Source organism: Panonychus citri, unplaced genomic scaffold (genome assembly GCF_014898815.1).
Source record: "Panonychus citri isolate SS breed McGregor unplaced genomic scaffold, ASM1489881v1 Contig00028, whole genome shotgun sequence".
Lineage (NCBI taxonomy): Eukaryota > Metazoa > Arthropoda > Arachnida > Trombidiformes > Tetranychidae > Panonychus > Panonychus citri.
The window spans coordinates 1089814-1374316 of NW_026515433.1; the positions used below are offsets into that span (position 1 = coordinate 1089814).

General features: G+C 32.2%; 43 protein-coding genes, 2 long non-coding RNA genes and 1 pseudogene across 58 annotated transcripts; 25 read left to right on the plus strand and 21 right to left on the minus strand.

Annotated features, from left to right (window-relative positions):
- Positions 1-6398: 6398 nt before the first annotated feature.
- Positions 6399-6929, plus strand: LOC128396798 (histidine-rich glycoprotein-like). The gene is made up of 3 exons (XM_053357421.1): positions 6399-6539; positions 6660-6706; positions 6790-6929. The coding sequence occupies exons 1-3, from the start codon at positions 6430-6432 to the stop codon at positions 6921-6923; spliced, it is 291 nt and encodes a 96-aa protein (XP_053213396.1). The 5' UTR covers positions 6399-6429; the 3' UTR covers positions 6924-6929.
- A 228-nt stretch (positions 6930-7157) lies between these two features.
- LOC128396801 (uncharacterized) lies at positions 7158-9076 on the minus strand. The gene is made up of 3 exons (XR_008326854.1): positions 8548-9076; positions 7368-8122; positions 7158-7297 (listed from the first exon to the last, which is right to left on the minus strand). It is a non-coding gene; the product is annotated as an uncharacterized LOC128396801 (long non-coding RNA).
- On the plus strand, positions 8069-17479 carry LOC128396790 (kinase D-interacting substrate of 220 kDa B-like). Of its 6 annotated transcripts, XM_053357409.1 has the most exons (15): positions 8070-8441; positions 9386-9493; positions 10112-10282; positions 10341-10442; positions 10537-10635; positions 10729-10926; positions 11008-11106; positions 11989-12285; positions 12357-12455; positions 12544-12642; positions 12761-13298; positions 13372-13671; positions 13753-15639; positions 15846-15971; positions 16427-16975. In XM_053357409.1, the coding sequence occupies exons 3-15, from the start codon at positions 10112-10114 to the stop codon at positions 16483-16485; spliced, it is 4074 nt and encodes a 1357-aa protein (XP_053213384.1). In that variant the 5' UTR covers positions 8070-8441; positions 9386-9493; the 3' UTR covers positions 16486-16975. The 6 variants fall into 6 exon arrangements, with proteins under 6 accessions (XP_053213386.1, XP_053213384.1, XP_053213387.1 ...); XM_053357411.1 differs by lacking the exon at positions 9386-9493 and having other exon boundaries at positions 8069-8441; positions 16427-16976; XM_053357412.1 differs by lacking the exons at positions 8070-8441; positions 16427-16975 and adding an exon at positions 17050-17479 and having other exon boundaries at positions 9199-9493.
- A 49-nt stretch (positions 17480-17528) lies between these two features.
- LOC128396797 (uncharacterized) lies at positions 17529-18738 on the minus strand. The gene is made up of 2 exons (XM_053357420.1): positions 18073-18738; positions 17529-18007 (listed from the first exon to the last, which is right to left on the minus strand). The coding sequence occupies exons 1-2, from the start codon at positions 18520-18522 to the stop codon at positions 17807-17809; spliced, it is 651 nt and encodes a 216-aa protein (XP_053213395.1). The 5' UTR covers positions 18523-18738; the 3' UTR covers positions 17529-17806.
- A 196-nt stretch (positions 18739-18934) lies between these two features.
- Positions 18935-21227, plus strand: LOC128396795 (aldehyde dehydrogenase, dimeric NADP-preferring-like). Its single transcript, XM_053357418.1, has 2 exons — positions 18935-19559; positions 19632-21227. The coding sequence occupies exons 1-2, from the start codon at positions 19074-19076 to the stop codon at positions 20652-20654; spliced, it is 1509 nt and encodes a 502-aa protein (XP_053213393.1). The 5' UTR covers positions 18935-19073; the 3' UTR covers positions 20655-21227.
- Positions 21228-21863: 636 nt separating this feature from the next.
- LOC128396789 (titin homolog) lies at positions 21864-27330 on the plus strand. Its single transcript, XM_053357407.1, has 3 exons — positions 21864-25526; positions 26013-26085; positions 26505-27330. The coding sequence occupies exons 1-3, from the start codon at positions 22139-22141 to the stop codon at positions 27211-27213; spliced, it is 4170 nt and encodes a 1389-aa protein (XP_053213382.1). The 5' UTR covers positions 21864-22138; the 3' UTR covers positions 27214-27330.
- Positions 27331-27342: 12 nt separating this feature from the next.
- Positions 27343-29328, minus strand: LOC128396796 (la-related protein 1-like). The gene has a single exon (XM_053357419.1). The coding sequence runs from the start codon at positions 29179-29181 to the stop codon at positions 27919-27921; it is 1263 nt and encodes a 420-aa protein (XP_053213394.1). The 5' UTR covers positions 29182-29328; the 3' UTR covers positions 27343-27918.
- Positions 29329-39435: 10107 nt separating this feature from the next.
- LOC128396859 (DNA-directed RNA polymerase III subunit RPC6-like) lies at positions 39436-40726 on the minus strand. The gene has a single exon (XM_053357492.1). The coding sequence runs from the start codon at positions 40493-40495 to the stop codon at positions 39578-39580; it is 918 nt and encodes a 305-aa protein (XP_053213467.1). The 5' UTR covers positions 40496-40726; the 3' UTR covers positions 39436-39577.
- A 347-nt stretch (positions 40727-41073) lies between these two features.
- Positions 41074-42430, plus strand: LOC128397021 (glutamine synthetase, mitochondrial-like; annotated as a pseudogene).
- A 159-nt stretch (positions 42431-42589) lies between these two features.
- LOC128396858 (THUMP domain-containing protein 1-like) lies at positions 42590-43951 on the minus strand. Its single transcript, XM_053357491.1, has one exon. It carries the CDS (start codon positions 43826-43828, stop codon positions 42839-42841), a length of 990 nt encoding a protein of 329 aa, XP_053213466.1. The 5' UTR covers positions 43829-43951; the 3' UTR covers positions 42590-42838.
- A 239-nt stretch (positions 43952-44190) lies between these two features.
- On the minus strand, positions 44191-45339 carry LOC128396860 (elongin-B-like). The gene has a single exon (XM_053357493.1). The coding sequence runs from the start codon at positions 45207-45209 to the stop codon at positions 44808-44810; it is 402 nt and encodes a 133-aa protein (XP_053213468.1). The 5' UTR covers positions 45210-45339; the 3' UTR covers positions 44191-44807.
- Positions 45340-48401: 3062 nt separating this feature from the next.
- On the plus strand, positions 48402-49409 carry LOC128397197 (elongin-B-like). The gene has a single exon (XM_053357882.1). The coding sequence runs from the start codon at positions 48538-48540 to the stop codon at positions 48937-48939; it is 402 nt and encodes a 133-aa protein (XP_053213857.1). The 5' UTR covers positions 48402-48537; the 3' UTR covers positions 48940-49409.
- A 172-nt stretch (positions 49410-49581) lies between these two features.
- On the plus strand, positions 49582-51229 carry LOC128397186 (proteasomal ubiquitin receptor ADRM1-like). Its single transcript, XM_053357871.1, has 4 exons — positions 49582-49900; positions 49994-50572; positions 50631-50906; positions 51050-51229. Exons 1-4 carry the CDS (start codon positions 49681-49683, stop codon positions 51124-51126), a joined length of 1152 nt encoding a protein of 383 aa, XP_053213846.1. The 5' UTR covers positions 49582-49680; the 3' UTR covers positions 51127-51229.
- A 140-nt stretch (positions 51230-51369) lies between these two features.
- LOC128397194 (tissue-resident T-cell transcription regulator protein ZNF683-like) lies at positions 51370-54567 on the plus strand. The gene has a single exon (XM_053357880.1). It carries the CDS (start codon positions 53051-53053, stop codon positions 53648-53650), a length of 600 nt encoding a protein of 199 aa, XP_053213855.1. The 5' UTR covers positions 51370-53050; the 3' UTR covers positions 53651-54567.
- A 1188-nt stretch (positions 54568-55755) lies between these two features.
- LOC128397181 (delta-like protein B) lies at positions 55756-68334 on the minus strand. The gene is made up of 5 exons (XM_053357867.1): positions 67709-68334; positions 62806-62993; positions 61314-61768; positions 59472-59702; positions 55756-59108 (listed from the first exon to the last, which is right to left on the minus strand). Exons 1-5 carry the CDS (start codon positions 68072-68074, stop codon positions 58258-58260), a joined length of 2091 nt encoding a protein of 696 aa, XP_053213842.1. The 5' UTR covers positions 68075-68334; the 3' UTR covers positions 55756-58257.
- Positions 58956-61316, plus strand: LOC128397199 (uncharacterized). The gene is made up of 3 exons (XR_008326896.1): positions 58956-59072; positions 59239-60024; positions 60112-61316. It is a non-coding gene; the product is annotated as an uncharacterized LOC128397199 (long non-coding RNA).
- A 1699-nt stretch (positions 68335-70033) lies between the features above and the next one.
- On the plus strand, positions 70034-71708 carry LOC128397190 (uncharacterized). Its single transcript, XM_053357876.1, is given in 4 exon segments — positions 70034-70627; positions 70693-71072; positions 71075-71412; positions 71502-71708. Coding segments are annotated over 4 exon segments (876 nt in total). The 5' UTR covers positions 70034-70496; the 3' UTR covers positions 71529-71708.
- Positions 71709-71786: 78 nt separating this feature from the next.
- LOC128397022 (H(+)/Cl(-) exchange transporter 7-like) lies at positions 71787-76597 on the minus strand. The gene is made up of 4 exons (XM_053357687.1): positions 76383-76597; positions 75223-76208; positions 74035-74682; positions 71787-73596 (listed from the first exon to the last, which is right to left on the minus strand). Exons 1-4 carry the CDS (start codon positions 76508-76510, stop codon positions 72008-72010), a joined length of 3351 nt encoding a protein of 1116 aa, XP_053213662.1. The 5' UTR covers positions 76511-76597; the 3' UTR covers positions 71787-72007.
- Positions 76598-77249: 652 nt separating this feature from the next.
- Positions 77250-79519, plus strand: LOC128397191 (NAD(P)H-hydrate epimerase-like). The gene is made up of 4 exons (XM_053357877.1): positions 77250-77454; positions 77551-77572; positions 77698-77905; positions 78138-79519. Exons 1-4 carry the CDS (start codon positions 77361-77363, stop codon positions 78597-78599), a joined length of 786 nt encoding a protein of 261 aa, XP_053213852.1. The 5' UTR covers positions 77250-77360; the 3' UTR covers positions 78600-79519.
- Positions 79520-80083: 564 nt separating this feature from the next.
- LOC128397175 (filamin-A-like) lies at positions 80084-96343 on the plus strand. 2 transcript variants are annotated; one of them, XM_053357859.1, is made up of 18 exons: positions 80084-80240; positions 81537-81682; positions 81852-82072; positions 82704-83404; positions 83567-83729; positions 83803-85197; positions 85405-85779; positions 86074-86247; positions 86303-86626; positions 86803-87103; positions 87326-87479; positions 88481-88670; positions 90914-91260; positions 93089-94325; positions 94408-94674; positions 94745-95521; positions 95588-95782; positions 95858-96343. In XM_053357859.1, the coding sequence occupies exons 2-18, from the start codon at positions 81573-81575 to the stop codon at positions 96043-96045; spliced, it is 7119 nt and encodes a 2372-aa protein (XP_053213834.1). In that variant the 5' UTR covers positions 80084-80240; positions 81537-81572; the 3' UTR covers positions 96046-96343. The 2 variants fall into 2 exon arrangements, with proteins under 2 accessions (XP_053213834.1, XP_053213835.1); XM_053357860.1 differs by lacking the exon at positions 85405-85779.
- Positions 96344-98646: 2303 nt separating this feature from the next.
- LOC128397180 (uncharacterized) lies at positions 98647-102093 on the plus strand. Its single transcript, XM_053357866.1, has 13 exons — positions 98647-99078; positions 99140-99267; positions 99322-99661; positions 99706-100017; positions 100114-100179; positions 100284-100345; positions 100408-100503; positions 100563-100658; positions 100726-100901; positions 100965-101126; positions 101206-101280; positions 101348-101815; positions 101887-102093. The coding sequence occupies exons 1-13, from the start codon at positions 98993-98995 to the stop codon at positions 101986-101988; spliced, it is 2169 nt and encodes a 722-aa protein (XP_053213841.1). The 5' UTR covers positions 98647-98992; the 3' UTR covers positions 101989-102093.
- A 224-nt stretch (positions 102094-102317) lies between these two features.
- LOC128397187 (hsp90 co-chaperone Cdc37-like) lies at positions 102318-105036 on the plus strand. The gene is made up of 5 exons (XM_053357872.1): positions 102318-102921; positions 103004-103303; positions 103390-103627; positions 103703-103889; positions 104382-105036. The coding sequence occupies exons 1-4, from the start codon at positions 102518-102520 to the stop codon at positions 103886-103888; spliced, it is 1128 nt and encodes a 375-aa protein (XP_053213847.1). The 5' UTR covers positions 102318-102517; the 3' UTR covers position 103889; positions 104382-105036.
- A 1108-nt stretch (positions 105037-106144) lies between these two features.
- Positions 106145-111936, minus strand: LOC128397179 (carnitine O-palmitoyltransferase 1, liver isoform-like). The gene is made up of 10 exons (XM_053357865.1): positions 111759-111936; positions 110653-110831; positions 110061-110203; positions 109798-109958; positions 109453-109724; positions 108574-109363; positions 108362-108481; positions 108142-108272; positions 107747-108034; positions 106145-107661 (listed from the first exon to the last, which is right to left on the minus strand). The coding sequence occupies exons 2-10, from the start codon at positions 110791-110793 to the stop codon at positions 107386-107388; spliced, it is 2322 nt and encodes a 773-aa protein (XP_053213840.1). The 5' UTR covers positions 110794-110831; positions 111759-111936; the 3' UTR covers positions 106145-107385.
- A 124-nt stretch (positions 111937-112060) lies between these two features.
- Positions 112061-115552, minus strand: LOC128397192 (homeobox protein OTX2-like). The gene is made up of 3 exons (XM_053357878.1): positions 115411-115552; positions 112833-113032; positions 112061-112676 (listed from the first exon to the last, which is right to left on the minus strand). The coding sequence occupies exons 1-3, from the start codon at positions 115440-115442 to the stop codon at positions 112216-112218; spliced, it is 693 nt and encodes a 230-aa protein (XP_053213853.1). The 5' UTR covers positions 115443-115552; the 3' UTR covers positions 112061-112215.
- Positions 115553-116440: 888 nt separating this feature from the next.
- On the minus strand, positions 116441-122744 carry LOC128397178 (ATP-binding cassette sub-family D member 2-like). The gene is given in 6 exon segments (XM_053357864.1): positions 116441-117481; positions 118805-119181; positions 119370-119630; positions 119694-120616; positions 120619-121235; positions 122194-122744. Coding segments are annotated over 5 exon segments (2505 nt in total). The 5' UTR covers positions 121130-121235; positions 122194-122744; the 3' UTR covers positions 116441-117048.
- Positions 122745-123636: 892 nt separating this feature from the next.
- Positions 123637-126508, minus strand: LOC128397182 (ras association domain-containing protein 8-like). Its single transcript, XM_053357868.1, has 5 exons — positions 125692-126508; positions 125026-125610; positions 124828-124940; positions 124542-124750; positions 123637-124476 (listed from the first exon to the last, which is right to left on the minus strand). Exons 1-5 carry the CDS (start codon positions 126410-126412, stop codon positions 124359-124361), a joined length of 1746 nt encoding a protein of 581 aa, XP_053213843.1. The 5' UTR covers positions 126413-126508; the 3' UTR covers positions 123637-124358.
- A 101-nt stretch (positions 126509-126609) lies between these two features.
- Positions 126610-130035, minus strand: LOC128397177 (exocyst complex component 2-like). The gene is given in 2 exon segments (XM_053357863.1): positions 126610-129269; positions 129272-130035. Coding segments are annotated over 2 exon segments (2754 nt in total). The 5' UTR covers positions 129663-130035; the 3' UTR covers positions 126610-126906.
- A 267-nt stretch (positions 130036-130302) lies between these two features.
- Positions 130303-131249, plus strand: LOC128397193 (proteasome subunit beta type-3-like). Its single transcript, XM_053357879.1, has 2 exons — positions 130303-130726; positions 130815-131249. Exons 1-2 carry the CDS (start codon positions 130390-130392, stop codon positions 131093-131095), a joined length of 618 nt encoding a protein of 205 aa, XP_053213854.1. The 5' UTR covers positions 130303-130389; the 3' UTR covers positions 131096-131249.
- A 450-nt stretch (positions 131250-131699) lies between these two features.
- Positions 131700-133645, plus strand: LOC128397188 (vacuolar protein sorting-associated protein 26B-like). The gene is made up of 5 exons (XM_053357874.1): positions 131700-131857; positions 132164-132307; positions 132367-132599; positions 132658-132822; positions 132899-133645. Exons 1-5 carry the CDS (start codon positions 131855-131857, stop codon positions 133296-133298), a joined length of 945 nt encoding a protein of 314 aa, XP_053213849.1. The 5' UTR covers positions 131700-131854; the 3' UTR covers positions 133299-133645.
- Positions 133646-133780: 135 nt separating this feature from the next.
- On the minus strand, positions 133781-137382 carry LOC128397183 (all trans-polyprenyl-diphosphate synthase PDSS2-like). Its single transcript, XM_053357869.1, has 3 exons — positions 135852-137382; positions 134160-134309; positions 133781-134091 (listed from the first exon to the last, which is right to left on the minus strand). The coding sequence occupies exons 1-3, from the start codon at positions 136827-136829 to the stop codon at positions 133936-133938; spliced, it is 1284 nt and encodes a 427-aa protein (XP_053213844.1). The 5' UTR covers positions 136830-137382; the 3' UTR covers positions 133781-133935.
- A 2663-nt stretch (positions 137383-140045) lies between these two features.
- On the minus strand, positions 140046-142269 carry LOC128397185 (uncharacterized). Its single transcript, XM_053357870.1, has 3 exons — positions 142024-142269; positions 141281-141877; positions 140046-140784 (listed from the first exon to the last, which is right to left on the minus strand). Exons 1-3 carry the CDS (start codon positions 142127-142129, stop codon positions 140321-140323), a joined length of 1167 nt encoding a protein of 388 aa, XP_053213845.1. The 5' UTR covers positions 142130-142269; the 3' UTR covers positions 140046-140320.
- A 29-nt stretch (positions 142270-142298) lies between these two features.
- On the plus strand, positions 142299-143358 carry LOC128397198 (uncharacterized). Its single transcript, XM_053357883.1, has 2 exons — positions 142299-142589; positions 142671-143358. The coding sequence occupies exons 1-2, from the start codon at positions 142580-142582 to the stop codon at positions 142991-142993; spliced, it is 333 nt and encodes a 110-aa protein (XP_053213858.1). The 5' UTR covers positions 142299-142579; the 3' UTR covers positions 142994-143358.
- Positions 143359-144973: 1615 nt separating this feature from the next.
- On the plus strand, positions 144974-146938 carry LOC128397196 (myosin regulatory light polypeptide 9-like). Its single transcript, XM_053357881.1, has 4 exons — positions 144974-145351; positions 146185-146260; positions 146323-146424; positions 146498-146938. Exons 1-4 carry the CDS (start codon positions 145250-145252, stop codon positions 146722-146724), a joined length of 507 nt encoding a protein of 168 aa, XP_053213856.1. The 5' UTR covers positions 144974-145249; the 3' UTR covers positions 146725-146938.
- A 278-nt stretch (positions 146939-147216) lies between these two features.
- On the plus strand, positions 147217-148529 carry LOC128397189 (dolichyl-diphosphooligosaccharide--protein glycosyltransferase subunit 2-like). Its single transcript, XM_053357875.1, has 2 exons — positions 147217-147434; positions 147634-148529. The coding sequence occupies exons 1-2, from the start codon at positions 147342-147344 to the stop codon at positions 148447-148449; spliced, it is 909 nt and encodes a 302-aa protein (XP_053213850.1). The 5' UTR covers positions 147217-147341; the 3' UTR covers positions 148450-148529.
- Positions 148530-157501: 8972 nt separating this feature from the next.
- LOC128397176 (uncharacterized) lies at positions 157502-164273 on the plus strand. Its single transcript, XM_053357861.1, has one exon. The coding sequence runs from the start codon at positions 157728-157730 to the stop codon at positions 164265-164267; it is 6540 nt and encodes a 2179-aa protein (XP_053213836.1). The 5' UTR covers positions 157502-157727; the 3' UTR covers positions 164268-164273.
- A 10998-nt stretch (positions 164274-175271) lies between these two features.
- LOC128396884 (ubiquitin carboxyl-terminal hydrolase 10-like) lies at positions 175272-179437 on the plus strand. The gene is made up of 7 exons (XM_053357532.1): positions 175272-176730; positions 176817-176908; positions 176986-177095; positions 177209-177602; positions 177687-177809; positions 177900-178203; positions 178766-179437. Exons 1-7 carry the CDS (start codon positions 175371-175373, stop codon positions 179062-179064), a joined length of 2682 nt encoding a protein of 893 aa, XP_053213507.1. The 5' UTR covers positions 175272-175370; the 3' UTR covers positions 179065-179437.
- A 2615-nt stretch (positions 179438-182052) lies between these two features.
- On the plus strand, positions 182053-204750 carry LOC128397234 (obscurin-like). 8 transcript variants are annotated; one of them, XM_053357936.1, is made up of 32 exons: positions 182053-182556; positions 183007-183890; positions 184864-184976; positions 186296-186463; positions 186787-187123; positions 187204-187296; positions 187367-187546; positions 188219-188359; positions 188428-188581; positions 188653-188910; positions 190251-190355; positions 190533-190769; positions 190906-191065; positions 191327-191502; positions 191824-192711; positions 192772-195360; positions 195445-196341; positions 196413-197289; positions 197374-197499; positions 197563-197738; positions 197832-198257; positions 198332-198462; positions 198520-198679; positions 198770-199054; positions 199128-199570; positions 199648-200127; positions 200203-200417; positions 201360-201504; positions 202404-203838; positions 203958-204183; positions 204256-204440; positions 204517-204750. In XM_053357936.1, exons 1-31 carry the CDS (start codon positions 182496-182498, stop codon positions 204437-204439), a joined length of 12750 nt encoding a protein of 4249 aa, XP_053213911.1. In that variant the 5' UTR covers positions 182053-182495; the 3' UTR covers position 204440; positions 204517-204750. The 8 variants fall into 8 exon arrangements, with proteins under 8 accessions (XP_053213911.1, XP_053213909.1, XP_053213912.1 ...); XM_053357934.1 differs by having other exon boundaries at positions 182054-182556; positions 202374-203838; XM_053357937.1 differs by having other exon boundaries at positions 182054-182556; positions 190296-190355; positions 202374-203838.
- Positions 204751-218450: 13700 nt separating this feature from the next.
- Positions 218451-219269, minus strand: LOC128397024 (putative protein TPRXL). Its single transcript, XM_053357688.1, has one exon. It carries the CDS (start codon positions 219267-219269, stop codon positions 218451-218453), a length of 819 nt encoding a protein of 272 aa, XP_053213663.1.
- Positions 219270-242501: 23232 nt separating this feature from the next.
- Positions 242502-244842, plus strand: LOC128397252 (peptidylglycine alpha-hydroxylating monooxygenase-like). The gene is made up of 3 exons (XM_053357960.1): positions 242502-242740; positions 243167-243820; positions 243930-244842. Exons 1-3 carry the CDS (start codon positions 242612-242614, stop codon positions 244209-244211), a joined length of 1065 nt encoding a protein of 354 aa, XP_053213935.1. The 5' UTR covers positions 242502-242611; the 3' UTR covers positions 244212-244842.
- Positions 244843-245285: 443 nt separating this feature from the next.
- LOC128397025 (enhanced level of genomic instability 1-like) lies at positions 245286-246674 on the minus strand. The gene has a single exon (XM_053357689.1). It carries the CDS (start codon positions 246672-246674, stop codon positions 245286-245288), a length of 1389 nt encoding a protein of 462 aa, XP_053213664.1.
- A 3160-nt stretch (positions 246675-249834) lies between these two features.
- Positions 249835-257036, plus strand: LOC128397238 (prestin-like). Its single transcript, XM_053357946.1, has 11 exons — positions 249835-250497; positions 251202-251312; positions 252131-252818; positions 253239-253500; positions 253616-253693; positions 253762-253857; positions 253917-254023; positions 254109-254288; positions 254368-256472; positions 256585-256692; positions 256761-257036. The coding sequence occupies exons 1-9, from the start codon at positions 250131-250133 to the stop codon at positions 254849-254851; spliced, it is 2373 nt and encodes a 790-aa protein (XP_053213921.1). The 5' UTR covers positions 249835-250130; the 3' UTR covers positions 254852-256472; positions 256585-256692; positions 256761-257036.
- Positions 256458-256910, plus strand: LOC128397026 (holotricin-3-like). The gene is made up of 3 exons (XM_053357690.1): positions 256458-256472; positions 256585-256692; positions 256761-256910. Exons 1-3 carry the CDS (start codon positions 256458-256460, stop codon positions 256908-256910), a joined length of 273 nt encoding a protein of 90 aa, XP_053213665.1.
- Positions 257037-257179: 143 nt separating the features above from the next.
- LOC128397249 (cyclin-dependent kinase 20-like) lies at positions 257180-258843 on the minus strand. The gene is made up of 2 exons (XM_053357957.1): positions 258358-258843; positions 257180-258297 (listed from the first exon to the last, which is right to left on the minus strand). Exons 1-2 carry the CDS (start codon positions 258568-258570, stop codon positions 257407-257409), a joined length of 1104 nt encoding a protein of 367 aa, XP_053213932.1. The 5' UTR covers positions 258571-258843; the 3' UTR covers positions 257180-257406.
- Positions 258844-272277: 13434 nt separating this feature from the next.
- On the minus strand, positions 272278-281280 carry LOC128397240 (uncharacterized). The gene is made up of 5 exons (XM_053357948.1): positions 281073-281280; positions 279851-280158; positions 276993-277134; positions 275563-276357; positions 272278-273752 (listed from the first exon to the last, which is right to left on the minus strand). The coding sequence occupies exons 1-5, from the start codon at positions 281194-281196 to the stop codon at positions 273061-273063; spliced, it is 2061 nt and encodes a 686-aa protein (XP_053213923.1). The 5' UTR covers positions 281197-281280; the 3' UTR covers positions 272278-273060.
- Positions 281281-281443: 163 nt separating this feature from the next.
- Positions 281444-282193, minus strand: LOC128397274 (holotricin-3-like). Its single transcript, XM_053357987.1, has 3 exons — positions 282050-282193; positions 281816-281923; positions 281444-281741 (listed from the first exon to the last, which is right to left on the minus strand). Exons 1-3 carry the CDS (start codon positions 282173-282175, stop codon positions 281586-281588), a joined length of 390 nt encoding a protein of 129 aa, XP_053213962.1. The 5' UTR covers positions 282176-282193; the 3' UTR covers positions 281444-281585.
- A 1583-nt stretch (positions 282194-283776) lies between these two features.
- LOC128397279 (kininogen-1-like) lies at positions 283777-284475 on the minus strand. Its single transcript, XM_053357993.1, has 3 exons — positions 284321-284475; positions 284099-284206; positions 283777-284024 (listed from the first exon to the last, which is right to left on the minus strand). The coding sequence occupies exons 1-3, from the start codon at positions 284333-284335 to the stop codon at positions 283869-283871; spliced, it is 279 nt and encodes a 92-aa protein (XP_053213968.1). The 5' UTR covers positions 284336-284475; the 3' UTR covers positions 283777-283868.
- Positions 284476-284503: the final 28 nt, after the last annotated feature.

Below are 284503 nucleotides of genomic sequence, written 5' to 3' on the forward strand. Positions count from 1 at the left end.
AAGGCTTCAGGGCAATTTTATGATATTATTGTGATAACATTTAAATAACTTTTGCACAATTATCAAAGTTAATTGTTCTGAGTTATGAAAAACAATCAAGATTATGATTAACCCTGAAGCTTAATTGTTGATCATCAAATTTTTCATTAGAAAGAAACTTTCACCTGAAAGGGAAAGGAGAAAATTACACTTTCGATTTTTTTATCGAACTTTTTTTCTTTATCAAGTCTACCTTTGAGTTAGAACTTTTCTTAGAACTTTGAGACCGTTATTCGAGAGAGAAAGAGAAAGAGAAAGAGAGAGAGAGAGAGAGAGAGAGAGAGAAAAGGTAAGTTCGAAGTGGAAAAAATTATAATACTTATGAGATTTCGTTCGTGAGTGAAGTACATTTCTAATTGTTTAGTTGATTAGTGGAAGAAAAAAAGATGATCTGTTGATTGTTCGGAATTATTGTTATTAAATTGAATTTATATTCTTAAGGAAAAAAGTGTTAGATGAGATTAGAAGACAAATATTAGCTTAATTGTCGGGATTTCTACTTGTACTGTTAATCGTAATTAACGTTCAATGTCGCGATTGTGACGGTGTTGATTGTAGATTAGAGGAAGTTGAATAATGAAGATGACAACAAAAAATGCGACCGGAAGAGGAAACTTTGACAGAGATTATAAACAGAGGGAAGATGATAACAGGAAGATGAATGAAAGAGAAAGGGAAAAATTATCAAAGCATAACAAAAATGATGATAAAAAAAAGATGAAGATGATGAGGACTAAGGATGTAAGTATATTGTCATGTTGATGGTGATAATTTAAGGCCTGAGTAGTTCAAGTGACATTTTCTTGAACCGGGAACTTGAATCCAACAGTTTTTTTTCATGGACTAATCTTGATCACTGATTAACCGTGATAACAGTAATCAATGATTAAACAATTGAGATGTTTGTCTTCAATTGTTGTCACCTTATCATTTAGTTGAATTGGTGATGATTAAACTTTTCCGTTGTCAATTACCATCCAATCATTCAATATAATTGATATTGGACTTAAATTGTTCAAATTGACAAAGTTAATTGTCTCAAAAGTTACTTTTTCTCAACCAAATTAAACTTTCTCTTCAACCCTCAGGTTGATGATCTTCAACTAATACAATTAGAAACCGGAATCACAATTTAGATTCATTAACTTTCCTCAGCTCATCTAATTGTCGTTTCTTTATTTTCATAATCAATACTCTGGTCATATTTGAGTGACCATTGGCATTAGTTTAATTTGATGATTCTTATGATTTAATTGCTGTAAATTGGACAAAAAAGTCACAAAAGGTTTGGTCAGTATCTCAGAACTGACCACAGAAACGATTAATTGTAATTGTGATGACCATTTCTTCAAGTTATCCAATTAGTTAATCACAATGATCGATTGTTACTAAATTGTTAGTAGATGTACTCATACATAAATTGATTAATCTAATGATGAAAATACAATCATGATTAATCATTATTACTAAATGATTTAATTGTTTGATTGTTGCCATAATCATAAAATTTTTAATCACAATTATTAAATTTTTACGTCAGTGGAACCATTAGATTAATCATTGAAATCAATTTACTCACAATGAGAAAACAATTAACAGCACCAAAAGGAAACCATGATAATCATGATTAAAATGAATCAAATTGTTACAAAAAGACAATTAAATTGACATTAATCATATGGCGAAACAATCAACGATTATTTTTGGTTTGATTAGTAATCAAAAGGTAAATCTAATTTTCTTAATGATTAAAATCACAATTAAGGTGAGAGCAATTAGTTAATCATTTAGACGGTGATAGTATTTAAATCATCTCCATCATCATCATCATCATCTGATTACTTTTGATTGTACTGACTGATTGTCCTTGAACCTTTTGATTGTTGTTGTTAATTGTTGTTATGTTTTCATCAATTGAAATCATCTGAATGATATTACAGAAAATAATAGACACATAAATAGACAGTAATCATTTATTATCATCATTATCATCATTATCATCATGAGTTGTTTACCTCAATTTGATCAACACTTAATTTCATAATTTAATTCAGATTGTAAATCAAGGTTAACACTTGTTTAATTGTTTAGCTGCGTTAACATGTTTACTAAATTGTAAAGTGAGTCTATCATTAAGCTATCATAATTTGAGGTTTAATTGTTGAACAATTTGTATTGATCAAAATAATGGAAAACTTTTCTTTCTCATTTAATTTACTTTCTGTGAGTTGGTTAAGTTAATTATTTTGTTAATTGTCACTGTTAATGATGATGATGTTTACTTAAAACCTTTTGATTGTCAAGTGTCAACAAGTTATCAATGATTAATGATTAATATGTAACAATTAATTGTAATCCTTTCACGTGTATTTCTTAATTGTTGATGAGATTTGGTTTTTTTTTCATTTAACTTTCCATAGTTGATTTGAATCATCATCACCTGATGTTTGATTAGTAACAATTTAATAATAATAATCATAGTGATTAACTTTTTTTTCACATTTAAAGGGTAAAAATAACCACTGATTTGATTGTTGAAAAGTTAATTGTGATTGATTGTGAACCGAGAGTAGGAAAAATCAACGACGTTTATTGACAACAATTAGCTAATTTGATAACTATCGATATGGGTATTAAATAATTACCACCATTGATTAGTTTACTAATGAGTTGATTAGGATTATCAGAGACAATTAATATCATCATTAAACTAATCATTAGAAATGGAAATTGAATTGAATAACAATTTAATCAAACCTTGAAATGGTGTTTACAAACAATCAAACTTTTTAACAGGCAAACAATTAACTTAATGTTAACAAAGAAAATTAAATTGTTAACAAAAAGTTTATCACTTAAATCAATCAGAACGAAGTTAATTGAAATCAGTGATTAACAATTTGATTTAATAACAGCTTAATTGTTATCAATGATTAAATCATTTGAATAATTTTCATCGTTCCTATTACATAATAATAATAATAACCTCTAATGACCTTGTATTCAATTGTAAACATTTAGACAGAAACAATTAACTGACAACAATTAAACTTGCAAATCAAGGGTTAGATTATAAACTACGTTCTTGATTGTTGTTAATTGTGATTAGAATGACTAACTAATCTATGGCCACTAATTGTGTAGCTAAAAGCTACAATTAACTTGTAATTAATTTTTTTGTACCAAACAAAATGTGCCAAAAATTAGCAATTTAATTTAATTGTTTGCAGATTTAAATTGTTACCTGAACTTTGAGTTAAACATTTAAGATGATTAATTTCATCGATAATCAAAAACTTTTAGTTAATTAATATACACATGTAACAATTAGCGGGAACAATTAACACTTAAACATTAATATTGTTGACAAATTATTGAGATAAATTGATAACAATCAGTTAATTGTGATGAAAAAAGATAAGAAAAAAATTAATAACATAATTACAGTGATAAAAATAAAAGTGAATAATAATAACATTTAAATCATGGTAACAATTAAAGGATTAAAGATTAAAATTCAATGATTAATGATTAGTTTAATGATAATATAGAAAATAATTTACAACTCAATTGAAGGTTAAATGATCAGGTTAATAACAATTTAATTTTAATCACAATTACAGTTGATTACCATTTGATCACATTGTGTTAATCAATATAACTGTTCATTAAGTTCTCGATGTATAAATTGATTGTTCAATTGTTGATTATTATCATTGATATAAATTTCGTATTGAAACTTGATTATCCTTCATATTGACAAGTTGATATTAATGTTTAACCACAACAACAATTTAGTTACAATTTAATTGTAAATAGTGAAAGTTAAATTAGAGGCGAGGATAAGAAAGGCCTTGTGTCTTTGTAAGAGATTAACAAGGTTATCGATAATCTAACCAGATACAGAATTAAATGATTACCTTAAAAAATTATTCTCAGAATCGGGCGTCGATCGATCTATGTACCAACAGAATCGAAGTGAAGAAAACGAAAAAAAGTTCTAACCTTCGTTGGTTCGATCTAAATTTTTCTTTTCTTTTCGTTTTCTCCTCGTTTTGACCTTTTCTCAGCCACGAGAGAGAAACTTTCGATTCGAGGTCACTTTTGGTAAGAAGAATAAATGAACTATAATAATTTAATCATCGAAAAAATTATTCGATTACCTGCTGAGTTGTTCATCATCTTCTTCGAACTGATGATTAGTGATGAGAATTATTTTTACTTTCGAAAAGTTTTTCTTTCGTTTCCACAAGTTCATTGTTTGATTCGATTCCAAGGATAATGTTCAAACCGAGCTTTCGATCAAAACTTTACGGAAATTATCGTGTACATTATTAGATGTATTTTCTAATTGTGTTGTTAATTGTTGAGAACAATTTGAGGGGAAACAAGGAGATTTTGTCGAATCAAACTTTTCAGTTCAACGAACTTTTCGAAAAGTTTGAAACTTTTGACAAAACTTCAAACGAAAACTCTAAATTAAAATTCGTTGAAAGGTTTCAATATATTGGGAAAATCTATGTAACCTTAATTGTAACAATTACGATTTGACAATTGGCTCGCAAATTAATCCAAGCAATTAAATCACTGTGTTGGTAATTTATTGTTTCATCCAAGGGCTTAAATCACTTCTTGACCGGATAACAATCAACTTTTGTGTTGGTTTAATATTCAAGTTACTAAGATAAACGTTTCCTAATCTAATTTAATTGTGAACAATTAAACTGATAATCAAACAATAATAATAAAATGAACGTAACCTTGGGTTTTCAACTGGACAAAATTGTCAACTAATTGCCGGTTGTTAACTGATGCATTGATGGTTTTTTTAATTGTTAATTAACGCTCACTGTTTATTTTGGATAAACCCATGAAATTAATTTGTTAATTGCTTATTGATTGTTGAAAAATAATGTGACAAAAACAACAATCATTTGTGTACCAAAAATGATACATTTAATTGTTGATGATTATATGAGGGATTGTGAGTGTCAATTGAATTTAATTACAATCAATGATTAATTGTATGAATAATCCGATGATAACAATCAGGTTCAGTCTTTAACTTATTTACAATTAAAGTTAATTGTAAACCTGTTCAATTTGGCCTCGTCACTGAGCACACAATCAAAACAAATTGGTTTAGTTGGTTTGATGATTCAAATCATTGTGATCATAATCAATTTTAATTCAGTTACACGAGAGACAACATAACCTTTCAATTGTAATCATAATTAACAATTGAATATCAATTTGTCTGTTTCCGGATAAATTGCGATTAATTTAAATCATGTTGATAACTTTTACCATCATATTTGCATAATCAAAATGATTGCCAACAATCAACAGTAATCAAAATGTTACTTTACACAATTAAAACAACAATCAGCCTCATCGTTTCAATATCATCATAGTTAATTGTGATTATCATTTACTTAATTCATTTCCTGAATCTTGTATTCAACATTTAATTGTTGATCAGTTTTACTTGAAACTTTGACAATTGTTAATAATAAACAATTAATGGAAACTTTTTATCACTTTGACCAAAAACTGGATTAATCAGATTAACCAATTCATTAAATCAACTCAACAATTAACATCGACATGGTTGATTAATTGTTGTTAATCTGGTTTGAACAAGTTATTATCATTGATTATGATAATTAAAGTTATTTCAATAAGGTTGACAATCGTAATCAAACTCAATTGATGTTGATTAAGTTAATTGTTGATGGTTGGGGAAAAAATCAGTTTTGTTTTTGTTTAATTGATTAAAAATAATTGTTACCATAATTTGACTAACCATTGATCAGATTAGAAGTTAATTGTTTGGATTATTTAAGTAACAATTAAGGTTTGCAAAAAATTAAGATTCAATTAAATTTATAGTTAGTTTAATGACTTGGGTCACTTTATTATGTTGACTGTTTTTGTTTTGATCACAATTAAATCAACCTTTTCGATAGTAATTAAAGGTGACCGTGATTTAGTGTAAATTATTTCCTTTTTTTGTCAATTAATTGCGGATTAAATTGTCAAATTTGTTGAATCAATTTTTTTCGATAGTAACATTTCAATTGTATTATATGAACCAATTGTCTTGAAAGTCGACTTGATTTCATTTGATTGCTATTTAAGTTTGAGATGGTAAAAGTTGATTAGGTCAATGGTGACAAAAAAACTTAATGTCTAGAGGTTGGAATTAAATTTTGATGCTAATGGTTAACGTTAGGGTGTTTCAATTAAGAGATGTAGTGATCATGTTTGAGTATATAAAGTGATCGACTATTGGAATCAAAAGTCACAAATTGATTAACCATCAAGATCATCTAGTGATTTAAATCTGTTAACCATTTATATTCGACTTGTTCGTTGATTTAAGTGAAAATGAAAGTCGCTCTAATACTCGTTGTTGTTTTCTTTGCCTTCCAAATGTCATCGGTACTTTCAGCAATTCTCGATTCCTCCTTGAGCTCCAATAAGCCTTTGCCATTCAAGTGAGTATCTTGTAGTCGTTCATGCTAATCAAATAATAATTAGATCAGATGAACGAAGGGAAAAACATAGTTGCTAAAATGATATGATTTTCTAATGTCTTATTATCTGGTTGGTTGTAGCTTCGAGATAAAACCTTTACATCATCATCATCGTTGCAAGTGTGAAGGTAAGTTGTGATTACGTTAAGATCATCAGATGGAACGGAAAAACTGACCAATTGTTTATTTTTGTTTTTGTTTTTCGATTCAGAGGAGCACCATTATCACCACCACAAATACAAGGATCATCACCACAAGCACGATCATGGTCATGACCACGGTCACGATCATGGACACGATCATCATCATGGTCACCATCATCACCATGAAGGCGGTTGGTGGTAATCTCCAAAAGACCAGGAAACATTGACCCAACAGGATTTGTCATCTTAATTTATATTGTATACAAAGTGTAAATAGTATTCATCAGTAAATCATCTAATATATTAATAGTACTTGAATTGAAATCAGAAATAGATGAGGTCAGATCGAAAGAAGAATGTTCCGAATTCGAAGGTTCCTTGGGGCTAATGCTCGAGCAAAAGAATCTTAGTTATGAGAGTTCGAGCCATTTGAGGTTAACTGATTCCAACACCGAATTCTTGGCAACCATTACAAGAATAAGAAAAATTCCATAGTATTTTCCTTCCCTCCCTGGCGAGTCCAATCAAGAGTTTTAGCTCCATAAATTAACCATTTGTAAATAATTCCTGTTAAATCTGTTAATAAAATTGAATTTATATTAAATAACATAAGAGAATCAAATGAATTATCGATGAGATATCTTACTCTGATAAAGAAAGACACTTAAATTCGCATCTATTAATAAATTGACTTTCGATTGAAACGGATCAACGAAGTTCTTGTTAATAACATTCGATTGTTCGTTTTTGATTGTTATTAATCGGTTTCCAAAGCTCTTTTAGTTTTAGCTTAGTTTTGGACTTTTAAGACCAAATCAAATAGAAATCTTGGACCATAAGTTGAATATTCTATGGTAGAGAAATGATTTACGTTTTCAATCACCAAGAAATTTGAGTATCGATCAGTGTCCAGATCTTTTCATAGATGATCCCATTAGTTGGGGTTCACTTTTTAAGAACACTTTCAATTGAGGCAACGGCCAAATAATCCTGACTCTCAATTTCTTTCTGATAGTTGATTAACATTAACAAAACTCAAATCCATAGAAAAACTTCAAATTAACATTGATCAAAGGAACCAAAAGTTGTCAAAAAAATTGAATCTTTTTCCATTAGTCTGTTTATCCACCAGTTTCCATGGTAACGAGTTTTCTTTTACAATTATTGTTAACAGATGGCGATACTTTCCTCATCTGTCAAATTTAATCACAATTAATTTTGATTGTTCATTGAGAGAGTAAATGTCTTTTTTTTTACTTCACAATCCGAATATATTTAATTGTGTTTAAATCAATTGAAAAATTTTTCAACCCACACGAATCTGCCTCATAATAAATCCAAGTGATCATCTTTTTACCTCGTGGTTATGATCCATCTTTAATTGTCTCCGAGTTTATTGATCTGTCAACAATTAGAATTAAAAAGAAAAGATTATTAATATTGTCAAAGAAAAAAAAAGCAAATCAATTGGAAACTAAATTAACAAAGAAAGTGAACATGTGAATAAAACTAATTCGAACACAAAGAAACTAATTGATTTAATGATTCTGATCAATTCTGTATGAACTTTATCTTTCACTCACAACTTAATTGCCGATAATTTAACAAACTATCAACCCTGAGGTATTTGATCATCTAATCAAAATCAATTAGAATAACAATCAACATATAATTTCATTTCGTCTCAACAATTGACAAGTTAATCATTAGGAGAATACAGGTAATGTCAACGATTTCTTATCAATTAGACCTTAACTTTCCAATAATCACAATCACAATTAATGATAAATCTGAAAGAAAAATTGATTCCAACCAAAATTACAAACCTTTTATATTAACCGTTACTATAACAATTCATCTTGGTAAGATTTGAGATTTATAATTGTTTACTTCACAATTTATGGTTAATTTAATCGCAGTTAAACCAATAAAAAATTAACCATCACAATCTACCGTCAATTTGATTATCACTATAGGTAATTTACCAATTCTGTTAACAACCGAAAATTAATCACAGGTAATAAGACACAAAATCATCTGATTCCAATAAAAATGCACAACAGGTAATTAAGATGAAAGTAACAGCAATTAACCCAAATCACAATTAAGAATAAACAAAAACAATGTCCATATGATTTAACCGGTTTCCTTGTTAATCCAACAAAAGAGCAAAAAAAAATCCAAACAAACAATCAATCTAATCAATTCAACAGTAAATTGATCATTTTAATCAACATTTTACAAACTTAATTATCTTCACAATCCAGAGGTTGATTAATTACTTTGATAGATTAAATTAATAATTAGAATCACAATAAAAATAAACAGTTTCAAGTTACATTAGAAAAGAAAATGAGAAAAAGCTAATCAAGAGAATAGAAAAGAAATAGACAAAGAAAGAGAAGAAAAGAAAGAGAGGAAACAGTTGATCAAATTTCTTTCTTTTTCTCTGTCTACTTGATCACAATTTTGTTCTCTTTCATTTTAATTTTCTTCTCTTGTGTTTCTGTGTCTTTTTTTTCTGTTAATTGTTATCAATCTTTTTTTTCGATTATCATGGTTACTCAATAGTCACAATTATCTTAATCGTCAATTTGTCAACCATCTTCTTCTGTTTATCCCTTTTTCCATTTTCCAATCAACTGGATTAATCATCAACCTCAGAGGAAATTAAATCTTCTCTTTTTTTCCTTTGGTCTCTCATCTCCTCCATTACTGTACAACATACGATTCGATGTATAGTGATGTTCACCTTCACGCTTTGAACTTAAGGTAATTGTGTGTATCCATTTTAATTTTGTATCTTCTTCTTTTTCTCGTGTTCTAATTGTTAGTCAATCAATTAATTGGTCTCCCTCTTTGCTTTACTCGTGTGTTATGATTGCGTCTTTAATTAGCTTGTGGTGTTTTTCTGTATCTTTACATCTTCAATTAATCTAATGATTTTTTCCTCTCTCTGTCTCTCTCGTAATTCAATTGAGCTTTTGATTAACCAATTAATCCAAAATGATTTTAGGGCGGGAAGAGATACAACCAATCAATTGGAATATTCCTTTTTCGTCTCTTGATTATGGGCTTCATTTTTCTCTAACATCATCAGCTCCTTCTCTTCTTCTTCCCTGTGTTATTCTTTTCTCCTTTTCAAATAATAATTCCCTCTCTTTCACCCTGAATCTCTCTCCTTTTCTCTCTCCGAACCATGATTAACTCTAATTCATTCTTGGTTCGGGATTAATTCCATCTTCAAGAGTAATATGATTGATTGTGTCTACTCTTTGATTGTGATTTTCTTTTTCTTCTGTTGGTGTGATAATAGTTGATTAAACGGTGAAAATGATGGAAACTGCTTTTTCTCGTAAACCCTCTAAATACATGTCTTCTTTTATTCAGATGGTCAAGAAAAAAGATGGTAAATTACGATTTAAATCAAATGAAGCTCAAACCGTTCTGGTCATTTCTGGATACTTCAATGATGCTCGAGAGCTGATAGAAGATGGAAAAAATGATCAGCTGATAAGTTTACTTGATGAAGGAAGACTCGGTGTCAATGATGTTGGAGAGGTAAGTTTTATTTTTCTTTTCCAATTCCAAGTTCAAAATCTGACTTATCATCTTCTAGGCTGGAGGTATGAGTCTTCTCATGGTCGCTGCAGAATCTGGTAACCTTAGAATCGTCCAAGAACTTATTCGAAGAGGAGCTGATCTAAACTATCAAGATTTGGTGAGTTCTAATAGATTTGTTTCATTTGCAAATTTCCAAGAATCCAACTGAATAATCTCAATCTCTTAATCCAATATTAATCAACTAATTGTAGGATGATTGGAATACATTAATAACTGCAACAAAAGAAGGCAATCTGGACATTGTCACTGAATTAGTCGAGGCCGGAGCTACTCTAGATGCAACTGATATGGTAAATTTGTTGCCTTTTCCATTCAATATTGATATGCAATTATAATCTTGTTCTAATTAAGCCTCATTCGATATTTTCTCTCCAATTAATCAGGGAGGATGGACACCATTGTTATGGGCTTCTTACAAAGGATGTCTCGATATTGCAAAAGTATTACTAAAAAAAGGAGCTTCAGCCAATGTCTTTGATAACAATAATATGACTCCATTGATCTATGCTAGTGGAAGAGGTTTTCTTGAGATAACATTAATGCTACTTGCTCACGCAGCTAAACCTGATACTCCTGATAAGGTTTGATAATTGTCTCCCAAGGTACTTGAAATGTTTTTATTTGTTAATTAATTATTGTTAATTAATATTCAATCAAAACAGTATGGAACCACACCTTTAATATGGACCTGTAGAAAAGGTCACATTGATATTGCACAGAAACTTTTAAAGGCCGGAGCAACAGTCGATGCAATTGGAATGGTAAGAAAATTGTTGATTCATGATTTTGCTTGAGAAACAAAAACTTCAACTAATCAATTCTTAAAAGTCGAGGTAGGATATTGATTGATTAATGTGATCACTATCTCACTAATTATTATTATTAACTTACAATTAATTACCGGAAAGAGTAATAACAAGTAGTCTTGCTAATTAGAGGATAAATTGTATTGTTAATAGAAAAAATTATATCATATTTCTGATGTTCTGTTTCCATCATCTCATTTTTCTATGATGAATTTTTCATTATCAGGAAATAATTTGTTACAATCGTTTTCTATTTTTAATTTAATTTCCATTCTATTGCTCACAGAAAATTATTTTTTTCCTACACTTCTTTTAAACTTCGCCCTTGTTTTAATCAGAAAATCCCATGAAATAACTGGTATCAGGATGGAATTGTTTTAAATGTTTCCATTTCTGTGATACTTGTTATCCAAATTTTACTATGAGTTAATATCAATTCAATTAATAGGCATTCGTCTTTGTTATTAGTATTTTAAAGCTCATCATTTAATTTTGAGTTTTTATCGAGTGTGAATCTTGATTAACTTCTCGACTGAACTTTTCATCTAATGTTAAGATCTGTCAAATCTTTTTCGGTAATTAGGTCACATTTGGCAGTTTCTGCAAATGACGCAGGCTCATCTTCGAATATGCTAATTATAATCAACGAAAATTTCGCTTATCTTTCATCATGTAATCACACAGCTAATATTAGCTCGAGATTCGAGTACTCAATGTATCATTAGGATGAAGGTTATCAGATGAGAAATGATTACTTTGTTAATTTATTCGTTTACCTTGAACTGTTTTTATTTGCGCTAATCACAATTCTGACCTTTTCTTTTGATTCTCTTGCAGTATGGTTGGACTCCGTTACTTGTTGCAGTTCGTGGAAACTTTGAAAATCTTGTTGATTTGATTATAACATTCAAGCCAAATGCAAACGCCTGTGATGCCGATGGTTTATCAGCACTTATGATTGCAAGCAAAGGCGGAAATATCAATATTGTCAATGCTTTATTAAGAATCAATTCTTATGTTAATCTAAGTGATCGTAATAGTGACACAAGTCTTATTCACGCCTCTAAATCTGGATATGTTTTAATCGTTGAAGCTTTAATTAAAGCTCATGCAGATGTAGACCATCAGGGAGCTGTGAGTAATCAACTTGGCAATGAATAGAATTCGAAATTCCTGATGAATCAACTTGTTTCTTTTTATCATAGGACAAGAAAACCGCCTTATATTGGTCAGTGGAAAAGGGTCATGTTGAAGTTGTTCGAGCTCTTCTCAAAGCAAATGCAAACCTTGAGCTTGCGACTGAGGTATGGACCTTTTTAGGGTTAATTTCGTTTATTTCATCTCATATTTAGGATGGAAACAATAATGAATTTTTTTATATCATCTCTTTAGGATGGCGATACACCTTTGTTGAAGGCAGTTCGTAGTCGTCGTTTACCAATAGTTAAAATGTTGATTGATAAGAAAGCTAAAGTTACTGCTTGTGATAAGGTTAGTTTTGAAATTACCTAGAACTTATCTAGAATTTAAGAATCATGAAAAAATGAACTTTCGATCAAATTTAATGACTAATTTATTAATTAATGCATTTCCTTTGTCTTATCGTTAGTTTGGAGATACCGCTTTACACATTTCGATTCGTGCTCAATCGAAAACGATTGTTGAATTTCTACTACGAAATCCTCGAAATTCACAGTTACTTTATAAGCCAAATAAACGAGGAGAGACCCCGTTCATGCTTGATAATACCCACCAAAAACCAATTCTACCAACACTTTTCGGTGCCACACCTTCAAGCCGTCGTGTCTTGGAAAAAGAGACTCAACTTGGTTATGATCTTTACTCTTCAGCTATCGCTAATTTACTTTCAGAACCTACACTCAAACTGCCAGTTTGTGTTGGACTATTCGCTAAATGGGGAAGCGGGAAGTCATTTCTTATTGGTAAATTAAAAGATGATCTCATTACTTTCACTCAAGATTGGAACATAAGTCCAACATTCAGATTTTCGTGGTCCTTATTTTGTGCAATCTTTATGTTATCAATCGTTACTGGTGTTGGAACTCTTGTCGGAACCAATGGAAGACAATATTTTTTCGGTATAATTACAGCGATTGGTATTTTCTTCTTGTGTTATTGTATATTCGGTGAGTATACATAAAATTTGTGGACTAAAAGTTTTCATCTTCTAATTAATTCGCTTAAATTCAATCTAATTAGCAATCGTTTATTGTGGACATTTACGTTACGATTGGTCTATCAGTTCAAATATACGAAGTCGCTCTGATCGACTTAAACTTATCATTCAAGTTTGCTTTGGAAATCCTCCCATGTTAGAGGTTGATCAAGTTTCAACATTACCGGTTCGTTTCTTATTCACTGAAGCACCAGTCAAAATTTCATCTGATTATGGTGTCTCACAATTAATCACTGCAATTCTAAATTCTTTGTGGCAATCAATGGAAAATGAGCTTGGTTTTTTACCTGTTCATCTATACAAAGTCTTTCACCCTAAACATGGTGGGTCATTGAATTTCAGATAAACTATGGATCCTTAAATTTAGTTGATTAGTAATTAAGATTTTGTTTACTCTCTTATAGTCTCTGGCCTTACTTGGAGATGGAGACGCATTTGTATGGTGCCTACAATATTTTTGATTATCTTGTCATTTTTTACTTTGGCCATTCTTTTAATTCTTTATTATGTTGATAAAACTGAGCCTTTTAAATTACATCCTGTTCTCAGTTATGTTTTGGTGGCTATCGCGAGTATCACCGGATCCTGGATTGTTTCCAACTTCATTATACCTTTCAAAATAATCAGAGAACTTGTTTTTCATTCGAAGAAAAAAACTCGTGAAGAGCTTAAAAAGGATGTTCAACTTATGCAATCGTGTATAATGTGTTTAGATTCATTTATTGGTAAAAGACAAAGTCGCCTGGTCATTATTTTGGATGCATTGGAATCGATTTATGAATCTGATCGGTTGATTACTTTTCTCGAGGGAATCAACGATTATTTCATCAATTTTCAAGTTATTAATGCAAATCGTTCATTATCACCACCCTTTGTTTGTATCATGACTTTGGATCCTCATCATCATGTAACATCTAAATCAAAGGAATACTTAAAGACAATTGTTCATCTACCTTTCTACTTACAAAACTCTCAACTTCGAAAAGTTAAAATTGCTCAAACCACCGTGTTGAATAAGCCCGATTATCGATCATCGACTACATCACTGGTCGAAGCGATCGCTGCAGCACCAATTCCTCATCCTTCTAAAGGGTCAACTTCTGGAATGATAAGATCAAAATCAAAGAAAATTTCTAATTTAAAAGCAGCTGATTCAGTAATTAGTCTTAGTGGACACGGAGGAGAATCCTTGACCAAAGTTCTGTTAACTGATGATTACTTTAGTGATGTTAATCCTAAATCGATGAGACGGATTATGAACATTGTTTATATCCAAGGTCGTCTTTTAAAAGCATTCAATCTAGACTTCGATTGGCATCGACTCACTATTTGGGTTAATATTACTGAACAATGGCCCTTGCGTGCTTCCGCTTTGATAGCTTATTGGGACATCACTGAAAATAAATTCAACGATGATTCAATTCCATTGAAATCTTTGTATGATAAAGTTTCACCAATTTTACCCCAAGATCCTGTTCTATTATCTCGTGATAATGATGAAAAGAAATTGAATATTTTTCTTTCCTATCACCATAACTCATTGACCCTTGGTGACCTTAAAACATTTGCGCCTTTCACAATCAATTTAGATCCTTATCTGCGTAAAAATTTAACCGAAGCTTGGACCGATTCAAATTCAATTGCACAACTTGATAGGCCGATTCAGAACCCAAATGCCGGTGACCGAAAGATATCAACTGGAACTCTACCACAGCCTAGTTCATCTGGAAACATTTCCCCACACAAACTGCAACTTATGCATTTAAGCGTCGACGGAGTCATTGCAATGTTAAAACAAATCGAAGCCTTTGATCATTCACAAATCGACAAATATGGTAAAGCCATTCGATGTAACAATATAAATGGTCGCGTTCTATCAAACTGCTCTTCCGAAGATCTAAATGACCTTAAATTGGTTCTAGGTTTCTCCTTTGGAGATTGGTTACTTTTTAAAAGTGTTCTTATTGATGGTCGTTTGCCGACACTTCCGCCTTCAGTCCAAATTTCTGGAGCCACACCAACATCAGGTTTACCACCAGGAAGTGAATATCAATTGATTGAAGGTCGACTTAAAAGTAATTTAGAGAAACAAGTAACCATGGAAGAGGCCGCACTCGCAAGTGCTGTTGTTATGGATTCCCCAATTGAAGAGGATAATGAAGATAATGATGAGGCACCGTCACCACAAGAGGTTGGAGTTCTTTACATTGGTAACGCTGGAATGAATAATCGACTCAGTCCTTCAATATCTTTTGGAGATTCTGATCTTTTAGGAAGCATCATAAGAACAAGTAAATATAATTATTAATTCAATCTCTTGTAAATCTCCCATCAACCTTTCTAATTATTGTAGATTGTTTACAATTTACTGCATTTTAGTCTCTTATTTTAATTATTTTATCATTTGAATACTTATTATTATCTTTTTGATTGAGTGATTAGCAAATGATTATAAATATTGTCTCTTTTTTATTTTTCTCCCATTCACCACAAACAGATCACGCAATTGAAATTGAACCAGAGCCCAATGATACTACGCCATTAGTATCTCCCTCGAAACACAGTATTTACTCATCCAGTTCATCATCTTCATCATCTAGACGACATCCTCTTGAACGTCAAGGTATAATTGAACCATCTGAATCAATTGTATGATCAACTAACTGCAAACAATTGTCTCAATTAATAATTTGTTAAACGTTCGCTGCTCATTTGGTATTCCAGAGAAACACATTACCATCTTTGCCGATATATTTGCTTATATATCCAATCTGCTTAACAGAACAATACTTTGCCTAGTATTCAATCAACATGATCTTATTCTCAACCAATTAAGGTTCATTTATTTAGTTTTCTCACCATTAGAACATTTATTTCGATACTTTTAACCTTCCCTTCAGATAATTACCTTACCTTAATTTCCTTAGGCTATTTTAATCTATCGAAAACTTTTTTCGTCGCTTTTTTTTGTTGATTGCTGCCAAATTGCGTCCAAATTGTTTCCTTTTTTTTTGTAAATTTATATTCGTATTGCGAATCAATGTTCAAAATGTCATCTATTATTATTATTACCTTTAGTCTTTCCAGATACTAATATTATTCAAGTCACAACAACAACAACAACAACTAATAGTTAACTGAAACCGTATTAATGATGATGAATCTCAATCAACTAATTATTTAGATACAAAAATCCTCGTTACACTTTGAATAACCGTTAACACAAAGAAAAGCACTGATCTTAAATTTTAATCTAATCAACAACATGTTTTACAACAATCAACAAATCATCAGATTATTTTTCAATTGTCTAAATAATGGTTACAATTAACCATTCAAATCTAATCTCACCAATTATTATTACTTTATCAATTCAAGACAATGTATTTTTTGTTCATACGTATTCATTGTTATATTAATCCAGTTGTCATATTTATATAATTCATAGGTAAATGTTTTATTTATTATTATTGTTACATGGAAATGCTTAATTAATTATTGTTTAATTTATCTGTTAAATTTTTTCTATACTTAATTAATTGTTTTAATTATGATTAATATATAATGTGAATCTTTTTTTTGCTTAATCGTCTTTTTCTTTGCCGATTGAGACGCTGTTTTGTTATTGAAAATGTGTCAAGAACAAAATAAAACAATTAAAGTTAATTCACTAATCAATTTATCTCAATTACTACCTCCAGGTAAACCAGAACTGTCAGTAAAGTTTTACACTTCGGAATTATAATCAACAACAATTAACTGATCACTTGGAGCAAAGGGTTAATAAGAAATAAATATTTACACAGAATAAAAAATCAACCCTTTAATTGTATTTGATTGCTGATTGTTATCAAATCAATAATTCGGATAACCATAAAGATAACAATTAACCACTGATCTCAATGATTAACTTAAATTGTGCTTTAATGATCATCAATTGACTATCAACAATTAGTTAATGTTAAACTCTAGCGTCTAGACTTTTGATTTGTTAAAACATCAATTGATTTAATTAGGGTGAAAATTAACTTTTCTTGATTACAATTAGGTTGGTAAATTGTTGATATTTTGTAACTTTTGTTTATTTAATATAAATCCAATGTAATTAAAACACTAAAATTTGTTTTCTTATCAATTTAAAAGTTGATTGTTGATCATTTATCTTAATTGTCGATGTTTTTTTATGCTGATTAATGAAGGTAAACATTAATTAGTTTGATTGGTTTTAATTAGCTTTATATATGGTTCACGCTGAATAACAATTGATTGTTGTTACTACGATTTAATTAAATTTTATCTAATAAGTTAATTATTGCCGATGATAGGAAGATAATTAACTTAATTGTGATACATATTTTACAAGTCTTTACTTGGAAATGATAATAAATTTTGACTGATAATCAATTGTTTATGACTGAAGATACAATTGATGGAAGGGTAAAAGTTTAATTGTAACAATTAAAGTATTGATTTGCTTATTGGTTTTTTAACAGGAAACTTTGGCCAATTAGGATCAGAAATATTAATTATCGGTTTCAACGGAATCAAATTAAATATGAAATGTTCAGGAAACGCTGCTGATGTTGTACTGATTGTGTTTAGAGTTGTTGATTTAATTGTGGTTGAATCCGATGGTTTAACTGTTGATGACGATGAAATCTGAATTGGGATTAAATTGTGTCAATTAATTGATTGGATTGGGATTAAAATAGATTAGCATTTACCTGATTAGGAGCAAAATTAAAACCATAATCCTCTTCCCATGGCAATGGACTTGAAATGATTTGTTTAATTGTTGTTGGTAAAGTTGTTGATGATGAAGATGGTTGATTAATTATTACTGAGGGTTGGATTGAATTAGTAGTTGATTTAATTGTCGTTGTTGTGAAATATTGCCAAGAGTCCTCTTCCCATGGAAGTAAACTAATTGTTGATTGATTAACTTGATTCTTTTGATTTAGTCCATTTTGAAATAACAATTTAATTGGAGGATCAATTGATTGATCTGTTTCATTTAATTTGAATCGTGAATCAATATGATAATTTGATTGGCGAGGAACAGCTGATTGTTGGAATCGATTATCTTTAAATTGATTTAAATAATCTAAAGCCATTGGTGATGTTTGATTAACCGTAATCACAATTAAAAAAAGAGATGAAACAATTAACTTCATTTTGAGATTTGATCCAATTTGTGGTCAACAGTTAACTAACAATCAAACTCATTAAACATGATCATCAAACTAATTGTAAACAAAGTAAATTGAAAATAAATTGTCATTGTTTTTTTTAATTATCAATGATTGTTAAGTTATTTACTTTAAATTGTTAATCATCATCAAGGATTGATAACCTTAGAGTCAAACTAATGGTGATCTTGAACAATCAATCAAATTTAATTGTGGTTCTATTGATTAAATTTTGCATCAAGCTCTTAATTAATTTAGTCAAGTAAATATCTCGAAAATGAAAACAATTGGAAAAACTTTTTAAATCAACTACCGGACATTAGCTCACAACAATCAATAGAAATGATTAAGTTGATTGCTATTTATGAGGAACTGGTTTTACTGATTACGTTGCTAATCAAGTGACCATTTGATACTATTTTTATCAACTCGATTGAGGTCAGAATCTATTTTTTAATTCTCATTCTCATCGAGAAGCTGAAAAGGTCAACGTTGATCGTTTTAATTTACAATTTGTGTCAACAATTAAATCAACCATGGATTCTAAGACAATCAGTGAAACAATTAACTCCCTTAGGAAAGTGTTTAATTCTGGTAAAACGTTGGACATTAACTTCCGACGGAAACAATTACAAGGAATCAAATTAATGATGGAGGAAAATGAATCTTTATTTGTACAATCGCTTAATTGTGATTTAAGGAAACCCAAATTTGAAGCAATTATGATTGAAACTGATTACATACTTAATGATGTTCGAGGTATGTTATTTAATTTAGATTCTTATGTTAAACCAACTCCAGTGTCTAAAAATTTGGCCTTAACCTTTGACGACGCTTTCACGACCCCTGAACCTTATGGGTTGGTTTTAATCATTGGAACCTGGAACTATCCTTTAATTGTTTGTCTGAGTCCGTTAATCGGTGCAATTGCTGCGGGTAATGTTGCCATAATTAAACCTTCCGAAATCGCCCCGGCCACAGCTGATCTGTTTGCTAAATTGTTGCCACAATATATTGACAGGGTAAATTGTGTTTACTACTTAATTAATTATTAGATTATTGTTTTTACCTTGATTTTTTCCACTTTTGATTAGGATTGTTACCGAGTAATTAACGGAGATGCTGTTGTTAATCAGTCTCTTTTGAGGGAAAAATTTGATTACATTTTTTTCACTGGAAGTCAACCGGTTGGTCGCAAAGTTTACGCATCGGCGGTTGATCATTTTACTCCGGTCACTTTGGAATTGGGTGGAAAAAGTCCAGTTTATATCGACGATTCGGTAATCGATGAAGATTATTGTTTCCGTCGTTTGTTATGGGCTAAATTGATTAACGCAGGTCAAACCTGTGTAGCTCCTGATTACGTTATGTGCTCTTCTCAGGTCGCTGAGCGATTCATTGAGTCGGCAAAGAAAATTTTGCGAAAATTTTACGGCCCTAACGGTAAAGAATCACCTGATTTAACTCGAATCATTAATGAAAATCATTTTCGTCGATTGATTAACTTACTCCAATCGTCTAAAGGGACAATTGCTCTTGGTGGTTCCTATGATCAAGCTGAGCGTTACATTGAACCAACAATTGTCGTTAATTGTTCACTTGATGATCCTTTGATGAAGGAAGAAATTTTCGGCCCCATTTTACCGATAGTCATTGTGTCCAATGTCGAAGAGGCAATTAAGATAATCAATTCTCGATCCAAACCATTAACACTTTACGTTTTCTCAAAGAATCGAAAGTTAATCAATAAAGTTTCACGGGAAACTTCCAGTGGATCAGTTTGTGCCAACGATGCACTCGTACATCTAAGTATCGATTCGTTACCTTTCGGTGGTGTCGGTGAAAGTGGCCTGGGTGTTTACCATGGAAAATCAACTTTCGACACTTTTTCTCATCATAAATCGGTTCTAATCCGAGGTTACAATCCGATACTCGAATGGGTCGCAAGTAAACGTTATCCACCTTATTCAGAATCTAATTTACGACGATTACTAAGAGTAATTAAGAAGAGACAATTTATTCCAATTGATTCTGATTGGATAATTTTCTTTGTTTTCTTTCTCGGTGCTTGGTCATTTTATGTTCTGAATGGACTAATCAAATACTTCTCTTCGTAATCAATTTAATTGTAATCAAATAAAGTGACATTGTGCTTGTTTACCTTGATTGTAGTGAGAAATAATTAATAATCGTTGCCAATGATAATTGATTGTTCAAATGATTATTAACCATGGCCGAGCTTCAGAGACCATGTAACTGTTTTTTCAATGATCTAATTGATTAAAGAAAATGTTGAATAAAGTGAAACAATTAAGAATGAGTGTCAGTGATAACAATTAACTTTGTTGATTAAAGTTTTATTAATAACTTTCTAAGATTGATACTAATGTTTACAATGGAAATGAAAGTTAATTCATCTGACTCATGATCATAAAACTAAATTAGTTGACGTCAATAACTGTAATCACTTAAATTGTGATCAAGTTCATCAGTGATTAAGTTTATTTTTCTAAATTGTCCAAAAATCAACAATAAACCAAGGTTATCAATGTTGAACAATTAACAATTGTCGAGCTGAACTTTTGGATTGTGAACAAAATTAAGGAAAAAATCAACAATTTACTCTTACAATTAAAGATTAACATTTACCAATGTAATTAATTAAGCTAATAAATGTTAATTGTTATTAATAATAATCATGCGAACAGTTAATTCATTTGAATTTACTAAATTTTTTTGCCGATCCCACTGACTTACAATAACGATTAGCTAATCTAAATTAACGTTGACATAATGATTTTAATCAGTGTTAGATTTATAAAACAAATTTAATCATTTGATTAATCAATTAGAAAATTAAAGCGACAATTTAATCAACAAGTTAATGATAATAAAATTGATCAATTCATTTGTCTTAAGGTAACATCCAAAATCATAAAGATATTAATCTACGATGGTTAATGTTTAATTTTTCCGATGTTAATTAATCTTGATTACAAGTGATAATTAGTTGATTATTATCATTGGTATTATGACAATAATTAAATATGGGGAATTTAATTGTCACCAAAGAAAATCGAGTAATAATCAAATTATATAAGTATAAAAGGTATGAAAATATGGATTCATCTTCAGTTAGAATCAGTTGATTGTTCAAGAAAAGTTAAAATCTAAATAGTGAAAAAAAAGTTTAATTGTTGTAGTGATTAAGTAACAATTAAGTGTCGAAGAAAAAATGTTCAAGTTAATTAGTGTTTCCGCTCTTCTTTTGGCCTTATTTCTTGGTTCTTCCAACGGAGCAAGTTTAGGTCTTGTCTCAGGTAAGAATCAAAATCGACAATCTTTTCATCCTCATCATAATCATCATGACAATAAATCACCATCACAATTACCAACATCATCTGAGCCTGGATCAGCTGAGAATGTTGAACAAATTGTTTCTAAATTCAGTTCATGGGCTCGGTCAAGTTTGACCCAAGATGGGCCCAATACAAGTAAGCCCATTGTCACCACAGCAGATACTGGTAAAGGTGGACAATGGGAGGTCAGAAAACACTCATTGCAATCAAATGTTAATAGTAATCAACCACCAGCAAATTTAATGTCCATCATTTTACCCAATTTTCAACCTTTACCGCCGAGTTCTGAATCTTCAATATCGTCATCACCATCATCTTCAACACCGACCAAACAATTACCATTCGTACCTTTTGAAAGTGGGTTTTTTGGGTTCATTGGACAGCCAGATGATTTTTACAAAGGAAATGATGTTTCTAAGAATGGAATTAAAAGTTCATTGGAAAATGTCCAACGACATGAGGATGAGGATGAAGATAAAGAGAAGGATGAGAAAGAGAAAGAGAAACACAAATTAAGATTATTAGAAGAGTCTTCATCATCTTCGTCATCTTCATCTTCAGAGGATGATGATGATTCTAAAGATGAGAAAAAAGTGAATGAAGAAAAAAAATCAAAGAATAAAAGAGACAAGGAGAATAGAGAAGAAGATAGTGATGAAGATGAAGATGAAGACAAAGAAGATGAAGACCAAGATGATAAAAGGAAAGAGAAAGAGAAAGAGAAAGAGAAAGAGAAAGAGAAAGAGAAAGAAGATGAGGATGATGAGAATGAGAATGAGACAAATAAAAAGGCAAAGCAAACAAAAAATGAAGAAAAGAAAGTTTCTGTTGATAAAGATGATCGAAATGATAGTAAGAATGAGTCTAAGAAAATTAAACAAGATGAACTATCAGGTGACTCGAACATGTCCAAACCAAACTCACTCAACGAACAATCAACAAACCAAAATTCGAATAATGACCAATCAGCTGACCAGCAACAAGAAAAAGAGTCTCAACCTGAATCACTTCCAGCTATTGACAAACAAACTGAGAAATCAATGGAACCGATTAATCCTGGCCAACCAGAAACGATCAAAACTGAATCAGAAAGTTCATCACAACTTATCATTGAATCAACACAAAAAGTTCAACCCCAAGCAACTAACACCAAATCGGAAAGTAATTCTGAACCAGAAGCAACTTCCTCACCTCAAGCTGATCAGAAAACACCAATGGCCGATTCAACGCCAAATGAATCAACAATCAGCTCGACTGATTTTAGTTCACCCAAACAACTTGATTTGGTTGATTCAAAGGAAACAATTAGTTCAACTGATTCCACTGATTCTTCACAATCCTCTGTTTCTGGTCAAGTTGATAATCAATCAGTTGCATCAACTGATGAAGTTCATTCAGCATCATCGTCACAATCAAATCAAACCTCTAACCCAATAAGAAATGAACAAACTACAGCTCAAGAAATTGATAATCCATCGGTCGAAACTTTAAATGACCAATCGACACCAATTGGCCCTGAAACATTATCAAAAGATAATATTGATTTAGTTTATCAAGATAACTCGATTGTCAAGACAGAAGCCCAAACTAAGTCTATAGATTATGAAGATAGTAATAAGATTGAAAAATTAACTACATCATCTCCAACAATCAACGCAGAGACCCGATCATCTGAAAGTGGCCTAGAAATACCCTCAACCGCTAATGAAATCAATTCCATAGAACCAGAGTCCAATAAAGTTGAGTCTAAAACAGTAACTGAGACTTCAGTTTCTAACAATCAGCCAGAAATTAACACAATTGAATCATTAACTGAATCAATCACTAGTCTACCTGTTGCCTCAAGCCCTAAATCTGAAACAACTAATGAATCTAATCAAGTTGAGTCTAAGCCAATAATCAATGATTCTAGTGCAAATAATCAACCAGAGATTAACACAGTTGAATCAATCAACTCAAAAGAGCCGATAACAGAGTCAATTACTAACCACCCTGATATTTTAACTTCTGAAACTGAATCACCAATTGAAGTTGTTAATAAAATTGAGCAATCAGATTCCGTTGTAACAAAAGATGAGAAAAGTTCATCAAAAGTTGATCAAAATGAACAAAATTCAGCAACCCGTTCAACTAATGCTGCAATTGAGACAATTTCACCAGAAACTGAAGATGAGATCAAAACTGAATCGGAAACCAAAGCTTCAGTAGTAAACATTCAACCAGAAAACAAAGTAATTAACCAGATAGAAACGATAGAACCAAATGAATTAGTAACTGAATTAGCTACTACTCAAACTACCTTGGATTCTGAAGATGACTCATTAGCAGAATCAACATCAAAAGATGATAAAGTAAATTCAGTTGTGATAAATGATGAATTAGAATCGTCAAAAAATATTAACAACGATAAAGTTGTGGTGACAAGTTCGTCAATTAATGAAATTACTACAGAAAAATTAACTAGTAAAATCGATACTGTCGATGATCAATCAGCAATTAAATCACAAGAACAAGTAGAAACAGCAACTGAATCAGTGAAAATCAAACCCGTTCCCTCAGAGACCGTGAATACAAATTCAGAGACTGAAGATAAAAACGATCAACAAAATAAAATTGAAATAGAATCGAAAAAAGTTGATGATTCAACCACAATTAAATCTACTCTTAATGATGAAATTGAACCATCAGAACTTAATCAAGAACATATCGAGTCTGTAGTAATAACTGAAGCTTCCTCTTCCAATGATCATTCAGAAATCAATACAATCAAACCAATCGAGTCAACAAAAGCCTCTAATCAACCTATTACCTCAACCTATGAAATTGATTCAGTTGATCAAAGTAACTCGATTGTATCAGTTGAGACAGAAGCTCCAACTCATTCAGTAGATGTTGAGGAAAATAGATTTGAACAATCAACTGAATCATCTTCATCAATCAAAGAAGAGACTAAATCATCAAAAGCTGAAAATGATAATTACACAACAAGTGAATCTTTCACTCAGAATGAAATCGAGTCCACAAAATCAGAATCTAATCAAGATCGAGTTGAATCAGAACAAGTGACCGAAGTTTCCAATGATCAACCAGAGATTAAAACACTCGAACCAATTAGCTCATCGACTGAATTAATCTCTAAACCTATTACTTCAGCCCCCGAAACTGAATCAGCTCATATTGATCCAACAACCGAAACGCCAATCGAGGAAATCGAACCGATTGTATCAGAATCTGATCAAGACCGAGTTGCATCAAGGTCCATAACTGAAGCGCCCATTCCCAATGGCCCATCAGAAATCAACACAATTAACCAGAATGAACGAATCGAGCCGATTGAATCAACAACTGACTCAATTGTAGATCAACCTACCAACTCACCCTCGGAAGTTGAGTCACTACAGTCTGATTCAATAACAGAAAATACAGTTTCCAACGATCAACCAGAAATTAGTCCAATCAACCCAATTTCACCAGTTGAATCAATAACTGAATCAATCAATATTCAACCTATTACCTCTGAATCTAATAGGGAATCAATATCTGAATCTATATCCCAACGAGATGCAGTAGAAGACAATTTAGTTACTGAATCCAATTTGAATGAAGTTGATTCACCAACTACTCAAAAAGGTAATTCTCAACGTGGAGCAAGTTAATTGTTAGACGAAAATCCCGATTGAACTAACGGTACTAACGGAAGTGAACAACCGATCCGATGAGTTGTCACCGATTGAAAATAAGTAACAATCGAAACCAAAATCGAAACTAAAAATCTTTAAATCGTTTCCCATTGAAAATGACTCGCCGACTTAACCTCGAACTTTATCCCTCGACCAATGAAAAGAAATCGCAATTTAATCGTAAAATTATTCGAAACCCCGTCTTTTGATTGCTCGAAAAGCAAAACTTTCTAATCACCGAATCTCGAGTTATTCAATTATCTTCCATTGTCTAAACGATCAAATTGATACCGAATCAATAGTAATGAGTGATGATGATTTTGATTCCGATTCAAATCTCTCGCACATAAATGATGACGTTGATGAGAGTGATCAATGCGAATATTAATTAATCATTTGACTTTAATTCTAATACATTTATTTTGTTTCGATTTAGTTGGCGAAACTGATAAACCATTGGTTAACGCTGAGGTTCTGAACAGTTTAGAAGTTGAACAAAAACCCGAAGAGTAAGTATTAATAATTAGAGTGACGATTAAATATTCAAATTTAATTGTTGTCAAAGCTGATGAGTTGCTTTTGATTAACTGTGTTGTCGTTTCATTTTTTGCCACGAAACCAAAATGTTTGTTTGTTTAATCAAATCAATCAAAAGTTTCAGCTGTTTGTAACAATCAACTATTAGTTTTACGTTATTCTGAAAATATAAATGCTACTTTTGATCTGATTGTATTAATTAATAAGATCACAGTTAACTATTAATAGAGTATCAAGCAATTGATTGTTTCAAGTCTTCAAGATATCTTTGGGTAAACAAATACAAAGATGACTAATTGTTGCTTTTGAGGCGTTCATGAAGCTCAACAATTGATTTGCAATTTCATTTGCATTTATTTGCTCTAATTGAATATTCTTGAAATTTTTTCAGCGCTGTTGCCGAGCCCGTTGCCAAATCTGAAGCTCAATCCACTGCTGAGCCCGCTGCCGACTCTGCAGCCAAAAAGGAATCCGACTCAGCCATTCTAACTCCCATTCTAGAACCAGTTGTCGAGGAAGTTGTTGAGCCTGCGGTTGTTGATAAAGTAGACCCAGTTGTTGAAAAAGTCGTGAAACCCGCCGTTGTTAAGCCAGTTGTAAAGCCTGTGGGTGATGCCGTTGTTGAACCCGTTGTGGGTAAACAAGTCATTGATCCAGTTGTCGATAAAGTCGCTGAGCCCGTGGTTAATAAAGTCGAACCAGCACTCAAGCCAGTTGTAGACCCAATCGTAGAACCAGTAGCACAAACACTTGTACCAGCGCCTGGACCCATTGCACCAGAACCAGTCGATCCAAAACCTGTCCCACCACCAGCTCCAGTTGAACCTGAGACCCCCGAACCTGAAGCTGAGAACTCCGAACCCGAAGAACCTGAACAACCAACAACCGTAGCTCCATCACTTTGTGAACAAGCCAAAGCCGCAGGCATTAACCTCCATTACCCTGACGCCGCTGATTGTAACAAGTACTTCCATTGCAGCAACGGAGTAGCTATTCGACAATCATGTCCACCCACTTTGGTCTTTGATAAAACAATCGACACTTGCAATTACCCATCAGCGGTTGATACCAGCGAATGTGCTTACACACCATTACAATGAACAAAATGATTAACACTTTAAAATGATTTAAGAAAAAAAAATTTATTTTGTCTCGCAGATTATATATTCTGTATTTCCCCTTTGAAAATGATTAATTAAAGTAATTAATATATATAATTATTGTCGTAATCAAGAGTAAAACGAAGATTTTATTGATCTTCTCAATCAGTTAACTGTTACTTTAATTGTGATTATTAGTCATTTACTTATTTGAAACGAAGTCGCCCTGCAATAGATATAAATATACATTCAAAATTTTGGTCATTTAAATATTAATGTGAATTTTTGATTAACTAAAAAATCGTCTCAAAAAGTAACTTTGCTTCGATTGAAGTACATACACTAGTTTATGAATAAACTCGATTGAAAGTTTCAAAAGGTGATACCAGGTATTAGGTGTTAACAAATATCATTTTTTGTAGAATGAAAAACAAAGAGAATAGGGAAATAGATAAACAAAAACGTGTGTATGTGCATGTATGAGATACAGAGAAGGAAAGTGTGTGTGAGAGCAAGAGTTGAAAAGCATTACATGCAATTCGATGATAATTGTTGTAAGAGAGAAAGAGAAAGGAAGAGAGAGGAAGAGAGAGAGAGAGAGAGAGAGAAAGAAGAAAGAGATAGAAAGAGATAGAGATAGAAAGAAGAAAGAGAGAAGGAGAGAGGAAGAAAGAAAGGAAGGAAGAAGAGAGATGATAGAGATGATTAAATTTGAGGTTGTCTTTGATCAAAAATAGGCCATTTTAGAGGATCAGCTGTTGTCCGTAATTTGGTTCCGTTCTCATTGAACTCAACCTTGTCTGATCCTCTCAGAGCATCTATGACCAATGCTACTTCGGTAGTTAATGCTTTGACTCGATGAAATGATGCGATTAAAGAAATAGGAAGATAACCTTCTTCGTCCATTTTGCGTCTAAGGAAAAAATCACGTTGCAAGTTTTCTTCACTAAAATAATATTCGATTTGTGATTTGATCGATTTTTTTAACGAATTTGGATCTTGGAGAGCAGCAGTAGTCACGGCTGCCGCATATGGAGAAAAGAAAGCTGCTGTAGGCACAAAGGTAGTTGTTGTTGGAACAATAGCTGGTGAGACAAAGGCTGCAGCCACTGCTGCTTGTGTTGGTGGACCTAAAGTAGGAGAAATTATACTAATATCGAGTTCCCCTTCATTTGAAATAGCTGCATCCGAAATTGGTGAATAATCAACATAATAGGCGATGTCGGCAGGAAAATCTTCATGGTTTGGAGTAATTCGACCTGGATCGTAGCTTCGATTTGAGCGACCACCGCCACGATGCACTGGCCCACCAGACCCTGGGCCCCCATTACCTCCTCCATTATTACCGGAATTCGACTGTACAGGTATTCCACTTCCTCTTCCCCTTCCTCGTCCTCGACGACCTCCACGGAAGCCTTTGTCCGAAGAAGAGGGCACAGAGACTGCGTTAATCTTATTATTATTAAGAGATTGCAGCATGTTGTTATCACCATATTTCTTGCTGCTTGTAGCTCCGCCATTTGGAACTTCTGATGAGCTGTGATTGTTATTAATAGAATCTTTTCGAGAATGATTTCTAGATGATCTTTGTCCGTGTCGCCTTTCCTCTGATTTACTTGTTGGTGGTTCAAATTCTAATGGTCTCCATTTATTCTTAGAACCTTTTTTTGTCCCTTGGGTAGTTGTAGTTGTAGTTGTAGTAGAAGAAGAAGTTGTTGTTGTTGTTGTTGTTGTCGTTGATGATGATACAGATGAATCTATTTCTCCTCCTTTAGAATTATTATTAATATTGTTACTATTAGTCTGCAAAGAAGAAGATGATTTAGCACTAGAAGCACAATCAACACTTTCATCAGTCACACTACTGGACGTAGTTGTTGTTTCCACTGCTTCTCCTGGTGTCGGCCAATCCTTATTATTAAAATTGTACTTAATAGAATTAGAAAACTCACTATCCTTTAGGTCCATAGTGAAGACTTTAAATAATTTAATTTACTTTAAACTTTAATTGATAAAATTAACATGTTTTAATTCACTACCCAGAAACATTGCACTTTTCACTTTAACAACAACAACCAACCTGATCACCAACAAGACCAAAGCCATTCCTCAATCTCACAAGCAGTTGGTTCTCAATCCTTAGCAACCATTTCCATTTCCGATTGGTTGCTAAGGGCGAATGTGCACCACTCAAGTTGAACCGCGAATTTCGAACCTTCCGATGTGATGCAATCATTTATTTTCTTTTCTTTTCTTAACTAATTAATCTTTTCGCATTCCTCCTAATTAGTTAATTGTGAACATTTGTTCTATTTTAAAGAGAACCTGGTCAAGTTGTTTAGATTGAAAATTGTTAACTTTGATTAGAATTTTAATTGTTTCATTTACTTTAATACGAATTGAGAGTTTTTGATTAATCTTTTCTTCTTAATTGTGATAACAAGTGTAAGGAGGGTCTCCCATTTTCTTCACTTTTTTATCCTTTTTAGTTAAGGATCCAACTTTTTTTTGGTAATAGAGTTTGATAGTGGCTATTCAAAAATATCATCGGTTTTTATTTCTGAACTCAAAAACGGGAGATATTTAAGGCCAAAGTGCGCAACTTCGCTATATTGTGGTGACCTGGGGATTTTTCAGATCACTACGATATTCGAGATTTAGATAGACCTTTATAAGACCTATCGATCGATATAGTTAACATTAGTCTGTGATGAATAGTTTCGGTTCTATTCTGGTTCGAAAAATCGGACGATTAGTCCGCGATCGTTGAATACTGATCTTAGGTCAATGAAACTTTTTATAACATACTCTAATATGGGTCTACAAAATGAATTAAAACATTTGCGATATCTATCATATTATAGAAAAGTTTTTAAACGATCCGAGGCTCAAAATACATGTAAAATCCATAGACAAATTCTAAACATGGAAGAACTTTACTTTTCGAATTCTGGTAGATTACTTATGATATAAAACACTATTAAAATGAGTTTGAGTTTTGATTTGCTCGAAATAATGATTTTAAAGCGTTTTTCTGGAACATCTGTTAAATGCAATACAGAAGTTGAAAAGATATGGTTTAAGTGATGAAACTAGTAGAAATGATATTCAACAATCAGATTATATGTTTTTATAATCTATATCATGTTTTAATATTGAATAAACTTTCAAAATGATTTAAATGGGGCTTTCAAGAACTTTATTTTACAATGTATTTGAAAAGCGCTAAAAGTTCTATTGACACACGTGACTAAGTTACTATGGTTACATTGTGACGTACCGATGACCAGTTGAAAAGGAATACCAACTACATCAAAGATTCTTTCCATGTATCACCAGTTCTAAGCTTAGCAAGGTAACAAGCTATCGCTCTCTGGGAATTGAATCTCACTATCTAATGTAACTTCACCAGCAAGTTCAACAAGTTGTCTCATTGTGAGAAGTCCATCTTCGTGAGATCTCATCAGGATATCATCACAGCGTCTAAAGGTAAAACGTTCTTGTATCTTACTGGGAAAGAAAAACATCCTCAATATCCTCAACAGTGAATTGACGAGTCAGATATATTTGATCGATGTTCTCAATATCAGTGAAAAAATCGTGATGCTTACACATCCGAGAGTTTTCTGGGATGTAAATATTTTTTTTCTTCAGCAAATAGATTCGTTCAGTTATAAAAAGATTACGAGCATTCAATCGTCCAGGCCATCGACATCCAAAAATACAAGCAAGTCTTGGACATTCAACTTTTTTGTACTTGTTGAGAACGGTTGGGACCTGTACAAATGGAGTTTCAGGCTCGTCTTCTGACTCTGGAACAGATTCCATGCTGATGTCTCTTCTAGGTGATGGAGCTGGAGGGATTTCAACACGTAAGTCAGATCGCCGACGGAAGGAACCAGAAGAAGTTATTGAAGGTGGTGGCATAAGCTCATGATCACTTTCTGTAACTGATGCAGAGCTTGCAGATGATGAAGCAGATGATGAAGCAGATGATGAAGCAGATGATGAAGCAGATGATGAGGCAGATGATGAAGCAGATGATGAGGCAGATGATGAGGCAGATTCTGAAGCTGATGATTCAGACAAAGGACGAGATGAACTGGAAACTACAACCTGACTTTGAGACTTTTGCTTGAACCAACTGTTGAATTTAGCAAAACAGCTTCGGCAAATAAAGTTTGTCTTAGGGACGGAAGCATCTTTTGCAAGCTCAGCGTGAAGTCTCATGAACTGTTTCAAGTCAGGTCGCTTCACTGTATCAATATTCAACCGCCGTCTGGAACTTATGGATGAATCACAAACACCGCACTTTGATGCCATTTTCAAATATTAAATGAAAGATGAGGCTGTGATACGTAAAAGATGAAAATAAAATAATAATAATAATAGAAAAAATATAGTTAAATCGAAACAATTACATGTAAGAAGAAAAGACTTTGTAAATTTTTTAACGGCCCCTTACAGTCAGCAATTAGGGGACGACAAAATCCTTTGGAAAGGTGAAAGTTTTTTCTCTGTGATCCAAAATTCTAAACAAAATTTCTAACTGTAAATTCTAAGGTATCTTTATAAATCAGTTTCCTTTTGGACCATTAGACTTACATATATATATATATATATAAAAAAAAAAAGTATATCTTGTGTTCAAATAATCAAATCTCTAATTTCTGTGCACCTGAACCTAAATCACTAACAACCCACGTGTTCTGTAACTACCCTCACTCAAACAAACGTCATTAAATCGCCTTTCAATCGCTTTTCAATCGCTTCTCAATCGCCTTGTACCAATCGAAATGTGTGAAAATCAACAAAGAGAACAATTCTCTAACTTCTACACCACCATGCTGGAAGCATATGGCAACCCACAGAACATAGAAAACGTGGCGCCCATGTTGATGATGTATTCTCATGATTTTCTTGTAAACATGGAAAAGATAGGAGTCCAAATCATTGATGACTCTCAAATGAGAGAAGTTAACAATATTCTACCATCAATGATACCTATGATAGAAGAATACATGTCCATTCTAACCAAATCCATAACCACGAAAGCTCTAGAAGGTATTGATCCTGATGAAGATGAAGAAATAACAATTGAACCACCGAAGAAGAGAAAGATAGATCTAAATCAAATAAAGAAAAAACAAACTACTGTTATAACCAAAATCTCTGAGGCCACTGACAAAGTACAACCTGAAAAAAGATTGACGCGAAGTCAAAATACACAACCAGAAGAAGTTGATATTCCACCCTCTCAAAATATACCTTCAGAAAAACCGATTAAACTCTTCTCCATGAATGTAATTCCAACACACAAGAGAATGGTCCCGAAAAATTGGCTCCCGTGGTCAGAACAAACCAGAGATTACAATATTACAATTAAATGTGAGAAGAATCAACGATCGGTTGACATGATAAATCAAATTCTCCTTAAGAGTAAATTGAACATTGGGAATGTGATTAGAGTTTTATGTTTTGAAAACCTCACCAAGATCACAGTTGACAATGAACAAAGCAGAGCCAAAATAACAAGCTACTTCCGAGAAAATTTCAATGAGATGCAGGTCGAAATACCAGTGTGGAAACTTCCTCAAATTAAAGTTGCGGGTCTGAGTAAAAACTATGATCAGACTTGGGAAGACCGAATCAAAGAAATAGCCAAACTGAATAATTTCAAAAAAAAACAAACCTTTAAGTTCATAGAATCTTTTACGGTTGGAAGAAAAGCTGCTGAAATTGTGATAATTGAAATATCACCATCAGTCCGATCAATCATTCAAAATGAAAGAAAAGGAAAAATCTTTGGTGGCCAATATTCACATGATATAGTTGATAAGATTGACGTAAGATCATGTCGTCTATGCAAATGCTATGGTCATGGTTACAAACAGTGCTCGTTGCAAGAAAGATGTTCCAAGTGTGCGGAGAATCATCAAACAAGTGAATGCAAAAGTGAACACTTGAGATGTCCAGCATGTAATCAAGACGGACACATTGCAGGGTCTTTCATGTGTGAAGCATATCGAAAAGCTATAAAAACAGCAATATCAGAGATTGACTTCACATACTCATACATAATCCACTCTCAAAAATACAACTTCTGAGAAATACAAACAATGATAATCAAACAAAATACACCACCAATAAATGAATTATATAATAAATACAGGTGATTCAGATGGAATAGAAAACGCTTTGTAATCATCATTAAAACAGGGTGTAACTCATCATTTTCATCTGCCTTGTATTTGCTAGTCACTAATAAAATCTTTGATAAGAACAATATATTTTGCATTGCTATCTAAATGTAGATATTGGTGCAAAAAGACTGAACATATAGATTAATTATAATTAACATTGATATTCAAAATTGAATATTGGTACAATAGGATCAATTATTAAAATAAATTGGAAGTAACATTAATATTCAAAGGCGAATATTAATACAAAAAGACCGAACATATAAATTAATTATAAATAACATTAATATTCAAAATTGAATAATGATAAAAAAAAAAAAAAAAGATTAAAACCAAATTGAAGCTAACATTAATTGAGTATTAATGCAATAAGATCAATTATTAAAATAAATTGAAAATAACATTAATATTCAAAAACGAATATTGATACAAAAAGAGCGAACATATAAATCAATTAAAATTAACATTGATATTCAAAATTGAATATTAATACGATATGATCAATTATTTAATAGATTCAAATTTACATTAATATTCAGAGGTGAATATTAATACAATATGATCAATTGTTAAATAAATTCAAATTTACTTTAATATTCAAAATTGAATATTAATACAAAAAGACTGAACATATAAATCAAATAGAAATTAACATTAATATTCAAAAACGAATATTAATACAAAAAACCGAACATACAAATCAATCAAATTAACATTAATATTCAAAATTGAATATTAATACAAACAGATCAATTATAAAATAAATAGAATTTACATTAATATTCAGTGAATATTAATACAATATGATCAATAATGAAAATAAATTGAAATTAACATTAATATTCAAAAACGAATATTAATACAAAAAACCGAACATACAAATCAAATAGAAATTTACATTAATATTCAGAAGTGAATATTAATACAATATGATCAATAATGAAAATAAATTGAAATTAACATTAATATTCAAAAACGAATATTAATACAAAAAACCGAACATACAAATCAATTCAAATTAACATTAATATTCAAAATTGAATATTAATACAAACAGATCAATTATAAAATAAATAGAAATTTACATTAATATTCAGAAGTGAATATTAATACAATATGATCAATAATGAAAATAAATTGAAATTAACATTAATATTCAAAAACGAATATTAATACGATATGATCAATTATTAAATAAATTCAAATTTACTTTAATATTCAAAATTGAATATTAATACAAAAAGATCAATTATAAAATAAATAGAAATTTACATTAATATTCAGAAGTGAATATTAATACAATATGATCAATAATGAAAATAAATTGAAATTAACATTAATATTCAAAAACGAATATTAATACAAAAAACCGAACATACAAATCAAATAGAAATTTACATTAATATTCAGAAGTGAATATTTATGTGAAAACACCATCAATATAAATCATCAGGCCATTATAAAAAATTGTTATATATCCTTAGCAACTATATTGATCTTCGTATTAATATCAAAAGATGGAGCCACTAACAAAAAGTATAACAAAAAGAGAACAAAAATATACTTTTCAAATTTTGTTTCTCAATTTTCTTTAACAATATGAATTTTAAAGTTAAACACATAAACATAAGAAAAAACAATGAAATTTTTGAAAATTTTATCAAAAAAACACTTAACGAAGATCAAACAATCTACTGTATATGTGAAACTCCTCAAAAAAGTTATATTAGTGCCAATGATATCAACATTTTTGTAAATGGAAGTGTAGCAATAATAACAACAAATGATGTGATAGCAGAAAAAATAAAAATTAATATACCGGATATTTTAATAATCAAAAACAAGACAAACAGTGTTATCATAATGGCCATTTACCTTAGAACATGGTTAACCCAAGAACTAGAAATAAAACTAAGTGAAATCAACAGAATTCTCAATCTATACAACAACTATCCGTGGATTGTATGTGGTGATGTTAACTGGTCATCAAATTTATGGTCAACGAGAAATGGTGTTGAAAAAAATCAAAATCTCAAGATTGAATTTGAGAAAATACTTAGAACTCATGGTCTAAAACCTGTTCATACTGATCTACAAACAACAATCAATGTAGCTGATCATGTAATTGACGTTATTCTCTACAATAATAAACTGAAACTCAGAAAATCGTCAACAGAATTGATACCAGGAACAGATCATCTACTCCTTGAAGCGGATTTCAAATCACTTGAAAAAGTTAAAGAAAAACAACTAAAAGTTATGGTAATTGGTTCATGGGACTTACCTAATCTCAATTTACAATTGCAATCTGGTAAAATGGACAAAGAAAATCCCCTCATAAAAGCTTGTCATGCAATCAAACATTTTCCAGATAATCATGGAATCTGGAAAATCAAGAAAAAAAGAAAAAATCAATTACAAAGACTAAGAAACATAAGGAAAAAACTTATAAAAAAGAAGTATAAAACATCAATTGATGAAGCTAATATTAAAAAGCTTAACAATAGAATACGAACCAAGATCAAAAAATTCAATATAAACAAAATTTTGAGAAACAATAAATCAACAAAGAAAATTTGGCGAATCATCAATGAACACATTCTGATGAAAAACTCAACACAACTAAATTTTAACAATGAAACCACGAAAAAATGTTTTCATGAAATAATCAAAACATTTACCAACCAAAGACCCAAATATGTTGACTCTCCAAAAACTATACCTGGCAGACTAACGATAAAAGAAAAATATCAAATAAGCAAACTCAAATTCAAAACATCTTCAGTTCAAGCTGACAACTTTACACCATATACATGGACAAAATTTTTTCACAGAAATTTTGAAAAAATCATGGAAGTCTTACAAAAAATTTTCATGATCTCACATGTACCAAACATTTTAACAACCTTAGGATGTATGCTTATTCCAAAAGCAAATGGAATTAATATTCGGATGGTCAAATCACCTTGCTTTCTCTTTAAAATAATTGATACAGTGATAAGCAATAGACTTCAAGATGCTCTACCTAACTTCCTACTTGAGAATACTCAATTTGCATATCAATGTAATAAATCAAGAGAGGACTTTGTGGCTGCCATAATTTTTGATGAAAAATTCATGATATATGATATAATATCCATAGATGTGTCGGGTGCTTTTGATAATGTTAACATCAACATAATTAGAAAAAGACTTGAACAGGCAATTGGCTCATCAACAATGCAATTAATACAGTCAATAATGGACAATCGATGGCTAAAAATAAGAGTAAATGATACTAATTACTATCGAAGAGACAAAAAAGGAGTCCCACAAGGAACTGCATTTGGATGTATCCTCTTTATTATGGCCCTCGACTCGGTGATCAGGAGCCTAAGAAAAGAAAACATCAAGATTTGGTCATATGCTGATGACATGATAATTCTATGTGAAAAACCACAGACAACTATAATAATAGATCATGTTGAAAACTTACTCATGATGCTAGATCTTGAGCTTAACAAAGCCAAAACAAAAATATATGATCATCAGAAAAATGATATAATAGAAATCACTGGGTACAAAGTACCAACTTTCAAAATGACAGATAAAAAATGGAAAGAAATATGTAAAAAACTACGAGATGAAATAGTTATTACCTTTAAGCCAAAGTTTAAGGGATGGAAACTTCTACCTGTAAAAACAAGAAATTTAATTTTTCTTACGATAATCTACCCAAATCTAACAAAAGTCTTCTTCATTCCATTTTGTAAAAACTTCTGGACCATTGGAAAAACAATGGAAGCAACTCTACTTTTGATACAACAAACTGGTACATTATATAATCAATTCTTCTGGAGAACAACAGACTCACCATGGATATTTGATGTATTGGGAAAATGCAAAAATCCAATCAGAAACTGGCTTAAACAACTAATTGGAATTAAAATGAAAAATAATACTTTAGACATTGGAATAAAGGACTTTGGCTCGATCAATTTTTATAAAACGACTCATGACAATCAGATGTGGAATCGATGGTTCAAAATCAAAAATCCTTTGAAAACGTTTCATATTGAAATAATTCATGCACCAGGAAAATGGTATTTAGTACTAATAATTGACGACCGAAAACAACAACATATGGATAAACTCATCATACAAATGATGACAAAGAATGAATATGAAGCGGAAATCATGGCTATCAATTATGTGATGCAAGAATTTGAAATAAATGGCAGTCAAATTCTGGTCCCCAGTAAAACAGCGGAATACTGGATGGGTAACTCGAACTTTGCCACTGAAATAAAAGCAAATCTTTCCCTTTACCTAAACAAAATTTGGTGGTGGCACAAGAATGAAATGGAAATTACTCTCGCCCAAGAAGAAGTTGACCAAGTATATCCGGTTGAACGAATTACCAGTGTTACAAAACAAGCCATAAACAGGGAAATAAATGGTTACACGAAGATGAAAATAAATGAAGCTTACAAAACATCAAAAACTGTCTTAAAACAAATACTACCAAATAGAAGATATCAACCAAAAACATACTTGACAGTAAAGAATTCACAAGATATCCCGTGGTGATAGATGCTGTGGTAAGGAAATGTCATGGAATCATCTACTAATGGAATGTAGCATAATGGAACTAAAGGTACATGGTTTAACCGAAATGAGAAAAAAATAACTACTCGATAGAAAGATCAAAACAAAACCTTGAAATTATAAAAAAAATTATACATGTAAATTATACTGAACATCAAAACTAAATTGCAAAGAAAAGTAATGTAAGAGGTGGATGACATAGACCTCAAGAGGAGTAACAACCAAGTACTTCAGCTGTGTCAACCGTAAAGGCTAAATAAAATTTAATTAATTGTTATCATGTTATGTTAATTATCCTCTCATTTTATTGATTAGAAATTCATAATTAATTTTTTTAGTGATCAAGAGTCAACAATTTGACCTATTATTTAGTCTGATGGTTTAGAAACTCAATCAATTGATTTAATTGTAGTTTTTTTTATTCATGAAATTGTATTTGATTAAAGAGACTCAGCATCGTTATTGATTATCGTATCATTTGTGAAATTTAGCTAATTATGTTAAATAATTAGTTTAAGTCTTTAATCATTTGGAACCAAATTAATGTTGGTCTGTCTCTTTAATTAATTTCTCTCTATTTGTAATTTGCTCATTCAATGGAAAAGTATTTACAATGTAAATTTTTGTTTAGCTTTAATTGGAAGATAATTTGATTAAATTGTGAGCATTTTAATTTATTATCTTTATTTAATTTGCTATTCACAATTTACGAAGAGCCTAGAAAAAAAACCATCTTCATTGATTAAGATAATCAGATAAACTTTTTGGACGATTAGTGACGATTTCGACTAATCCCTCAGAAATTAATCCTTTAATGATTTTATCCACGATCTGGATTAGCCATTCCCAATGAATTGATACTTGAAATGATCAGATTAGACAGTTGATTATTAATTGATAATTAACTTTGACTATTTTGTATAAGTTCCAATGTCCATATGAAAGTGACCTGGACTCGAGACTCGAACCATAATTAAGTCATCAAAAGTTTCAATTGGAAACTCGACCGCAGAAAACAAAATAGGAAATTGTTATATCTTTATAAATATTTTTTTAGAAAATAATCAGAGAAAATTAGCTAATTGTTGGACAATATTTTCCCAAAAGTCTTTTACAATTAATACACTTTTTTAGCTTTTTCTAGCATTTTCGCAGATCCATCAAGTTCTTCAACATTGATTTAACCAAGATCACTTAACGCTTGACCCAAAAGTCCAGTTCCTGATTTACAATCAATCTTCAGGTGAATTTAATTCAACACATCGACCAGCAATTCATTTAGTATGGACAATAATGTCAATTGATTCGCAATCAGAAACTTATTTGAAAATATTGATACGAGAAAGACAAATGATGAACCAGTTTTGATTAGATGAATTTGATTTTCTCTTTCATTTCTCTTTGTAATCAATTAGTTAATTGTTAACATGTATCCAGTTAAATCGTGGAATTTAAATCTGAAGTTGATTAGTTTTTATTTTAGAATATACAAAGAAAATTGGTTTGGTTTTGTAAATATAAAAGTTGATTTGGATCTCGAATTGATTTTCGAATCGAATTGATTTACATATAATTTAAAACTCGAAATAGTCGTTAAAATAGATACACTTTATGGGAGAGATGAAACCGTCTATGTGACAATCGCTAGCAACTGGACAAACACCACAAGGCATTCGCATTAGACTGGTCATTGTTAATGAAGGATTAATTGCTCGATAGATTTTCGTGGTTCCATCTTCAGGTGAATTCGAATCATTGATACAAGTTTTTTCCACTTTTCCATCATAAACCAGAGTTTCCAGAATTTCTTCAATATCTTCTTCAGAAAGATTAACTTTACTTATCCCTAACTTACGAATATAATCACAAATCTCTGATGATTTACAATAAGAAGCGTTTTTCCTTTCGATTGGACTTGATAATTGTCGAGAAGTTTCAAACTTTTTCACCAAATACTTGTAACATTGTTGATTAAGAATCTCAACAAACTCTGATTCAAAGTCATTATTAGAATACCAAGTTCCACCGGTGACTGATGTACAAGGCTCCAAATTATACAACATATAGACTTTCTTCTTGTAGGCTGAGATCGATTTCACTGATTTAATCATCTTCTTGTTTTCCATCGTCTTCAATACTTTGGACAATTGAGTGATCGGTAATTTGGACTTGGTTCTAATCTCTCTCATCCATATCCCTCGATTACCAGCCTCTTCGATTATCGTGTAAACAACATTTTCCTCGTCATTGTCAAAAGCCTGTCGCGAGTCCACTTTCAATTTGTAAATCAATTGTTTTCCTTGTTTGAGAAGTTCAATTTTCCCAGCAGCAAGACAATCATTAATGACCTGAGCTCGAACTGCAATGTCAATCGATTCCATAAGAGTACCAAGAGTTTTATCAGTGATTCCTTTTTCATTGTCACCCAACAAATTAAGAAATTGGCTCTTGGCTGATTGTAAAATAGAAGAAGGAGATTCAGATGGATCCATTTTCGTTTCTCTCAATTGTTTATGATCTTCCACCAGTAGAGACAATCAGTAGATTTTTCACTTAGAACCGCAATTAACTCACTCGAAAGTCCACATAAACCAACCTGGAAGAAGAATCAAATTAAACAAGACGAAAACAATTAGATGAAAATCAACATAATTAACATTTAATTCGACACAAAAACAAACTAGTTAATCACCGAATCCATACCAACCACTAAACAACAAATTCTAAACCTTGGCAACCATTTTCTGTTTCCGATCTTAATCATTTTCTCAGAACCGCTTCTTTCAATTTCTTTCCTTTTAATTACGTTCACATTTTTCGAAGAATTAACTTAATTAACGGTTGGACTTGATTCTATTTTTAATGTTCCGATTGTCATTGTAAAATCTATTGTATTAATTTTTAAAATTTTTTTTTCTCTTCCATTTTTGTTTATTGTTGTGTCCGAACCATGGATGTTGAATCTGTGTTACAATCTCTCATCTCTTTGCCTCAAGGAGATAATTTCAATCTCACCCATGTTTGGATTGACGGAACAGGGGAGAGTTTGAGATCGAAGTTCCAATTGTGATTGTCCAATCTGGAACTTCGATCATCGACAGGTTATAATCTAACCTTTTCCCTCTTGTTAATTTCTTCACATTTTCCATTTGTGTTCTTGCTTTGGTTGGCCAGAACGAGATTATCTGATCCCCATGGTCCATCTTATTGTGGTGCTGATCTCGATAAACGAGCTCGAGCTCTTATTGAAGGCCACAGTTTCGCCTGTAGATATGCTGGTGTACCAATTTCTGGTACTAATTCTGAGGCCAATGAGAATATCAGGTTGGCCCGTCAACAGGCATCCAGTTTGGTGACCATGTTTGGATTTCCAGGTACATTTTGGACCGAATTGCTGAGAAATTGGATTTACGAATCACCTACGATCCAAAACCAGTACCTGGTTACAATGGATCTGGTGCTCATATCAACTTCTCCACCAAGCAAACCCACCAACCCGGTGGACTGAATTGATTCATGAATACGTTGAGTCTCTTGCCAAAAATCATCAGAAACATATCGCTGTTTACGATCCTCGAGGTGGTGCTGACAATGCTCGTCGTTTAATTGGTACAAATGAAACTTCACCAATTGAAAAATTTTCCTCTGGTATTGGTGATCGAACTGCTTCAGTTCGAATCAACACTTCAGTCGCTGAGGCGAATTATGGTTATCTTGAAGATCGACGACCAGACGATCGACGGCTCCTACGCAGTGTCCGAAGCTCTGGTTCGAACTTGTTGTTTGAAAGAGTAAGAGAAGAAAATGAAAAAAAAATGTAAACAAAACTTGAATTCGAATTGAAAGAAAAACAACAAAACCAACAATCCAGTCTTTAAATTTTAGCCAACTTTTAATCGAATCAATTTAATTTCTTGAATTGGAACAAAAAAATGTACATTCAGAAAAGTATCTAAATTTCACAAATAAATGGCACAAGTCCGAGGATGATAATAAGAAGAAAAGTGGATGAGATATTAATTGGTGAAATTCAATTGGGTGAATTGTATGGAAATGAATTTCACAAATCATGTCGAGTGAATTGATTGTTTAAGTTTGAGTGTTTTTTTGTGTGAGAGAGAGAGATGTGGTCATTTTCTCTGGATTTTAAAGAGAAATAGAAAAAATTTATTTTCTTTTCTTTTCCAAACTAATTAATCTTTTCGCATTCATTCTAACAATCTAATTAGTTAATTGTGAACATTTGTTCTATTTTAAAGAGAAGATCAAGTTGTTTAGATTGAAAATCGTCACCTTTGATTAGAATTCTAAACCTTGGCAACCATTTTCTGTTTCCGATCTTCATTATTTTCTCAGAACCGCTTCTTTCAATTTCTTTCCTTTTAATTACGTTCACATTTTTCGAAGAATTAACTTTAAGAATTAATTATTGGCACAGATCATCTGATTCTCTATGAGGGTTAAGCTCAAAAGCTTAATCAGTTTTCCTTGAGGCTCTTCTTCATCTCTTAATCATATTTCATTTATTTTTGGTTGATTTGAGTTCAATTCTAAAAAACAAATTGTACAATCAACGAAATGATTAATTATTGGTGATAAGAGTAAATGAATTTTAATTTTCTGTTAAAAGGCACAGTTTGAATTGATTAATAGACTTTTAACTTGATAGTTTAGTTAATTAAAAGCTTTGATTGGATTGATACTCATTGGATTTGATTGATTTTTCTTAAAATGCTTTTTTTTGTACTTTAAAAATTAGATGGAAATGAGCGCGAAATCAATTATGGTTAAAGCAATCAGATGAGCTTAGAGATTAATTATAATTCTCAATTATTTCAACGGGTTTTCTCGGTTTTCACTTTTCCTTTGGCTCTTGGCCCTCCAGCACCTTTTGGACGACCTTTGGGATCAGTTTTAGTTTCGGGTTCAGCATTCGCTTTTGTACCTTTGGTTATGTTATTACCTAGAGCTATGGTCAATTCGACAGGATTATATTTCTTGAAGGAATTGAAATTTTCTAAAATGGACAGACAACAATTCTTATTAACTATGTTAACGACAATGGTTAATTTGGCATCTTCAAAATCAGGAGTCCAAGAGGGTCTTTTCTCTGAACAAGCCTCGCAAATGGCTTCAATTATTTCTTCTCGGGTGATACTGTTATTGGCACGCACTTTTGGTATAATATAATAACTGGCGGATTCTGGTTGATTTTCCAATAAAGAGATGAATGTTTTCTTGATTGTCTCAGTATAAGCTCCACATGTCATCAGAACTGGAAGTATCTTGAGACAATATCTTACACCGAAATTTGAATTACTCTTGATTTCATTGAAAACAAGATCGACCAGAGAATTGGGTTGTAATGAAGGTTCTTTGGCTTCGATGAAAACAACATTATGAGTCTTTGTGGTCAATTGAGAAAAACGATTTCTTGATTCTTTCATTTTATCAACCTCTTTCTTCAACTCCACTTCTAAATCAACATCTTCTTCTTTCACTTTAACCTCCAATTCCTCTTCTTTAACGGTTACTTCATCTACTTTTTCCTCTTTAACTTCAACAGATTTGTCATCATGGGAACCAACACTTTCCTCTCCAATTTCCGGTTTATTTAATTTCTCCAATTCATCAGCATATTTATTCAACAGAAAAAAAGCTTCACTGACCGCATGGTTTTCACTTTTATTACATGTAACCAAAAAGCCTTTGACACCTTCTTTGAATGGAGTAAATTTTGTGCGCTTTCCACCACATTGTTTATAGTAATTCTTTTTACGTTTGATTCCTGAACCTCTACTGGAACCCGAACGAGCACCGGACATGATGAATAGAAAGTGGAAATTAGTAGAAAAACAATCAACAAATGACCACAATTAAAAGAATGGAACAAATTAAAAACAAAAACAATTTCCGAGGAAAAGATTAATTTGAATCAAATTGATCTCTAAATTAAGATACTTTATATCAGATACTTTTCTTTGATATCGAATCTCATCTCATCTCTTCTTGACATTTGATTGGGAGAGTTAATTGTTGTTAATTGGTGATGAAAATGTAATTGGATATGAAGATTAATTTTGGTTAATTCTTTTCTATGGAATCAACTTAATTTGGTTACTCTTGGTGGGAAAATAGAGCCTAAGGAATACAAAGGAATCAAGTCAACTTGATAGACGAAAATATCTCGATCGAAATAATCAAATTGTCTTTTTATTATTGTTGTGAATAAATTTAAATCGGTAACAGAATATTGTCAAAAATAATTAGAAATTCTGCCAATTAGTTGGAATAAGACAAAATTGATTTACAACAAAATCAACTCTTTTAACTTATCGGGCAAATCAATCATTGAAATTGATAAAATGAGATGAAGCTTTTGTTGACAACTGAAACTGAAGCTTATTAACTAATTACTTTGAGATGTTAATTAGTCAGATCAAAAGGATCACTTATTGTTAACGATTAGAGATTATTAGTTTGTTGGTCTGAGGTGGTGATGGAAACACAATAGAAAACAAAAGCTTAGATTGAAATAAAACAGAGATCAGTGTTTACGTTTGAATAGATTAAAAAATTAAGCTATTAGAACTTATGAATGTTGAATGTTGATCATTGTTGATTCTTGTAGTTCTTGAACTAACAATTTGTGTAATTGAAAGTGAACAGGTAGTTGTTACTGTGAACCAAAGGTTAAATTGGTTTGGTTTAAATTTAACTTATTATTAGCATTATTGTTATTATTACATTGATACACTTGGATTTTAACAGTAAATCATCATCATCATTGGGTATTTGTTGTTATTATTGTTGTTCAATGGGTAGTGAAGATGGTGCATCAGGAGATTTCATGACATCAGGAAGTTCTGGAGGAGTAGAAAGCGGTGTCATCTCCAATTTCTCGAAACAATTGGGTTCAGATGAATTCAAGTCTCTAAAGGCAAGACCAATGACCGCAGGTGCCTGAGCCTTGGCTGTGGTGTTGTTGATGAAATAATCACTTAAACAACGATCATCATCCAGAATTTCATCCGCATGGAAAAGACGTTGATCGGTGACAGCGACCTGAGTGATTCCAGAAATCATCTTCTTGATTTGCAAGATTGTTGTTGTTTCCACTGCATCAAGAAAAATTGTTGTCTTTTTCCGCCTCACCATTAGAAAAATTCGAGAGTCATTTTTATCAAACGATGTTCCATGTGACATAATGCACAGAGTCTACACAGTCTACAAACACAACCAACAAACACACAACAATAAAAGAACAATCAATTAACACTAACTAATTACGCAGAGAACGTGAGAACCAACAAACATCAAAGGTAATCAATGAATCTTAATCACAAACAACACAAACAAAAAGCCTTTAATTCACTTCCAACGACCTCTGGTGGTCAAAAATTCCAAAGGCAAATTATTCTCCAGGAAAGTTTAACTTTTTTCGCTCCTCATAAATTTTAAGTTAATTAACTTTACCTGTGAATTAAAAATTTAATTTTGTGTTATTATTTTTTATCGTATTACAATGATCAAATTGACACCAATATTATGATAGTTCAACAGTTACTTTAGTTGTTATTTTGTTACTCTTAAAAAGGACAATCGCCATTAGATGCATTTAACCAATGAAGGACAAGGCAATGAAGTCACGAAATTGTTCAATCACTGATTTAAATTGTATTGACTCTTGAAAAATTTCATGTAAACTGAGCGACTAGCTCAGTACCTTAGGGCGGTTGAACTAAGTCCAATGGAAATGTATGAAGCATTAAACTCTGAGGGAGGTGTAATAAAGTATTCTAATTACTGGCTGATTCATTTTCTAATCCATCATAACTAATGATTAGTTAATTATTTTCGATTTATGCTCAATACAAATCAGTGTCTTTTGTTTTAGAGAAGCAAAAATCAAAGAACATTAAATTCTCTTTATTCTTCCCCGCTCTCTTTCATCGTTTATCTTTCATATCTTCTTAAAGTTATCGTTGATCGAAATTGATTGTTGATGTTTTTGAGAAAGGTTGTATTTGATACGCAACCGAATCAGTAAATTGCCGGTCGGTCAAAATCATTTCAGATCAATTGAGTTAAAAAAATGTTCAGAAAAAGGTGAATAATAAAACCACGAATTAATGACAAGAGGGATTAAAATCGGTTGTGGAAAAGTGACCTTAAAGTGATTCACGAAAACTCGAAAAAACATTCGCACCAGAATCAGTTCGTAGGTATGAAAGCTCAGTTTATATGAATTCAGTTGATTCTAAATAAAAGCAAACCAAATATTATCGTTACCATGTTCATATATAACTCATGGTTTCCGACGATTGAGCACTAAATTAGATCATAATATAAACACGATATTTTCAATTGTTCTCTTTCAGTTGATTCACTCGAAAACGTAACATATTGATTGAGAATTGTGACTTTTCCTGTTGAATAAATATAATCATCGCTTTGCTGTTTCATGAGTTAAAACCGTTTTCGTTGCTAATTGTTTCCTGTTGATCTTTTTATTTCTAATAAAAGATCGTTAATTGCTACTGTTAATTACTCGTCTCTAGAAAGATATTTTATCAATAATAAAAGATTTCGTTTTCCCATATTAAAAATCAAAGCGATTTGTTCATATCAATTTATTGTAATGTTGAATCTTTTTTCATTAATTTTAATTAATTAAATCATAGTTCGGGAATTGGAAAGATGTTCAGTACAGAAAACCAAGTTAGTAAATTGTTACGATTTTATTAATTTGATTTCATCTTTAAGCTCAAATGTTTCAGCTTCAAAATTTTGATTAATTTGTTTTTAACAAGTAACAACCAATTTTCGAGAAATTTATCTACAATTTAAGTGTAGTCAATTCAACTTTCTTCTATGGTAATTAAACAACTAATAACTAAATGATATTCAATTGGATACGATGTGCAAATTGAGAAACTATTGAATACAATTGATTAGCTTATCAAGCACCAAATCAAACCTTACAATCACTAGCCTTTGTTTGATTCTAATCATCTTCAATTAACCTGATAAATCGTCATAATTATCGACAGATTATCAAAACAAACCGAACTAAATTATCCATTGGTTAATTGATTTTACCGTTTAAATGCTTTTCTTTTCTCAGCTGATCGAAAAGTTTTGATCAATGAATCAATTCGACAGTTTCACACATGAGGCTTGTAATTTTCTAACTAAAGCTCATGGTAAATGTCGAAGGAGAGAAAAGTCATTACATTTACTATCAATGATAATTTTCTGTGATTTCAGGGAAAATTCAGTAATAAAAATGAATTGGTTCTTATGGCAACAATTGGAAATACGAACTGAAGTTCATAAAGTTCTAATTATTTTTTTCTCTTTTCCGAATTGGAGGTAATTAATTTTAGAGTCTCATTTACTCAATGATTTTTTGATTTGTTTATTTATTGTGAAATTGTTTTCATCCGAAAAAAAGTTAATTAGTGATTAGTTTTACAAATCATTGAATTTGTTTTGTTTCTTTTATGAATTCAAAATATATCAAGAATGTAAGAAAGTTTAGAAATGTGAAGAAGGCTAAAAGATTCGCTTTGAATTAATCACATTGATTAAATTGTTAAGTGTTCATTTCCGATTTCCAGTGTATCTGCTTAATCCGATTCGCATCAGGAGATTTCATGACATCAGGAAGTTCTGGAGGAGTAGAAAGCGGTGTCATCTCCAATTTCTCGAAACAATTGGGTTCAGATGAATTCAAGTCTCTAAAGGCAAGACCAATGACCGCAGGTGCCTGAGCCTTGGCTGTGGTGTTGTTGATGAAATAATCACTTAAACAACGATCATCATCCAGAATTTCTTAATTTCCGGTCAACAGTCTTTCCACTATTCTAAACATAAATAGTCACCTAGGCGAGCGATTTCATCAACAATCAACTCTGCTATTTCTCTATTGGAATATTTAGATTTGTCATCACGGGAAACAACACTTTCCTCTCCAACTTCCGATTTATTTAATTTCTCCAAATCATCAGCATATCTGTTCAATAGAAAAAACGCATCACTGACCGATTGATTTTCACTTTTACTACTGGGAACCAGAAAATCTTTGATACCTTCTTGAAATGGAGTAAATTTTGTTCGTTTTCCATCCCATTGTTTATAGTAGTTCTCTTTACGTTTGATTCCTGAACCTCTACTGGAACCCGATCGAACACCAGACATGATGAATAGAAAGTGGAAATTAGTAGAAAAACAATCAATAAATGACCACAATTAAAAGAATGGAACAAATTAAAAATGAAAACAATTTCCGAGGAAAAGATTAATTTGAATCAAATTGTTCGGTGACCTGAGTGAATTTCGGACCACCAGAGGTCGTTGGAAGTGAATTAAAGGCTTTTTGTTTGTGTTGTTTGTGATTAAGATTCATTGATTACCTTTGATGTTTGTTGGTTTTCACGTTCTCTGCGTAATTAGTTAGTGTTAATTGATTGTTCTTTTATTGTTGTGTGTTTGTTGGTTGTGTTTGTAGACTGTGTAGACTCTGTGCATTATGTCACATGGAACATCGTTTGATAAAAATGACTCTCGAATTTTTCTAATGGTGAGGCGGAAAAAGACAACAATTTTTCTTGATGCAGTGGAAACAACAACAATCTTGCAAATCAAGAAGATGATTTCTGGAATCACTCAGGTCGCTGTCACCGATCAACGTCTTTTCCATGCGGATGAAATTCTGGATGATGATCGTTGTTTAAGTGATTATTTCATCAACAACACCACAGCCAAGGCTCAGGCACCTGCGGTCATTGGTCTTGCCTTTAGAGACTTGAATTCATCTGAACCCAATTGTTTCGAGAAATTGGAGATGACACCGCTTTCTACTCCTCCAGAACTTCCTGATGTCATGAAATCTCCTGATGCACCATCTTCACTACCCATTGAACAACAATAACGATAAAAATAACAATAAGTTTAAAACGAAAACAGAGAAAACGTCATCAAATCAGTTCTAATTAAACCTCTGGTTCGCAGTTAATATTACTCCTTTAATTTGGAGACAAGTAAGAATAATAATCTAAAGAAGCATTTGACCACAACAATCATTCAATGGAACAATTAGTACAAACAATCAAAATAGAAAAGATATCAATTGATGACAATTCTATACAAAATATTCTTCAACGAATCGGATTAAGCAGATACACTGGAAATCGGAAATGAACACTTAACAATTTAATCAATGTGATTAATTCAAAGCGAATCTTTTAGCCTTCTTCACATTTCTAAACTTTCTTACATTCTTGATATATTTGGAATTCATAAAAGAAACAAAACAAATTCAATGATTTGTAAAACTAATCACTAATTAACTTTTTTTCGGATGAAAACAATTTCACAATAAATAAACAAATCAAACAATCATTGAGTAAATGATCTCATAAATTAATTACCACCAATTCAGACAAAAGAGAAAAAAAAACAATTAGAACTTTTCATCAAAAGTTGTTCGACTTCGCATTTCCAATTCGGCGCCATAAGAATTGATGTTGATCGAGATAAAAGTCATGTGACTTTCTGTTGATCATTACCAAGCTTTTTTTAAATAGAAATTTGTTTACTTTTCTGGTTCTTTACAATTGTTTCTCTGTGAATTATCAATCGTTTTACTTGATTTCCAATTAAATCTATCATCATGTCACAACCTTTTCTCTTTGGTAATGGAAGTACTCAGCAACAATCAAAGTACCTTGTCGAGTTTAAAGCTGGTAAGATGACTTTGAATGGAACTACTGTTAGCCCAATTAAGAAAAAAGGTTTGGTTTATTTGCATCAAAGTGATGACAATTTGATGCATTTCTGCTGGAAAGATCGTCAATCAGGTGTAACAGAAGATGATCTCATCTTGTTTCCAGGTAATTGCTTGCTCTCCATCCCGAAGCTCTTGTTCAATCTTTCATAATTCATCTCACTTTAAATGATTATTTCTTTTTCTTGCTGCCATTTAGATGATGCTGAATTCAAAAAGGTATCTCAATGTACTACTGGTCGGGTTTTTGTTTTAAAATTCAAATTATCAGCTAAGAGATGCTTTTATTGGATGCAAGAACCAAGCACAGATAAAGACGACGAGTTTTGCAAGAAGATCAATGAATATCTCAACAATCCTCCAACCTCAGGATCAAGAGGAAGTTCATCTAGAGGAGGTGCCGCTTTACCTGCAGTCCTTGATAATCTTGGCAGTTTAGCCGAATTAGGTTCTTTAAGAGATGCTGAATTCCAAAATCTTTTGAATAACATGAACCCATCTCAACTGATGCAGATGATTGGAGGCATGCAAAATTCATCAGGCATCTCACTCAATAGATTCAGACCTGTTGGAGTAGGAGGTAGTTCCAGTAACTCTTCACGTAATAGAACTGGAGACTCTGAACAAGCCACGACTAGAACTGGAGCAGAAGCCACTGCGACAAATACTAGTTCCTCTGGTAGTTCACAGCCTCGTATTCAGCTTGGTGATCTACAATCAATTATATCTGGTTTATCTGTCCCTAAAGGAGAAGCTCAGGATAAAAGTGAAATTAAAGGTAAGATACCAAACCATTTCTCCCGAATACTTTTAACACTAATTTTATCTCTCAACAGCTTTATCATCTATTATCAAATCCGAAGCGTTACAAACTCTACTTGCTAATGAAGAATTCATGAAAGGTGTCAAGGAGCGATTACCACATACAGAGGCTGCTGACAATTCTTCAACGTCCATGCCCTTGAATGAACAAGTATCTTCCACCTTACAATCACCTCAATTCCAACAAGCACTAAATAAATTTGGAATGGCCTTACAATCAGGCCAACTTGGACCTCTTCTTAATCAGTTTGGTCTAAGTCAGGCTTGTATTGAAGCAGCAAATAAAGGAGGTAATTCACCTTTTCTGCACTATTTTATGAACTTTGGATAGGTTGACAATAAGAGAGTAGAATAACAATACAATCTTAGTTTGACATTAATTTACACTCTTCTAACTAACTAATTTAATTTTTTTGTTTTTGTTTTCTTCTAGATCTGGAAGCCTTTGTAAAAGTACTAGAAGAAGAAGAAAAGAAAAAGAAAGAGGATACAGAAATGACTCTTGATTAGATTTCCATTTCAATTACTCACGAGAAGAAAAATGTGCATTAACTAATCTTACCGAATATATTTATGCCATTTTCAATTAATATAAACAATTGGTTTACTCTAATTTGATTTAAAAAATATCGAAATTCATTTCAATAGTTTTAACTTGAAACTTTTAAGTGAACAAAATCAAAACGTTTCATCAAAACAAAAGTTTCTCTATTTATTTTTTAGTTTTGATGAAAGACTTTCATCTATGATCATATATATTAACGAATTTATAAAGTTATCGACAAGTCGACATCCTAACCATGTTAGGCCAAGTTGTACGAGATGAAACCAGGCCAAAAATTACCTTTAACATCTTCGGGTCAAGTAAAAGAAAGCAAATTTTTTCTCTCTTTTGGTCTGTTAATGTTAATAAAAAAACCAAAAAAAAATGCGCGCGAAATTTGAAATCACGGAAAAATGATCTCACTCTCTCACCCTTTCTCTCTTCCTCTCTCTTTTTTCTTTCTATTATTTTCACTTCCTCCTTCTTCACTTCTACCCTCCTACACATCCTTATCCCTTTTTACCACCATTATCATCATCTTAATCTTCCTTGACTTTTACCTTTTCTTTTCATCTCAAGTCATTATCATCTTCTCGCCCCCTTGTTCATCGCCCCGACTGCAATTGTCTTGAAGAGAAACATGATGATGATGAAAGAGAAAAAGAAGAAGAAGAAAAAATTTCAGAAGAGGAAGATAAAGGTGATGATGTAAAACTGGAAACAGCTTTCTACCTGCCTCAGGGCTCTTGGCAAAAGTTCACGGCCAAATTTTCCTGGTAACGTTTGTTATGATGGGCTTACCCTTCCGGGTTTCCCTTCAACAAGTAAAGTTGTCTACCCTTTTCCTTTCTCAGAAGCTTTCAAATCCTATCCTTGAATGTTAGTTAATGATAAAAACTCTTTCCTTTAAATTGATTAACTAAATCAACATTAGAAATTAAAAATAACCTCATCGTTTACGTAGATCAATTTCCTTTTTAATTTACTAATTATAACCAAATCCTGATTATATGGTCAGTTCATCTTCTCACCGATCAATTGTGATTAACTTCGTTACCAGATCTTGTGTTTAAAATTATAAAAATTCTACACTTGTGAAGATTTCTGTTGATTGTTCATAAGTTAAATTCTAATTGTTCAAAGTTTCTACTTTCAATCCTTCCCGATCTCCTTCATAATAAACTGTGTGTTTCGATCTGAGTAAAATACTGAGAAAATCTCATTACAAATATTCATCGTTCAGTTCAATTAAACTGTTGTCAACTTTCATCTATTAGTTAATGTAAGGTTAATCTTTAAACAGCTTAACCTTTCACCCTTATGTCATTTAATTAATCCTATTCAAAATCTCTCATTGTGCTTTCTATCTAAACCACCCTTAAAACTACCACCAACTAAAGTCTCTTTAATTAGTGTTTCAATAAAAGTTATTTTGTTCCGATACGATCTTTATACTGAGCTCTCGCATAGAGAATCCCTAACAAAATAATAATAATTAATAATTCGTTCAACTGAATATTCTAAAAACTGTTAAGTTATTATATCCACTGATCTGTGATTTCTAACTAAAAGCTGTTCAGGTCCAGTGTCAAACTTTTTTGGTCATCCTTCCCATCTTATCAAGTGCTTATATACAGCCACGGACATTAAGTTTCGTACACTTTCAATCAAAGTTGCGCATAGAGTTGATTCTTACGAATATAACTTTTCGCAAAACTGGTCAGAAGCTAAAGAAAGATTGATCAAAGACTTTACTCCAATAACCAACAACAACGATCAAAATAGTGAACTTCTGGATAAACCCAAGTCTCTATATAATCTTTTTCCTCGACCATAAACACGATCAAGTATTTTGGCCACTCTCGAACTAAAACTAAAACTAAAACTAAAATGTCATTTGGTGGATTATCGTCACTCGGTGATAAATTAAATGAATCACAAGATGAAGTTAATCTTTATCGTCAACTTAAAATGAAAATGTTTCTCAATCAACAGAAGCCACTATTTCCATCTCCATGTTTATCATCATTTGAGAGTTCATCTTGTGAGGAATCATCTTCTTATGAGACTAGTTCACTTGCAGGATCATCAGCACTTTCTGAAACTTCTGAATCATCTTCTTGTCTATCATCTTTGTCTTCGCCATCTTCTCCTTCATCGTGTTTATCGTCATCCGAGAAAAAGACTTATCAATGTCAATTTTGTTCCAAGGTATTCGGTCAGATGTCAAATCTTAAGTGTCACGTTCGTACACATACTGGAGAAAGACCGTTTGTTTGTAGAATTTGTCAGAAATCGTTTATTCAATTAGCTCATTTACAAAAACATGAGCTCGTTCATACCGGCGAAAAGCCTTTCCAGTGTGACCTGTGTCTAAAACGATTCACATCCAAAAGTAATCTTAATAATCATAAATCTCGACACATATACGAACCAAACGAAGCTGACAACAACAACAATAACCATATTAATTATTGTAATTTACCTTGAAAAAAGTTGTAAAAAATATACATTTAAAGGAATATCTAAAAATAAATAAAATTGACCCTTTTACCAAAAAGAAAGACCCATTAGGCTCACTAGGCTATCGGCTCTCAAAAGTGGAAATGGTTGGGTTATAATTATTATTATTTTTCGAGGAAATTGTCCTAAATGATCAAACTTTTATATCGAATAGTCCAACTCATGTTCTACAATCTGATCTAGTTTTTAAAAATTTCTGATACTGTTAAGGTCAAAAATGATCGTTTCGAAAAAATAATCTCAAAAATTGAAAAAAAGTTGATTTAGTTTAATTCAAAGAGTAAAAACCAAGAGAGAGCACAGGAAGGCAACATTTTTTTGGTGTCGCGAGGTGGAGCCACTAGTAGATTTGAAAAGAAAGAGAGAAAACCTGAGGAATTTTTTAGGCTCCTGATAAACTTTAATTTAATTAACTTTACCTGTGAATTTAAAATTGAATTTTATGTTATTATTATTTATCTTATCATACGGATCAAGTTGATACCAAAATTATGATAATTCAACAGTTACTTTAGTTATTTTTGTTACTCTAAAAACTGAGCTATTATTGCGTCGTAATAACTTGAACCATTTTCTTTTTCTTGCCCTAATGGGATTTGTGTTGAAAGGACTCTAGTCCATTTGTTTTGAAAGGACATTTTGTCCATTGTGACTAAATTTTATTTTTAAATTTTATCTCAAAATTGTATTCGACCTCAGGGGAGAAAAATTGTTAATTATTGTATTGTTTTCTTTTCCTCATCAATTACTCCCTTCCTTGTCCCTCTTTTCCCTTTCCCTGGTACGGTTGTCATTACCGGAAACGATGAATTCTAATTCATCGAGCCTCCCCTGAGGTCGCTGTCAAAGCTTAAAATAAATAAAAGAAAGAGAAACATAGTAAACTCAATGCAGAACTCAAATCTAATTGTTTTTAATGATTTTAATAATTTTTATAAATTAATTGAGTCTTAATAAGTTCAGCAGTTAGGCGATTTCTCGAATTTCAGTTATGTGTGGTTGTATTTACTTTTGTTCATTCTTAAGTATACATTACATTTATACTGAGATAACTTATCAATTGAACGGAACATATTAGCTCTGATTTGAATTGATCTTAAAGGTCTGATTTATAAGATTTGTATCAAAATTCCTTAATTGATTCGAGTAAGTTGAATTAAATCATAAACGAATCAGATAATATTTCCTAGAAAAGTGCGTTTAAGACTCTCGGGCTGATTATTGTTACCGATCGTAAAAATTTACTTAATTGTTCTTAAATATTCGACGATTTGATTTTAAAAAAACTTTATTGTCCAAGACTCGAGTAACAATTAACCGATCAGTGTCCTTAAATTGTGGACGAAGAGCATAAAACTATTAAGAATTAGCTTAATTAATTTATAAAAATTGTTAAAATCATTAAAAACAATTAGATTTGAGTTCTGCATTGAGTTTACTATGTTTCTCTTTCTTTTATTTATTTTAAGCTTTACAGCACCTTAGGGACTCGATGAATAGAATTCATCGTTTCGGTAATGACAACCGTACCAAAGGGAAAAGATAAAAAGTAATTGATGAAAGCAATCAATAATTAACAATTTTTCCCTGAGGTCGAATACTTGATAAAATTTAAAATAAAATCTAGTCAATGGACAAAATGTCCTTTCAATGACAAATGTCCTTTCAATGGAAAATGTTCAAAACAAATGGACAGAGTCCTTTACACAAATCCATTAGGATTTCTTTATAAATATTATTAATTGAGTTAGTTTGATTGTCCAAAGTCCAAAACTTAACTATTAAGTATGAAACAAAAATAATAATAAACAAATAAATTAGAATTTAAAATCAGAAATGAGAAAGAAAATTGAATCAGATTATCAACAAAATCAAGAAAAAGAAATGGTTCAATTGACGCATAATAGCTCAGTTTTTAGAGTAACAATAACTAAAGTAACTGTTGAATTATCATAATTTTGTATCAATGATCCTATGATAAGATAAATATAATATAAATTCAATTTTAAATTACAGGTAAAGTTAATTAAATTAAAGTTTTGAGCAATTCTTGTTTTCTTCTTTCAAATCTACTAGTGGCTCCACCTCGCGACACCAAAAAAAATGTTACCTGATAGTTTTTCTGTTATGTGCTGTCTCTTTCTCTCTACTCTTTGGTTTAATTTATAAATTATCAAAATTAATCAATCGATTTCGGCGAAAGTTATATTATTTCATAGTTGGAGAATTGATCTTAATATTGTAAATTTTTTGCCACTTTTTATTGGCTCGTTTTCGAGAAATTCTCCAACCAGTGAACGCTATCTAAAAAGCGACATTACTTATGTGGATACCTAATAGTTAATTGTTGATTTTCACAATTATCAAAATAAAAAGTTTGGAAGTGCATTCTTGCCAAAGAGTAATATAAGAAGAGAGAGCTTTATTTTTTTCATTTTGTGAGGGGGGAGGGATATCCGCTGGTGTGCAGATTTACAATTGTGTATCTGATAATAACTTCGTATTGAGACGGTGGGGAAAGAAGAAAGACAGAGGATAGAAAGAAGAAGAAAGGAAAGAGAAAGCTCTTTACAACATTAGAGCTAATAACAAACTTCAAGACTTAAGTGGGAGGCGAACCTGTCATCTCAAGTATACAGGGCGTTTACGCTAATTAAACAGATTTGTTTTCGAAATAACTCGTGAACTAAGATTCGTACAAACAAATGGACTACACCGGTGGACTTGTCGTGTCTTAGGGTTTACGACAACCAAAAGGTCAAAACTGATAAAAAATGTTTTTTTGAGATATTCAGTCTTTGTTCATACCGAAAAATTTATCGTTTGTCTTAAAATCGAATTTTTGAACGGAATTCTGGCCTGCCGAATTTCAATTTCGAACTTGGTTTCAAAGTAAACCCTAAGACACGACAAGTCCACCGGTGTAGTCCATTTGTTTGTACGAATCTTAGTTCACGAGTTATTCCGAAAACAAATCTTTTTAATTAGCGTAAACGCCCTGTATGACACAGCTCTCTTGACCATTCGGCCATCGAGAGCGATCAACAGCAAAAAGAGCTGTTTGGGGATAAATCTCACGCGAGTCACTACTGTCGTTTTTCTCTTTCTTTTCTCTTTCTTTTCGTCAACTAAATTGTGTAAAGTTTTCTGAATGATTTTAAGGCCATTTTCAACGAGATTTTAATTGAGCTTGAATTTAACATTTAATAGACCAAAATCTCGTTGAAAAATGGCCTCAAAAACATTTAAAAAGCTTTAACCAATTTTTTTGCGAAAAGAAAGAGAAAAGAAAGAGAGGAAATCAAAACAGCTCTTTTTTCAGGAGATCGCAGTCTCTTCTTATATTACTCTTTGATTCTTGCTATCTTAGAATTTGTAAAAATCCAAAAAGACCATTTTAGGCCACTTTGAAGAAAACCGAACAAAAAACGGAAATTTTGATGCTTTTTTTGGCCTGAATAAAAGTTCATTAATTATCATTATTTTATGGATTTTAATAGAAAAATGCATGAACTCGACGAAAAAATTGAAGCTAAATCATTAACAGTTTTCAGGGAATAGCTTGATAAGCGAGAAAACCACAGAACTTATTGATACCCCTAATACACTGCAACCCTCTGTTAAAGCAATTTTTGGTGACTTCTACTAAGGCAATTTCACAGCCGCCATCTAGTGAATTTTTAATTATAATTAATTAAATTAACTAATCCAATAAATGGCGACTTAGAAAACGGTGTTGCCTTAACAGAGGTGTGGAGTGTAGTTAATATTAGACGACCCAAGAGCCTGCCAGGGTGTTGTATTTAGTAGAGCAGTTACAATACTGCGATCTATTGAGACTCATCCCTTGACAGGAAGGTTTGTTCACTATGTTGAACAATCTTCACGGCTTGCTCGGCCATACTACGTATACTTGTAACTATGACCATATATAAATGCACACTTGTAACTATGTACACCGTGTTTCAACGGGTCCCCCCAACTTTATTTGCTAATAAATACTAATTTCCTTTGAACTAAATAGGATAAAAATGAAGTTTTGTTCCAACATCTCGAGTGGTTCAAAAGTTATCATCGAAAAAAGTCCGTCCAAATTTCGCTTTGAGAACGGAAATCATTTTTTTCTGGCTTTAAAAAGAGCAAAATATTTCGCAAAATTTTACCAGATAATTTTGGCCTAGTGATTCATGGACTTTTGGCCTACCGAAAGGTCAGTTTCGAACTTGATGTCAAACAAATTCCCATGGTCTCCCAAGTCCATATCTCCGATCTGATCTTGTCAACGACTCGCCGTTCTCAAGTTATTCCGAAAACAAAGCTGTTAATTTAACGTAATCGCCCTGTATAGATATCCATGTATATTCATTGATGAATATGCTATGTTGACCTGATAGTACACCTTGGTGTACTAGGTTGCGAACAGCAACATCACCGAGATGTAGATTCGGCTGAAGAGGTTTTTTCTAGTTGCTTATTTAAAAATAAATTGATTAGCAATTTAGTTTTTCCCCATCATAAGACTGTACTAATAAACCATTAGGCTTTTTTTATGATACAACTTTAATTAATTTAAATTACAACTTACAGGGTATCTCAATTGTAGCTTCTTGAAGATACTTATGACAGAATAACGTTTTAACCGAAAATGATTTCGTTGTCATACAAATAAATAAGAATATACAGAAAATCGTTAAAATTAAAAGAAATTGGAGTTGCTTGTTCGTTGAGTCTAATTCTTGTTTGTTTTTGATGATTTGTTTGATTCTAAATGAGTTCCTCGAATTCAATAAAATGTCACCGATCTTTAGGACATTTTCTGAATTATCTGTAGAGTAGAAAATAATTGAATTAATTTCTCGTTGATGACAAACTGTTGACATTTGTTCTGATTCAAGTGTATCTTGATAGAGAATAAGAATCGCCTTCAAAGCTTCGCAAATGATTTGCGTTTGATTTTCGGTCAATAATTTCTCGAAGACCAAGACAAGTGAATTGATAGTATCTGCTTCACTCAGGGATTGATGGTCAACCGTAATTTTTGGCAATTCGTGACCAACACAGACACAAAAAGGTCCTTTATTTTGTGAGCATTTGCACCATTTCATGGGACAGGCCGAGGCTCGAGTTGTTATTTCCCAATAATTATCCGACCCTCCCAATGAGCAAACATCTTCATCGACCTGTTGACAGTGACCTCCTTTGAAACCTTTTTGGCAGACACATTGGTACGAGTTGATCAGGTCGATACAAGATCCGTCATTAGCGCATGGATTGGGCTCACAGTCGTTTACATTGGACTCACAATGTCGACCTTCAAATCCTTTGATACAGTTACATTTGTATGAACCATTTAAATTCTGACAAGATTCAGTAGTTGATGGAATACAAGGTGACAAAGATGTTCCCAGATTACACTCATTTATATCTACAAGGGAATAGTAAAGAAATTAGATCATTTTTGTTCAGACAATACAATTTAGAAGATCGATAAGATCAGTAAATTATCGTAAACACTTTTCATCGTTAATCATCAGCATAATTTTTTCCTCTTTCAGCCTCTGATCCTTGTGCTTATTTTTAGATGAGCAGTGCTGGTTCACCAACTGTTGAAATTCATCTCTATCGTAATTAAATCTCAATTGCTTCCTGAACAGATCAAATTTCACCGAAAGTTGAGATGGTTATTCAGAAGGAGATTTAAAATTAAGATTAAGATGAAAAATGCTGCGATGAAAGATACTTAATACTTATCATAAGACACAATGAGAGATATTCAACTAATTGTTACCTTCTTGACATCGATCACCAGTGAATCCTGGAGGACAAATACATTGATATCCATTAATAAGATCGATACATTTACCATCATTCAAACAGGGATTAGATGAACACTCGTTCACATTAATCTGACAACGATTACCAGTCCAACCCTGAGGGCAATTACAGATGAACGATGAGTTACTGACTTCGAAACACGTTCCACCATGAAGACATGGACTCGTTACACATGGATTGACCACTTAATCGAAAGAGAGAGGAAGAAATCAGAGGTTAATTAAATTAACTTTAATTGTTAAAACGACTTTTTAATCACTCCAAAGCATTTGTATGAAAATGATTCATCCAAAGTGCTCATTTAAACGCAACAATTTAAAGGTAAACATCTGACATCTTTTGATAGAAATGAGAACGAGGAATGATAATCAAATCAAATCCAATGAATCAGTTAATCAACCAACAGAATCTAAATTGATCTTCATAACCATTAGATAATATTAGATGAAATTGTTTGATAATATAACCAAGGAAAAGTTATCATTCGGCAGCCCAAAGAAAGCCAGGTAATTATTAACTACCGAAAATGATACAAATTATTGGTTACGAATAATTTTCTCTAATTGTTGGTAATTTACTTTCTTTTGCCATAGAAAACAAGACGAATCGGTAAATATTTTCATAGGCGTATCAAGTCAGGTCACTTTAATGATATTCAAGGAATAAAACTTGTTACATTGATTATTGGATGGAAACGGATTTACTGATCACCATTGATTGACTAACCACGATTGTTAATAGAAAACAATCAACAAATAATCTAATAAATATGGGTTACAAGTACTTTTCGTCTACTAAATAATAATCAAAGGAACCATGAAAATCTGCTGATTGTTATATTGCCTTAGGCTTCTGGTCGTAGAAACGGTTTCGCGATCCTCCTTAAATCGTGATTATAATCTGATCCTTATCCTTATCCTCATCTTCATCTTCATCATCATCATTAAATTGTCTTGGTAGCAACATAGAGATTAAATTAACCACGAATTGGATGGAAACTGTTTCTGTCAATTGACTTGATTGTTGGAAAAATTTAACATTGTCTTCAATTACTTTTTGGTTTAGTTTTTCAAGGACAAGATTAACTGTTGATTAAATACTTGTTAATTACTTGTTACAATCAATATCTGATCAAAGTAAAGTTTTCAATTTCCACTGTACAACAATTTAAATTTAAAAGGAAAACATAACATCCGTTTAGTGGATTTACTATTCAATTAGTTAATTGCAACTATACTGGATCAAGAAAATCATCAACGAGAATAGTTGATTGTTGATAAAATAATCTAAAGAAATTATATTAAATATTCAACGATGAATATTAATTAAGTGCTTCTTAAATAACATCAACAGTAGCCAATTTATCAGTAGTTTAAATCATTTGTAAATCATCAAAGTGATCATCAATTTAGAGCTTCCGTTTAGATTGAACAATTATCAAATTACAATTTAACGTATACTAAGTTGAACAATTAATATCATGAAATATCAACAAACTATTTAATATACAATATGAATGAACAATTGGTGAATATAAACTCATCACCATTTAAATTAAATTGTCAAGTCAAGTGTCGATGGTAACAAATTATCAATACACTTGAATGCAATTTAATATCCCAATTGAAATCGATATTGCAATCAATTGATTATCATAAGAGAGCATGAATTATCCCATCTGCCGTAATCGCAATTAACTTAATCACCATAAACAAAGACACACTCCCAGAGCAATTAATGAATCGCTCAAAAAAAAAAACAAAATCAATGAATCAGAATAAATTGATCAACTTACCGATTTGACAATTGTTACCATCAAATCCTGGTTTGCAGTGACATTTGTACTGATTGGGGGCAATGTTATCACATAGGCCACCATTCAGACAGGGCTGATGAGTACCACAGTAATTAAGATCTTGATCACACAAAATGCCGCCCCAATTACGGTGGCAAATACATTGCCAGGGCTTGAGACAATAGCCATTGGTGCATCCTGGATAAAGTAAACACTGGTTACATAGAGTGCCTGAGTATCCAGGTCGACACTGACACTGATCGGGTTCTGAACAATATCCGTGCTCTGAATTACATCCTGATCGACATTTTGGTTTATCACAATTATCACCAATCCAACCAGGTAGACAAGCCTTTTGGCCATTTTGCTGACAAATGTAATGTCCGAAAACATCATTGCGTTCACGACAAAATTCAGAACATTCATCACCATGATAATATAATGAACAATAAATTCTAAGATAAATAGAGAAGGAAGAAAATTTAATTAGATTAATAGTTACCAATGGAAAGAGTGAACAATTAAATCTCTCGACACTTCGACAATACATTTTGTGTTTGTTAAACTTCATGGATCATTAAAAGTTTTTTTTAACAATCAAATTGTATTAAAATTGACTCATCATGATTAGTATCATGATCTTTATTAGTGCCAATGGTTTTTTATTGTGTCAACTTAATTCAATGTCCATTTGTCTTTTCATTGTAATAGTAAAACTTTTTTTCCGATCAAATCTCAATGGACCTTTAATACAATTTACTCATTGTCAAGGGAGCTCTTCACTATTAATGGTTAAATCTTACAATTGGGACGATAGAGAAGAGGGTGAGAGGATGATGATGATGATGATATCCTTTTATTATCATCATCAATAAGTGTCCCACTGTCCTTTGTCAATGGCGTAAAGGCTATTTGGTCAAAAAGTTATGTCCAGATTTGGGACAATTGTTAATCTTTACCGATTTCATCAGTGTTAACCCTTATTTCTGGTTTGATTATATTCTGATTGTATCGACAATTTCATTTGACAGCATTAATCTTGACACAATCAACTGTCAACCCTTTTGTTAATAGATTGTGTTATGATTACAGTCAATTGTTATTATATAATCATTCACTTTAATCAAAATTTTCTAGGTCAATGTTTGGGTCAGCATTCAGTAAGTTATTTACCTTATATCTCAATTTAATCTCATTTAAATATTATTGTTCACACAAAATTCAACAAATCTAATTATTCATATGACTGTAAAAATTAACATCAACAGTAGTTTCAAAAGTTAATTGTTTTCATTCATGGTCGGTGAAAGCTACTAATATATTTTCTTGATTGTAATAATTAAAAAACATCCAGGATTTTTGCAAGACTGTTACAATCATTAAATTAACGTCCACTCAAATTGATGGACAAAGGATTGGAAATTATTTATTACGAAAAAGTAACTGTAACAATTGAATTTATTTTTCTAATTGTTATAAGTCAATTAATTACCTGTATCGATAAACTAGATGAGAATTCGCTGTTTTGAATGTCTTATATAACCAAGTTCTTAAAGTGGTCGATGAGCGATTCGTAGGTAGGACATTGTCATCGAAGTGAATTTGTTTCTCCAATTGGACATAATTGCTATTCGATGATCCAGAATTAGTTAAAATGGTTACAATTAAAGTGAATGATTTCTGTAATTAAAGAGAAAAAGAAAAAAAAATCAAATATGTAAAGTTAATTGTTGGACAATTTAATAAGCAAAAGCGATAGAAGAAATAAAAAACAAATGCAACAATCAATTTCACATTAAAACAAAGTTAATTGTTATCACCATGATACAATTTAAACTATAAATAGATTGATGATTAAAACTAATTGGCAATGGTAAAGGTTAAGGTTAACATAAATTGACCTGAATCAAGCGAAATAATTAAATTTCTCTGTGCAACAATTAACTTTGAACAGTTAGAAGATTGCAAATATTGTAAAATGAACAACGGGAAAAAATCCAACCGGATGTTGTTGATATATTTTCAACCGGAACTACTATTTTTTATGAAGAAAAAGACAGAGATAGAGACAGAGACCGAGAGAGCAGTAGAAAAGGTTAGTGATGAAGATGGAGGATGATGATGATTATTTTTTATTCTATTCGAATAGTTGAAATAATTACTTAATCTTACGCGTGCTGGAAATATTTGAAAACGACTTCGCAATTAGACTAATATATTTGATGCTTCCTTTCAGCTTCCAAGGACCATCATCATCATCATCATCATCATCTTCCTCATCCTCATCATCTTCATCAGCATAAAAAAACTGACATCTTGATTCATCTTCATCACCTAAATCATCAGTCTTTGTTTATCCATCAATGGAACTTTTTTTTCAAGTAATCTCTTCTTTCATCAAAAACCTTGGCTTTAGATTAAAATTTTGTCCTCTTAATTACGATATTAACTTGACCATTGTCTTAGATTGTTGATAATCTTAATTACCATTGAACACATTTCCTTTTAATCCAGTTGAATTAACTTCCATCACCATAATTTACCTGAATCTTTTTCAAACGTTTTCCATATGTCACTTTTACCCAATGATAAATGTTACATTACCTTTGCATAATCAGTTACCAGTCAAGGATAAATTACTGGTCCATTGATTATAACAATTAAGAAACAACAAAACTGATTGTTATTAATATTACTCCAAGAAAAGACAAACAAATTGATACGAAAACAAAATGATTGTAATCAAATGAAATGTCATTGATTTTATAAACAAATTGAGAGTAAAAAAAAACTAATCTAACTAATGAAAAATTGATCAACCATCGTTAATAAATTGCAATAACAATGACAATAGTCAAGAGCTAATTGTTGTTATGGTTAAGGAGTGAGCCTAAAGTGTGAATCAAATTTGCATAAATCGCATGGATTAAATTTAATGAGTTTCTATCAATATTTTCACTCAACAGAATGCAAATCATTTCAAGTTGATTGAATTTTCAACAAACTCTTCACACAACTGATGCACTTTGCATTTATGATGAAAGTTGTTGATTGTTGATGAACCTGTTTGATTGTCGATTGGAACAACAAAAGTCTGTTCGAAGTGTGATTAACAGGAATGTTAACAGATGGATCAATGGTGATGTCGATTCCCGATTGGGTTCTTCAAAAATAGCCCTTCGATCATCATCATCATCATTGATCATCTCAAGGGAGAATCGGTTTACATCCTTTAATTCCCATTTGAATCAGTTTAATATTTAATGTTATTAGAATCAAGTTTTTCTCTTTTTTTAAAAATAGTAAAAAAAAGATACACAAAAAGTGTAACTGAGTCTGTAAGTGAGATGATGATGATGATGATGGTTCTCTATTTAGGACACACAGAGATGATGATAGGAGAGAGAAAGTCAATTCACTTCCCCGCTCCCCGTTTATCCTCATCTCCCTCCTCATCTTTGCTCGAGTCAGAACTCAATGAGCCGAGACACAAACTCGAGAGGTGAGAGGGAAACCTTATGGAGACACAGTAAGCAAACCATTGATGTTTATCAATGAATTTGTTGTTTGTTGTTGTTGTTGTTTTGTTACTTTATTTAGTGAATAAGAAGTACAATCGTTGCAAAAAAAGAAACTCATAACATTGCAACATTTGTAATATTAGAAGAAGGAAAAAAAATCAATGAAAACTAATTCACAATTAGAGTAATTCAATTGCTTTCTAACTGTCATCGCCTCTTAACAATTAAAACTAAACTTTCAAATAAGTTGCAAAGTTTCATTAATATTAATATTATTTCTTGAGTTGGATAAACTTTTCGGTTACACTAATCAAATATACACTTTGAATTAGCAATTAGTCAATTGTTTTGGAAATTTGTATACACTAATTGTAATAATTTACAATAATCTTTACCTTTTCATGAATAATTGATTGTTGACTTTTTTATTTTCACTTAAAATGGCGGCCTGACAATTTGCTACAATAAGAAACCTTATTCCTTCATGTTATTAACTTTTATTATGATTAAGTTTAAGGTCAATGCAATATGTTAATCTTCCCATCGGATATTTCATGCTTGAGATAATCCCAACAGTTACAAGTTAATTCAAGACATAGTAGAAAGAGTGTACAGTCGTGCAAAGAAACAGAAAAGTGAAAACAAATGACAAGCTGACAAATTTTGTTGATCCAGTTTTTGGCTTTTCCAATGGATTAAGTCATGTGTTTCCACTCTCATTCATTCATTGGATTGTATCAACCTTAAATTATTGCAAATTAATCTTAATCACTGGCATCATCTCAGCAGAGAGGTTGATGATGATGATGATGATGATGATGATGACAAAGACCTCACCCTCTTTTCACCACCCACACAAACTGCCCTTTCAAATCAACACATCAACAGTTAAAAAACTCAATACACTCAAGAGATTTCATTTCAATGTCAAAATTTGAAGCTAGAAAATAATTCAAATCAAAATATTGATTCTATTGATTGTCAAATTTATCGTCAACTCAATCGTCTTGATTATAGCTGTTGAAATCAATTTTGAGTTGATTAGGGTTCGAGTAACTTTTTTAATTAAGTCAAAAATCAATTGTTAGGATTATGTTGATTGTTACTATTAGTATTTGATATGATTTATTTGATGGTTGATTCAATATGGTCAAGGGTTGGGGTTTATTAACTGGTTATGTTAACATAATGGACACAAAGAGATGACCTTTAAGCCTTATCGGGTCAACTCCCATTGACCAGTGTCCAAATCAATAGTTGACACAATCAAGTTAATCATAAACTATATCATTATGATTAACCCTTCATAATAGATGATAATCTTTTGTTAACAATCAAATCAATTGTGTCTCTTGAGTAACCAAATCAAATGTAACTCTTATTATGATTTAACTTAATCTCCTGAGATTATTAATTTTGATGGTCAATCGTTGATTTCTGGACTTTAATTAAGCTAATTAACAATCTAATATTTGGCCCTTCAACTTTTCAGCAATTGATAACTTATGATAATCGTTAATCTTTGTCATCTTAATTGTTGATTGTTGACCATTTATATTCAGCATTAATTAGGCAAGTTAAACGGTCAAAGGATTCACCTTAAACTTGGAAACTAAATTAACTAATTCAGTTATGCTAACGGAAGTTAATTGCTAATTGAAACTGTGTTCAATTCAATGCTTAGTAGATTGTGATTAACTAAGTAATCTAGATGATAATCTATGAAAGTTATTAATTTGAATTGTTAATTAATTAGTTAATGATTCAGATTGTTGTTACTGATGGAACAACTAAATTGTTAATGATAAAAAATCATCTAATTGTTGGGACTGTGAGAATTGTGATTCTAATGATAATTAACAACAATAGATCAACAACTTGATACAACATTAAAACAATTAGTATTAATTAAATGGTCAACAAATTTGGTTGACCTTTCAAGTACATAATTGTAATTAATTTAAATTGTCAATGATTAAATCACCTCTTCTAATCCATGATAGTAATATATGAAATAAAATTACAAGATTAAAATGATTAAGAGATTAAATTATTTTCTCAATTCAATTAATCCATCTGAATGGTAAATGTTTTCATTGAGGATTAATTTTAACAGATTAACAGATAATCAACCTTAAGATTTGAATGATTAACAATCAAGTTGATTAAAAGTTGTCATAAAAATAAATAAAAGTGTCACACTGATGATGTTTCAATGTAATTAAATTCTGTTTTTTTTCAAAATGATTATCAATCAGAGGCAATCAAATATTGATTGTCATCTAAAATCATAAATCACAATCAATTAAGGGATAATAAGTTGAATGAATTTAATTATAATCCTTAACTTTGTTTTCTTGTATAAAAAAAAATGTTCAAGTTCAAGGATAATCAGAATCGTAGAGGAAAAACAAATACCGATCAAATTGAATGATAATTTAGATAATTAATTGTGGATTGGAATCAATGATGATGATCAACATGATTAAGAAGATGATTAGTGAACTTCATTGATTGTGAACATGGAAATGTTTGAGTAGAAATTAAAAGTTATCTCGATTTTCTGTGAGAAAAACTCAGTCAAGAGAAGAATTCACATAATTAAGACACTAAACAACCAAAGATGATGATGATGATCAACAAGAAGATGATGATGATGATGATGATGATAATGTCGACAGAGAGAAAGGGAAGATTAGACGATGCGAAACCAATTAGATTAACATTGAATGTGAATCAAGGTAATAATGAGTAACAAGAATAAGAAAAGATGATCAACAGAAATTAAGTGTTAGATTTGCTAATTACTCTTTTTTGTAACTTCTTTAATGTGAAAGAATTAAATTGTTACGTTGATTGTCGTTGATTACTTACCATCCATCTGAATGTGAAGGGTAATCGCAATGAAACTGGATTAGATGAAGTTGATGGTTGAGATGTTATATTACCATAGGTACAAGGGGGACCATAAACAAGAGTATTTGATTCCTTGAGACACAAATTGTAAATTAATTTAGTTTCATCGGTTGATGAGTAAAGTTGTTTGTGTTCAAATTCAACAATTTCAATTTGAAATACACCAGATCCATGAGAACAATCAATTTTAATTGTTATCAGATAAAACAATATAATCCATAAATTGTACCTTTGATTAAGTTTAGTTGAAGTTAATTGTTGTCTATGATTAGGATAATGATTTGGTTGATGATTATTAATCCGCTGAGTTACATACATTTTCATTGTAACCCAGGGTTAAAGTTTTCCAACACAATTAAGATTATTATTAACTAATCAATTTGGTTATTATTATTATTTTACTGTTGTTGATGTTTATTAAATCACTAATCAGATTAAAAAAGACACAAATTGAGTTTTAATTGTCACTGTGATTTAAGATTATCCATATTGAGGTGATTGTTGATAACTGAAGTGCACGCGTAACAATTAACATTAGAATGACGAGTAAAAAAAATACGTGTGAACGCGTGTTCCTTTGGTGGGCGCGTGTTTTTCAATGTCAACTGAAGGGAGATCTTGTATTCACCAGGTCACAAATTGAAAGAGAGAGAGAGAGAGAGAGAGAGAGAGAAAGAGAGAGAATAGAAAACGAAAAGAGGAGGAAGATGAGGATGAGGATGAGGAAGAAAAAAGATGAGGAGGAGGAGAGATGGAGAGCGAGATGATGAAAATACACTTGGGATTATTTCACTTAGAAAATATTTTTTCTTCCAACATTTTTCAATCGATTCTTCAATCAACAGTTATCATAAATATTGATATTCTAAATACTGATATTTATCAATAAGTAATAAGGGTTAAGATTCTGCTGGATCACAATTAAGTTGATGAAATCTTGAAATTCGTAGGCAAATATTGAATAAATAGAAACTTTTTGTTTTCCTTCAAGTTTAAGGTAAGAGTTGTGATGATAAACTGGCCTCAGAATGACTTCTGTTGAAAGTAAGAAGCAAATCAACGGACCGATAACAATAACAACATCATATGAAGATAAAGAAGATAGATGATGATAAAAGATGATAAAAGATGATAGGATGAAGATGAAGATGAAGATAACCGTGTAAATCGTGAGGCAAAAGGTATAATCAACGTAACATGGGAACTACAAGTTCCTTCAACATACTAGACACAAAGCAACTGTTACCTTTACAAAATTACATTAGTTTTTTACCTTAAACAACAATTTCAACGATAATATTTCATCATCAACATCATTTAATAACAATCAAGTCTAATCAAAAAGAATCAACTTAATCCGGTCCAATATCATTAGATTAGTCCACTAATCTAATCCAAAACGATAAAAAAAACTTTACTATCACTTTCAACTTAGCCAATTAATTGTTAAAAAGTCAATTGTTATCATGTATCAATGATTTCAAATCAAACTTGATTGTCCAGTATTAAGACACATACAGTTTATTAGCCTGTTTGTGTTATCAATTAGATCAACGATTTAATCTGATCAATTGGAATTTAGATTTTAAATGATTCGATCAATTTAAATGGTTAAATTCAAATAGGAAACTGTAAATGTCCCAAGTTGGAAACTTGTTCACTCAAAGTCCTCTTGTTGCTCGTCCTCCCTCAACATCCACCACACCTTCAAATCGCATCCTCATCCCTCCTCCTCATCCCCATCCTCATCTCCATCCTCATCCTCATCCCCTTGATCCTCATCCATCTGTTGACATTAAAGTCTATGTAAAAATATCATAACCACAACTTCACCAATTTTGTGGTTACTTTCAATTCTTCATCCAAAAACATTTGGGATTTAATTTGATAATAAATAAATCACTTAAATCATAAGGGATTAGAATTGACAGATTAATTTATAATACAATTTTTTAATAATCATCATCAACGACAAATCATCAAATCAGATCTTAATTATCAAGTGAATAAAATTACCAATGAAGGTATTTAATTGTTTACTCAAATCTATCAATACCTTTCAGCTATTTACAATTAAATTAAAATTCAACTTTTGATGATTTGAAAATTGTCGCAATTTATAATTTAATTGTCTTCCGGATGCTAATGTTTGATATCGATAAACAATCAAATAATCAATCAATTAATTATTTTCCTCTGTAATCAAGGTTATAATTTGTATTCTTTAATTGTGATCATTAGCATTCAAGGTTAAATTGTAACCATTTGTAAATTACAATTAGATTGTATCATTGTGATCATTAAATTGACTGTTACGTATGATTATTAATTAGTGAGACGACAATTAGAATTAAAATCAATTTAATTTGAGAACCGAATTGATTGTGATGTTTTTAATTGTCGTAATTAGATTCCTATTGATACCTGATCATTTTAAATCAACTTCTTGCAAACTGATTAATTACATTTCTCGCAAGTAAATTAACAATTAATTCATTGATCAAAGTAAATCTTGATAAAACCTTTGATTCTTATGGCTTAATCATTATGCTAATCAACTGATTGATATAATTATCTTAATGATTTAGATTTTGTAACATTATTGTTAATCTATTATGATTAAATACTTCGCAACAATTAAGGAAATATAATAAATAACCTTTGAGACAGTTTCTTCATCTTCATCGCATCATCAGTAGCAATTAAGTGTGTCAATTTTAATTGTCATCAAGCTAATTAACTGACCATGGATTCATTTATCAAGGGATATTTTTGTGAACTCAGTGATGACAGTGACGAGATCGTAATTGCTGTTAAATGTGACAAACTAATTCACCAGGAAAACACTGGACTACAAGAGTTACTTATCTTTCAAAAGTAAATCAGTAATTAATTACTCATTGATTGTTAATTAATCTCTCAACTCTCTGTATCTTTTTCAGTAAGATTTTCGGTCGTTGTATGGCCTTAGATGGAGCTATACAGTTAACTGAGAAAGATGAATCTTCTTACCAAGAGATGATCACGTTTTTGGCCTTAAACTCGCACCCGAACCCTAAGAAGGTTCTGATTGTCGGTGGTGGGGATGGTGGTGTTATCCGTGAGTGTTTGAAGCACCATTGTGTTGAAGAGATCACTTTATGTGAGATCGATAAGCGAGTCGTTGAAATGTCCAAGAAATACCTTCCCTTTATGTCCTCCTCTTTTGACTCTCCAAAAGTGACCGTTAATATCGGTGATGGTCATGGTTTTATCAGGGAAAATAAAAATTTGTTTGATATCATTATCACCGATTCATCTGACCCTAAAGGACCCGCTCTCTCACTTTTCAAAGGGATTACTATAAATCTCTCCATGAGTGTCTTAGATCCGGTGGGATTATCTCATGTCAGGCTGAGACAATTTGGTATGATTTACCGTTGATTAAGTCTCTTCATTCAACCGCCTCCGAGTTTTTCAAAACTGTGGCTTATGCAACTACTATGGTGCCTTCTTACCCCTCCGGGCAAATTGGTTTTCTTTTGGCCTGTAAGGACCAACGAATCGACTTCAGTCTCCCATTTCATAAACTATCGGATGAACAAGTTGATGAGATGAAATTGAAATACTATTCAACGGCCATTCATCAGGCCGCTTTCACATTACCAACATTTGTCCGAAAGGTCAGTGGTCATCACGATGATTATTAATAATATGATAACCGATCAGTTGTAATTAAAACCACTTATTTACAATTTTCTATTGTTTTCAGGCTTTACAATCAAATGAATCCAATTGACCAAAGCTCAATCAGGTAATCAATACATTAGCATGTAATCAGATCACGATAATTACTATTATGCGTCTTAATTATTCAATCAATTAGATTATATAAAATCTCATCTAATCAGTTAACCCAATTATGTTTATCGACTATTTTATCAATAAATTGCAAGGACTTTCCGTCATTATTTGTCTACTGATTGTTAATCAAATTTTATCCTATTCAATTGGAGATTTTTAGTTTGAAACAATTAATTTGAATATAACAAATTGATTTGGTTCTTTGGATGATTAGTGTTTTTAATTCAAAATAAATATTTTCAATCGAGGTTATCAAAGTAAAAAACAACATTACACAGCAACAATTAGCTGATATGTACAATAAAATTTGTCAAACATAATACATGATAATTGAAGTTCGATTGAACTGAAAACGATTCATCCCAGGTAATAGTTACGATGATTTTTGGCGAAAATTTTGAAAAAAATGACTGGTTATCCAACAGAGATCTGTAAGGTCTGAAGGAATAGTTCTCCTTCGTGAATGTGTTGCCGATATCGAGCGATGTCTTTTCTGGTAACGATTCCAGCAACTTCGTTATAATCATTTATGACAACTAAATGTCGAAGTCCAAGTGCTCGAAATAATAAAAATATACGATTAAGAGAAGCTGAAGATGAGATTGCATATGGACTTGGGTTCATCACTGGTCGCAGATCAATTTGATAAAGTCTCTCTTTTGGTGTTATGGATTTGACGATCTTTTCGATTGGTGGATATCGAGGATAAGCGTCACGGAATGTTTTCGCGGTGATTGTATGATATTCATCATTTTCATCAAATATTTTCTCCTGTAAGAGAACAATCAACTGCCAGCGTAAAATGAGCCCACGGAAACGTCCAAAGTGAGTTTGTGATGAATATGAAGGTCCAAGGGATGAAGTTGATTCTGTTAAATTGTTTGATTCAATATCGACAACAGGGAAACCATTATGAGTTTCATTTTCTAAAACTTGAATAATTCTAGCGACACTTTCGACAGTTTTCAAAGTGACCACTGGTGTTGACATAATTTCCGATGCGTAAACGGTATGAGACATAGAAGGAGGCTCCCAGTGAAGGAAGGGAATTTGTGACAGGCGAATGTGAATATCGTAAATACTTTCGGGCATAAAATAATCACCGACCCATTTTGAGATTATTAGGGTTATCATGATGGGCGGACCGAAAGTTATATTACCAGTGGTCTCAATCATTATGACAGTTAAACTGATGGTCATCCGAACGACACCGCCAAGCATTGCAGCCGCGCCGATTAGAGCAAATTTACAGCCATCAGCCCAGTCGCTGTTATTGGGAAGAGCAAATTTAACCAGGAGGTAGAAAAGGCGACCGCCAGTGGCACCGATCAAAAGAGAAGGTATAAATAGTCCAGCAGATACGCTAAGTCCATAAGTCCATGTGGCGATGAAAAAGTAACATATAAAGAAAATAAGAAGCGTTTTCCAGGTCCAGACATCATCTTCGCTGTGGAATAGCAAGTGAACAGCGCTTTCGGGTGTCGCCAACCAAAGACGTGACATTACTGAATATTCATCCTCCTTACAACCAGAGCTTGTGAATAGATTGATATCTTTAACAATCTTGTGACAATCTTTGTCCAGGTAAATAAGTAAATAGCCAACAGTACAGGTTACAATGGAAACGAAAACGGCCTCGACTACTTTGAGCCACCTTCGATTGATGTACTTTAAACGGAATATCGAAAGACGAAGATTAATACTGTTGTGAAGGGCTCCTAAAATGCCTCCGATGGCCCCGAGAAGAGCGTAAATTGGAATCTCGTAAATGACATAACTGATTTCACCAAATTTACCGAAATTGACTAAACCAGGATAAGACAATTGCCATGCATGGTTATGGTAAATGGACAAGACAATGTTGAGAGTGAAAGAAGTGATCATTGAACAGAAAAAGATTCTCCATGTTAAGGCCTGATTCCAGAACGATGCTCCTTCTTCAAGACTGAACAAAACTCCACCAATAGGAGCACCAAAAGCGGCAGCCACACCAGCAGCAGCTCCTGTGATTAAATTGCAATCATTAGATTAGATTATCAAGTTCATAAGAGAGCAAAATTGTGACATTTAAAACGGAGATTGATTGTTGAAAACGGTGAGTAATTTCAAGTTAGAAAACATTTCACTAAGAACATGTAATCAGTCAAGTTAATTTCCATACAAATGGGACATTGATTAGCAATTAAAGTTAATTTCAACTACTAATAAGTTGATATTATCACTGAATCATCATTGAAGATAAAATCTTGAGGCCAAGATTCAAAGTTCAACAAAAAGCTACTTTAAGAATCTAATTGATGATATCGAGGAGGTGGAAAAGTAAATATCATGAGCAAATAATCAAATAGACGACTAATTAATCATTTGATTCTGATAATTTGTGATTAAACTGTTCTAACAGAGAAACATCAAAGGAAAGGGAAAGAGATACAGAGACTCACCTGCAGATACGAAATCTCTTTTTTCTCTGTCATCCTTGAATTCGTCTAAAAGGTGAGTATCTTTTCCGAACGTGGTGCTTTTCCCTTGCGATATTCCAGCCGCGATTACTGAGCCACAATGGATCATCGGCCCTTCCTTGCCACTGGCCAATCCACCGACAACCGATAAAACAACGCCAACGGCTTTGGAAATGAAGGTCTTGATACGAACCACTTCGGGCACTTTGACGCCATTTAGATAACATTTGATCACAGGAATACCAGAACTTGCGGCAACCGGAGCCCAATAAGTGACCATAATTGCACCGATCGAAACTAAAACGGCATTGATTCCCATCCAATAAAATAAAGGTGTATGGTAACAGTCAGTTGATTTATCACATTCATTTATCTGCGTCATAAGAAAATGGTACTTGTAATTAGCAAGTTTATCCACAGTAACGACAATTGTACAGGCCGTTAATGCGGTCAATATACCGATGAATAAAATAACAATCCATCTTTTAACATTCTTATTTCTAAGAATATTCAAATTTCTTTGTTGGAAACGCTGCTCCAAAAGGAAATAGTAATTTTCACATTGATCATAATCAAGACTCTCATATTTTTGGGACAAAAATTCAAGAGGCATTGCGACATTGATTCCAACTAATTAAAGAAACAAAACTAATTATTGTAAAACACTAAAAGTAATCAGTTCAAATTAGAGCAAAAAGTGATTACAGTTGATTAAATGTATCAATTTATTTGTTTACACTCTAACATCTGATAAGAAAACGAATCTTTTTCTGTTAGAATAGCAATCAAACGCTATTTTAACGGAAATTTTGACAGTTGATCAGAAAAACGGTTACAATTAATTTGAAATGATCTTTTTTTTTATTTTCAACAGTTGCGCGAACTCAACTATCATTTGTTGATTAGAATATGATTTGTTTCCTTCCTTTGATTGACTTGATTAGTTTTGATTTTTTCGCTTTTCAAGAAGAGATGAAAAAACAAAAGTGATTAAGGATCGAGTGATTAACTTAACTCTATTTCTTTGGTTGAAATGTAAAAAAATATTTCCATTACATACATAATAAAGAGTAGAAATAAGAAATAGTAATCAACATGATTGGGTTCGATGTGACAGTTGATTCTACATAAATTATTTTAATCGTAAACAATTTTTGATAACAAAGGGTTAATGAGCTCCTCTTGAAATTTGTTCCTTTAAAAGTAGAATACTCTGTTTTTGTTCATCGGGTAACATGGCGATTTGTTGCTCCGATAATTGGAGTACTTGCATGATTAGGGCAGCTCTTTCTTGTTCTTGATTTGGTAAACTAGGAATATTTAATGAAGATGCTGGAGCATTGGGTCGAGAAGATGATGATTGAGGTCCACCGGGTCGAGCGTTATTAGAAGACGGGGCTTGGGTTGATAGTCTGGGATCGAATGAGGTTTGTTGGGGTTGAGATCGTGCTCTTGGATCTAATGATGTTATTGGTTCTCGAGCTCGAGGATCGAGAGATCTTGGATCAAAGGCAATTCCAGAGGCTGGTGGTGGCACATTTGAAGGCTGAGCAACGGGTTGAGATGGAGGGATAACACCTCTAGCATAAGGATCGGGTGGTATAACTGGTCCTGCTTGTGCCCATGGTCCGGTTCCTGGTGGAGCTGTTGAAGGTAATCCGGTAACAGGAGGAACTCCTGCTTCCCCCATTAGATTTGGAACCGGAGTGTTCCGGTGAAGTATACTGAGAGCAACATTAGGATCAACTATCTTCATGACAACCAAAGCTTGAAGTAAAGCATATGATAGCTGAGGATTCTGAAGTAGCATATTTCTTGCTTCATTTGGATTAGTTTGAATACATTGTTTCATTTGTTTAGCAAGTTCAAACATTTGTTCTGGTGGGAGACTTGCAACTGCTCTGCTAATCGCCTCCGGTGCTTTATCTGGATCAACGTCTGGACCATATGGACTCTCAAATGTACCACCAAGGGATGATTGAAGGTTACGTATCTCCTCTTTGGTTCTTTCATTTGCAGCATTGTCAACTCTAAGGGTACGTCCATTTAATTCATGACCATTAAGATTTCTCATCGCGCTTAAAGCAGTTTCCTGATCCTTATACTCACAGAAACCATAACCCTTTGGTTTACCTGTTTCTCTGTCATATACAAGTCTACAGTCAAAGATGAAAAAAAGGTAAGTTAATTGTCAATGTCAAATCCTTTGATTCCTTTTCCAATCTCAAAGCAAACAAAAATGTTGACAAAAAGCCAACAAACAGAATAGTAAAAAGCTTTCATCAATTGACAACAATAACAAAGCTTTACAATGAGATTTAATGTCTTACCTAAAGCTCAACACCGGCCCTGCTTGAGAAAACAATTCCTTGAGTTTCTCTTCGGTAGCATCATATGGAATATTACCAACAAATACTGATCGTAATGATCTTTCATTAGAATTTAAAATTGCTGCCATTTGAAGATAATAACCAAACACAATACAACAGCAATCAAAGAGACAAACTAATCAATTAATGAACAAAATAAAAATTCAAAACAAGAAAAAAACTCTTTTCCAAACCAACAGATGTCGCTAATTCTACTATTCTAAAATTCCAACAGATGGCGCTGTTAACACTCGAGATCGAAGTTAATTTAATCACAATTATAATCTAATTATTTTCCTCGTTCTTATCCAATTAATTGAAGAATTAAAATTTTTTCGATCATGATTGTAACATTACCATATTCTCATCTTATTCTTGCCAAGTAATCAAAAAGACTAGAACTAGGGTGTAAATCTAATTGCAATTAAATCGCAAGGGAAAAAGTTCTCGTTCTTAAATTGTCTTGACTTTGGTTCGTTATTATTATTAAATGAGTTGATTAATTTTTCTCTTTCTTTCAATCTAAACAATTAACATTCCAATATTTTCTCATTAATTGTCAATAATTAAATTGTTCTCATTGATTGGGTGAGAAAATAAATATTTACTTTTCCAATTGAAGTAAAAACGATGAGGTTGAATTTTCACTTTTCTTTAAAGTCTCAATTGATTAAGTTGATAGAGTAATTATTTACCATCGTTAATTAACTTGTAAGTTAAATAAAAATATTCTCTCTCTTAAAGTAATTAACCAAGTTAATTAATCCGTTAATTGAGTTGAAATGAAATCTAATTTTCTTAAAGTCATGTGACTTTGATCAGCTGATCAATTGGATTTTTTTGTTTGTCTGAAAATCAGATTATCTGTCAATCTGTTACTGTAAATGTGAATTTAAATAATCAAGTTGACAATTAATTTGATTGAACTGTTTTTATTTCATGTTAATCAACATCAGTAGACCAAATTTTAAGAAAAATTTTGGACGATTAGTTCCCAATCAATTGAGATTAATTCATACATCGGTTGTTACAAGTAAGTGTCTTCTTTTTGTTCATTTAGAATTTTTTTTTCTCTCAATTTTAACTAATCTTTTCTCCATTTTTTCTAATCACTTTCTATCAATCATAGTGGAGAGCATCAAGTGCCTAAGGTAAGTTTTTAATTGTAGAATATTTGTCCATTTTCTCTGTTTAAATTGTTTTGGCTTGGAAATGGCGATTCATTGATTTACCCTTTTCTCTTGTTCTTTGTCTCTCTTTGTGTGCGTATCTTTAGCCAAGAGGAGGCCATTAGAGTCGATAAAGACTTATTCAATGAGTGCCAATTTAGTGTCGATCAATTAATGGAATTAGCTGGACTCGCTGTTGCCACTGCCATTTTTAAAACGTATCCATCTCGATCTTATAAAACTGTTTCCATTTGCTGTGGTCCCGGAAACAATGGCGGCGATGGTTTGGTTGCTGCGAGGCATCTCTTTGCATTTGTATGTCTCCAATTGGTGATTCATCGGAAATCACATTGCATCTCAACCCAATTACTATAATATGAGAAAAAAAGGAAATCAACATGCTCATATTTTCTCATTTTATGTGTATTGAGTTGTAATTGTGTGAAATCTAATCTCATATTCAACAATTACCTTTATCGTTTTCATGCTCACTGGTATTTTAAAATTTTCTCTTTTCTTTTTGTATCTACGCATTTCTTTTACTCAGGGATATCGGCCATCAATTTACTACCCAAAACCTGGAAAATCTGAATTATACTCACGTTTAGTTCGACAATGTGAGGAGGATGAAATTTCTTTTCTAACAAACTCAGAGGACGTTGAAAGAAGCTCATTGGTTGTCGATGCTGTTTTCGGATTCAGCTATAAACCACCATGTCGAGAAGAATTCAAAGATCTCTTGGGAGTATTATCAAGATGCTCGAACAGATTGATCAGTATAGATATTCCTTCGGGTTGGCACGTTGAACAAGGTCCACCAACCGATGATACTCCAAAATTACAACCCGATTGTCTAATATCATTAACCGCTCCTAAACTTTGTTCCAAGTTTTTCCATGGTAAACATCATTGGTTAGGTGGCCGTTTCGTTCCTAAAACTATCATCAAACGGTACGAATTGAGACTACCCGATTTTCCAGGATCTGAACAATGTGTTAAAATTGTTTGAGATTAACACTAATCACCACCACCACCAACCAACCTCAGTGATGATGATGATTGGCTGATCAAGATTAAGAAGGAGAGAGAAAAAAAGAGGAACAATTATAAATGAAGAAGTTGAAACAATTTAACAGGATTCAAGAGATTGACAAATTAATCACCTATGCCTCAATTCAAACAGTTGATTAATCACAATCAGCATCCAAAAGAAAAGTCGAGAGAGCAATCAAGAGTTGAATGAAATTAACGACGAACTCTCAACTTTTTTTTTTCGATTCTTATTTTACCGTTAATACGATTACTTGTTTCCTGATCCCGATAACATCAACAACAATTTGTTATTTGATTGTTACAACTTCTCAATTAACTTGTTCCATTATCATACTCTGATCAACAGATCACAACATAACCACCACCACAAATCATTTAACTAATGTTAATTATTATAATATTCTGATTAATAGCTTGATTGCTTCTATTCTAAAACAATAATTACCACCTATTCTTCCAGAAATCAAGAGTAATAGATCTTCCTAATTAACAAACAAAATCAAGATAATCTATGGATTGATTAACCGTACAAATCATAATTCTAATACAATTTCCGATAATATTTTAATCCCGATTAGATTTAAGTCTCGATAAAAACACTAACCTAATCCCGAGAGCAGATGAAAACCAAAAGTGAATCCAAAATTCTGATAGTTTAATAATAACAACAAATGAAAACAATTAAAAAAATCAGAGAAATTGATAATTAACAATTAAACACTTTCTCTCAATTAATCTGTATCTCTCAACAATTAATCTCAACAATAATAATAACAATTGTCTCCCAAACAAGATTGTATTTATCTATAGCAAAGAAATGAGCTTAATGACAAATGTTTGATAATCAGCAATTAAAGAAACACAATTAAACTTTAATCTTTAATTTGTATTACATGAAATGATTTAATCGTGAATCAGGTTAATCAATTTCCACCTAACATGTTGTATTTTTGTTTCCACTCTTTCATGTTACTAGGAAATTAACTTGAACATTTTTTGTTCATCGCAATTCATTGCGACTCGAAGATGATCCTGGAAGATGAAGAAGATGATCTGAATTTAGCATCATCCGAATAAGGAGAAGAGGGATGATCAGGGAAGATTCAGATTCTGTCTCCGAAATTCAACTTTTGACAATTTCGTTTCCATCATCATTATCTTTCAATTCTCTTTCTTTTTCTCCGCATCCTCTTTGTTTCTCTATTTACATCATCATTATCATCTTCATCTTCATCTTCCTCCTCTGTCTATTTCTCTCTCTCTCCCTCTCTTCTCATTTTAACTTCTCTTCCAGAAAGAGACTCACCCTCATCTCTCTCTCTCTCTCTCTCCCTGTCTCTCTCATCATTTACAGTTAGAATCTATTATCTTTCTTTTTTTCTTCTCTTTCTTAATTCTCTCTCTCTTTCTCTTTCTCTTATCATCTTCATCTTCATCTTTTTTCATCTTCTCATAACAAACTCCCTTTGCTCCCACAGAATCAAAGTAATTACAATATCATTTTTTTATTAACGTTAACACGTTTTAATTGTTATTGTTTATGTGATAATCATTTTCAACCTCATCACCAATTTGATAATCAATTTAAATAAAAAAGGTAAGAAAGTTATCATTTATTAACCATCGCAATTAAGGTTGATATTTAAATCGGTTACACCTTAATTTGTGCCTCTAATAGTTACGATTAATCAACTTATCGTTACCAAATTGTGTTTGTGTCTAAATTGTTGATCGTGATGAAAATAGGCTTGAGTTTAATTGTTCCTATGCTCCAGTTACAATAATAACAGAGCTAAATTAAATTACCATATTCAACTATTTAATTTAACTAATGTGAAAATTAATTCTGTCAAGTTAAACATTTAATACTCAACAATCAACAGGTACAACTGTCAATTGTAATGATTAAATTTAATCCATTTTATATATTCATTTGTTTATAGTAAAAAAATTACAATTTAAAATGTAATTTATGTAATTAACCATTGATGAAGATGATGAGAAACTAATTGTAAACAAAAGTGTAAACATAAATACAACTAATCAATGGTAAATTGTGGTTAACCAATTAAATTACAGATTAATTAGCAATTTCCACCAGGAAATTATTGAATCAACAAACACAAAACCTAAATTAGTTACCATTCATTTGATAAATTACAATTAAAATTATTCATTTCTCTCATTCACAATTAACTGTTAATTGTTTACATATAGTTACGAGTTAAATTGTTGCTGTTAAAAGATGATCAAAAACACAAAGCGATGTATAATTAGTAACTTTAATTGTGTAAAGAATTATTATCAATAACAATTCGTATCAACAATTAATCGTAAATCGTTGATTAGATTTAAATAATATTCTGTGGAAATTGAGACAATTTAAATTGTTGTAATTTCCAAGTGATCATATTTATCTTAATTGTAACGTGTTTATTTTGATTTGAATTTGGGTTAACCAAAAGAGATCATGTTGTTAAGAATCAACTTTTTCTTGGCTTTAAATAATCACGACAATTTAAACTAATGTAATTCTGTTATTAGCAAATAGCAATCATCAGCAGGATCAAAGTAATAATAGTTAACTAAATTAGTTTAAATTGACAATAAACTTATCGATGAACCGTTTTAACTTAAGGCATTTAAATTGTAAAATTAACAATTGCTGTTCCAATGATTTCATCTGAATCATCAGATTAATCATTTTTTCAGAATAATCAACAAAAAAAACAACAACTATCAACATAAATCATCAATGAAATCATCAATCAATCAGATGAGTTGATTATCATGTTGCCATGATTTGTGGTTTGAATTTGTAACCAGTGGACAGTTTGAATGTTTTGTAAACAAGAATATAAATTTATTGTTAATTGTTGGGCTTAATTATCAGGTTAATCATCGTTCCGTGTCCTAAACCAAAGTGAAAATGGGTGTAGCTGATGATAGAAGAGGAAATCCGGATGAAGAGGACATTATGGAGAGAGAACTCGCTGAGGATGCTGTTTGGAAGCGAATTCAGAAAAATACCTTCACAAGGTAAGCGATTAATTGATTGTTATCATTGATTTTCCTTCTTCTCCTTCTATGGAATTTAAATGTGAACCCGATTGATTAACTGATTTCTCTTCATTTTCTTTCCTTATTTGATCAACTTTCCGATGAATTTAATTGAATTGTGACTCCAAATGATCTTGATGATATTAAGATGGGCCAATGAACATTTGAAAACTGTCAATTCTCATATTGAAAATTTGGAAACTGATTTTGAAGATGGCACCCGTTTGGTTGCCTTGGTCGAAGTGCTTTCGGGAAAACGATTACCTCGACACAATAAACGGCCTAAACTACGAGCCCAAAAACTTGAGAATGTCAATATCGCTCTTAATTTTTTAACTCAACAAGAAGGAATCAAAATCGTCAACATCGGTAAGTTAATTGTTTCTTTTTCTCTTTTTGTTAATTTTCATCGATTGATTCTGTTAATTTAAACTCTTCATCAGGGCTCGAATTTGTTTCTTCTTCATCAGATTTTATCGATATTCTTGTGAACAACCCTAATGATCAGTTAACTGTAAAGAGTTGCCACTAATTTAGTCGCTTTTTTGTTGATAGTTACTAAATTTAGATTGTTCAACCTTGAATATAATTCACTGTAAATTGTTTGATGTTTGGGTGATAATCAACAAGTAATAAATTTTACTCAACTTTTCGAGATTCGTAGGATATTGAATTTAATACCATCACGAATTTTAAAGATTCTTGTTAATAATTTATTGATATGGTTTGGATTAATTGTCAATGGATTAACTAGATTGGCGAGTCAATGAATTGTTTTCATGTTTGCTATTCATTGTGAAATTTTTTCTTCAGATTAATTATAATGATGATGAGTAATATTGTTTGTTCACTTTCTAAATCGTAATTAACTTAACTACATGTATGATTCAACGTTACTTGTTGGTTGATTACCAACATAATCTTATAGTTCAATCAAATTAGATAATCTTGTTTCTCATTCTGACACTTTGAATTTCATGATCTCATCACGAATTCACAGATAGTACTGATGTTGTTGATGGTCACCTTAAGCTGATTCTCGGCTTAATTTGGACTCTTATCCTTCATTATTCAATCTCAATGCCCATGTGGGAGGGTGAAGATGACTCAATGTACCGAGGGCGGGGAGAGCCAACACCCAAACAACGACTCCTTGGTTGGATCAAGAATAAGATTCCAGAAGTTCCGGTCAATAATTTCACCACCGATTGGAACAGTGGTAAAGCCTTGGGTGCTTTGGTCGATGCAGTTGCACCAGGTCTATGTCCCGACTGGCCTGATTGGAAGCCAGAAGATGCTTTGAAAAATACAAAAGAAGCGATGAAATTGGCCGACGATTGGCTTAATGTCCCTCAACTAATTAAACCCGATGATGTTGTCGATCCCAAAGTGGATGATCTTTCAATGATGACCTATTTATCCCAGTATCCTAATGCTAAATTAAAGCCTGGAGCACCACTTAGACCAAGAAATAATCCAAATCGGGTTCGTTGTTATGGACCAGGAATTCAGCCCGATGGTGTTGTCAAAGGAGCTCAAACAAACTTTACCGTTGAAACTTTTTCGGCTGGTAAAGGTAAAGTCGAAGTGTTCATTTTGGATCCATCAGGCAAACAAGAACCTGTCGCTGCAAAATTCAATGACGATCCAAGTAAAACTTACACTTGCTCTTATACTCCAAAGATTGAAGGTCAACATAAGGTAAATTTGTCAACATCGTCAGTTCGAGGCACCAGATCACTAAGAACGGTGTTAATTTCTATCTAATTGCAAAGAAAATGATATCACCGCCATCTCTTAGTTTACTAATCATATTAATCTCTTGTTTACTCTTTCATTTTCATCTTCGTTTGATCAATTTAGGTGATCGTCAAATTTAACGGAGTCGAAGTACCAAAATCTCCATTCGCTGTCAATGTCGAAGGTGTCGCTGGTGATGCTACCAAAGTTACTGCATCAGGACCAGGTCTTCAACCGACCGGAGTTCAAGTCGGCAAACCGACTTATTTTGATGTTTTCACTAAAGGTAAATTTCAATCGGATGTAACAATTACCACCCATCAAGATTTAATCGTTTTTCCTATTTTTGTGTTGATTAGGTGCTGGTAAAGGTCAATTAGAAGTCGTTATTTTGGATCCGACTGGAAAACCAAATACTGTACCTTTACGTGTTCGTCCTCTTGGTGATGATGTTTATCGATGTGAATATGTTGCCCAGGCAACTGGAGTCCATTCCGTTAATGTTTTCTTTGCTGGTAAACAAGTGCCCAAAAGTCCGTTTGGTGTTCGTGTCTCACCAATTTGCGATCCACGGAAAGTCCGAGCTTCTGGTCGTGGTTTACAACCAACTGGAGTGCGAGTTGGTGATATCGCTGATTTCAAGGTTACCACCGAAGGTGCTGGTGAAGGAAATCTTGATATTAAAGTAATCGGACCTGATGGAAAACCTGAAAAGGTCAATATTCGTAAAATCGATGCGACAACATTTGATTGTGACTATCGACCTGCAAAACCAGGTAAATATGTGGTTATTATTTCCTTTGGAACTCAAGAAATATTCAGGTCACCATTCGAGGTAAATGTTGGACCTCCAAAAGCGTCAAAAATACGAGCATATGGACCAGGATTAAAAGGCGGTGTCGTTGGTTATCCCGCTAAATTTACTGTTGACACAAACGGTGAAACGGGAACCCTTGGGTTCACAATTGAAGGTCCATCTGAGGCTAAAATTGAATGTACGGATAACGGGGATGGTTCAGCTGATGTTGTTTACTTTCCAACAGCTCCTGGTGAATATGCAATTCACGTTCTCAGCAACGGAGAGGATATTCCTCAGTCACCTTGGGTCTCTCAGGTCACTTCAAAACCAGGTCCCGACTTTGCACCAGACAAAGTTGTAACCACAGGAAAAGGTATCGGACCTTCAGTTGTCCAAGGTCGCCCTACAGACTTCACTGTCGATACAAGAAAAGCTGGAACTGCTCCACTCGATGTATCCGTTATGGACAAAGCTTGTGAACAAGTGCCAATGAAAGTCGCCAACGCAAAAGACGGAACCGTTAAGTGTGAATATAAGCCCGAGAATCCAGATAAACACGTTGTCCAAGTTAACTATGGCGGAGTCGCTGTTCCAGGAAGTCCGTTCAAGGTTCAAGTTGCACCTCCAACCGACGCCGCAAAGGTTAAAATATTTGGACCTGGAGTCGAGCCTGGTGTTAAACCGGGTGTTCCAACTTTCTTCAATGTCGACGCAGAGGAAGCGGGACCAGGCCAGTTAAAGGTCGCAGTTAAAGATGACAAAGGAAAAGAAATCGCAACTCAACTTCAAGACAATGAAAACAACACTTATTCAATTGATTATACTGCTCCAAAGGCCGGTATTTATACTGTAAATGCGACATATTCTGGTCAACCTATTCCAGGAACACCAATAACTGTACCTGTCACACCTCCAAGTGACCTGAGCAAGGTCAAAGTCGAAGGACTAGAACCAAGTAAGTTTGATATTGAAAGAAAAACAAAGTTTTAGATAAAGTTTTATCCATCGACGACTTATACTTACAAATCAACACATTAGGCCGTCAGTCTTTGCCAATTACTGGTTAACATAAATCAATCGATTAACAGCTTAATCATAATCTTGCATGTTTAACAATTAATCAACGGAAACAAAAGTAATCACAACTTTTATCCTTTGCCAGTTGCGGTGATGAACAATTTATATCAATTTCGAGTTGTTATTGATGAATCCTTAGCAGGCATACCTTTTATCCATGATTATATCTCCATTTGTATAACAAGTCCTTCAGGTCGACCGATCAGGCCACATGTAATTAACACTTCGGAAGGTTGTTTAGTCAATTTTGTTCCAATTGAGATGGGCCAATATCTTATATCAGTTTCTCTTGCCGGAAGTGGTAAAATTGATGATAAACCAAATTACATTTACTGTCTTCCCGAGCAAACATTATCCATGGTTAATCCTTCACCATCAACTTCATCTGGTTCCAATCAAGTTAATCGACACAATCAGGCTCCAATTGATATACCGATTTATGGTCGAGCCTTTGCCGATGGTTCGTACCAACATAATCAACGATCTTTGCTTTACTAACTTTCGATATGTTCTTAATTCTTAGTTTAGCCTTCCTTTTAGTCTTGTAGAGTTTAAATCAATCACCAGCATCGCATTACTAATTTTCTTAATTGTTTGCTCGTAATTTGTTTCGTTCTTGTGTTGTTCGTCAAGGTTTATCGTTCCTTAGAACTCAATATCCAGGTCATTCCTTTTTGTCAAATTCTAATCATTTATTCACCATTAATGTCAAATTTGTCTCATTAATTAATTTTATTTTCCTATTATTTTCCAGCCGTTTTCTTGGATTCGCCAACTGACTTTACCGTTGACACTCGAGCTTTACCCAAGAAATCTGAGGCCACAGTAACGTGCCGAATAACGAACCCATCAGGTTCTCAAACAGCTACTCAAGTGACCAAAGCCAAGGATGGAACACATAAAGTTGCCTTCACACCAACGGAAGAAGGTCAGTTGAGTTTAATTTCTCGATCTCAGTTAACCTTCACCCTTTCATTATTTAGGTCCACTTAAAGTTGACGTTATGGTTGATGGTCAAGCTGTTCCTGGAAGTCCATTTGCCGTGAATGCGACCAGAGGATGTAATCCAGGAAAAGTCAGAGCTTATGGACCTGGTTTGGAACAAGGAATCATTAATCAAAAGAATACATTTACCGTGGAGACAAAAGGAGCGGGTATCGGCGCTCTAGGCCTTTCTATCGAAGGTCCATCCGAAGCGAAGATGAACTGTCGTGATAATCGCGATGGAACCTGTACCGTTGATTATATTCCGATTGAAATCGGTGATTATGATATTGGAATCAAATTTGCCAACAAACAGATTCCCGGTAGGTCATAGAAAAATCAAATCTCTATTCAATAAACAATTAACTCACTTTCTATTCAATTTGAAATGTAAAAATATCAAAACTATCTTCCTATTCATTGAATTATCTTTTATATTACCTTTTGTTAGCTAAATTGTTATTAAATTGTTTCTCTTTTCAATGTTTAACCTCAACAGGAAGTCCATTTAGAGTGGCCGTTGATCACCCTGTTGATGTATCAAAGGTAACAGCCTATGGTCCAGGTTTAGAACCAGCTAATTGCCGAGCCGGTCCACCTCTTCCATTCACTGTTGATGCATCCAAAACTGGCAAAGCTCCGTTGACCGTTGAAGTGACCTCAGAAAAAGGACCAGTTCCCTATTCCCCCGAGATCTCAGATAATGGCGATAACATTTACGACGTATCTTATTTACCACCACCAGAAGGCAGTAAATGTAACGTTAATGTTAAATATGGAGGAAAACCTATTCCTGGCAGGTAATTGAGCTTCGCATTTAAAAATAGCTTTTCAAGATCAGCAATTTAAATTTAATCATTTAGATCATTCTACTGCTTAAGTAGCATCTTTTTACTTGAAGAAATCAACTAATCATAAGCATAAATATTCATGAAGAAATTTGCATGAGTAGGTTGATTAGTCCATAAACAATTTTCTAATTATTGATGATTTTTTGCCTTCTCTCACTTTCCAATTAAAAGTCCATTTCAAATGAAGGTCAAACCAATGACCGAACCTCAAAATGTCAAACTATCTGGTCCTGGAATTGCAAAGACACTTCCTGCCAGTTTTCCCGCTGAATTTACAATCGATGCCAAAAACGCAGGTTACGGAAGACCCGAAGTTAAAATTCAGGTAAAAATGCAAATAAAACTTTCAAATCAATCGCTTTTCTTTGAAGTTACAATCAAGTTGATTTTCCAATTAATTCTAATAGTAATTAACAAATCTCAATTTGACTCTTACCAAATTCTGAAACAAATTTTTGAGCTTAAGCTCAGCGTAGTGGCTCAAGTTCTCGCCGCTGAATAGGTAAACTCAAGTTCGATTCCTCCTCAAGCTACAATTCCATTGATTTGTCTTCATCAATTAAATTGTTGATCATAATCAAATTGCAATGATGATTTATATTTGTGCAGGGACGTAATCATGATTACATACTGATTTCAAATGCACATCTGAGCAATTAAATTTTTCGTAATTATTTTTCAATCTCAATTATATTCCCTTGACGAATAATTAAAAATCCGAAGGTAAATTATGCAAATTGTGATTTATTCAATCGTTAAAGTGAACAATTTATTGTCTCAATTAGTCCTTGACCTTTTCAGAAAAACTGTCAACAATTGAAAATCAATGAAATCGTAATGATTATTTATCTTTTCACAATTCAAGATAATCAACTAAATTTTAATCATCAAAATAGATGGAAAATTGTTGATTGATTTTAATTTTCTTCCAAGTAATCAACAATTATAGTGGAATGGAACATTTAAAAACTAATCAGAAATTCAGAAAATGTGATCTATTGATTAGCTAATCCAGTGTTAATCACCTAATCAGATGAGAATCTCACAATTACGATTATAACATGTCAATCAATTCATTCTTGTTAAGTAATAGATGTGCGACTAAATTAGTATCAGTTTGTTTAATTTTGGAATAAAAACTTTTTTTCGAACTTTTTGTTTCTCAATTTCGAAGATTTTTTATCTTCTTTCTCTCTAATAATGTGACATTTTCTTTCATCAATGACACTTCCAACAAGCCCTGTTGATAACACTTAGAATTGACAGTTTATCCTCTTGAAATGATTTGCTCAATTCTATCCCGTTAATAATTTTCCACTCAAATAGGCTCCCGATGGGTCTAAATGTAAGGCGACAATCGTTGACAATCAGGATGGCACTTACAAGGTGAACTACACACCCGACGATGTGGGTAACTATAAGGTGAACGTTACCTTTGGAGGTAAACCCGTGCCTGGAGCTCCGATAACGGTCAAGACAACGGTAACTGGTCAAGCGGATAAATGTAAAATCGCACGTAAGTACAAAAAAAAACACTCTGAGAAGTGCTAATCACTGTAATTCTAACACTAAATACTCAAAATGTTCACAATGATACAAATATTTGGCTTTGATTGGTTTAAGGGGAGAAATTTAAAATTCTGACAAATTGTAATTCGTTAATTGTGGATCAAATCCAAGAAGTTGAAAGGTATTAGAGTATTTTAATCAAATACTGTCACTCCCAATGACGTTAATCACATCAACCTTGACGAGGCCACCATATAGCCTAAGGTGTTGATTCATCCTCATCATTTAAATCATCATATGATATGATACAAAAATCTTGCTTATTATCCGTAGATTAGATTATCCATAATTTTGAGGGAAGATTAGGAAATGATAAAGACTGTTAATCCAATGGATGTAAACATTTTCGTTAATTGTTATGAGGCTGCTGTTCATTGGATGGATTAACATTTGAAAAAAGTTCCAAATTCTCAGAGTATATTAAACACTTTTTGATTTATCCACCGAAGCCCAGAAATCAAGCCTGGAATCTTAAATTTGTGAAACTTAATTGGTGATTTATTCTAGTTAAGGATGGTCGCAATTTACAGGGTAGTTCCAGTCACAGAACTCTGATTTACAGCTCAATGGGAATCTCTCCAAGAAATTTTCATACAGTTATCATGTTTGGTTATCATGAGAAAGTTATTATATGAATATTAGATACGATTCATGAAGAAGATGATGAAAAAAAAGTTCTGAAAGTTGTTCAGCTTCAGATTTTTAATGTTGATTAAAAGTAGAGAAAAAAAATTGGATTAATTTTCAGTTTTTTCCTGATTGTAAACTAATCCTCATGATTATATCTACAAGATAAACCGATAATAATCAATTGTAAGAGACTAAATTACTCACTGATGATAGTTAACTTTACTTTTTCGAGGCTTAATTAACTGATCAATTTACCTTGAAACTCTCACCTTGGTGAAAACTTTTCTCATTTCTAATTGAGTTTAAATCTTATTTTTTTCTGGTTAAATTATGATGGATGTTGATTGTAGACATATTTTTGGAGTCTCTTCTCATAAGTTTCAATACCATTTTCGGGTTAAATTATAATTTTTGGGATGAGGATGGAGAGATGATGATGATGGGAGAGAGAGAGAGAGAGAGAGAGAGAGAGAGAGAGAGAGACAAGAAGCCAAGGCTTAGCATCTTTTACAGGGTGATAACGGTTTCTGATTCCTTGAAATTGTTTCAAATCAACAAGATGAAACTTGAATTATCCTTGATGAATTTACTTTATCTTTTTGGCAAATTATTAACATTATTCACAATTATAATAAACATTTTCGCAATTTTTAATTGCTACCTCATTATTTTATCATTTTATCACACGAATTCTGGTTATTATTTTGCACCAGTAACTTGAGAGTTTAAATTGTTAGTTAACATTTCACTTGATTAGTGTTGATCATGTTTCTCATGACCTATTAAATACCAACTTGATAATTCAAATTGAAATCTCAATTATTGATTGTTCCCTGATTGATGTTCTTGTTATGATAATTAATTACCTCCAACTATTGAAAACTTATCTTCATATATACATATTCATTATTTCATCTAATCATATAATTAATTATCATAATCTGATTAAATAATCATCTAATTGATTGTACTGATGTCATGTTATTGATCTTTACTATCTTTAATTCTATGCTATAGATAATTTAAATCTAATTGAATCATTACCTTATCTGATCAATTATATCTAGATGATTAATTAACATTATGATAATTAATTTCATTCATTATTGAAATATAACATATATAATATAATCATTAATAATCTCAATTGAGACAACAATTTATTACTCTTGTTGTGGATGCATTTTAATTGTCGCACCAGCAATTAGCTATTTCCATTAATTAATCATCTTCGAAATAATAATAATTTTCATATTCGTTAAAATTATGTAACAACAACATTAATAATTCCATTAATTAGAATCTCTCTCAACTTAATGAATGAATTGTTGATGGAAAATTAGTGTTCAATTAACTCATTGTGTTAAGTTGATTGTCATCAACTCTTTAATTAGCATTAACTTGTCAAAACAATTTAAGTCTATCAACAATGTTGAGTTAAATGTCAACGGTAGAGAGGAAAAGTCTTGCAATCAAATTTCAGTGAACAATTAACACTCTGATTCCCATATGAGCCTAATCATTGAATTAAATTGTGCATTTCGTTTTTTCAATTCACAGAAAAGGTAAAGGAAACAATAGCCGCAGGCGAAGAGCAATGTCTTCAAGTTGACGCTCGACAGGCAGGCAAAGGTGCGGTTACCTGTAAGGTGAACAAGGTGAAGGAAGAGACTCGAACTGAAAAGCAACAGGTAACAAGCACCAAGAGTCAAGTGAAAAAGGTAATTAAACAAACGACAACCGAAGAGGAGATCGAGGAAGAGGAAGAGGAAATAATTGAATACCGAGTAGCCGATAACAAAGACGGAACTTATAACGTTTATTACAAAACAATTGAACAAGGAGACTACAAAGTTGACCTTAAATTTGGTGGACAATCAATTCCAAATGGTAGTTTCACAATTAAGGTAAGAATTGATTTCGATAAATGCTCCTGATGATTCAGTTTCTATTCTGAGAAACGGGACTGATTTCTAATATCTGAAATCAGAACGCGAATCAGAACAAAAAATTCACCATGAAAGAGAGAGAAAATTTCTCATGATAAATGAGGGGAAAAGAGACAGATATTTATGATTAAACTGACGACAGAGTTTTCAAAATGAAAACGACACAAATGATAACAAGTGTAAATAAAGAAAGAAAGAGAGAGAGAGAGATGACAGAGGGAGTCAGAACTTTAGGATGAAGATGATGATGATCGCGGTGGAGGAGTGAGAGGAAAAGATTACCAGGGAATATCAATTAACTGAACTGATTCTGAGTTCAGATTTTTGTCGTTTTCAAGCTTGCGTAGGTGGATTAACAAGTTTTTTGTCAAATTGTCTCGAAGAAATCATTTAGTGTCTTGTTGGTGTCTCTTCGTAATCCTGTCAACGATAATCCATTTATTTCAAAAGTTCTAATATCTGATTTCTCTCACGCCTTCTCATCATCTCGACTGGTCATCACTTGATCGCTTATTCTAAATAATTAGCGATAATCGATCATTGATCAACTATTCTCATTGTGTGTTGACTTTTTTTCTCTGAGTGTTATTAACTAATCATCTATTCCCTGTGATTCATTTTCTTCTAATGGAACATTGTATTAATCGATTACTCCTTCGAATTCATTGATTGGTTTAATATCGAAAGTAAGATTGGCGCCTAAATCTATTCCCCTCAGTACATTAACTTATTATCGATTAGTTAATCACTCGACTGATTAGTGATATTGTTTTCTTTTAAAACTTGGGTGTTAATTCAATTGTTTGAAGTTACAATAATCTTGATTGTTATTCTTGCCAAGATTTTCTTTATCTACACTAATCCTTTAATCGTTCATCACATCAACATTTCTGGGTTGATTAACATTCTGATTGTTGAAAAGTTTCCCTCCTAATAACAATTAACTAAGAAATTAGATTCACATTCAATTCTGAGTTTAATTAGTCAATTGAACTGATTCTTTTTTCGTCATTTTGATAACTTTTTATACATAAAACGAAAATCATTCCCAATCGAAAAGGTAAAAGTTCCAATTTTTTCTGAACAAGTTCAAGTTCTGTGAAAATATTGACCTGTGAAGTGTCAAAGGTGAAGTCAAGTTGGGAACTTTTCTCAGGATTCTATTGATTCTATGATTAGCTGATAGATCCAAATGATTACTGGTTATGCTTGGGATACTTTCTGCTTTGATTCCAATGATATTATTATATTTCAGGAGCAAGACTATTTAGCACCAAAATAACGTAAAAGTGAAGAGAGGAGGAGGGAAAAAACTGTCAAATAACTAAACTAATAAGTATCTACTTGTATCTCTGTTATTTCATATTTTTTACGAAAAAATTTCGAGTCTAGGAGACGAGATATTTTTAGTGTATTCGTTAACACAGAGAATATGGTTTTCAATTCTGTCGCTGCTCCAATTTTTTCCACTACTTTTCATTCCTTCTAATTTAGTTCTTGATGATTTTTTTTCTCATTTTCGACAAAAAAACGATCATGATTATTGCATATTCATCACCATTGAGAATTGAAATTCTCTCGATAATTCAAGTTCTAACAATAAATATAATATCAATTTAGGGGAATCATTTTCTTTGTTGTTAATCTGGTGATCAATTTAGTTTTCTATTGGATTTTAATGCTAATTTAAGTTGAATGGTTCAGGGATGAATTCGAGGTTCGAAAGTTTAATTGTTCGTTTATTTTATAAGCATTTTCTGCTTTTTTTTGCTCTTCGTTTGTACAGACAACTCAGACCACTGAAGAAGTTAAATCGAGACGAACTATCGTTCGGAAGGAAGAGTCATCATCGTATTCAGAGGTTCGAGAGTTTCGACAGGTTCAATTATACAACGTACCAGTTCCACCCTCTTCTGTTGAGCCGAAACGTCGTGCGTTCATTAAAATGCCTTCAGGTGCTACTGATAAACCGACAATTATCGATAATCACGATGGTACTATTAGTGTTAAATACGATCCTAAAGAAGAAGGTCTTCATGAACTTCACATTATCTATAATGAAGATCCAATCGCTGGTTCACCTTTTAAATTTTTCGTCGATCGAGTCTCTAGTGGAGCGGTGACTGCCGCTGGACCTGGACTAACTCATGGTATCGCTGGTGAGCCATGTGATTTTACAATCTACACCAAAGGTGCTGGAGGTGGGGGACTTCAAGTGGCTATTGAAGGTCCATCTAAAGCGGAAATTCAGTGTGTTGATAATTCGGACTCAACAGTTTCAGTCTCATATTTACCTATTCTTCCAGGTGAATATAAGATTATTGCCAAATTTGCTGGACGACACATCAAGGGGAGTCCATTTTCCGCTAAAATTACCGGCGAAGGACGAAAACGAGCTCAATTGTCTGTTGGACATTCGTCTGAAGTTAGTTTGAAATGCTCTGAGAAAGATATTCGTAATCTGGCAGCTACTATCGTCACACCCTCTGGCCTAGAAGAACCTTGTTTCGTGAAGAAACTGCCCAATGGTCATCTTGGAATATCTTTCACTCCCCGTGAGTGTGGTGAACACTGTATTCATATCAAAAGATTGGGTAAACATATAAGTGGATCTCCATTCAAAATAAATGTCCTGGAACGAGAGATTGGTGATGCCTCAAAGGTATCGGTCAGTGGTCCAGCCTTGAAAGAGGGTCGAACCCATATAAACAATGAATTCCTCATTGATACTAAAGAGGCCGGTTTTGGTGGATTAAGTTTATCAATTGAAGGTCCATCCAAGGCTGAGATCGATTGCAAAGACAATGAAGACGGAACATTGAAAGTGGGATACAAACCCACCGAACCAGGTTATTATATAATCAACCTTAAATTTGCTGATCATCATGTTCCTGGAAGTCCATTTACTGTTAAGGTCACTGGTCAAGGATCAAACATTCAACGGGAAAACATCAAGAAACAAAGAGATGCCCTACCGATCACCGATGCTGGTTCAGAATGCAAATTAACCTTCAAAATGCCAGGTAACCTTTTAATTATTTTATCTGATCTTTAACTTATCGTTTTCATTTTGAATTTTTCAATTTCCAATTTAAATGCGATCAGGAACCGCTGCTATGGACATGAATGCTACCGTTACATCACCTTCGGGACACACCGATGATGCTTGTATTCAGGATCTTGACGATTGCTTGTATGCCGTTAATTTTGTCCCCAAGGAGGTTGGTGTTCATACCGTTAGTGTTAAATACAAAGATGCTCATATACCCGGTTCACCATTTCAATTTACCGTTGGACCTTTGAGAGAGTATGGTGCTCACAGAGTCCATGCCGGTGGACCAGGTCTCGAACGTGGTGTTGTCCATGAGCCTTGTAAGTTTTGATTGATTATTTTCTCATCAATTGACTCTATTGACCCTCGTGATAATTTTTGTCTTTTCAGGTGAATTTAATGTATGGACACGAGAAGCTGGTGCTGGAAGCTTGTCTTTATCAGTCGAAGGTCCATCAAAGGCTGACATCGACTTCAAAGATCGCAAGGATGGCTCTTGTCTAGTTGCTTACAAAGTAACCGAACCAGGAGAATATCGAGTTGGAATAAAGTTCAACGATCAACACATACCCGACAGTCCGTTCAAAGTTTGGGTTATGCCTCAAATTAACGAAGCGAAAAGAGTTGAACTTCGAGCTTTACCAAATGAGAATAATTTGAAGGTCGGTGCACCAGTGACCATTATCATCAACTTGAATGGAGCTCGTGGTGTTCTCGATGCTAAAATTATTTCGCCAACTGGTCTTGAAGACGATTGTTTCATTACCATGATAGATGCTGATGAACACGCTCTCCGATTTGTACCCAAAGAGAATGGTGTTCATACTCTTCATATACGTTTCAACGGAGTCCATATAAAGGAAAGTCCTTATCGTATAAGGGTCGGCAAAGACACAGCTGATCCCGCGGCAGTAACGGCTTCTGGTCCAGGATTGAAAGACACCAAAAGCGGTGTTAAAACTGAATTCATTGTTGACACTTGTTCAGCTGGACACGGGCGACTCTCAGTTTCTGTTGACGGACCATCCAAGGTCTCAATGGATTGCACCGAGTGCGAGGAAGGTTACAAGGTCCGATACACTCCCCTCTGTCCTGGTGAATATTACATAACCGTTAAGTACAATGGACATCATATTGTTGGAAGTCCATTCAGGGTTCGTTGCACAGGTAAGGACGAGGAAACTAATCAAGTAAATTGTTATTAACAATTAATACTCTAATAATTACTCTCAGGTGACAAGGTAATCCCAATTAGTGAAGCTGAATCAGCATCTTTGGCTGTTGAAACTGCAGATAAACCGATTGGCAGAGTTGGTGGTTTACCTAAATTCAAATCGGATGCATCTAAGGTCACCGTTAGAGGAAACGGAATCAAAAAAGCCTTGGTTAATAAGCCAACTAATTTAACTGTCGACGGACAGAGAGCGGGTTAGTATTGAAGGTTAATCTACCAATAATCAATCGATAAACTGTTGATCAACTTTCTCTCTCATTTGATAATAGGAAGTAACATCTTATTCGCTGCCGTCTATGGACCTAAAGGACCTTGCGATGAAGTTATGACGAAACATTTGGGACTAAATGTTTACCATGTAACTTACACTTTAAAGGAAAAAGGTGACTACGTGTTGATCGTCAAGTGGGGAGATGACCACATCCCTGGAAGTCCATTCAAAGTGGAAGCCGCTTAGAACTGACCTTTTGATGACTAATCGAAAACCATTGACCTTTTTTTTTGTCGAATGCACCATAACTGAATTACCATTGATTGTTGTTGAAGTTTAATTATCAAGTCTCATACATCATCAGAATGCAATTATTAACAGGGATTAATCATCATTATTAAAAGACGGAAAAAAATAAACGAAAAATCAATTGAACAATCAACTAATTGTTACCTAAACTGTTAACCAAACAATTAAACACCGTTAAAGATACAACTGGAAAACAGACTCATTAAACTATCACAATTTACAGATTATCCTTTAATTGTTAATCATTGTAATCCTTTTCTTTATAATCTCTTTCCTCACAATCAAAACTTAATCATAACAATTAGACAATTAGATTATGATTCTTATTTAAATTAATCGACTGCCAATTTAACCATGGTTACTTTTCAATCCCTACTTAATTAAACCTTAAATTAGGTTAACCTGTTGGTGCTTATTTAATTTTCCCATTAAAAGTTAATTGTTTATTGGTTCCTAAAATAATTGTATCATTAATCAATCCAACAACAATTAACAGCTAGAAAAAGTTTTACAATTCGTGATTTAAACAATTAAAAGACACTGATAAAGATGAATGATTTAATTGTTTTTATACAATTCGCTTAATGGTGATGATTAATTGATTAGACTTTGTAAACAATTTACTTTAATCAAATCGTTAAATCAAAGTGTTAACTTCCTATTTCCGTTTGATTGTTGTAATTGATTGAGTTCAGAGACGAGGTCGATTAGTTAGTGAACAATTAACAGAATTTAAATTAACTTTTGTGAACAAAAAAATCGCAAAATTTTTTCATTAATCAAAATAAACTCGTAACAATAAGTTAATTATGTTCATATTGGTTGTTGGATTTTTGTTAATTGTTTCAAATTGTTACGGACAACGTTATTATCACAATTATCCTGGTCAACGATATTATTTTGTTTACCCAACGATTGATTATCCAAAGTATTACAGACATTATTCAAATCGTAATCACGATTACAATCAACATCCACCAATGTATTTAATTGAACGTGAAAAAGTTAATCAACCTGTTAATCAACAAAGTTATTACCCAGTTGCTAATTACAAGAGTGGTCAACGTTACAAGCAACCACCTCATTACCTTGATTACGATGACAATGACCATCACGATGACAACAATCAGCGACACAATCAACCAATTAGGCCTCATGTCCGTTTCTTTGGTCAACCAGCTCCTTATGCTCATACTCATGATAATTTTGATAAAGAAACGACAATTGATGAAATACAATCAAAGAAAATTAATCCGATTCCTCATGCCTTTAATCCAGCTCTCCGATCATCATTAACTAGATTACAGCAAAATGAAGCCAATTATCATAGAATCAAAAATCCCCGATGACAATTAACACTCAGTAAATTGTAAATAAATCAAATTCTAATATCAATATGGTTACAATTAAGTAACCAGTCGATGAATATTTATAAACACAATACTTTGGGTAAGTACCATTAATATCTTGTTGTCACAATTTGATCCTGATTGTTTACTATTTAGCTCAACAATTAAGATACAATTTACTTTCCATCGTTTGCATGTATCTTGGTTCTAGTGTCTAGATAATCAAGTTAATTGTAACATTGGTCCACTTTATTTAATTTAAATTGTCAGTGAAAATTTGAATTGTGTTCAACGTAAAACTTGTAGTTAAATTGTTGCAATTAAAACTGATCTTATTTCATTATTTTCAACTAAAATGAACTCGAATTTTGTTTTCTAATTGTTCTGAGTGATATTGACCATTGAAACTAATTTAATCAACTCACTCGGAACAATTTATTTTACCATCATAGTTGTTTGTTTCCATTTAATTCATTAACCATTAACTAATCACCATGTAAATCAATCACCAATGACGGGATCATTAATCAAAATCCAATTAAATCTAATTGCTTCAATATTTAGTGATTTGTTGATCAAAAATTGATGTCCAAATGATTAAATTGTCCAATTTGATTGACATTTATGATATTCACTTGATAACCAACTCTAAATTGCAAATGATGAAAGTTGATTTTCCAAATCAAATCAAGAGATAATCAACTTAATTGTTGCACATAGATTTAAATTAAATCAATTGGGTGTCTTTTAATTTTCAATCATTCTCAATTCTTGAACATTATAAATCATTTCCAATTTGAATCAATTTAAAATTTCACTATTAAATCAAAATCACAAATGATTAATTCATTAATCATTATGAAAAGATTAAGGTGATTAGTTGATTCTGAAAAATAAAAATTAATTCAAAATTAATCTTAATAGTAAAGTTTAAGGTCACCAATTGTCCAAGGCTATGATTAAGATTGTGACTGTCGGTTTAACAATTAAAATTGATTGTCTTCAGTTAATCCTTTGTTATTGGATTGTGATTAAAAACAATTAACTCATTTAATCCGATTAGATAACTAAAGGTTAAGACTAACCAATAATCATAAATTTCTGATAATAACAAAATTAGTCGATTGCTCTGAGTGTAACAATTAACTTGATTAATATGATATTAATCAACAAATCTGGTTTGAAGGTGTAAATAATATCAACAGTTAACATATGATAAAAAGACATGAAATTAGATTTAATTGATTTTGATTTGTCCTCAGGGTATTTTCATAATGTTTGTAATTAAATTAAATTGTTGATTTTTGAGTGAAAAAACATAAATCATAAGCTTCTTTAGCTTCCCACAATTAAAGTTAATTGAAAAGGTAATTTTAACAATTAGCAATCAATAAACTTCAACATCAACTTGTTTCAATTTAATTGTGGGTTTTAATGTAATAAAGTTAATGTTATCCATTTAATTGTTCAATCAATTTGCTACTCATCTTATAACTTGTTAAATCTGTTAATTGTTGTGATCATTCATTTAATCAATGAATCCATTCAGTGAAAGTTATAACTCCAATTCATCTCGAGCTAAATTCAACAGGAGGAAACATGATGATTCATATTTTTCAAGGTAAGTTGATTGTTGATAATTAAGATTTAGATTTGGTGTTAATTGTTTCATTTGATTGTAGAGTGTCAAACAATACTCTTGAATGGATTTATCATCAATCACCTTTGGAGCAAATTTTTTACGCTATTGTTTTAATTGTTTTCGTGATCATATTCACCGCAATTTACTTCATGTACACTGATCATCATGGTGAGTAATTAAAGTCTTTGGAGGTTTTAAATTGTTTGCTAATTGCGTTCTTAGTTTTTCAAAGTGAACCGCTAATCATGGCCAATTCAACGCCAATAATATCGGAACCAGCGGTTGTTGAACAAACGTCAACTACACAAGCGACAACTAGTTCAACGCCAAATCCATCAGATCACCATCATCATCATCATCATCATCATTATCACTATCATAGGGATGATAATAAACCTTTGAAAGCGCCAGTAGCACCGATAATGGACAAAATATTAGAGGAAAAGGCAAATCAATCAAGAGAAACACAATCAACCTCAGAAAAGCCAACAATAAGAGTACCAATACTCACAAAGACCATGGAGACAACACCAAAACCTACAACAACAGCCACCACTACAACCTCACCCTCAACAACAACAACAACAACAACACCACCACCACAACTTCAACAACAACCTCAACAACCACAACAAAACCGATAACAAGTACTTCATTGATTACTAATTCAACTCCACAGCTAAGGGCAACCTCGCAATCTTTGTCAACACCAAAAGTACCAGATTCTCATCGGCACTATCCCCACTCAGACCATCACCATGTAACCAAACAAACTGCACCGACAACAACACCGAAAGCAACACCGATGGATAGATCTTCAAGTTTCGATGTGTCGAAACCATTGATTGTTACAGAATCAACATCAACTCAATCGTCTCCAACTGAAGTGCTTGATGAGTTGGATCAGTTGATTGAATAGTAAGTGCTAATCCAATAATAATAATAACCAATTTCTGATTAGATTGATTAACAATGTATATTGATTATTACATGTATTATTTGCTTAATCATCAGTAAATGCAACAGTCTCAATAAGACTGACAATATCGAGTCACCGGAAAAAGTTGACATGAAACATTTGTAAGTAATAATAAATTGTAACAATTAACTTTATCAATTTATCTGAATAAGGTCTTAATTTAATTTCTGTTGATCTATTTTTCTAATCAATGACAATTAACAAGATTGCACCTTGCAAGTCAAATGAAAAACCTCAATGGTGGCAAATCTTTGTGTTCATTTATTGGTAAGTTATGCAATTAATTATAATGAGCAACAATTAACTTATGTTTTACTTTAATCTTTTAGGACTTAATCACTTGGTAATCCCGTTTAATAATCCAGATTACTATTGGTTTAAAAACTATAGCTTGGACTTTGATGATTCTGATGACGATTTGTTTGGTTTGTTTTGATTTGATTGGATTAAAACAGAACTAATTATCTTTCTACTTAATTGTTAGATGATTGGAATCCTATTTGTAGAGATAATTGTTCAGGATTAACTGAGTTGATCGGCAATAAATTAAATCGTTTCTGGGATTCGTGTATGAATGCAAGTTAGTATTGAAATGAGATTTAATTATGAGATTAAAGTTTTTTACTAAAAATCTAACTGAAAATTAGATCAAAATATTACTGATTTTAGGAACTACATGAACTCATTTGGATTCAAATCATATTTACCAACCAATATTTCAGAATTTGATCTGAATCAACTGATTAAATCACTTGACTATCAAGGATTAGTAAATTTCAAACCGATTCCTGACCATCTAAACCTAAACGCAACTATTAATCTAGTGAGTTATTATTAATCATTTTCTCAACTATTTCCAACTAATTAAATCAATTGGTCTCAACAGGTGAATAGAGATGATTATCCTTTCATTCAGAAGCAAGTTTACGAGGAGCTGATTGATTATCCTGATCTAATCAAGGATCTGAGCGGTTATTGGAATGAAACAAATGAAGATATAAAATCAATCAATACCGAAGGTCTCGATATTTGTAAATCCATTCAAGAAGTAAGTATCAACAATTAATATTCTTAATCCACTCGATGAAAATTAATTCTGTTAATTGTTCAACATTTACTCAATTCAGCTACCATATGATAAGATTGAAAGGATTAATCTTAATCCAATAGAATACAATTCATTGGGATTGTCCGATTTACCTGTAAGTTTTGTTTTCCAATTTCCTTAATTGTTGTTAATCATTTTTTATTTTAATTCACCCAATCCAGATCAATGCAATTCCAAATTCTGACTACCTGATTGAATACAATCCCAATTACCTGACCGATGCTCTAGCTACAATCAACAAACATCAATCAACTGATTTATACTATTATTTGCTGTTTACTAATTTTAAGAAAAATTTAATTCATCTTGATGATCAATCAATTGATTATACCAATATAATTGATGACGATTCTCATCTAAATCGTACCGGTTTCTGTCTTAACATGGTAACTTTACCTTTCGGATTAATTAAGCTAATGGATGAAATTAAATCATCTCAATCCAAGAAAATTGATCTACCAAAATTAGCTGATCATCTAATTGACAAAGTTATTAAATTAATTTTGTCCAAATTTACCGATGATCAAGCGACTCGAAATTTACTTCGAGATTTAAGTTATAACATTTTAGAACAATTAAATCATTTAATCTCATTTGATTCTAATTCTATTGATGAAATTTACCAATCAGTGAGTATTAAACAATTTGTACAGTCAATTCATTGATAACAATTAACTTTCTCATTTCTAATTGAATTCAGTTAAAAATAACCGATAATTATTTCGATAATGTCCAATCAATACGATCTTGGCTTCGATCTGGTTACAAGGAAGGATGTTTACTTAATTATATTTCTATTTAACAATTGATAATTTAATTCATTTTAATAATTATTAATATCTAACGATATTCATTTAATCAAAATAAATCAAAATCGAAACCATTTTAATTGTTACCTTTTTCCAGATTCTAATTGTTTCCCATTCATGTGGCGTATTGATTAACCTATAATTTTAAACAATCTATTAAATTGTAATTAGAAAAGTTGATAGATTGAACTGATTCTATTGAAAATTTACTTCGATGATTAGTCAACAATTAAGAAAAAATTTTCTCACAATTAGAAGAAGAGTTTAATTTTCGCGCGTGAAATTTTTTTCTTTTATTTTTTTCTACAAATTTCTAGACAGATGAGATTTTGTTTCTTTGTTGTTATCATCTGATTGTTGTTTAATTTTTAAATTATTTGATCTTAACAGTGACAATTGTCATTAATTCAGTTTAAATTAACGTTCTTCAAACTGTGTTTATCTTAATTGGTCTCGAAACGGATTCCGGTTGATTGTTATTTCTTTGGTCCATTTGAAAACTGAACTGTCCATTTAAGAGTCATGGTTGATTACAGTAAATGGAAGGATATTGAAATTAGTGATGATGAAGATGATACTCATCCTAATATTGACAAACAGTCGCTATTTAAATGGAGACATGAGGCTCGGGTACAGCGAATGGCTGAATTTAATGAGAAGAAACAAAAAATTAAGGATAATCTGGAGAGTGTAAAGAAAAAATTTGAAGAAAAACAATCACAAGTTAAAAGTAAACCTGATGATGAAAACTTGAAAAAAGAATTAGCTGATTTGGAGAAGAAATTGAACCAAGCGACAATAGATCATGAAAATATCCTGAAAGAAGAACGAAAAATGCCTTGGAATGTCGATACAATTAGTAAAGATGGTTGGAGTGCTACAAAGATCAATAAACCTGCTCCTAAATTAGATAAGTCTCACCTCAGGTAAGTTTGGAGCTTATTGGTTATGTGTTTTCTTTTTTTCCTATTACTTTCTAATTTTAAATTTTCTTCCGTTTTCCTTTAGTGATGATGAACGTGAACAATTATACCTCGAATTCATTAAAAACAATGAGAAAAAGATCAAACATTTTGCTATGTTAAGCAAACCTGAAGATTGCCGAACATATTTACTCGATGAGCCTCAATTGGTTTGTGAAGAAACCGCTAATTACCTGACACTTTGGTGTTTAAATCTTGAAATTGAAGAAAAACATGAGCTCATGACTCATGTATCCAAACAAGTAATTTCAATGCAATATATCCTTGAGTTGGCCAAACAATTAGATTGCGATCCTAGAGCATGTATTTCAAGTTTCTTTAAAAGGTAAATTAATTTCACTAATCTTTTATTGTCCATTTTTAATTGACGTGAATTAATCTCTTTCTTTTCATTATGGTTTCAACTGACAGAATTCAAACAGCTGAGAAAGAGTACTTGGACGCTTATGAAGACGAACTGAGAGCCTTCCGTAAGAGGATAAAAGATCGAGCTAAAGAGAAGATTGAAAAAGCCATGAAAGAGATTGAAGAAGAAGAGAGAGAAAAAAGATTGGGTCCTGGGGGGTTAGATCCAACTGAAGTTTTCGAAACTCTTCCAGAGAAAATGCAAAAATGCTTCGAAGATCGAGATATTGAACTGTTGAAACAGGTAAGTTAAAGGTCATCATTTGATTGACTTTAATTTCTATTGATAATCTTTCTCTCTCTCTCTCTCCCTTTTCAGGTTGTTGCTGAAATGCCTGAAGATGAGGCCAAATACCACATGAAGAGATGTGTCGATTCGGGTTTATGGGTTCCTGATGCCAGAGATATTGCCAATGAGGGAGATAAGGATGATAAAAGCGTTAAATCTGGATCTGAAAAAGAGGCCATTTATGCCAAAATCAAAGAAAGTTCATCTGATAAATGAGGTACATGAATACTTTTGTTGTATCTCCATCAGCATTTTGTATACATTTTTAATTATTTAACCTTTGATGTATGATAATCAACTGATATGGTTAACCCTCATGTATACTGGGACTCAGTTTTTTTCGTATCGTAACATTGAGTTGATTAATCTTTTATCTTTTGGTTAGTCTCCATAGCTCAAGTGTAACATCGTTTTATTTGGTTGCACAATTAGCTGAGAAAAGATTTACTACTATTTCCGTCAAGTTCAATTCTCTTCAATTGAAACAATTAACCAAATCAACTCATGATTATCTCCTTAAAATTAGTGATCCTACAAAAAAAAACTCACATCTATCAAATGTTTTCCTATCAAGTTGCTAATATTAGTCCAACAATTAACTACTAATTTCACAATTGACTAAATTGATGGAATATTATTTCAATTTTGTAACAATTAATATAATCAATTAAACTAACTCATTTTTATCTTGACTCTTTTACAATTACAGACCATGTTCCTGGATTAACAATCAACCCTTTCCGCAGATCTGATGTTAAAGTTTTTCTAATTATGGATTTAAAACAATTAATGTACAAAAGTCAATTCCAAATGGATTTAAAGAGTTAATCAAACGTAATTGCAACGACAATCAATCAAATTTGGTGGCGCAATTGTTTCATCCATTCATTTTCAACAATTATCTATTAAATATCCTTGAGCAAAACAAACAATCAACAATCAAAACATTAACACAACCAAATGAAGCAACAACATCAAGGTTACACCTAAATAGTAAATTAATTGTCGGTGGAGATGGAGCAAGTTCAATCAAAATTAATTTCATCTCATGAATTTACCACAATTAATTGTTAATCATTTCTCTTCCGGATTGTTTAACTGTTTATCCCAATCCAAATGTATTGACTTTCATTTTCATTATCCTATTCATTGTTTTCCTCTTAATCAACTAATTTCAAATACTTTCATTTGTAAATCAGATCTCTGATGATTGCACAATTAAAGTTGAAATAGATTTGATTTCGAAACAATTAAATCAACAACTTTTTCATACAAATCACATTACTAATTATACTTTGAACACCATGTTCAATGTACTTTGAGCTTCAGTCTATAGATCAGATAATTAAACCATAAATCTTTGATCTTTTACTGTAATTATATTTTTGTCTTGATTAGTTAAGTGATCAAGGGTCGTTATTTAACTAATTGTAATCAGATCGACACAAATTCACCGTAATACTTAAACATTTACACAAGAAATTGTAACAATTTAGATCGAATCAGTTAAACCTGAATTGCATTTCTTTTATTATAATCAAAGATCATCAATCGACAATCAAGAAGATAAATTATTGATGATTAATTCAGAATTTCTCTTAATTCAATTTAACCAATTGCTCAGTAATTTCAATTGATTATCTTTCCTTACATCCAATGATTACAGTTGATTGTTATATTACAAAATTGTACTCATTAAATACATTGACAATCAAGGTGTGTATGTGTTTACCTTAATTGTTTATCTTCAATTAGGTTAAACTATGAACGGTAACAATTAAAACTGATCACGATTATAAAAGTGTTCATATGACTTTGGAAAGTTAGTTGATTGTTACGAAGAGAAAAAGTTAAACGTTATTAATTTAATCCAACAATTAAGGATAATTGATAGTGATTAATTTAAAGATTAAATTAAATTCTTATTCAATTGATTGTTGATGATTTAAGTAAATCAACAAGTCTCGGGATTTTGCTCTCGAAATTAATTCCAAAGGTTATGATTAGTTAATTTACAATTCGTTCAAGGTTGATAATCATAATTGTCCATCTTCATAAATCAACACAATCAACAATTTTTTGTTTCTCAATAAATCAAATTAAATCAAGTCAAAAGTTTTGAGGAAACACTCAGTTAATTAAACAAATCATTTTGGATAATCTTGATTAATTCAGTTGGAATTTAAATTCATAACGATTAACCAGCTTATCAGTATCACAATTATCTCGGATTGGAATCAAATTAAAATGTAATCAACTTTGATAAAAGTTAATCAAGATTGGAAGGAAATTAAGTTTTCAATTTTAGGAGAAAACAAAAAGTTCAGTTAATTGTTGAGAAAAATTTATCTTTTCCAACTAATTACAATTAGTTGGCTATTCTCAAGGTTAATTATCCAATTTGATGGGACACAAGCATCAACAATTTGAAGGACAATTAATGTAAATCAGTTGATTGTAGACAAAAAAAAATCGATTGGTTTAAATTTTTATCAAACTTTAATTTCTTCAATGATCAAAAACTCTGTCAATTAGTTAATTGAATACATTATATAATAAATTTGGTAAATATTTTGTTTTAAGTATGAAAAGTGATGAATACAAAATATAAACTCATGAAAGGCTCTCACAATTAAGCTCGAGGTAAATTGTTAATTAGTTAATTATTTATATGTACTTTGTTATTTACATGTTGTATTGACTTTTCACCTTTAAAAAGATGTTCAAGTTTGTTTACTTTCTGAATGTTATTGTTGAATAATCAATTATTGATAATCAATCGCAACTAATTAAATCAAAGTCTATTAGGTTGATAACTTTACACACAAACATAATCAAGTATCAACATTATTTTCATATCATCAACTTAATTTTTATATATAAAAAAACTTAAAGGTAGAGGGACAAATGAGAGCAGAAACTGATTGACCTTAAATAATAAACAAAAAAATAATCAACAGGTAAACATAAACATAAACAACAGTTTGTTGTCAAATCAACTTTTCCAGGTGAACATGAAAAGTAAACTTTGACCTGAATCTTGAGAAAATTTTCTGTTACTTGATAATCAAGTCTTTCAATTAAAACTGTGAATTGGTCCTCATTGATTAAATAATCGTATTCTAATCATTCACAACATTCAAAATCAAATCAAATCAAATCTTCAAATGGTGAATTGTAGTTGCCCTTTATGTTTTTGATTAATTTTTGCTGATGTTGTTGATTGGTTGGTGATGGTGTTGATTGATTGTTATAATCGTAACACAGTTTAGATTAAAAAATTATTGGATGTTGATTCAATAATTAACGGTAGATGAAAATGTATTCAGGAAGAAGGTCATGATTCTTAATTGTTGATGTTGTAATTGTTTGCTGTTTAACGTAACCATTTTTGTTCATTTGTGTTGGAAATGTATCAGATAAGACACACATGATAACCATTAAAGGCACTAATTGATAGTTAGTGTTGATACTTTGTAGATTGTTGTATAAATAATTGTAGATTAATTATTCACATTAGTTAATTAGCTAAAATGTCTCCGAAATGATTTGATCACAATGTAAAGTTGAACATCCGATACAGTTTAACGTTGCTTTTTCGTTGGACTTTTTCATTTATCCATTTTGGTCATTTATCTTCTTTGTTATTGGTCAATTTGAATATTTTATTCGATTGAAGAATTCACTTAATCCTGCAAAATGGCGATCAACTTTTATCTAGTTAAAAGTTCTCTCATATCTCGAAGAGATTGCATTATATTCTTGGCGAATCTCAGAGAATCTGTGGCAGTTGAACTTTCCTTTGAGCTTATGTGGAAGAAAATTTTATCTTCTCCAGCGATGATGTAGCTGACACCGTAACCATCATCAGCCACTGGACCGAAACCTCCTCCAGCTGAAATGTGATTTGGATATTTCTTTAGATCGAGAAGACCAGCTTGGCCATGAGGAGTTTGACTTGTTGATAATTTCCAAGGTTCAGATAAAACCTGAAATAGATAAACAAGTTAACGAGTTTTAATCATTTGATTATTATTCTCATGTGATTGTTGTTGTCTTAAATTGTTTACTAACCTCTTTGAGAAAAGGTGAATCAATCTCCAAATATTTACTAATAACATATAAACAAAATAGATGTCTATCAATTCCTTTGCCACACATAGCATTTTGATAACCAATTTGATGTCTTTGACATGCATGTTTAAGCAAAGCGATTCGATCCTCTTTCGTTTTGGTTTGGTCATTCATCGATCTGACCCATGCCGCAGATTCAATTGTTACTGGTCGAACTGTTTCGGTTCTACCCTCACGGAATAATCTGGTCATTGAAGCTTCATAGGTGAGTGAGAATTTACCTGAATCCTGTTAGAAATGATGAAAAAGGAAACCATTAAGATTATTTTGGATAACGGGAAAAGGAGAAATTTTCATGAGGTGGAAAATTTTCCGATTCAGAATAAAGAACATACCCTGAAATAAGCTAATTGCAATGCCATTTGAATGTAAGCATCAGGTGAGACTCTGTTTTTCTTCATGAAGCCTTTACCGTATTCTTGGAACATAATCAATTTCAAATCAACATCAACAACCAACTTTTGAGCTGTGAAAGATTATATTGTTCAGGGAGAAGAAAAAAAAAGCAATTAAATAAATTTCAATTCCATTTGAATAATTAGCTAAATTATTTACCTGTGATAACATATTTATCAATTGTTTGGCACAGTTCTAAAGGAAATTCCCATTTTAATCGAGTACCTGCTGGAGGCTGAAAACCATTACCGACTTTACAACGACCACTTTCATCGTAGCCTGAAATAGTCACATAATTGTCATCATTAATGATTGATAATCATGAAATAATTGTTAGATCTGTTAATGAGAAAATTACAAACTGTACATACCCAGATTAGCGTGATCATAAGCTAAGATAAATTCCCAAAGATGAGCCATTATGGGAGCATCAGCCCAAGAGTGTTCAGCATTGAAACCAGCTCGACCATTTCGACCAACAATTAAATCAAATGATTTATCATACCATCTATCGTAGCCACGACCATGCAGTAAAGTTTGACCATAACTGTCCAATTTGGTTGGATCCTTTTCGTCAAATTCAAAGTCAACATCATCCAATATTAACACAAAAGCAGATTTTTCAATAGCATCAAGTGACGATTTGTTGATTCCTCTTGAAAAAAATTTGTCTCTTGTCTGTGACCAGGAAACTCGGTCAACAGCAGTGACAACACTAAGATGCTCTTCACCTCTTAAGGCTGGACTATCATCGGCAACAATCTTATCAAGAATAGATTCAATCTCCCGAGGTAAAAGAAGACGTCCTTTAAAATAGATATTAACTTTGTAATATTTACCCTTACTCAGAACAACGATGTGCTGAGAGTCTGAATAATGAACCAATTTATCAGTTTCAATACCAGGGAGACGAGTTGTATTGAATAGTCTTTCATATTGCCATGAGCAAAGAGGAACTAAACCTTGAAGCATAATTGGTTTCAATTCTTGACGATCAATAAGCCTGCGGAAAATAAGACAAGAGTAAACAAGATTTGCAGCTCGTGATGTTTGACTGGACGTTGGAGTCTCAAATAGAGTATCAATTCCATAGAAATTTGAATTAATCATGAGGGGTGATCGGCTTCGAAGGTAAACATATTCTTCCCACCAATCAGATACCTTTAAGAGAGAAAGTAAAAGAGAATAGAATGAAAAATCATCACAAAATAGAAAAACAGTAACACAAGTTTCTAGTAATAATTACTTACATAATTACTTGCCCACCATGACTTGAAAATAAGATATTTCTGTAATTTTCTGGCAATACCATCACGAAATTCATAAGCTAATTTAGTTTTTCTTTGGTAATCCTCATCGTCATCACACAAAGCTTGAATAGATCTAAGGTATCGGTCAATTGTTTCGCCCACAGAGGGTAAAGGTAACCTTGGTAATGCTCCTTGGTAGGAATATAATAGTGGCCTTTTAATGGTCAACATTTTCATTAGGAAAACCCATATACTAGAAGAAAGAGATGGACCTAAGGGGAGAAAGTGAAATAGCAGTTAATAAAAAATGGAAAGTAATTAATAATAACAAGAGAAATAATTTACCTGATCCATGAGATTCATACATCCATCCTTTGTAAATTAGTAAACATTTTAATGTATACTTCATAATCATGGCTTTGGCGACCCAAACAGCAACACCATAAACAAAACAGGCCAATAAACTACGACCATTATCAGGTAAATTTAAAACTGTCACAAGTGACCTTTAAGAAGAAGAAGAAGAAGAAATTAAAGATTAGATTGACAGATAAAATGGAGCAAAATGAAAAAAAAGAATAGAGAAGAAAATAAAGACTCGTATTTACGTAATAGGAAAATGAGAGCTGGCGAAATTGATGAAACCGAAACTTGGATCGATCTGCAACAGCGAGTGACATGCTGTTACCAGTACGAGAATAGCAGCTAGAAATTCAAGCGACGATGGAAAGACACCATTTTTAATATTATTCTGATAAAAAAAAAGAAAAAGAGAAAGTTAAAAGATTAGGAAGATAAAAAGAAAACAAGAAATTGGATCAAAGGTGAGTAAAAGTTAACAATAAGTGGCTTCAGTTAATGGTGTTATTTGAACAACTTGATGGATTGATGATGATAACATGGAAACATTTATCTATATCATCTGCAGTTTTCACAGATACAAACACACAAGGAAATAGCTGATTAGTGATTATATAAATTAACCAAGAGAACTTTGAAAATATTAATAAAAACCATTAATTATCATACGAACTCTAATTGACAGAACATTGAATGGCTTAAAGACCTACATACATACACATTTTCTGTTTATATGGTTAACATATGACAGACAAAGTTATCATAGTTAATTATTATAAGCAGAAAGCAAAGAGTATCTTTAAGATTTAATGAATTAGGCTAATTAATTTGACCACATACCAGTGAACGTGTGAATCGCTTCCGGTAAGATCGTACACCACTGGTCCAAACAATATTAAGAATCTCAGTGTCATAGTTAATGTGAACACCTTCATGGGTAATTTGGAAACTGAAAGCCACAGCTTGATGGGCTTCAGCCATGATTCAAATGGAACGTTTGCAGTTAAAGAGAAGAAAAACTGAAAAGAGAAAAAGAAAAACAATTTTCAATTATAATGGAATCACAAATTAACGATAAACAGTAATGATAATGATGAAAGAACAGAACAAAAAAACAAAGAAATTAGAACATAAAACAAAACTGTTTTTCTGGTTTCTCACTGGTCTCCATTCAGTTAACGCAACCTCACTTAGTGTTGGATTATTGAAGCTTATAAGGCGCCTTCCTTGAAGCCATTTGCTTAAGCAATTAGTTAATCCAGAGAAAGTATCAAATCTAATTGACGATAATCAACTGATTAATCGGTAGATTGACAAGTACGAAGTTGGATGATCGTTCTTTTCAAATTATTCCCTGAAAAAGCTTCATGGTTATTCTTAGACTAATCGGATGAAATGTTTTCTGTTTCAACTCGGTGAATGAATTTTTTTTGTTTCTCTTTCAATCTTTTTTTCTGGTCATTTCTCGTGGAGAATTGGTCATTCAATCATTTGATTGAATCAAATGTTCTGATCATTAAATGGGAGGTTAATTTTGCTAAAAGATGCAAAAGTGACCATCACAAGTAAAGGAAGCAATTTTCAGTTCGATTAATGAATTCAAGAGTTTTCTTCTTGTTATCTAACAATATAGTCTATCATTTAGAATAACAATCAAAACCAATTGGAATTGTAATAGTGATAATGGAAAATCAAATCTAAAGACAATGAGACAAAAATAACATGGCGCTTATTCTGGGAGAATAGAACAAAGAGCAAAAAGGTTAATGACATGAAGCTTATTTTCTATTCTATTCTATCTGTTAATCTAATCTCGATTTATGTGATTAACCCGAATGATTAGATAACTTGATCTAATAAAATATAGACCATTAGGATAATCCAAATTAAAATAATGTAACAATCTAACAATCAATTAAAACTATTGTATTAATAGAAACACTTACCAATTTCTAAGGTCCAGTTAACCAAAAACACATCACAAGTCAAAACCCAAAGGTGAATGAAGGGTTTACATGAACAACAGTTAATCACAATCACTAGTTTCCAACCAAATGAAGAATCAACAATTTACGAATAGTCAAATTAAGAGGACAATCTAAAGACAATTGAATTAAACCTCATTAATGATAAACCGAAACTTGATCCGAAAATGAATAAAATTAAATTTAGAATAACAAATCGAAGCTCCATCTGTTGTTGCCGAAACTTATTATTCTCGAAAAAAGTTGCACAATTAGTTAATCAGTTAGAATCTTCAATCGACATGATGAGTTTAATTAGATAATCAAAAGGTGGTTTATTGTTATTGATATGTTCTGATATAATACATTAAAATTAACTTACAACTTGAGACAATGAGTTTGATTACAATCGGTGAATGATTAGTTAATTTTGTAACAATTAAAATGACTTTTTACTAAGAAAATGATCATCTCTTAATGGTGATAAGTTAATTGTTGTTGTTGTTGTTGTTGGGGGTTTTGTTACTGATGATGAAGGTGATATTGTTGTCGATATCAATGAATTAGATCTTATTGGATTTGATGGATTAACGGAAACACTATGAACATCATTTGAACTGTTTTGATTATCGTGATTTAGATTGTTGTTGGTTAATATTATTCGATTTTTCATTGATTTCCGGTGTTTTGCTCGTCGATTTTTGAACCAAACTTGAATTCGAGATTCAGGTAACTGAATTAACATCGATAATTGTTCACGAGCAGTTAAATCCGGATATTGAACTTTACTGAAAGTCGCTTCCAATACTTGAAGTTGATGATGGGAAAAAGCAGTTCGACTCCTTCGTTGTTGTCGATTTGATTGGTCACAATTATCTGACAATTTATCCAATGTTAAACCTAATTTCCAATTAAACAGTAATCAAAAGTTGAGAAGAAAATCATCAATTTAAATTCGATAGATAAAATTTCCACTCAAATTAGATGAACATTCATTTCCGATTTTGGTGAAAAAATTAATTCTCATAACAATCTAAGAAATTGATTAGAACTCACCTTGATTTCTAGGATGAAAATCGAAAAGACTTCGATCTTGATTGATAAACGATGAGACCAATTGAGAATCGTGATGTTGAGTAGTAGAAGTTGGAAAAGGCCAAAAGTTTCTCGATCCGTAAGCAAAAGTAGCTCCATTCGCATGTCCAAGTAAATGATGAAAATTAGAACCAATTAACGGACCAAGAAATCGAGGATCACTATAAATATTCATAATCAATTAGAAGAAAAAAAGATGATCAATCAAAATTCGAAAAAATATCAAGAGAAAAAAGTTTTGTCCAAAGCGATAATAGTTCGAGGTGAATGATCAAAGTGAATGGGCATCGATGATTGTTGAATTAGATTTAAGCCAGGAAAGGATAACATTGGTTGAGAATAGAGAAGCCAATGAATTTTTGATTGGCTGCGCATCATAATATTGATGAAGATGAAGATGATGAGGATGAGGATGAGGATGAGGATGATATTTAAAGTGGCCTTTTAACATCAATAGACAAAAATGAGCTTAGGGTTAGAAGTCATAAGAAAATAGAAAAGGATATTTGTTATCACTGGGAGTGAATGGGGAGTGACTCCCTTTTTGCATCTTCGACACATTGAGAAAAAAACAAACAAACAAATGCTCTTAGCATCCTCATCCCTCATCATCATCATCTTTCAACAGCCTTATTTCAATAAGACGATGAGGATGCGGATGAAAAACTCAAACAAATTAACACACTTTTGTTTTGTTGTCGAAGAAGAAAAAAAAGTAAATTCGAATATATTTTTTTACTTCTCTCTCTTCAAAGATAATCTTTTAAAAGCTCATTACCATTAGAAAAGGTAAATTGTTTTCGATTGTGTTTTGAATACTTAGCATTCGATGGGTGAGTCGAGGAACCATTTCAATTTGGTAACCATTCATTTCCTATTAGAGTTAATCTGATTTTCTGAACGAATGGTTAACAGATAATCTCAATTAACACTAAACTGTTACAATTCTCGTCGATGTGATTTTAGCTTCGAGGCTTTTAATTGTAACCAAATGAGAGAAACAATTAGAAAGTTTTCATTGAAATCGACAATAGTTTTGGGAAAATATATTTCCAACTGATGATTAATTGTTTGCATTAGAATTTTGATTCAAGTGGATTTAGAAAATAGATTTCAACATACATTATTGCTCGTTCATTGGAATCATGTGTTGATTAAAAGTAATTTGATTCTAATTAATGATTACATTAGTATCATTATATTATGGTGTTTGTTTGATCACTGATTCTGTTAACAAAAGGGTTTAATCAAATAATGAGTCAACAATGGGAAATAATTACCTCTGTTATTTACTCTAAATCTTGAAACCTTTTTGCTTGACCACAACAACAACAACAAAAAAGTTCACCAATTAAGGGTCAGTTTTATCTTCTAGGGTCCTCTAAGTAACCGACAAGAGGCAGAGTGACCACTAACAATATGTATTCTGGTCAAGTCCCATTTGGGTCAACAATTTTTTGCCTTTGTTAATTTCAACTATTTCCTCTTGGTGAACTTTTTCAATGACCACTACTCAATGGTCACTAATGTCCAACAATTATAAAGATACAAGAGAGAGAGAGAGAGAGAGAGAGAGAGAGAGAGAGAGAGAGAGATGATGATGATGATGATGATGATGATTAAGAAATGAATAAATAGTTTGATTATTGACATTGAATAGATTATAATAATCAGGGTGAGAGGATAAAGATGATAATCAATTCAAATATATTATGACTATTAATTGGATAACGAAATTAAATCAACCTAAGCTAATGGAGTTTATTTTTAAGATTAACTACCAAGAATCAATTTTGTTTCCTTAAATCATAACAATCTACTCAGTTAATCAATTGGAAAATGAAACAAAAGCAACAAGAAACGCTGAAAGAATAACGGATAATGATGCTAATGATTAAGTGAAAACAATTCACAATTACGAGAAAAATTTCCATCAAATTTGAATTCAATGTCCAGAAAATTTGATAACCTTAAAGGCCTGGGATTGGGATATTGGAGATATTCGTTGGATTTTTACGATTATTTTTCGAAAGAAAAAGTAAATTGTAAATAAGATGATTATCAATCGGTAATTGAGTGAATGGATAAGATGAAGATGAAGATGAGGAAACAATTTAAAAGGTAAAACAGAATCAAATTGATTTAGAATAAGGATAAATGGGATAAACTCTAAGTATCTGAAAGCATAATAATGTTTATGCCTTTTGTTTTCATGGGGATTATGTCTTAATGTTCATGATAACACAATTGGCTTTGGTGATTTCCAATGAGAAAGGTTATCATCACAATTGAAAATCCATCATCATCATTATCATCATTTGTTACCATTGTTATTAGTAATATGATAACATTCAAATAATATTGTTACTTAAAGATTATTTTATCCTCATCTTCATCCTCATCTTCTTAAAACCTATTGGGCATCCGTATTATTCAAGATCCATTTAAAGTATCATATCCGGATGGATTATTTATCTTTATTGGAAGAGGACTTTAGATGATCAATATTGATTCATTATCGTTCATAGGTCAATTTTACCTGGAAACTTTGACCATTCCGATGACCAGCATTGCCGATTTGTTGATGATATTTCGGTGCTTTGATCAATAATCGTTCATTTTGATTCCACATCGGCACGAGATTTGGTTGATTAAATTGTCCTGGTTTAACTATCGTCGGTTTACCGGTCAGTTTATTTAAACGGATCTCTGGATAATCTGGACATTTGATTGTTAATGGGCTGAAGGCTGAATTTTCTGGATTAACTGTAATCATTTGATTAGATAATTTATTCAATGGCTTCTGATTTTGATTCTGGACATTTTGACAACATGATTGTGTGCATGTTGAACTGGTCAGTTTACTTTGATTCTTTGGTCCAGTTTCAATTCCTGATCGGTCATTTACCATTTTCTCATGGATTTCATCATATTCCTCTTTACGACTTTTCTCAATCATGTCACAAATTATTTGACTGATTAACAATCTACCCTGTATAATACACCGTTTAATCCGTTCAACCGCAAATCGATTACCGGTCAGTATTGGACGCAGGTCTTTCCCAATCTCCTCGATGATCCCTAATAGTTGATCATAATAATCAACTTGCCGATTCTCAGGTAACTTTTTCTGCATCCATGAAAGTGCCTGATAACTTGGGTACATTGGCACATTGGTGGGTATTGGCACCATTGTCGGCAGGCCACCTTCAAGAAATGACGGAGCAAACAAATTGAATACATTTGACCTTTGGTTGGTCACTTTAGTAGCTGGACATTTGTCAATCAAATTATTTTCACTTTTCACCTTTGAAACTTTTGGTTCACTCAAAAATTTAGATTCACTTTTCCGCTTAATTGTTTCACCATCAGACTCTGATTTAATTTTCCTTTTCACTAAATCCATAACAATTAAGTTGATTATCAAACAAATCAAACAGACAATCAATTATTACTACAGACAAATAGTTACAATTTGATTAACCTTAGTAAATTGCTCAATTGTTACCCTTTCAAATCATTGGTTAATCATCATTGAGATGACTAATAATCAATAGCCAATGATCAAGTTTACTCTTGATGTTGATTTAATTACTACTCTACAATCAGTTGATTACATAATTTTTGGTCATTTTTACCGCGAAAATTGTTTAATTTGATTTTAATTACAAAGAGGTAGGAAATATAATATAAAATTGGGATTATCTTGAAAGGATTAGGTCATTTGGTTGTTTCATATTTATATATAAAAACAATTGATGATTTTAAATTGTTTGTTTGATTTAAAATTAAAAAAAAAGAATCTGGAGAAAATAAATTGTTACAATCAATCACAATCAGAATATATCAACATGGAAAAAAATTGTTGATTTAAATTTTTCGGATCTCATCAAGTTGCTTAATTGTTGATCTACTGATTATATAATTGGAAAGTATAAGTTGAGAAAAAGTAAAATCCTATTTTTCTTGTATCACAGTAATTGCTGGTTAATTGTTGCTAATTGTTTTGGTGACAACAATCATTGCAACATCAATCGGATTAATTAGAGTCCAAATCTTTTGTGATCATTTTTTGGTAATGAGCTTCAATTTTATCCAAGCAAAGATTAACATGTTCACCTCGAACTTTAATTGTCTTCTCATTGATCTTGATTCTAATCAAGTTTCGTTCATCAATTCAATCACTTTCATTCTGTGATTGAAAATCAGATAGATCGTTCATCTCATCGGATTTAGGTGATTCAGATCTTCCCTCCTCATCGGTTGAACCTGAAGTGGTACTTTTATCTCGAGTTAGAACATCAGAATTTTCACCAAGAATCGAGCAAAGTTCAACTAATCGCCGTTGAATTTTAGGGACACCGTCCAGTTGCTCTTCGAGCTTTTGTTTCTCATCTCGTAAAGACAATCGAGTATTGGTGTCCAATGGTTCTAATCGCCATCCACCAAGTCCGTCAAATTGCAATAGATGAGTATGAAATTTCCAGAGTGAAGGTCGATGGGTAATTGTGATTAAATTAATTCCGTAATCTTTAGTTAATTGGTACATTTTACTTTCGACGTCAATGGAAACAGCGCTGGTACATTCGTCTAACAGAGCAAATTTGGGTCTGTAAAAGAAAATTGAAAAGTGATTAGTTAATTGTTGTTAAAACTTCTACATTGTTTCATCTTGTTGATCAACAATCAATTTAAATTACGTATATACAAAGGTGAGTCAATTAGGTTGATCATTGGGTTGAATAGTTTTGCCAACTTGTTGATTAGTATCAATGAAAAAGTGACTTTAATTAATTGCTATTATCCCTTCAAATTAAGGCTAATTTCATAAAAAATATTAATCATCACGTAACAATTGATTGTAAAAAATGTTTAATTAGTTCAAGATTGGGTGAATCAAGTATATAATCAATGAACTGTTAAAAATGACTGATCAAGTTAAATTGTTTACGATGGTGAATAATGATTTAAACTGATCAGTAGCTCAATTAATTAGCTTGAAAGAGACTGAAAAAGTTTCCAATTTGTTAACAATCAGTCAATCACAGAGATCGTTGATTTCTAGATTGAGAAAAAGGTTAACATTTGATTTGCTTTAATTGTTATTTCCTGATTAATGATAATCATCGGATAAGACACTTGAAAAGTACTGAATAACTGGTTTTGATTAAATTGTTCCTGACAATCAATTGATTTGCGAAACTTCATCTTGGTTGAGTGATCAAAACAATCATGATTGTTGTGAAAAAAAAGAAGTGATTAACTGAACTTGAGTAAAATCTTAATGATTTAAACACTAATTGTTGTAGGGAAAAACAATTGTACCAGTAATTGAGAAACTACAAAGTATCACAATTAACACACACAACTCGTTAATTGTTACGATCAATACAAAGGATTTTAATGGTTTTTGTTTCCCTACGACAAAACTGTTAGTTAATAAATCAAAATTGACCAAAAAAATGTCAAATTAATTTTTACTATCAAATAATTTAACCTTCATTTTGATTGTTGTAACTATAATTAAGTGAACCGGGAAAAAATCAGGCAACATTTGGATACAAGGGCTAACAATTTAAAAGTAATTAAGTTGGAGTAGTTGATTGCAGGGTAAGTGAAGATTATCAAATTGTAAAGAGGAAAATGAAATTAACTTTTTGAAAACTAATTTAATTGTAGAGAAAACAATTAGAATTAATCATTTGAACTAAACGTTACAATCAATCTCTCAGAAATTCCGATTACAATGTGTCAATAATGATTAATCAATTCTGATTAACTGATTGTGATCTTTTTTTCCTCTCTCCTTGTCAATCGATACAAAGAATCAAATCTTTCTCAACAAACATTTACACTCGTTTTTCGAGCGCTTTCTTGATTTAAATTGATTTTCTATCGGCACAATTAACTGATTGTTCAAATTTTCACTTTACCTGTGATAAAATAATCTTGCGACTCCGATTCGTTGTTTCTCCCCACCAGATAGAGTATCTTTCCAATCTGCTCTTCGATCCCAACCTTCATCTTTTCGTATTAAGTAATCGAGATGAACTTGATTTAAAATCTTTTCTAAATCTAAATCAGTGATCCCTTTTTGTAACATTTCTTGAGCGCAATCGGGATAAATGACCTGATCACGAAGAGTACCAAGTGACATGTATGGACGCTGAGGAATATAAAACATTTCCTTGGTCGAGGGTCGATACAATTTACCACCAAATATTGGCCAAAGACCGGCAAGTATACGGAATAATGAACTTTTACCACATCCATTTGGTCCAGTAATCAATAGATGCATATCTCGAGTCATCTAATAACAATTAAGAAATCAATTGATAACAATTACTATTTATGATCATGACCGTAAAATGTACTCAAATTGATTGTTATCTATTAATGAGAATAACAAACTCATTGAGAGAGAGAGTGAGAGATAACAATTAGTTGTAACATTGAAGTGTATTGACGAATAACGTTGATTGTTGTAATTAACTTTACCTTGAATGACAATTTGGGAACAATAACATCGTAATTCGGAGTGATGACAGGTACATCAACGAGTTCGATAAAATCTTCGACAACGATCACTTGTCCTTTTTGAGCTAAAATTCCCTCGGCGGTGAAACAAACGTCCGGAGGAAGAGCCCCTCGTCTCTTTGACGATTCAGTTCCGGCCTTTTTATACTTCCCCTGACTGACCTCTTCGAAAACGGTAAACATTCTGGCCACACGTTTGGTATATCCAGTTAACTCAATTAGCTGAATGGGAAAAATTCATTTAGAATGTATAATTAGAAAAGAGAGAGAGAGAGTTGAACTTACTTCTTTATATGAAGACATTAATCTTTCAGCGGCATCACCGCCGGCGATTAGAATATTTTTCGCTGTGGTCATATATTGGGTTCTCTCACTAATATCCTCTTGAATATCATAACTTGTGCTCTCTGAGGTTGATTGAACACCATTCTCTTGACTATATGAGCTTCCCTTTCCGGTCATCACAGGTATCGCAATGTTGACCATTCCAAGGGCACTCCAAACGTATTTCATCAAAAATTGTTCAAACATAATGTACCAAAGTCTTTGATTATATATCACATTCATTTGCTGGGCTAAAGCTTTGTAAGCTCTTTGGACAACATTCAGCTCGATCTGATGTCCACCATAAAAAGCGATCTCTTCGGCATTGGAAATCACTCTTGCATGGACCGAACGGAGGAAACCTTTTCTCCGGGCTTCCTCCGACACAAGAGACCCAAATTTAGGTGAGATCCACCTTAATATTCCGTGGGTTGATATGATGGCCACTGCATTCATTAACTGACCATAACCTCCATATCGACCATATGAGCCCATTTGTCGTGACATTTTAAGCAGAGTATAAGTTATCAGGAATAGGTCAAGTAACGGTTTGGTGACACTCGAGTAAAGGTGAGCACAATGTTGACTGAAACTAATTATATCGTCGGTTAAACAGTGATCTGGATTTTCGAGTCGACCATCCAAATTAGAGACAGCGTAATATGTTTGATTCTTAAAGTACAATTCATAACCATAACGAACTAAACGAGTACGAAAAGCGAGAGCAAGTTGATTTTCCAGAAAACGAATTGAACTATTGATAAATGTCGCGGGGACAGCGATTAAAAGCCATTTGGTCAACATTGATGCGAAATTGACAACATCCCGACGAACGATGTACTTGACCACTTGACCTTCCAAATTGGCCACAAAAATAGACAAAAGGTTCGGGAGACCAGAGACATTGTGTGAAGTAAAAGTAAGGCCACTTCAACGGTTCTTATACCGGGAACCATGATACGAATTAATTTAACTAATTGTATGATAAATGTAACATTAAATCCAGTTAGAGTTTGAAACTGTCTTAAACTTTTAACAATTGTGTCGATAACAAAGTCCATAATTGTACCATCGCGAATGCCAAAATTAGTATAATCCTCTGTGGGCTTAGATGAATTGCAATTTGATTTACTGGCCGATCGAGTGCTAATTGAATTAAGTAAATCTTGATCTTTAACGGGCTCTCCTTTATCATTGAAACTATCGAGTCCGGTGATCTTTTCCTGGATCGAAGTGGCCTTATCCTGACACGACGAGATTATCTTAACGACCACTGGAGTACCGAATTTGTAAAAATACAAAGCGAACACTAATCCAGAAGCGACTCGAGTGAATTGATGATGAGGAATCGCGTGAGTGTCACTGAATTCCCGTAATTTTGATAAAACGGCGGACATGATGATCTAAATAGCTGATTAAATGGTGAGCCGATGATAAAGATGAACCAAATTGTAGGGATAAATTGATGTAACGATGGTAACTAATGATCGGCTAAATTTAGAGCTGGAAAAAATTAAGAATCAAATTAGTTTTATATATTAACAATTAACAGGTTTTCACTTTAACCAAATAAGATTATCAAGTCTAACGAGTGTTAGTTTGCAATTAGAGTGAAAAAAAAGAGTTACCAATCAACAGTAATTGTGTTGGATTAACATTAGATGATTAAGATTATACAAGAGATTTAATTAGTTGATTGTGATTGTAAACATTGAGGGAAACATGTGATTATCTTGATAGATAAAAACAATGGGTTGAAATTGATTGGAAATCATCATTACTATTTCTAAACAAATTAAGGGCTAATTGTTTCTGGATGGAAAAGGTTAATTAAAATGGAAACAATTAATGATAATCAACAGAAATGAGCAACGATTTGATAGTTTACTTGTATTTGGGTTAAAAGACGGGAAAAGAGGAGACATAAACTTGATCGTTATTTATACAATTGTTGAATTATATTCATTAACCAGATTTGATTAAATCAACTGAGTAGTCTAAATAGTCAATCAAATGATAATCGTTCATCCGAAAACAGTTTACCTTTAGAAAGACAATAAAAATTAAACGATTGATGATAAACCCAAAGTCTCAGCTGATTAACTGGTTAATCAGTTGAGTTATTAACTGAGATCGTCACAGAATAACAGTAATCTCAATACGTTTAGATGTAAACAGTTAGTGAAAGTTAATTGATTATTGGAAATAAATTGTAACACAGTTGAAATTAATTGTTGAATTGTTGGGCTAAAATGTGAGCAATTAATGAAAGGAAAGAATCAACTTTAAATCCGATAAACAAACATCTCAACACTTGAGTTGATCACTTGAAGGCACAAAGAGTTGCAATGTTAACACATGGGAATTGGGGTGACGCCTTTTAACTGAACACAAGATTAACCATATTATTGGATTAAAATGAATTAAATCAAATAGATTAACAGGATAATAAGGAAATTACCATAATTTAATAATCCGTATATTGGCTCAGGTGAGTGAACAATAAAGACACGAAAAGGGTTACGTTGCAAACGTCAATCCGAACATGAAATTTTGAGAAACAATCGATTTGAAATATAAATGGAAAATATTGGAAAAAAAATTGAAGAGAATCACAATCAAGAGAATTAACAATTTAACCAATTGTTGAAATTAATTGTTGATTGGCAAGATGGCGATGGCGATGGCAATGGTGGTGGAATAACAAAAATACAAAACAAAATGTTGATTATGTTTAAAAATATCAAAAAGTTACAATAATAGTAAGTGAAATGTTGTCGAGACTTTGATTTGGGTTGTTTATTATTGTAACTAAACAGGTTTGACAAGATGATGAAGATGAAGATGAGGATGAAGATGATGAAGATGATGAGGTAAATAATGGAAAGAAAAAAGAAAGATGATTCTGGTGTATCAGTTAATTCCTAACTGTGTTACATGAATGGTGACGCAAACACGATTCCACACCGATTGATCTCAATTAAGCCTCATCTGATTGTTGTTTAGTTGATTGGTTGTTTGTATCAACTATTTACTAATCATTACGAAGCTCAGTTGAGTATTAGTTGTCGTTTTTACGATCACTTGGTGAAATCACAATCGTCGTGATTTGATTGAACATTTCACTCGAATTTGAATTTTACCTCAATAAGAGTGAAGTTAATGATCTTAACAAGGTTTAATTTCGGTTCATTTTAAGGTTAATTGTTATACTAATTGTCTAAGAGGTTCTCATTTCTATGTGATCTCTCATATTTTTGATTACCTTTAATTGCTACAATTTTATGTAACTTTTATTTCCTTGATTAGATGTCATTTGTGGGATTTTCGGCGTTTTAATCAGTAAAGATAATCAACTCTCTATGAAAATGATTGATTAATTTACCAAAAGTTAATCAAAATTAATTGTCTTTTCTCATGTGACATTTACTGATTTGTCAATTTTATTTTTACAATTAAAGGTCAATCTTTGCTGGAATAGTTTTTGATTGTTGATTGGAATCATATTCAATCATGATTAGGTTAAGATCAATTGAACAACGAAAACAACTTAAGGTAATTCAATACGAAAGGGAATTTAATTGCTCAATAAATAGTGAGAGTAATTTAGGTAACAACAGTTGGTCTCATTGATAAATTGCTCCTGATTGTTAACTAGATTTAAAGATAATTGTGATCGGAAAACTGGTTTAACAGGAAAATTATGTCTACCAATTGGACACAAAGTTTTGGTCAATTTTAAGTTCACTTATTAAGTAGAGGTCAAGATGACCCACCCATTAATAGATTGTAGTGATTAGTCCTCATCGAATTACAATTAATTGTAAACAAATTTATGTTTGCAGTGATTGTGAGAATCTCTTAATGAGATTCCAACGGTGTATGAAATCAATTTCAATTACAATTGAGAATTAATAGAATTTAATTTTCTAGTTAATTATTGTTTGATTGGTGAGGTGATTTATAAATGGGTTTTTGTGGAGTTATAAATATTAATAGATTGTCAATCAATCAGTGAAATTGCTTTCGTTGTGATCAAAGTGTTAATTTGATTGTTTGGTGATACACGAAATGATTAACATGATTTTGTCTCTATTTTTATAAGTTAATGACTGTGATTGTCAGTGGATGGGTTTAGAGGTGAAAGAGATTTGGAAAAGAAATGGAAAAAGGTTAAACCGCAATTAGTGGTAACTAGATTTGATTAAAATTAATTGTCTAGAATATATCACATGATTCAATTTGATAAACTGAATCAGCTATTGTTAGTCTAACGCTGGAAGAAAAAGTTAATTGTGAACAAATTGATTAAAACAAAATTAAGGTGAATTCTATGTGCAAAAGATATTGTAAGTAGTTAATTAACAAAGAGAAACCTTTGGTTAGTGTATAAAAAGAGCCTCATCATTATTGTCTATGTTTATAAAGAAATCGAAAATGATTAAAATTAATTATTAGAGCTGAGGTAAATTAGAAAGGGCTCAATTGTTGTGGGTAAGGTGGAAATGGTCAATTTGATGAAAGGTTTAACTTTGGACGGAGAAGGCTAATTAATTTAGCAGAATTTTAAATTTCTTTGTCTTTGGAAGATATTAAATTGGATAACTTGAAAACGGAGGTAAACATTTAAACCCAAACTCCGTGAGGATTTTTACTGGTTGCAACGGCGTTTTTCAATTCTCGTGGTGGGACAAACATTTTCCTTGTGCTTCCGGGTCTTTGTTGTTTGGCTTGGAATGAATTTCTATTGATTGGAAATAAGGAGGTGATTAGTTTCGATGGATTGTCAAATATGATTGTCGTATTTACCTTGCATCTGGATTAATTATTACATGACTTTGAGAAGTCTTCATTTGTGGATTGTTTTTGGAAAAAAGTTCATCTCTAGGCAGTAAATTGAGCCCCTGAAGATTAGTTTCCTTAAGATCATGAAGAATTTTTTCTATCTTTTTTATTCGCTCTTTGAGCATCTCATCGGATTCTTTAAGTTCCGAGTCCACTATTCTGAATTGTTCGGACTGTATAAAATTTTAGAAATGAAAGAATTTAATTATTAAACAATAGATTAAATAGTCGCGAGGGAAAGTTTTATTACCTGACGTTCGAATTCCATTCTTTTCTCTTTGGTCATTTCTATCAGCTGAGCTTTTATTTTCTCTTCTTCCCTTCGCTTTAACATTTCTTCTTCTTCTTTTTGGAGATTGAGTTCTGTAAATAATAGTAATACAAAGGTAGTTGTATATTAGATTATGTTTGTGGTCGACTTTTCATGAGAATACCAAATTATACTTACGGTTGATTTGATCCATAAGATGTTCAATACTGTGACGACAATCAGTAATTTGATTCTCTATTTCGGACAACTGGACTCTTAACTTACTTTTATCTATTTCTACACCTCTATTTTCAATATAAAGTCTGACCATCTCTTCCTCTTCTTCTTCATTGGTTACATCGGAAACCATGTTGTTCATTGATTCTTGCCGAATGTCTAATGATCTTTCATTGATTCTTCGGTTTTCATTCATGACATCTTGTCGATTTGGTTGAACACTAGGAGATCGATATTTAGAGTCCCAATAGCTAACTGGTGATGTTATTTCAAGTATTTGGCGATTATTGGCATTCAGTGTATCTTTTTGTAAATTTGATAATTTGACATCCGATGATTTAGTTTCGTCTGGACGATAGATTTGCTTCGTTCTAGATTCCTCAGGGTTTCGACTAAGTTTGAGGGTCCTTTGGCTAACATCTTCATCTTCACAATTTGAACATCGATTGGTTTCTTTGGAACATTTGGATAAGCTTGGAGTTTCTTCCTTCGACCACTGGTGTCCATTAAGTCCAGATGCTTCCGGACCAGATTCTGAGACAGGATCTGAAATAGATTAGACAATAAAATTGTTAAAATTGCTGAGCTATTTGTTTGAAAAATAAGATAATAGGAAACGAGTTTTACCGGAAGGTGATGATCGCAACAATGCACTTTTAGTTATAGCTTCGTAATAAGGTGGTGGATGCTTTGGTCTTTTGAGAGCTTGATTGGTACCATAGTCCGATTCAACTTCAGTTGGAAGTTCCGGTGGCATAGAATTTTGGCTTAAGGGTGTTGAGGGAATTGATTTGTTGGGCGTATTGATCAACTTGTCTTCTTGGTGGTAAACATGTTTTTGTGATAAATAAGTTCCATAGTGATCATGATTTTCCACATTTAAATTGGTTGTTGGCATCAATTGTTTACCCTCAATTCGATTGTTTTGATTGACTCTGGTTGCAATAGAATTAGAATCATTTGACTGGTATTGTCTTGATTGTTGTTGTTGTTGTTGTTGCTGCTGTTGAAGTTGAAGTTGTTGTTGGATAATTTGATTTTGTAACTGTAAATGATTTGGATTAACGGAAGTAGGTAACTTGGCATTCATCTCATTCAAAGGTTGGTCACATCTTTTCATAATAAACATTACATCAGAAGCATAATCTCCCCATTGACTTAGTAATTTAATTGGATGTTCATTAGGATTCAAAAGTCTCTCATTGTTTCTCCATCTCTCAACCAAGATAAATTTACCAAATTGTTGTGTAGATTGAGCCAAACATAAAACGATATCTTTACATGTGGTTTCAAGAGTGACACCGGAAACAATTCGCTGAGCACCATCCAGATAAACTCGAAAATCCATGGCACAGTTAAAATAAAACAAAAAGAAATTAATTTTAACCAATTAACTAATCTAATTCACCATCAACAAAGAAATTGATTAAGAAAAACAACAAAGACAAACATAGAAAAAAAAAGAAAATTGTTTCTGCGCAAACTCAATAGAGAAAAATTTCGAGCGCCATCTATTGTCTTCCAATGAAAAAGTTCCATTAAAAGTTGATTAACTTAATTATAATTTAATTCACTTTTTAACATATACAAAAGATATTTATTCTTAAATAATAACTAAAGCCCAAGTAGGAAAATTTGGATTAGTATAATAAATGATGTGTAACAATGAGAAGCAGAGAAGAAGTAAAAATAAGGTTCATTTGTTTTTCTCCTCTTTGTGTTCCTTGTTTAATTTTCTTGAATTAAATCAGAAATTGTTTCTATTAGTTTTGTTTTCAATTGTTTTCATCTAGTTTTGTTTTCTTATTGAAGAAGATTGGATGTGAGATGGATCGGACAAATTCAAACAATAATCATCGTATTATCTGATGCCCATTTGAAGCATGATAATTGGAGTTGCATTGATGCTTTAAAACGATTTAAAATTCTAGAAATTAACTTTTGGTCGGTTGATGAAGTTACAGCTCTTAATCGTGATCGAGACATTTTCATTAGTTTATCGGTTTTCGGTGTCTCAAAATGTTCAGGATTAGAGAAAACATATTCCAATGCTGTTAAATCAACTTGTGCATGAACATTTCCAGCATCGGTTAGACGATCAGAAACTGATTGGAAAAGAGTCGCCGTTTCCTCTAATGTGGCCTCGATCACTTGACTGACCATTTTACGTACTAACGAAGGTGCAATTAGAAATATTTTCGCTTGAACTTCAATTATCAATCCAATCACGTCTTTAATATAATAGTTAACCTCCGAGGGTTTTGTTGTTCCAGTGTAACATTCAATTGCCACCGTGTACATTGAAGGTTTCAATGAATTGATTACTGAATCGCATTTGGAATCAACAAATGATGAGGAAAGTTTATTTTCCAGGTCTCGATATTTATTTTGGATAACTTTTATTACCATGGTCATGTCAGGGTAATTATACTTTTCGAAACTTTCATGTAATCGAGGCATCACTTGGTTTGTGGTGAAACTACAATTACATATGACGACTAGACATCGATCTTCCTCATCGATGGTTCGTTCTTTGTCACTTGGTGACGGAGGTGTAACGGGATTTTTGTAGGTTCGTTCCAATGTCAATAAAAAGGCTTGAAGTAGATTTTGAGCAAGTTGTTTCATTCGACCCTGAACATTGATCTTACTGAAAATGTCAATTTCTTCCGGTGTACTGGTTTGAAGTATATTTTCTCGAACAAGTTGTAATATTTCAACAACTTTCGCCTCAAATAGTAGGGGAAGTTGTGTTCGAGTACCTGACGAATCGTCTGAGATTATTTTCCATGTTTCTCTGGTGTAAAGTTGTTTTACCTCTTCGGCTGCTTGATTGAATAGAGATACCAATGAATGGACTCTAAGGTCACTGATTAATTGTTGAATAGGTTGATAAACGACTGGTTGAAGATCATTTTTGGTTAAATCTTTGTAAAAATTGCAACCAACTTGTAAACATCTTGGTAACCAGACAAAGAAACTTTCATCAGCGGCAGTTGCAGGCCAAGTTTCGTAATCTGGTCCTAGACTTATAATAGATCCTGGTAAAAGGGCACTTCGGATAAGATTTACAGCTAAAGTGATTGGCTTTTGAATCATTTCATTGTTGAAGGTAGTTTCTTTTGCTTCTAATTCTCGTTGTGACTCTTTGGTATTGAAATCGCAGTTTAAATAAGCTGTGCCAAGTTTGACCAGGTCGGCGAATGAAGTAGTAAAAAGAGCGGTTAACTCTTCAATGAATTGTATGATTGGTGGTCCTTGAACATCAGAATCTCCTTCGGACAAGAAATTGGGTGAATCTTTTGATATGATTTGTGGCAATTTAGACATCTCAACGTATTTACAATGACACTCTCTCATTTTTAACAACAGTGTATCCTTTATTTTCACTATTGAGTCCCAAGCGGGATTACCAGGAGCTTCCAAACTTAAAAGATATTGGATTAATTTCTTGATTTCATCGATGTTCCTATTTTCGTGATTTGTACATCCTTTATTTAACATCTCTTGTATCTTTCCTCTAAATTTGATGATTCTTTGCTCCACCTCAGAGAAAACTCTCTTGAAAACACAAACTTGAGTGTCAGCGAATCGGGATTTAGCTCGATTGTAATCGCTAATCAAAAGTTCGTATTCACCATTAGTTATGTTACGCTCAATTGTGGCTGGTAAGTTGAATAAAAATCGATAACGTTGTAAAACGTTCAATGCATTTCTGGTCGAATCAGCAAGATCCTTGCGAGCCAACACAGAATCGAAAATAATATGAGCCTCTGATAGAGATTTTTTGATAAGTTCTTCCACCTTGTATGTTAAATCTGATCCCATGTCTTGTTTGTGTTTCTTTAAATTAATGTGAACCGTTTTCAGTGCATCCAGACACTCGATAATGGCTAATACGTTTGGCTTGAGTAACTGTAATGGACCCAGACTAGATGTTGATGGACTTTTTTGATTAACTCGAGCCTTTAATCTCTCCAAACCTTCAACCAGATCGCTGAATGAAGCGTTACTATGATTTTCCAAGAGATACCAGGCTGGAATAAAGTCGTGAGAAAAGGCATTACCGAAACCTTTTTCACTTTTATCTTGACCAAGAGCTTCTGGAAAAAATTGGCGGACAACATTTTCTCCAAGAGCACTTTTAATGGCTTCAGTTCCTTCAGGTAATAATCCCAATGGATCAGATGAATAGAGTCCAGGGATGTTGTACTTCCTAAACCATGGCTTGTTTTACCAAGGGTGAAATAATCTTCTTCGTTAATCCAAACAGAACAATCTTTTGTTGGACTAACAATATCAGGTAAACCTCTAAATTGAACAGTACAAGTTCCAGTTCCTCCGGAGGCAGTTGTAATCACAACATCTCCTAATCCATCACACCTTCCACTTCTTGTTAATATTTTACTACTGCTTTTCCATTCGGCAAACATTAAACAATCAACACCACAAATTGTCAATTCAATTAGATCATCAGGATTACGGCCAAGATTTTCTCCTCTGACAATTATCTTTGTACCAGGAATCCCTTCCTTGGGTGAAAGGCCAGTTACCTTTGGCCGGAAATTTGATCGAGAGCCTTCAGATGAAACAGACATGATACTCGGAGAATCAGGGTCAAGTCAGGCTCAGAATTTGCAAGAGAAACACCGGTTTCAAAGGTAATCCAAACAATTGTAACAAATTTTAAGTATTTTGTGACCACAGTTGATTAAGAAATAAACACTAATCACCAATGAAAGGAGTTAAAAAGCAAATAATTATCAAAAACAATACACGCCTCAATTAGTGCACAGCTGATGGAAGAGGTTGTCGCCATCTACAAGGTAACATTCAATTGTCTAAACAATTAGAAACAAAGTCTAATAGCTTATAATTAACTAAAATCGATTAATTTTATCAACAATAAATAAAAATAATCTACTAATCAGCTAATTAATTGGACGATCATCATTGAGAAACTAATAAACAGAAAATATGAAAATCATCAAGTATCTTTATTTTTAGATCGAATCTCAATTTAAGGACTAAGATTAAAGAAGAAAAAATCTACTAGTTAATTAGTTGGGAAGAATTTTTGTTTTTAAGTGATTAAAATGAAATTGTCTTAGTAATTAGATTGATAATTTGAAAGAATTTGCAATTTTTCATCAATTAATTAATTCTCATTAATTAATTTTCAGATCTTCTCAGGATCCATTCCTTTGGGGAGATTAGAAGGATTCAGATACCATCTGATTCAGCATTTTCATTTCCAAAATCAATTGTTTGTCACTTGAGAAATTTAATTTTGTTAATTTGTCGGTGTTTAATTAGATTCTCATAATGTCTATCGCTGATTACAATGGTGGGGCTATTATGGCCATGGGTGGAAAGGATTGTGTCGCTATAATTTGCGATAAACAACTTGGAGCTCGATTAACTACCATTTCTGTGAATCATAGTAAAATTTATGAAATTAATCCTTACCTTTATGTTTGTCTACCTGGACTTGCGACCGATTCATTGACTGTTTATCAGCGATTAAGATTCCGTGTCAACATGTATGAACTTAAGGAAGGTCGAAAGGTTTCACCGAAAGTATTGACCTCCATGCTTTCAAACCTTTTGTATGAACACCGATTTGGTCAATATTTCATCGGTGGTATTGTTGTCGGATTAAGTAAGTTGATTTATTTTTCCTTTGATTTACATTTTTTTTTTCTTCTCATTTTTGATTAATTGTTTTGGTTCCTAATTGTTTCATTTAGATCCAAAGACTGGTGAAACATTTATGGCAAATATGGATTGTATTGGCGCTACCACTGAATGTAATGATTTCGTTGTTGGTGGTCACTGTGAGGAACAGATTTATGGTGCTTGTGAAGCTCTTTATCGCCCGAACATGGAACCCGATGAATTATTTGAAGTGACCTCACAAGCTTTTCTATCGGCTTGTGATAGAGACGCTGGATCAGGTCATGGAGCATTTGTTTATCTCATCACCAAGAATAAGGTTACAATTAAATCATTGAAGACCAGGATGGATTAATTTGCTTCAATCGCCCTTTATGGTGTCCATAGGATTTTTTTATATTCACCTCCAATCCTTTCAATATCTTTGATTAAATGATGGATTAAATTACTGTTCTAATTTGGTTCAAATTAAAAATATCTCAAGTAAATAAACACTAATTGAATTCTAACGATTCATATATTGTAATTCGAGAATTATTGTTATCAATTTTAAACTCAAGGTACAATTTATGAATCGAACGATTAAATTGTTTACAATTTTTCTCTTTCAATTACAATTAAAATCATCTAATTCTCGTTGCAAAATGATTGAGATGAACGAAATGCAATTAAAGTCCCATCGAAGTTTAGCAAAGCAAAACACAATCACTCAAATAGTAGTTCAAACAATCAGAAAAAAAATCAACAATTAATTTCCAACCACAAGTAAATTAATCCTTAATTAATTTCCAATAACAACGATCACTTCAAACAATTAACCCAAAGAATATCAAGTCAAACTTTCGATTCTTTATCGAAAGTATCCAAATGATAAAGAAAAAAGCGCAAATTGATCATAGACCCAATATACTATTCTTGAATCGTATTGATTAGAAAATTTTATTCTAAACAATTAACTTGATTGTCATCAAATAATTGAAAAAGAAATGAAATTTACATGTTGAGCTGAAGAAATGACCCCTTAAACCTTAAACCAGAAAATTGAAAACAAATGATTAGAATTGTGTAATTATGTTATTTTAATAAACAGTGTTGGCAAATCAATTTTTATAAAATGGTAAGTCTTAATTGTGTTTAATGATCCTCCGTTAATTCAAGATTGTTAACCTGCAATCAATTTGAATGATTAGTTTTTTAGCCAATTTGATTTTCTCAAAAAAAACAGAGTCTATCATATGTCTTGAAGATTTGCTTTTCTCTATTCCCTTCATAATAAACGCCTCCGTTGTTTGACAAATTGAAGCTCTTCAGCAATTTAGCTACACCTTTTGTCTTGTATTTGTCATTGATTTGGATTATTTTTATTGATAACTGATCGATTTATCTATAAATGTCTTTCCTTTGTCCGTTCAATTGACCATAGAGTTTCCTTACATTCCGATCTGGCGCTGAAATTGACATCATTCTGGATGGAGCTGAGAATAGGAAATTGGCTGAGATAAAGTCGGAGGATGGAAAGAAAGACAGATATTACCTTTATTATGATGGAGAAACGGTCTCTGGAAAGGTGAGAGAACAATTATCCTCTTTTGGTTAAAAATCTTCTACTAATTCATTTTTCTCCAGGTTAATATAACAATGAAAAAGCCTGGAACCAAATTGGACCATTTAGGAATCAAGGTTGAATTCATTGGAGAAATTGAATTGTACGCAGACAGAGGTAATCATCATGAATTCAGTTCTCTTGTTAAAGATTTGGCTCGTCCCGGTGATTTGGTACAAAATACTAGTTATTCCTTTGAATTTGTCAATGTCGAAAAACCATATGAATCCTATACTGGAACAAATGTTCGTTTAAGGTAAAATTTACCTCGATAACCTTTTCGAGCTTATAACTAATGGATACTCTTTCTGTAGATACTTTATCCGTGTTACTATTGTCAGAAGATTATCTGACATAATCAAGGAGATGGACATAATTGTCCACACACTAGCTTCTTATCCAGAGGTCAATTCACCGATTAAGATGGAAGTCGGAATTGAAGAGTGTCTACACATCGAGTTCGAATACAATAAATCTAAGTAAGTCAACAGTTTCTTATTTAAATTGTCGCCTTTCCTCCAATTCTAACGATTATTTATACTCTCTTATTATCAGATATCATTTGAAAGATGTTATTGTTGGTAAAATATACTTTCTCCTTGTAAGAATAAAAATTAAACACATGGAAATCGCCATCATTAAAAAAGAATCTACTGGAATTGGTCAGAATACATTCAACGAGAATGAAACAATCGCTAAATATGAAATTATGGACGGAGCTCCTGTTCGTGGTGAATCAATTCCATTACGATTATTCTTAGCTGGATATGAGTTAACACCAACCATGAAAGATATTAACAAAAAGTTTTCAGTTCGATATTTTCTCAATCTAGTGCTTGTCGATGAAGAGGAACGAAGATACTTCAAGCAACAAGAGATCATTTTATGGCGAAAAGGAGAGAAAACTCGTAAACAGATTCAATCTCAAGTTCCACAGCCAAGTGAAATTAAATAATTCTCATTTGTCCCTCTTTCCAATAATCAAATCAAATCAATTTATCTCCCCCCTCTCTCTCTCTCTCTCTAAACTCTTCTCTATCAAAAATCTTTCTCTGCCTTTTCTCACTCTCAATCCTTTTCCCATCTTTTCCGTTAAATGGTTCAGCGAAACATGGGATAGATAATAATTCTAACCATAGAAATCTATTATTATTCAGATGAATCTTTTGTCTTTTATCAAACATTTTGTTGTCTTGTTTTAGGAGAAAAATTAATCACTATAATCAATTGTAAACTGGTGATTCCGTTCGAGAACAATCAATGTATTAATTTAACAATAATCAATCAATTTCACAAAATCAACTTTTTGACTTTTTTGGTCACAAACTTAAAAATAAAGCGAAAACATTAATTAAGCAGAAGGGGAAAAAATTAAATATTCTAATTGGACTGATTATGGAAATTTATCGAAAACTGATTCTCCATATTTGATTGATATTCAGATTAACAATTTAGTTTAATTGATTTTAATTTTCGAAAAATAAACAATTTTCAACAATCGGTTATTCAATGAACATGAGTTGAAGCAATTTGTCTTTGCTTTGAGCATTTCAGCAACAATTAGCTGTTTAATTACTTGTGATTATGATTAACTAATTAGATAAATTCCCCTTGGCAATTGATTCCAGGAGCCGACGACTTTGACAATCAGGAAATAATTGTAATAATTTAATACATTTGTCGGAATATAATTTAGATAAACTTTGGCATTCGTCAATTACGTTACTTTTCAATAAGATCTTTTTAACCTGACGAAAGAATCAGAGAGAAATTTAATTAGTAATGAAAAAGAATTAATTGTTAATAGTTAATTTACCTTGCTGATTGTGTCTTCTTTTTCCCAATCCAATTTGGACAAATAATCAATAAATTGTGGATCCTTTTCCATATATTTAATTATCGGCGCTGAGATTGGATTATATCGTCTACTGTTTGTATCGATAATTGTTTGAATGTCCTCTTCAAGCTGGAAACAATTAGAAAATTGTGATTAGTTAATTGAGATGATTAAAGTATTGACGAATTATAAATTTCAACTGTTAGTTGATTAGATTAATTATCTCCATTCAAACTAGACCCTTGGTGTAACAATCAAGCGAGATGATCATTTGATAATTCACTTGACTGTTGATGATTAATTTAATTGCGTTGATAATTAAAACGTTTCAATTGGTTCGGATTAAAATCAACTAAATTTAAACTTATAGTTTATTTGATTCTATTTTTAATCAACAATAAATAACTAAAATTGAGGCCATTCACATTACAATTAACAATCGGACAATCAAATTAATCAGCAACTCTCCCTTTCCAATCAAAATTAAATTTCCATCTGAAAATATGAATCAATAATTGTGAGTTTTCATCAACAATTAAGAAACTGTAATTAATCAAATTAATCAAAAGTTTCACAAAATCATTTTTCTCGTTTATCCTTTGACACAATTAACCAACAATCGGATAATTAACTGAACAATCTTGACTACCTTGGACTAACTTATTGCAACAATTAATAAACAGGGTAATTAACAAAAATTTGATTAAATTAAATTAAGGATAAGAAATGATTAAAGGTAAATAAGTCGAAACAATTTAGATGAAGGATAAATATACTTTACCTTTCAAGGATTAATCAACTTAACCTAATCACAATTAACTAAATAACATTTAATTTTTCTTCTTCTTCTTAATTGTAATACACAATTGAAAGTGAACACTAATTGTAAACTTAATCAAATCAAATTTAATTACTCGATGGTATTACTTTTAAGTTGTAAAGAGCAATTTTTAATTTTTCTCTTAACAATTTAATCAAGTAATTAGCGTTGTTGATGATGATTTAAGGCAAGGTTAATTAAGGTAAGGAGCAACGGGAGAGATTTAATTAGATTTAATTTGATTGTTTTCAGGAAAAAAATTGTAACTCTTGAAATTAATTTGATTTAATCATTGTAACTGTTACTTAGTTGATGAGGTTAAGCCATTTGATTGTTGATTCCAATCGTTATTATTTCATCATTATTACAGTTTAACTATTGATAATCAATGGTTAAGTTAATTGTGAACCATGGGATTGCTATTTTCCTTTTCATTTTAATTGTTGTTAACCAAACTAATTTAATTTCCTCACTTTGTATAACCTCAACTCCTTGTGGACGATTAACTAGATCTCGTTGTTCAGCTTTCAATTCAAATGAATCGACTTACATTTGGTCAACTTATGCTCAGACCTGTAAGTGTTGTACAACTGACCACGAAGATGACCAGTCAACTGATGACCGACCATCAACAATTAAAACCTTATTGGAAAACATTGTGACCTCAAGTAAAGTAAAAAACCAAAGGAAATGAATCAACTTAATTGTAAATTAAATCAATTCCCAAAAACAAAGATCATCAAACCAACGATTGAAGACAAACTAATCATCAACCTACTAAATGATTGTAATTTCCTTCATGATAAAACACCAATGATTTAATTAACAATTAAACAATTAGATTTACTTACATTCCATTTAAGTTTCAAATTGTATCCGAAATCAAAAGCCGATTGTTCAAATCGCTTCGACGATAAATTGGTCAGCGTTGTGATGAATTGCGCTGAATAAGCGGCTAATTTAGCTGAACAATAGCCACCATATTTTTCCCATGTTTCCATGTTCATATCTGATTTCGGTTTAATATAATTACTGATTTCTCTCTGGTAATTATCGAATTGATTAATACAGAATTCATCGATCGCAGCACCAATGAAGTCGAAAACATTGGCACGTTTAACTACACTAGCGAGTCTGATGATTCCAAATGAGAAAAGATAATCACCTCCAAGAACTGCGAGTTTATTTCCATTGTTGAGAATAGTATTGGTTTTGTTAATTGTTCCATCGATTACATTTGATTCACTTGATGATTTAACGGGTATATTGATGATCGATTGGTGGTGAATGTACATTGCTTTATCGATCATCTCATAACATTCGGCGAAAATTTTTTGCTTCTCCCAAATATTTTCACTGAAATTCGTTGATTGATGTTGTTTATTGTGATTACAATTATACGAAGGAACTGATTCAAGAGATTTAGCCAAAAGTAACAAAGTAAATCCACCCAGTGAGTTAATCCATTTTGTATCCGAATCTTGGAAAATTTCTTGAGCAACTGAGATAATCGGATGGTGAGTTGACGATAATCCAGATTGTAGAGATGAAACTTTTTCTAAAGCAAAAGCGGACAAAATTGCCTCTTCTCGAAGTAGATTACGAATATCGAAATGGTTGACCGGTGTATCGACCAATTGTCCAGCAAGTTTAAGGTCCAATGAAGTTATTGGAATCGTAGGTTGATAATCAACACGAGTCGATGTCGCTGGAGTTACAAGGGTTCGAGAAACATTTAACATTAAATTGTCACGATGTTTGGACGGTAATTTAGGTTTGATTATACTCCGAGCCAATTTCATCGAGCGGCCTGTTAACGTTGTAGACATTGTTGTTGAATTAATCAAAGTTAATTGTTGTGTAAACAATTAAGAGAAGGGAACAAAATTCACTTAAACACAAGAAAAACAAAAATTCGAGTTCTAAAAGAGGAAAAGTTTTATTTTCTCAATCTAAACGGATGTTGATTGCTTTAAGTTGTTGATGATTTAGGTTGTTGTTGTTGATGATCAACAAGATGAGGATGATGATCAGGATGATGATTAAACTGATGGACAGGTTTTCATCTTGAATGTGAGTTTGTTTATGTCACTAGTTTGCTGAAAATCTCCTTTCATCTTCCTTCTCCTTCATCATCTCCATCCTCATCTTTATCTTCATCATCTCTTCCCTCTCTTCCTCATCATCTTTCTGGATTAGTAATATTAATAAGATGAAGAAATAAAAAAGGTGGAGAGAGATGAAGATAAGAATAATTCTTATGATCTGATGAATTTGATGAATACTCGATTGTTGGAAATTTTTGATACTCGAATCATCATAATACTTCTCATTAATTGTTACCTTAATTATCCTAATCAACTACAAATCATACAAGTAAAACCTATCGACCAGTTTAGATAATCATTGGATCGATAAACATTTCCAATATATAATCTGATATTTTCAGGTCAAAATATCATGAATTTTTTTAGATAATCGAGTTTCTTGTTTCATCTTTTCGTTAACATTATCATTCTTGTTTCTCAGTTTCTTTTATCATCATCACCATCACCATCATCATCATCATCATCTTGTCCTCATTAATAAACTATCATCCCCTAGAGGCGATACTATTTCAAGCAATATCTTGATTATGATCAACTGGTCACTACTTTAAATAGTTAAGCTAAAAACAAGATTCGTCCATAAGTGAGTTTACCCTTAAGCTTAATCTCAATCTAACCCGGAATAAATTTCTTATCAATTTTAACTATTAGTTGATTAGTGGATCACTGTTATGTATGTTAATTATTGATCATGATGGTAATAATAATTTAATCCTAACCTATCATTTGTAACTGTTACACGAAAATTTAATCATTTTGATGAAAAAAAATCAAAGGATTTGATTATGATCAACACTTACCTTCATTTCTGTGTGTTAATTACTAAATTGAGGCCAATTAATAACATTATTATTATTAATAGCATCTTATTAAATTATAATCATCTGTTAATCCCTTTCGCCTTCATCTTAATCACCACAATCAACTAATCATAAAGTGGTGATACAAAACTCATTGAGCTTTCCACACGAAATTGTTAATCAAAATTTACTTTCGGATATTTAATCATCATAATAACAAGATTAACGATAAATCTGATGACCATTAACAACCCGATTGACCTTAATTTAATATCAACAATCAACTAATTTAAAAGTAAACAATTTCATTGATATAAACACAGTTAGAATTATTTTCTTAGCAATTAACTTGATCTATTGATTGTTATTTCAATCACTTTGATTTGATAATCGGAAGGAAGAAACTTTTTTTTTAATTGTTGATCTGATCAAAGATAAATTGATTTGTAAAAGTAATTAAGATGAGAAACAAGAATCTTAATCATTTGTAGTTTATTTAATTGCTCTTCCTGATCAAAAGTAATTTAAATTAATATTATGTATACATTTTGATTACCGGTTTTGTTATGGTCATTTAAATTATCATCAATCAGACAAATTGTTAAATCATTTATTCAACATCAATATTTAATCAATTCAACAATATGATTTTAATTTCACTTTCTCTTGATTGTTGACCGGCTACTTAAATTGTGATTAGTTTGTAAAACATATTAAAAGTTGATTAATATAAAAATAGATTGAAATTGATTTTCTAATCAAATTGAGTTACAACAATTCTCACGAACTTTCACCGAGTTATCACTTGGTCCAATCGAGTTCTATTGAACCTTTCGTGCTTTGTACATTAACTTCGAGCTGCTCGAAGGTCCGTCAAGGCACCGAATTGATCGTCCATCTTATTACAAAGAATTTTGAATATTAAAGTTTTCGTCAAAATTAAACCAGAATTTTTATTGAGTTTCGTATCATTTAATTTGGTCAAGTTCCCGAAGCGATATAAGTTCATCAATAATTAAGACACCAGATTGTCTTAATTATTAATGTTTTGGAAATAAAAAAAACTTATATCACATAATGTTCACTGAATAATTGAAAATTGTGATTAATGTGATTAATGTGATTAAATTGTTATTGTAAACCATTTCTTTAATTGTCTTCACAATGAAAAGGCCATTTGACTGATTGTTTGAAAAACTTGTATGATATTAACCACAATTAGATTGATGAGATTGCTGTAATTGAGTGTTGATGATTATTGATCAACTTGATGAAAGTTTGATTGTTATATAATCAATTGGAAATAATCGTGTTACGTGATTATGACATTAAGAATGTAAATCAACGATTATAATCATGATTGGTTGAGATAAATCCGTTAACAATTTAATGATCAACAATCAATATGTTGATTGTTGGTTATGATTTGGGTTTTGACAAGTAACCAATATTCAAAGAGAAATCAAAACAAATGATTGGAAATAAAAGTAACGCTGATTTATGACGATCAAAAAGAAACATCAATTGCAATCCTAATTTCTCGTTTAACTGATCGTAATGGAAAATAAATTAAAGAAATTAAGATTCTGAAAGATATTTTCAAATGAATTATCTACTTAGATAAACTTGTAGTTCACAATTACAACTATTGAAGATGCAAATTTACATGGGAAAAGTGATCTATGGATCTAAATTTAAAAAGAGTAGATTGATTTCCTTTCAACTTACACCTTCGGTGCCGAAGGATTTCTCGTCCCCATCACCAAGAAATTCACTAAAAAATACTTGGTAACGATCAACAGAGCCAATCCCATAAAAGATTGAATGAATTGAAATATTCTGATACCATTTCGATCAATTAACTTTTTTGAAAGTTCTTCTTCAGTCATTGATTCATTTATCTCTCCAACGTTGTTGGTATGAATTCCAAATATAGTGTAGAGATAAATGCCCTCGAGTGGTAATGGTCGTTCCTGTGAATAGAATAACCTTTCGAAAAGTAGTAATCATTTTGTCTTATATTGTGACAAATCGACTTTCATTTCGTTGAAAGTAATTTTCATATTTTCACTATCAAGTTGATCGAAATGTTCTCAACGATTAACAATACATTGAATGAGCTGAAATAATTGTCTAGTCAATTAGAGGTTTTGATTTAATTTACATTAAAAGTTGTAAGTGTTATTGTATTTCAAGAATTCAGTTGAGATTAATTGATAACACAAGGTCAATCATTCAGCTTTGTCCAGATAAATCTCTTGTTTTACTCTCCAATTGAATAAGACATTACCAGGAGAAAATGTTTGGAGATGAAATTATTTACAAAAAGAGAGACAATAAATGGATTAAGTTAAGCGCATTTTGAATGATAATTATTACTATTAATAAATGAACGAGAATTCAGTGAAAAGATTAATAATAAAGAGGGTAGGGCACTGAAGAATCTCTCATATCTCGAGGTGGATAAGAATCTCTCATGTCTCGACCATGGATGGGAAACGGTTGAGGTTCTCGACCTGGATAAAGAACTGAAACACCATCACGACCTGGACCCATATTCGGCCCAGCATTTGAACCAGAAACTCTCTGGACGGGAAAACCAGCACTAATACCACCGGGTTTCGATGGGCCTGTCTGAATTGGGATCAGTGAAGAGGTAGATGGATGAGGTCCAACGAGACTTTGAGCTCTCATTTGCTGTTGATAATCGTAACGTAATTTACTAGCCTCATACTCAGCGGCTTCAATTTGCTGTTGATTATCACCGTAAGGTCCTGGTGCACTTGGAAATATATGATAGGGTGTACCTTTCACCTCATACCCAAGTTGTGGAGGTGCTCCTTGAGGGTAATATAAATAGTTACCAGATTGAGTTCCTATAAAAGATAAGAAAATCAATTAGTTGTGACAAAAAGAATCAGCAATATGAATAGAATCAATTGATTAGACAAAAGAAGCCAATTGATGTCGATTCAATTACCCAATGGGTTAAAATCTCTTAGTACATTAGTTATTGAGATAATGAGCATAAAAGGTAAACCCAATTGAATCTCATTGAATACAAAACCAGGGGAGATAATTAATGATGAAAACATCGCCACTTCAATAAGCCTACAATTGTTTTCTTATCTACCTGTATGTTGAGCAATTCATTATCAATGGCGGTTAAATAATAGATAAATATGTCAACTCTTATAAAGATTATCACATGCGATAAATTGAATGAAGCCAAAGTTGAATGATGAGTCTCTTTAAACAATAAATAAGAGTAAATAAAAATGACCAATGTGTATAAGTTGATCTGGATGACCATTGGGCTATTTAGGCTTTTCAGTTTATCGATGATGATTTGGGATAAAATGATTATCATACTTGGTAAGGCTGGTGTATATGACATTGGATTCTTGTAGACCGGGAGTATTCCTGTGTAAGGCACACCGGGCGGTGACGGACTCTTCTCGTAGGACCTTTGAAGAGGCCGTTTTAATCCTTGATTAGCTGATTGGGACATTACACCGGCAACTGAATGCATGGAAACCGGTACAACTTGAGTATGATTGGTAGCAGATTGTTGAGAGATGTAATTATTAACATTATTGGAAACAATGGAGGTCATTGGAACACTAAGATTAGGATTTCTATGATACATTGGCGATTGACAATTGGCTACACTGGCCGCAGACATCATACTGGTCGGGATGTAATAGGGATGATAAACATGATTATTCAACAATTGGGGTCCAGTTACTTCGGGCTCTCTTTCCCTTGGTTTTTTACGAACGGTTGGGCCTTCATTAAGAACTTTCTTCAATTGAGAGAAAAGGTCAGTTTTCTCTTTTCTCATATCTTTCAATTTGGTCTCCAATTTATTAAGCTGATCTTTAATCTCTTCCAATGTCATGGCATCTTTTTTACGTTTAAGCTCTTGCTCCCGGCGAAGTCTTTCCTGTTCAGCATCTTGTTCTTGCTCTAGAAATTGAGACAAAAGAAAAGAAGGGAAATAAAAGAATAAATCATAAATCCAATGAAATAGTAAAAGTAGAAAAAAAATAGAAAATAGTATTCATGTAATATAATAAACAAAGAAAAACCATCAAAGTGAATGAATGACTTACCTTGTTTCCTTTTCTCTCGCTGCCTAATTATGTGAATCTTAAGCTTCTCCCACATTTCATTAGACATTTTTGACCTTTCAATTGGAATCAACGAGGGCATTTTCATTCGAATATTTAATTTAAATAAAAAGAAGAAGAAAAAAGACTAAAATATCAGCAGTAAACAAAGAAACAAACACAATGGAAACGAGTGAGAATGAGACTCAATGAGAAGTGGAAGCAAAAAAAGAAATGGAAACTCAGCTGATCCTTTTCTTCATTTTCTCTCATTCAACCTCGTGTTTACTTCCAATTCAATTCTAATTAATTTAAATTACATTTTACTTTTTATTCTTATGTTTAATTTAACCGATAAATTAATTAATCAACTAAACGTGACCTCGAGTTTATCCAGAAAAATAACTGTTTTCAATCAATTCGCCCCTGATTAAGTATCTCAACACATTCGGTTGAGTTTATTTTGCTTTCTAACATTTACTTTGTTTGTGACTCTCTTAATTTCTGGTTTTTTTGTATCTTTGTTTTCTTTATTCATATTTAATTGTTTCGAATCAAAATGGTCAAAGGTGAGAGTGATTATCTATTTTATTTCTAATCATGGGTATTATCTATCAGTTGTATTGATTGTGTTTTCTTTTCTTTTCTAGATGATGGTAAAAGGCCTAACGACTATGGCGATGAACCGGAAAAGGCGAAAAAGGTGAAAAAGGTGAAAACCGAAGGAGATAAGGACAGAATTGAGGAGAATAATAAAACTAGACCATTGGAAGATTCTCAAGATCAAAGTAAAATTGCAGCCAAAAAATCGAAATTAATTAATTGTGATTGGGGTCTAGGAAAGGGTTGGTCGAACAAGAAGATAAACAAGTATCAAATGACGAAAGAAGAGTTTTTTGATTACATTAGAAATCACAAAACTTTATCAACAACTAATCTAATTGATATTCGGGGATATGGTAACAATTATTAAGAAACGAAGATGACATTTTTCAATTTTCTGTTCAATTTCGTGTATCTAAGCCAAACCATTACTTTAATCAATTTCTTTTGGACAATCGGACATCCAACAATCACCAATAATACCAAATGAGATGAATTCGCAATACTTTTTTTATCCAAAAATTAATCAAACAATTAGTTCAGAAAATCAATTTCCTTAATTTTCTCAACCTTCATTTCCAACAATTGATTTTTCATGATCGTTGGTTCATCTGTCAATTAGAATCCAGATCTTCACTTTTCCCTTTTTACCTGAATGATGATGTTAATCAAAAACTCATTTCCATTCAAGTTGTTACAGTTAAGAAAATTCAATTAAAAATTATTCTCTGGTAATTAAGCTGTTAACAAGTTCTTTTTAGTTCCTTGTTCAGACAATTTTCGTAAATATATCTTCTAATATCTGATCTTCGGTGCCTTGAAATTTTGGGTGAGCAGCTCAAATGTCCGTCAGCTCAACATTTTCACTTGAAGCTCATTTTTTTCTCAGCTTGTAGTTACAGCTACATATGAAAATGGGCCTAATTGCTAACAAATTGTGTTTGTTTAAATTAGATTAGGTTAGGTTTTCACTCTTAAGGATCACTGTGGACAAAGGGGACCGAGGACAATCAAATCGTCACAAAATTAGTAAAAAATGTCCGCTGTCGACACCTGATAAGCTTTGCCTTTCGATGTTCAGTCAAATTCTGATGTTAAAGAGCTAGATAGACCTTAAAGTGTCGCAAATTCTTAGACTTTTTCATTAAAACACAAAATTTGTTTTAACTAATTAATTTTCGCATGAAACCGTATCCTTAAGCTGAGAGAAAAATCAGTAATAAGTTTCATTTTGTTGATCGAAATTATTTCATCTTCCTGCTAACGTAGTCAATCTTTTAATTTGAACAATCTACTTTTGGAATGGATGAAAATACATTTTTACAGTTTTTTCGAATTGACCTACAGTGATTTTCGTGGATTATGTGGTCAGAGATATTGAATTTTTCTTGATTTCTCAGCACAATCTTCGAGTCTCGTAACAATTGGAACGAGAAGCTGAATTTTTAGACCAAACAGATCTGTGATAGAAGCTACAAATCAGATTAATCTATCAACAAGATATCATGTGATTCAATTGCAAAATGAATTACCTGAAAAGAAAACAATTCACTATGATAATCGTTTAATTCACTGATCAATCAACCTTTTCTTAAATGATTCTTTCGTAACACAACTCAGCATTTTCTTACGTAACGAATTATTTCAACCAATTGATAAACGATAAGAATAGTGACCAATTTTTTTACTGATAATTGGTGAAACACTACAACATCAATCTGAACAATTAACAATCATGTTAGTTGCCAAATTTCTCACTTTGGACCTTAAGATTCCCTCGAACTTCAACCTAATACAATTGTAATTTTATTCTAAACAGTGAAACATTATATTCGCAAAGAAGATGCAATTTTTTGTCTCTGATATTTCGTTGAAATTTGAAAGTTCGAGAAACTTAATATCCACCACGAAGATGTCTGTCCAGAAAATGGCCATTAATCATTTTCGAAATGCGTAAAAATATCAATGGTGTTTATTTGTCTTGGATCATGAAGTTAATCTAAGCAAAGGAAATAAGATCCATCCTAAAACAAGGAACCAAAATTTTCTAATGAAAAATAAGAGTTTCTTTTTTTGGAACTTACAGTTAAAAGTGGAGAAAGATTTAGATATCGAACTAAAGTTAAATCACTTGTCGATATAATGGTTTGTTAACCAATCACTCCTCCCAAATGGTAACCAAATAAGGCTCATGTAAGAAAGAAGATGATGATACTCATGGAGAGAAGATGAAGATGAAGTTACTCGTTTTTCTCTTCAAAATGTTAGAAAAACGATTTTCTCTTGTAAATCCTCCTCCGCATCTCTAAATTTCCTCATCTCATTCTAGTATTAACCTCCACGTTTGGTCTCGATTGATTTCACCAACTGAGCATTTCTATCATCCAATATCTTCCGAAAGTCTCTCCTTCATCATCCTCATTTACGAATTTCAATTTTCTCATCATTTACTGAAATTAGTGGAAATTGTTCATTGGGATCCTCATACGAATCAGTGTAAACAACATCGTTCACTAAGATTATCATAACTGTCTCCGTTATAATAGTTTTAAGATTAATTTTCTATTGATTGTCCAGTTTAATCACCCTTATTATTTGTGTTTGAAACTCTAATTAAATCATCAAAATGTCGAAAACTCGAACGGACTCTTCAAAGAAACGAGCAACTCGATCAACGTCCAATGTGTTTGCAATGTTTACTCAAAATCAAATTGCTGAGTTTAAGGAGGTAAGTGTCACAATTAACTTAAACTAATCCGATGATTTGAAAAGTTAATCGTAAATTATATTCAATTATGACTCGTTTAAGCTTATGAGTTAATCTGTATGCTAAGTATGAAGAGTGGATTGTCATGACCAATACTAATCAGTGTTATCGCAATTAGATCAATTGAATTTCGCGATATTGCAAATGTTTGATTCTGTTTTTTAATCCAGATTAGTTGAGATAATTTCTTGATAAATTCATAGAATCTAAAGAGTAATAGCTTCTTATTACTCTCTGGAAGTGAAAAGAAATGGAAGCTCAGCTGATTATTGCTCTTTGATGAAATCGCTCAAAAACTATCGCATCTCAATTGTATCAGTTGATTTGATAATTGATACGATAACAAGTTGTTATCATAATCCGATTGTTGAATATTTTGTTATCATTTCAATCGTAAGTAAGACAAGTAGGATAAAGATTAGCTGTTAATCTTGCCAAGATTATCTCTCAGCTATTCTTACAATCATATAACAATCAGTGAGAAATCAGTGAGTTTGCCTTTCAATCATTTGTCAAAATTAAAGGGCAAAGACAAAATCAATCGATAACTTTGATCAACAATTTAACATTTCAACTTTGAGCGAGAATAAAATTTCCTGGATCTAATCCAAGTTGCGAGTTGAGCTGAATCAGAATTATCTAAACTACTAAACAATTAACTCTCTTTCTAATTGGCTTAGGTTTTAGTTGATTAATTTTCCTCTTGAAAAAAGCTCACCAATACCGAATATAATTAGAAATAAAAATATTCTCATTCTAAACAATCAACTAATTACTCTATTTTCCTTTCAAAGGCATTCCAATTCATCGACTCAAATAAGGACGGAATCATCGATAAAAATGATCTTAGAGCGACTTTTGATTCTCTTGGTAAATAAAATCGATCGAAAAACCTAATGATTAACTAATTGATTTTCTAACCAATTAAACAGGTCGAATGTACCCCGATGAACAATTACAATCAATGTTAGCCGAAGCTCCTGGACCATTAAACTTCACGATGTTCTTGTCAATCTTTGGTGAACGAATTGCTGGTAAGTGATCAACAATTTAATCTAATTGTTGGCAAGTTACTAATTCGTTAATGATTCCATTTAATTGTAATAGGAACTGATCGAGAAGATGTTATCCAAGCTGCTTTTAGAACCTTCGATGGCGATCAAACAGGAAAAGTCCACGAAAATGTCCTGAAAAAAGCGCTAATGACCTGGGGCGAAAAATTAACCGACGATGAGATCGAAGTAGCATTTCGAGAAGCTCCAATCGATAGTCGAGGATTTATTGACATTAACGGATTCGTCAAAACAATTAGTGGCTCTGCCGACGAGGAATAATCTTATTAATTGCCAATAATTAAAAAAAATCAACAATGAAAAAAAATTGATAATCAACAATCAACATGAAAACAATTAAGTCTCATTGTAAATTTGATCAATCAGATCAAATCAGTGAATATATTATTTCAATTTATTCGGAAATTTGATGAATTCTCTTGACAATCAATCAGATGGATAATTTATTCGTCTATTAAATTAAATTATCAATCAACTTTTCCTTTGACGATTGGATTTTTGTTAACAAAAGTAACAATCAAATCGATGTCCATTTGGGATTATTAATGTAGAAAACAATCAATCAGATTAACTGAGAGATATTAATAAATAGATTAGATTAGATTAGAAACCAATTGATCAACTAGTCAAAAATATTTTTCTAATTAAAAATTATCGATAAAACTTATCGAATGAACTTGAACTTTGGTCAATATTTCGAGTTCTGAAAAATAATATTCCAGAGAAACGATATATCGACTATCGATATCGAATTGAGTCAATGCTGAGTCAGAATATTTGTCAACAATTTGTTGTTTACTCTTTGGTGTTTCGCCTAATTCAGTTGATACATTAAATTTTTTGTTTAATTAGTGTTGATTTAGTGACTAATTGGTAGAATGAGGAAGTTAGTCTACTTATTTATTTACTTAGTGAATGCAATTCCTGGAATTGTGATGCAAACCGGTGGTGTCGATGGTGGAAAACCTGAGGTATGTTGACACGCAACTGATTTGAATTACATTTTTTAATCTCGATATGATGTTGGAGACCTTTCGAGTGTCAACTGAAGGGCACTCTGTCAAACGTATCGAAGAGTAATGGTGTGATTTAATCCAACTTTCAGGGAACTTTGTCTCTTCATAGTCGGAAAAATCATTCTACAGCTTTTATCTTTCATCTCTTTTTCAGCTTGGAGGTGGACTCGCTACTGTTAAAGTGGAAAAGGCAGAGATTGGAATTGCCGACAAAGATCAATCTGGTCCATTGAAAACGACTCCTCTTCAATTTCCTCAGTATAGTAGCAACATCTTGGAGGTCGATCAGCAACAGAAAGTGATCTTGAAATTTTCTTTGAAAGATACAAATTCAAATGAGCCTTTAACTGCCCACCAAGTTTTCGTCCAGGTTTTGAATGATGAAAGTAAAAAAGAACACGTTTATGTAGCGGAAATGGAAACTGGCACCGACACTTATAAATTTGATCTCAATTTAGCCCAACGAGGAAAAGATTTGGGCTTCAATTCTGGTCTTTATCATATCTCTTTGATCGTAGGTGATTCGATGATCAATAATCCGTTCGTTTGGAAATTAGCCTCAGCTCGAGTGACATTTACTTCTGGTCAAGCACAAGCCCTTCAAGATAAAGGTCCATGGATGAAGTCGACTTACAGTCCAAAACCAGTGATTAATCACATTTTCCGTGAACAAGACAAGCGACCGCCGACCTTTGTATCGGATACTTTCGCATTATTAACCTTAGTACCAGTTTTGATTCTGTTTGGATTATGGGCTAAACTCGGTGCGAATCTTTCTGGTTTCTCATTCTCTTTGAGTGGGTTACTTTTCCATCTCGGGTTAGGTTCAATCTTCGCCTTGTTTACATGCCTGTGGCTCCAATTGAACATGTTCACCACAATTAAATACCTTTTGGGTCTCGGGCTCATCACTTTTCTATCCGGTCACAGTTTATTAAGCAAATTGGCGAGTAAAAAGGGCGACAAATAGCTTTGTAATTAAATTAATTAGTCTTTTTTCCTCAACAATTAAAGAGTATATTTATATGACCATTTTTAACCAAACATAAATTGAATTTCATTTTACTTTCCAATTAATATTTTCGCGAGAAAATTGATTATCTCACCAATTGATCTTTTCCCAGGACAATTAGTCTAAAATTACTCAGGAAATTAAACAATCAAATTGATTATCAAATATTTGGTTACTCGAAAAGAAAAAGTAATTTGAGTTGATTGTTTCTCTCTAATTAACTACAATTAATGAGAATAATTCTTGGTCAAGTTAACTTTTCATTCGGAAGAGGGAATCGGTTGAAGGTCCATTTAAATGGAGTTCGAGTGGACTAAAAGTCGGCGTTTGTTTATATCAGTTCATTTGTACATTTGGTCTATTGAATAAAAAATGGTAAATTGAATAGAATTAAATGTTAGACTAAAATTCATTTTTAATCGTTTCTTTGACTTTCATCTCATCGATCTATGTCTTAGCCATTCTCGCCTTCGTGGTTTTCATCCCATCAAATGAGTCACACCGAATCTTAAGGAAAAAATTCGTGCACATACTAGAGAAAGATTGTAGAACTGGAAGAAATCATTTAGCCAGTCAGTTCATTTCAGAAACATTAGCTCGTTCTGACGCAAAGCTATTCCAGTGTCATGAATGTATGAAAAGATTCACATCAAAAAGTAGCCTCATTCATCATGTAGGTCTCGACATGAATACGAATCAAATAAAACATTGTTTTCAAAACAATAATCTTGTTGACTATTCAAAGTCGCTTAAAAAAGTTACAAACTTCAAGAAGATCAGATCACATCAGATAACTGTTAAATTATTATCTCCTTTGATCTATGATTTAAAGTAAAACTAAAATGTCATTTGGTGGATTATCGTGACTCGCTGATGAATTGCATGAATCACAAGATGAGGTTAATTTATATCGTCAACTTAAAATGAAAATATTTCTCAATACACAGAGGCCGCTATTCCCTTGTAAATTGATAAACTAAATGAACATTAGAAAGTAAAAATAACCTCAAAGTTTACGTAGATCGATCATCATCTTGTCTATCATCTTTGTCTTCGCCATCTTCTCCTTCATCGTGTTTATCGTCATTCGAGAAAAAGATTTATAAATGTAAATTTTGTTCTAAGGTATTTGGTCAGATGTCAAATCTTAAGTGTCACGTTCGTGCACATACTGGTGAACGACCATTTGTTTGTAGAATTTGTCAGAAATCGTTTATCTAATTAGCTCATTAGTAAAAACATCAGCTCATTCATATCGTCGAGAAGTCATTCTAATGTGACCTGTGTCTAAAACGATTCTCATCCAAAAGTAATCGCAACGATTACCATCATTCGAGAGTTCATCTTATCAATAGTTCCTATGTAGCTCACTTGTGTGACACAAGTTGTGTCGTTTGCTCCTTCATGATGGTACCTGTGAGGGGCATATATATTTCAATAAGTTGTACGATTGTTTGAATTTTTGAACAGCAAAGTAGAGAAATGTTTTAGCACAAAGATTTTTCAGTAATGATGATAATGATATCTGTTGAAGTTATCGTATAATTATTGTAGCTATCAAGAAAATTGTGCTGCGTTTATCAGTGTCGTATATGTGCTAATGTTTGTTGAAGAAGGTGAAATGATCTTTAGACTATGAAAAGAGTTCAAGTAATTTTTATGAATTGAGAGTGTTGAATGCAATTTTATTCTTAGAGGGAGTTATGATGTCAATGGAGTTGATATTAAGCATTACACAAACCATTGTATTTAGTTTTTCATTCTCTATTCAAAAAAATTCTATTTTTCAGGAAAAATTGCAGGTTCTTTTAATTGTTTAAGGTTTCTACTTTGAATCCTTTCCAATCGATTGGTAAATTGATTAACTAAATCAAAATTAAAAATTAAAAATAACCTCATAGTTTACGTAGATCGATTTCCTTTCTAATTTACTATTATAACAAAATCCTTTAAATCTCCTTTTCTGTTTGATTGTATTTCCTTTTCATAAGATAAAATTTTATATTCAGGGCTATTCAACTCCATTTTACGCATATTATTAGTTATAAGTCAAAAAATAGTGACTTTAAAAAGATCAGACCTATTACAAATGTATATCAGAACTGAAGAACTACATATAAAAAGTTTCAAGACCATGGAGGCCATTTCATGATAAAATTTCTGAGAATTTTCTGAGATTTCCATCTCCATGTAGAGGTCATTGAAGGTTTTTTGAAAAGAAGAAGAACCAGAAATTATCTCAATATTGAAGTTTCGGTGTTAAAATTAGGGTCCGTACTTTGTCTATGGAAGTTTGGACGACACTCAAAAGCCATATTTCAAGGTCATAAAGGTTATTCAGAGAATAACACATTTGAAGGTCATTTGAAGAACATTTGAAAACTAGAAATTTTTTCAAGCCCTCGGAGTCCAAATTGTTTCTCTGTTCGTTTGAAGGTTGATTAATGAAGGTTCGCTTCATTCGTCAGACCCTACAAATTGAATCGACACCTTCGTTCCAATAGTGACCTTATATTTGCGACATCGTTGGATGTTAAAAATCATTTACGTGCAAGTTTTATCTCGCCAAACATAAGAAGAGACCTCATGGTAACATTGAAATGGAAATTGAATTTCCTTCGGTTATCAGGGAGAAAAGATATAATTGTGTTAGGTTAGGTGTTGATTGTTTGAAAGAATTTGTAAGTAAATTTCTACACCTAACCTAACCTAACCGTCAACAAATGTCATATCTGTGATAAAATTTTCGTCAAAAAATGTAACCTTAAAGATCACATTAAGGCTCATAAATTCCACTGCAAAATCGAGGGATGTATCTTTCGTTCGTAAATGTCAATTGAAGGAGCACCTTGGTACAGATCACATTCTGCCGAAAGAAAGTTACAATTGCCTCAATTGTGGTACTAAATTTGACGATCAATTAATACTCGCTCAACATGTAAAGTGCCATGAAAACTTCGACTCAGAGGTAATTTCATAAATGATTAGATCCTCGATTGTCATGGTTTACGCATTTTCTCAGATTCCGGTTATTTTATCCAAGAAAATGATCTCCCCGTATTGTAAAAGTTTGGCTCAAGAATTGTCCGATTTCGAGGCCAATGAGAAAGATTTTTAAATCTGATAATCTGTGGGTTTCGATTTGAGCAAAATACTGAGAAAATCTCATGACAAATATTCATCGTTCAATTCAATTAAACTGTTGTCAACTGTCATCTATTAATTGCAATATTAATAATTCGTTCAACTGAATATTCTAAAAACTGTTAAATTATATCCTCTGATCTGTGATTTCTAACTAAAAGCTGTTCAGGTCCAGTGTCAAACGTTTTAGCTCTCCTTCCCATCCTATCGGGTTCTTATAAAATCTTTTTTTCGATCTTAAACACGATCAAGTATTTTGGCCAATCTCGAATTAAAACTAAAACTAAAACTAAAACTAAAACTAAAATGTCATTTGGTGGATTATTGTGACTCGCTGATGAATTGCGTGAATCAAAAGATGAGGTTAATTTATAACATCAACTTAAAATGAATATATTTCTCAATACACAGAGGCCGCTATTCCCTTCTCCGTGTTTACCCTCATTTGAGAGTTCATCTTGTGAGGAATCGTCTTTCTGTGGGACTAATTAACTTGAAGCACTATTAGCACTTTATGAAGCTTCTGAATCATCTTTGTCTTTACCGTCTACACTCTTCCTGAAAACTGATGGGTGAAAGATCAATAAAAAATAAAAATTCGTGTGTTGGACATATTAGTGAAATCGACCCAGAGTTGTTAAATTGTCTCTTGAACTGCAAACCGAAACACTTGAATGATGTTACATTGATGACTTCGGAGGATGTAGGCATTATACAGTTGGTGCTTTTTATTTTATTCGTTTGAGCATCTTGGTTGATAAAAGCAAATTAATAGATAAAAATGTAGATTTGGTAATTTTAAATTTATCTAATCAATCATTTTGATTAAGTTAATCTTTGCCAAAGATGCGCAAATGATTCAAAAAAAGCACTAACACAATTTTCACGGTTGTATGTACACCTACACTCCAAAATTTTAAGTAATTCTACATTCGCAAGCATGATCGTTGTTGCTCGTTATTAAGTAAATTTTAATTGTTTAAGTTTTTACTATCAATCCATTCCGATTGATTGGTAAATTGATTAACTAAATCAACATTAGAAATTAAAAATAACCTCATAGTTTACGTAGATCGATTTCCTTTCTAATTTACTAATTTAATTTACTTTCACAACAGAATCCTGGTTTTATGGTCAGTTCATCTTCTTATCAAACAATTGTGATTAACTTCGTTGCAAGATCTTGTATTTAGAATTATAGAAATTCTATACTTGTTATGAAGATTTCTGTTGATTGTTCATAAGTTAAATCCTAATTGTTCAAAGTTTCTACTTTCAATCCTCTCCTTCTTAATAAACTGTGTGTTTCGATTTGAGCAAAATACTGAAAAAATCGCATTACAAATATTAATTGGTCAGTTCAACTAAACTATTGACAACTGTCATCTAATTTGAACTTGATATTCTGAAAACTTATTATTATTTTATCCTTTGATCTATGATTTAAACTCAAACTTAATTTTGTTCCGAGGTATTTGGTCAGATGTTGAATCTTTCATGAAATTACCTTCAGATGACCTTGCAACGCTTTCTTTCATCAATGGCCTGCATGACCTTGATCTTTTAATATAACAATTGAGTATCGCTCTAACTCATAGCACTCGTTTTGAGTCTATCTGACTCATAGTTGCTGAGCAATCCACAAAAAAACCTCAGTAAAAATAGCTCTTTAGCCATAATGCAAGCAGCACAAACGTCTGAGTAAGTGTATGTTGCAAAAAGAGACTGAAAAGCGATTGAGAGAAAAAGACTGAGAAAGAGATTGAAAAAGAAAAAAGAACAGAAAGATAAACACAAAAATTCATTTACAAAAAATAAACTCATTCATACTGACGTGAAGCCATTCTAATGTGATCTATGTTCAAAACGATTCAAATTGAAAATAGCATTAACATCATTCGAGAGTTTACCTTAGTTGATAGAAAGTTTGCTTGTGCTGTTTGGAATGCGGGATGGTACCTGTGATCGGTCAATATACAAATGTGTATGTATTTTTTCTCAAGATGTATGATTGTTTTTATTTTTCGAACAGCAAGATAGCGAAAACTTTTATGATAGAAACATAGAATTTTGCAGAAATCATTTAACCAATTATCTCATTTACAGAAACATGAACTCTTTTATTAATATAATGGTGAGAAATCATTCAAATGTGAATACGAGAAAATGGAATTGATTTTGTAAGTACAGCTTATTTTTTGTTGTGGTTTATTCGTAAGATTCAATTTTTATCTTTAAATATTGGAGTAAATTTCACTGCGTTCTTTTCGTAGACGCAGATCTTAGTTAGATCGAAGTTTTTAATTAATAAAATGGATGAGACCAGCAGCATATGCGTTTGCTAGAGCGTTCTTTTTTGGATTTAGTCGGAAGATTTTCCTTGTAAGCCAACACTAATAATGGTGAGACAATTGACTCAAACCTTTAGATTTTGTCATCAAGTTGATCAAGGATCATCGAGTTTGTCCTTTGAATCCTCTGCAAACCTCTTCATAATAAACTTTTAGTTTCGATTTAAGCAACATACTTACATAAATATAGGAAAAGAGGAAATATTACAAATTGTATAATTCAGTTAAACTGTTATCAACTGTCATCTAATTTGTTTAATTGAATTTTCTATTATATATATAGTATTTTATATAACTGTCTTCTTTGATTTGTGATTTGAAATAAAGTTTTAATCCAGGATAATTAGCATTTTCTAAAACGGCTTGTTTGTAGGTGAAGCGAATTGATTGTCAATGAAAAGATGGTGATTTTAGTTATTTAGTAAATTATTGTAAAAGATAAATCGATTAATGATATTAATTAACCCATGTTAACCATTTCATTTCCAATTGATTCATTGATTCCATCAGTCCAATAACCTAACCTAGCCAAACACCTTCTCATTTGGTGGATCAAAGTTCGAAAATTCTCTTTGGAATAAGCACACAATTTTCGAAAAATATTAATTTACTTTACTACTATTACAGTAAGACAACCTAATAACACAAAGCTGCTCAGTTCCAGTATCAAACTTTTTTGGTCATCCTTCCCATCGTATCAAGTGCTTTTATAACCTTTTTCTTCGATCATAAACACGTTCAAGTATTTTGGTCACTCTCAAACTAAAACTAAAAATGTTAATAAATTGGTTGAATGTTTGAGTTGGTAAATTGTAAATTTGAAAATTAATCAAGAGAAAAAATTATTTAACTTGATTCAACGTTTGATTTTTGCCATAATTTGAGAGTTTATCTTGTGAGAAATCATCTTTCTGTGAGACTAATTAACTTGCAGCACTATTAACATTTTCTGAAGCTCTGAATCATTATCTTCCCTAGTATTTTTGTCTTCACCATCTTCCCCTCGACCTTCATCATTGTTTATTTTCATTCGAGAAAAAGATTTATAAATGTAAATTTTGTTCCAAGGTATTTGGTCAGATGTCAAATCTTAAGTGTCACGTTCGTACATATACTGGTGAACGACCATTTGTTTGTAGAATTGGTCAGAAATCGTTTATCTAATTAGCTCATTAGTAAAAACATCAGCTCGTTCATATCGTTGAGAATTCATTCCAATGTAATCTGTGTCTAAAACGATTCACATACAAAAGTAATCTTAATCATAAATATCTACATGCATACGAACCAAAGGAAGCTGAGAACAACAAAAACAACAATAACCATATTGATATCTGTAATTTACCTTGAATTTTCATGACACTGACCTGAATAGTCTATATGTACCAGACCACCCGTAATTGCCCATTGGCTACCATATTATTCTATAATCTATATACAGTAAACTCTTGGTCAATGCATAAAATTGTGGGTTAAATTGCAGTTAATTTACGCTAGACTGCGTCAGCTTTTTACGGCCTTTGTCTTTGGATTTTAGTTTCTATTCTCATGCCACCTAGTGGGAACCACAATTTTATATGTTTGTTGAGTTATGCATTAACCGAGAGTTTACTGTATAATAGTCTAAAACCTTTGCTGTTAAGGCTTGTTATCAAGTTAAACTAAAAAGCACATCTATATACATGTATATATCTATATCTTCATTTTCATTTCATCTTTTCCAGTTTGTAACATTAGTACACTGTGGTAAGAAAATTCGTGTGAAAGAGGATGGGGGTCGAACCGAATTTAGAAATGTAAATGTTTCTCTGCGCATCTCTAACCCCCATTTCCCCTCACACGAACTTTCTTACCACCCTGTACTTACTCTGACTAGAATTTTATAAATTTTAAATCGTTTGCGCACCGAATTTATTTTGATTTTACGCTTTAGCTGAACTAATGCAGTTTAAACGAGTTCCGCCCTCGAAATATGTGCATTGTGTTGATTTTTTAGATAATTCAAAGATTTGTTACCAGCTTTCAAAAGATTTAAATCAGCTGTAATTTCTACTAGGTGACTCAACATGTATAGTAGGAAAGTGCATTGCGCTTGCGAGTTTTGCAAACCGACTTACTGCTGCAACTACTGCAGAAGAAGTTCATTTCGGACCTTGGTGTCATGAACTTGTATATTTGAGCTAATCATAATAAGCTGGGCCAAGTTTGTAAATAAACCAGTCTCGAGAAATATTAAATTACTTTCCTACTATTCCCGTTGGGAAACCTATTAACTTAAGGCTGTACAGCACCAGTATCAAACTTTTTTGGTCATCCTTCCTATCTTTTCAAGTCATTTTATAATCTTTTGCGATAATAAACACGATCAAGTATTTTGGCCACTCTCAAACTAAAACTAAAACAAAACACAATTATATCAATACATGTATATTATACAGCCATGAAAATTGAGTTTGTTTTCTTTTAGATGTTCGGTGGCTAAAGAATCATTCAGAACTTCATGTAGAGTGTGAATTTTGCAAAGTTGAAATTGTCGATCTAATTGAACGACTTCATCCTGCAATTTTTTTGGGGAAGAGATTTTACAAAAACTTGAGATAAGCCGACATCCACAAGCTTGATTTATAAATAGGATTTTTATTGTTATTGATGATGTCGACCACACGCACGAATCTATTTTCTAATTTATTATTTATTCAACTATTCAAAAAAAACTTCATAAAAAACTTGAATGATCAAGATACTAACAAAGGTCAATTTAACTTGCAGGATCTAGAAACAGAATATAACTTGACCAATATTGTGATTAAAATATTACAAACAAACTTAGATAGTATCGAATAACACTACCAATCGATTCATCTTATTTACCTTTTTGCTCTTTCAGCTCAAAGAGAAGTTGATGGTTGTTTTCATTTATTATCTTTTCGACATTCAGCATATCCAGGTGCTGATATAGAATATTGTTAAGCCAATCACAGGCGTTCCACGCGCACTGACCATTTCTTTATAAACCTGAACTAAGTGTAAAGTTGGGTCACTTCTCTTAAGACTCTTGAGTGATACTTTACCCTTAGGTCATAGATTGTACCCTTAACAATAAACCAATTTTCACATTTACAACCCCATTGAGTTCTCGTTGGGTCAGTTTACCCTTCAACCTTTATTTTTACTCGTTAGTACTAAACTTGTACTTAACAATATTCGACCGGAAATACACCTTTTGTACATTTATAATGAGAGGCTAATTCCATCATCTGTAAATGTCAGTGTTGATGATCGCGTGATCGTTCAAAATGATATTTAGTGATGGCGTTATACAGCTATGGACACTAAGTTTCGTACACTTTCAATAACTGTTGCATAGAGTTGATTCTTCAATCAATTTACTTTCTATTATAACATTGTGCTAAAAATCGAGTAAGTTTATCGTGTTAATTCTGTGAAACCGATTTATTTCGTGACTGTGTACTTCAAGTGATCTTGCCAAGTTACTCATTTGAGAGAGAGAGAGAGTCAAGAAACTTCAACACTGAACTATCCCTAATTAAACTGTGAAAAGACACTAGAATTGAACAATCTTGAAGACATTGTTTCAATTTACCAAACCAGAAAGAAGAAAAATACGTTGAGCTAATCAGACCCATTGTATAACCAAAGGAGAGACCAACCAAGAACCCCGAATTAAAGTAAGATTGTTCCTTGATTAATTTACATTTGAATTTTGATTTAAAACTTAAGATGAGCGATAACGAAGAAATTTTAGACGAGCACCAGCTCAATCGTTTGAGTATGGATATTTCAAGCAACTTGATGAGCTCAAGCTTATATACGGTCCCCACCTTTCGTGGTGATGATAATTCCAATGCTAAAGCATGGATGAAAAAGTTTGAGACTATCTCTGAACACTTTGAATGGTCTGATGATCAAAAAAGATTGAGGTTCAAGAGCCATTTAGCTGGGCCTGCCGCTAATTGGTATTATTTGCGAGTTGAACAAGCAGAGATAACTGAGTTTAGTTCTATAAAAGAACGATTTATTGGTGATTTTACTGGCGAAGATCAGTTGGAAAAAATGAAAAGAAGAAAATTGAATAAATTTGAGAAGATACAATCATACGTTTATGATAAAGTTGGACTTTGCAAAGAAGTCAATAAGAACATGACAGAGGATGAAATTTTGAATTATATTTATGAAGGAATGCCAGTGAAATTGAGAAATGCTATTTGTATTGCTGGGCCAAAAGATTATTATGAATTAATAAACATTGGGAAGCGATTGGAAAATGTTCCCGTTTATACTCAAGAAGAGGAGAAAGTAGAAGAGAAAAAGGTTTCTGAGAATCCTACGATGAAAATGCTTGAACAATTAATGATGGAGGTTAATAATTTGAAATTATCCTCGACAAATTACCCACGAAGACCACAAGGTTATGGTCAAAACAACAATTATCAAGGTAATCGAAATTATGGAAATCGACCACGATTCCCAAGAAATCATGATGGTGAAGTAATGTGTTACACTTGTGGAAGAAAAGGGCATGTTACTAGATTTTGCCCCCTTAATGGTCAAACTCATTTGCCCAGAAATCATCATAATTCCGGTAATTATAATAATAATTACCAGAATCGAAGATACAATAGAGAGGGCAATAATAATCAGGTAGATAGACGAATCCCTTTCATCCCTCAGAATAATCAAAACCAGAATCAACAGATGAATACTAGTAATCAACCCGTGAGCTTCATCAAAGAAGAAAATAGAATAATTGTCTCGTTGGAGATCCATAATAAGAAATTTGATGCTATAATCGATACCGGTGCTGAGAACTCATTTATCACAACTAATTGTTACTCAGCATTAAACTGTGAACTAAAACCTTGGACAGGTGGAAGTATTAAAGGAATAAATGGTTCATTAAAAATACCAATTGGTGAGGTAAAAGTTCCTGCGATTATGAAACAAGATGAACGAAAAACTAAAGTTAATTTTGAGGCTCGGGTATTGGAATACCTGCCTTATGATATTATTATTGGGATGTCAACGATGAAAGAAGCAAAGGCTTTAATTGACCCCGTTGAAAACAAAATATTCTTCAGAGAAGAAATAGAAAAAGAAAAACAAACAGTAATGCCAATAAATGAAATTGAAAAGCATGAAACAAATAACGCAAATGGATTCATAGTGAATCAAACTGGAATAATTGTTCCTCCTAAAAGTTCAGTTATAATCAAAGTGCAAGCTCAACCAATGAAAAACTTTAACGAAAAAGTAATTATAACCCCGGCCCCTAAATTTAATAATAGCGCCAGGTTAAAGTTTAGCCTAAATGAAATTGAATTCAAGAAAGGTTTGAGCGAAGCTACAATTTGTAATACAGAGGATTTCAGTTTTTACATTAAATCAAATGAGACAATCGGCCAAATCAAGAAAATTTGTAAATCCCGAGAATCAGTTTTTACTGCTCTAGAAAGCAACCATGAGCTAGATGAAATAAATGCAGCTCAAGATGAGATGGAAAATGAGGTGGAACAAAACGAAATCAATGACGCTGTTAAAACTGAATTACAAAATCTTTGTTTGAGCAAAGGTACAGTTTCCATCGGTGCCTCATTAAATCACGATCGTAGAAATCAATTAGCTGAGACTTTAGAAAAGTATATTGATCGGTTCGCATTTGCTCAAAATCAACTTGGAAAGACAAGCTGTTGTCAACATCAGATAGACACCGGCAAAAATCGACCCTTTTCTTTGGCGCCTTATGGTTGCTCATTATCTGAGAGATTGGCGATAAAAACTGAAATAAATAGAATGAAAAGCCTTGGGGTAATTGTTGAGTCAACTTCCCCTTATTCATCACCAGTGATAATAGTGGGCAAAAAAGATGGTGGAGTAAGAATCTGTGGAGATTTTCGACGACTAAACAAGGACACAGTTCCAGATGTTTATCCCCTACCGAGTGTTCAAGATGCTCTTGATTGTGTCAGTGGTTGTAAATATTTCTCGTTAATTGATCTAAAGTCTGGTTATTGGCAGATAGAAATTGACCCCAGAGATAGAGAAAAGACAGCGATAATAACAAGAGATGGATTGTTTGAGTTTATTGTCATGCCATTTGGCCTCCGAAATGCCCCTGCCACTTTCCAGCGACTAATGGATTCTGTTTTGGCCGATCTAAAATGGATAATTTGCATCCCTTATCTGGATGATATTCTTATTTTCTCGAAAACTTTTAAAGAGCATCTTTCTCATATTGATAAAGTAATGGACAGATTAAGACTGGCCAATTTACTTATTCAACCGCCAAAAGTAGCTTTCGCAGTAAATGCAATAAATTATTTGGGCCATACACTAACAGCCGAAGGAATTTCGCCGCAACAAGATAAAATCAAAGCAGTCTTAGAAGTCGAAAGACCGTCTAATGTAGATAAACTAAGACAGTTTTTAGGTTTAGCGTCCTATCATCGAAGATTTATCAAAGATTTTTCAATAATTGCTAAGCCATTATCATCATTAACAAAGAAAGACACTCCCTATGAATGGAAAGAGGAACAACAAAAAGCATTTGATGACTTAAAACAAGCACTAATCTCTCATCCAATACTAGCTCATTTTGACATCAAATTACCCGTGGAAGTTAGATGTGATGGGTCATCAATTGGACTTGGAGCCATTTTGATTCAATTACACCCCGATGGTGATAAAGTTGTTGCTTACGCGTCTCGAATGACCTCAAAGCCTGAGAAAAACTATGCCATTAGTGAACTTGAAGCATTAGCTATCGTTTATGCTTTGGAAAAGTTTAGATCCTATTTAATTGGCATCAAGTTCAAGGTTGTTACTGACCACTGTAGCCTCTGTTGGATGTTTTCTAAAAGAAAATTAACACCAAGACTCACCCGCTGGGCTCTTTCTCTTCAAGAATTCGACTTTGAAGTTGTTTACAAAAGTGGTAAACATCATAAAGATACTGATTGTTTATCTAGAAACCCAGTTGACGAGCCAAACGAACCAAGAATAGAAAGAGATTTAAATTTATTAGCCATCACTGAAAGAATCAACGATTTAGAATCAGAGCAAAGAAGGAATAAAAGGCTAAACCAAATTATCGAAATGCTCGAAGGCAAGATAATTATCACACAAAAAGAAAGAAGAAAAGTTGGAAAGTTTACGATGGTAAACAACATTTTGAATAGATGTGTATTCACTAGAACCGGACCTAAATTAGTTCCAGTCATCCCATCCTCGTTAAGACGAGAAATAATGTACTCAATGCACGATGATCCTTTATCGGGACACCTGGGTCAACAAAAGACTCTTGAAAGAGTGAGATCTAGGTTTTATTTCCCTCAGATGAGAAAGTATGTAAACAATTACGTTAAGACTTGTGATGAATGTCAAACGAGGAAAAGATCTTATCTTACACCAGCGGGACTTTTACAACCCATTACTGTTGGTGGAGTAGCTGAAAGGTTTGGCATCGATATTTTAGGGCCGTTCCCAAAATCATTTAAAGAAAATAAATACATTGTAGTTTCGACTGAATATTTCACTAGATTCGCCATCGTTAAAGCTTTGCCTGAAGCAACAACAGCTCAAATTGCCATTTTTATTGTCGAAAATATAGTTTGCCAATTTGGAAGCCCAAAAGAGATTCTCTCAGACAGAGGATCGCAATTTAGATCAAAATTAATGGCTGAATTAACAGGCCTAATGCAAACCAAACATAAGTTCACGACGGCTTATCACCCTCAATGTAATGGTCTAACAGAACGATTCAACGCTACTTTAGCAAATATGATGAGTATGTACGTTGACAACGCCCATAAAACTTGGGACAGAGCTCTTCACTTTGTTGCTTTCGCTTATAACTCAGCAATAAACTCATCAACAGGCTTCTCTCCATTTTATCTTATGTATGGACGAGACCCTGTCTTTCCGCTTGAAAGATTTATTCAATCCTCAACTCAAGGATTATCAGGTCATAATCATCATAGTTATGCTGAGTCATTAACTGAACACCTGCACAACATAAGAAAAATTGCCCAAGATAATTTGAAAAATAGCCAATATCGAGGTAAAGTATTTTATGACCAAAATAGATTAGACAAAAGATTAACAGTGGGAACCAAAGTTTTAGTATTTACCCCACAGCGAAAAGTAGGAAAATCAGATAAACTGATGCACAATTGGCTGGGCCCATATAAAATAATTGAAGTAATGTCCCCTCTTGTTTACAAAGTGGAACATACACTAAAGGAAAATAAAATAGAAATTGTAAATATTTCAAGGTTAAAAATATATCACGAAAGAAAAGTATCGGATGATGAAACCACCGATGATGAAGAAACTGAAATTTTAGATAATAACGAAAGATACAATCTGGATTTACCCACTCAAATAATCAACCCGACAACAGGAGAGACTGTGTCAAATTCTAAATCAAAATCTAATTCCAATCTCGACCAAGAGATTGATGATAATGATAACAATTCATTAGTAGTAAATAAATCTGATGATGAAACAATTGTTTACAATCCTGATTATGAAGTAGATACTGAAGTGAGTCAGCATGATAATGAAGAGGAAGATGAAATGTTAAATAATAATCAACCTTTAGAAAGATATCAAAGGGCTAGACGACCACCAGCTAAATTAGCAAATTATTTTCTTTTCGGATTATTTTTATTTTGTTTTAGCGGATTCTCTCATGAAAGTTTCATTAAAAATAACCCAATAATCTGGAAAGAAAGAAAAGTTTTTATCGTTAAAGGTATTCAACCCGTGATTGTCAAGGTAAAATATGAATCACCTTGTCATTTGTTAGACGATAAAGAACTCCAATCAATTAGCTATCTTAAACCCATCATGAAATGGTGTAAACAAAGTTTTGAGAATGATTTTATAGAACCAGTGAAAAGTCTATGCCAAGAACCTAAAGTTAATAAAAGAGAAATCAAAGAGAGATCGAAAAGAGCGATCATATCAGGATTGTTAACACTGGGAACTATTGTAATCAGTTCATTTCTAAGTGTAGGAATAGGTGCCATCACTATGACGAAAGAAATGAAACTTGAAACAAAATTTGATGAATTACATTTAGTTCAAGATCAACTGCTTAAAGAAACAGAGAAAATAGCCCAAAATCAGATAACCACTAAAAAGGCTTTACAAGCGATGCAAATTAGCATTAAAAATGTAACCAAACAGATTTCAGATTTTCATAATAGAATTAACCAATTTGAAGCAGCTTTTCCTCAAACACTTTATGTTGTTTCTCATTTAACGTCAAAATTCATGCAAACGAAAAACATCTTATTAAATACCGAAAGAAAAATGAAGAATGATGAGTTTGAACCAAGACTCATGGAAATTCTAAATATAACATTACCATGTAAAAATAATTGCCCCGTTGAACTCATTGAACCTAATGAGTGTTATTTAGATCAAGATAATCAAGAAATTCACTTTAATTTCGATGCAAAAATTATCTCCCCTAGCAGCCACCTCTTAGTGGCTGATCCATTTCAATTGATAACAGTTAATAATAATTCTCATTTCTGTCAAGTTACTTATCAGGGCCCACAAGAAGTATTGTATAATACTGATAAAGATTGCATTACCCAAATTAGAAATATGGTAGAAACAAACATTAATCAAATTCATATACAATATAACCGACAAATTTGTATATTCAATAGTTTTAACCTCTCAATGGACAATTTATGGTCACCCGAAAATTGTCATCATAAACCAACATCACAAGAAGCAGAGATAGTTCAGATTAAATTCACTAAAAATAATAACTTCATTTATTGCCCTTCAAAAGAAATTGAACTTTTTAATAAAACACATGCTTGCCCGAACTTTGTTTTTGATGTTCCCGCTAATATAACTTTTAAAATTAATAATATTTTGTACCATCCAACCGCCATGAAGATTACGAACAATCTCAAGTTTATCGAAGATTGGAATTTTAGAATCAACATGCATTTTAACCCTCATTCTTTAGACCCTCTAATAATTAATCTAAACAAAACCGATCAACTAATTGATCAAATAGATACTCCATTATTCAACAAGATAAGAACAGGTACTACCACCTATGTTTTTATAATATTAACTATCATTTTTGGAATATTAATTCTGAATTTAACGTTCACCATCGTTTATTTGGTGATGAAGAATAAAAAGAAGAAAACAAATGTAGCTGAACCACAGGTAGAAAATTCTACTGAAAAAAAGGTTAGACGACCTTTATTAAGAAGACAAAAAATTTAATTCAGAAAAAAAAGAGACAAATAAAAAAAAATCGTCTAAACAACTCTATTATAAACACGATTAGCACTTTCTTTTCTACTTACAATTTGCGTTTGGTGTCTCTTATCGCCCATCGTAAATATAATTATCTTTTTTTTGTAATGATGTGCAGTTTTTATTCTGTTGTTAGGATAACAACATTGGTAGCGTGTTGAGAGAGAGAAGGAGGAGAGAGAGAAAGAGAAAGAGAGAGAGAAACGGACATTTAATTGAATCATTTCCTTTTTATAAAAGAAAATATTGCTTACATTTGATTGATACACGAAACATGGATTTAAGAGGTAATATGATGAAGATAGACATCCTTTAGATCAACACTGTAAGGGGATAAACCTTCACGGACCATATTCAATAAATCAGAACATTTACGGCTCTCATTACCATGATTTCCACCGCACTGAGTGCATTTTCTTTTACGTGAGCAATTGAGAGTATGAAAAGGTTGAGCACAATTGTTGCAGATATAAGCGCGAGAACAAAAATGATCCAAACCAGTGTAACGCTTACGACAATATTGACATTGAATTAAACCAGTGTTATCAAAAATAGATGAACTTTCCTTGATAAGTAGTTACCATTTTTGATTGATGAAGAAATCGGTAAGTCTGAACATTGCAACTAACTATTATAAGTTCACCGATAGAATAAATCCTTGAGCCTTCGTAACAAAGACTATTAGAACGAAGACCAATAGAAGCACAAAGATGAGATAAGAAGGAATTAGAGAAAGTCGAATCACTTGGTTGGAAAAAACAGACTTCGTGTCGTCTATATGGTATCTCATCAACAGTTAAGATAGCTGGCTCTTCTTTTAATAAATTGACCAAAGTAACAGCATTAGAAGAATACAAATTTACACCAAATGAATCGTCTGGATACATCTTGATAAGATCAGCTCGAGAAAACAAATCTTTTAATCGCACAAATTCATTGCCAATATCAACCAGATTAATGTTATCATTGAACAAAACCTTCCAATATCTGTATGGACAAAAAAAAGTCGAAATCTACTTGAAGTGAAGAATTGATTACAGACATTGATTAAAAATTGATATTAAAAGCTGATAGATAACAATGTTAGAATAAAAAAGACAAAAATTAGAAGGTTAAAAGTTGAAGATCAACACAAAAGAATTATCCTTTTATCTACAAAAAACCCCTGAATGAAACCTATCAATATGCCCTTTACACAAAAAAAACTACACTTGAATTGCCCTCCGAACAAAAAAAATCACCCTCAATAAGCAGATCAGAAAAATCACCCTCAATGTAAAATCAAAAAAGCACCCGCAATGTGAAATCAACAATGACCCTCACTGAGCAGATCAAAAAAAAAGAAAATCGCCCTCAATGAGTAGATCAAAAAAATTACCCTCAATGGACGGAGACAAATCACCCTCAATAAGACAATCAAAAAAAAAATTGCCCTCAATGAGCAAATCAAAAATTGCCCTCAATGTAAAATCAACAATCAACATCAATGAGCAGATGAAAAATCACCCGCAATGGACGGAGAAAAATCGCTCTCAATGGGAAGGAGAAATCGCCCTTAATGCAAAGATAAAAAAACACCCTCAATAAGCAGATCAAAAATGACTCCCAATGTACAAAAAAATCACTCGCAATGTAAACAGGACATCAGACATAACAAATTTCCCTGAATGATCGACGTTAAAATTACTCTTAATGAACGAATTACCCTCAACACACAAAAAATAACAAAAATGACAAAGTGTCGAACTCAAAATTACCTTAATGATAAAATGCAGGTGCATTTTAAACCCAGAGACCCGGAAAATGTTAAACCAATCAACCAATGTTAAACCAATTGTACCCAGAAAAATCACCCTCAATGTAAACAGCATAAATCACCCTGAATGTCATCATATAAGTAACCCGAACAAAAAAATCACCCTTAAATGAAAAAATCCAGAATCACCCTAAATGGCAACATGAAGTACCCTGAATCTGAAACAAAATCATCCTCAATTAACAGATCAAGAATCACTCTCAAAATACATAAATTGCCCTCAATGAGCAGATCCGAAAATCAACCTCAATGTACAGAGAAAAATCGCTCCAATATAAACAGCAGAAATCTCCCCTAATGATAACGTGAATTACCCTGAACCAGAAACAAAATCACCTTTAATATTAACAGTAAATCGCCCTCAACAAATCGTCATGTATGATTGACGCCAAAATTACTCTTAATGAATGAATTACCGTCAACACAAAAAAGGAAGAACTTAAGACAATATAAAATAGGAAGAGAAACAAAATTAATGAAAAATTTCGAACTCAAATTGACCTTACAATAAAATGCAGGAGCATTTTAACCCAGAGACCCGGAAAATGTTAAGCCAATCACAGGCGTTCCACGCCCACTGACCATTTCTTTATAAACCTGAACTAAGTGTAAAGTTGGGTCACTTCTCTTAAGACTCTTGAGTGATACTTTACCCTTAGGTCATAGATTGTACCCTTAACAATAAACCAATTTTCACATTTACAACCCCATTGAGTTCTCGTTGGGTCAGTTTACCCTTCAACCTTTATTTTTACTCGTTAGTACTAAACTTGTACTTAACAATATTCGACCGGAAATACACCTTTTGTACATTTATAATGAGAGGCTAATTCCATCATCTGTAAATGTCAGTGTTGATGATCGCGTGATCGTTCAAAATGATATTTAGTGATGGCGTTATACAGCTATGGACACTAAGTTTCGTACACTTTCAATAACTGTTGCATAGAGTTGATTCTTCAATCAATTTACTTTAGAAAAGCAACTCTATTTGCAACTTAATTGAAAGTGTACGAAATTTAATGTCCGCGGCTGCATAATCTGCATTTGTAAGTCTATTGAAAATTACATTTAGTATCTATAATAAGTTTCTCTTTTTCAACAAGCTCAGAGCAGCGCATGTGAAGGTTAAAAGCGAAAAACGATTCCTTCAATAGCTAAAAGTTTATAAGCAAAGATAGGCGGAATCCTTAGCCGATGACCCACTGTTTGCAACAATTTCTTCATATTTTAAAAATGTAATAAATCAGTGTCAAAAAAGAAAAGTCACTAGACTAATACTGAATAAAATAGTCCATAGAAAAGTCAAAAGTTGATAAAAACAACAACTTGCACTATGGATGCTTTGAAATAGATGACCAGCCAGCAATTAGTCAACGATGCTCACCAAATATGAGAACTTTAGTTTTATTGAAAATCCCATAGCTTAAATTTAGTCACTCACTCTTAGGTTTATAGGTACAGTACCAAACTTTATTGGTGTTCCCGTATCGTATATAAAGTTTGGCTCGAGAATTGTCAGGTTTCGAGGCCGATGAGAAAGATAACAAGAAAGATTTCCAAGTGCAAGATCACCACCGAAATTCACCGTAAGAAAAGCTATCTCCATGCCCATGCATTCACAAATTTAATTCTAAGGCAAGGTGCTTGCAAAGCGTGCGTTGTTAACTTGTTGGCTCACTCTTTCACAGGATTGCGCTTGAAAAGAATGATGCAATTATTTAAAAAACACATGCCAACAACATATTTAAATTCGAAACCAAAAAAGCGTTTTACAGTCTTTGAACTTAAAAGAAGGTAAAATTTAAAAATTGATTATTTCACATGCGCACAATAAATGGAAAAGAAAACTGTAGACCTTTTTTCCTCTGTTTACATCGCATAAAAAAATAATGATAATTTTTACGGAGGTTTGGGCATGAAAAAAATTAGCGTACTAGCTAATTCCCTAACAATTTCCCTAACCACTAACGTCTGGTTGGCAATCTAAAGCACCGGGTAAAAACTTGTATTCAACACACATTTGCCCTTCAATCCGCTCTCTCTTTCACTCTACTCTTTGAACATCCAAATCCGCTCTCTTGTTATTACTCTCTTACCAGTCAAGACTCAATTGTTGATTCTTAACATGGTTTACAGGGCGTAACGTTAATCGTGGAAAGTTTTTTCCCTGCGCAGTAAACAGAAACTAATTTGATGCCAAATTGATTAAGAGACAATTAAATCAAGCAACGAATATTTGAGCTGATTAGTCTCCTCCTACTAACGTTATTTATTTAAATAATCTATTTTTAGACGCAGAATTTAGTCGATGTGAGTGAGCTGCCTGAGGCATAACTGCTTGAGAAAAAAGATTATTACCTTAGTCGGCTTGAAGTGACTCACTCACTAAGCTGATTATTTCGACTCAAAAATGAAAATAGTCCCAAATTTAAATACTTTCATGGAAATGAAGAAAAAGAGAGTGAGTTGAAAAGAGTATAAAAAGCAATGCAAATATCTTATTCAATTGATTAGTTGTTTTTCATTTTACGAGTTTAAATATGTCTCAAGAAAAGGTAAGTGATGACCGCTATCCTAAACAAATTTATTGTATTTTAACCAATTTTTTTTTCTTTTCGCAGGCTAAATATTCCAAAATCGAATGGCCGGTAAAAAGTGACCACAATACAATGATAAAAGGCCGCACTGATTGTACGAGATGTATTACTGATCTGGCCAGATCGAAAAGCAGCCTGGCCAAAGCTTTATGAGCTTTCCAAGGCAGTACTGTGCATTCCCACTACTAGTGTTCCTGTTGAGAGGCTTTTCTCAACTGCTGGATTAACTCTCACCAAGAAAAGAAGTCAACTTGATCCAGATAAAGTCAACAAGAAAGTTTGTTCCTCTGAAGACCAGCCCGCTCAGATGCACAATAAGTGAATTTGATTGTTGACATTTTCGTTCATAAATAATTAGATTGATTTCTATTTTTTAAATTAAGCGCTTGTAACAAACGCATTTTAAGCCTCACCCCGAGGAATAAACTTTCTTACCACCCTGTAGTGGTTTGTACAAATTAATTTGTGTCTTTTAGGTCCGTATTCACCAACCGTAATTAAATTTGAGTCTAGGGTTAAAGCAGCTGAGCACAGCTTTTGTGTTTCACCAACTATGATCAACTCTTGATCTCGAATCAGATTTAAGTTTAGGTCAATTCAATTAGAGGATTAAAGAATCTTGTTTCACCAACCGAAATCATCTTCAATTGATCTCAGAAGTCTTGATCGAAATTTAATCCTGGTAATTACCACGATTAACTTTTGATAACTAATGATAACTTTTTTTCCTCATTTTTTCCATTCTTGCTCATTTTTTTGAATTTTTTTACATAAATTGATTAATATCGTTATATCCTATATTTATACAATTTTCGCTAGCGTAAAAAAGAATTTTTTTTCTTAAAAAAATATTAAACAAAGATATTAAGAAAACTTGATCATTGTAATCATATAACTTGTTAATTGTTTTGAAATCAATCTTAATTTCAAGTATTTTGCATAAAAAATTAATTAATTCATCCCCTTCAAGTTAACCGCTTTTATCTGAAGAGAAATATGTTTTTATTGTTGTTACCGTTTTTTGTTTGATGATCGGCTGGTTAAAAAATTAATTAAAAATTAGGGGTAAAAATGAAAAAGCAGGGAAAAAAGACCTTCTTAGGGACAATTTCCTAATTCAATTTAAATTCAATTGATTTGACTTCAACTTCACTTGAACCCAAAATCAAAGAATCGGGAATCAACTAATCGAGCTTGGTGAAACAACTTTTCAAAAAGACTTATCAATGCAAATTTTGTTTTTAAAGGTAGTTGGTCATATGTCAAATCTTAAGTGTAACGTTCGTACATATACTAGTGAACGGCCATTTGTTTGTAGAATTTGTCAGAAATCGTTAATCTAATTAGCTCATTAGTAAAAACATCAGCTCGTTCATATCGTCGAATTGCGTGAAACACAAGATGAGGTTAGTTCCTATCCTCAACATAAAATAAAAATATTTCTAAATACACAGGATCTGCTATTCTTGTTCTTCTGATCGTCTTGTGAGGAATCATCTTCTTGTCAATGATAGATGTCTTATCCTGTTGACTAATTCACTTGCAGAAGTATTGGATTTTTTTGAAACCTCTAAATCATCTTTTTCTTCACCATCTAGATTCTTCCTTACTAGTCTTGGGTGAAAGATGAATAAGAAATAAAACTTAAGAATTCGTTCAACTGGATATTCTAAAAACTGTTCAATTATTATATGCTATGATTTGTTATTGTTGACGCAAAGCTATTCAAGTCCAGTATCAAACTTTTTTGGTAATCATTCACATCTTATCAAGTGCTTATATAATCTTTTTTCGATCATAAACACGCTCAAGTATTTTGAATACTCTAAATCTGATAGAAATAGTGGTTCAGGAAACTAAACTAAGTGTTCCAGAACCCTAGAAGAAAAAGGGTAATGGGCAATTAATCACGGAGTGGAGCAAATTGAAGTTGAAATCGGAAATTGAAATATTTTAATCTTATATTTTGAAGGCTTTCAATACCCGTTCTTTTGGCATAACGGATGGTTGGATCGAAGAGCGAAGGAAAAACCTTCACCAGAAATAGCACAGTTTGTACGATTAGTGTCCGTTTGACATCTTCCAGTGTCCCTCTCATAACTGGAAATTTGTAAGTTACTGTCACAGTCACAGAGAGTCGTTGTTCATTGTCACATGGACAGTCCGTTTCCGGTAGATAAATACAGCAGTATGGACACTGTTCAAGGTTGATTTTACTTTCCAGTACGGTAAAGAATTTGATATAAGGTATAGAAATGCTGAATGCAGTTTTCAAGGTGATATAAGCACTAAAATAATAATTTTGCTAGATGCCAGAAGAGGTACTAGAGGAAAAAAGAGAAAGGGTAACAACAAATTAAGAAAACTAAAGAAGAAAATGGCGGAAAGAAGATCTTTTTCATGTGTACCATTAATAAAAAGACAGATCAATCAGAACATCAACTGATTGGGATAAAAATATTTCTAAGTACACAGAGGCCACTATTCCCATCTCCGTATTTACCATAATTTGAGAGTTCGTCTTGTGAGGAGTCATCTTTTTGTCAGACTAATTCACTTGCAGGATCATCAGCACTTTCTGAAACTTCTGAATCATCTTCTTGTCTATCATCTTTGCTGCTTATGCTTGTTATTAAGTTAAATTTTAATTGTTTAAGGTTTCTACTTTCAATCCTTTCCAATTTAATTGATTGGTAAATTGATAAACTAAATTATAAAATTATTAAATTAAAACATTAGAAAGTAAAAATAACCTCAAACTTTACGTAGATTGATCATCATCTTGCCTATCATCTTTGTCTTAGCCATCTTCACCTTAATCGTGTTTATCGTCATTCGAGAAAAAGACTCTTAAATGTAAGATTTTTTCCAAGGTATTTGGTCAAATGTCAAATCTTAAGTGTTACGTTCGTATTTATAAATGTACTGGTGAACGACCATTTGTTTGTAGAATTTGTCAGAAATCGTTTATCTAATTAGCTCATTAGTAAAAACATCAGCTCGTTCATATCGTCAAGAAGTCATTCCAATGTGACCTGTGTCTAAAACGACTCTCATCCAAAAGTAATCGCAACGATTACCATCATTCGAGAGTTCATCTTATCGATGGTTCCTATGTAGCTCACTTGTGTCGTTTGCTCCTTCGTGATGGTACCTGTGAGGGGCATATATATTTTATATAAATATTTATATTTAGGGTTAAGTAGTACGATTGTTTGAATTTTCGAACAGCAAAGTAGAGAAATGTTTTAGCACAAAGATTTTTAGTAATGATGATAATGATATCTGTTGAAGTTATCGTATAATTATTGTAGCTATCAAGAAAATTGTGCTGCGTTTATCAGTGTCGTATATGTGCTAATGTTTGTTGAAGAAGGTGAAATGTCCAATGTGATCTGTGTCTAAAACGATTCACATCCAAAAGTAATCTCAAAAGCAACTACAGTGCTATTAGCAATATCAAATGGATAACTTATAACTATCTAGGTCTAACTTAAAGCTTTTCAGGTCCAGTATCAAACTTTTTTGGTGATCCTTCACATCTCATCAAATGCCGATCAAATATCGTAAAGAAGCAAGCTCAGTATTAATTCAACAAAAAAATATAAAAATAATCATTAGAATAATAATTAATTGGAAAAATTGATTAATTAAATCTCCATTGCTGCCAAAGAGTAATATAAGCCTTACTACTCTTTGCTTGCCGCAGTTTTTGCTATTTACTTGAGCTCCACCTGGTCGATCGGTGTGAACTAATTAAAAATTAGTAAATTTCCTTCTTGTGGTCTGCAGCAGAGATGTTCCGATCTCAGATTTTCAGTTGATCGATCGATCCGATCAATTTTCGCTAATAAATCGATCAATTTCGATTTTTCTAATTCAAATTTGGCGGTCAAAAAAGGCTGAAAATTTTCTCTTTCTTTTGTATACTGTCTATTTTCACTGTCTAATTTCTTAATTAAGTAAAATTTGTTAATCAGTTTTTTGAGTTTTGAATTTTTATCGAAAATCACGTGGTTTTTCAGGTGATCGATTTTCTGAAAGTTTAGATCGATCAATTTTTCTTTCTCAAAGATCGATCTGATCGATCAATTTTTCAAATCGGAACAACTCTAGTCTGCAGTGCAGAGTCAGCAGTCTCTTGAAAAGACTTGCTCCTTATTACTCTTTGCTCAACATGGTTTAGTGATTCGTTCAATTTAACTTTGCCTTTTAGTGATTTATAAACAACAAAAATTTAAATTTTTACAATGAATAAAAACCTCTACTCGTTAGTGAGTTGCCACTTTTATCTAAGATTAGTAACTTACTTTTTGTCAAAGAGACTTTAATTTATATTATTCTCTTTAAGGTCCAATGTGCTAGCCAATAGACTTTTCACCGTTTTGAATACTCAACGAACGAAGAAAGTCTGTGATTTCCTGGTATCAAATCTCACCGATTCGTTTGCTGAAAAATCAGATTCACTTCATTTTGAATCAATTACTCCTTAATTGTTTAATTGTCAGGTATGAAATTCTAATCTCTTGCTTTATTCAGTTCTTGTTCCGATTTTATCCTCTCGATGCCACGTGCTTTCCAGTAATTTGAATCATCAGGGGATCATCGGAGATTAACAATCAGTCAATCCTTCCTACATGGTTTTATTTGTCTATTTAGTGACTGGAAATACTTATAACATCTTTCTTACTTTTACTTTAGGTTTAACCCAAAGAGTAAAAACCTCTCTACTCTTTGGTTCAACCTGTGGAGGGTAATAGCAAGACCGATGTCGCTTTGGCCAATCTACTCTTTCACTTAGATATAAATTTAAAATTTTGGTAAACCGATTGACGTGGCTAAGATCAGCAAGTAGATTTGAGAAAAGATGATTCCCATTTGAGTGATGGTCATGCTTTTCGTCAGTCAGCTCATCTTCAAGGTGTGGAAAATGTTTCCACTTTCCTGAATAAAGTTTCGAAAATTGTCATTTAAGCCGATTTCTTCAGGTAGGTCAACGTGCACTAGAATTGAATTACATTTTTTAATCTCGATATGATGTTGGAGACCTTTCGAGTGTCAACTGAAGGGCACTCTGTCAAACGTATCGAAGAGTAATGGTGTGATTTAATCCAACTTTCAGGGAACTTTGTCTCTTTATAGTCGGAAAAATCATTCTACAGCTTTTATCTTTTATCTCTTTCTCAGCTTGCAGGTGGACTTCGTATCACTTTGATATTAATTGGTATTCGTTGGTTAATACTGTTGGAAATCCAAATATTAGCTATTGTAAGTTGGATGATATGTTTCGGTATAACATCTGATGTGGCACCAGTGCGATCATAATTAAGATGTTACCTATGTTTCTTTCAGAATTTTTTCTAATCTTTCATTGTTTCCCTTAGGGTCAAGTAATTAAGTCCACCAATTCTTGAATCGTAAGACCCTCCAGACTGTTAAAGGAGCTTCTGATTTGTTAAAGGACTAAAAACTTTACTAATAAATGCAATCTATCGGTTTGTATGAAGGCCCAGCATTTAGTACTGCGAATCCATTACTAAGCATTTATGTTGCCAATGTTCTTGGTCAAAGTGTCGGATTTGATTTAGTTGTTACCACAGAGTCGTCAACATGGACTGGCGAAAAGACATTCAATCCTGTCCAAGGAGATTCAACCATGTTTGCATTAGATGTTGAAACTAAACAAAACGTGGTTCCCATAATATAACCACTTCCGTTTCCTCGGAGGAAATATTTATCGGATACTTTCGCATTATTAACCTTAGTACCAGTTTTGATTCTGTTTGGATTATGGGCTAAACTCGGTGCGAATCTTTCTGGTTTCTCATTCTCTTTGAGTGGGTTACTTTTCCATCTCGGGTTAGGTTCAATCTTCGCCTTGTTTACATGCCTGTGGCTCCAATTGAACATGTTCACCACAATTAAATACCTTTTGGGTCTCGGGCTCATCACTTTTCTATCCGGTCACAGTTTATTAAGCAAATTGGCGAGTAAAAAGGGCGACAAATAGCTTTGTAATTAAATTAATTAGTCTTTTTTCCTCAACAATTAAAGAGTATATTTATATGACCATTTTTAACCAAACATAAATTGAATTTCATTTTACTTTCCAATTAATATTTTCGCGAGAAAATTGATTATCTCACCAATTGATCTTTTCCCAGGACAATTAGTCTAAAATTACTCAGGAAATTAAACAATCAAATTGATTATCAAATATTTGGTTACTCGAAAAGAAAAAGTAATTTGAGTTGATTGTTTCTCTCTAATTAACTACAATTAATGAGAATAATTCTTGGTCAAGTTAACTTTTCATTCGGAAGAGGGCATCGGTTGAAGGTCCATTTAAATGGAGTTCGAGTGGACTAAAAGTCGGCGTTTGTTTATCTCAGTTCATTTCTTTCTTAACCAATTGATTTGTGATTATTTCGACTGTAATTTTCAATTGGAATAATTTAATCAATCGATTGGTTTCTCTCCAATTGTTGAACAGTTTAAATCTCCCACCCGCAAGTATTTTGGTGGCTCCACACAAGTGAATGTGGATATTAAATCAACCCTATAGTCAGAGAGAATCACATTTTCATTTCTTAATTATTCTGTTTGTTAGCAATGAATTTTCAGTTTTTTCCATTCTGCTAATGTTACTTGGAGATGGAATTTCTTGATACAAGTGATGCCACAGATGCTGAGAAAAAAGAGATCGAACTTATTTTAGCCACTGGAAGTGCATCAGTTGAATTACCATTTGAATCACCTGACGAGGAGTCAACAACAAATACCTCAATATGTAAAGATGACCAAAGTGGCCTTTCTAATTTATCTAACAACACTAGTCACTCTTTAGACAATGGTAAGCATGGTGCTCCTGTCGAAGGCAATATTGTTGAATCAGGTACTTACATTGGTCATGAGGGTTTCAATGGGCCCATCGCAGCTATGCCACCATTTGGTGGACCTTTTATCCCGAATCACATTGGAGCCGGTGTACTTTCGTCTGCGCCTTATGCTGCCTTATACAGTCCAAAAGGAGGATCCTTCATACAAGGAGAAAATGGTGAGGTTCTATTTTATGGACCGACTTATGTTTCCATGGCCATGTTTCCATTTCTTTATTTTGTTGAGCCACAACATGGAGAATCAGTTAGTCTTGGTAAAACCAAGATTCCAACAAAAGACAATATCAACCTAAATGAGAATTGTTCAAGTGACAATATTAACCAGAATAATATTGATGGTGTTAATGATATAATTAATGTTCCTCAGGAGCAACATGTTGAAAAAGAATCCCGACCCAATGGATCTATTGTAAAAGACTCAAATTTAAATGTTATTAATGAATTGGACAATATTAGTGTTATCAAGGAAGATGAAATGAAAAAGGTTAAACAAGATGAAGATGAAGAGAAGGAGGTTAAAACCACCGATAAGGAAAAGAAAGGCGATGAAAAAGGAAAACCAGAAGACAAAGGTGATGAAGAGAAAGGAAAGAAAGACCATGGAATTGGTGAAGAACAAGTGAAAGACAATGAAAAGGAGAGAAACGATAAAAACGTTAAGAACATTAAAAAGACTAAAATTTACAATAACCACAACATAAACTCTTCCAATGCTAACGGAAGCCTCGATTCTTCAAATGATTCATCCATCTCAACGTGTACCTCCATCAACAATAGTCTCAACCAATCATCAACATCTTCCAATTCAGGAGGAATCAATGTTTCTCCATCATCATCAACCCGATCATGGGCTGATCTCTTTAAAGCAAGAAATTCTAATCATGATAATAACTCTAATTATTCGAATGCCTTTATCACATCATCTTCCCAATCTTCAAATGCAACATCTTTATCTCCTCAATCATTTGTCAATGCAAATCAGTCAGAGGAAGTTGTAAATCAAAATAATCACAATTCTAGTAACAATAATCACAAAAAACAAAACGAACCTTCATCATCCTCATCATCGTGTTTCAAAGTATTTCAAGAAGATGCCTTAGCCAATAAATTAGGAAGTAAGTACAAACCACTTTTACGATTTAATCGACTACAATTTAATCCAATTCTGTTTCACTTTAATTCTTATCTTTTAATTGATTAGAGCGGTTAAAGGATATACATTTAAAGCATTCCTTACCTTACCTAATGCCAAGAGGGTTTGTCAATAGAGGGAACTGGTGCTATATTAATGCAGTAAGTACCTTGATTTCAATCTAATCATGAGAATGTTCAATCTACTAATTATTAACCATTTCTCTGTCATCATTTAGACTTTACAGGCTCTTCTCTACTGTCCACCATTTTACAATCTAATGCGAGAAGTTGGTGAACTACCTGGTCTCTTTCGCAAGCAATCCTCAACACCCATCATTGATAGTTTGTTAGTATCTTTAATTATCTTATTTATTTGCTGATTACTTCATTTATTGTTATTCAATTAATCTAATTAATCTGTTTCCCTATTGTTTGTTTTTCCATTATCTTTTACATTAGCGCTAAGTTTTTTTCTAACTTCTTACCAAGTGAGCCAATGATAAAACGAGCAAAATCTAGTGACTTTAATGGACAAGATATTGCCAAAGGTGAACCTTTTGAACCTAAATGCATCTACGATACTCTGGGTAAAATTAAAATCGAATGTCTTAAAGGTAAACAAGAAGATGCTGAAGAATTTCTCAGTTCCATTCTAAATGGTCTTCATGATGAAATGGTTTCCCTGTTTAAACACATCGAAAGTAAAACACAAAACGGTGAATCAAATCAAATCACTTCTAATGGCCATGGTTCAGAAGATGAGACTCATGATCAAAGATTAACTAGTGATGAGAATGACTCAAATTTATGGAACGTTGTTGGGCCAAAACATAAAATTCTGCCAACCCGATCAGTAAGTGAAAACAACAAACAATTGACAACAACATATTCACTAAATTTGATCATTTCAATTAATTCAAAATTTATCTTCTACCAGGCTAAAGTTAATGAGTCTCCAATCATTGATATTTTCGGTGGATCAATGATTTCTGTTAGAACGGCTGGAAACGACAAATGTGGTAATAGACAACCTTTTTTCACTCTTCAACTGGACATTCAAGTGAGTTAAATATAATTGTGATCATTTCTATCAACAGTTAAATGTCATTTCTAATCTGTTGACATTTTCTCATTTTTCTTTCCATTCCAGTCTGAGAAGATAAAATCTGTTGAAGATGCTCTGAAATCATTAACAATGAGAGAGTCAATTCATGGATTTCAATGTCCTAAAACAAAGCAAACGATAGACGCCAGTTATCAGACTTTCCTTGATCAACTTCCACCAATACTGATTCTTCATTTAAAGCTATTCATTTACGACAAAGATGGCGGATCGAAAAAGTTAGTTAAAAAAATCGATTATCCAATTGATTTGGAGCTTCCAAGGGAGTGTCTCCACATGGACAGAGGAAGTGATAAAAATAAATATTCTAAATCTTATAAACTATTATCAGGTAAGAACCTCTTTCTTCATATTAATCACATTTAAATTCAATTCAGTTGAATCAATCATATTCTTATGCTCTTTATAAATGAGACAAAAGTCTATCTTTGCCAATTAATCAGTATCCAATTATTAGTTGATTGTATCATTTAGAATCTCAAACACAACTAATCTCACTGTTTTTTTCTCACTCAAAACCACAAGAATTGATTACTCTTGAGAAGCAAAAATGTTCCAGTTTATGGTCTCAACATATGATTACATTATTGCTTCTTTTTTATACCCCTGAGGGTATTTGTCATTTAATCTTTGGAATTTTTTGTTTTCTAAAAGAAAAAGTTACTTTCAAACTAATTATTGCTTAATCATTAAGTGATTCAATCTTTTTTAATTGAAAAAGAAGCCATGTTTTTTTTCAACACGAGACAACAAAAAAAAAATGCTGATCACATTGAGAAATTTAGTCATTTGTATTTCATAGATGGCGGCATAAGGTGTTGATTGTAAATATAAATGATTCTAATTTTAATATTAATATTATTTTCTCATCTCTTTTCCTCTCTTTCCTTTAGTTATCTACCATGATGGTAACGAGTCAGTTAAAGGTCACTATGTAACGGACCTGTTTCATATTGGCAGCAGCCATTGGTTAAGATGTGATGACATTAACGTCAAAACTATTAGCGTACAGCAATTGTTGAATCCCCAAGCACCGCGGGTTCCTTACCTTTTATTTTACCGTAGATGTGACACTTTAAGAAGTAGTAGTTCAAGTCAGCAACAACAACGAGGATCTAACAACAACAACAACAACACAACACCAATAATAATAATTCATCTCATTAAGTTTTTTTTTCTCTATCGGAATTAGTTTATGTGCTTTCTTTCAATTTTCAAAATAAGAGAAACACAAGGAACGGTTTTTACTGTTGATATGCTCATCATTTTTTTCCTTTCCCGTTTTTCTCAAGCCCGATTGTTACTCAATGTAAATGTAGTCGTAGTTTTCGCACCAGTGTAGGTGTTGATTACCTCGCCTTCCTTTAATTCCCTTCCTTACCTACCACTTTCTCTTTCGCTTTGAAATGGCAATTTCTTAAACAAAATCTTTTGGGCTCTCAATCCGCACTTTGGTTTTGATCAACTTCATTTAAACAATCATGTCATTTGATTAGTTCTCATATTAATCTGATTAAATGGAAAAGATCACAACCAAATCTAATAAATTCTTTAATTTAAACCTACCACCATAAACTCTGTTGATTGAACAACTCAAGAAATCAAGGATAAAAGAGTTATAACAAACTCGAATTAACAATGAACTGAAATAATCAAAGTTTCGATTATCAATGTTTTTTTTTATATTCTACTAATTATGTTAACAATTAACTTACTCAAAAATTTAATCGTTTGGAATCATTTGTTTACTTGTTTCTCTTTCAACAGGCTTAACACATGGGATCTAATTACAAGCATCTCTGTTCGTAAATTTGTGGATTTAAAAGAAAACTGAACGTTAATTGTCGAAGATTTTGATCTTGAACGTTTGTTTAATTAATTGGGCGAAAGAAATTAAACTTGTCCTGATTTTCCTATTTTATATTATCTTGTTTTCTATCAGTGATTTAAACCGGATTAGAGATGAACGTACGTTAAGATACTCAACGAATGAGACGAAATTAGTTTTTCTATCAACCAAATTATCAAAACATTGAGATTTAGCTTATCATTGACATTAGAAAAGAAACTAATTAACTTGTTATTTTTTCCCTTTTTTCTTCATTTTAAATGTTAAATTAAACATAATTGTATCTTCTTGATAGTTAACAACCAGACAGTGAATAGATAATAACATGGATGTTATTGAACTCGAAGATTCTCTCGATCTTAACCAATTAACTGGTTAAACTTCAACATGAGAATTAGGTAATAAGATATTTGTTTATTACTAAATCATGTAAACTCTAATTTCAGCAATTTATCTTCTATGGAACGACAATATAACTACCAGAGAAAATTGAAATACATTGGTAAATATGCTGACGGAGAAATTATTAATTATCTCAACGAATCATATTTCTAACATTTATTGACATTTATCTCGAACTTGTAAATGACCGCCAACGAAAACGATCTAATTGATGAACAATTTACGATCATTTACGATTGACATGATCAATTAAGTGGAAAAGTTAATGGAGACATTGGACCTGTCGAGTTGACAAAAATAACTGGAGAAACAATCAACTCGCTCAATCTATTTGATGGCTTCGAACTTTTGTCCAAACTGAGTTTCGCTCACATGTGAACTTTTATTAAGATTGAACGATTCGAGAGAGAGAAAGAATATCCTAGAAGGGTTAATTGTTTGAACTTTTTTCTCCGTCCAAATCAACGTGGCTATGTAATCATTATGATGGTTCTAATTGCTTGGTGTAAGCTCATTATCATTAATCACTTTCCTTGTTTTGTTTATCTCAAGTAATTTAATTTTCTCTTCTTAATCCTGATGAAGCTGAATTAATGACAAAAGATTTGATTAAGATCTATTATTCTGTAATTCTCACTGTTGAACTTCGTTGTTTGGATGATAATCAAATTCCTCGTGTAGTTGTTGTATTTTTCTCCAAGCTAAGAGATTATCGTGTATCTTTTTTGGATGAAGGAAGAAAAGAAAGAGAAAACCACAGAAAAAATGAGCTGATGTCGTGATGATAATGATGGAAACTCGAGGACCAACGAAATGATACAAGGAACAAGAATTAAGAATTCACCCTGATGCAGACTTATTAACTTGGATGAAGATATAATTTGCTTATCAAGCATCTTCCGTCTACTTGGCAATTTCAATGAACCAAGAATCAAATTGACGCTTTTCCACCAAACTTGACAAGCTCAGAGTAATTTTTAATTTTCTCCTTTCTAATTTCTAATTGAATCGATTTCCATTAATCCTCTTCAATAAACTTAGATATTCTCGCTCTTTAATTTGTCATCAAATTGAATCGAACAAGGAAATCTAAGCTGAAATGTTATTACTTTGGAGGTTTTATGAATTGATAGACACAATTTGTAAACAATAATCGAGTAAATCGATCACTAATTGTTTATATTGTATGAATTGTCTTTAACTCACTCACATTATTGACATGAGAAAAGTTCTGTTCAGGAAGATATAATTCTAAATGAGGTGTGAACAAGATTCTGTCTTCAAACGATCATCATGATCATCTTAAGAAAAGTGGAAGGTGAATGAGAAGAAAACAAAAATGACTAGTACAGTAAAAGAAATAAAAATAGACAAAGAGAATATAATCTTTAGAGAATACGTTCTTTGGCTCTAACCAGAGAAAAGAAAAAAACTGAACATGATGATGAAAAGTTTTCCAATGTTATAACAGAGTTGAGAATATTTGTCACCAGAAATTGTACCAAATTCAATGGAACTCAAAATAGTACTTTACTCTCTCTCTCTCTCTCTCTCTCTCTCTCTCTCTCTCTCTAGTTCTTTACAACTTCATCTGCCTCATCTTCCATCTCCCTCTCATGCCTCCCTCTTCTTCCCCTGGAATACGTGTTATTACGTGTAGAGTGTGCGTTCGTCCTCTCGAATAGAACTTTCTTCTTACGCATCATCATGATGGTACATTAACCAACCTTCTTGCAATCTTGTTAACCAAAGTTTCAGCCTTTCAATTCCATAAACAGCATCCACGAATATTATCTTCATCTTCCCTCATCTTCTCATCCTCGTCATCCTCTTTCTTTGCAGTCAAAACTTGGAATCTCTCTCTCTCTCTCTCTCTCTCTCTCTCTCTCTCTAATTTCTTTTAACAAGAAGAGAAAAATTATTTGAATAATTTAAACTGTTTTCTGTTGGTTGTTGAGTTCGAGTCTCTATTTTATTAGGTAACATCAAAACCAATTTGGTGAATCAATTCAATCAATCAAAGGATGTTCATTACAAATTGAATCTTGTTAGTAAATCTTGAAAATCCAAACAACAACAAGACAAACACTTATTTCAAACCATAATTGTCGTAATCATAAACATAATTAACTCATCAACTCTTACTTATTGTTACAACATCTACAATTTTCATTGACTATTGATTGTAAACCAATTAAATTGTGCAAAAAAAGTTCATTTTCTTAATCTGTGATAACCTTTTAATTGCTACAACCAAATTGATTTAAAGTTATATTCAACCTGTTGATTTATTATCACCAAAAAATTTGTATTATTAATCAGCTTAACAAAATGTTCCAATAAGGATTAAATCAATAAGGAATTAATTAATCATGTCTTATTCCCGTTCATCTTATCGGGCATCATCATCGTCCTATCGGTTCTCAAGTGAAGGTAAATTTCACTAATTTTACTTTATTATTTGTTGATTGTTGTTATTATTTAGATGATTTTCTCAAATTATCAACTAATTTATTGCAACATAAATTCAACAATCAAAACTGTATCGCATTAATTTGAATTATCTCAGGGATTAAGAGTTGAATATGTACTTAGAATCTTGATTAGCCTAATTGATAACAACAATTCTAATGAAATGTTGGCTCAATTTTCAAGGTCACATTTTAATACATTTATAAACTTTGTCATCAAATGTAACCTAGTTTTCTAGAAATCGAAAGCTATTTTTATTGATGAATTCGTGATTTCATTCAAGATAATGTTAAGTTGGCGAATTGTCGAACGCATCAAATGTCCATTACGATTTAGACCTTTTTTTCAATCAGATGGAAAAACTCATTTCTCTTGAAATTCTGTTAATTTTTGTCTCATTATCTAATTCAGGAGGTGCTGCTGGTGGAGATGAAGGTTTCACGAGTTCTTATAAGTCAACATCACGAACTGGAACAGGAACTGGATCACGTTTATCGCGTTTAGATTCAGATGATATCGGTCTTTCAACGACTCGACGAAATACTCGTCCTAGAGAGGAGTCCTTTGAATCGACATCTTCTTCTCGAGTTTCTGGTCGTTTATATGATCGGAAAGACTCTGATGATGATTTTTCAACGTCAAAACGAATTGCAAGTCGTACAGCAAGTCGCACAGAAGATTCTGGTTCATATTCTCGGAAATACTCTCGTGGATTAAGTGCTGATCTTGATTCTTCAACAGGAGTTGATTCTTATTTAAGCACAAGAAAAACTTCACGATCTCATGGACTAGACGATAGTTCAAATGATTATCTGATCAGTAAGAAAACATCTCGCGATTATGGAGAAGAAAGCTCAAGTACAACGCGAAAATATTCAGGTCGAATCTATGCAGCTTTGGAAGATGACCTGGACACGAGTGGCAGTGGAATTGCATCCACAATTAGATCATCAAGAATAACATCAAAATTAACTGAAGACGAAAACTATGGCCTAAGTGCAACAACCAAACGAGGTCTGAGTCGTTTGGGATCTACAGAGGACGACGGATTAGCCATCGGCAGCGGAGGTCTAACGGCAAGTGGACGTTACAAGCGGTCAGAAAGTCAAGAATCATCTCTACTTTATCGTCAATCATCTAATGTTTCCGATGAAGGAAGTTTCAAATCGAGTAACCGGAAACGATCTCTTGACAGAGTAGATTCATATAAGTCATACAAAGCATCAGCTCTCGATGAAGATCGGCCAGTATCACCAAGTTTTCGATTAAAATCCCGATCATCGACAATAAATGAGGTAAGAATCGAATCAAATTTCCTAGTTCAAATCACCGGACAATAACCAAATATCTCGATAAAAATTTCTAATACAAAAAAGTGTCACCATTAATGAGAATGCGTATCATGAAGACACCATGAAGATGCTTTTTGTTTCGTGTATATTTTTACTCAGAGGGAAGATGAAGAGAGGGAGAAGGAAGAAGATGAGAAGAGAGAGAGCTTGAAGTCGTTGATTGAGTGGTGGGTTAATCTTAACAAACTGTTCGAGTTACTTTTCTTCGTTAGATTAATTTGGTTATAAATAGTATTTCCAATGTAAACTAATCTTAACATTAGATTATAAAAAAGCAAAGTTGTTTCTCTCATCTCTTTATCTTTCCATGTTTCTAAATTTTAACTCTTATTATCAACCGGAAACAATAATTTCATGGTGAATATCTGTATAATATCATTGAACTTGCGATGTTTATAACAGACAATGGAGAGATGGTTATACTAAACTGTACATTTTACCTTGTGAATAAATGGATAACAAGAATGAGAAAAAATTCTTGGCAATTTCGATAACTTAGAAAAAGAAAATTAATTCATAAGATGAGAAATTATTCATTTCAATTTTCTCGATGCCTCTTACTCAGAATTAGATTATTAGTACAATTTTGCAATCATCTCTCTCAACCAACTTAATAAGGCTCAAAATGTTCAATTTTTTGCTCCATCAAAACCACCATTTGATGCTGAGTGATTTCAATATCATCTCCTTATTAATTATCAGCGCCATGTTTACCTCTTCCAGTCATCCTTTAGATTCGCCAGAATTTCTCCCCCTTTTATCTTCCTCATTATCTTCACTCTCACATCTTCTTCTCGTTTTTTAGTTGCCCTTTCATGCTTCACATGAATTGGGTGAAGGATCTTCTTCCCAAAGACATTAATTATCATTTCTTTTTTTCGTAAAATTTTTCTCATATCGAACCTCCTTCGTTTAGGAAAACATCTATGTCGCTGTATTGGATTACAGTCCACCCAAATCAGCTCAAGATGAAATTGAACTGAAAGAAGGCCAAGAAGTTATCGTTTTAAATAAAGATAAACCCCACAAGTAAGTTAATGAATATGAATCACAACTGATAGCAATTTATTGTAAAGGATAATTACTGGTAAGATGAATGCTTGATTTTTTCATTTCAAGTTTAAATGGGTTGTACAGATTGAATTTGATTTCGAATAACAGAAAATTATATTATTTTCTACAATCTATTTGGAACAACTTTTCGATTGTCATGAAGAACACCTAAAGCTTTCGCTAACTCTGAATGAAATTGAAAGTGAGGTCGGTATTCATCATTTTCTGTTTCTTGGTCAGAATCTGCTGAAGTATAAACTGGTTGCGGTTCCTCGTCCTCATCATATCCTTCTGGACGATCTGTTCGAGTACCAAGGCTGTTAGTTGTTAAATTCGCCAACATTTTCACCAAATTCAAGGCTGGATCATGATTCATGGGAATTGGTGTCGGTGTTGTTGTTGATGATGCTGTTATTGTCGGTAGTTTGGTTGTTGTTGGAGGAGAAGATGTCAAAGATAATTTTGAAGATAAAGACGATGAAGATGTCGGATAAGAAGTTGTTTCTATCGGTGAATCAGTTGGAGGGATCATAGTGGTCAGCAAAAGATCCTCTGAGGACTGAGTTCCAGATACTGAATCAATCTCATCAACAAGAGCCTCAGATATCAACTTGTCAATCTTTTGGTCGGTTGGCGTTGCTGCTTGCATCATCCAGTTTATCGGTGACATTAGCGTGTCCATTAAAGATTGATTTGAACCTGGAATTTTACAAACTAAGCACAAAATTATTGATATTAAGATTCGCATGGTGCTAGATAGATGGAGCGATGAAAACACTCGGTTAAGACACAGAATGCAGAGAATATGTTTACTTTAAGTGAATAGTATCAAGCTCGAACAGAAAATGAACAGCACTTAAGAAAAGACTGACCTTAAATAGCTTCGATCAAAAAAGGACTCAAAATATGGATGCCAAAAGCCCGAAGGCAAATTTATCCCAATTCCAATTCAGAATAAACTTTGTGGTCAATGAATAAAGCTTGACCTTTGGCCACTTTGATACTCTCAAGAAGACCACCTACTTTTATCTTCATACAGGTTTGACATTAGAACCTGGGAGATGATAACAGATCATTAAGAAATTTGCCCCGAAGATTTTAAATCTACACAGAGTATTCACTTTTCTCTTTGCTTAGAAAACCTCAAAAACTGGACCAACGCCTTTGATCAGAGAAAATTTGACCAATTGGCAAAACTCGATATCGAAAACCAAGTTTTATTATTACACTTTTATTAGCATCTATCTTGATATCTAGACGATTAATCTGATTACTTTTATCTTCTTCTTCCTCAGATGGAAAGTTCAAACTCGCCCATGTAAACAGAATCGTATCTCCGAGGAAGGTTTTGTTCCATCATGTTATCTGGAACAGAAGACACCCTATGACCCAAGTCACCCTGTAGCCGAAGATGAGCCCGAAGAGATTGATCCAAAAATTGAAGAAGCTAAAAAGAGACGAAAGTAAGAATCCAATTTTTTTACCCAATAATCGAATCGTCCTAATCAATTAATTTCTCAACCAAAGATTAAGCTTCTTGATTATCTTTTTCTGTTAATCTTCTTTCAGGTATTAGCCTTAAGAACAAAATCAGAGACTTTTGATATCTAAAAAGATAGAATTTCCATATTCAAATTTATAATCGTTATCTGTGGTTGATCAGGATTCAAGTTAATCCGAAGCTTAAACTTAATCTAGACAAAATTTTCAACCATATCTATTTTCTAGTTGAGATTTAATATTTTTCTTACCTTTAATATTTTATTTGGGCCACGAATACTTCCAGAAATGTACTCAAAGAATTGGTTGAAACGGAAGAAGATTTCAATCGGGATATGCAGTTCATTGCGAACACGTACTTGAAGCACATGGACAGTTCAATTATGCCGAAAGAGTTGCGAGATCAAAAGGTTCCTCTATTCGGATGTTTTAAAGAAATCGCCGATTTCCACAACGATGTTCTCATGAAGGGAGTTCAATATTACGCTGCTGAAGATCCATCCAAAGTTGGAAATACTTTCCTAAGACTAGAAAGAGATTTCGATAAACATGTTCGATATTGTCACGATTTACCACAAGCTCAAAAATTACTCGAATCAGGTCCACTTAAGGATTATTTCGATGTATGTAATAGTCAATAAGATAAGAATCTTGGAACTTTTTGTTTCAATCATTTATTAATATTCTTTCACCATCCCTACAGAACTACAGTAGTAAGATCAAAGATGACAAAAGTCTTGCTGATCACCTCAAGTTACCTGTTCAGCGGATCAATGATTACCAATTATTGCTCAAGGTAAGAAAAGCCCATTCTCGAAATCTTTTCACTCTGTTATTAACTCAATCTCATTCTATTTGATCCACAGGAGCTCATCAAATACTCAAATAGATTAGGTGAAGACAGTGGTGACCTTTGCAAAGCCCTTGAACTGATGCGAGTGATACCCCAACGTGCCACTGATCTTCAATTCATCAACAACATGATAGGTTACAAAGGGAATCTTCATAAATCTGGTCGTCTCCTGAAACATGTATTACGAGCAAAATTAAGTTACAATTTCACCTTATTCACCTTAATCGGACTATTTGTAGGACAGTAAATGTCAATTGCAAGGCTTAGCACTGCGCTGGAAGTCAATTTAGGTTCATCGCTATTCATTAGATTCACATAAAACTATCAGCTTCACACCCTTTATACAAAAATATAATCTATTAACTCAGCTGATTATAAATCACGCTAATTATTAAGCTTTACAAATTGCGAAGACAAAACTACTACGAAAAATTGAACATGAGACTGGCAAATAATAGATTAATCACCGATTCGATCGCTTTCATCATTGGTAAGAGGTGAAATTTTCATTCTTTTTGTTGATTCAACTTCTCACTTGAAGGAAGAAAAAGTTTTTGATTGAATTGGATGAATGATCTTATGCCCAATCTCATGTTGGTTCGGTCATGTAATCAAGTCGACGTAATATTTTAATGCTTCAAACGAAATGCAATATACTACAGATCGTCCGATTTTTATTCCGTTAATCCTTTTCCTCCCTTTTCCTCTTAGCGATTAATTTGTGGCGATTTACAAACTAATGCTGTTCAATCCTTAATACAATTTAATCTCACCTTAGACCTAATCCCTGTTGGAACAATTAGATCATTAAATCATCTTATTTTTTTTTCCTTCTTCTTTCCATCAACTTAATCATCGTAAATAGGACTGGTTTCAAGTTATTCAGGATGAAAGTTCTGAACCAGTTGAACGATATGTTTTCTTATTTACTCGACAGTTAATTACGACTGATGTTGTCAATTTAGCTAAAGACCGTCAAGGATATGTAATTAAGACAATTACAAAGGTAAATTAATGAGAAATAAATTTCAGAGCTAAAGTTTCATTGAAAATCTTGATAATGTTTCACTTTAGTTGGAGGATGTCAACTTTGAAGATGTTGACGATCTCACAATCAATGTCCAGCACAAAGAACCAGGGGTCAAAGGATTTCCATTTAAACTTCAAGCCAAGACAGCGGAGATAATCAAGTCATGGAAACAAGAAATTCAAGATGTCCGAAAATTAGGTAAAAATGTTGATTCCAACGATACACTCGATCAGCTTATTCTAATATTTTTTTCTCATTCTTTTCCACAGCAATTGAAGAACTCGCTGATATTCCTGATCCTGAAATAAGCGACGATGGTACTGATTGTCTTAAATTAGATGATATCAGCAAAGGTATTACTCCTGAACCATTAAGTGAAGATTTAACTCTGCAACAATTAAGTGGATCTCAAGTGACAAGTGATATCGATACTAAAGTTGGCCTTGCCGAAGATTTAGCGACAAACGATGGAAGCAACACTGTTATGACAGAATCTCTTCGATCTGGTTCAGTCACCGATATCGAAGGTACACCGAATAAAAGTTCTAACAATTTAACCGCACATTAATCACCATAACTCACAACCTTAACCATCACCTTCTAATAGAACTGAAATCCCTAATTAAGCTCATCGATACAACTAAACTTTTAATTACTAAAATTATTTTAAATTGTGACCATTTTTTGTCCAATCAAATAATTATCTTGGTAAAAATCAATCGCACCCTTTGATTAAATACATAACAAGTTACATTATAAGGTATGGACGGTAAAGTTTGGGACTAATATTTTCAAACTGCCCCAGTTACTCTAATAATCAACTAATTTAATTGAAATTATAGACTATTAATGAGAAACTTTTTAGCTCTAATTTGATATTTTTTCAAGACTATTCCATGATATCAGAGGACTAAAACTTTGATTTTTCGAACTCATGTCGAAAATAAACTGTCGACTTTCTTAGAGATAGCCATGAAAAATGTTAAAAACTTCGAATGAAAAGAGCTAGTGGCCTGGCCCGTGTTCTAAATAAGATGCTGAGTCTTATGGTCACATTTAAAAATAGTTACAAAAAGAAAATTTCATTTATTCAAACCGGAAACTTAGAACAAAGTTCGAACCGGATATTGCGTCACTTGTTGATAATTTAGAAGAATCAAAAAATTTGTAGAAAACAATTATCAATAGCTAATGAGATACTCTAACCACATTAAATACTATCGAAAAAATTTCGAAAATAACTCTAACTGTTAGAAAGTCAATAAAACTACTTTAAATAGCATTCTGATTCTAAATTCTGATTCCGTAATTAAATTGCTTAGTTTATTATCTGATTATATTATAATAATTCTGTTTTCAAACTTTGCCATTCATACCTTACATGGAAAACAACTATCATCTAAATACTAACGGTGAGATATTGATAACATGAGCTTGATTATTCATTGCATGGCTTCAATTTCATTCGGATAACTAAGCCAAATTATGACCAAAATACAAGATTAAATATAAATCATAATGATAATCATCAATCTCCCTGTTTGATTGATTAAGAAACTGCGCTCAAATCCAATTCCTTTTTCAAGATGCCTTTGCATAGGATCCTTTTTCCAATCGTAACAGTTTAATTTTACCAATAATTACAATTAGTTTTGAGCAGTTAAACCTTGTGATTTTGACCTCAATTTATATTCGAAGGACAAAAAAGGTCACGTATGAGAGTAATAGCATTGAGAATTTAGTTAACTAGATAACTGATTACCAGAATTCTGAGAATAAGGTCATAATTGGGTTACCGTTATCCATTTTCTCTCTTCGTCTCGATCCTTTCCCGTTCTCTGGCTCTTGGTGTCTTCTCTTCATGTAGAGTTTATTTCTGCTTCAGAGGATGATGATTCTTTATATTTCTCAGCTTGTGATCTAGAAGCCAAGCCAGTCTTTCGACAGCCACTCAAGCCCGTTAATCAACATGGTTTGTTCATTTTCTATTTCCTTCTCTTCAAAATTTTCTTCATCTCAAATAATATTTGATTCCATCTCTTTCTTTTCTTGCTTTAATGCTTCACAACTTCCAATGCTTCCATTTATGCTTTTCACTGACCATCACCATCCAATAATAAACTGACCACTTATGTATATAAATACATAGTTGGAGAAAAAGCTGTCCTCGAATGTCAAGTTAAATCAGCACTTCCTGTAAATGTTACCTGGTTGAAAGACAATGCAAAGTTAAGGGAATCGGAAAATGTTCAATTTATCACTTCGAGTGACAAGTTTATCTTGACGATTGATGGAATCACCAATGACGATTCTGGTCTTTATACCGTTATAGCTTCAAATGATAAGGGAAAAACGTCTTCAAGTGCTGCTTTGAATGTTAAACAAGGTTAGAATCCCAATTAGATTAGTCATTCTAATTACTATCCATTATTATTTTAGCCTTTTAACTGTTTATTATTTTGTCATTTCAATTTCCAATCAATCGTTTCAATCGCATTCTCTTATACCCATACTGGTCTTAGATTCATTGAAACCTGATTCTAGACCAACTACACCCGGTGGCTCAGTTTTACCTCACCCACCAAAGTTCAAGATTAAACTCAAGGACACCGAGTTATTAGAAGGGACAACAGTTCGATTTGAGATGATTGTTCGAGGATTACCCATTCCAAATGTTACATTGTAAGGTCACTTATCGGTCGATTAACTAGTTGATTAACCAGTGAATAGAACCAACTCACAATTAGAATAGGTTTCTAATAAAAGAATTAGTTTTTCGTTAGTTTTATAAACAAATTATTATCTTAACCGACTAATTGTTAACTAGAATTTAAATCATCATGGTAACACAATTAATTGATTTCGATTTCGATTTCGCCATGTTAATATATGATTTTACTTTATCTCTTCCTCTTTCGTACGTTGATTATATTTAATCATTAGTTATAAAGATGATAAGCCCTTAATTACAGATGATCGAGTGAGAATAATTTATGAAAATAAGGAAATTTTTGAATTATTTATTGACCATGTTAAACCTGAAGACGCTGGTGTTTATAAGGCGATCGCCATTAATACTCACGGTGAAGACTCAACGAGTGGCAAGGTTACAATTACAAGTAGGTACTTTCATATGAGAACCAAATATTAGTATCAAATTAACTGCGAAATTAGTTATTAATGAAATAATACCCATTCGAATGAGAAAACGATTCGAATCAGTCACAATTCAAATATTAATATCTCACCAGAACTTTTCCTTCAACTTACAAAATTCTGACTCTCGGTAAATGTTTTCTCGCAAATGATTCTCGATTCTTGAACCTTTTCTTGCTTTCTTTTCCTTATTAATATTTATGATGATGAATTGATAATCGATTATCTGTTTAATTACTATTAGAACTAATTGCTTACCATATATAAAAATTTTCTGATTTCAGAGCACAAAGATATTTTCAAAGGATTGGAAGATGATCATTTCCTGGGCGAACCAGAAAGTTTGGACATTTCTCGAGCGGATTCTAGAAGTTCTAGGCCTCGAACACCCGCTTTTCGATGGTTTAAAGATGGGCAAGAATTCGAGGCTAGTGAAAGGTTTCAATGTACTTTCGATGATGAAGAAGATACAATTGCCCTCATCTTCCAACATGTTACTCCAGACGACGCTGGACTTTATACTTGTGTTGCGTCCACTTCGAGTGGTAAAATTTCCTGTTCGGCTGAACTTTCCGTTCAAGGTGAGGTTCGAAAATTACTTCGTGAACCTGAAAAACCCGCTGTAAAAGTACCAATATCTGACATTGAAGTGAACGAAGGAGCATCAGCCATGTTGGAGGCTAAAATAACGGGTTACCCGAAGCCTTTGATCACTTGGTATAAAGACAACGAGGAGATCAAAGTCGATGAAAAGTACAAGTTCTTATACGAAGATGAAGAAAGTTATACATTAGTGATTAAAGGAGTTCGACGAGATGATGCTTCAAAATATCGCTTAAAGGCATCAAATGATTTAGGAGAAGTCGAAACCTCTGGTCAATTAACAGTTAATTCTGCTCCCAAAGTTAAGCGGGAATTGAAAGATCAATCGGTGATGACCGATGAGCCCATGACACTTGATGTTGTCGTTGAAGGGACACCAACACCCACAGCTAAATGGTTCAAAGATGGACAACCAGTTAAACTCGATGATCGGGTCAAAATCGTCGATAAAGATGAAACTCATTCATTGGTCATTGATCCCGTTAAGTTGGAAGATGCTGGTAATTATACTTGCATTGTCTCCAATTCTTGTGGTCAGCAAACAGGCCAATCAGTTGTCACAGTTAATTGTAAGTCTATTCTTGTCGAGTTGAAATTAGTAAACTAATTGTACTTTGTTTCTTAAACAGCTCCACCTAAGTTTCAACTTGGATTGAAAGATGTCAGTGCTAAAGATGGTGATACCATTGAATTCAAGGTGAAAGTCTCAGGTAACCCTGAGCCGGAGGTCGTATTGATGAAAGATGGTAAAAAACTTGACCGTCAGATCTCAACTGAAAAGGAAGCGGAAGTTTATCGTTTCAAAATAAGATCGACAACGGTGGAAGATACCGGAAAGTACCAATGTGTAGCTAAGAATCAATATGGATCAGAGACATCAGAAGGTTCGCTGACAATTGTTACTAAACCATCGTTCGATAAACGTTTGGAAGATATCGAATGTAAGGAAGGAGATACCAATGTAGACCTTAAGGTGAAAATCAGTGGATCACCAAGGCCTAAAGTTCGATGGTTGTTTGAAGAAGAAGAGATCAGTCAATCGTCCAAACGAACCGAAATAATCGAAGAAGAAGATGGTGTTTTCATCTTACGAATCAAAGAAGCTTCTCTTGAAACTGCTGGTAAATACACGATTGTTGCCGTTAACAGTGAAGGAGAAGTTCGAAGTAGTGGAATTGTCGATGTTAAGAAAGACGAATCTAAACAATACGATCAAAGGAAACCAGTTTTCGGGCAAAAACTTCGAGATCTGGAGGCTTTAGAAACCGATCTTGATGTGACTTTCAAAGCTTCAATCGAAGAGCCCGATAAAACAAAGATAACGTCAATTCGATGGTATATCGATGATATTGAAATCACAGAATCTGATCGTCGATTTAAAATAATGTCCGATGATTCTATCGGAGTATTCAAACTGGTTGTTCGACGACCAGATGAATCGGTTGAAGGAAAATACAAGTTAATTGTAGAGAATCCCTATGGATATGACGAGACAAATGCTTCATTCACGATTATGAGAGAACCGAAATTCATTAAAAAACTTCGAGACAAAGATATTGATGTGAACGATAAGTTGACATTAACTGTTAAAGTCGACGGAGTTCCCGAACCAACACTGACCTGGTTCAAAGACGAGCAAGAGATTACCAAGATTTCGGAGAAAGTGGTTATCGGTAAAATCGACGATGCTTACAGTTTAACTATCGATTCAGCTCAATCGGTCGATGAAGGTGTTTACAAATGTTCAGCCAAAAATAAAATCGGCGAAGATTCCACTTCAGCTCGAATTACGGTTCTAAGTCCACCTAATTTTACCAAAGGATTGACCGACATCTCCGTTTCGGCTGACCTTGATCTTACTCTTGAAGTACAAGTTACTGGCGCAGACAAAGTCGAATGGTACAAAGATGGCCTTAAAATATGTGAGGCCACATCGGAAGCCGATGGAATCACTCATCGTTTACCTTTGAAATCAGTTAAATTAGATGATGCTGGTGATTATAAAGCTGTCGCTCGAAATGCTTTTGGTCGAGTCGATTCTGGAACTGGTCATCTAACCGTTAAAACAGAAAATAAAGAAGCACCAAAATTTGTTGAACCTTTGACTGATGTCGCAGTCCAATCGGGAGAGGATGTTACATTTACCGTTAAAGTGACCGGATCACCTACACCCAAAGTGATCTGGTCAATCAACGGTAAAGAGGTCACTCCATCAGAGCACATTATTGTTTCAGATTTAGGTAACAATACACATTCATTGACCGTTAAAGGTTCACAAACAGATGACCAAGCCAGTTATTCAGTTTCGGCGGTCAATGATTCTGGTAAAGCTCAGGATGAAGCTAAATTAACAATCAAAGTCGCTGCTGAAAAACCAAAGATCAGCGGGTTAAAGGATATTGAAATCGAAAGAGGATCAACTGCATTAATTGGATGTACAGTTACTGGGTCTCCAAAACCGGAAGTAGTTTGGATGAAAGATGGAGTAAAATTGTCGACTGGTGATGAATTTGAGATAATCTCTGATTCCGATACTAAACACAGTATTTATGTTAAAAAAGCTTCCGAATCGACTCAAGGAACTTATATTGTTAGTGCTAAGAATATTGAAGGTTCAAGTGAGGCCGATGTTAAACTGACCCTGATTGCTGAACCTCCAAAGTTCATTAAAAACTTAACTGACTGTTCTGGCTCATTAGGATCTGAATTAACCTTAGAAGCTGAAGTTAAAGGTTTCCCACCGCCGGTTGTTTCTTGGTACAAAAACGGCTCTGAATTGATTGAATCGTCTGAAGCTTTTGTTTCACAAGTTGGTACATTGAATAAACTATCACTTAAAGATCTCAAAAGTTCTGATGCTGGTGAATATACATGTAAAGCTGAAAACAAAGCCGGTGAAGCAAATTCTACAGCTAAGATTTCGATTGAGAAGCCAGAATTAATCAAAGGATTGCCCGATAGTCTAAATGGTAAACAGGGCGATGTGTTGAAATTAGAAGCAAAACTTTCCAATGATTCAACAAACGAACCAATTAAATGGCTTAAAGATGGCAAAGAAATCCCTCAAAACGATAGACTCAAGACTAAAATACTTCCTGACGGAACTTTAATATTGACCATTGAAGATGCTCAACCCGAAGATTCCGGTGTTTATCAAGTAGTCGTAGGTAACGATGGACCAAATCAAGTAAACTCATCAAGCAACGTTTCAGTTTCTCGTAAGTAGATCAGTTTCTCAGCTAATTCAGAGCATTTGATAATCAATCTCACCATCATCTCTTTCTCTCTCGTTATATTTTTAGCGAAAGAATTTGTAAAACCAAATGTAGAGCCCAAATTCATCGAGGATCTTCACGATGTCTCCGTTAAAGAAGGGTCACCCTTTAAGATGGAAGCTAAAGTTACCGGCCATCCAAAACCAGAAATTTGCTGGTTTAAAGACGATGAACCGATCTCACCCAATCCCCATTGTGGTTTCATAAGTGAACCTGATGGAACCATAGGTTTGATGTTTGACCATTGTAACGGCGACGATGCTGGTCGTTACAAAGCTATTGCGACAAATAGCTCAGGGGAGGTGATAACTACCGGCAAGCTGACAGTCGATAAACCCACCATGAAGCCCTCTTTCTCAGCTGATTTATCACCAGTTGATGTAGCTGAGGGTCAACCTCTTGTTTTAACCGGAGTAGTTGATGGACATCCACCTCCGAATATAAAATGGTTGAAAGATGGCGAAGAAATCAAACCTAATTCGAGAATCACTATGAGTCAAAGTCCCGATGGAACTGTTACTCTTTCAATCAACTCTGCTTCGCCTGATGACGAAGGTAAATACACTGTGGCTGCAGCTAATGATGAAGGAAGAGTTCGATCAAGTGCTCCAGTTTCCGTTCGTCGATTGTCCCGATCTTTATCCAAACCATCTTTCGACGAAGGTCTCAAACCAACGACACTTAAAGCCGGTGAACCAACAACACTTTCTGTCGCTGTTTCTGGTGAACCCTCACCCGAAGTTAAATGGTTGAAAGATGGACACCCAATCGAACCTGATGATCGTCACCACTTTACAGACAAACCACCGAACACCAAATGCTTAACTATTGATGATGTAAAACCAGAAGATGCTGGTAATTACTCAGTAGTTGCTGGAAACGATTTAGGAGAGGATAAAACATCAGCACCGATTAAAGTTAATCGTAAGTTGATCATCTAAACAATTTATCTCATTTCTCTTATTCTGATTTGCTTTTTTCCCTTGTGGATTCAGAGTCTCCTAGATTTGTAAAACCTTTGGACGGAAATATCGAAGCGGTTGATGGATTTCCTATTAAATTGGAGGTAAAAACCGAAGGTGAACCGAAACCCGAACTTACTTGGTTCAAAGACGGTGAAACAATTATTCCGGACGGTGATCGACTTCGGATAATAAATGAACCCGATGGAGTTTCCTCATTAATAATAACTAAAACATTACCTAATGATAAAGGTCATTACTCGTGTGCGGCGGTCAATCCACTTGGAACCAATAAAACCGAAGGTGATGTTTCAGTTGGTCCAACCAAGAAAAACGACCAGGCTGAATCAATACCTCGATTGATTAAGAATCTTTCAGATTGTGAGGTCGATGAAGGAAAGACAATGAAATTCGAGGCTCATATTGAAGGAAATCCAATCAATGAGGTCAAGTGGTTCCGTAATGGTGAACCTTTGACCATAGGGTCGAATATCGTTCCATACTTTGATGGTAAACGCGCTGGTCTTGAGATACGTAATTGTGGACCAATGGATCAAGGTGATTATGAAGTTAAACTTGGAAACTCATTAGGAACAATTTCCTCGAAAAGTCGAGGAATCGTTAGATCTCGTGATCCTCCAAAATTCACCCAGAAACTGATTGATTCGACTTTCGGTACCAAATCTCCGATCTCATTAAACTGCAGTGTCTCTGGTAATCCTGAACCAGAGGTTCAGTGGTATCATAATGGTAAATTAATCGAACCTGGACTAAAATATCAGCTGAAACGAGAATCAAATCTTCTCAGTTTAATCATCAATAATCCAACATCCAACGATGGTGGTACCATTGAGTGTCGAGCGACAAATCCAGTCGGCTCAGACTCAACTCGTTGCTCAATTAAAGTCAGGTAATTAATTGTTTCCGTTCTAGACTATTATGAACTTTTACATAGATTCTTATACCAAAAAAAAAAACCTTCTGATCTTTCCAGTGATCGATCTACTAAAGAGGAACCTGCAGCATTTATAAAACGATTCAATGAGTACGAATGCACCGAAGGTCAAAGCGCCAAGTTCACAGCCTGTATTGTCGGTAATCCTAAGCCAGAACTCAAATGGTAAGTTGATGAAATTTACCAATTGTCACGAATTTAGTTTTATTATTTGCACTCTAATTTCAGGTTTAAAGACGGCAAAGATTTTGAACCAACTTCTCGGCACTTGATCGATGTCGAGACCAACGGAATCGTGAGATTAACTATTAGAAATGTCGAACCAGCTGATGTTGGAGAATATCAATTATTCATTTCCAATCCTCATGGGAACGATTCATCTTCAGCAAAACTTACAATTGATAGTAAGAATCTTCTACTAATATCACATATAAACTTTGCCTGATTCTTTTGTTGAAATCACTTATTTATTATAAATCAATCGATTCAATTTATAGATATGGATAAGAAATATCGTCGTCGAAGTATGGATGTTGGTAAAGAACTTAGCAAACGAAGTGGCCTGCCTTCTGGGCTTCTCGAAAAGCCAAGAATCATAAGAATGTGGGACACTGGAATTTCACTCGGCTGGAAACCCGCGATTCCCTCATATTCCGGAATTCCTGTAACATACACTTTAGATTGGTGTAAACACCCATATAGCGATTCAGATTGGAAACCCTATCGAACTGGAATCTTAGATAATCGATGTGATATCCGAAATTTAGAACCAGGTCAAGATTACAGTTTCCGTGTTCGAGTTGAAAATAAACTCGGCGTTTCCGATCCATCACCAGTCGTAACTGCTTTCAGAAGTAAACTTATCGATCCTGATGCTAAACCTAAAGACTATGAGATTGAAAGACCACCGATTGATAAAATTGGTAAGAATCGATCAAATTTAAAAAATTGAGAATAAATAACTTTTACAATTCTATTATATCTTAATACTTACCAGCCTGTGCTCCACGATGGTTGAGAAAAGAGGACGATGAAATGTATGGAATCAGAGGTCGACCTGTAACTATTATATTCTGGGTCTATGGTTATCCTGAGCCAGATATAAAGTGGTTCTTTAATGACATTGAGGTAAATTACTTGAGAAAAAGGATTGACATGGTTATTAACTATTTCGATTGCTATTAGATACAAATTGGAACTGGTAATTATGATGTTATGAAGGATAGAAACGGAAAGGTTTGTCTATTCATCAATCGAATGACCGAAAAGGATGTTGGTACTTATTCTTGTCATGCAACTAACGAACATGGTGAAGCATGGAAGAAGATTAAATTACTACAAGCAGGTAAAAAATATCAATCTGAATCATATCGATCGATAGATGAGGATTATTAACAAAATTCTGAGAAATTTTTTTATCTTCTCATTTCCTTAGAACCTCCATCTTTTATATTGCGACTTAAGGAAACAACGGGAATGGCTTATAAGTCCACACGAATGGAGTGTAAAGTCACAGGAATCCCAATGCCGACAGTTAAATGGTTCAAGGATTGGCTGCCAATCCATGATTCAGATCGAACTAAAATCTTATGGGAAGAGTCCGAAAACCGATCAACATTGTTCATAAATTCAACCATCTCGAGAGACGCTGGTCTTTATTCAGTGACCGCGACAAACGTTGTCGGTTCAGCTTCTTGTTCAGCCAATTTAGCGATCGAAGGTTATTATTGATCATATTGTAGAAATGCATGTATACAAAGCTAACAATTTGCTTTTTCTTTCTTGATCATTAGACGATGAAATCTTATTCAATTGGGCTAATTATATACCGAGAGTTATTCGACCTCGTAAAAAAGCACTAGAAGACTATTATGATCTCGGCGATGAGCTTGGCCGTGGAACCCAAGGTGTAACCTATCACGCTGTGGAAAGAGCGAGCGGCAATAATTATGCGATCAAAATGATGCACGGGAAAGAAGATACAAAACCTTTCATGGATCGAGAATTAGAAATGATGAATCAATTTTTCCACCCGAAATTGGTTCGACTTTGGGATGCTTTCGACCATAAAGAGACACTGGCGCTTATCACTGATATTTGCGGTGGTGGCGAACTTCTTGAAGCGATCGTTGGAAGAGGCCAATTAACAGAAAAAGAAATCGCAAATTATATTCGCCAAATTTTAGAAGGACTTAATCATATGCATGGTCGAGAAATCGGACATTTCGGATTAACAGTAAGAATCTTTAATTCTCAAAATCTTTTAAATGAATTTGTATTTAGATTATTAACTAATGTGCATTTTTCTATCAGATTGGTGATATTTTATTAGAACGTATCGACGGTGAAGATGTTAAGATCGCCGATTTCAGTCTTTCTCGTCGTCTCATCCCTGGTAAATCGGTAATTCTTGAATACGGTCATCCCGAATTCGTTGCTCCTGAAATTGTAAATAAACAGCCAATCAGCCTCGCCGCCGATCTCTGGAGTGTTGGTGTTTTAACTTATATTTTATTGACTGGAATCTCACCTTTCTTGGGGCAAAATGACCGAGAGACATTGAGCCGATTGAAAGAGGGCAAGATCAGCTTTTCTCATGAGACTTTTGTCCATGTCTCAGAGGATGCTAAGGATTTCCTTTCCAAGTTATTGATCATCGACCCAACTAAACGATTGGATGTAAAAAAAGCGCTTGAACATAGATGGATCTCAGGTGATTCGATCAATCATAGAGAAGACAAATTACCTTGTATAGATGCTTTGAAAGAGTACCTCAAAAAATGGAGAGATTGGGTTAGTATCAATTGTAATAGATCACATTTTTTATAATAATCGATCTCTAATTTCTCATATTTTCTCATGTTACAGTACAAAAATGCTTCGTGCAGAAAATACTATCGTCGTAATCCGCTGGATTACTGCTTTGAACATCCAAGTAAAATGATCTATCCTCCCGATGAACCCTACAAACCCTCAGAGCCTCCAGTTGTTGACCACAAGCCCAAGTTCAAACCAAGCGAAATGGACGATTCAGTTTCACCAAGACCAGGATACGATCCAGCAAACTTCACGTCCGAAAGCCAGTAAGTGTCCAAATAAGTCCAATTCTCCCTTTCTAATCTATTCGACCTATTTAATGATTCCACTAGAACTACTCAGAATTCTCATATTAATAAATCTTAGAACAGTTTAGATCCATTCACCATTTTCTACCCAAATCTATGATTCTGGCGCTATTTCACCTTCTAATAAAACTTGTATGGGAAAATACAGTGTGATAAGATTGCCACGTAGCCGATTTTATCTAATATAAAGATTTACTTTCAGAACTAAAATTATCGATTGAAAAATCTTATAATTAATCTACCTAATAATAATTAACTCTTTCAACTTTCAATATAAAAACAATTAACATTTACATTCCCATACCATACTAATCAGTAAAGCAATTAGCCTAAATTGTCAAAACTTGTAAGACATTCACACAACTGTTGAATCGCACATAATTAACTCAAAACTTGTAACAATTAACAATCCATGATTTTCATTACCTTAAACTTCAATTGCTCAAAAGATGATCAAATGATATCAAAATAAAGCTTCAAGTATTAATATTATTGACTGAAAAAATTATCGATTCCATGAGTATTCAATGATCATTAAATGATTTTTATGGTCTTTCCATTAAGATTAAAATTCACTCGAAATGATTATCATATGAGATTCTGATTCAAGAAATTAAGTACCAAAGGTTTAGGATTAACCATCATGAGAAATAAAAATTATAATTATTAGCAGAAAAAACTCATCACTAGAACACTGATTGATTAATCGTTTCCTTAAAATCATTGGTTGATTAGAAAATTTAATTTCCCTTGATGCGTTCAGTTGATCATTAAATTAATCTATTAATTGGTTTATAACAATTTTCGCTTCGTGCAATTATTGTCACTCTGTATTTCACTTTTCTTTTTCTTTTTATTTCGATTTGTCTTTCTCTACAATCAACTAATCATCCAATTAAGATACCAATCTGGACCGGACACTTACCTATTACCACATCGTGATGTTGACTTTCCACTTCGTATTCGGGAATACCTTCGAGTTGGAGCCAGTCGAAGTCCAAGTTTAGCGAATAGCCTTCGTTCATCTCATTGGGGGGACACTAATGTAAGTTACAAGCGTTTCCTATCCAATGGTTTCCGTTTCCTGCTTCGTAGTGATACCATTTTATCCATTGCTTTCATTTACTCCCTTTTCCTTTTAATGTTAACTGTTCGCGAAGTTATAAACAGCCTCGAGCAAACCCAATCGAAACAACGACAACAGTTACACCAATGTATTCCTGAGTTCATTATTCCCCGTTAAAATAACTATCAATTAGTACAAAAACAGTTCCCTAACTCGATCAACTCGATTTCGTTGATAAACTAATATTAATTGTCATCATCATATTTTGAACTGTTCTTTTCATAATCTTAATGTCCTTTCATGGATAAAACTAATTCCTAGATGATAATTACTGTCAAACTATATTTTTGTTGATTAGAACTTTTTTGTTTTCGATTAAATAAATTCAATGTACTTATGATACTTTTGATGTTTTTCATTTACGCGATTCCATAAGTTGTTTATCTGTTATCATTTCGGTCTTTTCTCGAGACAAATTCTTAGAATCGATTAATAGAAAAACGTTACATCGCATTGAGACCGAGTAAATTTCCTTAGAAAACTTAAACTTCGGTAAACGATCTGACTTTTAATTAGAACACTATTCGGGATTATATTGCTTCGCTTACGACTAGCATGATTCTTCACTTGACCTTGAATCTCCTTCTCTATCATGAGACTAGATTCTAATTCGAAATGACCTTGAAACCATTCCTTAGATTGTTGCATGTTGACTAATTCGAAATAAGTTATTTGTACTAATTGTTTGTAGTTAAACGCAACTAAATTTACTTTTAACTTCTCCCGTTTCCGGGATCCATTTTCTTTCTTTCTCTCTTTCTTTTGATTTGTTCGAAATTGAATTTTAGCTTGGAATTGGTCAACGTTGTTCTCCTCAGGTTGCAGTTCGTGAACGTCGTCGTTTCGTTGAGGTAATGGACGAAGAAATTGAAGATGAACGTAAAGGTTTAGATACTCGAACCGTCCCGATGAGGTTACAGCACGAAATTGGTACTCCTGGTTACGCTTATGGTCAAATTCACCAGTTGAAACAAGAAGCTGCTCTTCATTTGGGTCGAGATGTTTCCGTGAAAATAGTACCACCATTTTTCCGTGAAAAGATCAAAGATGTTGTTGTTACCGAAGGTTCAATTGGTCTTTTCAGCTGTTTCGCTGTTGGTGAACCTAAACCGACGTACACTTGGTTCCGTAATGATGGAATCATCATTGAATCACCTCGAATTAGTGTGAAACAATTGTCTTCAGGTCGAGTAGAGTTAACTATCAATCCAGTTCATGCATATGATGCTGGATGCTACAAATGTGTTGCTCGCAATGAACATGGTGCAATTTTCTGTCGCGCTCGTCTGCGAATTGGAACCGCACCAGAGAAACCTGAGCCCCCCGAGGTTCGAGGCACATCAGCTACCGAAGCTTATCTGGTCTGGTCTCAACCTAAAGGATTAGGAAATTCATGGATAACATCCTACTCATTAGAATATTCAATTCATGGAACCAATGAATGGAATATACTAGTTGATAGATTATCTCAAGAATTTTATCTTGTTCGAAATTTATCTCCAGGAACAAGTTATACTTTCAGAGTGAAAGCGAAAAATAAATTCGGTTGGTCTGAATTCTCAGAACCCTCTGAACCCTCAACAACGGCACCCGTTGGCTCTGATGTTCGAATATCTTTACCTAGAGGTCAAAAGGAAAAACTTCTCATTGGTGAAACTCTGACCGAAGCTAAATGGGAAGAACTTGCTGCCCCTGATCTTGACTATTCTCGAGAACGACAACCGATAGAAATGAAACAAGGAATAGAACCCACAGCTCTTTATCACACATCATCCGATGAGATTGCTCGAGGTCACTTTTCAGTAATCATTAAAGCTGCGTGTAAGGAAACGGAAAAACCTTTAGCCCTTAAAATCTGTCTAGTTGAAAATCAAGCATCTTCTGGAATCATGAATGAATACGAAATGTTAAAATCTTTATGTCATGAAAGGATCGTTAGTCTTTACTCCGCTACCTGTGGGTCTGATACAATCGCTTTGGGAATGGAAAGACTCTCAGGGGTCGATGTGCTCACTTACTTATCTCAATCGACAGTTTATTCTGAAGATACAGTCACTAGAATAATTCAACAAGTTCTCGATGGAATTGAGTATCTACATTTCCAGGGAATTTGTATGCTCGAATTACAGCCCGATAATATCGTTCTCATTAACAACCATTTCCCGAACATAAAGTTAATCGACTTTGCCAATGCTCGACACGTCCCACCAAATGGAACCAAAGTTACAATAAAAGGATCACCTGAATATTTAGGTTCGTACAATTAAACTAATTAATAATCAACCCTTTCACTTTTAATATGAAAGACAATCTATCAATTTATTATATATAACTATATATATAACTTACTCTCTCTATTTACTTTATTTCAGCTCCTGAGATAATCAAACGAGAAGAAGTGTCAACAGCAACTGACATTTGGTGTGTCGGTATATTGGCCTACATCCTTCTGAGCGGTGCATCGCCATTTAAAGGTGAAACGGAAGAGGAAACGATCGAGAACGTTTCATATGTTAGATACCATTTCGATCATTTGTATAAAGAGGTTACTCAAGAAGCCATTCGTTTCCTTATGTTAGTCTTTAAACGATCTCCATCGTAAGTATTAGAATCACGATAAGGTCACAATCGAATTGTTCAACTAACGTTTTACTCATTGAAATTGAATAGAAAACGACCCACGATCGAGGAATGTTCAGATCACAAATGGTTAATGCCAAATGAATACGCGGTTAGGAAACGAGAATCGACTCTTTTCTCGTCAAACAAATTGGCTCAGTTCAATGAGAATTTACGCTCAGATAAATCATGTTCAACTCCTGATAAATTGCTCAAAATTCTGGGAATATCTTAAGGTGAGATAATCAGTAAATCGTAATCAATTTTTGAAATCAATTTGTAACTCGATTTTATCTTCTCGATTCCATTTAGATCATCACCCGCTGGCTACCAAAGAAGGAAGGAAAATCTTTGTAAACATTTGAAAAAGTAATGGTTTAACAATTAACGATAATTTATCACAGAGTCCAAATTATCGTGTTAACCATGATTGTTAATTATTGTTATTTCGTCATCTTTTTATTGAAACTTCATTATCAGAATTCATGTAAACATTTGATTATTGGTTTGTCTTCAACCGATAAGATTAAAATTACGTTAAACTTGTAAGTTCATTTGATTCCAGAACAATTTAATCGTCGAGAAAAACACCAAATAAAAATCAGAATTAACCAGAAAATCAACAAACAATCAAATTGCAATCATATTGACATGAAATTCACCGCCTTGACACTTTCTGGTGCTCGGATCAAGAGCATTTTCATCAGTACCTTTAGTGTCAGAATGATAGAATTATTTTATCGATACTTATAGAAGCATATACCAAACGGATCGGAATCAAGTTTTAGACCATTTCATGTGTTTAGACTTCGATTCTAAAAGTCTTTTCCAAAATATTACGATTTATATTAAATGTGAATAAGAGCTTAACTTCAACATTAGAAAATGGTGCATATATTAATTCCATTAATAGTTTTCTTTTTAGAATTGATACTTTTAAGCCGTTTGATTTTAAACAAAAAAATGACACTTGAGGCGGAGGCCAAAGTTTCAACGAATTCATAGCTTCAACTGCACAAATTTTGTCTTACGTAGTGTTTCAGTCTCATTATTAACCTTTTAACTTTGTTATCTAGGCTAAAAATGCGTATATTAATCAGGTCTTTTTGCAAAGGACTTGTTCCATTTTTGCCCCCTCACCGATTTTGTTGAAATTTCGATCTTAGATAGAGCTTAAAAAATAAATAGATTTGGCTGAAAAGGTTTTTCTCTAAGCCTCATACTTTTTGCGCTAGGCCATTTTTTCGAAAAAAACTTTGAAGCGTGTTTATGGCCAAACTACTTATGCTAGAGACACAATTCTGGTGTCGATAGATAGCTAATTTTATTGTCTATAAGATGGTGTTATTTAAAATCTGAAAACATTTCGTCCCAATTCACGGCAGCGGAAAAAGACCTTCAAAAGTGACCTTACGCTTAAATCAACCGGGAAGCAGAATGAAAATACTTTTTTCTAACGCAGTTTTTTATGCTCTACAATAAATCGAAGTCAAAAATATACCTATCGGTATGCGTTTTTGAGAAAACTGGCAAAAACTACCTTAATCACGGAAAATGGCCTTTTTGAGATATATAGACATAATTTGGACTCAATTTTTCTTCGATAATATCAGTTTCATGATGTGCGCTGTTGATTGGCGTTGAAAAAAATAATACTATCGAGGGTCTCTATTTGGCCTTTGACAACGGACTTTTCAATGGCTAATAAAGGCCACCTTAGGCTTATGGAAGCACGAATTTTTCAGCATATACCTATGTAACATTTGATGCCCTATTAGTATACAAAGAAAAAATTAGGTCGAACACTATGCGTTTTCGAGATAAGATGAAATAACTTACAATTTTTATGATTTATCGCTAATATAGACTAAGGTCATCGAGAAGCAGAACAAAAATAATTTTTTCTGATGTAATTTTTTATGAGCTTTTAGTAATTGTTGATAAAAGATATCGGATCGAAATTTCAACAAAATCGGTGAGGGGGCAAATTCTCTATGGAGATGGAACAAGTCCTTAGGATTTCAATGACATTACAATTTAAACCGCTATTTTGCGAGCATAGGTAAACGATAAGTTTTACAACTGATTTAATGTCGAGAAAAAACAATTTCTAATTGACAACGACTATCAGATTGTTCCATTTGATTAGTAACAACGTTATAAGTTACTTAATCAATTTTCTTGACCGGTTAAATTGCAAATTTCACCCTTATAAGCTTTACTAACAAGCTCGAAACAACTTGTCCAAACTTTAAGGACCAACGTTTTCCGAGCGATCTATTGATGAATTTTGTTTGTAAAAGTTTTGCAGAATAAAATTAGTTTTTCGTTATGATATTTGTATGGTAATCAATTCATTAACAGAGATCGAGCTTAGACTTAATGTTTCTTAAAATTACAAATAGAATTCATATTAATATTAATAGAAGAATAAATAAGATAAATGAACAAAATAAGTTAATCCGATTGAGTTAAAATTTCTTAGTTTTTCCATCCGTTATTGTGACCATGACCATAACCAAAACCATGACCGTTATCATGACCATGTGATTTCCATCCAGTGCTTTTGTCTCGGGAATCGTAAAGTTCAGTCCATCCCTTGTCGTGTTTTCCCCAACCACCATGGTGGACCTAGGATGTTTAATATTTCATACAAAAAATAGAATTGAGCCATTGACATGATGAAGTAATAACTAGAACTTACATCAACTTTGTATCCAACTTTTCCGTGTTGATGATGACCACCCTAGTGATTGTCCTTCTTCCATGGGTCAGCCATGGTGGCAGAAACAGCGAGGATAACGAAAAGAGCGAAAATCTGACAGAATCACAAAGAGAGAGAGAGAGAGAGAGAAAAGCCATATTTAATCAGAGAAAATACATAAATCAATAAATTCAATTAGTTTTATCAACTCACAGCGAAAACTTTCATTTTGATTATTATTTTAATAGTTTTTGACTGTTATTCACAAACGATTGATTTGTAGTTCAATGGATGGTTGTTAACTCGAACTGATACTTTCAGTCAGCTAAACACTTCGATTTTAAACAAAAAACGACACTTAAGGCGGAGGCCAAAGTTTTAACGAATTCATAACTTCAACCGTACAGCTATTGTACCACCTTCTATGCTAAGAAAACTCCCCATTTCTATTCCGAGTTATTATCGCGATACATTTATCTGGTTTAGATCATAACTACAGTAGCTTATGCAAATTTTGTCTTATTAAGTGTTTCACCGTCATTATTAAGCTTTGAACTTGGTTATCTAGGCTAAAAATGCGTATATTAATCAAGTCTTTTGCACAAATTAAGATTTCAATGGCATTAAAATGTTTCATTTCATTTGTAACAACGTTACAAGTTATTTAATTGATTTTCTTATACGATTGAATTGATCATTTCACATCATTTAAGCTTCAATAACATGAGCCAAAACCTTTGTCCAAACTTTCTTTTCTTCACTGAACTTACTTTATGAGCTAACGTTTAGTGAGCTACGTAGCGTTGAATACGTTTAACTGAGAAACTTAAGCTTAAGTTTGTGAAGAAGGCCAAAATTAAGCGGATCATAAAAATAATGGACTTGTAGTGCTCACCAAAATGAACAATAATAAAATAATTCAAACACAAACTCTCAAAGAGCTAGATCTGAGTAACAATGTCACACCATCAATACCAACTGAAAGTGTACAATTCTGATAATATTTTGATCAGAAATGTTGACCAGTAATTTTGGTATCACAAATTGACCTTTATAAGGCCATAGATAGACCATGTAAATTATCAATTAACTTCCCTTTGACCTCTCAACTACCACCCTCTAGTGCCAACAATCGTCATCAAACTTGTAAAAGTAGGTTAACAATTGTCCTCTTTCTTTTTTCCTCCTCTTGACTGTCACGCCTCGTATCTGCCGTCCGACATTTGACGGGACCCCTTTCGCTCTTAGCCTTTTGCATTAATAATCGTTCTTCTCTTTTTTTCTCTCTTTATCTCTTAGTGAACTTCTCGGAATTGGAATCCTCTTACGACTCATTCAGTAACCCAAAACCTGCCTTCACGATTTGAATCCCGTAATCTGCTGGCTAGAGCTGAAACTATTGCTAACCGAGCTCTCAAATTTAATCAAATCATTCAAATACACAATTCTACCCCTGAAACTGTAATTAACCGCCCTATTGATTATTTACTTCATATTGTTTTTAGAAAATAAATGAAATGGGCAAACCGAAGAAGAAAAACCTCGTCTCAACTACCATCGTCTCTCACTGACTCTATCTATTAAGCTCAAAAGTAGTAATAAAACTGCCCGGTCTGGGACAAAAAGAGCGCGAAAATCACCAGACCGGGAATAATTAATGGACAATTCATTTGATTGATTTGAACTATTAATCACAAATGATTAATTTTAAATTGATGGTTGTACACAAAAACGCAAATCACTGGAGGGTAATGGTATTGATCCCAACTGATATTTTTGATTTTTTGATCACAAGAACATCATGACACTGAATTGATATGCACTTCAGGGGTCAATTTCCTCTTTAGAGAGAATATTCTTGCCAGGTCAGTTTGATGAGAGAGAAGCAATGATAAGATGTAATTTTCGAGTCAGCGGTCTCGCTCCAAATGCAAACCTGGAGAATAGAAGAATAGAAAGATTATCACAAGGAAATTTCAATCAACACATAATAGCACCAATAGCTTACCTGTTGTTTTTAATAATCATTTTTCTCACAATTTAATTATTAGAATTGAATGTGACGATGATGATTCTATCTCTATAAAGTGATTCTAACTGAAACATAATTACAATTGGCTCTAAGATCATCTTTTTTCTTCAAAACAGTTTTTCTTAAGAAAACATTAACTGAACAGATGTTATTGATGAGTTGCAGAAACTGTCAAAGGACAAAAGATATAACATGAATTACATGGATAGAGCATGTTAATGGATCACCACTATGTGCCTATATTTATCTAATGAGAGGGAATCAATAATCATCGAAGCCAGGCAAAGTTTATGCTTTGTGTCTATATGTCTTCAAGACCATTAAATCCACCACCTAGAGCTTCATCAGATTTATCGAGATATACATGTAAAGTATGTCTTGAGAATGAGGTTGGTCTTGTATTCGCCCCCTGTGACCATGCTGTTGCATGTTTTGAATGTGCTATTTCTTTAGTTAGATGCCCTTTATGTAGGTGTCCAATAATTAGGGCTGTCCGGACACATTTCATTGATTAATTATTTAACTGACATTTTTTCACCTAAAAAATCAATTTTTACTCCTCATTTCATCTAATCAATTGCTGTAATCATTCTGTTTTAACCATTTATATTTACATTTTAATTAAAAGTGATTTAACTGTCAATTAATCAAGTGTCATATTTAATTGGTTTCAGTCTGGTGATTTTCGCGCTCTTTTTGTCCCAGACCGGGCAGTTTTATTACTACTCTCAAAAATCTTCAATAATCAACATGATCTCTGCGAATAAATTAGACAATGGCTCTGCTGACATTAGAGTACAAAGATTATCATCTGTGGGTGATAATCTTTCATTGGATTCTTTTCTCTGTTTTGGTGATCAATTAATTGATAGTTTATCAATTGGAAGCAACCAGGTCAAGCTAAACCAAACACCAAACCAAACACCAAACCAAACACCAAACCAAACACCAAACCAAACACCAAACCAAACACCAAACCAAATACCAAACCAAACACCAAACCAAACACCAAACCAAACACCAAACCAAACACCAAACCGATCACGGAACCAATCACTTAACCAACCGCTGAACCAATCGCTGAACTGACTCAATCCAAACCTTTTAAGTTAATCAACTTATACCATGGCTGAAGACCAATCTGATCAAGGTGATCTATCTTTTCCTCAGGATGAATCGACTTATCAACCAGAACCTCGAATCAATCGACCACATCGACTGAAGATTTACACTGGACTCAAGAAAAATGTATCAATTGAGAATTGGATTAAGCTCTTTGAGTAGGCTGGAAAACGATACGGCTGGTCTGAAGAGGTGATGCTCGATATTCTTGGTGAATATCTTGATGAGGATCCATTGGATTTCTATCTCTGCGAAAGAGACACATCAACTTGGCCAGAGATGAAGATGAAGCTAATCAATCGCTTCGGGATTAAAACTGTCGAGTCCATTCTCGAATTTCTCCATCTCAAGTTTGACCAATGTAAGGATGTGGTAACTTACTTTGAATCCAAGCGACGGTTGGCCAATAAAGCTGGACTATCTGAGGATCATGCTGTTACCATTATGATTGACAGCCTCACTGGTAGACTTCATGATTGTTTCCTTGGTCATCGAGTAAAAACATTTGACCAATTCTTCACCATCGCCAAAACTGCTGAAGGTCAACTCGCTCGAGGCAATCATGGTCACTCCAGTCAACAAGGTAATGGTCATGGTAATCCTCAACGAAACTACCAACAGGGAAAACCTCGAACCAATGATAAGAAACCATTCAACAGTCAACAACGAGGTCAAGTCCAAGCCAACGGTAAACCTTTCATCAAACGATCACCCAAAAGTGCTTGTTGGACCTGCATTAACATCGGAAAACCAGATCAATACCATTGGTCAGAAGACTGTCCAATCAAGAAGAGCAATCAGGTCAAAGTCAACTTTGTCCAAGCTGAAGACTCCGATTCCGATTCTTCCCAACATTTAAACTAATTGAGAGACTTGAAGTCAAACCCTCTCACCTCATTATTCCTGGTTCAATAAACACCGATCCAGTTTCCATTCTCTATGATCCAGGATCTAATATCTCTTTGATTAATAAATCAATTGTTGATCAATTGAATCTTAAATCAATTGAATTTAATGGTTCAAGTTTTTCAACAATGACTGGGGAAGGGGAAATTTCAAGTCTCGCAAAACTCAATTTAACTATTGGATCGATTTCTCATTCAATCTTTGCTTATGTCACAAATATGTATTACTTTGTGTGGATCTGCTGTTGGGATTGGATTTAATCTGCAAATTCAATCTCAAATGTGATTCTAATTACCAAATCACCCAAACTCCTGGGACTCCAGTTGAACCAACAACCATCAAGCTGTTGCCTCTCCCAATTAAGCTGAATGACAATTTTTATTTGGATCTGAAGACCAAATTAATCGCTGCTGATCAGGTAAATGCTGATAGTATCAATGCTGCTATGCTAAAGCTGTTGACCCAATATAAAGGGGTATTTGCTGAAGGTAAGTTCGACATGGGCCAGTTAAAAGAGGTCGAATGCATCGTCGAATTGGATACCGAAATCCCAATCAACTCTAAACCTTATCGCACTTTGCGTGAGGACAAGATTGTTGCTGAAGTTAAATCACTGCTGGAAGCAAAGTTGATCCGTCCATCTCACTCACCTTATGCTTCACCTGTTACATTGGCCTTCAAAAGGGAAGACAATGATAAGACCCGATTCTGCATCGATTATCGGAAACTTAACGATAAGATGCATGCTGATAAATACCCGATGCCCCGGATTGAGGACATTATCGATTCACTCTATGGGAGTAAATTCTTCAGTGTCTTCGACATTAGATCTGGGTTCTGGCATATCAAGGTTCGAGAGGAGGATATTCACAAGACCGCCTTCATCACTCAACATGGTCATTATGAATGGCTAGTGATGCCGTTCGGTTTGAAAAATGCTCCAGCCATTTTCCAAAGGTCAATCCGGAATATTTTGGAAAAGCATCAATTGACAAAATTTTGTCATAATTACATTGATGACATTATCATCTTTTCATCATCTCTCCAAGCCCACATTGAGCATCTCTCTCAACTTTTCGCTGCTGTTGAAGCTGAAAATATCAAGCTGAACTTTGAAAAGTCCAAACTGTTACAGACCAATGTAAATTATCTTGGTCATAATTTATCCCATGATTCAATCAAACCTCTCCATTCAAACATTGATTCAATTTTGAATCTCAAACCTCCTAAAAATGTTTCAGAGGTTCGACGATTCCTGGGTAAGGTGAATTATAACAGGAAATTTATCAGGAACATTACCAAAATTCTGGACCCAATCCATCAGCTGTTAAAAAAGGATACGAAGTTCAATTGGACTGCTGAATGCCAAAGGTCATTTGATCAAATCAAAACCTTGTACACATCTGATCCCGTGCTGAAAATGTTCAACCCAAATGCTATGCTGATCCTAGAGACTGATGCTAGTCGTATTGGTCTAGGTGCTGTCCTGAAGCAACCCGATGAGAACAACAAGTTACATCCGATTGGATATTTTTCCAAAAAGTTAACTGTCCATCAAGTCAACTATCCTGTTACTCATCTCGAATGCTTGGCCATTGTCTAAGCTGTTAAATTTTGGCACCACTACCTTTATGACCGCAAATTCACGGTCATTACTGATCACATTGCTCTTAAAGCAATCCATAAAATTAAGGAGCCAAATAGTAGACTATTTACCTGGTCATTCTTTCTCTCTCAATACGACTTTGAGGTTAAGTATCGACCTGGTAAAGAAAATGTCGAAGCTGATTATCTCTCAAGAGATCCTGTTGCTGCTGATCCAGTTGCTTACCCATTTAAACTGGTAAATTTCATTAACGCTGATGAAATCAAAGCTGAACAATCAAAAATCAATGATATTGATTTACAACTCGCTGATGAAGCTGGACTCTATTACAAGGTTGATAAAAATGGTAACAGGAAGGTGATTCTACCTGAAGCCTTGAGGTACAAGCTAATGGATGCTGTTCACCAACAATTTGGTCATGTTGGTATAAGGAAAATGATCACAATTATCAGCTGGAAATATACATGGACAAAATTAACTGAGGATGTAGTTAATTTTGTTAAGAACTGTAATCCATGTCAATTAGGTAAGACACGGAGATCAAAGCTAATTGCTGAAATGGGACATTTTGGTCCTGCTGAACGTCCATTCCAAATAATCGCTATTGATACTATTTGTGGATTGGATCGATATGGATCCAAGAAACGCTACATTCACTTTGCTGTTGACCATTTTACCCGGTTTGTTTGGGCTATTGCCTCAAACCACCAAACTGCTGCTGAATTTGTTTCACTGATTAACAAAGTGACCGCTGATGGTAAACCTGAAACCATATTAGCTGATAAATTTACTGCTATCACATCCAATGAATTTGCTGAATATTTGGACCGAATGAAAATTAAAATTAATTTCATTCCCAAATCATCACCACAATGTAACGGACTTTGTGAACGTGTTGGTAACACACTCATCGATCGAATAAGGATCAAAATGATCTCAAATAATTATCGATATGGATGGGTGAAGTATTTGCAACGTACTATCTTCGAGTACAATCATACTCCTCATGCTGTTACTCAGTTTACTCCATTTTATTTATTTAATGGAAGTAAGGAAGAGGCTTCAGCCAGAATTTCACGGAAATAATTCCAATCAGAAACTATCACCGAATATGAATTCCAATAAAACACTTCCTTGGAAATAATAGCCAATCGATACTGAAAAGGAATTAATTAATTAACTAAATTTAAACAACTAATTTAATCTTTATTAATTATAAATTATAAACAAATTAATTTAATCATCAACATCAACCATCACCATCATTAGCTAATGACCAACTCACTTGTTGTTGTTGTCGTTGTTGTTGTTGATTGTCAACAATTAAATCATCATCATCATCAACAATTAATGTTGATTAACAAAAATCAATTTTGTTAACCTGTTGTTGTTGTGGTTGATGAACAACAACAATAACAATAAATATTTGGTAACAATTAGTTAGTTAATTGTAGGTTGAAAGAGAGAGAAATTAAATCAAAAAGAAAGAAAAAAGAAAGAGGAAAAGAAAGAGAAAAGAAAACAAGAGAAAGAGGAGAGAAAGAGAATTTAAAATCCCTTTTGTTTTCTTTCTCTAAAACATCATTTACATTACATAGATAAAAATTTCCAAGCAACACATCGTCTCAAAAAAGGACGATGATATCGACTAATAACTCATTAACTTTCTCAAGGAGAAGGGTCTCGAAAGATATGGAAACGAAATCATTGATTCTAAATTAGAACTTCTAATATCAACTACTGCCCTCTACTGTCAATAATTCTCATCAAACTTTTAAAAGTAGGTTGCAAATTGTCTCCCTCATTTGGTGAATTTTGTTTGTAAAAGTTTTGCAGAATAAAATAAAATAAGTTTTTCGTAATGTTATTTATGTGATAATCAATTTATTCATAAGAATCAGTTTATAAACTTGACATCTCTTCAAATTACAATTACAATAGATAGTTTAATGATGCAATATAAATTAGGTATGAACAGAATAAATAAATCCGATTGAGTTAAAAGTTGTTAGTTTTTCCATCCGTTATTGTGACCATGACCATAACCATGACCGTTATCATGACCATGTGAATTCCATCCAGTGCTTTTGTCTCGGGAATCGTAAAGTTCTGTCCATCCCTTGTCGTGTTTTCCCCAACCACCATGATGAACCTTAAATGTTTAATATTTGAAATAAGCAATGAGAACGACTAATATGATTAGTTATTCCACAAAACTTACATCAACTTTGTATCCAACTTTTCCGTGTTGATGATGACCACCCCAGTGATTGTCCTTCTTCCATGGGTCAGCCATGGCGGCAGAAACAGCGAGGATAACGAAAAGAGCGACAATCTTACAGAATCACAAAGAGAGAGAGAAAAAAAAGTGACATTAGATCTTTTAAATATTAAAAATATCCAAAAGTGTTTGTTATCCGAATCCATTGATTGATTAAATGAACATGAATAAATTGATGATTAAATGAATTGATTCAACTCACAGCAAAAACTTTCATTTTGATTATTAGTTGTTTATTGTTTGTTGATTCACAAATAAAGAATTGATTGTTGTTTGTTGGTTGACTGTTAACACGAACTGATACTTTTAACCATCTAAACACTTCGATTATAAGCAAAAACGACACTTGAGGCGGAGGCCAAAATTTATTATTCATTCCTCCTTTTCACTTCCATCTATTATTAAGATAATCAATTGATAATTTGTTACAACCTCTTTAAGTAAATTTTCGAGTTCAAAACTCCTAGCATAGAAAAAGTTGCGCAGTTCTTATGCGAAAATTTGCATTATTAATTATTAATACTAAAGTTTATAACGACTGAAACAAAAGCTGCACTATCTTAAAATTGGTAACGACGCTTTCGTAATTAGGCCAATTATTAGATCAAACTGTTATACAGTATTATATTCAAATGAGTCTATGTTCGTTGTTTCCATCTAATGATTTTTGTGAATTTGAATTCATCGTTTCTGAAAATAACAACGGATCAAGAGATGAGTAACATGGAAATGGATAAAAGAAGCAATAAAAAATTTCTCTCCCCTGAGGACAAATACATAAAAATATGCGAATTTAAAACGATTGGTCAAGAGTCCTTTCGAAATAATCTCACGTCGGGTTATCTGAAATTCAAAGCGTAAAAACACTCAATTTTGACTCATTTTAGGTTAATTTTAAGACAAAACAGATAATCGATTCAACGAATTTATCAATTATGAATAGTTATTGAGACAGATCATATCTTATCGAGATGTTATTTTGGCTCGAGTCTATTTGCCATTTTGTTCATTTTTTCTTTTGAATTCTGCTTAACCTTTATTGCTCTTTAAAGACAAAAACGTTCTGAAGTTGGATGAAAAAGACTTGTTTATCGTCCATTATCTCGACCTCGAAGGAGAAATATTTCTTCATATTCTTTACGATAATTACAAGATATGGAAGTTTAATTCCTAGAGATAAACGAGGTGTCGATGGACAAGAGATCAAATTGCTCATCCTGATAATTTGTTTCATTCTTCTTAAAAGTCAAGAGCAGCATCTTAATCAGGTAATAATTAAGAAAATAAACGAAATAGTCTCGATAGCTAAGAATAATCAATTTTAAGAAATTGAACAATAAATGTTAAGAAAATCTTTCAAGTATTAAAGTAATATCTATTGACTTTTTAGCATTACTTTGCCGGTCTTTGGAAAACTTTGTTTGAGAGATTTGATTTAGTTGATGACAAATTTATTCACAAGAATCAGTTTAGAAACTTGAAATTTCTTTACAAGTTGACTTTATGATGGAGTATAAATTAAGTATAAATATATTAATAATAAGTTAATCCGATTGAGTTAAAAGTTGTTAGTTTTTCCATCCGTTATTGTGACCATGACCATATGAGTTCCATCCAGTGCTTTTGTCTCGAGAATCGTAAAGTTCAGTCCATCCCTTGTCGTGTTTTCCCCAACCACCATGGTGGACCTGAGATGTTTAATATTTCATACAGATAATTAGAATTGAACCACTGACATGATCTACAATAATAATATTCACAAGAACTTACATCAACTTTGTATCCAACTTTGCCGTGTTGATGATGACCACCCCAGTGATTGTCCTTCTTCCATGGGTCAGCCATGGCAGAGGAAACAGCAAGGATAGCGAAAAGAGCGACAATCTTAAAGAATCAAAGTGAAAGAAAAAACAATATTAAATCACAGAAATTATATAAATCTATCAACAACATATTCGTTTAGGTGATTCAACTCACAGCGAAAACTTTCATTTTGATTATTAGTTTTTTTATTGAGATTCACAAAAGAAGAATTGATTTGATTGTTGTTTGTTGGTTGACTGTTAACTCGAAATGATACTTTCAACCATCTAAACACTCCGATTATAAACAAAAAACGACACTTGAGGCGGAGGCCAAAATTTCAACGAATTCATAACTTTCTTAATTTATTGAACCTCCCACGAGTCTATCATAATATTTCACGCCTCTTGCTAGATCAGTCATATTTGTAAATATTATAATAATTAGAAGGATTTTAGTAATTAGCTTTGCAGTTAACAATATTTGTTGTCTAAAAGAAAATCTATTCACTAATTCATGAATGGCCTATGCTTAGAAATTAGGACATTTCTCAATCCAATTCTAGCCTCTAGTTAGCTGAGCACTTTCGATAATGAAAGAATTACTGAAAAAAGGTGCGCTTTTTGAATCATTGCGAATTTTTTTGCAATAAATAAAAAGGAAAAATTTCAATAATGCCTTATTAACTATTTTCGGCTTCGAGCTTTCAAATGATATAAGTAGTAAGAAACCATACGCTTCTGGACCGGAAGTGGGGGAGTTCTACTTCCGAATGAATGGAATCAAATCCGAAGAGGAAGAAGCTCTTTTCGATGTCTCCCAAACTAAATCATAATCACAATCAACTAATTAGTTAGAAAAATATTGTTAACTATAAACTCTCTCTCTCTCTCTCTTCTCTCATTTATCCATTTTTTATCATAATTCGTTATCATCCACTGCGGCTACAACTGCAACGTCACTTGCTGGACCCATGTCTTGGACTGTGATACTTTTTAATATAATTGGATCACGAATCGTAGCAAGTTTCGCATCCATTTGAAATTTGGGTAAGTCCGTGTGAGGTGTTGGTGAGGTGTATAAATTCTCAAGTATTTCAGTCTCAGTGTTTGGTGAATCAAAGCATCTTGGTACACCCGATACAAGACCTGGAGGTGATCCAAGCGTCGCTGATCTTTACAATAAACTAATCGGATCGATTTCATCACGGAATGATGAGTTACGTCGACGTCTACCCCGAGAGCCGTGCCTGGTTTTGAGACATAGGACTAGCTTCAAAAGCCGTTCGATTATGTAGAAACTGTGAATTTCGGCAAAGATAAGAAAAGTTTTCCAAAAATATTTACGATAACCGTCATCAGCTATTCTAAAAGCTTAAGGGAACAAATGAAGAACCGCTGATCCCGTTAATCCTCCGGCTGTTAAGCCTTCGCAAAGAGTCAGAATAGTACGTCGATGATCACGATGTAGAAATGATCAATTCTCCCATGGAAACAAAAATGGACAAAGTTATAAATAGAATCGCAAAAGCCCAAAATTTTTCCGAAGAAGGTTCAACTAGAATGGGCTTCTTTGAGGCCAACAATAATTCTTTAGCATGAGAATCTACAACTTTACAAAGAACTCGAGTTTGACGAAATAAGATAAATGGACAGAGACGAGAAGAGAGACAATTTTCTCGGGCATCATCGATATCATATCGGCAGCCGAAAGACACTCTTTCGTAACAGCAGAACCTAACCACGACCACCTAACTAACCAGCGAGGGTAAAGATTCGCAGCCCAAATCGCGCTATCTATGGACATAGTATTGACCACCACGACCACTACTTGTTGTTGGTGTTGGAGAAGTCTCTCTGGTTGACCGAGGACTTTTTGCTTGACCACCACGACCACTACTTGTTGATGGTGTTTGAGAAGTCGCTCTGGTTGACCGAGGACTTTTTGCTGCACCATCACCTGTTAGTATTGTTAGTACACGAGCACGAGTGGGCCGAGGGCTTTTCGCTTGGAGACCTTGATCACTTGTTGACGTTAGTGGAAGCGCTCCGGTTGATCGAGGGCTGTTCAATTGGAGGCTCTCACCACTTTTTGTTGGAGTCAGTGATCTAACTCTGGCTGATCGAGGATTTTTCGGACGTTCATCAGTTGTTAATGATCGTGTCCGTGATAATGAATCAGCGACAGGAATAGGGGAAGGAAGAACAGAACCTTCAGCGAAGCTAATAGCTGGAGTCGATGTTGTTGGCACATTCACTGATCTTGTGGGACTCGGAGTACCAACTCGTGCTCGTTTTTTCGGTTTGGTGTTTCGAGATTTGGTTCGTCTGACTGACGCGTTGATTGACGGACCAACTGTGTTCCTCACTTCTCGAGATAACGCCTCGTACTGTTTAGCAGTCGAACATTGCTCTCGAGTTCCGCTTCCCAGAAAGCGATAATGATGAACTTCACCTGCTATTTCACATGAAAGATCATCCAATAACTGGTATTCGTCCTGAGGATTAATTATTGTTCTTGAACTAATAACTTGTTTGTCATTTTGATCATCTAAAACGAGCAAGTAGCTTTGTAATTCACATCTTTCACCTTGTTTAAGAATTAACTTCATCTTGAACTGGTAACGATGAATGAAAAGACCAAAATGAACGCGATTAAAACAAACAATTTACTTATAAAAGGGATACTTGTCAAATGTAACAATGAACAATTGTTGAGAAACAGTTAAAACCAACAAAGTCAGGATACCAAAGAAATTAAGACAATTAAAATCACAATTAAACTAATTTAATAAAAAAATCAAACGTAGTAAAAAGAAAAGAACAAAATATGAAGAGAATCTTTGAGTTCAACAGATGTTCTTTTCGACTCTTTGATTTGTTATTGTTTTTTTGTTTCTCGCACGAGTAACACGATTTAGCGGAGCCATGATGATGACATAAATAATTAAAAAAAATGATTAAAAATAAATAATTAAAATTCACCTCAAAATAGAAAACGCTAATTGGCCTTAAGAATATCACCTGATAGTGAGAACCATCTATCGGAACAATTGAAAACATTGGAACTGAAAAGTATCGATATCCAGAAGTATCGAATATCGAGTATCTTAATTTATTCTTCCAAAAATTGTTGTTTACTTTTGTTAATTATTTTTCAATTACTGTTTTTTTTCATTATTAATCGTAATCAAATCAAAAATCGAAATTAAATAATTCAATTGTCCAAAATGTCGAAAAGGAAACGAAATTCTGATGTAAGTACTTTTGAATAAATATATTGCTAGTCACTGCTCAACTTTAGCTTTTTAACTCTTTTTGTCTCTTCTCGTTTCTTCAGGTTTATAATCATCTTTTGGTTCATGGCCAACTCCTTTTTCCCTGTGAGGTGATCGAAGAAGCGCTTGTTGATGAGGAACCACACTCTTTAATCAGGATCAAACCTCATTATGTTAAATCATCAAATATTCAAATCGTTGATGAAGCCGACGATGACAATATACCAATATTAAAAAAACCGAAGCCTGGGGTCCCATTCGAGGAGGAATTCATTCAATCTAAAGCGATCGAGTCCTTTGGCTGTGGATATTGTTCAAGACAATTTTCTACAATTTCAGATGTTATTCGACATATGAATGCTCGCAAATATACAAAAGGTATCAAGGAGCCTGCTTGTGTTAAAAGGAGGATAGAGGAACCTGCTGTTGATGGTGTTTGGCCTAAAGCAAAAAAGGTACCAATCAGGGTTATTAGAAAAGTTACTCAAGACTAATCTATTTACCATTTTTCAAAGGTTCATTGTTGCCAACACTGCAAAGATCATCCACTAAGAAAGGTGAGCTTTTTACTTCTAAAATATGCTTTTTCTTTCTTCTATCTCTAGTCATGATGATTCTACTCTTTTCAATATTTTAATCTTCTTTAGATGAGTCTCATCATTAAGAGGCTTTCGAAAAGGATAAGTGAAACCAACTTGCCCCCTGAAGTAAAATTTATGAAGACGAATAAATATTTGGACCATTTCAGAAAAGCGTTGCTGAAATATGAACTTCCGAAATGTAAACGCGTTTGAGTTCCCGCCTCCTCTCATTTCTTTATTCACTTTTTCGTTTCAACCTTATCACTTGTATATTCACCTTCTCACTTCTCACTTCCATATTCACCTTCTCACTTCCATATTCACCTTCTCACTTCCAAAGTACTGTTCAACTGTTACTGTCAATTACCTTTACATAAAAAAATAAACAATGAATAGTGAAGATGAAAATCTTAGAAAAAAACTTGATTCATTAGGATTTGTGTGCGGTCCGATCACTGACACCACAAGGTCAGTCCTTCAAAAAAAATGCCAATCGCTGGAAAAAGGTAAGTGAAAAGTGAGAAGTTAATTCAAACCTATTGATTGTTTTTTTAACTTCTTTATTTCTATACACAGAGAAGTTCAAACGTAAACCCGTACCTGGACCAGTACAAACAAGACCCAAGGTAATTCAAAGTCCAAGGGAAAGTCCGAAAAAAAATGTGGTTCATATAAAGTGTTTGACCGACAAGGAATTGAGGGATCAATTGAAAACTTTTAATTATAATTGTGGACCAATTATTTCATCCACTCGCCATTTGTATGAAAACAAATTACAAGAATTTCTGAAAATGAAATGAAAATCAAAAAAAAATGAAATTTAAATGAAATGAAAATAAAATAAATGAAAATTGAATTATGGCGACAAAAAGGCTCATTTTCTTTTCAAATGTTTAACAGCCAATTCTTTCCATGTTGCAGTGGTGATCATGGTTTCCATGAATATTTTTAAAGTATCAAAAGGATACACCGAGTTGACAGTCTTTTTCTCCTCTTCCTTCATCGTCCAAGTCCGATTAGCTCGTTTTATATATAAGGAACCGGAAGCTTGGTGGTCACTTTGGGTGTGCGGCCATTGAATCTGTTTCTCGAGCTGAATATTTGGAGTAGTGCAAACAAAGTCAATACACGCTGATTCTCGCGTTGGTTCGCTCGAATTAGGTTTGAGCTGGTAATGTAATAACAACGATAATAAAACTCCTTCCCATTTCTCTCTCCCTGTTTTTTACTTGGTTTCCCATCCCAAATGTTTCGCAGGTTGAAATCGCCGAGAAGGACAATGGCTTCAACTGGTTTATGTTGTTTTCGGTTGTTATCTTGACCTCCAGTTATAGCTCTTGAACAAATAGAGGATAAACACGCCAGAAATAGCTTCATATCCTCAGTGTCACCATCCGGACCTCGGTGTAAATTTATAACCGAAACTAATTGTTTCAGGTTGATTATATTTTGATCATATTGATGCTCACAATTAAAAGTCTAGAATATGATCAACCCGCAACTAATTGTTTCAAGGTGATTTTTTCTGTAAAAGAAAAGTAATGTTGAACCGATGTTCTTACTTTTTGAAAAGACAAAAAAATCGACTAAGATAATTGAAGTATCTTATAAAGACAATCAATTATCTTAGTCGATTTTTTCTTCTTTTAAAAAGGTAAGAACATCGGTTCAACATCATTTTTTTCGCAAAAGAAAAGTAATGTTGAACCGATGTTCTAGAATATGATCAACCCAAAGTTAATTGTTTCAGGTTGATCATATTTTGATCATATTAATAATCACAATTAAAAGTCCAAAATATGATCAACCCGAAGTTACTTGCTTACAGTTGATCATAGTGATAATCAAATTGATAATCACAATTAAATCTAGTGAACGATTCTAGCTGATTGTTTATGAACTAAATCAAATTGATTATAGTTGATCATATTTTGATGATATTGATTATCACAATTAAAAGTCCAAAATATGATCAACCCGAAACTAATTGTTTCAGGTTGATTATATTTTGATCATATTGATGCTCACAATTAAAAGTCTAGAATATGATCAACCCAAAGTTAATTGTTTCAGGTTAATCATAGTTTGATCATATTAATAATCACAATTAAAAGTCTAGAATATGATCAACCCAAAGTTAATTGTTTCAGGTTGATCATATTGATAATCACAATTAAAAGTCCAAAATATGATCAACCCGAAGTTACTTGCTTACAGTTGATCATAGTGATAATCAAATTGATAATCACAATTAAATCTAGTGAACGATTCTAGCTGATTGTTTATGAACTAAATCAAATTGATTATAGTTGATCATATTTTGATCATATTGATAATAACAATTAAAAGTCCAAAATATGATCAACCCGAAACTAATTGTTTCAGGTTGATTATATTTTGATCATATTGATGCTCACAATTAAAAGTCTAGAATATGATCAACCCGAAACTAATTGTTTCAGTTTGATCATATTTTGATCATAATTAAAAGTCCAAAATATGATCAACCCGAAGTTACTTGTTTCAAGTTGATCATATTGTTAATCAAATTGTCAATCACAATTAAAAGTCCAAAATATGATCAACCCGAAACTAATTGTTTCAGGTTGATCATATTTTGATCATATTGATGCTCACAATTAAAAGTCCAAAATATGATCAACCCGAAACTAATTGTTTCAGGTTGATCATATTTTGATCATATTGATAATCACAATTAAATCTAGTGAACGATTCTAGCTGATTGTTTATGAACTTAAATCAAATTGATTAAGGTTGATTATATTTTGATCATGTTGATGCTCACAATTAAAAGTCTAGAATATGATCAACCCGAAACTAATTGTTTCAGTTTGATCATATTGATAATCACAATTAAAGTCAAAATATGATCAACGGTTACTTGCTAAGTTGATCATAGTGATAATCAAATTGATAATCACAATTAAATCTAGTGAACGATTCTAGCTGATTGTTTATGAACTAAATCAAATTGATTATAGTTGATCATATTTTGATCATATTGATAATCACAATTAAAAGTCCAAAATATGATCAACCCGAAACTAATTGTTTCAGGTTGATTATATTTTGATCATATTGATGCTCACAATTAAAAGTCTAGAATATGATCAACCCAAAGTTAATTGTTTCAGGTTAATCATAGTTTGATCATATTAATAATCACAATTAAAAGTCTAGAATATGATCAACCCGAAGCTAATTGTTTCAGGTTGATCATATTTTGATCATATTGATGCTTACAATTAAAAGTCTAGAATATGATCAATCCAAAGTTAATTGTTTCAGTTTGATCATATTTTGATCATAATTAAAAGTCCAAAATATGATCAACCCGAAGTTACTTGCTTCAAGTTGATCATAGTGATAATCAAATTGATAATCACAATTAAATCTAGTGAACGATTCTAGCTGATTGTTTATGAACTAAATCATATTGATTATAGTTGATCATATTTTGATCATATTGATAATAACAATTAAAAGTCCAAAATATGATCAACCCGAAACTAATTGTTTCAGGTTGATTATATTTTGATCATATTGATGCTCACAATTAAAAGTCTAGAATATGATCAACTCAAAGTTAATTGTTTCAGGTTGATCATATTTTGATCATATTGATAATCACAATTAAATCTAGTGAACGATTCTAGCTGATTGTTTATGAACTTAAATCAAATTGATTATAGTTGATTATATTTTGATCATATTGATGCTCACAATTAAAAGTCTAGAATATGATCAACAAACTAATTGTTTCAAGTTGATTTTTCTGTAAAGAAAAGTAATGTTGAACCGATGTTCTTACTTTTGAAAGACAAAAATCGACTAAGATAATTGAAGTATCTTATAAAGACAATCAATTATCTTAGTCGATTTTTCTTCTTTAAAGGTAGAACATCAGTTCAACATCATTTTCGTAAAGAAAAGTAATGTTGAACCGATGTTCTAGAATATGAGCAATCCAAAGTTAATTGTTTCAGTTTGATCATATTGATGCTCACAATTAAAAGTCTAGAATATGATCAACCCAAAGTTAATTGTTTCAGGTTAATCATAGTTTGATCATATTAATAATCACAATTAAAAGTCTAGAATATGATCAACCCAAAGTTAATTGTTTCAGGTTGATCATATTTTGATCATATTAATAATCACAATTAAAAGTCCAAATATGATCAACGAAGTTACTTCAAGTTGATCATAGTGATAATCAAATTGATAATCACAATTAAATCTAGTTAACGATTCTAGCTGATTGTTTATGAACTAAATCAAATTGATTATAGTTGATCATATTTTGATCATATTGATAATAACAATTAAAAGTCCAAAATATGATCAACCCGAAACTAATTGTTTCAGGTTGATTATATTTTGATCATATTGATGCTCACAATTAAAAGTCTAGAATATGATCAACCCGAAACTAATTGTTTCAGTTTGATCATATTTTGATCATAATTAAAAGTCCAAAATATGATCAACCCGAAGTTACTTGCTTCAAGTTGATCATATTGTTAATCAAATTGTCAATCACAATTAAAAGTCCAAAATATGATCAACCCGAAGTTACTTGTTTCAAGTTGATCATATTTTGATCATATTGATGCTCACAATTAAAAGTCCAAAATATGATCAACCCGAAACTAATTGTTTCAGGTTGATTATATTTTGATCATATTGATGCTCACAATTAAAAGTCTAGAATATGATCAACTCAAAGTTAATTGTTTCAGGTTGATCATATTTTGATCATATTGATAATCACAATTAAAAGTCTAGAATATGATCAACCCAAAGTTAATTGTTTCAGGTTGATTATATTTTGATCATATTGATAATCACAATTAAATCTAGTGAACGATTCTAGCTGATTGTTTATGAACTTAAATCAAATTGATTATAGTTGATTATATTTTGATCATATTGATGCTCACAATTAAAAGTCTAGAATATGATCAACCCGAAACTAATTGTTTCAAGTTGATTTTTTCTGTAAAAGAAAAGTAATGTTGAACCGATGTTCTTACTTTTTGAAAAGACAAAAAAATCGACTAAGATAATTGAAGTATCTTATAAAGACAATCAATTATCTTAGTCGATTTTTTCTTCTTTTAAAAAGGTAAGAACATCGGTTCAACATCATTTTTTTCGTAAAAGAAAAGTAATGTTGAACCGATGTTCTAGAATATGAGCAATCCAAAGTTAATTGTTTCAGTTTGATCATATTGATGCTCACAATTAAAAGTCTAGAATATGATCAACCCAAAGTTAATTGTTTCAGGTTAATCATAGTTTGATCATATTAATAATCACAATTAAAAGTCTAGAATATGATCAACCCAAAGCTAATTGTTTCAGGTTGATCATATTTTGATCATATTAATAATCACAATTAAAGTCAAAATGATCAACCAAGTTACTTGCTTCAGTTGATCATAGTGATAATCAAATTGATAATCACAATTAAATCTAGTTAACGATTCTAGCTGATTGTTTATGAACTAAATCAAATTGATTATAGTTGATCATATTTTGATCATATTGATAATAACAATTAAAGTCCAAAATATGATCAACGAAACTAATTGTTTCAGTTTGATCATATTTTGATCATAATTAAAGTCAAAATATGATCAACCCGAGTTACTTGCTTCAGTTGATCATAGTGATAATCAAATTGATAATCACAATTAAATCTAGTGAACGATTCTAGCTGATTGTTTATGAACTTAAATCAAATTGATTAAGGTTGATTATATTTTGATCATGTTGATGCTCACAATTAAAAGTCTAGAATATGATCAACCCGAAACTAATTGTTTCAGTTTGATCATATTGATAATCACAATTAAAAGTCCAAAATATGATCAACCCGAAGTTACTTGCTTCAAGTTGATCATAGTGATAATCAAATTGATAATCACAATTAAATCTAGTGAACGATTCTAGCTGATTGTTTATGAACTAAATCAAATTGATTATAGTTGATCATATTTTGATCATATTGATAATCACAATTAAAAGTCCAAAATATGATCAACCCGAAGCTAATTGTTTCAGGTTGATCATATTTTGATCATATTGATGCTTACAATTCAAAGTCTAGAATATGATCAATCCAAAGTTAATTGTTTCAGTTTGATCATATTTTGATCATAATTAAAAGTCCAAAATATGATCAACCCGAAGTTACTTGCTTTAAGTTGATCATATTTTGATCATATTGATGCTCACAATTAAAAGTCCAAAATATGATCAACCCGAAACTAATTGTTTCAGGTTGATTATATTTTGATCATATTGATGCTCACAATTAAAAGTCTAGAATATGATCAACTCAAAGTTAATTGTTTCAGGTTGATCATATTTTGATCATATTGAATATCACAATTAAATCTAGTGAACGATTCTAGCTGATTGTTTATGAACTTAAATCAAATTGATTATAGTTGATTATTTTGATCATATTGATGCTCTTAAAAGTCAAAATATGATCAACGAAACTAATTTTTCAGGTTGATTATATTTTGATCATATACAATTAAAAGTCTAGAATGATCAACTCAAAGTTAATTGTTTCAGGTTGATCATATTTTGATCATATTGAATATCACAATTAAATCTAGTGAACGATTCTAGCTGATTGTTTATGAACTTAAATCAAATTGATTATAGTTGATTATATTTTGATCATATTGATGCTCACAATTAAAAGTCCAAAATATGATCAACCCGAAACTAATTGTTTCAGGTTGATCATATTGATAATCACAATTAAAAGTCCAAAATATGATCAACCCGAAGTTACTTGCTTCAAGTTGATCATAGTGATAATCAAATTGATAATCACAATTAAATCTAGTGAACGATTCTAGCTGATTGTTTATGAACTAAATCAAATTGATTATAGTTGATCATATTTTGATCATATTGAATATCACAATTAAATCTAGAATATGATCAACGAAACTAATTGTTTCAGGTTGATTATATTTTGATCATATTGATGCTCACAATTAAAAGTCTAGAATATGATCAACCCAAAGTTAATTGTTTCAGGTTAATCATAGTTTGATCATATTAATAATCACAATTAAAAGTCTAGAATATGATCAACCCGAAGCTAATTGTTTCAGGTTGATCATATTTTGATCATATTGATGCACAATTAAAAGTCTAGAATATGATCAATCCAAAGTTAATTGTTTCAGTTTGATCATATTTTGATCATAATTAAAGTCCAATATGATCAACCGAAGTTACTTGTTCAAGTTGATCATAGTGATAATCAAATTGATAATCACAATTAAATCTAGTGAACGATTCTAGCTGATTGTTTATGAACTAAATCATATTGATTATAGTTGATCATATTTTGATCATATTGATAATCACAATTAAATCTAGTGAACGATTCTAGCTGATTGTTTATGAACTTAAATCAAATTGATTATAGTTGATTATATTTTGATCATATTGATGCTCACAATTAAAGTCTAGAATATGATCAACCCAAACTAATTGTTTCAAGTTGATTTTTCTGTAAAAGAAAATGTTGAACCGATGTTCTTACTTTTGAAAGACAAAAAATCGACTAAGATAATTGATATCTTATAAAGACAATCAATTATCTTAGTCGATTTTTCTTCTTTAAAAGGTAAGAACATCAGTTCAACATCATTTTCGCAAAGAAAAGTAATGTTGAACCGATGTTCTGAATATGAGCAATCAAAGTTAATTGTTTCAGTTTGATCATATTGATGCTCACATTAAAAGTCTAGAATATGATCAACCCAAAGTTAATTGTTTCAGGTTAATCATAGTTTGATCATATTAATCACAATTAAAGTCTAGAATATGATCAACCCAAAGTTAATTGTTTCAGGTTGATCATATTTTGATCATATTAATAATCACAATTAAAGTCAAAATATGATCAACCCAAGTTACTTCAAGTTGATCATAGTGATAATCAAATTGATCACAATTAAATCTAGTTAACGATTCTAGCTGATTGTTTATGAACTAAATCAAATTGATTATAGTTGATCATATTTTGATCATATTGATAATAACAATTAAAGTCAAAATATGATCAACAAACTAATTGTTTCAGGTTGATTATATTTTGATCATGATGCTCACAATTAAAGTCTGAATATGATCATAGAAACTAATTGTTTCAGTTGATCATATTTTGATCATAATTAAAGTCCAAAATATGATCAACGAGTTACTTGCTTCAAGTTGATCATATTGTTAATCAAATGTCAATCACAATTAAAAGTCCAAAATATGATGATCAACGAAGTTACTTGTTTCAAGTTGATCATATTTTGATCATGATAATCACAATTAAATCTAGTGAACGATTCTAGCTGATTGTTTATGAACTTAAATCAAATTGATTATAGTTGATTATATTTTGATCATATTGATGCTCACAATTAAAAGTCTAGAATATGATCAACCCGAAACTAATTGTTTCAAGTTGATTTTTTCTGTAAAAGAAAAGTAATGTTGAACCGATGTTCTTACTTTTTGAAAAGACAAAAAAATCGACTAAGATAATTGAAGTATCTTATAAAGACAATCAATTATCTTAGTCGATTTTTTCTTCTTTTAAAAAGGTAAGAACATCGGTTCAACATCATTTTTTTCGTAAAAGAAAAGTAATGTTGAACCGATGTTCTAGAATATGAGCAATCCAAAGTTAATTGTTTCAGTTTGATCATATTGATGCTCACAATTAAAAGTCTAGAATATGATCAACCCAAAGTTAATTGTTTCAGGTTAATCATAGTTTGATCATATTAATAATCACAATTAAAAGTCTAGAATATGATCAACCCAAAGTTAATTGTTTCAGGTTGATCATATTTTGATCATATTAATAATCACAATTAAAAGTCCAAAATATGATCAACCCGAAGTTACTTGCTTCAAGTTGATCATAGTGATAATCAAATTGATAATCACAATTAAATCTAGTTAACGATTCTAGCTGATTGTTTATGAACTAAATCAAATTGATTATAGTTGATCATATTTTGATCATATTGATAATAACAATTAAAAGTCCAAAATATGATCAACCCGAAACTAATTGTTTCAGTTTGATCATATTTTGATCATAATTAAAAGTCCAAAATATGATCAACCCGAAGTTACTTGCTTCAAGTTGATCATATTGTTAATCAAATTGTCAATCACAATTAAAAGTCCAAAATATGATCAACCCGAAGTTACTTGTTTCAAGTTGATCATATTTTGATCATATTGATGCTCACAATTAAAAGTCCAAAATATGATCAACCCGAAACTAATTGTTTCAGGTTGATTATATTTTGATCATATTGATGCTCACAATTAAAAGTCTAGAATATGATCAACTCAAAGTTAATTGTTTCAGGTTGATCATATTTTGATCATATTGATAATCACAATTAAAAGTCTAGAATATGATCAACCCAAAGTTAATTGTTTCAGGTTGATTATATTTTGATCATATTGATAATCACAATTAAATCTAGTGAACGATTCTAGCTAATTGTTTATGAACTTAAATCAAATTGATTATAGTTGACCATATTTTGATTATATTGATAATCACAATTAAAAGTCTAGAATATGATCATCCCAAAGTTAATTGTTTCAGGTTGATCATATTTTGATCATATTGATAATCACAATTAAAAGTCTAGAATATGATCAACCCAAAGTTAATTGTTTCAGGTTGATTATATTTTGATCATATTGATAATCACAATTAAATCTAGTGAACGATTCTAGCTAATTGTTTATGAACTTAAATCAAATTGATTATAGTTGATCGTATTGTTGATCATATTGATAATCACAATGAAAAGTCTAGAATATGATCAACCCGAAACTAATTGTTTCAGGTTGATCATATTTTGATCAAATTGATCGTATTGATAATCACAATCTAGTGAACGATTCTAGCTGATTGTTTATGAACTTAAATCAAATTGATTATAGTTGACCATATTTTGATTATATTGATAATCACAATTAAAAGTCTAGAATATGATCATCCCAAAGTTAATTGTTTCAGGTTGATCATATTTTGATCATATTGATAATCACAATTAAAAGTCTAGAATATGATCAACCCAAAGTTAATGTTTCAGGTTGATCATATTGATAATCACATTAAAGTCAAAATATGATCAACGGTTACGTTTCAAGTTGATCATATTTTGATCATATTGATGCTCTAATTAAAGTCAAAATATGATCAACCCGAAACTAATTGTTTCAGGTTGATTATATTTTGATCATATTGATGCTCACAATTAAAAGTCTAGAATATGATCAACTCAAAGTTAATTGTTTCAGGTTGATCATATTTTGATCATATTGATAATCACAATTAAATCTAGTGAACGATTCTAGCTGATTGTTTATGAACTTAAATCAAATTGATTATAGTTGATCGTATTGTTGATCATATTGATAATCACAATGAAAAGTCTAGAATATGATCAACCCAAAGTGAATTGTTTCAGGTTGATCATATTTTGATCATACTGATAATCACAATTAAAAGTCTAGAATATGATCAACCCGAAACTAATTGTTTCAAGTTGATTTTTTCTGTAAAAGAAAAGTAATGTTGAACCGATGTTCTTACTTTTTGAAGAGACGAAAAATCGACTAAGATAATTGAAGTATCTTATAAAGACAATCAATTATCTTAGTCGATTTTTTCTTCTTTTAAAAAGGTAAGAACATCGGTTCAACATCATTTTTTTCGTAAAAGAAAAGTAATGTTGAACCGATGTTCTAGAATATGAGCAATCCAAAGTTAATTGTTTCAGTTTGATCATATTGATAATCACAATTAAAAGTCCAAAATATGATCAACCCGAAGTTACTTGCTTCAAGTTGATCATAGTGATAATCAAATTGATAATCACAATTAAATCTAGTGAACGATTCTAGCTGATTGTTTATGAACTAAATCAAATTGATTATAGTTGATCATATTTTGATCATATTGATAATCACAATTAAAAGTCCAAAATATGATCAACCCGAAACTAATTGTTTCAGGTTGATTATATTTTGATCATATTGATGCTCACAATTAAAAGTCTAGAATATGATCAACCCAAAGTTAATTGTTTCAGGTTAATCATAGTTTGATCATATTGATAATCACAATTAAAAGTCCAAAATATGATCAACCCGAAGCTTATTGTTTCAGGTTGATCATATTTTGATCATATTGATGCTTACAATTAAAAGTCTAGAATATGATCAATCCAAAGTTAATTGTTTCAGTTTGATCATAGTTTGATCATATTAATAATCACAATTAAAAGTCTAGAATATGATCAACCCAAAGTTAATTGTTTCAGGTTGATCATATTTTGATCATATTGATAATCACAATTAAAAGTCCAAAATATGATCAACAAGTTACTTGTTTCAGGTTGATCATATTTTGATCATATTGATGCTTACAATTAAAAGTCTAGAATATGATCAATCCAAAGTTAATTGTTTCAGTTTGATCATATTTTGATCATAATTAAAAGTCCAAAATATGATCAACCCGAAGTTACTTGCTTCAAGTTGATCATAGTGATAATCAAATTGATAATCACAATTAAATCTAGTGAACGATTCTAGCTGATTGTTTATGAACTAAATCATATTGATTATAGTTGATCATATTTTGATCATATTGATAATAACAATTAAAAGTCCTAAATATGATCAACCCGAAACTAATTGTTTCAGGTTGATTATATTTTGATCATATTGATGCTCACAATTAAAAGTCTAGAATATGATCAACCCAAAGTTAATTGTTTCAGGTTAATCATAGTTTGATCATATTAATAATCACAATTAAAAGTCTAGAATATGATCAACCCAAAGTTAATTGTTTCAGGTTGATCATATTTTGATCATATTGATAATCACAATTAAAAGTCCAAAATATGATCAACCCGAAGCTTATTGTTTCAGGTTGATCATATTTTGATCATATTGATGCTTACAATTAAAAGTCTAGAATATGATCAATCCAAAGTTAATTGTTTCAGTTTGATCATATTGATAATCACAATTAAAAGTCCTAAATATGATCAACCCGAAGTTACTTGCTTCAAGTTGATCATAGTGATAATCATATTAATAATCACAATTAAAAGTCTAGAATATGATCAACCCGAAACTAATTGTTTCAAGTTGATTTTTTCTGTAAAAGAAAAGTAATGTTGAACCGATGTTCTTACTTTTTGAAAAGACAAAAAAATCGACTAAGATAATTGAAGTATCTTATAAAGACAATCAATTATCTTAGTCGATTTTTCTTCTTTAAAAGGTAAGAACATCAGTTCAACATCATTTTCGTAAAAGAAAAGTAATGTTGAACCGATGTTCTAGAATATGATCAACAAAGTTAATTGTTTCAGTTTGATCATATTGATAATCACAATTAAAGTCCAAAATATGATCAACGGTTACCTTCAGTTGATCATAGTGATAATCAAATTGATAATCACAATTAAATCTAGTGAACGATTCTAGCTGATTGTTTATGAACTTAAATCAAATTGATTAAGGTTGATTATATTTTGATCATGTTGATGCTCACAATTAAAAGTCTAGAATATGATCAACCCGAAACTAATTGTTTCAGTTTGATCATATTGATAATCACAATTAAAAGTCCAAAATATGATCAACCCGAAGTTACTTGCTTCAAGTTGATCATAGTGATAATCAAATTGATAATCACAATTAAATCTAGTGAACGATTCTAGCTGATTGTTTATGAACTAAATCAAATTGATTATAGTTGATCATATTTTGATCATATTGATAATCACAATTAAAAGTCCAAAATATGATCAACCCGAAGCTTATTGTTTCAGGTTGATCATATTTTGATCATATTGATGCTTACAATTAAAAGTCTAGAATATGATCAATCCAAAGTTAATTGTTTCAGTTTGATCATATTTTGATCATAATTAAAGTCCAAAATATGATCAACAGTTACTTCAAGTTGATCATATTTTGATCATAATAATCACAATTAAAGTCAAAATATGATCAACCCGAAACTAATTGTTTCAGGTTGATTATATTTTGATCATATTGATAATCATTAAAAGTCTAGAATATGATCAACTCAAAGTTAATTGTTTCAGGTTGATCATATTTTGATCATATTGAATATCTGTGAACGATTCTAGCTGATTGTTTATGAACTTAAATCAAATTGATTATAGTTGATTATTTTGATCATATTGATGCTCTTAAAAGTCAAAATATGATCAACGAAACTAATTTTTCAGGTTGATTATATTTTGATCATATTGATGCTCACAATTAAAAGTCTAGAATATGATCAACTCAAAGTTAATTGTTTCAGGTTGATCATATTTTGATCATATTGATAATCACAATTAAATCTAGTGAACGATTCTAGCTGATTGTTTATGAACTTAAATCAAATTGATTATAGTTGATTATATTTTGATCATATTGATGCTCACAATTAAAAGTCTAGAATATGATCAACCCGAAACTAATTGTTTCAGTTTGATCATATTGATAATCACAATTAAAAGTCCAAAATATGATCAACCCGAAGTTACTTGCTTCAAGTTGATCATAGTGATAATCAAATTGATAATCACAATTAAATCTAGTGAACGATTCTAGCTGATTGTTTATGAACTAAATCAAATTGATTATAGTTGATCATATTTTGATCATATTGAATATCACAATTAAATCTAGAATATGATCAACGAAACTAATTGTTTCAGGTTGATTATATTTTGATCATATTGATGCTCACAATTAAAAGTCTAGAATATGATCAACCCAAAGTTAATTGTTTCAGGTTAATCATAGTTTGATCATATTAATAATCACAATTAAAAGTCTAGAATATGATCAACCCGAAGCTAATTGTTTCAGGTTGATCATATTTTGATCATATTGATGCTTACAATTAAAAGTCTAGAATATGATCAATCCAAAGTTAATTGTTTCAGTTTGATCATATTTTGATCATAATTAAAAGTCCAAAATATGATCAACCCGAAGTTACTTGCTTCAAGTTGATCATAGTGATAATCAAATTGATAATCACAATTAAATCTAGTGAACGATTCTAGCTGATTGTTTATGAACTAAATCATATTGATTATAGTTGATCATATTTTGATCATATTGATAATCACAATTAAATCTAGTGAACGATTCTAGCTGATTGTTTATGAACTTAAATCAAATTGATTATAGTTGATTATATTTTGATCATATTGATGCTCACAATTAAAGTCTAGAATATGATCAACCCAAACTAATTGTTTCAAGTTGATTTTTCTGTAAAAGAAAATGTTGAACCGATGTTCTTACTTTTGAAAGACAAAAAATCGACTAAGATAATTGATATCTTATAAAGACAATCAATTATCTTAGTCGATTTTTCTTCTTTAAAAGGTAAGAACATCGGTTCAACATCATTTTCGCAAAGAAAAGTAATGTTGAACCGATGTTCTGAATATGAGCAATCAAAGTTAATTGTTTCAGTTTGATCATATTGATGCTCACATTAAAAGTCTAGAATATGATCAACCCAAAGTTAATTGTTTCAGGTTAATCATAGTTTGATCATATTAATCACAATTAAAGTCTAGAATATGATCAACCCAAAGTTAATTGTTTCAGGTTGATCATATTTTGATCATATTAATAATCACAATTAAAGTCAAAATATGATCAACCCAAGTTACTTCAAGTTGATCATAGTGATAATCAAATTGATCACAATTAAATCTAGTTAACGATTCTAGCTGATTGTTTATGAACTAAATCAAATTGATTATAGTTGATCATATTTTGATCATATTGATAATAACAATTAAAGTCAAAATATGATCAACAAACTAATTGTTTCAGGTTGATTATATTTTGATCATGATGCTCACAATTAAAGTCTGAATATGATCATAGAAACTAATTGTTTCAGTTGATCATATTTTGATCATAATTAAAGTCCAAAATATGATCAACGAGTTACTTGCTTCAAGTTGATCATATTGTTAATCAAATGTCAATCACAATTAAAAGTCCAAAATATGATGATCAACGAAGTTACTTGTTTCAAGTTGATCATATTTTGATCATGATAATCACAATTAAAAGTCCAAAATATCAACCCGAAGTAATTGTTTCAGGTTGATTATATTTTGATCATATTGATATCACAATTAAAGTCTAGAATATGATCAACTCAAAGTTAATTGTTTCAGGTTGATCATATTTTGATCATATTGATAATCACAATTAAAAGTCTAGAATATGATCAACCCAAAGTTAATTGTTTCAGGTTGATTATATTTTGATCATATTGATAATCACAATTAAATCTAGTGAACGATTCTAGCTAATTGTTTATGAACTTAAATCAAATTGATTATAGTTGACCATATTTTGATTATATTGATAATCACAATTAAAAGTCTAGAATATGATCATCCCAAAGTTAATTGTTTCAGGTTGATCATATTTTGATCATATTGATAATCACAATTAAAAGTCTAGAATATGATCAACCCAAAGTTAATTGTTTCAGGTTGATTATATTTTGATCATATTGATAATCACAATTAAATCTAGTGAACGATTCTAGCTAATTGTTTATGAACTTAAATCAAATTGATTACGTTGATCGTATTGTTGATCATATTGATAATCACAATGAAAAGTCTAGAATATTATCAACCCGAAACTAATTGTTTCAGGTTGATCATATTTTGATCAAATTGATCGTATTGATAATCACAATCTAGTGAACGATTCTAGCTGATTGTTTATGAACTTAAATCAAATTGATTATAGTTGACCATATTTTGATTATATTGATAATCACAATTAAAAGTCTAGAATATGATCATCCCAAAGTTAATTGTTTCAGGTTGATCATATTTTGATCATATTGATAATCACAATTAAAAGTCTAGAATATGATCAACCCAAAGTTAATTGTTTCAGGTTGATTATATTTTGATCATATTGATAATCACAATTAAATCTAGTGAACGATTCTAGCTAATTGTTTATGAACTTAAATCAAATTGATTACGTTGATCGTATTGTTGATCATATTGATAATCACAATGAAAAGTCTAGAATATTATCAACCCGAAACTAATTGTTTCAGGTTGATCATATTTTGATCAAATTGATCGTATTGATAATCACAATCTAGTGAACGATTCTAGCTGATTGTTTATGAACTTAAATCAAATTGATTATAGTTGACCATATTTTGATTATATTGATAATCACAATTAAAAGTCTAGAATATGATCATCCCAAAGTTAATTGTTTTAGGTTGATCATACACAGGATTTACACTAGAGTTGATTGATGATTTTGTAATAACGATTTAATTAAACTCAACTTAAATAGATGTACCGTTTTATCAAAAAAAATAATTACAATTAGCAAATCAAAACATCATGACCCCTTGAACGATAGTAGTGTAATGCCAGTGTTAAAGAGAGCTACCAGCAAGCTACCATTGATCATGACCTCATGAACAATAACGAATTAAGTATCTGTATAATCATGAATGGTCTTTAGAAATGTGGAATGATAAACAGACATTTGCCACAACAGTGATGCACAAACATATACGGCAGCTTCTTGACAGCTTTAGAAAAACATCTTATTCGACATGGTGAAATTTGTTGAATATAAGTCTATAATATCTATAAGTAATTGAGCAATATGAGATAATACTCATGATTATATCAAACAGATACTCTAGATTCGTTATCGGTTTGAAAAACACTGACAATACAACAAACTACTTGTCAAGATTGATCTAGGGTGACTTATGTTTTCTTTTTCTAGTTCCACGAGTCTATTTTTTTAATTCGGCTACTTTTAATCTCTTTCTTAGAGCTGTGATGAAAAGAGAAACAGAACGAGATTAGATTGAGAATTGAATCGAGAAACACATATTATAATTATCTGACCAATAAGATGTTTGAAAAGAGTTCCTAATTCTGGTTCTCGTAGACGTTTATCAATAACTGACTAAATATCAATACTCACTAGATCAATTAGAGAGGAGTAAGAACGTAAATTGTTGAGTCAAAAATTAGACTCTGAGGATCAGATACAAACTTCTAATGGGTTAGGTTAGGTTAGGTATCTACAGACTAGCAGAGAATCTCCGCCAGTCATTAAATCAAAATTAAGTTAAATTACCAAAAGTAACCCAAAAGTTTAAAATTTTCCCCAAAAATCCAATTCTTAATAGATTAATTCAAAAATTGAAACAAATCAAATTTTCTGATAAATAAGCTACCACTAAAGGTCTCTGAAAATAATTAATTGTAATCAAGTGTCACTATGGTCATTTTCCCTCATTAGTGATTAACTCGTTCATGACCTTTAGTCAAATCAAAGTTAAATTACAATTTTTCATGAACCAAATTACAAATAAATTGAAAATAAGCGTTTCGTTTGTGTCGTGTGTCCATCAACAGCAAGCCAGAGACTCTCCAGCTTAGGAACCAATGACACCCAACTTTTGAGTAAATTGACTGTCAAATGTAGAAACTACGATTGCCAAGTCAATGGTAAATACTACGATATACTGAAGCATCTTCAGTATTGCAAGAGTGATACATTCAAGGTAAACTCAATTATATGTGGACTATTCGTAAAGAAGGATCAGAGAAAGAACAACAAGATTTAGATGAAGGACCAAAGACGCCAGAAGAATACCTGAAATCGTTTGACCTCAGATTGATGATCCAAAGTCCCGAAAGCTTCATCCACCAGTTCCGTTCAGAGCAGAGAAAAGAGTAAGAGAAGCCGATAATGAAAAAGTGATTCGAATTGGTTTACCAGAAAGAGAAACAATCATTGTGAGACCACCAACAAAATCTCCAAGAAAAGAAGAACCAAAAAGTAAAAGTGAAAGCCAAAGAAAAGTAGATTGGATTCTACCCGAAGAATTGATTTATTCAGATTTTTCCAATTCTGGTTCTTCACAAGAAAAGGAAAAAGAAATTGAGAAAGGCAAAGAATCTTCGCCTAAACCCTCAACATCAACTGCACCCGAACAAGAGTATACACCTAAAGTGTTGGATGATTACAATGTTGAACAACCAACAGATTGGACAGCAGAATCTGCAGTCGCAGCAAGAGTTCGTGTAGCTGAAGTAAATTGGGAAGGAATAGATGGAATTTTAAATTCGAATATTATTCCTAAGAAAACTATTCAATTGGAATTGAATCCGTTGTTGGAACCAGCCGAGATTCGTCCTAACCCACCGAAACTCACAATACCTGAGATATGTAGAAGCCGTGAGTTAACCAAAGAAGAAAAATTAAAGAAAATCAAGAGACGATTCAAAGAGAAGAAAGAGAAAGATTTGGGAAAATAGAGACGCCAAGATATAAACAGAAGAAAGAAAATCAAAGACTTTCTAGAAGCAAATTCAAATAAGAATAAAGTATTCAGCGTTTCCGAAAATATCCATGGTCGAAGAATCTTCAACGCTTGGAAAACCCTGAATGATGAAGGTATAAAGGTCTGCGCCATTGACATAGAAACTTGTAAAGTAATGACTCGATCAGGAGAAAAAGCTATGCCAATTTGGATAGGAGTTGTGGATGCTCGTGGTAACATTAAATTTAATGAATTAGTACGTTATCCAGTCGACTCAATTGTCAGTATGAATACTGAATTTCATGGAATCACATGGGAAATCGCAAAAGGAGCAGATGCCTTTGGAATTGTTAGAAAACGTCTCATCCCAATATTAGCTGAGTTCGACAGAATAATTGTAGCCGGAGGTGTATTAGATTTCATTGCAATGGGATTCACCTTGGATGATTGGAACATTATCCCAAGAGATGTTAACCATTACCACGCCTGCCGAAAAGAGCCTTTGATGTTTGGATTAAAATTCATAACCTTCATGATGTTTGGATTCAACAAGCAGAACATTCGCCCATAGTCGATGCTGGGTTTACATTACTCGCTTATTTGGTCGACTATGAACATTCCGAAGATACTTATGAAGAAGCTACAAAAAGCCTAAGTTGGCAAAACCCGCTGCCTCATGAACGTTATCCGAAGAATCTTAAGATGGCATTATTACAAAGTCAATAGGAAAAGGAAAAAGCCTGAGAATGTCCAATCAATTGATGAAATAATAAACGACACCATTGAGTTCAAAAAAAAGCTTTATCGAGGATCAAAGATTTACCAATGTCCTTTCTGTATGACTAAAGGTCAACCCGGAAGGAAACACAATATGTCCGTTCATATAAATGGAATCGAAAGAAAGGATAAGGATGGAAATGTCCTTTTTGTTCAACCATGTGCGATTAGAAGAGAAAGAAAACCAGCAGTTAATGGCAAATATGAAACTGTTGAACCAATCGATATCACTGATCATGAGAAAAAATTACTCTTACCTGGATTCTCCGAACATTGCTTTCAGTCTAAGCTTTAACTGCTAACCAAAAAAAAGAATTACTTTGTACTTACTGTACTTTGATTCCTTTTTCATTCGGTCAATATTATCTTTTAGATTTCATTTCTCTTTTTAATAAATCATTTTCATTTTATTTCTTGGCTGTAACGACGGTGCGTTGTCAGGCAGTGCCTGACAAATTCTATGAAAGATTTTTATCAATTTATTCAGTTTAAATAGAATCAAGCAAAAGCACCATCTTTCTCTTCTTGAGCACGGCGAATGAATTTCATACCAGCATCCACACATTCAGGTTTTGCCAATAATTCTTGAGCAGTCTGTTTTCGCAGTTCAAAAGAAGCCTTCCGACCAACTAGAGATTGATTATCAATTAATTGTGTCAGTGCTTGATAAGATGTGATGATTATACAGAGTTCTAGATGATTGAGATAGTAAGAGTAAAAAATCAATGGAAAAGCCTTTGAGACAATGTATACAGTGTTCTAGATGAGCAATGTTGTACAATCAAGAAAGAGACACCAATGAGAAAGCCTTTGAGACAATGTATACTTGATAAGATGTGATCAGAAGTGATGAGTATACAGAGTTCTAGATGATTGAGATTGTACAAGTAAGACTAAGACACCAATGAGAAAGCCTTTGAGACAATGTATACTTGATAAGATGTGATGAGTATACAGTGTTCTAGATGATTGAAATTGTACAATCAAGAAAGAGACACCTCTGAGAAAGATTTTGAGACAATGTATACTTGATAAGATGTGATGAGTATACAGTGTTCTAGATGATCAAGATTGTACAATCAAGAAAGAGACACCAATGAGAAAGACTTTGAGTTAATGTATACTTGATAAGATGTGATCAGAAGTGATGAGTATACAGAAATCTAGATGATTGAGATTGTACAAGTAAGACTAAGACACCAATAAGAAAGACTTTGCGACAATGTATACTTGATAAGATGTGATGAGTATACAGTGTTCTTAATGATAAAGATTGTACAAGTAAGAAAGAGACACCAATGAGAAAGCCTTTGTGACAATGTATACTTGATAAGATGTGATGAGTATACAGTGTTCTAGATGATCAAGATTGTACAATCAAGAAAGAGACACCAATGAGAAAGCCTTTGTGACAATGTATACTTGATAAGATGTGATGAGTATACAGAAATCTAGATGATTGAGATTGTACAAGGCAGACTAAGACACCAATGGGAAAGATTTACAGACAATGTATACTTGATAAGATGTGATAAGATGTGATGAGTATACAGTGTTCTTAATGATAAAGATTGTACAAGTAAGACTAAGACACCAATAAGAAAGGCTTTGCGACAATGTATACTTGATAAGATGTGATGAGTATACAGTGTTCTAGATGATCAAGATTGTACAATCAAGAAAGGCACACTAATGAGAAATGGCATCTGCATCGCTGGGTAAAGCATCAAATCGGAAGGTGAAAGTGATGGGTAATCAACTTGTCCAAAATTTCCCCTGGCAAGGATAAAAGCAGTTAAAATTAATAAAGAGTCCATGGTTGGGTCACTTCGATTCCAAAGCGGTGGCCGATCAAATGTCGTCGTTTCCAATGAACTTGAAATGAATATGAAAACAATGAAAGAAAACAAAACATCCACCGAAAGTAAACTTTTCTTTCAATTGAGAAATATGATTAACAAATTGTTACGAAGATAATTATACGTTAAATGACAAGAGAAGAAGAAGAAAAAATATTCAGGTCATACGTTAATTCAATTAATCGTTGAGACATTTAACAAACAAGGTTAAGGTGTGTTTAGGTAAGTAACTAATTGTATTTTTTTTTCTTTCTCATTAATCAGCCTTTTCTTCAATTGTAATTAATATTTTCATTCAATTAGTTTGAGCTTCTTCATGTCAATTTTGATTAGATTTACTTTATTGATTAACTACCGACACTATTAACAAGTATTGATGGCACTTAATTGCTTATCTATTTGCTCGTCATCAACATCAATCTATTTTTCATGTAATATTTTATTCAGTTATTATCTCATTTAATTCGATTGGAATTGTTATTAATTGTTGGAAAAGAAGAGAGAAAAACTTAACGCGACTTAACATTTCGGTAAATTGTCCAATCTCATCAAATACTATCAATACAATCATCTGAACCAACGGACGTTTTAATTGTGACATTTGACAGAAAGTCCCGTTATCTTTAATCTCTGGACTAATCTCTTGGTGAATGTCTATCAATCTAAGGTCAAAACGGTACTTATGGGATGAGGAACACTGAACAAATAGAGGGCCGAAAGAGTTGATTGTTTTTGGAAAAGTTGAAAAAAAGTTCGAATCGATTTTGAACATTTGAATTTACCACTAAAACGATCGAGTGATTCGTTGCCATGGAAACGTTTGTTTTAGTTGAGTTTTGACAGAACAGAAATTTGATTTTCTTTCTGATTCGCAATCATTTCCTCTAAAAGGATAAACATCATGACTGATCTTTTTCTCATCGAATTTTTCTAATTATTGTTAATTACTATTCTCCCATGGAACTAATTGCCTCACATATTGTTTCGATTGGGATTTTAATCTCAATTGGTTATAATGTTTCATCTTCTCCTAATCTTGGATGGAAACAATTTCCAATGTTGATGCCAAATGTTCAACCAAATAAGGTTTGTGACCATGAATTTGTTTCTTTTGATTGTTGATTGTTGATCATTTCAATCTTCAAAAGCAGATTATTCCATCATCTTATTAATAAACATCACCATTCTGATGATTATTTCCATTTTCTAGTAACATAGTGTTTTGGAAAAAAGATTTTCTTTTCATCTTCTATCTGACGAATTCAAGTTTATAATTGAAAACGAATCATTTTCTACCTTGATTAACATTTAGTTCATTTTTTGTTTATAGAGCGTAACCAATTAATCTTCCAGTTAAACATTTACATTAATTAATAACTACAATTACTCCTTGATTCTATTCTCGACTCAATTCTCAAGTTGTGTAAAGATGATTAGTCGGTGTTATGATTTCAATTTTTTCCATATTCAAATTGATCAACTAATTTTGTTTTTCTCATTTTTCATTTACAGAAAGATTCATACCTTTGTACAGCGTTTAAAATGCCAAGATATGAGACTGAATATATTGTGGAATTCATTCCGAATGCAACTATGGCAACGGCTCATCATATTCTCATCTATGGTTGCCAATTACCAGGTTATTACGAACGTGACACCCCTCGAGCGGTTTGGGAATGTGGAGAAATGGCTGGAGGGGTTGACGGTAATTCACCTTACAAACGAGCTGCCGTTTGTAAAGGAGTCCAATCAATTATTTACGCTTGGGCCATGGATGCACCTAAATTGGTTCTACCTGAAAAAGTTGGCTTCAAAGTCGGAAAAGAAACGGAAATCTCTTTCCTAATCCTTCAAGTTCACTATGCTCATGTTGATCGTTTCCTAAATGGTGACTATGATCAATCGGGAATTATTTTATCCATGGTTCCAGGTATCACAAAGACGGTTACAAAACGAGCCGGAGTACTACTTTTAGGAACTTTAGGTCACATTCAAGCCCGATCAACGGAACACATGGAAACCTCATGTAGAATTAATCAGCCAATTGTGATGCATCCATTTGCTTTTCGTACTCACACTCATAAACTCGGTAAACTTGTTACCGGTTGGCTTATCAAAGATGGAGAATGGAAACTAATTGGAAAACGAGATCCACAAAAACCTCAGGTAAACTAATTTCTCATTGTTTAAACTGAAACATCGATTGATTAATTGTTCACCTTTTACTGTTTAAACTGTTGATTAATTGGTTCTTTTTATTTACTATTCTCATCAGATGTTCTATCCCATAAAAAATGACTCCATTGTTATAAAGCAGAATGATGTTGTTGCTGCGAGATGTACAATGGAAAACTATCTATCACATCCTGTTTCCGTTGGACCCACTGGAGATGATGAAATGTGTAACTTTTACATAATGTTCTGGGTCGACGGAGATGATGATTTAGAACAAAAATATTGCTTCTCCTCTGGACCTCCAACATATTATTGGTCTCAAGATCCATTGATAGGAAAAGTACCCTTGTCCATCGACAAGAAAGCGAGTAACATCAATTAGAATCGATCATTAATCCGATAGGACGAATTTCAAATTCTCAATGTCGAAGAAAAAAAAACAACAACAACAAAAACAATTGCCATTCTCCTTGGGGCATGAAATAATCAAAAGAAAACTCTTTTATCATTGTCAACAATCATTCTTCAGGCTTCATCATCATTCCCACTTGATGATTTTCTTTGACAAGACTAAAAGATTCAAATCTGATGAACTCATTGAACCTCATCTCCTGATATCTCATCATGTTTCCTTCATCACAATTGATTCTTGAAATGAATTTTCAAAAGATTATCATATATCCAAAGCTAACTCCAAATCTATTATCCATCTCAACTAAACCAAATCTGCTTTTGACCTCAGGGTCTATTGGTGTCTTATGGTCAATTATTTCATCATTCAAAAACTTTTATTTATGGATTAACTGTTAATTGTTAATAACTGCGAATTTAAATTATATTCTAACTGTTGAAATTGTAAAGATTGTGATTAATCTACCATGACTTAACCAATGTTATTATTTGACAATCATTATTGTTTATCATTTGATTCATCAAACACAATTAACTTGTTTTCAATGAGCTATTAACTTTTCTAATCCAATTGTTATAAAATTGTCCATTTTTATTGACAATCAATCTAATTGTTTCACTCTTGATGGGTTGAAAATTTAATTGTTGCTTCATTACAAAAGGAGCAAAAATTTATTGTGATCAATTTATATATAATTTATATATTATCATGTGTTCAATTTATCACATTTCAAGCAATTAAAAATCAATCATTATCTTCAATGTGATAATTAATTATCTCATCATTTAATAAGAGAGTAAGATAAGTTTTCCTCCATGAGGAGAACTACAATTAAATTGATTAAAATGTTTAGTCGACAATTTAAAATACAAATACTGTCAAAGTTAAAATATAATAAAAACATTTACAGTTACAAATTGTAAATCAGTTGATGAAATTGAATTGCCAATCAGATGAGTGGAAATTAATCAAGTTTTAAATTAACTTGAAAGTCAAGACACAATTAACACTCATTTGGAAAAATTTTCACCTCGAATCAGCGATTTAATCTATTACTGAGAATTTTATAAGAAAAGGATCAACTGGACCAATTGGCACTTTCGCTGTTCGAGAACCTCGAGTATTATATCGTCGACTATTCTGATGGGTTGTAATTAACGACATGTAGGGAAAAAATTCTGTGGCAATTGTTTGCCGACTCATGAAGCGACCATGTTTCTTAATTGAATCGTTTAATTTGTTGGTGAACTTTTTAGAATCGTAAGTCTCCTTTGGCCTTTTAATCATTTCATCGCCGAAAACTTTATTCGTCAACTTTTCAATTGTATCTATAAACTCATCGGCTATTTGTCGACAATTAATCGACTGGTCAAAAGGGATATCTCTTCCTTGAAGAAAATACGAACGAGTTTCATCGGCACTTAAAATTCCAACTTTGGTGGTAATCAAATCGTTTAAACATAATAAATTATATCGCCTGATTTGTGAAGGAGTTTCGTCGTCTAAGGTCACTTCCATTGGTTCATCGGTCAAATCTCCGTTGGAATTGTTACAATTATATTGATGCTCATTGAGAGTTCGTCTCACGTCCCCGTTAAAAGTGGTAACATTGATCGGCGACAATTGGAGAGGCCGATTTTCACTCGATTCTTTATTCACTATCTCGGTTAAATGTTTAACAATTTCCTCTGATTTTGGTGGGTCCATTTCAAATATCTTCAGTGGAGAAATGAAATTTTCCAAGTGTTCAGAATAACGATTAGCGGTTAAAATGATTGGCTTCTTGCTCTCTTGGACAAGGTTCTTGAGGACTCGCCAGAATCCGTTGACTATGTTACTAATCATGAAATCGATGTCATCAAATAAGATTATACTGTTTGAGGATAATGAGATTTCAGCTGTATCATCACGGTCATTGAGATCTGGTGAGGCCCAAAGTGAGGTTAATTTGGGAGTATCATTGAGACAAACTTGATGAGTCTGTATTGTTTCATGAAGTTTCTCAGTTGTATAATTGATCTTTTCGGTGAGGCCACAATTAACTTCAAATATTTTGTACTGTAACTCCTTAGCGATTGCATAAACTAAGCAGGTTTTACCAACACCGGGAGGACCGATTATCAGAATTGCTTCATTTTCATCACCACTCGTCCAATCTTCAATGTACCTTTTAATTTCAATGAATTTCTCTCGAGAACCGATCATTTCCCCGACATGATTTGGTTTATATTTAGTAGTCCATAAAAGTTGACTCTCTATTTTCACGGTTGGTAAAAACTCAACACTAGGTTGTTTTTTCATCTTTTTGGAAACATTTTTATCGTCATCTGCCCGTTTCCGTCTTGACCTTAATTTACCTCGTTTACCAATAGGTTCATCAATAGTAATTACAGGACTTCGTCGAATTAAAAATCTTTCAATTGAAGAAGCCATTGGTTCACAAATAAGATGAGACAAGATAAGTCACCAAAATTGTTAACTTCCAAATTTTCTTATTCTATTCATAGACATTTAATCATGTTCCATGTGAAAAGAAATCTGTTAATCAATGGAAAACAAACTGAGAGACAAACATAGGACAAAGGCCTCAACAATTGGAATTAAAAACGACAATTAAAACCAATAAAAATCAAATTAACAATCAAAACAAAATCAAGAACAAAGTGAAAACCAGAAAATAATTGTTTACATTTTCCCTCGCAATCGAACATCGATTATCAATTATCGATACATCGAACTTTTTTTCTACTAAATGTTGATCAGAATAAAGAAATTAATTAATTGAGCTGATAATTAAATGGAATTTCGTCATTTGAATTCATTGGAAATTGTTTCCTCCATGAAAAGAGATTGAAAACTTTTCTTCAGAGAAAAATTGTTAGAACAAAAAACTTTCTTTTCGAGTGGAATTGATTTTCTTTCTCTTTATTTTCGAAACGTAACTTTAATTACTTTCAATTAGCGAATAGAAAATTTATCCTGATTAAAGTTCCTTTTTCCTAGTAAGTTGGAAATTGTGATAAAGTGATACAGAAGATGAAAAAAAAAATCGGTGGAGAAAAAAGTCTCGAATTTCTCGAAAGTGAGAGAAAAAAAAGAAGACAAAATCGATAGAACGTCGAATCTGCGCAAAATGTACAAATGACCTGGAAAAAGAAGGTTAATCAAAAGGAAGATGATATTCTCAGGTAAATATAAGAAGATAAAAAGAAAGAAAAGAAAGAGAAATTGAAAAAAGAAAAGAAAAGTTCGAGGTTCAGGTAAATAAAGAAGAAAAATTTTCTTCTCCAATGAAACAAATTCGTTATATCTTATTTTTCTCATAGAACTGAACATATTGTAGAATCAGAGATTCTCATGAACAGAGAGATAATCATGAAGTGACCTTGGTGATAAGTCTTAGCATCTTCATCACCATGATAATAATAATGTTAAGAAGATCGAGAAACGCAATTAAGATGTAATCATCAAATGATTAGCATCATTTTCTCAGAATCAACAAACTATCAACATCATTAAAATCAGTTCAATGTAACAATTTAAACCATGTAAACAAAACCATCGTCAACAATTAAAGGTAAACATCAATAGTTATGGAAATCGAGTTCAATTTGGTCCACAATTAAAATTAATTGTCTAGGGTAAGTTCATTTTTCTAATATCAATCAGTTGAAATGATTAACTGATTGTGATTGATTCTAATATCTTTTTGTTGTTGCTGATTGATTGTTGATTCAAGATAATTAATAAAACTGTTGTATTGTTGTTATTTTAATTGTTTTCATTAAATCTGATTGATGGTCAAGGTAATGAACACTTAATCAACTACTATTTTTAATCATTTCCATTTAAATTGTTGTTAATCATTCAATAAGTTTTATTGTTTGAGATTTATGATTTAGAAAACAATTAAATAATTGATATCTAATTAAATTGATAATCATCTGTAATCTTGATTGAGACTCTTAATCAATTCAAACAATCAAATGGCATAACAATCAACTATGGTCTTAATCATCACTAATTGTCAACTGAACATCTCGAGGACAATTAGTTTAATTGTTAATCACTAATTACCACTTTGGGAACACAAAAAAAGCGATACTAGGCCAATGATTAAAAAGATCAGGGTAGCAATTAAATTTAATTGTTTACCTTGAAAATCAGTTAATTGTTATACTAACCTTTCCCCTCTTGAATAACACTAATTGTTAATAATTAACGATGATAATTAAAATGATTGATGATCAATTGATTTACTGTATCAATATTATTTCAAATTGTCACAATATATCAATAAGTTTACAATTAGTTGATAGATCAACAATTTAATTACAATAGAGAAACAAAATTAGATTAAAATTATTAATATTCATACACAATTGAATTAACTCTGATTATCTAGATTAATTGTAATCAAAATGAATTCAATCTGAATTAATTTTCCTTGATCTTAATTGTTGTGAATATAACAAAAAAAAAACAAGCGAAATATCAATCAACCCAATTAACTAGGCAATTCCTTAATCAAAGTGAATTAATTTTAATCATTTCAACAATATAATGAGAGAAAACCTTAATCCATTTTAATTAATCACTAACCCTCATTAGTATGAGACCCTTATTACAATTTAACAATTAGCAGGAAGAAAAACAAAATTAACTAATCATCTTACTGACAATTTTATATTTACATTAATTGACAATGATTAGTTAATTGTGATGGAAGACAAATTGAAGGAAATAAAAAAGAAAACAAAATTAACTAATTAACTTTGATAAGTTAAATTGCCACAGGATCAACATTGAACTTGATAGTGAACAATTAACGTTTAAATTGTTAATTAAACAATCTTACAGACTAATTAGAATAATCTTTTAATTGTAACAATCAACGTAATCAACTGTTAATTATTATTATTATTTAACAAGAAATTAATATCAATCAAAAATTATCATTATTATTATTACAAAAGTAGAAAAGTTAATCAATCTGATTAATTGGATTTTAATTTTTTACTCACTCACAAATTGATTGTGAACAAGATAAAAAGTAAATTAACTAAATAAACTAAATCAAATATGACAACAACAATTAACTACCAAGTCTACAATTTAAAATGATAATTTAAATTGCAAACAATTAAACAATTTGATGTTGAAATTTAAAGACAAACATAGAAGACAGAAAACAAATTAACTAATCACAATCATCATCAGCTTTGATTATTATTAAAAGATATTGATATTCATGGTCAAATTTAATTATTCACAATTAATTTACATTTACGTCTTTCATTAAACACAATTGAGATTAATTGTAATTTAAATATACAATTTACCTAATAATCATCATAACCAACGACAAGGGTTGAATTGTGATTCTAATCATTTGGTGAAAAATGATCAACACGATGAATCTTTGTTAATTAAGGAGCCTCATCACCTTACAATTAGATTTAATAATAGTCATTAATGAGGCTGTAAATTGTGATAATTATCTTCTTCTCTCTCTCTCTCTCTTCCTCTCTGTCTATTTATCTTCCTTATCATCTTTCCCACTCAAATAGACTCTCTCATACTCTCTCTCCTTTTCCAGGCTGATTATCATCATTCAACCTGAGCCTTTGGAATCAATCACAATCATAATTGTTGATTTCTCTTAATAATATTTTCTTATTCTCTTTTTTCCCTATTGATTAAGCCCTTCCACGAACAATTAAATTTAATTCAGTGTAACAGTGACTCTCGATTTCGATCTCTTTCTCTCTCTCTCTATGTGTATGTCTCCATGTATCTTCACCAGTAATTCATTTTGATTTATTAATCAAGTTCAAGTTCGTTGGATAATCATTGATAATCTTTCGGTACAATTACCGCTGCCATCAAATGAGTAGACGAAAACCTATTGACCCAGGTCATGTTAACCTGGGCGTCGATATGGATCCACATGGTGAAAGTGATAACGGTAAATGTCAAACCAATTCGATGCCTCCAAGTCCTCGATTGAATATAAATCGAGTCGCTTATTCAGTTCGTGATTTTCATGAGGAGTTTGAAGTCGTCGAACCGGCAAAAAAGACCTTACAATATAAAGTATCTCGACATTTCCTTGGTGCTTTTACTTGTTCAACCAGCGAGTTTATCGAAAGTGCTTTTCCAATAGTTAATTGGATACGAAATTACAATTTAAAACAATCACTTCTCGCTGATATAATTGCTGGAGTCACTGTTGCAATATTTCAAGCCCCTCAAAGTAAGTATCAGATTAATCAAGTTAATCAATCATCTCAATTTGTTGTTTCTTAAATAATAGACAATGTTAATTGTTAATTAATTGTTCTAGATGTTTTTTTCTCGTATTTTATTAATATTTCCCTCTCCTTCCTTAATTAATCTTGAAGTGATTTGATTAAGTACCATCACCTTTGGAGTCTCAGATTCAACCCAATTACTGTTATTAATCAACAATCAATTTACAATGGTGTTGGTTGTTTTTTGTTTCTTACTATGATTAAAACCACCAAACAATTAATATTCACATATAATCCTAGTAATTAACAATTGATTAACAATCAAAACTGCGAAAAAAAAACCTTTCTGATTGTAACAATCAAGGTTAATATCAGTATTTAAATAGAAAGACAAAACAAACGATGGATAATAACAAACAATTAAAACAATTAGGTACAATTAACTACATGTATATACAATAATTAATGAAGATTTTATCATGTTAGAGTTAATTGTGCTTGCTATCAAATCAATAAATTGGCAATAATCAAATCAACACAACAATAACTAATCAAAAGATACACGTTTATGATAACAATTAAGACATAAACAAGCCTTTCAATTTCAAGTTGATTACAATTTATTTTTTCATCATATGATTTAACTAATTTATATATAACTCAAAGACTAATTAACTGATCCGAATTGTTAACAATTAATCAACAGGTATGGGTTATAGTTTAATTGCTCATGTACCTCCAGTCCATGGGCTCTACACTGCCTTGTTCCCAATGGTTATGTATACAATTTTTGGAACCTCAAGACATTCATCAATCGGTAAGAATTAATTAATTGCTGGTAATGATTAACATTGCACAACATTAATATTTACATGATTAACTGATCACAATCATCTGATTACTGATTGCAAGCGCAAAAATCACAATTTAAGTTTACCAATGATGATGATGGTGGTTACGATTATCCAATTACTGTTATTATTAATTGTTGATCAACAATCAGATTTATTGTCTGTATATTGTTTATTTGATTGATTTTAATTGCTGACTGTCAATTTGATTAAATTAACTATTATTATTACACATTTATCTTATGTTAATCTCAATTGACATTTACAATTAAATTGATTTGATTGTTGGTGATAAGTTTTTTTTTTCAATCATTTCAAGTCTTTCTTATGGTACAAAAAAACTTAATTGTTAATATTTTTAAGTTAATTGTTTAAATTGATTATCACTTTTCCAGTTTAAACTTGATTAGTGATGACGATCACAATTTAGTTTATCTCTCAATTAACTATTAGATTAAATTGTTTTCAATCAAATTGCACAATACCAATAAAAGTTTGCGTCTTAATTGTCGTTGATTGTTTGCAACGAAAATTCAAATTGTCATGACAATAGATTTATAATAATTATTGATAATCATTGGATAATAATTACCACCGAGATTAATATCAATAGTTAATTATGGTAATTGAATTAGTATCAAAGTTAATTTGCAAAGTAATTAAGTTTATATCAAATTTTATCATAAAATTGGTTAATTATTATCAATCAATTTGCAAAAGCGAAACGAGAATGACGTTTAATTGTTGAACGATTTGATTGTTAATTGTTTCGCAATCAATTTAGGTGCATTTGCAATTGTTTCCGGAGTGATGACGGGAAATGTGATTGTCCAAGTGATGGAGAGCCATGGGGTCAGTTTAGCGCAAATTGAAGCGGGTACTTCGAGTAAACCATTGGTAACGGAAGCGACAATCGAAACGACGACAATGATGGCGACAACCGAGTTTACATCATCATCATCGATAGCGAATAATTTTGTCAATAGTCAAACCGGTACTCAGACTGTTGACTTTAAAACTTACGAAATCGCTGCAGCGATCAGCTTTATCATGGGTATCATCATGCCGTTAGCGTCATTCCTGCGACTTGGCTTCATATCGATCTACCTATCAGACCAATTTTTATCGGGCTTTACAACCGCTGCCGCACTTTACATCTTTACATCTCAATTACGATATTTAACCGGCGTCCATCTTCCCTATCGAAGTGGCTACTTGGCCATAGTTTACACGGTCTATGATCTAATCATTGAATGGAAACATATCAACATCTCCTGCTTAATTATCTCGGCAGTGGCCATGGCGATTCTACTTTTCTCAAAAATCTATGTCAACAAATGGCTCTTTCGACTTGGTATTCAAATACCTTTTCCAATTGAACTTTTGGTCGTAATTGGAGCGACCGTTATTTCATCAATCTTCAATTTCCATGGAAATTATAACGTTCCAATTGTGGGTCATATTCAAGCAGGGTAAGAATCTAAATATCAATCAGATGATCAATAAAATCCATCATCAATTAGTCTCACAGATCGTTAATTGTTCAATTGAATAACAATCAATATTAATGATGAGCAGCAGAAAAACAAACCAAATCCAACATTCAATTAGGTAAAATTAGGTAAACATATAATTCTAATAATAATTAATAAACCATAACAATTAAAAAACATCAGCTTTGTACACGAATTAAGTTAATGATTAGCTGATTACGAAATATTAACCGTAGTGGAATTTTAATTTACCATAAATGATGTTCATTGATGATGGATGATGTTGATTGTTATAAATTTTTCTCTAATTGTAAACAAATACTACAAATTGTTACAACTAAATACACATAGAAATTCATACACATTGATAATGATTAAGTGTTGATTGTTATTTATTAGTTTACCTCCACCACAAGTGCCAAGGTTAATGATGCTTAAAATGGTTGCCTTGAGATCGATTACAATGGCACTTGTTGCATTCACAATCTCTTTGTCTATTGGTAAAATATACGCCAGGAAACACGGTTATCAGGTCGTCCCCAACCAGGAATTGTTTGCTATTGGTGCTGCTAATTTATTCGGCTCATTATTCTCGTGTTTACCTGCCGCTGCATCGCTACCACGAAGTGCGACTCAAGAAGCTGCCGGAGGCAAAACTCAGGTAGGACATGGAAACGAATCTTCAGTTTTTCTCTCATGATAAATCTGCCGATGAATTTATTTATCGATTTGATTGATTTTGACTTTTCTTTTTTTTTCATTCTAATTTCTATTAGCTGGTCAGTGCGATCAATTGTGTTCTCATCCTTTTGGTTCTCATGTATCTAAGTCCACTTCTTGACCAACTACCTAATGTAATTATCATATTTTACCGTCGATTTGTTTTTATTTTAACTAATTGTTGTCACTTTGCGATTCGCAGTGTATTTTGGCCTCAATCATTGCCGTTGCTTTAAGAGGGCTACTTGCTGAATCGAGACAGTTTCACATGTATTGGAAAATATCAAAACTAGATGGCGTAAGTGGTTTCGATTAACTTTAATTGTGAAATTGATTGTTAATTTTGTTAATTGTTAGGCTGTTTGGATGATGACATTTCTCTCAGTCATCATTTTGGATGTCGATTATGGACTTTACTTTAGTTTGGCCTGTTCGCTTCTTATTTTGATCTACAAATCGTCAAGGTAAGTGAATAATATAAACAATGCGACGATGATATTTGGAAATCAAACCATTACAATCACTGACAATTTAATTGCTAATAATTAGACCCAAAACTTATTTACTTGGACCAATCAACGAAACCGATGTTTACGTACCTGTGAAAAAGTATGTTGCCGCGAATGACATTCATGGTATTAAAATCTATCAATTCTGTGGACCTTTGCACTTTGCGAGTCTCGAGTTTTTCCGTACTGACATGATGAAAAAGATCGGGGTCAATCTAAGGTTAGTATTTGACGAACTGACCAATTGATTGGGTAAACAATTAGCTAATGAGAAGATAAAATTTCTCCAATCATTTTAGTGAACTTTTTGAACTTCGAAAGCACAAATTTCCGGATACTCGTCGGCGATCAAAAAAGGACATTCGATCACTCGACAGTCAAATCGAGCTGATGACCAATCCAAACTGGGCTCAAGTGGTCAACCAATGTCGAATTGTTATCGTGGACTGTTCAATGCTTTCCTACATTGACTCAAACGGTGTAACTGGACTTAAATTAACGGCCCAAGAGTTTGGTCAAGTTGGAATTAGATTTTTCCTGGCCGGTTGTGCACCTCACGTTATCCAAATGCTATCGAAAGATCATTTCTTCCAGGAAGTTGGACAAAACAACGTATTCATATCGGTTCACGATGCAGTTCTAGTGGCCAACAATTACCTTGACACCAATGGTTCAGAATCTAAAATACAAAACACCCCAATAGTAATCGAGCCCCTTTCAACCAACGATAAACGTCCCACCGGAGGTACTAAGGTACCAACCGAAGGTCGTAAAATTTTTTAACCCAAAACTAACGAAACCCAAATATCGGGTCAACATTTTACCAGAAAATAACTTTCATATATTACTAAAAGTTAACATATTACCTGAACAATATATTGATAATCTAAATCAAATTTACTCTCTTAATCCAATTGTTTACCAATTCATTTTCATATACAATTGTATAACCAAAGGTTAACCTCATGGTAAATGTTAATTTATTAAATATCCAGTTAATTGTTTAAAATCATCTCAGCATTTTCCTCTACACAAATTCACTGATTCTTTCAATTGGATCACAATTAGTTTATCTTAACTTGGAAAAGTACATGATAAAAGTAAATTATTATTATTCATCTAATTTGATTTACTTCTCAACAATTTAAATCTGAACAATTGTGAAAATCTATGAGACTACAAAGGTAAATTGTTACCAATATGCTGACGGCAATTTAGTTGATTGTATTAAGATGCTCAGAAATCAGTAACTACCCTGTGGGTTTAAATGCTAAGTGGGTGAGGAGGATAAAGTAAACATGATTTAATAATGGAGATGATTAAGGTTAACAATTGAAATCGTGTCTTATTTAAGATTGAGAAAAGTGATTATAATGATCAAGTTTAAATACTTTAAAAAGATGATGGAGATTAACGTTTCCATCATTGGATTAAACAATCAAATAATCTGATTGTGATCAATAATCTCACCATATTGATTTAATCTCGAGAAATTGACTTGTTCAACTTAATCATTTTGATCTTGAAAAGTAATTAACTTAAGTTGATCATTTAATGAGTGAACAAAAAAATCAATCTCATTGAAAAAAAAATCTTTGACAAAATCTAATAGACTCTTGAAGATTTAATTGTTTCCCTGGAAATTTAAAATTGATTGTTGATCATTTATCTTGCGATTTAAAAGATTAACCCTGAAAAATGAACATTTATATCAAATTGTAAATTAAATCACAAAGAATCAACAATTCTAGCCAATAATAATATCCTAATCTCCTTGATTGATTTAATCTCATCATTGATTATAAACAATCAACCTTACTAGTAGATTTGGGGTAAATTCAACAAATGATAATGAAAATAATATCTGAAATTTGATGTGATTAAATTAAGTGAAAAATTTGATAGCAGTGACGGAATCGAATGAATCTTTGATTAATCGCAATTTAAGTCCCAAAATTAAAGGTAAATTCGTTGTATAATAAACTACATGTAAAGCTCCGAGCAAAAGTGTTGGGAAAAATTACCAAAACACATTATAAACTGTACTAAATCAACATGATTAGGTTAAGAATTAAAAAATCAGAAATCGAAAGCACATGAATTTTTGTATCTGAAAATCAAGTTTTATATTAATAGTTGTCTCAAGTAAAGTGATATGGTTTGGTTTCGGAGTTTTTAAGCAAACTAATTATCCGATTTGTTTAATAGATTAATGTAAGGGAGGTAAAAATACTGAATTCGAGTCTCCGCCTTGAGTGTCGTTTTTGCTTATAACCGAAATGTTTAGATGGTTGAAAGTATCAGTTCGTGTTAACAGTCAACCAACAAACAACAATCAAATCAATTGTTTATTTGTGAATCAACAAACAATCAACAACTAATAATCAAAATGAAAGTTTTCGCTGTGAGTTGATTTATTCAATCAATCGATTTGGATAACAAACACTTTTGGATATTGTTATTATTTAAATGATCTAATGTCACTTTTTCTCTCTTTCTCTCTGTGATTCTGTTAGATTGTCGCTCTTTTCGTTATCCTCGCTGTTTCCGCTGCCATGGCTTACGAGAAGGACAATCACTGGGGTGGTCATCACCAACACGGAAAAGTTGGATACAAAGTTGATGTAAGTTCTAGTGATTAGTTGATTTGCCAATTGTTCTAATTATTTGTATGAAATATTAAACATCTTAGGTCCACCATGGTGGTTGGGGAAAACACGACAAGGGATGGACTGAACTTTACGATTCCCGAGACAAAACCACTGGATGGAAATCACATGGTCATGATAACGGTTACGGTTCTGGTCATGGTCATGGTCATAATAACGGGTGGAAAAACTAAGAAGTTTTAACTCAATCTGATTAATTTATTCTGTTCATTCACTTTATTTATATTCTATGATAAATTAAAACTGTAAATTGAAGAAATATCAACTTGATTTTTACGAATAAATTGCTTTTCAATGAATTAACTTTCTAAAATTTTCCGAAACAAAATATTGATGAATTTTTTGCAGTTAAAATCAATTTCAACATTTATCATTTCTAAATATTAAGATTATTTTTGTTTAAATGCTCGATTGATTTCTGCCTGCTCAAGATTCTAACTTCGATTTTCAATCAAAATGAGACAAATTAATCATAATAAGCAATTTGATCTCTTTTTTATCATCTTCTTCATCTTAGTCTGAGAATTAGATTTTCAATTAATCAAAATGACGAAGGACTATCAGAGTTTCTTCACAAAGCGAATTGTAATTTTCAACACCAAATTCTTGCCCCACGTTATATTTGCTCGGACGAAAATTGGACAAACGCTCTTGGTCAGAGAAATCTTGCTAATTGTTGGATTCTTTTTGATTTGGTGGGCCAACTAATTGTCGTATCGATTGGGGGCTAGTTAAAAATCGTTCATCAAACGAGCCTTTCTCATTGATCATACAAACTGCCGATGATACATACGAGTGATCCATCATTTGATTAGCTGTGGGTCGATGTTGATATTTAATTAATTGTCTGATAAAATCAACAGCTAATGGATCCTGACAAGATGAATATAACTTTTCATACCAAGTTAATTGGTTTGAATTTTGATCAAAAACGATAATCACTTTATTGTAATCAGGCATTTTACTTGCCCAATCAATTGGTGGTTGACCCAACGATTTAACAACCAAACATAATTGCTCAATATCAGATTCACCTTTGAATAGAGGCCATTTAGAGTTCATTTCACTGACAATACAGCCAACTGACCACAGGTCAATTGACCAATCGTAATCATTTGACCCATACAATAGTTCAGGTGGACGATACCAACGAGTACAAACTTGATGAGATAATAAACAATTGGTTGATTGTTGATTGGATGAAGTTGATGATGATGATAAGTAAGTTAACTGATCATCATGATTAAGATTAAAACCTTTAGCTGGAGTCAACTGTTGATCACAATTAGCTGATTGTGGTAAAAGCCGAGCTTGACCAAAATCGGCCAATTTAAGTATTCCTGACCAATCAATCAGTAAATTACTTGGTTTCAGGTCTCGGTGAATAATTGATTGTGAATGACAATAAGATAAACCATCAAGTATCATGTAAGTGTAAATTGATCGTTGAATATTAGTTAAATTGTATTCGTAAATCAGTGTAGTTAAATTAACTGGATACAAAGGGAAAACCATATTAATCGATGAGCCTTGAACAAAAACATCAATCAATGGAGTAATCTGTTAATCAAGTCACTAATTAGAAATCAACTATCAAATTTTCATCAACAATTAACTCACATGTAAATGTTTATCCAGTAATTGTAATGATTTAATTTCCCTGATCACCGATAAAGACATTGCTTTTTTCCGTATGAAAACTCGTTTAATTGCTAACAATTTATCATCACGATCACCGCTTGGGACATAATCAACATGCGACGATTTAATTGCTTTTAAAACTATCCCATGAGCACCAGCACTTATATTACCAATTATTTTATACTTGTCCATTTGATTGTCAACACAATTAAACTTAATTAAACCTTAATCACGAGAAGTGAAAGTGAACCGAACAAAAAAATTAACCTTCGAGGAAAATAAACATTGGTAGTCATTGGATACTCTGTTTTTATTTACCACTTTTCCCTTTAAATTGTAACATTTAAATATCTTGATTAATAATTAACTTGCTCTCTAGATGAAATAATTAAAGTGTCAAAAATTTTCAGACAATTAACTTAAATACAAAAAGTTTCCCTTGTTATTGATCAAAATACTGATTGATTTTGAGATTATTCAGTAGTTTGTTGTTTTTTTTGTCTAATTTACAAATTTATTAATTACTAATCATCAATATTGATCACAATTTTTGATTCTATTGTTTGTTTAATTAAAAAATCGTTTTTCGAAATTTCATTTACTGTTTTGAATTTGGCGCCACAGGAATTTTGGTGATTTATGGTCATTTACTATTATTTTCACCATACGTCATCTGACAATTAGTTGATTGTCCTACGGATCTTAATTGTTGATCGATGATTATTTCTTAAACTAAATCATTTTGATCTTGAAAAGTAATTAATTTAAGTTGATCATTTAATGAGTGAACAAAAAAATCAATCTCATTGAAAAAAAAATCGTTGACAAAATCTAAATAGACTCTTGAAGATTTAATTGTTTCCCTGGAAATTTAAAATTGATTGTTGGTCATTTATCTTGCGATTTAAAAGATTAGCCCTGAAAAATGAACATTTATATCAAATTGTAAATTAAATCACAAAAAATCAACAATTCTAGCCAATAATAATATCCTAATCTTCTTGATTGATTTAATCTCATCATTGATTATAAACAATCAACCTTACAAGTAAATCAACTTAGATCCATTTAAAAGGAAACGGAAATTGATCAAAATCTAATCCGATTAACTTTTCAAACTAACAATTAAGGTCAATCTCTATCTCTTTCCAAATGATAACAATTAAAGATACACAATGATTGAAATTGCAAATCCATGATAAGTTAATTGTGATGAAAAGATTATGTTAAAAATAACAATCGATTTAAATTAATGTTAAATTGTTAAGTTGATCGATAAGTGAATAAGGAAGAAAGTGATTAAATTAAATTTCTAATCACGTTTGACAATTTGTTGATTGTCGAACAGCCAAGTGACGAATCAAACTAACACCATTCATCTTAATTGAGTTGTTTTTCAAAGGTTTGATTACCTGAATTGAGTAAAACAAAAACTTGACCAATGGTCAGTGGAGTTTGAGATGTCAATCTAATTTCCATTAATGGCAGAATCTAATGAGTATGGATAAGAATTAAGTTAATCAGAAAGTAAAATATGAAGATAATAATCAGTGGAATTGAATATAAACTGAGCTTGAGGATAACAATGGTCATCAATTCAATGGGTTGAATCATTAATCTGATTGAAGAGATGAAGAGTGAACAAAAAATGAGTAGAAGATAAAATGAATTCTGAATATTAGTATATTCATGATACATGGAGTTCATGAAGCTACTTTCATGTTAAATATCACGGAATGAGTTCCAATGGGAGTTATAATATCTAATATCTATTGTAACATGTGAACTAATGATAAGTTTTAATAAGTTTCAAAGGGATTTGGTTTATGGATGAAAATATTATTGAGAAAAAGGATTAAGGCTTGAAAATTGTTGATAATCAAATATAATCAGCGTTTGGATACTTGAATGTAGTTAAATTGTTACTATCAAGTTACAACCACTTCCCTGTGGATTGACCTTATTTCAGTGTAACAATTGTTTGCATAATACTATTGATCATGATTATCATTTAGGTCACAAATATCCGATCATTTTGAAACTGTTTTTCCCTTCAATGTTATTGTTCAACCTGAAAATGATAAGTAATCAAGGATCGTCGTTAAATTGGTTTCATATTATTAGAGGTAAAAACTAGTGACCACTTTAAATGGTCAATAAAAAGTGATCCATCTTATCAATCAACATTTTCGCTCTCTTACCTTAAGACACTGACCCAAAGGTCTTTTTCCTCTCAACTTGTTTCTCTTTTCCACTTTAGAACTTTTTTTCTCTCTCATTCTCATTCTCATTCTCAGTCTCACTCTTCCATTTCGATTTGATTCTTGGGATGATTACAATTCTATTTTCATCCTTGCTAATAAATTCCCCTGAAATACCTGAGATACTCATGAGATAATAAGTCTCTCTCTCTCTTTCTCTTTACCTGAAGATTACTGAAGATAAATCGTCTTTCTGGTTAACAAGCAAATCGGTATAAAGAAAAGTTTTCTTGTTCTCTTCTTGTTCTGGTCATTTAATGATTGACCATTGACAGTTTCAGTTGTTTCAATTAAACGTTTACTTTTCTGTTGATTGTTTGCTTACTATTATTGCTAAACAATCAATCAAACAAATAGTAAGAAATAATTTAATTTCAAATTACTCTCAATGCAATAATTCAACTTTTTTGTACTAAAAACTGCAATCGATTAGCATCATTAATTTAACGAGCTTTTTTTTTAAAAAAACACTCGAGCTTAATAACTTAATTAACTAATTTAGACAAAAAGTTAAATCATTGAACAAAATTCAAATAATGAACTCGAATCAAATTGAAATTATATATATTGATTATTCAAGAGTAATTAGTTTCATTTTTGATTGTAGTTGAAACTATTGGAGTGAAACAAATATAATAATAATTCATGAATAATTGTGATTCCAAAAAGTTCATGAAACTTATTAAATCAGCATTTCTATTGATTATCAATGTAAAGGTTATTAATATTTAGGAAATAATTTAATCATTGAACTTACGCAATTGCCATTTAATTATCATTGTTATGTAATAATCATGATAATTAAGTTATCACTAATCAACTCGATCTCAATTCCTTTGGGGTGAAAAAAAATTAGTAAACTTGATTTTTTTTTCATCATTAAACTAATTATGATTAATTTTGACTCTGATTGTTGATTGAATTGTAAATATTTACAATTAGAAACATGATTGTCCCATTAACATGATTCTGTTTAATCAGAGTCTCGAAATTATTACCTAACAATCAATTTAAAGAGACTGATTCAGTTTGAATGATTTATGGATCAGATAGGAAACATTTCCAATTGAAATGAAATGTTATTTTTTTCTCGATGAATTTAAGATTATCAATCAATTGGTTGGACAAAATGGGAATTTGTATTCAAAGAGAGTGACCAGAAAACCTCGAGAATGGTCAAGATAATGATCTTATGGTCCGTAAGGTGAAAATGTTATAAACAACGTAATTGGTCAGTATTCTTATCATTATATTATCGTTATTCAACTAAAGTCCATTTTGGTTTTATGAATTAAATTGACCATTACAAGGGAGGGTTAGGATCTTAATCTTGCCTTCCTTATGTTTCATTATAATATCTTGATGATGGTGATTATCATCATCATAACTGAAACCACTCCACTAAATCACATCGTCGTAATCATCTCGTTTTCATATTACTCAATTAAGATTGTTTCTTTTCAATGAATTGATTGTCAAATGTAATTGTTTCTTAATTATTATGCATAGTGACCATTAATATGATAACTTTTTTTCGTATCTTGTCCATTATCAAGCCTACTCCTTATTCATAGTATAGAGAGTGTATTATAACTGTAATGATATCAAAGGAAAAACAGTGAAGCAAAACTAATTGGAAAGAAAAGTAAGTGAGACAAAGATGATAAAGAAGAAATCTGACAAAATGAGAGAGAGAGAGAGAGAGAGAGAGAGAGAGAGAGAGAGAGATGCTGAGTGGACACGAAGATGAATTTTCGAAATGGACAGTATGAAGGTCCAGCTAAAAGATATTATCTATTTCTAAAAGATGCAAATGTAACACGAAACTTGGCAGAAAAAGAGATAAAGAGATGATGTGGATGATGAACGTCAAGAATGAAAGAAGATGATGAAGATGAGAGAAGATAATTTAGAATAGAGAAAATGACAAAGGGAAAAACACATGGAGAAGTTTTCTTTCAGAGAGAGAGAGAGAGAAAGGAAGATGGAAAAAGAGAATCCAGAATAATTATCCTTTTCTCTCTGGTCACTGTTATATTGTTAAAACCTAAAGAAAAAAAATCGAGGTCAAGGTCAAAGCTCCATGAGGGATAACTTTTATTTTCGCGCCGAGAAAAAAACCGTTAATATAAACAATTATCTCTGCTAACAATTATCTTTGTCTATGGTTGAAATTTGCACCAATGTGCATTTACTATATTTAAAATGATGAGCCCATAAATTATTAATTGTGCAAATGAAACAAAGTTAATTACAATCGGGTGAATATTTAACCAGTAAAAATTAACATCAACCCGAGAAAGGGAGAGAAGAGAGAGAGAGAGAGAGAGAGAGAGAGAGAGAGAGAGAGTGGACACGAAGATGAATTTTCGAAATGGACAGTATGAAGGTCCAGCTAAAAGATATTATCTATTTCTAAAAGATGCAAATGTAACACGAAACTTGGCAGAAAAGAGATAAAGAGATGATGTGGATGATGAACGTCAAGAATGAAAGAAGATGATGAAGATGAGAAGATAATTTAGAATAGAGAAATGACAAAGGAAAACACATGGAAGTTTTCTTTCAGAGAGAGAGAGAGAAGATGGAAAAGAGAATCCAGAATAATTATCCTTTTCTCTCTGGTCACTGTTATATTGTTAAAACCTAAAGAAAAAAAATCGAGGTCAAGGTCAAAGCTCCATGAGGGATAACTTTTATTTTCGCGCCGAGAAAAAAACCGTTAATATAAACAATTATCTCTGCTAACAATTATCTTTGTCTATGGTTGAAATTTGCACCAATGTGCATTTACTATATTTAAAATGATGAGCCCATAAATTATTAATTGTGCAAATGAAACAAAGTTAATTACAATCGGGTGAATATTTAACCAGTAAAAATTAACATCAACCCGAGAAAGGGAGAGAAGAGAGAGAGAGAGAGTATCAGATGTGTTATCCTGAAAAACTTTCACCAATAAAACTGATTGTTAATTCAACTCTGAAAAACTGTTGATTGTTATTGATTGATTGTTGATGTAAATTGTTTTCGGTTAAAAACAACAAAAATATGTAAAACCAAGAAAAACCTCAAGTCAATCATCAAATTGTCTCTGGGTGTTTACTAGACATAGAGAAGTAGAAAAAAGTTCTGAATCAACTTTTGTTCCGATTTCCAAGTTAACATCAAAAAAGACTTGGAAATTTATGAATCTTTGATGATAATCATTTCGAATACGGAAAGAAGATAAAATATGATGAATATATAAGAAGATAAAGATCCGGATGAGGGTGATGATGATAATGATGCTGATGATGAATAGAAGGCGGAAAAGAATGAGAGAGAGAGAGAGAAAGATGGAGAAAACTTTTCGAGTTTAAATTAACATCGGTAGATTTAATTGTATCTAAGGTTTAATCATTTTCTGTTTGATGATTTAGCCAAATAAAGTTTAATGGTTAAGTAACTTTGACATGATATGATAATGAATCAACTGTAACATTCACTGTTAACTCCCAATCTTATCTTCACCTATCATCATCATTACCAGCATCCTCATCACTTTTATCTTCCTCTTGAGATGATGAATCAATTAAGAGTTTACGGTTAAATAAATTTATCCAAATTTGGCGCATTTTTTTTTCTTCTAAAAATAATGATAATCAACCAACTCGATGAAACTTTTTTACATTTGTTTCCATCGAGTTCTAATTTTAGTGTCTTAATATATCGAGACTCTAGTGTGACCTTTTTTTATGACCTGATAATGGTCTCGAACTGTTAATTGTCCCTGATGATTTTCCCATTTATTTAGATATGAACAATTGAATTCCCGATGGTATTTATTATATTCATCCATTCATGATGATGTTTATTATTAGTTATCATCTTTATCTTTATCATCGTTTTTAATTAATTAGACAAGAATATTATTTTCATCATTACCTCCCAATGGTGATTAAAATAATCAACATTTGCCTCACTTTCTAGTAATCAACTTGACCCTTAATTAGATAATCATGATAAGATATTCATATGGAAATAATTAGTTGCCAAAAATTGTCAACTGATACCTTTTGACAAGATGATCAAGATGAAAAAATTGCCGGAAACGGATATATGAAACTCCAGTGTTGTTGTAACATTTAATATTTGAGTATCTAATTTAGTAATTAGGTAAATTGTTTAGGTTGATAGTTAATTAATGTTGTTGCATGTGTTATCATTGGGAGTGACCAGGATGATGATGATGATGATGATGATGTTGATGTTGATTGTAGTGATAGTAATAATTACCTTGAGATTATCTGTTGTTTGACAGTTTGATTTAGTTTGAATTGTAAGTTGATTGATTAGGTTGGTTTGATTACGAGTTTACGATGATTCCAATCATATTGGATTTAAAGGTGAGCTTTTATCATCATTATCATCAGGATGATATTGATGGTGATGAGGATAAAGATGGATGTTGTTTTAAGGTCAAAGATTGAAAGCTTTATTGTTGATCCATGTGATGGTCAATACAATAGATGAATGTATTTGGTCAACAGTCTGATATTAATTGTTGACCATCGCAGGCGTGAGTTTGAAAGGTTAGACTGGACACTGGATAAAAACTGTTGAAAGATGATGAGGATGAAAAAGGAGGAAGATGCAATCAACTAAAAGAGTGAAAGTTAATTGAACATTGAAACTGAAATAATCATAGGAAGTGGTCAAGAGACAAACACGAAATTATATATTGGTCAGAAATCCCTTCACACTTTTGTATCTATTGACCGGTCATCTCTCTTCAAGTCAAACAATTTTATTAATACATCCATGGGTTGGTGATGGTGATAAGGAATAGGATGAAAGATGATGATGATAATGATGATAAAATCAATTGATTGACTCATCACCAGATGATTTTCATGTTTCTCATGATGGATTATATTTAGATGAGGATAATCCCCCCGCTGTGTCCAGTCATGTCCATCGTGTAGATTAACAATCAATGGATATCATCAACCTCTCCTCTAACCTTAAACTTGCCTTTAATTTAACTTAAACCATTGATTGTGACTAATAAATTAAACAGTTTCAATCTATTATCATGATGAACCAAATTCAATTAATCAAATAACCATAAAAATCAATGAACAATTGGGAAACAGTTTGACAACAATTAACTTTTTTCTTTGTGGTTTATTTATATATATTTTTGTCTTGATGATTAACAAATTAGCAAAAGTAAAGAAAAAAAAACTAATCATTCACCAAACTAATTAAAAACAAAGTCACCCAACAATTGACAATAAACAATCAACAATCAACTGGATCAACACTGGATGACAGCGGATAAGTTGATTAATCAATTAAACCAAAAGGATGAATGAAAAAATAAACAATAAGTTTCATTGATTAAAAGATGATGTTAATTAAGGCTTAATTGTTTATCCCTGAGTTGCTGTCATCATGTTGATCAACATTAAGATATCACATTGGCTTTTCAAATGGAGAATGAAAAATTTATCAGAAAAGAGAAGAAAAAAAAAAGTTCTAATTCAGATTCGAACATGATAATGATTAGAGATGAATACGTAATCATGATTAATATGAATTCGGCTGGTAGATAATTCTGATGAATGGATCAACACTGGAAGTGACTTTTTGTTCAATCGATTTTACTTGTGGTTCTTATTATGTTTCTTGTCAGAACTTTTTTTTTTACGATTTTCTATTATATTCTCTCTTTCTTTTCTTCTATTGTCTCAGGAACAAATGCTAATGGATTACATTTCTTTCGTCTTCCTCATCTTCCTCATCATCATTCCCTCGAAACAATTTACGTTAACTCATTAAATGAGGTTCGAACCTTAAAGGAATCAAACCAAACTCGAACCATCGATATCAATGATTGATCGATTTCGCTTCTCTCCCAATCGATATCAAATACACGACTGTTTCTTTTGTTTTTCTAATCATTATCATCATTTACCCTCAGGCCAATTATTATGTTACTAGATGATGATCTTGCTTTTCCTTCATTTATTGATATTAGAGATACAATTACACTTTTGTGTCAATATTATCTCTCTTTCTCTCTCTCTCTCTTAGTTAACATACAATACAGACGGAAACGGAAATATTGATTTTATGTTTTTTTCTTTTCTTTTTTCTTGTTTATCAGAAAAATAAAAATTGAAAACTTTTTCTCTTCGATTTTAAAGTAAAGTTCTAACCCAATTTTATGTTCTAATCTCATAATGATTCTGATGAGGATTAAGATGAAAATAAAGATGATGAACCAACTCTAACCTTTTCTAATCTTAGATAATGATACGGATTAAAAGATAAGCTGACAATCAATTTAATCATTTGGCGATTCAATTGGTAAACAATTAGATTACAATAAAATAAGATATTCTATTAACTTTTCCGCCATTAAAGTGATTTAATTACACGAAATTCATCTTCTAATATTATAATGAGTTAGAACTTTACTCTTTAGAATCGATAGAAAATGATATTCGAGATATTCTGAGATATTTATTCATGTTTCATGCGAATCTCAAGAAAATCTGAATAGTTCTGGATAATAATCGCTTTTAATTGAGTTAATTGTTTATTTATTGTTGAGTTATTTTCTTGGACAGTTAACAACAATTTATCTTAATCAATACAATCTGGACTGGGGATAATTAACATTGGATAAACATCCTACTAAGATTTACAGCAATTAATTCATAATCTCTGGTTCCTTTTATTTATGTAATTACGTTTTTTTTTTTGGTAAATTGTTTATATTATTTTACGGGAAAAAAAGTAAAATTAACTAACTATTACAATCAGTAGTTAACTGTTAACTATTTACACAATTAAAAGTTAACTTGAAATCAAGAAACATATAAACAATTAATTGTGTATCAACAATTAACAATCCTCATTGGTGGTCACATTTCAAGGTTTCAAAGTGATTAACTGAGTTAACTATTTGGAAACGGGAAAAAATCAAATTGACAACAATCAAATTTGATTGTAATTCACTTGTTTAATATATTTGATTACATTTAAATTGTAATTCAACAGTAATCCGTTTCTTGGTTTTATGATAAGGTTTCCCAATTGAAATGATAATAATGATTATCAACAATTACAATGGTTGATTTAGTTTAATTGGCTTGTTATAAATTGTTAATGTTTCATTAAATTAATTTGATTTGATCCAATTTATTCAAGTTGAATTAATAAACAGTTGAAAAAGTTGTAACTGTGATTAACCATCAATAAGCTACTTGAAATAGCAAGTAAACATATCCAACAATTAAGGTAAATTAATTTTAACAATAAATATAAAAAATTAGGATAATCATCAGTTAACTTAATCCAGTGAATAGTGAATTAGTTTAAATGAACAAAAATCTACAACAATCAGAGTATAACAGTTTAACCAAATTCAGAAGGAGATCTTGATACATGATAATGAGCTTAATATATTCACCATGTAAAAGATTCAGTGGAAAAGAAAGAGAAAGAAATGGAGAAAAGAAAGAGGATGAAGACAAGGATGAAAAGGAAGATATTACAAGGGGATTACCTGAATATTCATATGAAATGTTAAGATAAATGCTTAAAGTACATTTCACTTGGAATGATTTATGAATATATTGGAGAGAAAATTTTTTTTTTCGAATAACAAAAATAAGGTTAAGTGCAATGAATCTTGCAAACTTAAGGATGATTATGATGATGAGGAAGACAAGGGATAAGGGTGGAAAGAGGGTAGGATGAGAGGTGGAAGATAACCAATTTGACATGAGAAGATTATTTTGATGACCCTGTAAAAGGAATGATAAAATCTTTATCAATGAGAATGAAGGAACAAGGAACATGTTGAGACATTTTTTTCTTCTTCTTCTTCCTCCATGGGTTAGATATATTTTCGAGAGAGAAAAGAAGGAAAAATTCATTGAAAACTCTTTCAATTGAAATTCTGCAAATATCACAGGGATTCTCATGATGTTCCTAAAGATATGGATGAAGAACTGAGAACCTGAGAGAGAGAGAGAGAGAGAGAGAGAGAGAGTGGTAGTGGGAGAGGTAAACATTGGGTGGAAACTTTTACCATTGAATAAGTTAATGTTTCTTATTCTGATTTGATTCACTCAATTGCTTTTTAAAGTTTTCTTTTTTTCTTCTTGTCATAAATGTTTTAAATGTAATACCTTTTTTCTTAACATATCCAATCCATAATATACTTGTATCGAGATGAAGTGGTTGGTTTGGATTGAATTCCAAGCGAATTTATAACATTAGAACTTTTTTTTTGCAAATTCGAAAACAAAACAAAAAAGTTCTGAGAAAGTAAACCTTGTACACTTTTTGAATTCTCTGATTGTTTGAACTTTTACCTCTTTCTCCTGTTTAATTGTTTTAACCGTTAGATTGATACTTAGGAAGACACTTGAAGATGATAATTAACTTAATACAATTGGGATGTATTTATTATCATTATCATCGTCGTTTTAATTGATGAAATTTATCACAAAAGGATTGAAATTTTACCTACTCCAAGTTAATCAATTAATCCTCTTCCTCCTCGATCAACTTTTGCATATAATTAAAATTCACTTTGATAGATTAACTTGAGGAGGAAAAAGTTTTCTGTCAACTCGATGTGGAGGAAGAGGTGGAAAAGTCGGAGTGTGAGCAGGTAGGAGATGATTGTTTAAATTACCTTATTGACTGACAAAGAGGGAGATGAGGATGAAGATGATCATCGAGTGAGAGAGATTGCTAATGATGATGATGAAAAAAGAATTGAAATCGAAATTGAATTGAATTGAATCAACTAGAACTTTCGTTCTGAGCAATTGAAACAGAAAAGGAAAAAAAACTTTTACTCTTTGCAGTTTGAGTTTGGTTTCTGATGACAATTGATATTAAATTGCGATTTCATCAGTTGCGGAAGAGTTGATCAGTTTTGGTCTTAATTTTAACTTAATTAGCATGACAATTTGATTACTATTGTTCACTCATCATGAGCATGATTTAGTTAAATCCCAGGAATTGCAATTAAATGTTCATGTTCTTGTTCAGTGTTTCCTATGCCCTGAAAATTTAGGAAGAAGAATTTTTTTTTTCTTCTCTTTTCATCTTCTCATTTCAAATCAACAAAACTATTCAGCAAAAAAAATATTCAATTATGATAATGATTAATTATACTGTTCAATTTAACTCTCAACCGGATTAAGTGGATGGTTAGATTATGATTAACATTATATTGCCCAAATTTGATTATTTGGTGAGTGGAAAATTTTACTGATGATTAATGAAAATTTTAACTCAATATCTGTCAATTATCTGGATTGAATTTAAACAGACGAAAGTTGAATAACCCAATTTTGTGAGTTTGAACTTTTCGAAAGATAAAAAGAACAAATTTTGTGAGAAAAACTCGAATTTTCGAATTTTTCGTCTTCTCTCTCTCTCTCTCTTTCTCTCTTCCAAATGAAACAGAAAGAGAAGGAGAGAGAGAGGGAGAGAGAAGAATAGAAAATATTAAGGAGAGCAAATTGTGTTGGCGAAAGGAAAAAATTCCCATAAACATTGATGGCGAAAGAGAGAGAGAAAGGAAAACCTGACATTGTGATATAAATAATAAATGATCTCTATCCATTCATGGGTTTCAGCTGATCCTGATTCCCATGAACAAAATGGCTCAAGAAAAAGGACTCACCATGAAAATTGTTGACTCGAATTTTTTTCTTCTCTCTTTTCTCTATGTGTGTTCATGTTATATTATTTCATTGATTTAATCTTCCAAAGAGAAAAGCTTTTCTTTGCAAATCTTTCATCATCAACTTTTCATTATATTACAATTGTTTCAATTTTACTCTCACCATGGTGTCACCTTGATCATCAACTATTAATCAACTGATTGATTCAATTTATCTCTCGGACAATTGAATTTGAAAAAAAGGTGATCAACATGACGATGACAGAAATACAAGAGGAAATCAATATGAATATTTACAGAATGAGACAAATTGTTCCCATGTAAGATTCATTGGGATTCACAATTCCAACGATTGTATTGAATAAATTATGAATAAAGCAAATGAGGGTTGAGAAAAATTCATAGACACAATCAATTAACTTAATTGCTGTGATTAATGTTCCCATGTTATCATTGTAAATAAATGAATGACAGTTTAATGATTTAACAGTTTTAGATGAACGAATCAAAAGGTAAATTGAACAATTTAATTTACCAATTGGCGATTGGTAGCAATTTAATCATTGATGATATACTTTCATTGTTAACTCAATTGTGATGAAAAGGAAAAAGTTTTTATCTGCAAAAAAAATGCCCTCAGGTAACAGTTTACTGATTATGTTAAGATCTGCAATCAGATAGTCAGAGTTTCCAGTATAAGATAATAGTTATATATATATAAATATCTTCACCCTGTGGGTGAAAAGTGAGGGTGGAAATTCAGTAATGTGAACTCTATACACTCTCCCCAACCTTCAACCCACCGCTAGTCAAGTAAACATACATAATAAAAGCTTATTCAGATCAAGAAGATATCATTGATTCCGTGGGGTTACACGATTCAGATAAGATTCAGCAAAAATAATTACGATTCAGATGCTAGAGATGAAAATCATCTGATTCTATCCTGAAATCGTTCCCTGAATTATCAATGAGCTTTTCCAATTGAAACATGAACATGACACATTGTTGGAACACTTTGGTGAAAGAAAAAAAAAGAATCAACTTTTTAGCAACTTTAAGAATAGATCAACAGATTCGAAAGGTTTCGACCTTCGAATTTTTCTTTTTTCCTTTTTCTTTTCTTCGAAAACCAACTTAAGTTCTAATACTGGTGGTGGCAGTTGATTGTTCAGATTATACGAAAGTTCATCATGATTAATTGAACAGACACATTTCGTTAGTTAATTAAAAGTAACAATTTACTTGATCTTTATTAGATGATCAGAAAGTTCTGAAAATCAATGTTATATTTGTAATTAAATCGAACTATTTGTTGCAAAAATCTTTTCTAATTCAAACTGATAGAAAATAATTAAATTAGTTAAAATTTAAATTTTTCCTGGTCAAATTGAAAATGGCCTAAATTATTTTTATCGTCAATGCTTTCAACAACTTTGAATAATGATTTCAATATTTTAAAATTATTGAAATGATATTGTTGATTAGAACAATCACATTAAATTAAATTCAGACTTTTTAGCAAATTGGAAATTCATCACAAGATCATAAAATTGTCCATCTATTCATGGTAAAATTTCATTTCATGAATTTTCACCTTCGAAAGATCAATTTTGAATTAATTTCCTGATTAGTTAATTGTTTCTAATCATTGAAATGTCCAATTTTAAAATTATTGAAATCATCTAATATTTTAGCTGAAGCTAAAAATGTTGTCATATTTGTCAGATTGACCTAGATCAAAATTTAATTTTCTAAAATCAATAGACTTAATTTATTGAAAATTACTTCTAAGATTTTAGATTTAGTTTAATTACGTGTTGATTGTTAGTCTTAATTTTCGTGCAAAACTTTCTGATCATCCTAATAGATTAGTCTTATTATTATCATAAAGATTGTAAACTTTTAACGACAACGATACAATTAGATCACTTAAATTATTTATACTTTTCCATCACAATCAAGTTTAATTATTGACACTTTTTGTAAAATTTCATTTAATTGTTTAGTAAATATTATTGGGAAAAGATCATGTTAATTACAATTTACTCATTTGGTTATTATCTTGTTGCTGTTTTAATTGTTCAAGTTACAATTTTAGCATGAAAATCAAGTTTAATCAAGATTTCCGATCACGTTTTGTTGTAACAATTAGTTAATTGTATCGTGCTCGGTGTATTTCATTATTATTACAATTGGCATTTATTTTGATTTCTTATCAATGATAAGTTTTAATTACATTTGTTTTGTTTAAATTATTAACAATTAAGGCGATTGTGTAAAAAAAGAGAGGGAAAAAGCTGATTACAAATAAGAAGATAATTAATTAATCCAATGCAATCAGTTGATCATTTAATTGTGAGGACTAAATTATCATCATCTTACCTGTGATGATGATGATGATGATGATGATCAGCGATATGATAATCATTTTGGATTAATTTAGCTATCAGATTGAGAGGATTAAGACCTTTTCAATTAAGGTTTCTAATTGTCCATGTCATCTGATCAACAATTGATCAATCAATCAAACTTGATTGTAGTTAATTGTTGCAAAAAATAAAACACTTTGGCTCATTTTGTTTTTTAATTGTTGGTATAAAATAAGTTTGGCCTAACATTTCAGATTGAGAAATTAATCAATGGCAATTTGATTAGATTAAGTGATGATTGATTAAGGCTCACAATTGGAAAAACAATTAACTCATTTGATACCAATCAAAAGTAACTATTAACTGTACCGGTCATGGATCTTGGATTTGAATCAGTTTGATGATGATAAAGACAATTAATTGTTGGCGGTGGTGGAGGTGATGATAAACTGATATTCTCAATGGGAGAGGATATTGTCATGGTGGGAGGTGTAATTGCAATTGGAGCGGTAGGTGGTTGAATTGGCCTACCAAAGGAAAGTCGATTGATACCTTGACCACCATTTCGAGATAAACTTGAGGTAAAACTGTAAGTTTGACCAGAGGAGGCAGGAAACGGAAGTCCATCGGTAATTAAAGGTTTTGAATGAGCACGAAAATCATGGAAACTGTGATGAGATGATGTTAAAGCCATTTGGTGATTATTTAATGAATCATTGATTCCAATTGAATTAACTAATACTGGATCAAGTTCTTCCAATAGTTGGTCAACTGTTGTATCATCTAGACCATCGATTTCACATCTACCTGAGCCTCTACCTCCCAGTCTAAAAGGTGATGATGTTAACGCTTTTTTCGGGCTGAATGGTTTCTTTTTCTTGGAACTTTCTTGTTTCGATTTACATGATTTACCATCATTACTATTATTAGTTGGATGTCTCAAGATTATCAGCTGATTGGTTGAAAGGAAGACAAGGAAAAGGAGGGAAGCCACAACAATTGACAGAATTAGACAAACAGCAATCATCTCAGCTTTATCTGTGGTGGTAATGATGGAGGTGGAAGGTTGATTGGCGGTGGGAAAAGGAAGAAAAAAGAATCGAATGAAAATTGAATAAGTAAAAAGTTCATTTTTTAGGTCAGAATTTGAGTGAGTTTCTTTTACTTTCTATGGAGATATAATTTCATCTGTAGATGAAAACTGAAAGTGAAAAGATTTTACTATTACAATTGAAAGTGAAAATATGATGATGATGATGATGAAGATGATGAGGATGAGGATAATGGGAAAGATGATAACCATTAGGATGAGCTACTATTGTTATCAATTCAATGGGTTGAATCATTTATATGATTGAAGAGATGAAGAGTGAACAAAAAATGAGTAGAAGATAAAATGAATTCTGAATATTAGTATATTCATGATACATGGAGTTCATGAAGCTACTTTCATGTTAAATATCACGGAATGAGTTCCAATGGGAGTTATAATATCTAATATCTATTGTAACATGTGAACTAATGATAAGTTTTAATAAGTTTCAAAGGGATTTGGTTTATGGATGAAAATATTATTGAGAAAAAGGATTAAGTCTTGAAAATTGTTGATAATCAAATATAATCAGTGTTAGTTGGTGATACTTCATTTAATGTGTATCAAGTTACTCGCTCTCGTTTTTGTTGTTATAATAATAACAATGTTTGCATATAAGTCAAGTGATCATGGTTATCACCATGAATTGGTTACCATAATCATTTAGGTCACAAATATCCGATCATTTTGAAACTGTTTTTCCCTTCAATGTTATTGTTCAACCTGAAAATGATAAGTAATCAAGGATCGTCGTTAAATTGGTTTCATATTATTAGAGGTAAAAACTAGTGACCACTTTAAATGGTCAATAAAAAGTGATCCATCTTATCAATCAACATTTTCGCTCTCTTACCTTAAGACACTGACCCAAAGGTCTTTTTCCTCTCAACTTGTTTCTCTTTTCCACTTTAGAACTTTATTTCTCTCTCATTCTCATTCTCATTTCAGTCTCACTCTTCCATTTCGATTCGATTTTTGGGATGATTACAATTCTATTTTCATCCTTGCTAATAAATTCCCCTGAAATACCTGAGATACTCATGAGATAATAAGTCTCTCTCTCTCTCTCTCTCTCTCTCTCTCTCTCTTTACCTGAAGATTACTGAAGATAAATCGTCTTTCTGGTTAACAAGCAAATCGGTATAAAGAAAAGTTTTCTTGTTCTCTTCTTGTTCTGGTCATTTAATGATTGACCATTGACAGTTTCAGTTGTTTCAATTAAACGTTTACTTTTCTGTTGATTGTTTGCTTACTATTATTGCTAAACAATCAATCAAACAAATAATAACATCAGCTGATTAAATTTTGATCAACAGTTTCAACAATATTGCAACACTCAAATAAATGAACAATAATCAACAACCTTAAACTGTGTAAATCTAATTATTAACAGTCAACAATTAACCGGTTAGTTAAAGTTAAATTGATTTAAAAGCTAATTCACTTTGTCATTAAAATAATGGTCTCTGTAATTGTTGTTAATAATTGAATTGAACTTTTTTTCCCTGAAAGCAATTTGATAAATTAAATTATCAAAGTTGAAGACACGATTCATCATCAGGATAAATGATTGATTAAATAATCAATATCAACACAAGTTGATTAGTTAATCATCACGTGTTTTTTAATCATCATCATCATCATCAATGAAAATTTAATGAATATCAGAGTAATAAAAAAAAATCAGGATCAACCATAGAGATGAAAAAAATTGATAAAAGTGAGATGATAAATTATTCACAATTAACTGATTACCTTTGATGAATTTATAAGCTGATAGCCAATCAACCATGAAACCAAGAGCTTTCCTTGGGTGAAGTAGAGATGAATTATTATTATTACCATGATATGGATCATCTGAGTCCGATGAACTTGTTCCTAATCCATCCTTAATAGGAACTCGAATTGGATCATTAAGAGGTTCCTTTGATTTAAGGTAAGATTCAGAGGAGATAATAGATGATGAAGGAGTCACTTTGGATGATAAATCTTTATCCTCTTCTTCCGGTGCCACTCTAGGTGCACCCATGTAACCACTATAATCAACTGTTGAAGATGAAGATGAAGATGAAGATGGTGATTTACTTGAAATCGTTGTTGTTGTTGATGTTAACTTATCATTAGAAATGATTTCATCCGGATAAATCATTTCATTTGCACCTCCTGGCGATTCAGTTGATTTACCGATTGAACTTTTCAATACTTCACGACGTACACAAGCATAGACAATTTTCATATGAAGTCTCGTTGATTTGGCACAACCAGATTTATTAAATGTCTCACGATTAGCAATTAACTCACAATTACGTAAACCATTACAGGTAGAAACTGCTTTCTCAGTTGTCATCCTTATTGAGCATTCATCATTGTTGTTATTATTATTTACCTGTGATGATAACTGTGATGCTGGTGGTAAACTGACCTGAGGGCATTCAGCTACACCGGATTTAGTTGATCCAAAAAATGCTGAGTAAATCATTATCCGATGATACTTTTTACATGATAATCTCATCTTGTGATCCTCGCAAACAATTTTATTATAAAATATATCTATCATGTAATATATATTGATAAGCAAGATGATGGTGATGATGATGGTGATGGTGATGTTCAGGGTGATTATGATGATTAATTTTTATGGAGAGACACATCAACATCGAGGGAAACATAATTGAATCATGAACAACAAGAAAAAGTAAGAGGTGGAAGGTGAATCAGGAAAAGGGAAAGAGAATATAAAAAAACACAAAAAATCAATAAACAAAAAGTTCAGTTCAACATGGAAACTGTATCATGGTGGAAATATGTTCATATTAAAATAGATAACGAATGAATTTTTTTTCTTCTGTTCATCTTTCTCTCTCTCTCTCTCTCATGATGAGTTTACATGATATCAACATTTTCATTCACTAAAGTTCAGGTTATTATTATGTTTTACTATTGTTTGGAAAGTAATTTATCATTGAATATTCATATTACCATTAAATTATCATTGTCATCATGATATAATCAAGTTATCATGTTATCACTAATCAACTCAATTCCTGAAGGATTTTAATTGAAAAGATAAGAGAGAAAGAGACAACATGATATAAACATGACAAGTTCTGTAATCATGGTTATGATTAAATTAAAAATTACACTGATTGTTCAAGGATAAATATTGATTAGATTTAATTACTCACTTGGACGACATTTATATGTAACTTCAGCATATTTGGTTATACCTGGACAAGGGTCAACTCCTCCAAATGATTTAGGATCGGTCATTATTTTACATGATTGCTGCTCCCTGCAGGCACTTTCAGCCTTGTTCAACAATGAATACTGAATGATAATGATAATCAAGTAAATATTTAGAGTTAAAATTTGTTCAATCAACAATTAAAGATTCAAGTGGACAGAGGAATCAATTTATTATTATAATTTCATGGTAATCAAGTGCTAATTATTGAATAGGATTCTGTAAGTATCTTTAATAATGATTATCATCATCATGGTCATGATAAACATTAGGTGTTAGTGTAATTAAAGGTAAAACCTATTGTGTAATCAAATTGATGATTATTCAGGTAAATTTGTGTGTCAATTAAATTGACCATTACGGTAAATCAATATGATCATTTTGTGATAATAATATCAATTATCATTGATTACATTTTTTGCTTACAATCAAATATTTATTGGGGTGTTATGTTGATTTCATTTGATTACTATTCAACTAATGGTTATCATGATATTCAGATCATAAGATGATTGTCAATGATGATATAATTGTGATGATGATGATGCTCATCATCATGAATTTCATGATGCATATCATATTATGTAGTTTATTCAATTATGAATGATACGATTGCTGATTCTTTTTTTTCTGTTGTGATTAGATTTGCAATGAAAGTAAAAATGTTAACTGTAACCTTAATGACCTTTGCTAATTCAAGTGAAACTATTGAATATGAAAGAGATGAAGATCAATTGTGACAGACAAATGATTCGATTGTAAGAATTAAACTGGACATGGGATGGACCCTGAAAGGAAAGATGAGACAGAAGATAGAGATGTTTGAAGATGAGAGGTGGACATTGAGATGGACAATACAACAAAGTTGCACAAATGTTTGTACTTTTGCTTAGATTTTACTGTATCTCTGTAACTCTCTCTCTCTCTCTCTCTCTCTCTTCATCTTTTCAGTGAAACATGAGACTTGGAGAGATGAGAGTAAAATAAGAATGTAAGATGAAGATGAGGATGAGAAAGATGAGGAAGAAAAAGATGAGAAGAAGATGCTAAAAGGGAGGAAGATGTTCCAAGAAGATAATTCTAAAAAAGAAAATGCAAAGACAATGATTTTTTTTTCTCCAAAATTTTCAAACTCATTTTCTTTTGAAACGTTAAAAAAAAAGGTTCCAATTATAACCTCATCTCCGTCAATGTCCAGCAAAAGATAAACATGCCCTCCCACACCAACACAGAGGGAGATTGGTGTGGTCAAGGGTATAGATCGAGGTCCAGTTAGTATGTTTACTCAGTGTGTTGTTTGCATATGTTGATCATTTGCAAACCGTTTGCAAATAAGATGAAGAAAAAAAAGAGTAAAGCAAACTAGAAAAAAATACAATTATCCCTGTGAATTATTCTGGATGCAAAGAGGGAAAAAAGCTCTGTAAATCCATGAGAAAGGATTGACATGGAAAAAAAGAGCAGAAAAAATTATTCCATTTGAAAGTCTAAATCCTCTGAACTGAATTATATTGTAATGATGCCCATTCAATGAACCTGAAATCAATGAAGCAAAGACTCAACTGATTACTGAATTATTATGATAATCTAATTGATAGATAGATAAATGATGATAATAGTAAAAGAAACTGCTGATTCGGTACTTGATTGATTGTTGGTTACAATTTCTGACTCAAGATTATCATGAAAAAAAAGTTCTAGACGTGAAAAAACACCAACAGAAAATGAGATAAATTATATTGCGAAAACATGATTGGGAAAAAGTGCTTTAAGGATAAGCTATCAGAAAGTAAATGTGAGAATAACATAAAATATAAAATGATGATGATGATGAGAGGAAAAAGACAGTAGAAGACAAAAAAAACTATCTCCATGTTTTTTTTTCTAGAGGATTTAGTTGGATGAATTTGAAAGAAAAACAAAATTTTCTTCTAGCGACTGTAACTTTCCAAAAGGTTTTCTGTTTCTCCTTTACGGTTTACCCAACACACTAAGCAAATTTAATGTTCAAGTTACTCTGGCATTAGATTCATAACATCATAATAATATATCAAAATCTTTGGGTGAGTTAACTCCCAATCTTCATCCTCATCTTCATCTTCATCTCCATCTCTCTCTCTCTCTTCATTGAGCTAATTAAACTTTTACGGTTAAATAAACTTTACCCAAATTTGGCGCATTTTTTGTTTTCCGATTATCTATTTTGATAATTATCAAGATCCAACCTTTGTATGGATATTATATTATATCAAATGTTTGACCTTAAGCTTGACCTTATGGGTGTTGTACTGATTAGGTATGATTTTAGAGTATGTTAAATGACCTAAAACTTGACCATTCAACTGTATCTATCTACTTACATTTAGTTATTAATATTTTGTTGTTTTCCAATTTACTTGTTAATTATTCAATAGTTTTAATATTTGTTGTGTGTGAATATCAATTGTGTTATAATTATGATCACTCAACGATAATAATAATGACATTCAAATGTTTAATTGTAAATGATAATTAACATCATTATTTATGTTAATTGTTAAAAACAATTTACTATTTTCTCATTTAAGTTAAATTATTTTAAGAGAAATAAAAAATTTTGAAAACTAGAAGCAGAAAAAAACGGAAACGGATATTGTAGCACTCTAATTATTATGATAATAAATTTGACAAGATAATGAATTGTAACAATTACCAATCGAAATCAATAAATATTCAATTGAATGATTAGCAATAAAGCTACAGATAAGGGATTAAGGATTAGCTTAATAGTAATTTTAATTAGAGATTAATAATAATTACCTTTAGATTGTCTGTTGTTTGACAATTTGATTTGATTGCTGGTTGATTGATTTGGTTGGTTTGATTAGGAGATAATGATGATCCCATTGCAATCATATTGGATGGATTCAAAGGTGAGCTTTTATCATCAATATCATCGTCATAAGATTGGTAAGATATTGATGATTTTTGGCAAACTTGTGATCCAATTGTTAGTCCATAATTAACGACGTAAATATTAATCACTGTATTCGGTAGACACTCTAACATTAATTGTTGACCATCACAGGCGTGAGCTTGAAATGTCCGTAAGCTTGCAGATAGTAAGGCTAAAGATGGACAAAAGGTTCAGTGGTCAGTCAGATAATCAAAAAGTTTCGGCTAATTAAATGGACAATTTGATTAACTTTCACTTATTAGGAAGCTAACAATTTGTTGCTGTTCACAATCATCATTTGATAACAGTTATTAACCATTGATTCCAATGATTTGATTAATTGATTGGGGAAAACTGAAAATGATTGATTATCAATGATGCAGATTCAGTTAATTGTGCTGTTTGTTATTGTAAATATTACTTCAATCAAATACTAAATTGTAACAATTTACGAGCAACTGTTTCCATTGAAACAATTAACTACTATACTGAGGATATGATGGTTATGATTAAGGAAAAAAGTTGTTTACAGTTTAAAAATAAATGTAAAATCTTGGCTTGATTAATTAATAGTAATTAACATTTGATTTGGTTTATTATGTTTATGAGGATTTCTAGTGAATTTAACCTCAAGAAAATATCAAAAGTGTAACAATTAAGTTAATCAACATAATGTAAGTTGACAATCATCAATGAATCACCCAACAAACCGCAACAATCAACTTGATTATAATGATGATTAACCTACAGTTGAATGAACAATTTAAATGGTAAATATAGTTGAATGTTAACCAAATGTTAACTTTCAATGTCTATTAATATAAGATGACAATTGTGTAAGAGTAAAGTTTAATCACCATCTTATTGTTGAATTACCATTACAATTTAGAAACTAAATTACTTTTACATTGAAGATTTGATCATCTCTCTAATAGATGAAATTGGTAAGGCAACAATTAACTACGATTATTATTATTGACATCGTTAAGAACTGATTCTTGACTCGAGTCCAACAAACGACATAGCAATAACCTTTACTATGAACTGGAATTAGACAAGAAAAGACAATCAAGTTATTAGACTTACGTAAGTTACTTGATTCCGTTAATTGTATCACTTGGACACTAATTGTTAATAGAATGAGATAAACTGTATTTACACTTATTGGTGAACAATTTAATTTACATGGAAATAATTTACGAATCTCCATAATCGTAGAAATTAGTTAATAAATTAAATTGCGAAATAATATAAAACATTCTGTTGAGAAGACATCAGACAACTAACTGAAGATGAGGCTTAGAATCCGATTATTTTTGTTTCTCTCGAAATCGAAATTTGAATCGGTAAACGAAATCGACAAATCGATTATTTTTGCTCGAGTGTTAAAAAAGAATCGATTTAGAAGATGATCGATTCTATCCGATTGTTTCAGAAAGTTTTAAGAATGAAATTAGTTTTTCGTGCTTATGATAATCATTTAATCACACAAATCAAGTTGCAAAACTCGATATTTGTTTAAATTACAAGTCGACTTTATGAGGGAGTATAAATTAAGTAAATCTACATAATAAGTTAATCCGATTGAGTTGAAAGTTCTTAGTTTTTCCATCCGTTATTGTGACCATGACCATGACCATAACCGTTACCGTAACCGTTATCATGACCATGTGATTTCCATCCAGTGCTTTTGTCTCGTGAATCGTAAAGTTCAGTCCACCCCTTGTCGTGTTTTCCCCAACCACCATGGTGGACCTAAGATGTTTAATATTCCATACAAATAATTAGAATTGAACCATTGACATGATCAACTAATCACGAGAACTTACATCAACTTTGTATCCAACTTTTCCGTGTTGGTGATGACCACCCCAGTGATTGTCCTTCTCGTAAGCCATGACGGTGGAAACAGCGAGGATAACGAAAAGAGCGACAATCTAACAGAATCACGAAGAAAAAGAGAGAGAGAGAAAGAGAGAAAAAGTGACATTAGATCATTTAAATAATAACAATATCCAAAAGTGTTTGTTATCCAAATCGATTGATTGATCAAATGAACTCACAGCGAAAACTTTCATTTTGATTATTAGTTGTTGATTGTTTGTTGATTCACAAATAAAGAATTTGATTTTATTGTTGTTTGTTGGTTGACTGTTAACTCGAACTGATACTTTCAACCATCTAAACATTTCGGTTATAAACAAAAAATGACTCTTAGGGCGGAGGCCAAATTTCAACGAAATCGTAACTTCAATCACACTAACGTTTGAACCTCCTACGAATACATTACGATGCCTTTTTCCTGCGTTTTCACCACAATTAACCAAACAATTGGAAGATATTAACTTATTATAAATTAACAAAAATAAATTCACAACAAAAGTTATAAAAACAATTAGGCACGTTTGTTCAACTAATTATAATAGTTAATCGTAACGAGATAATAAAAGTCAATATTATTAATTGTTTCGCCAATGATGCGGAAAAAATATACCTGATTGACCATTCGAGTAACAGTTACAATCGACTCATATTTGCACAGCTTCGTCAAAAGTTTAAGGACAACAATCAATTAATTGTAGCTCGAATTCTGGTTAGAATAAATTAGAATTGGGTTCAGTATTAGCAAAATTAAGACCGAAAATTTTCATACAATTTGCATTAACGAGTTAGTCAACTGATTATCAGAATTACACTGAAATCAAATTGTCAAAAGTTTGAGGACAATCAAAGGAATTTCGATTATTATAATGATGAATGATCGATCGAATCTCCTCGAGCTTTTTACCGTGACTATAATTGAGAAAATTAAACTTTCTCAGAGTTCGAAGATTACTTTAGACCACTTTACAAACATTTCCACTTTAAGAATTAAACATGAGTGTATGGGGCCATTTCTGGCGTGCAATTTCAACAATTTCGCCCAACGAAAATCCTGCCGAAACCATTACTCCTCCAGTGCCCGAATAACATTTTGAGTAAATGGCCTTTTCTTTTCTGAAATCGAGGCAAAAGTACCTCAGTCTATCTCAACGTTTCCAGTTACTATGTTTCTGCACTATCAACAATTAACGTGCTTATTAGACTTTTGACGGAGACTGTATTGATCTCTCTGATTTTCAGTCTGATATGAGATTAGTCAAAATCTTTATGACCAAAATTTCTTCATTAATTCAGATATGGCTTAGTATGATACCTTAGTGATTACTGAAATTGATGAAATTTCCATAAAAAGATTGATTATACGGTTAGTTTTTCGTGCTTATGATAATCATTTAATCACAAAAATCAAGTTGAGAAACTCGATATTCGGTCACTGTGTTAATCTAGTTCTTAGTAATTGAATAGATATTCATAATGGATTATCGGTAAGTCGACTAACGAAATAGTCAGACTGTTATTACGAGTGATCGCAAAGCAACGATTTCGAATATTTTTTGTCTCTCAAGACTAATTAGTTACTTAAGGCAAGTTGGTGGCTATTTTATTCCATTTCGAACTTGACCTAGAATCGTTTTAGAGTTAATTAGACAGCGAAAGTGTAACAGTTAACTTTTGAGTGAGAAACTTTGCAATGTTAAATGAAACATTTATATGAAATATTCTTTAAACTAAAATATCACAAGTTTCAAAATTTCTATTGATGAAGATTTTTATGTAGATTTTAACATTTAAATTGAAGTACTTTGAAATAATATACTTTGAAAGAAGTTTTTAGAATATAACTTTAAATAATTACATGATAAATATGACATAGTGATAAATTTAATTAAGAAGATGGTCTGGTAATTAACTGATGGTTTTAATTACAAGTTTACTTTATGATGGAGTATAAATTAAGTAAATCTACATAATAAGTTAATCCGATTGAGCTGAAAGTTCTTAGTTTTTCCATCCGTTATTGTGACCATGACCATGACCATAACCATGACCGTAACCGTTATCATGACCATGTGATTTCCATCCAGTGCTTTTGTCTCGGGAATCGTAAAGTTCAGTCCATCCTTTGTCGTGTTTTCCCCAACCACCATGGTGGACCTAAGATGTTTAATATTTCATACAAATAATTAGAATTGAACCATTGACATGATCAACTAATCACAAGAACTTACATCAACTTTGTATCCAACTTTTCCGTGTTGGTGATGACCACCCCAGTGATTGTCCTTCTCGTAAGCCATGGCGGCAGAAACTGCGAGGATAACGAAAAGAGCGACAATCTAACAGAATCACGAAGAAAGAAAGAGAGAAAAATTGACATTAGATCATTTAAATAATAACAATATCCAAAAGTGTTTGTTATCCAAATCGATTGATTGATTAAATGAACTCACAGCGAAAACTTTCATTTTGATTATTAGTTGTTGATTGTTTGTTGATTCACAAATAAATAATTGATTTGATTGTTGTTTGTTGGTTGACTGTTAACTTGAACTGATACTTTCAACCATCTAAACACTTCGATTATAAACAAAAAACGACACTCGAGGCGGAGACCGAGATTTAGTGTCAATACC

Bases quoted from the DNA above. Each gene is read 5' to 3' on its own strand.
- LOC128396798 (XM_053357421.1), top strand. From the start codon at position 6,430: ATGAAAGTCGCTCTAATACTCGTTGTTGTTTTCTTTGCCTTCCAAATG. The intron at 6,540-6,659 runs GTGAGTATCTTG...GGTTGGTTGTAG, and splicing joins AATAAGCCTTTGCCATTCAA to CTTCGAGATAAAACCTTTAC. The intron at 6,707-6,789 runs GTAAGTTGTGAT...TTTTCGATTCAG, and splicing joins TCATCGTTGCAAGTGTGAAG to AGGAGCACCATTATCACCAC.
- LOC128396790 (XM_053357411.1), top strand. From the start codon at position 10,112: ATGGTCAAGAAAAAAGATGGTAAATTACGATTTAAATCAAATGAAGCT. The intron at 10,636-10,728 runs GTAAATTTGTTG...CCAATTAATCAG, and splicing joins CTCTAGATGCAACTGATATG to GGAGGATGGACACCATTGTT. The intron at 13,299-13,371 runs GTGAGTATACAT...CAATCTAATTAG, and splicing joins CTTGTGTTATTGTATATTCG to CAATCGTTTATTGTGGACAT.
- LOC128396797 (XM_053357420.1), bottom strand. From the start codon at position 18,522: ATGAAGTTAATTGTTTCATCTCTTTTTTTAATTGTGATTACGGTTAAT. The intron at 18,008-18,072 runs GTAAATGCTAAT...ATCCCAATTCAG, and splicing joins TTAATTTTGCTCCTAATCAG to ATTTCATCGTCATCAACAGT.
- LOC128396795 (XM_053357418.1), top strand. From the start codon at position 19,074: ATGGATTCTAAGACAATCAGTGAAACAATTAACTCCCTTAGGAAAGTG. The intron at 19,560-19,631 runs GTAAATTGTGTT...ACTTTTGATTAG, and splicing joins TGCCACAATATATTGACAGG to GATTGTTACCGAGTAATTAA.
- LOC128396789 (XM_053357407.1), top strand. From the start codon at position 22,139: ATGTCCATCATTTTACCCAATTTTCAACCTTTACCGCCGAGTTCTGAA. The intron at 25,527-26,012 runs GTAATTCTCAAC...GTTTCGATTTAG, and splicing joins TTCACCAACTACTCAAAAAG to TTGGCGAAACTGATAAACCA. The intron at 26,086-26,504 runs GTAAGTATTAAT...AAATTTTTTCAG, and splicing joins GTTGAACAAAAACCCGAAGA to CGCTGTTGCCGAGCCCGTTG.
- LOC128396796 (XM_053357419.1), bottom strand. From the start codon at position 29,181: ATGGACCTAAAGGATAGTGAGTTTTCTAATTCTATTAAGTACAATTTT.
- LOC128396859 (XM_053357492.1), bottom strand. From the start codon at position 40,495: ATGGATCCATCTGAATCTCCTTCTTCTATTTTACAATCAGCCAAGAGC.
- LOC128396858 (XM_053357491.1), bottom strand. From the start codon at position 43,828: ATGTCCGGTGCTCGTTCGGGTTCCAGTAGAGGTTCAGGAATCAAACGT.
- LOC128396860 (XM_053357493.1), bottom strand. From the start codon at position 45,209: ATGTCACATGGAACATCGTTTGATAAAAATGACTCTCGAATTTTTCTA.
- LOC128397197 (XM_053357882.1), top strand. From the start codon at position 48,538: ATGTCACATGGAACATCGTTTGATAAAAATGACTCTCGAATTTTTCTA.
- LOC128397186 (XM_053357871.1), top strand. From the start codon at position 49,681: ATGTCACAACCTTTTCTCTTTGGTAATGGAAGTACTCAGCAACAATCA. The intron at 49,901-49,993 runs GTAATTGCTTGC...GCTGCCATTTAG, and splicing joins TGATCTCATCTTGTTTCCAG to ATGATGCTGAATTCAAAAAG. The intron at 50,907-51,049 runs GTAATTCACCTT...GTTTTCTTCTAG, and splicing joins TGAAGCAGCAAATAAAGGAG to ATCTGGAAGCCTTTGTAAAA.
- LOC128397194 (XM_053357880.1), top strand. From the start codon at position 53,051: ATGTCATTTGGTGGATTATCGTCACTCGGTGATAAATTAAATGAATCA.
- LOC128397181 (XM_053357867.1), bottom strand. From the start codon at position 68,074: ATGAAAATGTATGTAACTCAGCGGATTAATAATCATCAACCAAATCAT. The intron at 59,703-61,313 runs GTAAGTTGATCA...CTTTCGATTAAG, and splicing joins TGGTAACAATTGTCAAATCG to TGGTCAATCCATGTGTAACG. The intron at 59,109-59,471 runs GTAACAATTAGT...ATTCCCTTGTAG, and splicing joins TGGTGATCGATGTCAAGAAG to ATATAAATGAGTGTAATCTG.
- LOC128397022 (XM_053357687.1), bottom strand. From the start codon at position 76,510: ATGGCAGCAATTTTAAATTCTAATGAAAGATCATTACGATCAGTATTT. The intron at 76,209-76,382 runs GTAAGACATTAA...CTTTGACTGTAG, and splicing joins GGGCCGGTGTTGAGCTTTAG to ACTTGTATATGACAGAGAAA. The intron at 74,683-75,222 runs AACCCTTTGTTA...TTCTTTAATTAG, and splicing joins AATTTCAAGAGGAGCTCATT to TTGGAATCAATGTCGCAATG.
- LOC128397191 (XM_053357877.1), top strand. From the start codon at position 77,361: ATGTTAATCAACATCAGTAGACCAAATTTTAAGAAAAATTTTGGACGA. The intron at 77,455-77,550 runs GTAAGTGTCTTC...TATCAATCATAG, and splicing joins TCATACATCGGTTGTTACAA to TGGAGAGCATCAAGTGCCTA. The intron at 77,906-78,137 runs GTATGTCTCCAA...TCTTTTACTCAG, and splicing joins CGAGGCATCTCTTTGCATTT to GGATATCGGCCATCAATTTA.
- LOC128397175 (XM_053357859.1), top strand. From the start codon at position 81,573: ATGGGTGTAGCTGATGATAGAAGAGGAAATCCGGATGAAGAGGACATT. The intron at 86,627-86,802 runs GTAGGTCATAGA...TAACCTCAACAG, and splicing joins TGCCAACAAACAGATTCCCG to GAAGTCCATTTAGAGTGGCC. The intron at 94,326-94,407 runs GTAACCTTTTAA...AAATGCGATCAG, and splicing joins ATTAACCTTCAAAATGCCAG to GAACCGCTGCTATGGACATG.
- LOC128397180 (XM_053357866.1), top strand. From the start codon at position 98,993: ATGAATCCATTCAGTGAAAGTTATAACTCCAATTCATCTCGAGCTAAA. The intron at 99,662-99,705 runs CTCACCCTCAAC...CACCACCACAAC, and splicing joins ACAACAGCCACCACTACAAC to TTCAACAACAACCTCAACAA. The intron at 101,281-101,347 runs GTAAGTTTTGTT...CACCCAATCCAG, and splicing joins TGGGATTGTCCGATTTACCT to ATCAATGCAATTCCAAATTC.
- LOC128397187 (XM_053357872.1), top strand. From the start codon at position 102,518: ATGGTTGATTACAGTAAATGGAAGGATATTGAAATTAGTGATGATGAA. The intron at 102,922-103,003 runs GTAAGTTTGGAG...GTTTTCCTTTAG, and splicing joins TTAGATAAGTCTCACCTCAG to TGATGATGAACGTGAACAAT. The intron at 103,304-103,389 runs GTAAATTAATTT...TTCAACTGACAG, and splicing joins ATTTCAAGTTTCTTTAAAAG to AATTCAAACAGCTGAGAAAG.
- LOC128397179 (XM_053357865.1), bottom strand. From the start codon at position 110,793: ATGGCTGAAGCCCATCAAGCTGTGGCTTTCAGTTTCCAAATTACCCAT. The intron at 110,204-110,652 runs GTATGTGGTCAA...TTTTTTTATCAG, and splicing joins AGCGATTCACACGTTCACTG to AATAATATTAAAAATGGTGT. The intron at 108,273-108,361 runs GTAAATAATTTA...AATCTTTCACAG, and splicing joins TGATAAATATGTTATCACAG to CTCAAAAGTTGGTTGTTGAT.
- LOC128397192 (XM_053357878.1), bottom strand. From the start codon at position 115,442: ATGCTGGTCATCGGAATGGTCAAAGTTTCCAG. The intron at 113,033-115,410 runs GTAAAATTGACC...GAATATTTATAG, and splicing joins GGAATGGTCAAAGTTTCCAG to TGATCCTCGATTTCTTGGTC. The intron at 112,677-112,832 runs GTGAGTTCTAAT...ATTGGAAATTAG, and splicing joins TTTTCATCCTAGAAATCAAG to GTTTAACATTGGATAAATTG.
- LOC128397182 (XM_053357868.1), bottom strand. From the start codon at position 126,412: ATGGATTTTCGAGTTTATCTGGATGGTGCTCAGCGAATTGTTTCCGGT. The intron at 125,611-125,691 runs GTAAAACTCGTT...AATCTATTTCAG, and splicing joins GTTGCGATCATCACCTTCCG to ATCCTGTCTCAGAATCTGGT. The intron at 124,751-124,827 runs GTAATAAAACTT...AATTTTATACAG, and splicing joins GAATGGAATTCGAACGTCAG to TCCGAACAATTCAGAATAGT.
- LOC128397193 (XM_053357879.1), top strand. From the start codon at position 130,390: ATGTCTATCGCTGATTACAATGGTGGGGCTATTATGGCCATGGGTGGA. The intron at 130,727-130,814 runs GTAAGTTGATTT...TGTTTCATTTAG, and splicing joins TGGTATTGTTGTCGGATTAA to ATCCAAAGACTGGTGAAACA.
- LOC128397188 (XM_053357874.1), top strand. The intron at 132,308-132,366 runs GTGAGAGAACAA...ATTTTTCTCCAG, and splicing joins GAGAAACGGTCTCTGGAAAG to GTTAATATAACAATGAAAAA. The intron at 132,600-132,657 runs GTAAAATTTACC...CTCTTTCTGTAG, and splicing joins GGAACAAATGTTCGTTTAAG to ATACTTTATCCGTGTTACTA.
- LOC128397183 (XM_053357869.1), bottom strand. From the start codon at position 136,829: ATGTCTACAACGTTAACAGGCCGCTCGATGAAATTGGCTCGGAGTATA. The intron at 134,310-135,851 runs GTAAGTAAATCT...AATTGTTTCCAG, and splicing joins ATTTGAAACTTAAATGGAAT to CTTGAAGAGGACATTCAAAC. The intron at 134,092-134,159 runs GTAAATTAACTA...TTCTTTCGTCAG, and splicing joins AAGAAGACACAATCAGCAAG to GTTAAAAAGATCTTATTGAA.
- LOC128397185 (XM_053357870.1), bottom strand. From the start codon at position 142,129: ATGAAAATGCCCTCGTTGATTCCAATTGAAAGGTCAAAAATGTCTAAT. The intron at 141,878-142,023 runs GTAAGTCATTCA...CTCAATTTCTAG, and splicing joins GCGAGAGAAAAGGAAACAAG to AGCAAGAACAAGATGCTGAA. The intron at 140,785-141,280 runs GTATGATAATCA...TATCTTTTATAG, and splicing joins ATATACACCAGCCTTACCAA to GAACTCAATCTGGTAACTAT.
- LOC128397196 (XM_053357881.1), top strand. From the start codon at position 145,250: ATGTCGAAAACTCGAACGGACTCTTCAAAGAAACGAGCAACTCGATCA. The intron at 146,261-146,322 runs GTAAATAAAATC...CCAATTAAACAG, and splicing joins AGCGACTTTTGATTCTCTTG to GTCGAATGTACCCCGATGAA. The intron at 146,425-146,497 runs GTAAGTGATCAA...TAATTGTAATAG, and splicing joins CTTTGGTGAACGAATTGCTG to GAACTGATCGAGAAGATGTT.
- LOC128397189 (XM_053357875.1), top strand. From the start codon at position 147,342: ATGAGGAAGTTAGTCTACTTATTTATTTACTTAGTGAATGCAATTCCT. The intron at 147,435-147,633 runs GTATGTTGACAC...TCTCTTTTTCAG, and splicing joins TCGATGGTGGAAAACCTGAG to CTTGGAGGTGGACTCGCTAC.
- LOC128397176 (XM_053357861.1), top strand. From the start codon at position 157,728: ATGAGCGATAACGAAGAAATTTTAGACGAGCACCAGCTCAATCGTTTG.
- LOC128396884 (XM_053357532.1), top strand. From the start codon at position 175,371: ATGGAATTTCTTGATACAAGTGATGCCACAGATGCTGAGAAAAAAGAG. The intron at 177,096-177,208 runs GTTAGTATCTTT...CTTTTACATTAG, and splicing joins ACACCCATCATTGATAGTTT to CGCTAAGTTTTTTTCTAACT. The intron at 177,810-177,899 runs GTGAGTTAAATA...TTTCCATTCCAG, and splicing joins CTCTTCAACTGGACATTCAA to TCTGAGAAGATAAAATCTGT.
- LOC128397234 (XM_053357934.1), top strand. From the start codon at position 182,496: ATGTCTTATTCCCGTTCATCTTATCGGGCATCATCATCGTCCTATCGG. The intron at 187,547-188,218 runs TTAAGTTACAAT...CATCGTAAATAG, and splicing joins AACATGTATTACGAGCAAAA to GACTGGTTTCAAGTTATTCA. The intron at 201,505-202,373 runs GTAAGTTACAAG...ATTGAATTTTAG, and splicing joins CTCATTGGGGGGACACTAAT to CTTGGAATTGGTCAACGTTG.
- LOC128397024 (XM_053357688.1), bottom strand. From the start codon at position 219,269: ATGAAGTTAATTCTTAAACAAGGTGAAAGATGTGAATTACAAAGCTAC.
- LOC128397252 (XM_053357960.1), top strand. From the start codon at position 242,612: ATGGAACTAATTGCCTCACATATTGTTTCGATTGGGATTTTAATCTCA. The intron at 242,741-243,166 runs GTTTGTGACCAT...TTTCATTTACAG, and splicing joins CAAATGTTCAACCAAATAAG to AAAGATTCATACCTTTGTAC. The intron at 243,821-243,929 runs GTAAACTAATTT...TATTCTCATCAG, and splicing joins GAGATCCACAAAAACCTCAG to ATGTTCTATCCCATAAAAAA.
- LOC128397025 (XM_053357689.1), bottom strand. From the start codon at position 246,674: ATGGCTTCTTCAATTGAAAGATTTTTAATTCGACGAAGTCCTGTAATT.
- LOC128397238 (XM_053357946.1), top strand. From the start codon at position 250,131: ATGAGTAGACGAAAACCTATTGACCCAGGTCATGTTAACCTGGGCGTC. The intron at 250,498-251,201 runs GTAAGTATCAGA...ATTAATCAACAG, and splicing joins AATATTTCAAGCCCCTCAAA to GTATGGGTTATAGTTTAATT. The intron at 253,501-253,615 runs GTAGGACATGGA...AATTTCTATTAG, and splicing joins CTGCCGGAGGCAAAACTCAG to CTGGTCAGTGCGATCAATTG.
- LOC128397026 (XM_053357690.1), top strand. The intron at 256,693-256,760 runs GTAAGTTCTAGT...TAAACATCTTAG, and splicing joins AAGTTGGATACAAAGTTGAT to GTCCACCATGGTGGTTGGGG.
- LOC128397249 (XM_053357957.1), bottom strand. From the start codon at position 258,570: ATGGACAAGTATAAAATAATTGGTAATATAAGTGCTGGTGCTCATGGG. The intron at 258,298-258,357 runs GTGAGTTAATTG...CTTGATTAACAG, and splicing joins TACTGGATAAACATTTACAT to ATTACTCCATTGATTGATGT.
- LOC128397240 (XM_053357948.1), bottom strand. From the start codon at position 281,196: ATGGAGATTCGTAAATTATTTCCATGTAAATTAAATTGTTCACCAATA. The intron at 280,159-281,072 runs GTAAGTCTAATA...GTCCATCTTTAG, and splicing joins AACGGAATCAAGTAACTTAC to CCTTACTATCTGCAAGCTTA. The intron at 276,358-276,992 runs GTGAGTAATTAA...ATTACATGATAG, and splicing joins TACATATAAATGTCGTCCAA to ATATATTTTATAATAAAATT.
- LOC128397274 (XM_053357987.1), bottom strand. From the start codon at position 282,175: ATGTTTAGATGGTTGAAAGTATCAGTTCGAGTTAACAGTCAACCAACA. The intron at 281,924-282,049 runs GTGAGTTCATTT...TGATTCTGTTAG, and splicing joins TCAAAATGAAAGTTTTCGCT to ATTGTCGCTCTTTTCGTTAT. The intron at 281,742-281,815 runs GTAAGTTCTCGT...TAAACATCTTAG, and splicing joins AAGTTGGATACAAAGTTGAT to GTCCACCATGGTGGTTGGGG.
- LOC128397279 (XM_053357993.1), bottom strand. The intron at 284,025-284,098 runs GTAAGTTCTTGT...TAAACATCTTAG, and splicing joins AAGTTGGATACAAAGTTGAT to GTCCACCATGGTGGTTGGGG.